The sequence below is a fragment of the Bufo bufo genome, chromosome 11 (genome assembly GCF_905171765.1).
Source record: "Bufo bufo chromosome 11, aBufBuf1.1, whole genome shotgun sequence".
Taxonomy (NCBI): Eukaryota; Metazoa; Chordata; class Amphibia; order Anura; family Bufonidae; genus Bufo; species Bufo bufo.
Genome location: NC_053399.1, coordinates 62,965,372 through 63,253,729, shown reverse-complemented (window position 1 = coordinate 63,253,729; position 288,358 = coordinate 62,965,372). Strand labels below are relative to the sequence as shown.

General features: G+C 44.6%; 2 protein-coding genes across 6 annotated transcripts; both read right to left on the bottom strand.

Annotated features, from left to right (window-relative positions):
* Positions 1–45,405: 45,405 nt before the first annotated feature.
* SCFD1 (sec1 family domain containing 1) lies at positions 45,406–194,496 on the bottom strand. Of its 2 annotated transcripts, none has more exons than XM_040411182.1 (25): positions 194,408–194,496; positions 190,740–190,810; positions 189,808–189,896; positions 189,633–189,723; positions 183,981–184,103; positions 181,419–181,506; positions 175,639–175,728; positions 162,672–162,727; positions 160,031–160,116; positions 154,767–154,866; positions 141,300–141,439; positions 135,520–135,610; positions 127,074–127,147; positions 120,481–120,562; positions 97,289–97,385; positions 73,837–73,907; positions 71,360–71,439; positions 71,192–71,254; positions 68,774–68,849; positions 68,146–68,199; positions 61,634–61,686; positions 61,394–61,427; positions 47,790–47,855; positions 46,633–46,701; positions 45,406–45,967 (listed from the first exon to the last, which is right to left on the bottom strand). In XM_040411182.1, the coding sequence occupies exons 1-25, from the start codon at positions 194,436–194,438 to the stop codon at positions 45,944–45,946; spliced, it is 1,899 nt and encodes a 632-aa protein (XP_040267116.1). In that variant the 5' UTR covers positions 194,439–194,496; the 3' UTR covers positions 45,406–45,943. The 2 variants fall into 2 exon arrangements, with proteins under 2 accessions (XP_040267116.1, XP_040267117.1); XM_040411183.1 differs by having other exon boundaries at positions 194,319–194,408.
* Positions 194,497–220,735: 26,239 nt separating this feature from the next.
* Positions 220,736–285,392, bottom strand: G2E3 (G2/M-phase specific E3 ubiquitin protein ligase). 4 transcript variants are annotated; one of them, XR_005774722.1, is made up of 16 exons: positions 285,311–285,392; positions 279,596–279,656; positions 273,424–273,521; positions 272,719–272,820; positions 260,753–260,877; positions 251,541–251,706; positions 250,737–250,843; positions 242,555–242,671; positions 236,383–236,507; positions 236,114–236,237; positions 234,940–235,229; positions 230,713–230,894; positions 227,448–227,620; positions 223,315–223,523; positions 221,690–222,331; positions 220,736–221,649 (listed from the first exon to the last, which is right to left on the bottom strand). XR_005774722.1 is itself a non-coding variant. In XM_040411179.1 (15 exons), the coding sequence occupies exons 2-15, from the start codon at positions 279,630–279,632 to the stop codon at positions 222,117–222,119; spliced, it is 2,070 nt and encodes a 689-aa protein (XP_040267113.1). In that variant the 5' UTR covers positions 279,633–279,656; positions 285,311–285,392; the 3' UTR covers positions 220,736–222,116. The 4 variants fall into 4 exon arrangements, 3 of the variants coding, with proteins under 3 accessions (XP_040267113.1, XP_040267114.1, XP_040267115.1); XM_040411179.1 differs by having other exon boundaries at positions 220,736–222,331; XM_040411180.1 differs by having other exon boundaries at positions 220,736–222,331; positions 285,226–285,340.
* Positions 285,393–288,358: the final 2,966 nt, after the last annotated feature.

Genomic DNA, 288,358 nt, shown 5'->3' with positions numbered 1-288,358 from the left:
TCGTCAGCACATTTGTCTGAAGAACTGCCACGCCAGGGAACTCCTTGGAGCTGGCTTTGGTGTGCTCGGTCCCTTGCTGCAGTGGGCAGTAGCAGGCGTACTGTCTAGAGGACGTCCGCTCCGCTTTTGCACCCTGCTCCCTCTTCTGCTGTGTTGGTGGCTCTGTGTGACCACCGCCTCTTCCTCCGAACTACATAGGTCACTCGCATGACCTTGATTCCATGTGGGGTCGAGGACCTCATCGTCCTCCACATCATTTTCCACCCAGTCTTCACCCCTGCCTTCCTTGTCGGTCTGCACACTTTCGAAACCCCCAGCAGTTGGCACCTGTGTTTCGTCATCATCCGAGACGTGCTGCGATGGTCCTCCCATGTACTCATCTTGAAAGATAAGTGGTTGGGCATCGGTGCACTCAATCTCTTCCACTTCTGGGGCAGGGCTAGGTGGATGGCCCTGGGAAACCCTGCTAACAGAGTTATCAAAAAGCAGAAGAGACTGCTGAGTGACTTGGGGCTCAGACTGCTTGGCTGATTTGCAAGGGGGTGAGGTGAAAGACTGATGGACATCGGTTGCAGGTGCCAACTGTGGTCTTTCAGCAGGAGACTGGGTGGGAGACAATGTGAAGGAACTGGATCCACTGTCAGCAACCCAATCTACTATCGCCTGCACTTGTTCAGGCCTCACCATTCGTAGAGCAGCATTAGGCCCGACCAAATACCGCTGCAGGTTTTGTCGCCTACTCGCACCTGAGGAAAGGGGTTTCACTTGTGTGTGTAGCTGGCACAGATCGACCACGTCCTCTCCCTGCAACAGGAGCTCCACCAGCAGCACCACGACCTGGGCCACGTCCCTTATTTTATGCTCTCCTCATATTTTTTGAATTTAGGATCTTGCCCTAAATGGGTGTTTAATTAACAGCAGAATAGAACGACAGTATGTAAAGGGTGTATCTCACACGGCCTGAACCAGACTGGCTGTATTTCAAATGGCTGTATTTCAAATGCCTGAATCAAAGCCCTGTATGTAGAGGGTGTATCTCACACGGTCTTAACCAGTGTAGGCCTAAATTTAATATTTCTTTGCCCAAAATGGCTGTATTTCAAATGGCTTTATTTTAAATGCCTGAATCAAACCCCTGTATGTAGAGGGTGTATTTCACACGGTCTGAACCAGTGTAGGCCCGAATTAAAGATTTCTTTGCCCAAAATGGCTGTATTTCAAATGGCTGTATTTCAAATGCCTGAATCAAACCCCTGTGTGTAGAGGGTGTATCTCACACGGCCTGAACCAGTGTAGGCCTGAATTCAATATTGGTGCACCAAATGGCGGTATTTCAAATGCCTGAATCAAACCCCTGTATGTAGAGGGTGTATCTCACAGGGCCTGAACCAGTGTAGGCCTAAATTAAATATTTCTTTGCCCAAAATGGCTGTATTTCAAATGGCTGTATTTCAAATGCCTGAATCAAACCCCTGTATGTAGAGGGTGTATCCCACACGGTCTGAACCAGTGTAGGCCTGAATTAACTATTTCTTTGCCCAACAAGGCTATATTTAAAATGGCTGTATTTAAAATGCCTGAATCAAACCCCTGTATGTAGAGGGTGTATCCCACCCGGTCTGAACCAGTGTAGGCCTGAATTAACTATTTCTTTGCCCAACAAGGCTATATTTAAAATGGCTGTATTTAAAATGCCTGAATCAAACCCCTGTATGTAGAGGGTGTATCTCACCCGGTCTGAACCAGTGTAGGCCTGAATTAACTATTTCTTTGCCCAACAAGGCTATATTTCAAATGGCTGTATTTAAAATGCCTGAATCAAACCCCTGTATGTAGAGGGTGTATCTCACCCGGTCTTAACCAGTGTAGGCCTGAATTAAATATTTCTTTGCCCAAAATGGCTGTATTTCAAATGCCTGAATCAAACCCCTGTATGTAGAGGGTGTATCTCACAGGGCCTGAACCAGTGTAGGCCTAAATTAAATATTTCTTTTCCCAAAATGGCTGTATTTCAAATGCCTGAATCAAACCCCTGTATGTAGAGGGTGTATCTCACAGGGCCTGAACCAGTGTAGGCCTAAATTAAATATTTCTTTTCCCAAAATGGCTGTATTTCAAATGCCTGAATCAAACCCCTGTATGTAGAGGGTGTATCTCACACAGCCTGAACCAGTGTAGGCCTGAATTAACCATTTCTATGCCCAACAAGGCTGTATTTCAAATGGCTGTTTTTCAAATGCCTGAATCAAACCCCTGTTGTAGAGGGTGTATCTCACAGGGCCTGAACCAGTGTAGGCCTAAATTAAATATTTATTTGCCCAAAATAGCTTTATTTCAAATGGCTGAATCAAACCCCTGTATGTAGAGGGTGTATCTCACACGGTCTGAACCAGTGTAGGCCTGAATTAACTATTTCTTTGCCAAACAAGGCTGTATTTCAAATGGCTCTATTTCAAATGCCTGAATCAAACCCCTGTTGTAGAGGGTGTATCTCACAGGGCCTGAACCAGTGTAGGCCTATATTAAATATTTCTTTGCCCAAAATGGCTGTATTTCAAATGCTTGAATCAAACCCCTGTATGTAGAGGGTGTATCTCACACGGTCTAAAACAGTGTAGGCCTGAATTAACTATTTCTTTGCCCAACGAGGTTGTATTTCAAATGCCTGAATCAAACTCCTATATGTAGAGAATGTATCTCACAGGGCCTGAACCAGTGTAGGCCTAAATTAAATATTTATTTGCCCAAAATGGCTGTATTTCGAATGGCTGTATTTTTCAAATGCCTGAATTAAACCCCTGTATGTAGAGGGTGTATCTCACAGGGCCTGAACCAGTGTAGGCCTGAATTCAATATTAGTGCACCAAATGGCAGTATTTTAAATCTCTGTATCTAACCCAAATGTATTAAGGGTGTATTTCACAATGACATCTGCATCAAAGGCTGCCAACAATTTTTTTTTGGCCCAAACGAGTGTTTGTTTAACAACTGAATTTGACAGCAGTATATAAGCCTGTAATTTCACACGTGCTGATGCTGCAAGGCCTGACCTTAAACTGCACACTGACTAATCCAGATGTTGTAGATTGCCAAAAAAGTGTTTTTTTTTGGTAACAGAATATGAAAGCTGTATATATTAAACTTGAATTTAACACTTGCAGATCAGGAAAATACATTTTTTTTTGTTTTTTAAGGTGTGTTTTTCAAACCCCAGAAAATGATGGGTGTATTTCTAGCTTAAATTGCACACTGACTAATCCAGATGTTGTAGATTGCCAAAACAATGTTTTTTTGGTAACAGAATATGAAAGATGTATATATTAAACTTGAATTTAACACTTGCAGATCAGGAAAATACTGTTTGTTTGTTTTTTAAAGTGTGTTTTTCAAACCCCAGAAAATGAAAGGTGTATTTCTAGCTGAAATTGCACACTGACTAATCAAGATGTTGTAGATTGCCAAAACAATGTTTTTTTTGGTAACAGAATATGAAAGCTGTATATATTAAACTTGAATTTAACACTTGCAGATTAGGAAAATACAGTTTTTTGACAAAAAAGTGTGTTTTTCAAACCCCAGAAAATGCTGGGTGTATTTCTAGCTTAAATTGCACACTGACTGATCCAGATGTTGTAGATTGCCCAAAAAGATTTTTTTTGGTAACAGAATATGAAAGCTGTATATATTCAACTTGAATTTAACACTTGCAGATCAGGAAAATCCTTTTTTTTTTTTTTTAAGTGTGTTTTTCAAACCCCAGAAAATGATGGGTGTATTTCTAGCTGAAATTGCACACTGACTAATCAAGATGTTGTAGATTACCAAAACAGTGTTTTTTTGGTAACAGAATATGAAAGCTGCATATATTAAACTTGAATTTAACTCTTGCAGATCAGGAAAATACAGTTTTTTGACAAAATCAAGATGTTGTAGTTTGCCCATAAAAAATGGTGATTTGCAATGTCCCAAAAGCTCAGATGCAGTGCTGGTGCACTGAGCTTGCATAAAATGGCCGCCGCCCACCTAACTAACAGAATTATAAAAGTTATTTTTTTTTTTGTCAATGGGCTCAGGGCAGGGTAAAACGATTGTGCCCTGCACCCACACAACTATTTCTCTGTAGATTCTCTCCCTGAAATCACAAGTCCAGCAGTATCCTCTCCCTACACTTGTAACAGCAGAGTGACGTGCAGCACTATGTGACTCAAGCTTATATAGAGCCTAGGTCACATGCTTCTCTGGCCAATCACAGCCATGCCATTAGTAGGCATGGCTGTGATGGCTTCTAAGGTCAGACAGTTAACGGCTTGTTGATTGGCTGCTCTGTAGCCTTTCAAAAAGCGCCAAGAAAGCGCCGAACCCCGAACCCGAACCCAAACTTTTACTGAATCGTTCAGGTTCGGGTCTGGGGTCCAAAAATCCTAAAGTTCGGTACGAACCCGAACTTTACAGTTCGGGTTCGCTCAACCCTAGTCCTGACTTCTCCAAAGCATTTGACACTGTACCACATAAAAGGTTAGTATATAAAATGAGAATGCTCGGAGTGGGAGAAAACATCTGTATGTGGGTAAGTAACTGGCTCAGTGATAGAAAACAAAGGGTGGTTATTAACAGTACATACTCAGATTGGGTCACTGTCACTAGTGGGGTACCTCAGGGGTCAGTATTGTCTCTCAATATATTTATTATTGAGCTTGTAGAGGGGCTGCACAGTACAGTATAAATTTTTGCTGATGATATTAAACAGTGTAAACACAGAGGACAGTATACTGCTACAGATGGATCTGGATAGATTGTAGGCTTGGGCAGGGAAACCTTACATTTTTCAGTGTTAAACCTCATCTGCCACTTCTCTGCCCAAGCCTCCAATCTATCCAGATCCCTCTGTAGTAGTATACTGTCCTCTTCAGTGTTAGTTACTTTACACAGTTTAGTGTCATCTGAAATTTTTTATATTTTACTGTGCAAGCCTTCTACAAGATCATTAATAAATATATTGAAGAGAATAGGGCCCAATACTAACCCCTGTGATACCCCACTAGTGACAGTGACCCAATCTGAGTGTGTACCATTAATAACCACCCTCTGTTTTCTATATCTGCCCCCAAGTAGAATGGTAGGATGATTTGTCCAGAAGATAGGAGGATGATGGAAAAGTAGTAAACTAATCCCTAAAAGGACAGTCCACTAGGGAGTATATCATACAGTAGAAATTAATACCAACCAGTGTGGCTCCAACCCTGACGCTCGTTTCACATCTCACTTCCTCAGAGGATGATTTCAGAATAGTGTTGATCGAGCACCAAAGTGCTCGGGTGCTCGGGGACTCGGGCCGAATGTAGTGTCCCACTATGTAAATGTGGGCACTACACAAGGATCAATTGGGCCACGTCGTACTCCACCTCCTGTGGAACAGGGCTATAGTGTTTTATATGCAAAATATCACTTTATTCATGTTATTTATGTGCATTTTTCCTGCTTTAAATGTGTATCAGGCCTATTAGGGTGTAGTTCAGCATCCTAGGCACTAGAGGGAGCTAGGGAACCCCTTATATAAATAGTCAGGTCCTGTTCAGGGAGAGGAGTTCAGAGTGTGTAGAGTCAGAGGCCAGAAGACACTTTAGCCAGAGTGGGGCTGAGGTGCAGGCTCTGACTGGCGACTAGACAGCCCAGGTTTCTAGTTGACACTAGGAGGCTAGTGAGTGTGGTTCAGCCTGCCTGAAGATATTGAGCCAGAGTTAGCTCAGAAGATTTGTCACCAGGGGAAGAGCCTCCTGAGAAGCCAAGTTCCCATAAGCAGAGCAGAGCCAGTATTCCAGCTAGACAAGTAGGCTGAAGGGCAGAAGGAGTTATACTTAAAGCAAGGATATATACGAGAGGAAGTTTTCTACCAAGGATAAAGCCAGCATTAGGGCATCCAGGCCTTGGGATAAAGACAGACAGGAGTTCTGAGGAACAGTGTACAGTATTTCTGAGGAGAAGGTACAGCCTGATCTGTGAGTGTGTTTAACCCTCTGAGTATCTTGCAAAAACATTGTTCCCTGCCATCATTGTAAAAGTCTGCTTGTGATGTGATCCCGCTATATGGAACTGAACCTATAAAAGACTGTATAAATTTAACTGTTTCCAGTAAAGGAAGTTTTGGTTCACCATAACATCGTGTTCCTTAATTATTCCTATCTTCTCTCGGTGTGCCACCGTTACAGGCACTGGCGTCACAAACCTTAAAGGGACCTTGCCCTAGGCACATTAAACATCTGCAACACCCAGGGCACCTCATCTACCATCAGGCCTGGTCCCTATATACAGAGAGTGCCCCAGAGGACTTCTGTGGCAGCCTCTCCATCACTGCTGTACGCCTGCCCAGGGTCTCTTCATAAACTGTGAGTAACCCATAGCAACCCTCATTTGCAGGTCTGCGTACTGCACGAACACATCAGGATACTCAAAGGGAGGGTGCCTGGTTCACAGGAAAAGGTCAGAAATTGATGGAAACACCACCGAAATGGTTCGGGAACAGCATGGGGAGGATGTCTGGATGCATCTTGTTGTCCGAGTAGTACGCCACTTTTACAGACTGACAATAATATGCAGAAAACCGAAGATAAAATCAATTTTAGATGAAAAACTGTTAGGAAACATTCTTTCCTAATTTTACTTGTATATAGAGTGCAAGTACTGCCAAAAATTACAAGCAAGAGGCACTCCGATACAACCTGTATATCACATAAAGGAGGGCCTCATTCACATTGTGGTACAATTGTTCATGTAGTGGGACTCCTATACTCATAAATACTATGCACTAAGTGAAAGGGCTGCCAAAAAAAACTAAGAACCGGCACTACAATACACCCTTTGTTACACATAAAAGAGGGCATCATACACAGCCCTTAAAAATTATGATTCATGGCCTGCTGGTGACCCTCAAAAACATTTGGAGCAAGGACCTGCTGATCTGGCCATCTAAAACATTATTGGTGAGGACCTGTTGCCACCTTGGTGACTCTAGATAACCTGGGGCTGATCACATGTTTCCGTGACAGCGACGATCTATTCGGATGTCTGGCCTATCAATTTTCTATGTTATGGTCAGCGCAAACCATGGTGACTACGGGTAACGGGGAATCAGGGTTCGATTCAGGAGGGAGCCTGAGAAACAGCTACGGCTACCACATCCAAGCAAGGCAGCATGCGCGCAAATTACTTATTAGATGTAATTAGGTGAGGGCCTGCAGGTGATCTGACCTTGTAGAAAATTATATACAAGGGCCTGCTGGTGAGTTGACCCTGTAAAAGATTGTAGGTGAAGGCCTGCTGGGGAGCTGACCCTGTAAAAAATTATATGCAAGGGCCTGCTGGTGAGCTGACCCTGTAAAAAATTATATGTGAGGGCCTGCTGGTGAGCTGACCCTGTAAAATATTTTAGGTGCAGGCCTGCTGGTGAGCTGACCCTCTAAAAGGTTGTAGGTGAGGGCCTGAAGCTGAGCTGACCCTCTAAAACATTATATGCGAGGACCTTCAGGTGAGCTGACCCTGTAAAAGATTGTAGGTGAAGGCCACTGGTGAGCTGACCCTATAAAACATTATATGCGAGGGCCTGCTGGTGAGCTGAACCTCTAAAAAATTATATGCGAGGGCCTGCTGGTGAGCTGACCCTGTAAAACATTATATGCAGGGCCGGCCTTAGGTGTCCAGGCGCCCTGTGCGAGCTAACCTTGTGGCCCCCCCCCCCCAAAAAAAACCCACTGCTTGTTGCTGGCATCATGGCATAGGCTGGCTGACTATCCAACCAAGTAGTTACCAGCCCACACACCCCAAAGGCCGGTGTAATGTCATACTTCCCTACTTCGTGAGATTTCCCTACCCTCGTCACTTCCGGTCGCACCGGACATGACGTGAGGAGGTGTGCAGCGCCGCGCAGGCGCACAACGTCAGGTTAGGGAAGTTTCACAGCAGAGTGCGCCAGGAGTCTCGCCGGCGGTTAGGGTAGGGAAAAACTATGGGCCAGTGCGCAGGTGCAGTGATCGGATGGATGTTCTCAGCTGAACACCGGCCGACACTGCGCATGCACCGGGAGCCTCACCAGCGGTTAGGGAAAAATTACGTACGGGCCAGTGCTTTTTCCCTACCCTAACCGCTGGTGAGGCTCCCAGCGCATGCGCAGTGTCGGCCGGTGTCTTGCTGAGAACATCCGATCACCGCACCTGTGCACTGGCCCATAATTTTTCCCTACCCTAACCGCCGGCGAGGCTCCCAGCGCATGCGCACTCTGCTGTGAAATTTCCCTAACCCATCGTTGTGCGCAGTGCGCCCCCCCCAATATAATAAACATTGGTGGCACAGTGCGCACCCCCCCAACACCCCAGTATAATAAACATTGGTGGCGCAGTGTGCCCCCCCAACACCCCAGTATAATAAACATTTGCGCAGTGCGCCCCCCCAATATAATAAACATTGGTGGCGCAGTGTGCCCCCCCAACACCCCAGTATAATAAACATTGGTGGCGCAGTGCGCCCCCCTCAATATAATAAACATTGGTGGCGCAGTGCGCCACCCCAACACCCCAGTATAATAAACATTGGCGCAGTGCGCCCCCCCTCAATATAATAAACATTGGTGGCGCAGTGCGCCCCCCCAACACCCCAGTATAATAAACATTGGTGGCGCAGTGCGCCCCCCCTCAATATAATAAACATTGGTGGCGCAGTGCGCCCCCCCTCAATATAATAAACATTGGTGGCACAGTGGGCAGTGCCAATGAGGGTTAAAAAATAATAAAATAATTAACTCACCTCCTCCAATTGATCGTCTTCTGTTCTTTCTTTATGACCTGTCAAAGGACCTGTGGTGACATCACTGTGCTCATCACATGATACATCACATGATCCATCACCATGGTAATGGGTCATGTGATGAGCTCAGTGACGTCACCATAGGTCCTGAAGAAAGACCGGCAGCTACGCGATCAACTGGAGGAGGTGAGTTAATTTTTTAAAATTATTTTTTAACCCTCATTGGCACTTCCCACTGAGCCACCAATGTTTCTTATACTAGGGGGGGGCGCACTGATCCACTAATTATGTTTCTTATACTGGGGTGTTTGGGGGGGGCGCACTGTGCCACCAACGTTTCTTATACAAATACAGGAGGCGGGTGCCGGAATCAAACCGCACCTGAAGGGTTAACTCAACTGCAGCTGATCGCAGTTCCCTGTCACAGAGGTCGGGTGCCGGCTATTTGATTCCGGCACCCGCCTCCTGTATTTGTATATCAGGTCAGTTTTCTTCATTGGTGGCGCAGTGGCCACAGCCCCTCCTCCTCCTCCTCCTGTCTCTCTTCTTATTGGCAGCGGCGGGGGCAGCAGGCAGGTCAGACAGGGGAGGGGCCGGGAGATGGAGGGGGCGCCCCGAGGGAGAACACAAGTACAGCCTCGCCTGCCGCAGATTACATTGCGAGCTGTCGGCCGCCCAGCGCCCCTGTTACTATGGCGCCCTGTGCGGCCGCACAGCCCGCACACCCCAAAGGCCGGCCCTGATTATATGCGAGGGCTTCCTGGTGAGCTGACCCTCTAATAAATTATATGCGAGGGCCTGCTGGTGAGCTGACCCTGTAAAACATTATATGCGAGGGCCTGCTGGTGAGCTGACCTTCTAAATAATTATATGCGAGGGCCTGCTGGTGAGCTGACCCTGTAAAACATTATATGCCATGCTCGGCACATGGCGGTACTCGGGCGAGTACCGCATGTGCTCGAGCGCCATGCTCGAGTCTCTTTCCCGCACATTTCGCGGCTGCTAAGCAGCCAATAAACGTGCAGATAAGTACTGCCATCACTGTAATGCCAGTAGCCATGTTGGCTGCTGGCATTACTGTGATTAGCTGGCCGAAAAGCGTCATCGGGTGCTATATAGCACCCGATGACACGTGCTTGGATCAGTCATAGTCAGAGAGAGCAGAGGGTAGGAAAGGAAAGGCAGTGTAGGGAGCGAAATTGTAACGGTCACGTCCACACACACAGGGGGAAGGATAGTGACCACTGAGCTCCACCCTCACCCCTGGCCCTGCTTACTTGCCTCACGAGTCCTGATGACAGGGGACAACTGGACGACAGTCCCTTACTTAGTATATGTGCAGGGAAGACAGACAAGACAAAATACGGAACGTGAACGGACCGGGTCAGAAAGAAGAGAGCTACGCAGTACAAAGGGTTAAGCAAAGAATGGTCAGGAGAAGCCGGGGTCAAATACCAGGAGAGTAGAGAAGTACCAGAGGAGTCCGCAAAGAGTAGTGAGGTGGGAGCCGAGGTCACAATACCAGGAGGGATGAGCAGTACAGGAGGAGCAGGAAAAGGATCGTCAGGCTGCCTGTATTTATAGTGGGGTCTGAGGGTCATGTGACGTGGCCAGCGTCACATGACCGACAGACAGACAAGTCGAGCACCGAGTGATCAACTCGAAGCTCAAGGCAGATCTAGGAGCAGGGAGCCTCCCAGCTAGCAAAGCCGCCCTGGGAACGAGGCCAAACACAGATCCTCGCTCCCGAAGCTAAGCAGCAGGTCTGCGGCTGATGAGAGACCGAGTGCGCCTTTTCTCAGTTATAATTCTCAGTTATTATTTGCAGAAAGCATTTCAAAGACCCAAAAGTCCTTTTAAGGACTAGTGTGTGTTTTAGAGCAGCAATATATTTTTACCTGCGCTAAATAGATCAGTCTCACGGACATCCGTGCTGAAGAAGGGATAGATAGTGCAGGGAGAGAAATTTGCTGTTTTTACTACCAAAAGATTTTAAAAGATCCCAAAGTCCTTTTAAGGACTACTGTGTGTGTTTGACAGCAGCAAGATATTTTTCTTTAATAACTATTAGTGACATAAACTGTTTCTTTAGCATAATTTTAAATAATCTGGGCCAAATATAGTGTCCATATTCTGTGTGCTTTTGTGACATATACTGTCCTGTATCCGAAAACTGAGTTTGTATTGCAAATTCCAATAATCTGGGCCTAATCTACGGTCCATAGTGTGTGGCTTTCTATGACATCTACAGTACTCCATCCAAAAATTGTTTCTTTAGGGCAAATTCCAATAATCTGAGCCAAATATAGCATCCATATTCTGTGGGTTTCTGCGACATATACTGTCCTGCATCCGAAAACTGAGTTTGTATTGCAAATTCCGAAAATCTGGGCCATCATCCGCAGACTGTGACTTTTTGCGTAAATTCAAAAAATCAGTGCCACATTTATTGTCTATAGTGTGCGTTTAATACACATCAGTGACATATACAATACTCCATCCGAAAACTGTTTCTTTAGCGTAAATTCCAATATTCTGGGCCTAATCTAGTGTCCATAGTGTGTTGCTTTCTGTGACATATACAGTATGCCAACGAAAACTGTTTCTTTAGCGTAAATTTAAATAATCTGGGCCTAATATAGTGTCCATATTCTGTGTGCTTCTGTGACATACAGTCAGGTCCATAAATATTGGGACATCGATACAATTCTAAAATTTCTGGCTCTATACACCACCACAATGGATTTGAAACAAGATGTGCTTTAACTGCAGACTGGCAGCTATAATTTGAGGATATTTACATCCAAATCAGGTGAACAGTGTAGGAATTACAACAGTTTACATATGTGCCTCCCACCAAAGTAATGGGACAATTGGCTTCTCAGCTGTTCCATGGCCAGGTGTGTGTTATTTCCTCATTATCCCAATTACAATGCGCAGATAAAAGGTCCTGAGTTAATTTCAAGTGTGCTATTTGCATTTGCAATCTGTTGCTGTCAACTCTCAAGATGAGATCCAAAGAGCTGTCACTATCAGTGAAGCAACTTATCATTAGGCTGAAAAAACGCAACAAACCCATCAGAGAGATATCATTAGGCGCGGCCAAAACAACTGTTTGGAACATTCTTAAAAAGAAGGAACGCACCGGTGAGCTCAGCAACACCAACAGACCCGGAAGACCGCGGAAAACAACTGTGGTGGATGACCGAAGAATTCTTTCCCTGGTGAAAAAAACACCCTTCACAACAGTTGGCCAGATCAAGAACACTCTCCAGGAGGTAGGTGTATGTGTGTCAAAGTCAACAATCAAGAGAAGACTTCACCAGAGTGAATACAGAGGGTTCACCACAAGATGTAAACCATTAATGAGCCTCAAAAACAGGAAGGCCAGATTAGAGTTTGCCAAATTACATCTAAAAAACCTTCACAGTTCTGGAACAACATCCTATAGACAGATGAGACCAAGATCAACTTGTACCAGAGTGATGGGAAGAGAAGAGTATGGAGAAGGAAAGGAACTGCTCATGATCCTAAGCATACCACCTCATCAGTGAAGCATGGTGGTGGTAGTGTCATGTTGTGGGCATATATGGCTGCCAATAGAACTAGTTCTCTTGTATCTATTGATGATGTGACTGCTGACAAAAGCAGCAGGATGAATTCTGAAGTGTTTCAGCCAATATTATCTGCTCATATTCAGCCAAATGCTTCAGAACTCATTGGACGGCGCTTCACAGTGCAGATGGACAATGACCCAAAGCATACTGCAAAAGCAACCAAAGAGTTTTTTAAGAGAAAGAAGTGGAATGTTATGCAATAGCAAGTCAATCACCTGACCTGAATCCGATTGAGCATGCATTTCACTTGCTGAAGACAAAACTGAAGGGAAAATGCCCCAAGAACAAGCAGTAACTGAAGACAGTTGCAGTAGAGGCCTGGCAGAGCATCACCAGGGATGAAACCCAGCGTCTGGTGATGTCTATGCGTTCCAGACTTCAGGCTGTAATTGACTGCAAAGGATTTGCAACCAAGTATTAAAAAGTAAAAATTTGATTTATGATTATTATTCTGTCCCATTACTTTTGGTCCCTTAACAAGTGGGAGGCACATATACAAACTGTTGTAATTCCTACACCGTTCACCTGATTTGGATGTAAATACCCTCAAAATGAAAGCTACCAGTCTGCAGTTAAAGCACATCTTGTTCATTTAATTCCAAATCCATTGTGGTGGTGTATAGAGCCAAAAATGTTAGAATTGTGCCGATGTCCCAATATTTATGGACCTGACTGTATACTGTCCTGCATCCGAAAACTGAGTTTGTATTGCAAATTCCATAAATCTGGGCCTAATATAGTGTCCATATTCTGTGGGTTTCTGTGACATATACTGTCCTGCATCCGAAAACTGAGTTTGTATTGCAAATTCCAATAATATGGGCCTAATCTACAGTCCATAGTGTGTGGCTTTCTATGACATATACAGTACTCCATCCAAAAATTGTTTCTTTAGGGCAAATTCAATTATCTGGGCCAAATATAGTATCCATATTCTGAGGGTTTCTGCGACATATACTGTCCTGCATACGAAAACTGAGTTTGTATTGCAAATTCTACAATCTGGGCCTAATCTACGGTCCATAGTGTGTGGCTTTCTGTGACATATACAGTACGCCATCCTAAAACAGTTTCTTTAGGGCAAATTTAACTAATCTGGGCCTAATCTAGTGTCGGTAGTGTGTTGTTTTCTGTGACATATACAGTACTCCATCCGAAAACTGTTTTTTTAGGGCAAATTTAACTAATCTGGTCCTAATATAGTGTCCATGTTCTGTGTGTTTCTGTGGCATATTGTATTGCAAATTCGAAAAATCTGGGCCTAATATAGTGTCTATAGTGTGTTGTTCTCTGTGACATATACAGTACTCCATCCGAAAACTGTTTCTTTAGGGCAAATTCTAATAATCTGGGCCTAATATAGTGTCCATATTCTGTGGGTTTCTGTGACATATACTGTCCTGCATCCGAAAACTGTGTCTTTAGCGGACTGTAAAACAATCTGCGCCACATCTAGTGACAAAACCATTAAGTGGGCGTGATGCTGATGGTGCACGCAGAGGCCGTGGCCCTGGGCATAGTGAAACTGTGCCTGCTGCCAGTGCACCAGAAAAAAAAAAAACATCCACCGTACCCAGCTTCATGTCCAAATTAGCTGGGGCGGCGCAAGACAACACTGTCCAAGTCGGACCAGTGCGATCAGATTGCTGAATATAATGCTTCCAGTCAGTTAAGCACCACCCTATCTTTCACCAAGTCCAGTCTCTGTAGCCAAGAGTCTGGTCAACTGAATCCTCACTCTGATCATCCTTCCTCCCATAATGGAGAGGCTTGCCAAACGAGTGATCCAGCGCCACTATTACATTTGGCCCTCGCGCCCAGCACGTCTGAAGAGGGACCTGAGATATTGTGCCCTGATTCCCAACCTCTTGAGCCTTCACAGTCTCAAGAAGATGACAGCAATAATTTGTTCACGAGGTGGATGATGATGAGACACAGTTGTCAATCGCTGAGGTTGTGGTTAGGTCAAGTCAGGAGGATGAGCAGAGTGAGGAAGTGGAAGAGGAGGTGGTTGACGATGAGGTCACTGACCCTACATGGGAAGGTGAAAAGCTGAGCGAGGACAGCAGTACAGAGGGGGAGGGATTCGCAGCACTGCAACAGGCTGGAAGAGGCAGTGGGGTTGCAAAAAGGAGAAGTTGGCCCACAACAAACAGGCCCGCAACCGTTACACCGAACACCCCCATGTGTAAATCTACCTTGCCAAGGGGTAGGTGTTCCGCAGTATGGCGCTTTTTTGAGGAAAGTGCAGACGACAAAAGAGTGGTACCTAGCACCTAACACCACCACCAACATGATCCGCCACATGGCATCCAAGCACCCTAACAAGTGGGACGAACGCCTAGGTCCACAATCTGGGTCTGCGGGTCACACCATTGCCTCCTCTTCCCCTGTGTTACACACAGCTGGCCAATCCCTTGTCAAAGGCGCAGGCCTGGATGCCCCGCGCCCTGCACCTGGACCTTCGCATGAACCATCAGCAACAACATTCACTTCCCTGTCCCAGCGCAGCGTCCAAATGTCCATGAACGCAAGCGCAAATACCCACCCACCAACCCACACGCCATAGCACTAAATGCACAACAAATTACTGGCGCTTGAAATGTTGCCATTTAGGCTTGTGGACACTGAGGCCTTCAGCAGTCTAATGTGGGCGGCCGCCGTCCCTCGGTATGCAGTCCACAGCCACCACTATTTTTTACGGTGTGCTGTGCCCGCCTTACACCAGCATGTGTCCCAGAACATCACCCGTGCCCTGACCAACGCAGTTACTGGGAAGGTCCACTTAACCACGGACACATGGACAAGTGCTGGTGGCCAGGGACGCTACATTTCCCTGACCGCACACTGGGTGAATGTTATGGAGGCCGAGAGTGAGTCGTACCCTGGGAGGGCACAGGTACTACCCACGCCCAGGATTGTGGGCCCTACGTCCATCAGGGTCTCCACCAGTAGTTATGTTACTAATTCCAACCTCCACTCTTCCTCCACTCCCACCTCCAGCAGCCGTCAGCCATCAGTCGCTAGCTGGAAGCAGTGTAGCACTGCTGTAAGTAAGTGTCAACAGGCCGTGCTGAAGCTGATCTGCTTAGGGGACAAACAGCACACCGCTGCAGAGCTGTGGCAGGGTATAAGGGACCAGACCAAGCTGTGGCTCTTGCCAATCAACCTACAACCAGGCATGGTTGTGTCTGACAATGGCCGTAACTTGGTGGCGGCTTTGGCGCTCGGCAACCTGACACACATCCCATGCCTAGTCCACGTCTTAAACTTAGTGGTTCATCGGTCTATCAAAACCTACCCCAATTTGCCAGAACTACTAGTGAAGGCGCGCCGCATGTATGCCCATTTCCGCAAGTCTTCCACAGCTTCAGCCGGTCTGTCAATGCTGCAGCAGCGCTTGTGGCTTCCAGCTCACCGACTGTTGTGCGATGTGAGCACGCGCTGGAACTCTACATTCCACATGTTGGCCAGGCTTTGTAAGCAGCAGAGGGCATACCAGATGCAACATGGTTGTCGCCTTTCGAGTCAACTGCCACTATTTACAAGCGAGGAGTGGACATTGATGTTAGACCTCTGTGAGGTTTTAAAAAACTTTGATGAATCCACACAGATGGTTAGTGGCGATACCGCTATTCTTAGCGTAACCATCCCACTGCTGTGTCTACTCAAACGATCGCTGCTCAGGGTCAGCTCACCTGCAGGTCCTCGCATATAATGTTTTACAGGGTCAGCTCATCTGCAGGCCCTCGCATATAATGTTTTAGAGTGTCAGCTCACCAGCAGGCCCTAGCCCCTAAAGTTTTAGAGGGTCAGCTCAGCAGCAGGCCCTCGCATATAATGTTTTAAAAGGTCAGCTCATCTTCAGGCCCTCACATATAATGTTTTACAGGGCCAGCTCAACTGCAGGCCCTCGCATATAATATTTTACAGGGTCAGCTCAACTGCAGGCCCTCGCATATAATGTTTTACAGGGTCAGCTCAACTGCAGGCCCTCGCATATAATGTTTTACAGGGTCAGGTCACCTGCAGGCCCTCACCTAAAATCTTTTACAGGGTCAGCTCACCTTCTGATGATGACAGCAAAGTCTAGCCTGTTGGTACTCTGGCACACATGGCTGACTTCATGTTAGGCTGCCTTTCCCGCGACCCGCGTTATGCATTTTAGATAACACGGATTACTGGTTGTTCACCCTTTTCATCTCTCATTCCTCTGGTGGAGAGGACAAGCAAAACGGTGCTATACCAGAAGGTCCTTGTTGAAAAATTGCTCCAAAGTTGATAGAGCAGACATCCAAATGGATTGTCGCTGTTACGGGTACGTGCGATCGCCTAGAAGTTATCTAGAGTCAACAAAGTGGCAGCAGGCCCTCACTTACAAGTCCAGTCTCAGTAGCCAAGAGTCTGGTTAACACAATCCTCACCATGCTGGGTGAACGTTGTGGAGGCTGGGAGAAAGTTGGCTGCTGGCACCAGACTTGCCCTCAAATAGATCCTCGTTAACGGAAAGTGTACTCATTCCAATAACAGGGCCGCTTAGGAGTGCTGTCATATTATTTATCGTCACTACCTCCCCGAGTCGGGAGTGGGTAATTGCTGTGCGCCTGCTGCCTTCCTTGCATGCTTCTGCTTCAATAACTTGACCCACCCTCTCTAGGTGGTTCTCAATTAGGGGGAAAAAAAGGGGCAAGGCAACAACAGCCAATCAGATTTCAGCCATTGACCTCCCTTGGATGTGGTATCCCTTTCTAAAGCTCCCTCTCCGGCATCGAACCCTGATTACCTTGTTACCCGTGATCACCATGGTAGGTGAAGAAAAGAACATCGAAAGTTTATAGGGCAGAAATACAAATGGATCGTCACCTTCACGGGCAATTGCAATCGCCCAAAGGTTATTTAGAGTCACCAATGCGGCAGCAGGCCCTCGCCCCTAAGGTTTTAGATGGTCAGATCAGCAGGCCATTGCTCCAAATGTTTTTGAGGGTCACCAGCAGGCCATCAATCATAATTTTTCAAGGGTGTGTATGATGCCCTCCTTTATGTGTAACAAAGGGTGTTTTGGAGTGCCGGTTTCTTGTAATTTTAGTGCATAGGCTTTATGAGTGCAGGAGTCCCACTTCCTGAACAATTGTGCCACAATGAGAATAACGCCCTCCTTTATGTGATATACAGGCTGTTTAGGAGTGCTTCTTGCTTGTAATTTTTTGCAGCAATTGCACTTTATATACAATTGAATATACTGGAAAGAATGTTTCCCAACAATTTTCCCTGTAAAATAGATTTTTTTGGGGGGGGGGGGGGAATTTGTGCGTATTTTTGTCAGTCTGTAAAAGTGGCGTACAACTCAGACAACATGGTTCCCAGCAGCGACCTGGGAGTCAAAGATGCATCCAGACATCGTCCCCATGCTGTTCCCGATCAATTTCTGTGGTGTTTCTGTCACTTTCTGACTTTTTCCAATAGACCAGGCACCCTCCCCTCTTCAGAGCAGGGGATGCCTGGTTGTCTCCCATTGACTTCCATTATACTCGGGTGCTCAGCTGAGCACACGAATATAGCAATGCGTTCGGGCCGAACACCCGAATACTTTGGTGCTCGGTCATCACTATTCATCAGCTTTCCTCTGGTGGAGTCGATAAGTCATGGTCAATCCAGGCAATTTTCATTTTTATAAGAGTCAACCTATCAGCATTTTCAGTTGACTGGCAGATATGCTTATCTGTTATAATGCCACCAGCAGCACTAAATACCTGCTCAGACAAAACGCTGGCGGCAGGGCAGGCCAGCACATCCAAGGCATAGAGCGCCAGTTCGTGCCACGTGTCCAGCTTGAACACCCAGTAGTTGTAATGCACTGAGGGATCATTGAGGACGCTGACACAGTCTGCTATGTACTCCTTCACCATCTTCCAAAATGTTTCCCCCCCATGTGACACTAGGCCGCGCATCAGGGTGAGGGTGCTGGCGGGGTGTCATGAAACTGTCCCAGGCTTCGGAGAGTGTTGCCCTGCTTCTGTTGGAACCTCTGTGTGTTCCACTTGTCTCCCATCCTCGGTTGGCCAAGGAACTACGGATTCTACTGCCAGCATTGTCAGATGGAAAGTTTTGGAGCAATTTTTCAACAATTTTTTACAGGGTCAGCTCCCCAGCACGCCTTCACCTACAATCTTTTACAGGGTCAACTCACTAGCAGGCCCTCACATATAATTTTTTACAAGGTCAGATCACCTGCAGGCCCTCACCGAATTATACCTAATAGGTAATTTGCGCGCATGCTGCTTTGCTTGGATGTGGTAGCCGTAGTGGTTTCTCAGGCTCCCTCCTGAATCGAACCCTGATTCCCCGTTACCCGTAGTCACCATGGTTTGCGCTGACAATAACATAGAGAGTTGATAGGCCAGACATCCGAATGGATCGTCGCTGTCACGGAAACATGTGATCAGCCCCAGGTTATCTAGAGTCACCAAGGTAGCAACAGGCCCTCACCAATAATGTTTTAGATGGTCAGATCAGCAGGGCCTTGCTCCAAATGTTTTTGAGGGTCACCAGCAGGCCATGAATCATAATTTTTCAAGGCTGTATATGAAGCCCTCTTTTTTGTGTAACAGAGGGTGTATTGTAGTGCCAGTTCCTTGTATTTTTTGGCAGCCCTTTCACTTAGTGCATAGTCTTTATGAGTATAGGAGTCCCACTACATAAACAATTGTACCACAATGTGAATGAGGCCCTCCTTTATGTGATATACAGGCTGTTTAGGAGTGCCTCTTGCTTGTAATTTTTTGCAGCACTTGCACTTTATATACAATTGAATATACTGGAAAGAATGTTTTCTAACAATTTTCCCTGTAAAATAGATTTTTTTTTTTGGGGTGGGGGGGTTTGTGCGTATTTTTGTCAGTCTGTAAAAGTGGAGTACAACTCAGACAACATGGTTCCCAGCAGCGACCTGGGAGTCAAAAATGCATCCAGACATCGCCCCCAAGATGGTCCCGATCTATTTTGGTGTTTCTGTCACTTTCTGACTTTTTCCAAAGGACCAGGCCCCCTCCCCTCTTCAGAGCAGGGGGTGCCTGGTTGTCTCCCATTGACTTCCATTATACTCGGGTGCTCAGCCGAGCACACGAATATAGCAATGCGTTCGGGCCGAACACCCGAATACTTTCGTGCTCGATCATCACTATTCATCAGCTTTCCTCTGGTGGAGTCGATAAGTCAAGGCCAATCCAGGCAATTTTCATTTTTATAAGACTCAACCTATCAGCATTTTCAGTTGACAGGCAGATACGCTTATCTGTTATAATGCCACCAGCAGCACTAAATACACGCTCAGACAAAACGCTGGCGGCAGGGCAGGCCAGCACCTCCAAGGCGTAGAGCACCAGTTCGTGCCACGTGTCCAGCTTGAACACCCAGTAGTTGTAATGCACTGAGGGATCATTGAGGACGCTGACACAGTCTTCTATGTACTCCTTCACCATCTTCCAAAATGTTTCCCCCCATGTGACACTAGGCCACGCATCAGGGTGAGGGTGCTGGCGGGGTGTCATGAAACTGTCCCAGGCTTCGGAGAGTGTTGCCCTGCCTCTGTTGGAATCTCTGTGTGTTCCACTTGTCTCCCCTACGGATTCTACTGTCAGCGTTGTCAGATGGAAAGTTTTGGAGCAATTTTTCAACAAGGATCTTCTGGTATTGCACCGTTTTGCTCATCATCTCCACCAGAGGAATGAGAGATGAGAAGTTATCTTTGTAGCAGGGGTCGAGAAGGGTGAACAACCAGTAATCTGTGTTGTCTAAAATGCGTATAACGCGCGGGTAACGGGAAAGGCAGCCTAACATGAGGTCAGCCATGTGTGCCAGAGTACCAACAGGCAAGACTTTGCTGTCGTCATCAGGAGGATCAATTTCAATCTCCTTATCCTCTTCCTCCTCTTCTGCCCACCCACGCTGAACAGATGGACTTAAACTTCCATGGGTACTACTCTCTCTAGTGTTGGCAATCGTCTCCTGCTCCTCCTCCGCCTCCTCATCCAATTCGCGCTGAGAAGACGAACTGAGGGTGGTCTGGCTATCACACTGTCTTCCCCCATTTCCACCTCTTCCACATGCAAAGCGTCGTCCTTAATTGTGAGCAGCGAGCGTTTGAGTAGACACAGAAGTAGGATGGTTACGCTGTTAATAGCGTTATCGCCGCTCACCATCTGTGTTGATTCCTCAAAGTTTCTTTAAACCTCACAGAGGTCAGACATCCATGCCCACTCCTCGCTTGTGAATAGCGGAAGCTGACTGGAAAAGCGACGACCATGTTGCAGCTGGTATTACACTACTGCCCTCTGCTGCTCACAAAGCCTGGCCAACATGCGCTTACTGTACGTCGCACAACAGCCAGTGAGCTGGCAATTTCAAGCGCTGCTGCAGTGTTGACAGACCGGCTGAAGCTGTTGATGACTTGAGGAAATGTGCACACACGCGGCGCACCTTCACCAGAAGCTCAGGCAAATTGGGGTAGGTTTTGAGAAACTGCTGAATCACAAGGTTGATCACATGGGCTAGGCATGGGATGTGTCTGAGTTTGCCGAGCTCCAAAGCCGCTACCTAGTTACGGCCATTATCAGACACAACCATGCCTGGTTGTAGGTTGAGTGGCGAGAGCCACAGCTCAGTCTGGTCTCTTATCCCCTGCCACAGCTCTGCGGCGGTGTGCTGTTTGTCCCCTAAGCATATCAGCTTCAGCAAGGCCTGTTGTCGCTTTCCCACTGCAGTGCTACACTGCTTCCAGCTACCGACTGATGACTGACTGGTGCTGCACACGGATAAATCGGAGGAGAAGTGGGGTTTGGAGCCACTAACGTAGGTGCTGGCGGAAACCCTGACCGACGTAGGGCTAGCAATCCTTGGCGTCAGTAGCACCTGTGCCATCCCAGGGTACGACTCGCTCCCGGCCTCCACAACATTCACTGTGTGCCGTCAAGGAAATGTAGCGTCCCTGGCCTAATGCACTTTTTTTTAACATTAGCACAACCCTACAAGGTGAGCCTTGCAATTTATTTTCTCACTTTCTGGTACTCGCAGAATTACCCTATGGTGCACACATCTGTTTAATTACAGTATAAACCAAGCCTGCTTACCGAATCCAGTAACTGTGTTGGTCAGGGCACGTATGATGTTACGGGACACATGTTGGTGTAAGGCGGGCACGGCACACCTTGAAAAATAGTGGCGGCTGGGAACTGCGTAACACGGGACTGCCGCCGACATCAGGCTGCGGAAGGCCTCAGTGTCCACAAGCCTAAATGGCAACATTTCCAGGGCCAGTAATTTGGAAAGCTGCGCATTTAGTGCTATGGCCTGTGGGTGGGTGGGTGGGTGGGTGGCTGGGTATTTTCGCTTGCGTTCAAAGGCCTGAGGTAAGGACATTTGGACGCTGCACTGGGACACGGAACTGGATGTGGTCGCTGATGGTGCTTCCGAATGTCCAGGTGCAGGGCTGGAGGCATCCGGGTCTGCGCCTTCGACAGGGGATTGGCCAGTACATAACATAGGGGAAGAAGAGGCGGTGGTGTGACACAGATTGTGGACCCAGGCGTTCATCCCACTTAATACGGTGCTTGGATGCCATGTGGCGGATCATGCTGGTGGTGGGGAGGTTGCTAGTATTCACACCCAGACTCATTTTCGTATGGCACAGGTTTCAAACTACTATTCTTTTGTCATCCGCACTTTCCTTAAAAAAAAGCTCCATACTGCGGAAAATCTAACCCTTGGTAAGGGAGATTTTCGCAAGGGGGTGCTTTGTGGAAGTTGCGGGCCTGTTTGGTGTGGCCCCCCTTCTCTCTTTTAGCACCCCACTGCCTCTTTCAGCCTGTTTCGGTACTGCAGTAATTGCGGTTGACTCATTGGCAACTGTGAAAAGAGGTCCTCAGAATATCCGAGTGTGGGATCACTTGTTTGGCCAGACTGTACATGGTGGGAGGATTGAGGATCAGGGTGAGGATTGTATTGACCAGACTCCTGGCTACTGAGACTGGACTTAGTGGAAGACAGGCTGGTGCTTAAGCGACTGGAAGCATTATCTACTGCAATCCAACCGACACCTGGTCGTATTAGTCTGACTTCAAGAGTGGTGTCCTGCGCCGCCCTGCAAACTGGGACATGAAACTAGGTATCGTGGATGATTGTTTTTCTGTTGCTCTGGCAGCAGCCACAGTTTCTCCTCTCCCAGGGCCACGGCCTCTGCGTGCACCATCAGCATCATGGCCACTTCCCATCCCTTACTGCTCGCCTTCTTCATTTTAAATGTGATATATGCTTGAAAGTATGTCACACGTACAGTAGCGTAGGATTTGGAAGTGTATGCGCAAAAACATTTACAAATGGATTTGTGATTAGGAAACGTTATACAGGACAGGTACCACAGGTAAGGTCACTGTTAGTCACTGATAGTTTAGGGACACACACACACTTTAAACAGGAGATGTGTTGCGGAAAATTTAACTGTCCGCAGCGGAAACAGTCTATGGAAAAAGTGCACTGGATGTCAATGATATTTTAGGGATGCGCACACTTTAAACAGGAGATGTGGCGCAGATAATTTAACTGTCCGCAGCGGACAGTCTACAGAGAAGTTGAAGAACAAGGGAACCTGTCTGAGGTAGAAGAGTCTGATGCAGAATTGGTCATGCCTTAAACTAATATAGACCAAACAAATGAACTAAGACGTTCACGTGCCAGAAAACCGATCCCAAAGATGCTGGGAAATTTGGAGCAAGAAGCAGCATTAAAAGAGAAAAAGTTCGCCCAAATGTATAATAAGTGGAAATTATACATTAGAGGCATTCGTGGAAAGCGCAAACAAAAAAAAATTATAAAAATTAACTTGAGTGATATGGTAGAGACAGTAGAAGAATCGGAATCAGAGCTTATGGTAGCATATGTCAACCTGCGGTCATAAACGACACCTTCCCAGGATATTGTAAGGAACATGGACACATGTACTGCGGTTACTAAACATTTAGTGAAGCTAATGAGAGAACTTTCATCTGCAGCTAATTATGATGAAGTTAAAGCAAGAAGTAGAATGAATGAGCTTTTAATGAGATACTACGGTAGGTCCTTAGGTGGAACCACAATCTCAAGTGTGACTTCCTTCGCTAGCAGAAGTGCCACCCACATATCAGAGTCCTCAAGTGATTCAGCCAAAAGAAACAAATTAGCTGAACAACTTGCTGTCAAGAGAGCAGAAATTGAGATGGAAGCTACCATCAAGGCACAGCGCTGTCAAATGGAAGCACAGCGCTGTCAAATGGAAGCTGAAATGGAGGCACAGTGCCATCAAATGGAAGCTGAAATGGAAGCACAGCGCCAACAGACGGAAATTCTGGAAAGGCAGAAAGAAGATAAGATCATAGAAGCCAGACTCGGGGGCGTGGCCTGACTGAGGATGTGAGCAGACGTGTAGCTCTGAGCTCCCCGACAGTTATCCTGAAATTACCCCTTCTACCCGCCTGCCGGTGATCTACAAACCCTGCCTTGGGCTCCAAAGTGTCCCCTGTAGGCTCCGGTCCATAGCGGCTGCAAAATGGTGCGACAGAAACCGAAGGAGAGGGACGGAAAGGACTGTGAGAGCGCTACCCCGCTGAAACAAGATGGCGCCGCGCATGTGGCGAGGCGGGCTGATGTAGCAGGGCGCCTGGAGAAATTTGCGCACATACCAGTTTCTGTGCCACCTACTCCTACTTCGGAGTCTCCCCCTCATGGCTGGCCGTCAGATCATGCTTTGGAGGAACCCTCCGATGCCGCAGCAGCTGCCTCCCAGGTCAGTGGTAGCACAACAAAAATGGCAGAGATGATGCCAGAACCCACTATGAGGGATGTATTTGTGGCAGTGGCGCAATGTAATGCTGCATTGACTGCATTAACCACAACAGTCGGTGGTTTGAAGGAGGACATAGGCCTCATTCGGCAAGACATGCGACAGGTTAAGGAGCGGATGGGGGAGATGGAAAGTCGCATTGTGGAAGATCAAATGCCACCGGTTCAGTGAGATATGCAAAGAGTGATCCACAATGTCACTATGCTCATTGCAAAAACTGACGATATGGAGAATCGGCTACGCCGAAACAACGTTCACATGATTGGGGTGCCAGAACGAGCTGAAGGTGCTGACCCTATTGCATTTGTTGAAAAATGGCAAGCTGTCACCATTGTTTGCCGTGTAGAGGGTACACCGGGTGCCATTCCGCCACCTGGGGCGCCACCGCGCCCATTGCTACTGAGAGTGCTTCATTTCCGGGATCGGGATACCATCCTGAAGAGTGCATTGATTTAAACATCAATGGGAGTCGTGTTTCTCTGTATCCGGACTTCTCGGCCGAAGTTAAAAAGAAGAGAACAAAGTTTTTTTATGTCAAGAGAAGATTGCGACAGCTGCAGTTACCTTATGCAATGATCTACCCTGCGCGGCTGCGGGTAATAGCCAAGGACAAGTCGCACATGTTCGAGGATCCGGCGGCAGCGTGTCAATGGGTAGACACTATGGAGAAAAACATCCGCAATACATCCTGAATCGCCGTATGTTTTTACCAGTTTGCGTGGTAGTTGTTACTCTGTATCACTTCTGTGTAATTTGCTATTTTTTGACATCTATTGCTATGAGGTACATGTGTAAAATAAGCTAACTGTTTGATGCTATGAGCAGTGTACACTACTTCTGTTATTAGGGCCATGCTAAAATTACCACCGGTTACAGGGTCATTCTGGGTAGCTTTAATATCTGCAAGGCAGCCGGGACTGCAAACCCGGAGCTACAACAAAGCGTCTACTTGTTTTCCTATAGTTCAGGAATTTATTTTTCCCTAGTTTCTCGCTAGTGTGTAAGATGGTTTTATTTGTTCTTCCATTGGTGGGAAGGGAGGGTCGGGTTTATTGGGATGTTGATCTTAAGGATATTGGAGACTTTAGGAGATATATTGATGTACAACTCGGAGGCAGTGGTAGACCCTGTAATTTATGGTTTAACTGTATTAATGGGTGTTGGGCAATATACTCTCTTTTGCCCAACGTGTCCCTGTCTTCAGATTTCGGTGATCAGCTTGAATTAAGTCTAACCGGTACCGGGAGAATGAATAAGATAAAACTGAATATGTGTGTAGTTCTCATCCATTCTGGTTTATTCCACAGTTGGCAAACAGTTATAATAGAGGGGGTTGAGCTTCCTTGACATCCAATCATATGTTAGCATTAGTATTCGACCTATGGTATAATCACACATAAGCTCTGCATTAACATAATAGATGACTCATAGTAACAGCATTTGACCAATCAGGTATATACACATAGGCCACCAGACAGTTGAGCCAGATGACCTTATATGGTTAGGACTGTTCAAACTTACAAACTAAGGAATGTATGGATATTCTTGAAACAGCACAGGAAGTTTCACACATTCCTTAAGGGGGAAGGGACATTTTGTAAGTGCACTAACCAAATGTAATACACGTTGCTGAATAAGACAAAATGGAGTTACTTAAATTGTCGCTTTCAATGTGAGAGGCTTGGGCCAGGCTGCTAAGGCCGTCTTTTACGCACTGCAGTCACATCAGCCGGCCATACTATGTAAAAGTATTTGTAAGGCGTGGGTATCACACCATTTCCACTCCACTACTCTGCACAGTCGAGAGGGGTGAGTGTACTGGTACACAGAAGCCTCTCTTTTCAGTCTAGGGAGGTGTCAGTGGATGGGGAGGGTCGTTTTGAATGCATAGACTGCACCATATTCCATTTCTGTCTGTTGTTAATTGCAATCTACATACCTCCTCCTTACTCCTGTGAGATACTTCAATCTGTCCTGACCTTTATTTCCAGGTTTCCTGGGGTGCCGGCCATTCTGGTGGGTGATTTTAATACACTCACCTAAAGAATTATTAGGAACACCTGTTCTATTTCTCATTAATGCAATTATCTAGTCAACCAATCACATGGCAGTTGCTTCAATGCATTTAGGGGTGTGGTCCTGGTCAAGACAATCTCCTAATCTCCAAACTGAATGTCAGAATGGGAAAGAAATGTGATTTAAGCAATTTTGAGCGTGGCATGGTTGTTGGTGCCAGACGGGCCGGTCTGAGTATTTCACAATCTGCTCAGTTACTGGGATTTTCACGCACAACCATTTCTAGGGTTTACAAAGAATGGTGTGAAAAGGGAAAAACATCCATTATGCGGCAGTCCTGTGGGCAAAAATGCCTTGTGGATGCTAGAGGTCAGAGGAGAATGGGCCGACTGAGTCAAGCTGATAGAAGAGCAACATTGACTAAAATAACCACTCGTTACAACCGAGGTATGCAGCAAAGCATTTGTGAAGCCACAACACGCACAACATTGAGGCAGGTGGGCTACAACAGCAGAAGACCCCACCGGGTACCACTCATCTCCACTACAAATAGGAAAAAGAGGCTACAATTTGCACGAGCTCACCAAAATTGGACTGTTGAAGACTGGAAAAATGTTGCCTGGACTGATGAGTCTCGATTTCTGTTGAGACATTTAAATGGTAGAGTCCGAATTTGGAGTAAACAGAATGAGAACATGTATCCATCCTCTGATGGCTACTTCCAGCAGGATAATGCACCATATCACAAAGCTCGAATCATTTCAAATTAGTTTCCTGAACATGACAATGAGTTCACTGTACTAAAATGGCCCCACAGTCACCAGATCTCAACCCAATAGAGCATCTTTGGGATGTGGTGGAACGGGAGCTTCGTGCCCTGGATGTGCATCCCTCAAATCTCCATCAACTGCAAGATGCTATCCAATCAATATGGGCCAACATTTCTAAAGAATGCTATCAGCACCTTGTTGAATCAATGCCACGTAGAATTAAGGCAGTTCTGAAGGCAAAAGGGGGTCCAACACCGTATCAGTATGGTGTTCCTAATAATTTTTTAGGTGAGTGTATGTACCTAGATAAGACTCTAGATAAATTTCAGCCGGATGGAGCGGGAATGGGCCCCTCCCCCACCTAGCTGGCTAGACTGCTCCAGGAAGTCGATCTATATGACTTCTGGAGAGTCAAGAACCCCGGGGTGAGACAGTATTCCTGTTACTCCTCTTCTCATCGCTCACTGTCCAGAATTGATCTGGTTTTGGGGTCTCCGATGCTGCTGGACAGGATCAGCAAGATTGCTTACCTGCCCCATAGCATCTCTGATCACTTCCCGGTCTTGGTGGCATTAAATTTAGGTGAAGATAGGCGTGTGCAAATACAGATGTGGAAGCTTAATCCCTTCTGGTTGCAGCTTGTGGACACAGGAGATGTTCTCTCCTCCACTTTGACAGAATTCTTTAACATTAATGATGGCTCAGCCAGCCCCACTACCGTCTGGGAAACCATGAAGGCCTACATAAGGGGCATTTACATCAAACTGATTAGTGCCCACAAAACTAATAGCAGGTCATTTCATACTGAGCTCTCTAGTAGAGTCCAAGCTACAGAGGCCGGATATATAGCTAATCCATCGGAGGCCAATGCTGCAAGTTGGTTAGAAGCGTAGGACTTATTAAAAGAACACCAAACTCATAGGGCGGGAGAGAAGCAGTTCTTTACGCAGCAGAAATATTATATGGAGGGAGAAAGGGTTGGTCACCTCTTAGCAACTGTCATTAGGGCACAGGAGGGCCCCTCATGTATCTCTGCTATCATGGACACACAGGGGACTATGGTGGGGAGTGATGAGAGGATGCTGGGTGTGTTTCATGCCCACTTTGCTGAGGTATTTAGGTCCAGGCTCCAGGTCATGGCAGGGGAGAGGGATAGCTATTTGCAGGCCATCCAAATGCCCTATCTGACAGATGCTCACAGAGAGATGTTAGACAGTGACCTTCAGCTAGAGGAACTGGAGCTGGCGGTGAGATCTATTCCCAAAGATAAGGCGCCAGGGGGAGATGGGTTGCCAGGAGAGTTTTATAAGAAACATCACAAGGTCCTTCTCCCGCACCTTCTATCTGTGTTCAAGGACTCTTATGAGTCTGGAGTGTTGCCGAGTTCCATGAGAGAGGCAATAGTTGTGGTTCTTCCAAAGCCCGGCAAAGACCCTACTAAAGTAGATTCGTACAGGCCCATTTCGCTTCTCACAGTAGACGTCAAAATATTGGCCATGGCTTTGGCCAATAGGTTGTTGTCGGTCATCTCCCATATTATCCATGACGACCAGTGCGGATTTATGCCGGGAAAGGCTACCTCCTTTAATTTGCGCCTGCTGTCCCTCAATCTACAGATACAGACATTGTCAGTGGGGGAGTGTTCGGAGGTGATTTCGCTTGACGCTGGCAAAGCTTTTGACAGCGTTGAGTGGGATTACCTGTGGGCGGTCATGTCAAAATTGGGGTTTGGTCCAGTGTATATTAAATGGGTACAATTACTATATAGCCAACCAAGTGCCTGTCTCAGGGTTAATGGAAGGCTCTCGCCGGTGATGGCATTGGAGAGGGGCACTAGGCAGGGTTGTCCTCTGTCGCCCCTCCTCTTCGCCATTGCAATCAAACTATTGGCTTGTATGATGCGGTCTATTCCCTTGATTAGGGGCATGGGGAGGGGGGAGGTGGAGGAAAGAATTTCGCTATACGCGGATGACATGCTTCTGTATGTTGGAGATCTGTCTTCATCGATAGACCCAATTATTTCCTTAATATCGGACTTTGGCAGACAGTCGGGTCTGTATATTAACTGGGATAAATCTGTCATTCTTCCGCTGTCCCCCCTGCCTCGGTCCCTATGTTTGGATCACATTAACCTTAAAGTGGTCTCATCCTTTAAGTACCTTGGTGTTGAAGTCTCCACCAGCCCCCAGGCATATATTGTGGATAACCTGATACCGTTATTGGCCAAATTTAAAATGAAAACAGCTACATGGAATAAGCTTCCCCTCTCAGTGATAGGTCGGGGGAATCTTATCAAAATGATATTTATGCCACAACTGCTATATATACTTCAAAATTCGCCAGTTTGGGTAGCCCAGCACCACTTTTACAAGATACAGCAGATTTTCCGTTCTCTGGTGTGGGAGGCCAAGTACAGTAGGATCCGTTACGAAACCCTGCAGAGAGGTAAAGACATGGGAGGACTGGCTCTGCCAAATCCCTATTTCTACTTTCTGGCAGCTCAATTACAGCATTTTAAAGGTTGGGGTGAGATAGGAAGGACCGGGAGAAGTGGGGAATTGGTTAAGTGGGTCGCTGGTTGTAACCCCCCAATAACGGTATTGGAAAAAGATGTAGCGGGGCTAGTGAAGTCTCTCCCAATTTTTTAATTAATGCGTACTGTGTGGAATAAATCAATGGAGGTTTTAAATGTGGTGGATTTGCTCGACCTGTCACCGATATGGAACAATCCCAAATTGAAGGAGCTATCTCAGCTGTCAGACTTCCAAAGATGGGAGCGTAAAGGGCTGTGGAATATGGGTCAATTATATTCCTAGGGAGTACTAAAACAATTTGAACAATTATGCACGGAATTTGGGTTGGAACCTAGGCAATTCTACAAATAAAAAATGTGGGGGGTTCAGTCAGCACAACCCTGTATGCAGGTGCACATCGCTATGGCGAAATACATATACAAACACAAAATACAAATGCAATAGCACTCTGCAACCAGCATTCTGCCCTGCCTCTATGCTGGATGAGGCATTGGTGTACATTTTGGCCAAAGCGTAATAAGCCACTCACCACGTCAAGGTCGCCTCTATGGAGTGGTCCCTAACACCAGTTCCTACCTGTTTATGGGCCATGACAGCCACACGAAGTCCAGGGAATGCAGGTGCAGCATGCACGCCAAGCACACTCTGCTTTTAACCCCGTCCGGTGCCATTACAGCTTTCATCGGATCCAGGGATGCAGGTACCAACATGCATGCTGAGCCCACTATATACTTCTCCTTGAGCCAAATGGCTACTGGTAGGGGCCATATAAGCAGACTCAGTTTTATACTGACTTTAAAACCAGCCTCCAGGACAGATTGACTAGTCAGGTGTGCATGACTGCATGGAGATCGCCACGCCTCCAATATATACTACAAAGAAAAAATGTGGGGAGTTCAGTCAGCACAAGCCTGTATGCAGGTGCACACCTGACCAGTCAATCTGTCCTGGAGGCTGGTTTTAAAGTCAGTATAAAACTGAGTCTGCTTATATGGCACCTACCAGTAGCCATTTGGCTCCAGGAGAAGTATATAGTGGGCTCAGCATGCATGTTGGTGCCTGCATCCCTGGATTCGATGAAAGCTGTAATGGCACCGGACAGGGTTAAAAGCAGAGTGTGCTTGGCGTGCATGCTGCACCTGCATTCCCTGGACTTTGTGTGGCTGTCATGGCCCATAAACAGGTAGGAACTGGTGTTAGGGACCACTCCATAGAGGCGACCTTGACGTGTTGAGTGGCTTATTACGCTTTGGCCAAAATGTACACCAATGCCTCATCCAGCATAGAGGCAGGGCAGAATGCTGGTTGCAGAGTGCTATTGCATTTGTATTTTGCAATTCTACAAATACCTTCAACTTAGACATGCCATAGGCTCACAAATAAAAATAGGGCCAATGGTTTTTGCCTCCCATCAGGTGCTGTCCAAACTAATGGAGGTGGGGTCCTCCAGACGAGCGATCTCTAGGGCCTATGGGGCGATGCAGGAGGAGAATCTGAAAAAATATCCATTACTAGTTAAGAGCAAATGGGAAAATGATGTTGGCCCTATCTCAGATGCTCAATGGGAGGAGGTGCTGGCATTGACTCCAGATCTGTCACTAAGTGAGGTGGCTAGATTATCCAAGATTTTTCTTTTACAAAGAGTATACAGGTCACCACTCTTTCTGAAGATGATAGGGTGTCACCCTGACTCATGTCCGAAATGCAGGACAGATGACGCCAGGTTGTTCCACATGATCTGGCAATGCAGAACTTTGCATAGGTATTGGTCTAAGATAATAACCCTGTTTAATAAAATATACTGTGCTACATATACATTAGACGCAAAAATGTGCATACTCGGATTGTTTGACTCTGAGTCCCTGCAACCTCCCATTAAGACAGATATTAACAGAATCTTCTACCAGGCTAGAAAAACCAGTGCTGCTAAATGGATTCAGCCGTCTCCTCCTAGCTTTGCTGAGTTTGTGGCTAGGATGAATGTGGTCATAAGGCTGGAGAGGGGGACGTACTTGAAGCGAAACTGTCTATCAAAATTTGATTCCATATGGGGACCGTGGATAGATAGATCTGGGGTGTGCAGCCAGTGGCTTTTTTTGCACCATGGTAGCTGGATTATTCCAGGTCGTCCTTAGTGCAATGGTGGCGCATGTGCGATTGCAACTGACAATGTAGGACTATTAGCCAAAGGAATGGGTACTGGGGGTGTGCCACTGTCTCCTTATCCCCGAATACAGGGGTTATATTTACCATCCTTACGTGTCAGTCAGCGTAATTGGTGGGGGGAGTCTGCCGTTGTCTCTCTTACCTTCTCTATTGAAACCATACTTATCATCTTTGCTCGTTGGCCCATGGAATTGGTATCGCGGGTCTGCTGATGTCTCCATTGTCTCCTTTGTTGAGTTCACTATTGTAATCTTTGTATTGCACATATTCTAATGTATCTGGATGATATGTTATATTTGCTGCTCATCTCATTCAATGTCTGTGTTATGGGGGATTTCGTTATTGTATTTAATGAAAACATTCGTTTTTGTTTTTATTTCAATAAAAATTATCTGATTTAAAAAAAAGAAGCCAGACTCAGAGTACATGAAGAGGATATGAATCAGAGTAGTCATAGGTTCAAATCTTTACTAAGTGAAGAGGCAGACTTTCACTTTCCAACATACTTCCAGGAGAATGAAAGGAAATCTCCAGCACTTAGTGAGGAAATAAGTAATTATCCTTCCATCCCTGCTCAGAAAGACAAAGAGAGGCCTAGTACAGTGTTAGAAAAGGTGTTTGGATTTACCCTCTATCTCTACCAGAAAAGAAAAAGAAAGGGACTCACCTAATTCAGAACTAAGTGAGAAAATAGGACCGGATGATTCTATCCCTAGATGCCACGGCAATGCTCAGGAGAGTGTTACAACCATTGTGCCAGCAAGACAACAGAGAACAGTCCTAGTCCCGTGACGGGGAGAGACACATTAGTGAACAGTCAAAGGACTGAGAGTTAGAGGACTTCATTCAAACTTCACATTTGATTTACCACCAGCTTATACAAAAGACGATATACCTCTAGATCGAGATCGCATAACTATCTGTGAAACAGCCAATGAATGGGAGCACCTATCTGTCATATCTCATGAAATGTCCCCGCTGAAGAAGTTTGGTGTTGGACTGTTGATAGGTTACGATTGTCCCGAAGCCTTGGTACCACAAAAGATTATCACACGAGGAAAGGGTGAACCCTACCCCGTTCAAACTGACCTAGGGTGTTGGAGGAAAACAGCAGATCGCAAACTCAAGACAGGTGACAGGATTGTGTCATCGAATATCTGTCCAAGAGTTACCAACTGTAAGTCCAGCAAAAGTAATCAAGATCCTTGAATCCGACTTTGCAGACATAAGTTCTAAAGAAAAGAGTGTATCCCAAGAAGACAAAGTTCGTACACACTCTAGAAGAAAGTGTTCAGCAGAATCAATAAGGTCATCTTGAAATACCCTTACCTTTTAGAGAGCGACCTCGTCTGCCAAATAACAGAAATCTTACCCTAGCAAGATTGAAATGTTTGAAGAAAAGGATGGGAAGAGATCCCAAACTCAAGAATGATCATTTGAAATTCATGGAAGGTATCCTTAAAGAAGGACATGCAGAGAAAGTGAATAATCAACCTAAAGAAGGAGAAGTGTGGTACATCCGACATCAAGGTGTCTACGACTCAAAGAAACCAGATAAGATTAGAGTAGTATTTGACTGCTCAGCAAAGTACGATGGTGTTGCATTGAATGATCATCTACTAAAGAACCAGATCTTACAAACACTCTGCCTGGAGTACTCTGTAGATTCAGAAAGTATCCTGTAGCGGTCATGTGTGACGTTGAAAAGATGTTTTACCAGTTTCATGTGAATAATGAAGATAGAGACTTCCTGAGGTTTCTGTGGTGGGAGGACGGAGATACAGATTCAGAGCCAGCAGAATACAGAATGAAAGTACGCTTGTTTGGAGCAGCATCGTCTAACGGTTGTGCCAATTATGGTATGAAGTACCTGGCCAATCAGAATGAAAAGGATTGCCCATCAGCAGCAAATTATCTGAAGAAAAACTTTAATGTAGATGATGGTCTAGAGTCCACAGAATCTGCAATTTAAACTAGTGAAAGAAAGTCGAGAGTTATGCACAAAAGGAAACCTGCGCCTTCATAAATTCATCTTAAACAACAGAGATACTGGAATCCACCAGTGACTCTGAACGTGCATCAACAATGAAGAATGTAGATCTCAATTATGATCATCTTCCAGTTCAAAACATACTTGGATTGGGATCTATTGAAGAGAAAGTTGCAACTAGACGTAGCATTCTATCCGCAGTGGCCTCTCTATATGATCCATTAGGATTCTTGGCCCCAGTGTTCCTGAAAGCAAAATAAATACTATAAGAATTATGCAGTACCTGAAAATTTGAGGCCAAGGTGGGAGAGTTGGATAAGAGACCTGCAAAACTTTAGAGAGGTTCGGATACGCAGATGTTTTTTCTACCTCATGATTTCGGAAAGTACAAGAAAATAGAACTTCATAATTTTTCAGATGCCAGTAGTTATGGTTATGGTCAGTGCTCCTACATCAGAGTAATAGGAGAAGAAAAGATATACTGTGCCCTGGTTATGGGGAAGGCCAGAGTTGCACCTACCAGTATTCAGACAATACCAAGACTTGAACTGACAGCAGTCGTAGTTTCAGCATCAGTAAGCAAGTTTCTGAAAGAAGAATTGGAATTGAAAATAGATGAAGAATATTTTTGGACAGACTCACAAGTTGTCCTAGGATACATAAACAACGAAGCTCGAAGATTCCATATCTGTCGCCAACAGAGTTGAAAAATTTATGAAAAAATTAATCCAGAACATTGGCATCACATTGACAAAAAGCATAACCCAGCAGATCATGCTTCAAGAGGCCTGAATGTAACAGAATTGAAAAATTCTAATTGGTTCACAGGCCCAGAGTTCCTTTGGGAAAAGGAAATCACGCCCAGTAAAGGTTACACAGAATTGTCTATGGGTGATCCAAAAGTAAAAGTTGTATAAACATTGAGCACTGCTGCCAAGTGTCAAGATGACATACTTGAAAGACTAGCCAGATGTTCAAAATGGAATACGGTCATAAATGTAGTAGCTAGAATTCAACATTTGGCAAAGGGAATCAGAAAGAAGGAATTGTTGAATGTAGAAGAAAGCTGAAGAAACAGTCATAAGACTCATTCAACAGAGATACTACAGTGAAGAATTGAAGAGACTTAGTCAAGAACCTAAAAGGCTTCCAAACAACCACCAATTGTACAAGCTTAATCTTGTTCTGCAGGATGGTATACTGAAGGTGGGAGGGAGACTGGAAAATGCATCGTTACCTAGCAGAGTGAAGCATTCAGCAATTCTACCCAAAAAATCTACCTTCACAAGATTGATTATTGATCACTACCACAATAAATCCTTGCATCAAGGGAGGAGCTTTACCCAAAGCGGTTTGAGAGAAGGTGGTTACTGGATAGTGAAAGGAAGCAAAGTTATAGCAAAGTATATAAGTAAATGTGTAGTCTGCAGAAAGGCACGTAGACCTACTGAAGAACAAAGAATGGCAGATTTACCAGCAGTTCGTGTAAACCCATCACCACCATTTCTTTACAGTGGAATTAATTGTTTTGGCCCATTCCTCACCAAACAAAACCCCAAGAGTACAAATGGACTAATATTTACATGTCTAAGCTCCAGAGCAATTCACCTGGAAATCTTAGAAGATATGTCAACTGACGCATTCATCAACACCTTGAGATGTTTCATAGCCATTAGAGGTACTGTCAGAGAGCTTAGATCTGACAAGGGATCTAATTTTGTCAGAGAGAAGAATGAATTGAAGAAAGCTCTAAAAGAAATCGATAAAGAAAAAGTAACTGATTATTTGTTAGAGAAACAGTGTGATTTTCACATGAATGCCCCACATACAAGCCATACAGGAAGAGTTTGGGAAAGACAAATCAGAACTGTAAGAAATGTGTCAAGTTCAGTGTTGAAAAGGAACGCCGGAAGAATAGATGATGCTTCACTTAGGACCCTATTATATGAAGTAATGTCTATTTACAGTCCACTTACAGTTCATAATATCAATGATCCAACAAGTTTGGACCCTTTAACTCCCAACCATCTACTTTGCCTTAAGTCTGATTACATACAGCCACTACCTGGCAAGTTTACCAAGGAGGATTTATATGCCAAAAGGAGATGGCGAAGAGTTCAATATCTATCAGAACAGTTTTGGAATAGATGGGGGAAAGAGTACTTAGCCAATCTTATGCTAAGAAGTAAATGGCAAACACCCAGAAGAAATGTCCAAGTTGGTGACATAGTGTTAGTGAAAGAAGATTTACCTAGAAGTCAATAGAAATTGGCCAAAGTTCTAGAAGTTGAAAAGGATCAAGACAAACTAGTAAGGCTACTTTCACACTAGCGTTCGGAGCGGGTCCGTCTGATGTTTCATCAGACGGATCCGCTCCTATAATGCAGACGTTTGCATCCGTTCAGAACGGATCCGTCTGCATTAGAACTTAGAAAAATTTCTAAGTGTGAAAGTAGCCTGAGCGGATCCGTTCAGACTTTACATTGAAAGTCAATGGGGGACGGATCCGCTTGAAGATTGAGCCATATAGTGTCATCTTCAAGCGGATCCGTCCCCATTGACTTCCATTATAAGTCTGGACGGATCCGCTCGCCTCCGCACGGCCAGGCGGACACCCGAACGCTGCAAGCAGCGTTCAGGTGTCCGCTCACTGAGCGGAGCGGAGGCTGAGCGCTGGCAGGCGGATGCATTCTCAGTGGATCCGCCTCCACTGAGAATGCATTAGGGCCGGACGGCTGCGTTCAGGGCCGCTCGTGAGCCCCTTCAAACAGAGCTCACGAGCGGACACCTGAACGCAGGTGTGAAAGTAGCCTAAGAGTGTTGTTACAAATAGGAGACTCAAAACTTGACAAAAAAGGAAAACGTCTCACTACTCCACTCAAGTTTTTTTTTGCCTTCCTCTGGATCAACTTGCAGGATAACAGGCCGAACTGGATGGACAAATGTCTTTTTTTGGCCATATGTACTATGTTACTAAGTTGGAACGTTACATACAGAAGTTAGTAGTTCTACTTGAGAGTGATAAAAGACATTTGGAAGTTGAGAACCCAATGGAAAAATCCTCAAATTCATGTTCAAGTTCTATCACTAATAACATAGAATTATAGGTAATTCTAGTGGGAGTGTAGCTGGCCAGCAAAGACCTGTCTTTGGTTGCTAATATAGCTTATACACTCACCTAAAGAATTATTAGGAACACCTGTTCTATTTCTCATTAATGCGATTATCTAGTTAACCAATCACATGGCAGTTGCTTCAATGCATTTAGGGGTGTGGTCCTGGTCAAGACAATCTCCTGAACTCCAAACTGAATGTCAGAATGGGAAAGAAAGGTGATTTAAGCAATTTTGAGCGTGGCATGGTTGTTGGTGCCAGACGGGCTGGTCTGAGTATTTCACAATCTGCTCAGTTACTTTTGGATTTTCACACAACCATTTCTAGGGTTTACAAAGAATGGTGTGAAAAGGGAAAAACATCCAGTATGCGGCAGTCCTGTGGGCAAAAATGCCTTGTGGATGCTAGAGGTCAGAGGAGAATGGGCCGACTGATTCAAGCTGATTGAAGAGCAACGTTGACTGAAATAACCACTCGTTACAACCGAGGTATGCCGCAAAGCATTTGTGAAGCCACAACACGCACAACCTTGAGGCGGATAGGCTACAACAGCAGAAGACCCCACCGGGTACCACTCATCTCCACTACAAATAGGAAAAAGAGGCTACAATCTGCACGAGCTCACCAAAATTGGACTGTTGAAGACTGGAAAAATGTTGCCTGGTCTGATGAGTCTCGATTTCTGTTGAGACATTCAAATGGTCCGAATTTGGCGTAAACAGAATGAGAACATGTATCCATCCTCTGATGGCTACTTCCAGCAGGATAATGCACCATGTCACAAAGCTCGAATCATTTCAAATTGGTTTCTTGAACATGACAATGAGTTCACTGTACTAAAATGGCCCCCACAGTCACCATATCTCAACCCAATAGAGCATCTTTGGGATGTGGTGGAACGGGAGCTTCGTGCCCTGGATGTGCATCCCTCAAATCTCCATCAACTGCAAGATGCTATCCTATCAATATGGGCCAACATTTCTAAAGAATGCTATCAGCACCTTGTTGAATCAATGCCAAGTAGAATTAAGGCAGTTCTGAAGGCAAAAGGGGGTCCAACACCGTATTAGTACAGTGACTTCATGTTTGGATGTCATATGACTTATATGTTGTGTTCACAGAAGCAGAAAAGATAATATGCCTTTAAGAATCATTATATGGATGTGAGGTAAGCTCAATGACACAGCAGAAACAACAGAAAGCATACAGTTAAACTGTTGCTGGGCAGGAGTCTAGACCAATCACAGCCAGCCTCACACACAGCAGGAGTTTTGACCAATTACAGCCAGCCTCACACACAGCTTGTGTGGGAAATTCCCCGAGCAGGAGCTGCTGGAATCATTATTCATCAGAGAGAGAAGCTGAACATTCACTCCACTAAGAGCTGTGTTTTATGGATGCAGAAAGGCCAAAATAGGCATCTGAAACAGTTATATAATGTTCCTATTGTTAATATAGTGATTAGAACTGTATACTGAACCAGTTATATGTAGGTTTACTTACAGTTCCACCAATTGCAAACCACAAATTCAATTGCAAACCACAAAGTTCACAATCCAAATTCAAATTCTATATTGCTATCCAAATTGCATACAACCATACCAGATCATACTGAACCAATCTGCAAATAGTTACTGCTAACTGCATATTGCAAATTGCAACCAAATTCAGCAAGTGAACTATTAGTTAGACCTCAGATATACCTCTCAGAGAGATCATAAAGTGCTTAAATAACTTAAAGTGAGAGTACAGATACTCGAGAGAAATATATCCACCATTTTATGTTGAATGACAAGATTGAACAGTTGAACCATCTTATGCATACTGCCATTTTGTGATATCTTTTCAACATGTGTTATGTACATGGACTATCTGCTGCGGAGGCGGCAGTGTTATATATGAAGAAAAGTTAAAGTTAATAAAGAAGTTAATTCAAGCATTAGGTGTGCTCTATAAAGCTACTGTTGCCATAGAACGGCGCTACAGGAGGTACAGAGTAACAGACAGTCTAGTTAGACTAAAAGTCAGAGATATCAAAATTCTTCTAATGCCACGGCGCAAAAGGCACTTCATAGTGCTGCGCCTGCCACATATAGTCACTGCCTGATTGTAGTAAAACATACAGTAACCATATGCACCATAGAGCAACTTTTATTCAGGATCCATATGAACAAAAAAAATATACCTTCTGATAACAAGTGGTCAATTTTCAATGGAAATGAATTCTAAGAATATCTAGTGGAATGCCTATTTTGACAAAATCAAGTAGACTTTCAAACGTAGCTCAGAATAGGAGAGGAGACAATGGGCCATCTTCAAACATTATCATTAGAGATGAGCGAATCGAATCCCACGAAGTGGAATTTGATCCGAATTACAGGAATTATTCGATTCGCCTAGAAGCAGAGTTTCCCCGTGCTTCGTGTCAGTGAATCGATTAATCCTGAAATTCAAACTTACCACCTCTATTTGCGAGCAAAAGGCCGCCAGCTTCCCTCTTGCTTGAAGATCAAGATTACATCATCACTCTGGCCGGTGTGATGACGTAATCTTGCACCGCACGGGATTTCGGCCGAGATCTTCAAGTAAGATGGCGGCGGCCGGCCCGTCGCGCACAAATGGACACGGTAAGTTGGATGTAATGTTTTTTTCAATGTTAATTTCAGACTGTTTGTACACTCAAATGCCGCGATCATGTATGAACGCGGCATCTGAGAGGTACAATGACAGGGGGCGGCGTCATCGCTGCTCCCCATCATTGCACCCGCTACTTACAAAAAAATGCGCTTTAAAAAATATATATATATTCGGCGAATCAGCCGAATCGAATTTTCAAGAAATTCGCTCATCTCTAATTTTCATCTTCGTTGTGCCTCTCAAATTATGGAGCACATGGATACATCTTAATGGATACATCTGTATGCCTAGACCTGTACCAGATTTATCACAGTGGCTCAGGCTGTATGATAAATGTGGTGCAGGAACTTTTATCTAATTCTATACAAACTACTGATTGGCTTACTTTGAAATAGAATTTTACCCCAGAATTGAGGTGCAAATGTGGCGCTAAATGTTACATGTTAGGCCAGGATGCTTGTCAGATACTGTAATTTCTTTAAACAGTGGCACCAAATTGTACCACATTTTGGCACAAATTACACTAGCAACTGTGGCACCAAAGAACCAGGGGACAGATTACAACAGACCTCTATTTTTTTTCCAAAAGTGTAAAAATTTATAGTAACAAAATCAGAGAGGATTTCAAACATTTGACCAAGACCAACCACCTTTAGGGCTTGTCCGGAAAACGGACAAGGATAGGACAGAACTCATCATTTTTTGCGGGGCCATGGAACGGAGCAATGGATGCGGACAGCACACAGAGAGCTGTCCGCATCTTTCGCGGACCCATTGAAATGAATGGTTCCATATACAAACCGTATGCGGAATGCAGAAAATGGCCCGTATATGGAACGCAAAATATGTTCGTGTGAACGAGCCCTTAGTCCTTATTAGCTGTTGTATCTTAAAGGGAACCTGTCATCAACTTTATGCTGACCGTACAGAGGGCAGTATAAAGTAGTGACAGAAATGCCGATATCAGCGGTGTGTCACACATCAGCTAAAAGTCAGTGGTTGCCGAGAACCAGCATCATAATCATTGCAGCCCAGGCCTTAAAAAGAGTCAAATCTACCTGAGAAGAGTCCTGGTTATTCATGGATTCCTGCTGATGACTGACAGTCTTCTACCTAGTTTTCTCCCTTTCTCTCTAGGAGAGAACTGCCAATCATCAGGAGATGGGGGAGAGAGCAGGAGATTATGAATAACCAGGACTCTTCTCAAGTAGATTTGACTCTTTTCAAGGCCTGGGTTGTAATAATTAAAAAGCTTGTTCTCGGCAACCACTTATTATTAGCTCATGAGTGACACACCGCTGAAATCAGCATTTCTGTCACTACTTTAAGCTGTCCTCAGTGAGGTCAGCGCAAAGTTGATGACAGGTTCCCCTTAACATGTAGGGATTGACACCCTTCAACCTGAATTTGCCACAACCTAGTTTATATCCTTAAGTATGTTAGTAGGACTGTGTACCTAGACAAGATGTCAGACTGCCATAGCTGTGCTGTAGTCTTTATATAAATGGTTCCACAGGAGCACAACAAAATGCATGCTTAAAATTTTACTGTGGCTTTCGACCTTTGCAGTGCAAACAATGGAATGTGACACCAATGCAGCTGCAAAAACCAGCCCATTTTTGGAATTTTTTGCCACCGTGGATATCTGCCAGAGCTGCAGTTTTCCACATTGTGAAGACGTCTAACACCTACAGCTCTGAAACAAGTCCGCAACATGTGGCCATTGTTCAGTGGGCATCTTTATCTAGGCCTATCAACAGAATAAAAGAGCTGTCATACTGTTATCCTAATTATACTGTTTTACTTACAGATGACATCTTTCCCCTAACAGAAGTCGTAAACTAAAGATGTATTTACACAGGCAGATGAGCAGCAGATTGCCGGGAAGGAAGCATTCCTGACAGTCGACTACGTGTTCAGTGGAGGTGACCACTGCATTTACATGCAGCGATCACCACCACGGTATGAGAACGACGGGTTGCTACTGCGATAGCCCGTCCTCATACAGCTGCTTTGTTTTTGGGCAGCAGATCACTGTTTAGACTGCACGATCTGCTGCCCAGAAACGATAATTTTGGTGCCTGCACTATTGAGTTTCATCCGATGAACAAGGATTTATTAATATGCAAATGAGCTGGTTGGGGCATCAAGGGGCCAAACTGAGCACATGACCCTCCATCAGCAGCCATTTTATGGACAAGACCTCTACTGTATGTGGAAAGTACAAAAGACAGTACAAACAAAAAATGGTGTGGTATCAAAAGGTAGGAAGTGCTCAACCCCAAATGCAGTTGTGCATCTATACCCAGGGGAGCAGATCCTGCACTTGTGGCCCGTTGCTATTGACGATCCACAGCAAAAATGCATACAGTGGAGGATGCCCGCAGAGGACCACAAGTACCACAAAAAGACATCCTACACAAGATAGAAAAATGTGTGGATGTAAATAGCTATATGAAATAAACATTAATAAGGAAGGTGCACTACTGTGGATGCAAACAAACAAGTCTGACTAAACCCTCAAACTGGTGTTAAAATTGAGAATTTAGCCAATATATCCTTATATGAAGGACATATCTGAGCCCGAGCACCGTGCAAATGTATCTCAAGTAGCTCAGGACCTAGCGCTAACCTACCTGTGCCGTATGGGCAATACCAGGAGCCAGTCGGCAAATTATAGGAGCGTAAGGTCCGACTCACAGCAAACTCTCAGTTACCTCCATACAGCCATGCTTGCAATGGGAGGAGGCTGTGAGTCCCACCCAAGACTGGGCTCAGATACCGTATGTCCTTCATATAAGGATATATTGGCTAAATTCTCAATTTTAACACCAGTTTGAGGGTTTAGTCAGACTTGTTTGTTTGCATCCACAGTAGTGCACCTTCCTTATTAATGTTTATTACAAAAGACTTGGCAAACAAGGGGGTATACCTTATAAACTATAGAAAATGGAGCAGAATATCAACAAAAGCTGTATTAGTAAGTGCAATAAAATCATCTTACAAACACATTGGTCAAAAGTAAATACAAAGTAGTTAACCACTTTAAATATATACACATGGTTATTTGGTGGAACAAAAACGCATGTGCATCAATCTCAACCTTTTTGGAGATATCTGTTATACCTAGAGAAAGGCAAAACACAAATCCCCTGGCGAACAGTTGCCACTTATGGTAGTTGGACAATTTGATGGTAGATAAACATCTAGATGTTTTTTTTTTTAAATGCTGTCCTTGTACTGCCCATTCAACTGCACAACAACTTTAATTGTACCCTTTCCCATACTGAAGTCTAATCATCCTGTGTGGTTCTCTTTAACATAATCTCTAATGCCCCTTTCATGCGGGCGAGATTTCCGCGCGGGTGCAATGCGTGAGGTGAACGCATTACACCCGCACTGAATCCGGACCCATTCATTTCTATGGGGCTGTGCAGATGAGCGGTGATTTTGACGCATCACTTGTGCGTTGCGTGAAAATCGCAGCATGCTCCTCTTTGTGCGTTTTCCACGCAACACACGGTTGCTAGGAGACGATCGGGATGGAGACCCGATCATTATTTTTTTCCCTTATAACATGGTTATAAGGGAAAATAATAGCATTCTTAATACAGTCGTGGCCAAAAGTTTTGAGAATTACATAAATATTGAAAATTGGAAAAGTTGCTGCTTAAGTTTTTATAATAGCAATTTGCATATACTCCAGAATGTTATGAAGAGTGATCAGATGAATTGCATAGTCCTTCTTTGCCATGAAAATTAACTTAATCCCCAAAAAACCTTTCCACTGCATTTCATTGCTGTCATTAAAGGACCTGCTGAGATCATTTCAGTAATCGTCTTATTAACTCAGGTGAGAATGTTGACGAGCACAAGGCTGGAAATCATTATGTCAGGCTGATTGGGTTAAAATGGCAGACTTGACATGTTAAAAGGAGGGTGATGCTTGAAATCATTGTTCTTCCATTATTAACCATGGTGACCTGCAAAGAAACGCGTGCAGCCATCATTGCGTTGCATAAAAATGGCTTCACAGGCAAGGATATTGTGGCTACTAAGATTGCACCTCAATCAACAATTTATTGGATCATCAAGAACTTCAAGGAAAGAGGTTCAATTCTTGTTAAGAAGGCTTCAGGGCATCCAAGAAAGTCCAGCAAGCGCCAGGATCGTCTCCTAAAGAGGATTCAGCTGCGGGATCGGAGTGCCACCAGTGCAGAGCTTGCTCAGGAATGGCAGCAGGCAGGTGTGAGCGCATCTGCACGCACAGTGAGGCGAAGACTTTTGGAAGATGGCCTGGTGTCAAGAAGGGCAGCAAAGAAGCCAAAAAAACCACGAGGGACAGATTGATCTTCTGCAGAAAGTATGGTAAATGGACTGCTGAGGACTGGCGCAAAGTCATATTCCCAGATGAAGCCTCTTTCCGATTGTTTGGGGCATCTGGAAAAAGGCTTCTCCGGAGAAGAAAAGGTGAGCGCTACCATCAGTCCTGTGTCATGCGAACAGTAAAGCATCCCGAGACCATTCATGTGTGGGGTTGCTTCTCATCCAACGGAGTGGGCTCACTCACAATTTTGCCCAAAAACACAGCCATGAATAAAGAATGGTACCAAAACACCCTCCAACAGCAACTTCTTCCAACAACAGTTTGGTGAAGAACAATGCATTTTCCAGCACGATGGAGCACCGTGCCATAAGGCAAGAGTGATAACTAAGTGGCTCGGGGACCAAAACTTTGACATTTTGGGTCCATGGCCTGGAAACTCCCCAGATCTTAATCCCATTGAGAACTTGTGGTTAATCCTCAAGAGGCGGGTGGACAAACAAAAACCCACTAATTCTGACAAACTCCAAGAAGTTATTATGAAAGAATGGGTTGCTATCAGTCAGGAATTGGCCCAGAAGTTGATTGAGAGCATGCCCAGTCGAAATGCAGAGGTCCTGAAAAAGAAGGGCCAACACTGCAAATACTGACGCTTTGCATAAATGTCATGTAATTGTCGATAAAAGCCTTTGAAACGTATGAAGTGCGTGTAATTGTATTTCACTACATCACAGAAACAACTGAAACAAAGATCTAAAAGCAGTTTAGCAGCAAACTTTGTGAAAACTAATATTTGTGTCTCTCAAAACTTTTGGCCACGACTGTACAGAATGCATAGTACAATAGGGTTGGAGGGGTTAAAAAAAATAAAAAATTATTTAACTTACCTTAATCCACTTGTTTGCGCAGCCCGGCTTCTCTTCTGTCTTCTTCTTTGCTGTGCACAGGAAAAGGACCCGTGGTGACATCACTACGCTCATCACATGGTCCGTCACATGATCCATCACCATGGTAAACGATCATGTGATGGACCATGTGATGAGCGCAGTGACGTCATCAAAGGTCCTATTCCTCAAAGAAGAAGACAGAAGAGAAGCCGGGCTGCGCGAGCAAGTGGATTAAGGCGAGTTAAATTATTTTTTTAACCCCTCCAGCCCTATTGTACTATTAAGAAGGCTATTATTTTCCCTTATAAAAATCACACATTTTCCCGCAAAGCACCCGCATCTTATCTGGGCCAAAAACATGACGCCCGTGTGAAAGAGGCCTAAGGGTTCTAAGATGAACAAATCCAATTTTTCTATCCACCTCCAATTGCAATTACCTGGGCTGAGGGTTGGGACAATTATTGGGAACAAATGTTTCTATGAACACTCGTTACCGATAACTGCCATAAGATATGGGCTTACAGAGAGGCAATATTACATTTGAATAGCATAATTTACTGAATTAATTGCTATACAGAATCGATCGGTCCAACTTGACAGGTCAGTTGAAGAATCATACAATTTGCATCTCTGTTGCATCTTCTATTTACAAAAGATTGTATCTTAAAAGAGACTATAAGAATACACATTTCAGAGATTTTGGTTTATTCTTACTAGGGGGTACGGTATAACAAAAAATAAAAAAAGGCAAAAAACAAAGATGTCATTCAGATTTTATAGGAGTTCTTAAGGTCTTCTTTCTTTCTATCCGCTTTGGGTAACGTGGTCCCAAAGTGGCCATTTCATTTGCCTTCCTCTCCTCAGGCTTCTCATCCTATTGTAGGTAAATATACGAATGCCTAACATACATTATGCTTTATAAAATTATGCAATATCTGCTTTATTTGTAAGTGATGTCTGTTGACGGAGATTGTGTTAATGCCTAGTTACAGAGGCTGGGTACCTCCTGCATATTTAAATAAATGGAGTTGGTAGAAAAGCCAGCAAGTCCTTTGTGCAGAATACAACAGATCTCTCTGGGACGTAGATTCCTTGTTCTTCCACACCTGCAGGACCTGGTGTCATGGGTTAATGGACCAATATAAAAGGTATGGGCCCGATCTTTTAGCCTCTGGAGATCAGCTCACAGACACCAGACAGGACAGTAATGTAGTCATTGGCCCCTTTTACTTCTGTCCAAGTTGAGACAACTGGAAATAATAAAAAAATTAAATTAATCAAAAGTAATCTATATGTGCAGCAAATACTGAGACACGTAATGAAAAAGCAGTACAGCTGGCCTGAAAAATAACACATGTAAGATTATATCCCAAAAAGCTGCATGAATAATTTTCTTATTCAATCTGGGTATTCAACAGCTCACTTTAATGTATGGCTGCAAACAAATGTAACAGTCTGACTCGTGTGGCAGCATACACAATCATGATAAGGATGCACGTAATGTGGGGCACACGTACCACATAGGGATGAATGCACCGTTCTCATGCTGTGTTTTTAAAATCCACCAGTGTAAGAACACAGCTTTAGGGGTACGTTGATGTAATATTTCAGGGATAAGGTACATGACATAGAAACATTGCACCAGGGAGTCGCAATGTAAAGACTGCTGCTATAATGTAATACACTACAAGTTACTAAAACCTTCAATGACCACAAGTCTTAAAACTTCAAGACCCCAAGGTATTAGCTACTGGTCCAGCTATATAAGCACATTAGCATAACCAAAAAGTGCAACTATTTCATTATGATATAAGCAATACAAAGTCCAGGCCAGAAGGATGTTAAGCTATAATTTATACTTGTGAAGGGTTTAAAAACTGTATAGAGACTGTAAAGAAGGCACTTGTAAAATTACCTGCTTAACAAATTGTGCAGCATTAAACAGTTCGGTGCAGCCATAGAGAATGTGCTTTCCTTGTTTAGTCTGGGAAGAGAACATAGCAGGATGGAAAGTTTAACATTCACACAGGAAAAATATAAAGAATGAACTACAGAACCCTTAAAGAGGACCCGTCACCACAAAATGCAATGCAATCTGAAAGCAGCTTGTAATAGAGCAAGTGAAGCGGAGGAGATTGTGGGAAAAGATTCAGTAAAACTTCAGTAATTTATACATTTATATTTCTTCTTTTTCCACTTCCTGTGAAGAGCTATCAGTACAGGAGGGAGGGGTTATCAGTGATTGATAGCGTTGTGTGTAGACGTGTGCATAAAAGATAGCTGTCAGTCACTGATAACACCTCCTGTACCAATAGCTGCTCACAGGAAGTGGAAAAAGCAAACCTAGAAATGTATAAATTACAGGTTTTATTAATTCTTCTCCCACAAAACTATATATCTGCTCAGCTTCACCTGCTCTATTACATGCTGCTTTCAGATTGCATTGCATTTTGTGGTGACAGGTCCTCTTTAAGAAGGAAACACAATTATCCTAAATATATCTGTTAAAGGGTTAAGCACATCCTGAATGTATGGCAAGTAGATCAAGATTATGGAAGTGTTCTGGTCCTGGGAAGTGTTCTGTAGAGCTGGCCATGTAAAGAAATACTATGCAACAGTCAGCAAAGGAAAGACAGGCCTTAGCAACTGGCAGGAAGGTCCAAAACCAGAGCCAGATGCCTGCCATGAAATCTATTTTTATGAGGAAGACCGTCTGCATGTCAATCAGCCAAATCATCTGCTTGAGAGCCAACCAGCGAATGGTTATGATGAAAGGAAAAATATAAAGACAGTGAAGAACGGATAAATAGCAGGAGAACAGTCCAGTGAATAGACAAAAAGGTAAAGAAGGTAATAGCTGTCAAACAAGAGGAAGGAAAGATAAAAACTGTATCAGAGGAAAAATGTAGGCAAAAGAAGACGCAAAGAGTCAAGTAAAGTAAAACAGGAGGAAGGAAAACAAGTAACAAAAAGCACATAAAAGGTATACAAAGTGAAGAGGTAAAAAGGAACAGGAGAAAAAAAAGCAAGAGAGGAAGAATGAGATGTCAACTAAAAGGCAAGAAAAATTACCTTCATGTAATCCACAAGATTCTGATACTCAATGTAGTTCCCTCCTCCTACAACGAATACAATGGCCTGCCGAAAAACAATATAGTCGTGTAAATTACTATAATAAATGCTGCAACTCAAATGGCCTCATGATTACATTATGATGCAGAAACAAAAAATGTGAGGTTCTTCTGGAAACACTTGCCACATGTTCTGTACATTATTGATGAGTGTCCCATGTACAATGTAACCATAACAATTATATATACACTAATAGATAAGAACACCTACAAGGAATTAAAGTGTAACTGATGGTTAATTTATTTACTTATTTATTTATTTGCTAATGTGTAGGGACAGTGACAGGGAACAGTTTTGTAATATACCTCATTTAGGGAAAATGTTTATTTATGCTATAAAACTTTGGCTGAAAGCACATCCGTCTTCTATTAGCATAGGAGAGATGGGCTGTGCGGGAGCTGCGGGCTTCTGCCTGCCCTGCCTGGTGGGGACAGGAGCCTTATGTGTTAACCATACATTTCCCCCCTTATTTAATATACGCTCACAGTACACACTAACTTTCTGCTCACTGACCAGCGTGGCCGGCGCGGTCAGTGAGCTTTCCCCTGCACTCTCAGCGTGCTGACTAATGAACCAACCGCCGGAAGCGATGCCTGACTGAGCAGTAAGTGTTCACTACAGGCAGTGCAGGGAGAAGCGGTTATACACAACTGTCCCTATATACTGGATAGCAGCTTCCCCCTGCACTGCCTGTAGTTTATTAGTCAGCACGCTGGGAGTGCAGGGGAAAGCTCACTGACAGCACTGGTTACCCACGCTGGTCAGTGAACATATACATAGTGTACAAGTTAAAATTTTATAAAAAGGGGAATGTATATTTACTTTAAACACATAGGGCTCCTATCCCCACCAGGATGTAAGGGAGCAGGGCAGGCAGAGGCCAGCAACTCCCGTACAGCCCATCTTTCCTATGCGGATAGATGACAGATGTCCCTTAGCAACGCTCAATTGAAAAAGCGCTGCTAAAGGACATTTCAGCCCAAGTTTTATAGCATAAATAAATGTTTTCCCTAAATAAAATACATTACAAAAAGGTTTACTGTCACTGTCCATACACATTAGCAAAAAATAAATAAATAAATAAAGGCACTTCCAGACCGGGCCATTTACCCCCTTCCTGACCAGGCCTAATTTTGCAAATCTGTGTTCACAGGCATTGTTTACTAACTAAACAAAGCGAGGCGCACCATAGGGTAAATATCGTATGCACGGGTGAAAAAGGATACTCCAAGTGGAGGCTCACCGCTTAGAGGCTTGTGCGAATGATAGGCACAACCCTATTGTAGACGCGATGGGAATCATTTCAATTCCCAGAGAAGGTCGGTGTGCAGCCACGGATGTAGGTCTCCTTGATGAGTATGCCTGAAGCCTCACGGACAATTAATATGCAGAAATAGACACAGCCATCCTTCGGCGCAAAACGAACCAACCAATCAGAAGTTGCAAGTTGCAGGAGTCTTCAAACGTTTCTTTATTCATTTTTCAAAAACACTTCACACTGTGTAAAAAATAATAAAGAAACGTTTGAAGACTCCTGCAACTTGCAACTTCTGATTGGTTGGTTCGTTTTGCGCCGAAGGATGGATTTTGCAAATCTGACATGTGTCACTTTATGTGGAAATAACTTTCGAACGCTTTTACTTATCCAAGCTCGTGACACATTGTACTTCATGTTAATGGTAAATTTGAGTCAATGGGCCAGATTTATCATTAGCTCAAGTCAGAATAATGGAGTGAAAAAGTTGCAAAAAAATGTGCAAACGCTAAAACTGCGCACAAATTTTGTGACTTTTTCTGCTATGCGCTATGCTCGCCAGTTTTCTGAAAGTGGGCGTGTTTTCTTATGTAAATGAATCTCTAGACAGATTTACTATTGGGACTATTTAAAAAGTTGCAAAAAAATGCGAAATTTCACTCCAGTGAGGACCATGCTTATCTTATGAGACTTTTTAATAGAACATGCGACTTTTTCGTAAGGACGTGCGACTTTTGTAAAGCTGCTTACTGACGGATAAACTGCTACCGTCAAACCACATTTATTACAGTCTTAAATGGCCGATCATAAATCTGACTTGGCTAAAACTGACTTTAGCCTTATGTGAAAGTGGAGTGAGCTGTCAGAGTCATGATAAATCTGGCCCAATACTGTATGTTTTACCTTTATTTATAAAAAAAAATCCAAAAGTTAACGAAAATGAATTTTTTCACACTGTTTTCTAAATTTGAATCTCTCTGCTTTTAAGACAGATAGTGATACCTCATAAAATATTTATTAATTAACATTCCCCATATGTCTCCTTTAGGGTACTTTCACACTAGCGTTTTTGTTTTCCGGCGCTGAGTTCCGTCCTAGGGGCTCAAAGCCGGAAAAGAACTGATCAGTTTTATCCCCATGCATTCTGAATGGAGAGTAATCCGTTCAGGATGCATCAGGATGTCTTCAGTTCAGTCTTTTTTACTGATCAGGCTTTTCAGAAAACTGTAGCATGTTGTATTTTTACCTCCGGACAAAAATCCGGAACACTTTGACTGAACGCCGGATCCGGCATTTTTCCTATTGACTTGCATTAATGCTGGATTCGGCGCCGTGTGTTCCGTCAAACCGGATCCGGCTTTTGCATGTTAAACCCTAAAAATGTGCAAAAATAGTCCATAAATGGCGGGTCCGTTTTTTCCAATGCATTTTTTCATTGTGATCAGAATCCTGATCAGGATTCAAATGTAATCCATTTTCACACGTTTTTCCGGATCCGGCGGGCAGTTTAGGCGACGGAATTGCCCGCTGAATTCAAACAACTCTAGTATGAAAGTACCATTATGTTGGCATCATTTTGGTAGTCATTTTTTATTTTTTTTTAGGATGTTAGAAGGTTTAGAATTTTTGAAGCAATTTTTTTTTTTTTTTTAAGAATATTTCCAAAGTCAACTTTTTTAAGGACCAGTTCAGTTCTGAAGTCACTTTGTGGGGCTTACATAGTGGAAACCCCCATAAATGATCCCATTGTAGAAACTACACCCCTCAAGTTACTCAAAACTGATTTTACAAACTGTTAACGCTTTAGGTGTTCCACAAGAATTAAAGGAAAATCTAGATCAAATTTCTAAATTTCACTTTTTTGTCAGATTTTCCATTTAATCTATTCTTTTTTTCTTTAACACATTGAGGGTTAACAGCCAAACAAAACTTAATATTTATTACCTTGATTCTGCGGTTTACATAAACACCCCACATGTGGTCGTTAACTGATTTAAGGGCACACGGCAGGGCGCAGAAGAAAAGGAGCGCCATATGGTTTTTAGAAGGCAGATTTTGTTGAACTGGTTTTTAGATGCCATGTCCCATTTGAAGCCCCCCTGATGCACCCTTACAGTAGAAAAACTCCCAAAAAGTGACTTCATTTTGAAAACTAGGGGAGAAGGTGCCAGTTTTATTGGTACTCTTTTGGGGTACATATGATTTTTAATTGCTCTATATTACGTTAGATCATGTGCTATTTTTATAGAGCAGGTTGTTACGGACGCAATCATATTAAATATGTCTACTTTGTTTGTTTATTTCAGTTTTACATAATAAAGCATTAAAAAAAATATGTTTTTGTGTCTCCATTTTCTGAACACCATTTTTTTAAATTTTTCTGCCGATAGTCTTGTGCAGAGGCTTCTTTTTTGCAGGAAGAGTTGACGTTTTTATTGGTACCATTTTTGGGTGCATATGATTTTTTTGATCATTCATTATTACACTTTATTGGGCAAGGTGACCCAAAAATGTTCTGTTTTAGCACAGTTATTATTTCTTTTTACAGCGTTCACCTGTAGAGCAGAGCGTTATGGACGTGGCAATACGTAATATGTATACTTTCTCTTATTTTTCTAAGTTTTACACAATAATAGCATTTTTTAAACCAAAAAAATGATGTTTTAGTGTCTCCATAGTCTGAGAGCCATATTTTTTTTTTTGACCGATTGTCTTAGGTAGGCTATCATTTTTTGCAGGATAAGGTGACGGTTTAATTGGCACTATTTTGGGGGGCATCTGCCTTTTTGATCGCTTGTTGTTGCAATTTTTGTGATGTAAGGTGACAAAAAAAATTGCTTTTTTTTGGGCACTGTTTTTATTTTTTATTTATTACGGTGTTCACCTGAGGGGTTAGGTGATGTGATATTTTTATAGAACTGGTTGTTATGGACGCGGCGATACCTAATATGTATATTTTTTTTATTTATTTCACTTTAACATAATAATCACATTTTTGAAACAAAAAAATGATGTTTTAATGTCTCCATGTTCTGAGAGCTATATTTTTTATTTTATTTTTTTGAGCGTTTTTCTTATGTAGGGGCTAATTTTTTTGCAGGATGAGGTGACGGTTTTATTGGTACCATTTTGTGGGACATACGCCTTTTTGATCACTTGGTGTTGCACTTTTTGCGATGTAAGGTGACAATAATGGCTTTTTTGACTGATTTAAAAAAATAAATAAATTATAAAACACTTTTTAAATTTTTTATTTTACACTTTGCATCCCCCATAAGGTCATACAAGACCACTGGGGGACATTTAACGTCACTTTTTTTCCCCCACTATTGAGAGGCTGTACAGCCTCAGTGCAGGGCTGATCGAGGTCTGTGGAAGATCCGACAGCTTCTGCACTCTCCCGGCCGTGGCGGTAACATGACCACCGGGCTGGGACAGGAAGCACATAGCGATCTAGAAGGCAGGGACACCAAGGAACGGTCCCGGTCTTCTCTCTGGGTTGCCCTGCTGTCACTGACAGCGGGCCCCCCCGCTCGGCAGCTGCACGATTAGCATGCAGCTGACATCTCTGAATGGACGTACCAGAATGTCCATTCAGAGATAAACGACCGCCCATAGGACGTTTATAGTCGATGGGCGGTCGTGAAGTGGTTAAGATAAAAAGCCTATTTTACAATATGGCAATGCTGGAGAATGTTACATGTAGGGATTAAAGTTTCAAGATCCTTACTTTACATACAGATGTTCCACAGACATTTCTGTCTGGCATCGCTGTTGTTTTTTTGCCTGACAGCAGTGTTTTTGTTTTCTCCCTTACAACACTGTTGACTGGGTGCTGTTGAAGTGTTCACTACACCTGCTATATAAAGGCATGCACCATTTGTGCAATTAATGGACTAAAAAGGGCCAAACAGAGGGAATTTGAGCAGCTCGATGGTAGACCCAACAAATTACTTAAAAAGTTGAACAAGAAGTTTCTGAACTGATTTGGTGCGGTCAACAGTGATCAAAGGAAGGCAGTCAGACATGTACAGGGTGTTGGACGGTCAAGACAGACTCACTCACCAAGACTGCTATATAAGAAGAGCTACTATATCTCAAAGGACAGCCATGGAATCACAAAAGGTTTCTGCAGTAGTCCCTGAAGTGACTGTCCAGGCCATAAAAAAGTCTACCTGAAACAGGATTGCATTCGCAAACTGCTCTTTTGTCATGGATGATCATCATCGCCAAGCGCACCAACACTGGTGCCGCGAGAGCCCATTGGAGACATGAATGCCAAATAATAGTGCTCAGTGGTTAAACCACATTCTGCCTTGCTACCAATGATGGCCGCATTAGATTTTGCAGGAAGCCTGTCATCATGCATAGTGCAGAGACACACAGAACCAATGCCAGGTGTCATATGTACAGGACATCATGGGAATAGTCCTACTGACTTTTTTGACTCAGTTAGGAGACATGGTATTCCAACAAGTTAATGATTGCTCATGCTACACAATATGCTATTCAGTGTATCCAGTAGCTCCAATGACCAGCTTGATCGTTAGATCTTCCCCTCATGAAGAATGTCTGGAAATAGATGGCGTGATGGATTTCCCATGCACAGTAGCCAATAACCACCTCAGCTGAACTATGGGTGCAAGTTGAAAGAGCTTGGAATGACATAATGACATACCACAGAAGGATATCCAGCATCTGTATGCCCATTACATAGAAACATACAACGCTGACAGCAGAAAAAGACTACATGGTCCATCTAGTCTGCCCTTATAATCTTTCTTTTTTACCTCAGGACAGAAATGCTCATCGATTCAGGCGTGTTTAAATTGATTTCCAAACTACATCTAATGGAAGTTTGGTCAAACCTCAACTACTCCTTTGGCGTAAAAATATTTTTCGGACATTGATTCTGATCTTCCCCTCAACAAATTTTTTATTGTGCCCCCTTGTTTTCAAGTTTTTTTTTTTTAATTATAAAAAACACTTCCCTCCTGAACCTTATTTATATCTTTAATATACTTAAAGGTTTCGATCACGTCCCCCTTTCTCTTTTTTCCCTCCATGCTGTACAGATTAAGTTCTTTAAGGTCTCTCCTATGTTTTATGCTTTATGTCTCCATCCACCATTTTTGTAGCCTGCCTTTGCACCCGTTCCATTTTATCTTTGTCTTTTTGTAGATGGGGTCTCCAGAACTGGACAAAGGATTCCAGATGTTATCTCACTAGTGCTCTACAAAGCAGAATCACAATCTCTCTTATCCCAGCGATTGTTAGGGACAGTGGGCCAACTACCTGGTTTGGCTTCGGGCTAAAACTAGGGGCGTTGTCCTTGCAGTTTAACTGTATTCACCCATTAACTCCTATAAAAACATATGAACTTTGCTGCAGATTAGGAACCAGATCGCTGCCTCCTGGAATAGTCCCTGTGCAGTTGGCAGTTGACCCACAGGGTCAGAGACACCGATACAAAGCACCGAGGGGTCGGGCAATAGTTGTAGTCAGGAGACAGGCTGAGGTCAGGGCACGCTGTATATAAATGTATCCAAGAAACAAGTCTGAGCTAAGAGCAGGTGAAAAAGGATCAATATGAGAAACAGGCAAAGATCAAGGCAGGTGACTAGAAGTAAGAGTTATAGAATATTCCACCTTCACTGGTAACTGGAAACTGGATGCCTGAGCTTTCTCGTTACCAGTGAAGGTGGAATATACCTCCCATACCTGGGAGGGTGCCTTAAATACTAAATATGAGCGTGTGCATGCCCTATAGAACAGGTCTGGAGACCTAACAGAAGATGCGCCTGCACAAACTATCAAAGACAAGGAGAGTGGGACAGGATCATGGCAGGAAGGACAGGGTGAGTAGCGGAGGGTCATGCCCACAGGGTAGAGCAGGGCAGCAGCACAACAATGTTTATACCTAGTTATACAGACAAGCATCCTATTTCCTTTCCCAGCTGCCTACCAATGCTGTGCACTTATTTTGAAACTGTATGATATCAGGACCACTAGATCGATCCTTCTCTTCTGAAGTCCTGGCTAACAAAGAACTGCCAATATGATACTCAGATAGAGGGTTCCTTCTCCCCAGGTGCATTATTTTTCATTTGGAAATACTGAACTACAGTTTCCATTATTTGGGCTAAATATTTTTCCATTTTACAAATCCGTCCAGGAGTATCTATGCCACACTGGCAGCCTGTATCGCAGCAGAGGGAGATGCCAACATTATCCCCTTAACGCAAAACGCTGTGCATGTATGGCGGGGGAAGCTGTGCCAGAAAGCATTCCGCCGTACATGCACAGCGTTCATTTAAATGCTCCCCGGCCGAGATTGTGTGCCTGAAGCACAACTTACCCCACTGTGTCGGGGACCGAACAACTCCCCCTTGACGGCCAGGGACCAATCAGCTCTTACTGAAGTGAGAGGATCGCAGATGAGAAATAGCTTTCTGTACATAATTCATTGTGATTGGTCCGTTCCTGACAGTGGACCAATCACAATGAGTTATGTACAGAACGCTATCTCTCAGCTTCGATCCTCTCATTTCAGTGAGGGAATTGATCGGAGCCGGAGCCAGAGCCAGTGAAACAGACCTGTCAAAAATAAAAAAATAATAAAAGTGCCCCATCATCACCCCTCATTTGTCCCTACTACCTTGTCACTGTGTTCTGTCTGCCAATAGTGACAGTACATCAGCACCCACAATTACACTTCAATAAACCCCCCTGTCCCTGTTATCCATACTGTCAGTAACCTGTCAGAAAGCCTTTTAGGAATTCATTAGGGTTAGTTAGGAAGTTATCAGGGTTAGAGCTCTAGTTTTAGGGTAAGTTAGACTACCGTTTATATAAAAAAAAATTAAAAATTGTGGTTTTGAACTAATGGTGGTCTGTGGATGACACTGTTATGGGGGGGGATCTGTGGATGACACTGTTATGGGGGGGGATCTGTGGATGACACTGTTATGGGGGGGGATCTGTGGATGACACTGTTATGGGGGGGGATCTGTGGATGACACTGTTATCTGGGGGGGGATCTGTGGATGACACTGTTATGGGGGGGATCTGTGGATGGCACTGTTATGGGGGGGATCTGTGGATGGCACTGTTATGGGGGGGTATCTGTGGATGGCACTGTTATGGGGGATCTCTGGTGGGCACTGTTATGGGGGATCTCTGGATGGCACTGTTATGGGGGATCTGTGGATGGCACTGTTATGGGGGATCTGTGGATGGCACTGTTATGGGGGATCTGTGGATGGCACTGTTATGGGGGATCTGTGGATGGCACTGTTATGGGGGATCTGTGGATGGCACTGTTATGGGGGATCTGTGGATGGCACTGTTATGGGGGATCTGTGGATGGCACTGTTATGGGGGATCTGTGGATGGCACTGTTATGGGGGATCTGTGGATGGCACTGTTATGGGGGATCTGTGGATGGCACTGTTATGGAGGATCTGTGGATGGCACTGTTATGGGGGATCTGTGGATGGCACTGTTATGGGGGATCTGTGGATGACACTGTTATGGGAGATCTGTGGATGGCACTATTATGGGGGATCTGTGGATGGCAGTGTTACGGGGATCTGTGTATGGCAATGTTATGGGGGGATCTGTGGCTGACACTGTTATGGGGGGATCTGTGGATGACACTGCTATGGGGGGGGATCTGTGGATGACACATATATAGCATCTTATGCTAGATCCCCCCTCCCCCATAACAGTGTCATCCACAGATCCCCCCCTATAACAGTATCCCTGTGTAAAATAGTGAATGACCCCCAATAGAGGGAGTGGGGGCCGGCATCTGGTGGTGTAATGGCAGTGGGGCCCGGTGCAGTCACTGTATTCTATTACACCAGGCCCAGCTCACTGTATTATTAATAGGTAACGTGTAGGCATGGGCGCTGTTTTAAACTATAGTAATCCTCTGCAGCATAGAGAAATCCATGTAGTATGGTACTCAACTGAAACTCCTGTAGACAGGCCAGTCGGGCGGCGGCAGCGTAACGTCATTCACTACGTCATGCGCCTGCTCTTCCCACTTTATGAATGAAGCAGGTGGAGCAGATGCGTAAAGTAGTGAATGACGTTACGCTGCCCCCTGCCTACAGGAGTGAGTACCGTACTACATGCATGCAGAACTATCAGATGAAACCAAAAACATCTGTGTAAAAATTTTATAGACCAAAGAATAAAGAGTGAGGGAAAGCAAGGCAGTTTTCAGTGATAACATGATGCTTGTTAACTACAAAGACAAGCGTGACGTCTTTTTACTTACTACCATACATGCTGACAGATCCACCCCTGTCCCAGATCGTGGATCCACAGAATCAGTCCCCAAACCTGTGTGCATCCAGGACTATAATAAGTTTATGGTAGGGGTGGATCTGTCAGACCAGGTACTGCAACCATACACTGCCCTCCGCAAAACTCGGACATGGTATAAAAAATTGGCATTGCACCTGACGCAAATAGCCCTTTATAATGCTTTTGTAATATACAGAAGTGAAGGAAACAGAGGAAAATTCCTGCTTTCAAGAAAAAGTAATAAAGACCTTTTTATTTGGGGAACAGGAAGGGGAAGGGAGCAGGGCCACAGGAAGTGAGAGCAGAATAATACGAGGACAGCATTTTTCTGGGGTAGTTCCCCCCACAGAGACACGGAGAAGGCCACAAAAAAGGTGTCGGGTATGCTCCAGAAATGGAATCAGGAAAGACACAATTCATCATTGTGAGATGTGCCCCTCAAAGCCGGGTCTTTGCATAAAAGATTGTTTTAGAATCTACCACACCTCTGTTGACTTTTAACTAAACCCCCTTTGATCATTTTATAAAACACCCCCTTGAAACTGTATGTTGGTAAAAATTCTAATTTCCCTTTTCTCCACATTTCAATTGGCATTCTAATAAAACCCATAACAAAGCTAAAAATTCTCATTCTTATCTGCCGACACATTCTATGTTTCTATATTACACCCCTAGATGAATACCTTGACCGGTGTTGTTTTATAAAAGGGGACTAGAACTTTGTATGTTCTGGTAGCTCAGAGCCTCTGCAATGTGATGACATATAATATACAACATATTTATTTGGTACTTTGATATAATTTGAGACCCTTGCTTCTTTTAGCTGCTGTATTTAGCGACTATGTCCTACCATATAAAGCTTTTTACACACACACACACACACACACATATATATATATATAATTTGTAGAATACTGAATACATAAGCTGTTGCTTATCAGTACACACTGAACTTTATAGTGTGCCCATACAGCAGTTTACGACCATATATAAAGTGATGCTATATTCAGGAGAAAATGGGTAACAAATTTTGGGTGTAATTTACTCTGTTACCCCTTGTGAAAATAAATAATGTGGGCCTAAAGAGACATTTTCTTGTAAAAAAAGTTTGTTTTCACAGCCAAATATTTTGAAATTCTATAAATCGCTTGTTGGGGCAAAGTGCTCGCTATATTCCTTGAAAAATTCCTTGGGGCGTGTAGTTTCCAAAATGGGGTCACTTCTTGGTGTTTTCCACTGTAGGGTTACTTCAGGGAGTCTTCAAATGTGACATGCCATCCGAAAATTAATTTCCTTCTGCGCCCTGCCGTCTGCCCATACAGCAGTTTACGACCACATATGGGGTGTTTCTGTAAACTACAGAATCAGGGCCATAAATATTGAGTTTTGTTTGGCTGTTAACCCTTGCTTTGTTACTGGAAAAAATTGATTAAAATGGAAAATCTGCCAAAAAAGTTAAATTTGGAAATTTAATCTCCATTTTCCCTAAATTCTTGTGGAACACTAAAGGATTAACAAAGTTTGTAAAATCAGTTTTGAATACCTTGAGGTGTGTAGTTTCTAAAATGGGGTCATTTTGGGTGGTTTCTATTATGTAAGCCTCACAGTGACTTCAGACCTGAACTGGTCCTTAAAAAGTAGGTTTTGGAAATTTTCTGAAAAATTTTAAAATTAGCTTCTAAACTTCTAAGCCTTCTAACGTCCCCAAAAAATTGTGGATGGCAGTGTTACGGGGATCCAAACATGAAGTAGACATATGGGAAATGTAAAGTAATGACTATTTTAGGAGGTTTCACCATCTGTTTTAAAAGCAGAGAAATAGAAATTTTGAAAGTTGCGAATTTCTCAAAATTTTTAGCAAGTTTTGTATTTTTTTATAAATAAAAATGAAATTTTTTGACTCAAATTTACCACTGTCATGACGTACAATATGTGACAACTAAACAATCTCAGAATGGCTTGGATAAGTAAAAGCGTTTTAAAGTTATCACCACATAAAGTGGCACATGTCCCTGGCTAAGAGCTGAGCGCTGCGATTGGCCAGCGCTACAGCATAGGAGAAAGACGCCGGCAGGCTCAAGTGGGTGGAGCCTAACTATGACTATACCGGAGGCTATAACCGGAGAACGGAGCGGCGCCCGGGGATAATAGTAAGTGCAGGGGGATCCCTGGGCGCCGGTCTACACGTCTGTATATTCAGTTTACATACTTGATTCTGATGAAAGGTCCTCTTTAAGGTGAAAAATGGCCCGGTCCTTAAGGGGTTAATAATGTGACCCTGCCTCAACATAAAGCCTGCTGCAGAACTCAAAATAAAAAGGTGCACTTCTTTGGTTATGTGATAATTGACCAAGCACCATAAGCAGTTTATACTTTGTCAAGCTCAGGTCTATCCCAGTAAAGAGGCTGTGTCAGCATAGTGCCTGGCAGGTCTCATGATGCTGACTAAAAGAATACCTTTCTTTTGTCAGTATTATGCTAAACATTTGCTGGTTTCATTCTAATCATATATTGTGCGTGTGATTAAACAAGCAATATGTATATTAGCTTTCTAAGTATAGAAATCCACTCATCTAAATGTGGTAAGGCTACAGTAAATGGCTCACAGGGAGTGTTAGGGCTCTTTCACACTTGCGTTATTGTCTTCCGGCATAGAGTTCCGTCGTCGGGGCTCTATGCCGGAAGAATCCTGATCAGGATTATCCTAATGCATTCTGAATGGAGAGAAATCCATTCAGGATGCATCAGGATGTCTTCAGTTCCGGAACGTTTTTTGGCCGGAGAAAATACCGCAGCATGCTGCGCTTTTTGCTCCGGCCAAAAATCCGGAACACTTGCCGCAAGGCCGGATCCGGAATTAATGCCCATTGAAAGGCATTGATCCGGATCCGGCCTTAAGCTAAACGTCGTTTCGGCGCATTGCCGGACCCGACATTTAGCTTTTTCAGAGTGGTTACCATGGCTGCCGGGACGCTAAAGTCCTGGCAGCCATGGTAAAGTGTAGCGGGGAGCAGGGGAGCAGCATACTTACCGTCCGTGCGGCTCCCCGGGCGCTCCAGAGTGACGTCAGGGCGCCCCAAGCGCATGGATCATGTGATCGCATGGATCACGTCATCCATGCGCATGGGGCGCTCTGACGTCATTCTGGAGCGCCCCGGGAGCCGCACGGACTGTAAGTATACCGCTCCCCCGATCCTACTATGGCAACCAAGACTTTAATAGCGTCCTGGGTGCCATAGTAACACTGAAAGCATTTGGAAGACGGTTCCGTCTTCAAATGCTTTCAGTACACTTGCGTTTTTCCGGATCCGGCGTGTAATTCCGGCAAGTGGAGTACACGCCGGATCCGGACAACGCAAGTGTGAAAGAGGCCTTACAAAAGCAGTGCTCCAAGGATTCACGCCTGCCCCCTGGTGCTCCAAATAAGTTTTCTGTGTGTTCTTTTTTCCTTTTTACGGTAGTGTATATTCAGGTATATCAAAACAGGCATTTCAGCCAGAGCAACCTCCACAGAGACCCTGACCAATCGATCCTGTCCAAGTGTTGTGCAGAGAACTGCATGGAGTGCCGAGGTGTAGTACCAGAATAATAGATGAAATTCAGTAGGCGTTGTGGTGTTCCATAAAGCACTACTAACACATCAGAAATAGAAATAAATAGTACCATATTTTTTATGTGTAATGAAATATTTCCTAATGACTGAGCTACTTCTGCCAGTTTGGTACTGGCTCACCGCTGCACAATGATGAACAGTTAGCCAGGTACATTTTGGCATCTCCTTCACACATGAATAGATCTTTATGAGGTGTGAGTGCAAGAAATAGCAATTTCCACTAAACTAAAACGTCTTATTTTCTTTTACAAAATGCAAAGATATCAAAGCTTTAAGCTATGGTGTATTCCAAGATTCAAATTCTATTTATCAAAGATCACTTTTTACATTTATACACACTTATGCTACGATTACACTTACCTCCTGAAAGGGATTTTTGTTCCTTGGTATAGAACTGTTTTAATGAAGAAGACAAATACATGTTACAGGCATGTTTTTACATGCTTCATTTAATTATAGAGGTTTCATATAAGACAAGGCAATCACAAAGAAAAAATAAGAAAGAAAAGGGAGATAAAAAGCATTAAAAAAATGGATGGATACTGTCAATAGTTTCCCACTACATGCAAGAGCAAAGTGATGGGGATCTACAATTGTCACCTGTCATTTCCGCGTAACATCTTGGGGTCAAAGTATCTGTAATCATCCGTCTCCTGTAAGAGAAAAATTATATTATGACATTTTAGAGCAGAACATAAGGCTACATTCAACGTTAAAAACGGATAAACTGTCAGTTTTGATGCCTTTTTGAGAAACAGACGTTGAAAACAGTCCCATTTAGTTTTATGGGGGCTGTGAAAAGGGACATGATAGAACATTTTAAATTTTTTTACTTCTGTTATTCACTGGCTGTCAAAAAAACTGCTGTGTGAATATGGAGATATTCACACAGCATATGCTGTTAAAAAAAAAAAAAAAAAAAAGTCCATCACATGTCTGTTTTTTAACAGTAGTGCGAATGTAGCCTAAGAAAAACCCTGAAAAACTTGACATAAAACAATTGTCAGTTTTCCATTTTGCCTCAGTCCATCTTAGATTAGCTTTGGCCCAGAGAAGACAGCGGCATTTCTAAATCGTGTTGACATATGGCTTCTTGGCATGAAACCTATGAAACCGCCTATTTCTGCAAGTGTTCCTGAGCCCATGCACTGATTTCCTATACAGAATCATGTCCATCTTTAATGCAGTTCTGAGTGAGCGCCCGTAGATCCCAAGTATCCAATGTTGACCATCGGCCTTGTCCCTTGCGCACATGGAGGGAAATTTATCAAACTGGTGTAAAGTAGAACTGGCTTAGATGCCCAGAACAACCAATCAGATTTCAACTTTCATTTTTCAAAGCTCCTTTGGAAAATGAAAGGTGGAATCTGATTGGTTGCTATGGGCAACCAAACCAGTTTTCCTTTACATCAGTTTTGATAAATCTCCCATATGGATTTCTCTAGATTCTCTGAATATTTTGATGGCATTATGTACTGTAGATGGTGGGATATTCAAAGACTTTACAATTTTACATTGAACATTTTTTAAATGCAGTTTTTCGCAGATTGGTGAACCTCTGCCTATCTTTGCTTCTGAGAAACTCTGCCTAACATGCTCTTTTTATACCCAGTTATGTGACTTTACATATTCATCCTCCATCTGTTTTCCTTCAGTTTGTTGCCACTGTCCCAACATTTTTGAGATGTGTTGCTGCCACCAAGTTCTAAATGAATAAATTTTTTCATGAAATGGTAAAATGGCTCACTTTTCAAAATTATGTTTTCTATGTTCTATTGTGAATACAATTTGAATGTATGAGATTTTCAAATCATTGCATTCTGTTTTTATTAATTTATTTAAATTTTACACAACGTCCCAATTTTTGGGGAATTGGGGTTGTACATCTTATTTGGTTTGATGATGTGTACAGTCATGGCCAAAAGTTTTGAGAATGACACAAATATTAGTTTTCACAAAGTTTGCTGCTAAACTGCTTTTAGATCTTTGTTTCAGTTGTTTCTGTGATGTAGTGAAATATAATTACACGCACTTCATACGTTTCAAAGGCTTTTATCGACAATTACATGACATTTATGCAAAGAGTCAGTATTTGCAGTGTTGGCCCTTCTTTTTCAGGACCTCTGCAATTCGACTGGGCATGCTCTCAATCAACTTCTGGGCCAATTCCTGACTGATAGCAACCCATTCTTTCATAATCACTTCTTGGAGTTTGTCAGAATTAGTGGGTTTTTGTTTGTCCACCCGCCTCTTGAGGATTGACCACAAGTTCTCAATGGGATTAAGATCTGGGGAGTTTCCAGGCCATGGACCCAAAATGTCAACGTTTTGGTCCCCGAGCCACTTAGTTATCACTTTTGCCTTATGGCACTGTGCTCCATCGTGCTGGAAAATGCATTGTTCTTCACCAAACTGTTGTTGGATTGTTGGAAGAAGTTGCTGTTGGAGGGTGTTTTGGTACCATTCTTTATTCATGGCTGTGTTTTTGGGCAAAATTGTGAGTGAGCCCACTCCCTTGGATGAGAAGCAACCCCACACATGAATGGTCTCAGGATGCTTTACTGTTGGCATGACACAGGACTGATGGTAGCGCTCACCTTTTCTTCTTCCTGACAAGCCTTTTTCCAGATGCCCCAAACAATCGGAAAGAGGCTTCATCTGAGAATATGACTTTGCCCCAGTCCTCAGCAGTCCATTCACCATACTTTCTGCAGAAGATCAATCTGTCCCTGATGTTTTTTTTGGAGAGAAGTGGCTTCTTTGCTGCCCTTCTTGACACCAGGCCATCTTCCAAAAGTCTTCGCCTCACTGTGCGTGCAGATGCACTCACACCTGCCTGCTGCCATTCCTGAGAAAGCTCTGCACTGGTGGCACTCCGATTTCGCAGCTGAATCCTCTGTAGGAGACGATCCTGGCGCTTGCTGGACTTTCTTGGACGCCCTGAAGCCTTCCTAACAAGAATTGAACCTCTTTCCTTGAAGTTCTTGATGATCCTATAAATTGTTGATTGAGGTGCAATCTTAGTAGCCACAATATCCTTGCCTGTGAAGCCATTTTTATGCAACGCAATGATGGCTGCACGCGTTTCTTTGCAGGTCACCATGGTTAATAATGGAAGAACAATGATTTCAAGCATCACCCTCTTTTTAACATGTCAAGTCTGCCATTTTAACCCAATCAGCCTGACATAATGATCTCCAGCCTTGTGCTGGTCAACATTCTCACCTGAGTTAACAAGACGATTACTGAAATGATCTCAGCAGGTCATTTAATGACCGCAATGAAATGCAGTGGAAAGGTTTTTTTGGGATTAAGTTAATTTTCATGGCAAGGAAGGACTATGCAATTCATCTGATCACTCTTCATAACATTCTGGAGTATATGCAAATTGTTATTATAAAAACTTAAGCAGCAACTTTTCCAATTTCCAATATTTATGTAATTCTCAAAACTTTTGGCCACGACTGTATATTTAATTAAGATCTGTGGAAGAGAAGTTTTTAAAGTACGTGATGTTTTAAATAGACCATATTGTAATATAGATAATTGGTCCAACTGTGAAGAAGGTGCAGGGTTTGAGTTGACCATGCTCTTCTCCACAGCACCTAGGCAATGATTAGGATCGTACAACGAATGAAACACTTAAGTGCAGAAGGTCTTATCTTGTTGTTGGATAATTTGAAACATAGTGATTTAATAAAGCACTGGACCCTGAGCTGCTTGGCTGAAGGTTTGGGAGTCTCCCTGATGAGCTGGTTCTTTTTCTTTGATGTTACACGAGATCCCTGATTTACCATTCTCCCAGCCACCTCCTGTCCCTCTGACCATCACTTGCATCGTAAGTAGGCTTGAGCAAATTGAGCTTCGGATCATAGATCTGAAGTCGATTCGTTCAAAAACTTTGTTGTTAATGCTGTTTCTGTACAGCAGTAAAATGTATTGGCTCAGTGTAGCGAAACTTCGTCTTGGATTCCTATTTAAAAATGTTTTTAAATATGCAGATAGAAATACCATAGTAATTAAAGTTTCGCAGAACTTCTGGCGAGACGAAATTTGGCTACATGCAACCAATACATTTTCTAATATACAGTCCTGATCAAAAGTTTAAGACCACTTGAAAAATGGCAAAAAATCATATTTAGCATTGCTGGATCTTAACAAGGTTCCAAGTAGAGCTTCAACATGCAACAAGAAGAAATGGGAGTGAGACAAAAAATTTTTTGAGCATTCAATTTAATGAAAACAACGAATAAACTGAAACGGGCAGTGTAGGAAGGCGTGACTCAGCACACTGCTTAAAACTTTTTTAAGGCAGCCCATCTGTTGCAGGTGCATTTTCATTAGAGAATGCCTGGAGGGCTCCCTCCAACTTTACCACCTGTAGGGCCTCCTTCACACGGGCGTCATGTTTTTGGCCTGGATGAGATGCGGGTGCATCGCGGGAAAATGTGCGATTTTTCCGAGCGAGTGCAAAACATTTTAATGCCTTTTGCACGCGCGTGAGAAAAATCGGCATGTTTGGTACCCAAACCCGAACTTCTTCACAGAAGTTCAGGTTTGGGTTAGGTGTTGTGTAGATTGTATTATTTTCCCTTATAACATGGTTATAAGGGAAAATAATAGCATTCTTAACACAGAATGCTTAGTACAATAGGGCTGGAGGGGTTAAATTTTTTTTAACTCGCCTTAATCCACTTGATCGCGCAGCTCGGCTTGTCTTCTTTCTTCTTCTTTGAGGAATAGGACCTTTGATGACGTCACTGCGCTCATCACATGGTCCATCACATGATCTTTTACCATGGTGATGGATCGTGTGATGGACCATGTGATGAGCGCAGTGACATCATCACAGGTCCTATTCCTACTACACAGCAAAGATGAAGACAGAAGAGAAGGCGGGCTGCGTGAACAAATGGATTAAGGTGAGTTAAAATATTATTATTTTTTTAACCCCTCCAGCCCTATTGTACTATGCATTCTGTATTCAGAATGCTATTATGTTCCCTTATAACCATGTTATAAGGGAAAATAATAATGATCGGGTCCCCATCCCGATCGTCTCCTAGCAACCGTGCGTGAAAATCGCACCGCATCCGCACTTGCTTGTGGATGCTTGCGATTTTCACGCAGCCCCATTCACTTCTATAGGGCCGGCGTTGCGTGGAAAACGCACAATGAGGAGCATGCTGCGATTTTCGCGCAACGCACAAGTGATGTGTGAAAATCACCGCTCATGTGCACAGCCTCATAGGAATGAATGGGTCCGGATTCAGTGCGGGTGCAATGCGTTCACCTCACGCATTGCACCCGCGCGGAAATCTCGCCCGTCTGAAAGAGGCCTAAGGCCCCTTTCACACAAGCGAGTATTCCATGCGGGTGCAAACGCATTGCGCCCTCACTGAATCCGGACCCATTCATTTCAATGGGTATGTGTATATAAGTGTTGTTTTTCACGTATCACTTGTGCATTGCGTGAAAATCGTAGCATGTTCTATATTCTGCGTTTATGACGCAACGCTGGCCCCAGAGAAGCAAGTGCAGATGCGATGCGCTTTTCACGGATGGTTCCTAAGAGCTGTTGTTTGTAAACCTTCAGTTTTTCATCACGAACGTGAAAAACGCATCAATGCGCATTGCACCCGTGCGATAAAAACTGAACGCAATCGCAGGCAAAACTGAATGAACTTGCTTGAGAAATCGCGCACTTTTAACTGAATGCATCCGGACCTAATCTGTATCGCTTGTCTGCAAGGGGCCTAAGAGTTTCTCCAACAATGAAGCAGCCTCCACAGATAGAGTCTGTAGAGGAGAATGATCCACGTATTTTGGAAGCCCTGCGTCTCACCTAGAATTTATTTATTTTATTTGACTCACTTATGTAGCACTAACATATTCTGCAGCACTTTACAGACATTATCATCGCTCTTTCCCCAGTTGGGCTCACAATCTAAGTTCCCGATCAGTATGTCTTTGGATTGCGGGAGGAAACCAGAGTACCAAGAGGAAAATCACACAAACACAGGGAGAACATGCAAACTCCAAGCAGATGTTGTCTTTGGTCGGATTCGAACCTAGATGTAACTTGAACTATGTTGGAAAGGCCCTGTTGAGCCCTAACTATGATGGCCAAGAGGTGTCCTGAGCAACAGTCGAGTTTTCTATGCCAGTCTGGATATTCCCCTGTCCCGCTGGTGGATGCCCAGTAAATGTACCTAGAATTAAATCTACACCATCTCATGGCTGGCATAGATTTCAGTCATCATTTACACCACAAAACTCTGAAAATGGCATAAAAAAAATGCACACCCCGAGTTTGCGCCAGTTTTCTGGTGTACAAGTTGATAAATCTCCTCCGCAATTTTTATCCAAGGAAGAAAGCGAAGGACCAAGAATTGATTCATATTTTACCCTGTACTAAATTACCGAACACATTTTCTTTCCACGAAAGAGCCAAAAGAGATCAAATCATTAACCATAAAATGGTCCACTTAATAAATAAAAAATGTGGAGAGGATATAATGTTCTCTCTAATTTTAGGCTGTAAAAGGTTAGCTCAGTGTCTAAACATTTTTGATTTCCCTACATTTGCAGTGGGGGGGATAGACCTGGCACAAAATCTGGTGCACTATAAGCTCCGCAACATAGAATAGTTATGTCTGGAAACAGGCCGGGCATCCACATGGAGATGGGACTTTGTATACAAACACATTTCCCTCAGAATCATCAGTTTACGAGCTCTTGGCAAATGAATCCATTTTTAGGAGGGCGTCCGGCTGGGGCCACACTTCTTTCCAGAACACATCACTATTTATTTTCTCATTTTATTTGCAGCTGGGAGCAAATAAACTAAAACCGCCAATAACAAAAAACACAAACATAAGGAGAAAAATAAAAACAACTGGTAGGAACAGAGCGATTCAGAAAATGATTAATGATGGATGAAAGACTAAAGCGTTTCAACCTTTTTGTGCTAAAACAAATGTCGCTTATTACATCGGAAATTGCACCCCACATAGAAAATATATATCACTTGTTAAGCAGCACATTATTATCTCATACAAGGTGAGAGCAGCAGGAGTGTGTTACCCCAGGGGATAGAAACCCCTTCTTACCGGATTGGACTTCATTTCCAACAGGCTATCAAGGACCCGAGTGACTGGCAAGCTCTAAAAAGAGGACAATTGGCAAAATGGAAACATCAGTATATAGAATTGGGACGCACAATTTTATTGTAAGATTTATCACAAAATGTTTGATATCACTGCGGAGTAGCCACATAGACGTCTGGCTTCAATCAGTGACATCGTCCAGCTACCATTCGGAGTAGACACATTTACTATGGGCTCAGCGGGAGATGTCACAGAAAGTTCTGTGCCCAGTGTCTGGATCAAATGTCCAAACATATTCACAAAGCTGCTTGTTTTGCACAGCCAAAACAAACAGGATGGGGGAACTGGGCAGGATAGGAATGCGGCTTGATTAACCCATAAGAGGAACATGGAAATCTGGAGCTCTACAGCGTAGAACAGGGGAAGGATATCTCTACTTCCAGCTGATTAGCATTGACCTACATGTAGACTTCTGCAGCTGTGTGGGTTTGGTTCCTCACAGTATAATGACGCTTGCACTGACTCTCTGTAGTCACTCGATTACGCGCACATCAGCTATCAGGAGCAGGTGGGAAGCCTGCCTGTTGATCTTGCACTTGTCTAAATAAATCTTTCTCCTTAGGTTGTTTACCTGCTGCTTTAGAACAAAGTTTTTCACCCCCTCCATGACAAACTGTGACCCCGTATTCATGACTCTGGAGAGCAGTCTGGAAGTAGAAGAAAAGAAGAAGATGAAAAAAAAAAAATAGATAGTATCAGCTGGTACCAAAGATTTACCTGAATATGCTGCAAAAAAAGGGGGTCATTGTACCTAAATACACAATCTGTAGCTTTGAACATTTCGGTGGAGTATAGGTCTATGTGGTGTCTCACGTGGTGTGGCAGGCAAGCTAGGAGGAAAGATGTAATGGCAAAACTGGCAGCATCATCTGTACCTTCCCAAGAAGGGCACAATACTTCTAGGAGGGCTGGGATCGAATGTCATAAAGTCAAATGCAGGTGAAACAAAACGGAAGCAATTATTTTCAACCACCTGGAATCACATCTCCATTATGTGTATTGTTAAAGATGAGCTGTCACAAGTTTAAACATCGAAAACTGTGTGTACCATAAATAATTACCACCGGTCACCTGAAATTTCCAGTCTTTTTTATGTTGCTGTGACCCCCCTCATTCCTGAGATATGGGCCCTTTTAGTTAAGGTGCCCTTTATGAAATAGACTGAGGCTTGCCAAGGGGGTGGAAGTGGAGCCAATCATCAGAGTCAGAGGGGCCTGGTTCAACGTGATCTCATGAGATACGGTTTAGAAGATCCATCTCGCAAGATCATGCTGGACCAGGTGGCTCTGACCCAGTTTATGGTGATTGGACAGCATCAAACTGATGAAGAAGATTACACCCAGGGAGAATAGACGTGCTTGTCAAACCACAGTTAACATATAACTAACAGAGGCCATAAACACTGAAATACTCAGGGGATCGGCTGTAACTAAGTGAGGTCATTTTCAATGTTTAAAGAGGAACTAAACTGACTTTGACTAAAATTTTAGATGTACCTAATGCCCTAATAAAACATTTTCAAATATACTTTATTAATGGATTTCCTATTTTTATTAGACCTTTCCCTACCTAAAGCACATCTTTCCCGGTGAGCTTAAAACTGACATTAATGCGCTCCTGCCCGTGCCCCCCGGAGGATTACTAACTCCTGGCATAGCACATGGATACCCTGTACCCACGCACTATGCCAGGATTAGCTGAGCAGAGCGGGCTCCTACTTCTGCCTGCTCTGCTAAGCTAAGAGCTGACATGCAGTTCTCTTAGCTTAGCGAAGCAAGCAGAAGCAGGAGCCCGCTCCGCTCAGCTAAACTCATGACAAGTCTTCTTTAACCCCTTAAGGACGCTTACCGTACATGTACGTCACAGCGGACGTGACTTAAGGACCAGGGACATACATGTACGGCAGGCTGATCAGGCGGTGGCAGGAGCTGCAGACACCGATGCCGGCGTATTAACCCCTTGTATGCCACGTTAGCTGACCGCGGCATGCAGTGGCGGGGACCCGATGGCAGAGAAGGCAGCTCAGTGACACATGTCAGATATACAAAAAATGGCCTGGTCCTTAACCCCTTAAGGACTCGGCCCTATTTCACCTTCTGTACTTGGCCATTTTTTGCAAATCTGACCAGTGTCACTTTAAGTACTGATAACTTTAAAACGTTTTGATTTATGCAGGCCATTCTGAGATTTCAGTGATCCTGATGAAGGCCAAATTGCAACGGTTAGAAAACTGGATCAGAACATCTAAAAACATCATGTTTTATGGATGACACCATTAAGCAGTGGTTAGAATCTACCAAAAGTAGTCCAAATAAGTTAAAGGGGTTCTTCAGCCTGACCCGGGAACATATCTGATTGGGACCTTAATGGAACAACGCACAGCCTGTCTGAGTGCAGTGGAGACAGCAGCATCAGTGGTTCGACTGGGGGTAAGTACTGACGAAAATATCATTCCTCCACAAAACACACAGTGCAGCTTACTGAGCATGGGGCTGTGTAGCCACAAAGCGGTCAGAGTGCCCATGCTGACCCTACTCCACAGCCAAAGCGAGTACAATAAGCATCAGAAATGTTTGGTCGCCTAGTCTGATGAATTTCTCTTTACATTGGTGCATGGCTGGTGAAATTGTTTTTAGACTGGGTAGGAGGACAGGGTAATTTTTTTTGCAGCAGGTGGATGATAGGGTAAATATGCTTTTAGTTGGGCCAGAAATGCAACCATGATGGACTTTGGGGAGAAGACAAATCAGATGTAATGTGATGCCCTGGGTGATGTTCTGCTAGGACTGTGTAGGACTATTTTCGGATAGTATTAGGCAGGTGGTTTAAAAGCTATGGATGATCTTTGAGCAAGACCTATGAATATAGCAGAAAGGAGCGTGCACAAACATGTGAATCTTGATATAATACATTTTATTGTTTTTTGCCATTGACAAAAACAAGACAGGAAAAATGTTTTATGGGATAATATCTGTAACTAAATCCTTACCCTTTGGATTTGGTAGCCCCAATCCCATAGCTTGTTGGTGCTGCTGCCATCTTGGTGAAAGCCCTAGATAAATAACCAGAGACATATCAGCATTAACCTTTGGTTTGCCAACATCTGATGGACATGTAAGACGTAAAATAAATACATAAAATACACCAATTGTCTTACTTCCATTGTTTGATGTAGTTTAGAGGTGTCAAGCTACAACCAGCATCCTCTAGAGCATTCTTATACTGATCCAAGTCAGTCTGGGAAAAGAAAAATGAAGATGAATTATAAAGTATTATAAAAAATGCATTATTAGTCTTCTATGGTCATTAACAGTATACCGTAGTTAACTCAAAGGTGATGGGGGGGGGGGGGGGAGAAGTACTTTCTTTACAGGGCACAACTTTATTCTTGCACTCATCAGTCCTGAATAAGCATAATTTTGTAGTCAGAAATAAGAATTAATTGAGAAATTTTATGTTAACCTCCATAAATCAAGCAGCATAGCACAGAACTCTGGTTTCCTGGACCCTACAAACATGAAACTACACAACCAGCAGGTTTAATGTATGTTAGAATGAATGTGAGCAATTCATCAGAAAAATGCATGGTGCTATAATGGTCAATAATCAATATACTTATTTTTTTTTTAAACTCGCCCACAAAATTAAAGTGGTTATTTGGGAATTTGATATTGATGACCTCAGGACAGGTCATCAGTATCAGACTGGTAGGGATCTGACCACCACTTTCCTTCATTCAATACTACAACCTTCCATTTACATGTTTTCCTAACAAAAGTGACCATGTGTGAGGGACAGAACGGCCTTCTCTTCTTGGAACAGACCATGAGATTTCCTCTAAGTAGGACTAGCAAACAGAAACGAGTCATTCACGAGTGCACAATGGATGCTTGTTAGGCTCAAACAGAAGAATGCACCAAAAATACATCACGCAGACATTCCACTAAATCCAGGATATGCTGGATGAAAACAAAGGGGAATCTATCACTTAGCTGAGCACAATTTGAGTTTAGTTCACCTTCTCTTGTATTACATTTCGACTTCTGAACGTATTAGCCTTTTCGGTTTTGTTACTCTACTAATCTTTGAGCTCTATTCATATTGGCATTTACAGGATCCATTAAAGGTATGACAGATCGGTTTTGGAATTGATACATCATCCCAAAATTGAGCCAACATTATTAAGAATAAACAATGTGAGAAAAAAGAGCCGTTACGACAGAGTTAAAGGGGTTTTCCAAAATTTTTCAACTAGGTCATCAGTATGCGATCGGTGGGGGTCCGCTGCGGCCTTCTTGCAGCTTTGCTTAGGCCATGTGATATCACATTCATCGGTCACATGGCCTAGGTGCAGCTCAGCCCCATTGAAACGAATGGGGCTGAGCTGCGATACCAAGCATGGCTGCTGTACAATGGACAGCACTGTGCTTGGTGAGCACAGAGTAGACCGCAACGCTAGTGTCGGTGCCTTCTCAAACAGGTGATCACCAGGGGTCCCAGGTGTCGCTTCTCCATCAATCAGATTTTGATGGCCTATCCAGAGGAAAAATCTCAGAAAGCTGCTTTAAACAGAAATTTAGTTATGCATCCCCCACATGCTGGAAAAGCTAAGAGCTGATGATACCCCTTCGCGGTTTCAGAAAAGGTTTAGGTCCTTTTTAAATTTGTATACAATTTAGGCTACTTTCACACCTGCGTTCGGGTGTCCGCTCGTGAGCTCCGTTTGAAGGGGCTCACGAGCGGCCCCGAACGCATCCGTCCAGCCCTAATGCATTCTCAGTGGAGGCGGATCCACTGAGAATACATCCGCCTGCCAGCGCTCAGCCTCTGCTCTGCTCAGCAGGCGGACACCTGAACTCTGCTTGCAGCGTTCGGGTGTCCGCCTGGCCGTGCGGAGGCAAGCGGATCCGTCCAGACTTACAATGTAAGTCAATGGGGACGGATCCGTTTGAAGATGACACAATATGGCTCAATCTTCAAACGGATCCGTCCCCCATTGACTTTCAATGTAAAGTCTGGACGGATCCGTTCAGGCTACTTTCACACTTAGAATACTTTCTAAGTTATAATGCAGACGGATCCGTTCTGAACGGATCCAAACGTCTGCATTATAGGAGCGGATCCGTCTGAGCAGACATCAGACGGACCCGCTCTGAACGGCAGTGTGAAAGTAGCCTAAATTAACAAAAAGAAACAAAAAATACTAATGCTGACCTCACACTTTAGACAGTAGCTGTCTTCCAATACACATTTCGTCCGACAGCTTTTTCTTCAAAACCCCACCATGCGCAGTCTCACTCGGCTGAGCGGAAGTGTATTATGAATGAGGAGAAAGCCGCTACCAGAGACCTCTGACAGTGGCTCATCTCCCTGAGAACAAGGGGATTGGGCTCCTCTTACATCTTCTGCCGTGAGATAGGCAGGAGGTCTCCCATACACATTAGAGAATTAGTGGGTTGTGCAATGTGAATATCATAGCATTACAAAGCAGAAACAATGGAAGGCATTTGAAGGGTGTGTAATATTTCTTTCTACAACCAAATTTCCTTACCTAGGATGCCTCAACAACTTACTGCATTTCATTCAAAAAACCAATGGAATTTTTTACTCATAAAATATAAGAGTTACTGGTACCTCTGACGGGGGATGCGCAGACGTGATGTAATAGATCAGAAACAACCGCATCTTGTCTTCTGGCGTCCCAGCTACAAACAGCAGGAGACACACAAACATGTAAGACATGCAATAAAAGAAACCATTCGTTGCATGACCACAAGTAAATGGAATAATAAATTATCTCTAATCCGGGCAGAACGTTTCAAAAGGTGGAAAAGTCAACATTACGTAAATGAGTCGCTTCAGGCCGGTGGCTGGAGAACTATTACACACGTAGCATTAAGAAGAGTAACTAGACAAAGATGTTCCTACTCAGGAAACCAGTAGTGGCAAACAATTCTGCTAAACCTGAATGGGGCTCTGTGTTTGTAAAGGTGCTCAGTGAGGCGATAAACATAAAAACATTCTGATGTAAACCTTACCGTTTCTTCTACTCCAATGTGTTTATTCTGACGGACATGCCTATGTCCAGTTACAGGCACTCCTTTATATAAAACAATTCTATCTTAGATACATCTCCAGCCTTAGCCATCATGGTACTAGCCCATCTAAATCAGTGTGCTTTCTCTGTGCAGAAAGGAAAGGGAGCTTGGAAGCATGTGTATACTTGTATGTAGGTAGGTGACCAGAAGATTTGCTATATGTGGACTGGATATATCTATGGCTGCAACTTTCTGCCCTTTCAATATAAATGACATCAGGTTTCAGGGGCTTAGGCCTCTTCCACACTTGCGTTGTCCGGATCCGTCGTGTACTCCATTTGCCGGAAGTGCCCGCCGGATCCGTAACACCGCAAGTGAACTGAAAGCATTTGAAGACGGATCCGTCTTCAAAATGCGTTTAGTGTTACTATGGCAGCCAGGATGCTATTAAAGTCCTGGCTGCCATAGTAGTAGTGGGGAGCGGGGGAGCAGTATACTTACCGTCCGTGCGGCTACCGGGGCGCTCCAGAATGACGTCAGGGCGCCCCATGCGCATGGATGACGTGATCCATGCGACACGTCATCCATGCATGTGGGGCGCCCTGACGTCACTCTGAAGCGCCCCGGGAGCCGCACGGACGGTAAGTATACTGCTCCCCACTACACTTTACTATGGCAAACAGGACTTTAGCGTCTTGGCAACCATGGTAACCATTCAGAAAAAGCTAAACGTCGGATCCGGTAATGCGCCGAAACGACGTTTAGCTTAAGGCCGGATCCGGATTAATGCCTTTCAATGGGCATTAATTCCGGATCCGGCCTTGCGGCAAGTGTTCAGGATTTCTGACCGGAGCAAAAAGCGCAGCATGCTGCGGTATTTTCTCCGGCCAAAAAACGTTCCGGTCCTGAACTGAAGACATCCTGATGCATCCTAAACGGATTTCTCTCCATTCAGAATGCATGGGGATAATCCTGATCTGATAATTCTTCCGGCATAGAGCCCCGACGACGGAACTCTATGCCGGAAGAAAAGAACGCAAGTGTGAAAGAGCCCTTAGATACATCTGTTTTTAGAAAGTAAGATCTGCTAGGGGATTGGTGCTCAATGTGGTCTGTGCATTATCACTTCTCTGAGGCACTACTTTTTTGTCTGATAGGTACGGGACCTCTAGGACCTGCACCTACAACGAGAACGGAGTGGGGAAATTAATGGAGGGCGCACTCCGCATGCGCAGCCGCCCTCCATTCATTTTAATGGTGAAAAATAGCTGAGCGCTGGCTAGGCTAGGCTATTTCCATCTGTCCCATAGAAATGAAATGGAGCAGTGGGTGCGCTCCCATTCACTTGTATGGGAGCAGTGCTTGGTGGTGGACTAATGTATTTTTAGCCACAAAAAAAAAAAGGATACTCCAGATGTTGCATGGAAGTCTATGTGAAATAGCAAACACAAGACGAAAGTGATTTTTTTTTTTTGGCGGCTAAATAAAAAGAGATCAAAAGGTCATATGTGCCTCAAAATAGTACTGTACCAATGATAATGGAATCTTTCACTCTAAACAATAAAATATGCATAAAGGCAGCAAATATACAAATGTTGTCAGAACTGACTAGGGCTAATATAAGTATAAAAAAACTTCTCATATAAACACAAACATACAAAAAAGCCAGAGTGCTCAAAAATGTCCACAGCATACAAAAATTGTACATAGATATACATGTATAAGAGTCTCATTCAATCCAATGAGATGTCCTTATTTCGGAACAGTCCCACCTTTCAGATCTAAAAGACAGTTCAATACCCATCCTGGAGTAAGTATGCACACCAATGTGCAAAAAGACATGATCCCCCTCACGCAGCCTGATCAGTTCTGTCTCTTCATACAAGGTAGGGACGTATCGTTAGCTGCACAGATAGATCACATGCAGCATAGTGTGAAACTTCATATAAATATAAAAGCTTTTAATATACCGTACTCAAATTTAGAAAATCAAAAGCGCTAATCTCATAAAATCAATGTTGCACGTCCAACGGTGACCCAACCCAGGGTTTCACCCTTCTGACTTCTTCAGGGGTGTGCTGACCCATTTAGTTTAAATAGTCAGTCCTTCAATCAAATTACAAACTAGAAAGGAATTCTTGAGAAGAATATATTGATAGATCAGTTACAAGGGCGAGGAGAATATCATGATGCAGCAGTGTCAGATAAAGAAGTGGGGGGATCTCATGAAGGGTTGGTGGAACTCTGTACTGAATGTCCATACCTACTCTGGAGCGAGCAGTGACCTGTGAGACTGTTCCAAAATAAGGACAACGGATTGGATAGAATGTGACTTCTGTAGAGTTTAGAGTGGTGGGACTTCATTTTATCTGTTTATATGGTGAATGTTAATTAATAACTATTTTGTGAGGTATCACTACCTGTCTGCAGAAGATTGTAGAATGCTAATTTTTCCAAATTTTCTCTACATTTTAGATGGGGTTTTTTTTAAGTAAAAAAATATATAGACACAAATGTACCACTAAGGCTCCATTCACACGTCCGTGGTGTGTTGCGGACCGGCAACACACCCGTCCAGCACCCCTATAGAAATGCCTATTCTTGTCCGCAAGCTGCGGACAAGAATAGGACATGTTCTATCTTTTGCGGAGCTGCGGACGCGAAGATCGGGGCCGCGTTCCGCAAATGTGGACAGCACACTGTGTGCTGTCCGCATCCATTTCGTCCCCATAGAAAATGAATGGGTCCGCACCTGTTCCGCAAAATTGCGGAACGGATGCGGACCCATTTGCGGATGTGTGAATGGAGCCTTACACAAAGTACGATGTGTCATGAAAAAAAAAAAAGTCTCAGAATCGAGGACTTGCAAAATTAGGCTGTGCCCAGAAGGGGTTAATGCTTTGCTGAGTACATGATGGTCATTTCCATTAGCACAATCATCAGTATGGAGTTTCCTCCTACTGGGAGGTTCTCTTCAGGCCCCTTGAGGCCAGATACACATGAGCGAGCTGAATGGAATCAGTGAGAGGCGCTGTTCTGGCCTCCGCTCCACTGACAGGATCATACAGCGTTATACAGCTCTCAGTGTAATACAATAGATTTTAGAACTCTCATGGTTACACAGCATTATAAATCAATATAATGCTGCCCGATCCTGTCAGAACGGGACCGCTCACTGACATACCGCGAGTGTGTCTGGGTTACACTGGTAGACTGATCAGATGACTCGTCAGTGAAGGAGACCGCTGTATTCACAAGCCGTGATCTCCTCCACAGTATGGGGTGGAACGATTTTGGTGACAGCCCAAATTATCATATTATCCGATAAACAAACGTTTCTCTCGTTCATTGGGTAATAGGGGGCCCCCTTATACCAGCAGTAACGTTAGCAATTATCTGGCTGATTGTCAGCCAGTGTACAGGGGCCTTTAAGAACCATGGAAGGCATAAGCAATATAAATGCAATTAATGCGTCTTTACAACAAAAGGTAATTTCTTCTTGAAAAATCCACCAACCCAACATCACTACGGTCCCATGCAGACATGTCCATTACAAGGGAACGTTTATGCATCGACTGCGTTCCTCACATTAACATCTGGACTCCTAGTCATAAATTATGGGTACTCATCACTGTAAAGTATTTTGGGAAGTTTCAATTTACTAGCTGTGCTAACAAGTATATAATACTCTGCTCCCACAGGACTCAAATGTTTAGTTGTTTTGTCCTGACAAGTGGTGGGCAACTGCCCCGAAGAATCCTCAAGTCTTCTAAAGGCATCTGAGAACATGGATCTAGTTACAAGGGAGCCCTGATCCCTGGATCCAGTTCATAAAGCAAGTGATAATCTCTCTCACCTAATAAAGCATAAGTCATTTCTTTGACTCATGGCCAGGGAGCTCAGCTCAGAAATGATTATGGAAATGTAGGAACAGAAAAAGCTCACCAAAACTCAAGGCCAGCAGGACCTGGAATTCAAGTCTTTAGCCATAAACTAATCATTGAAATGAATTCTAACTGGTAAACAAGTCTTGAACTGTACCTCCATTCACAGTACTACGCAGAAGGATACAATTATATGAGGCATTACACGACACAACAGACATAAAACGAATACTCGGACATCTTTACGGATAAACCATTGACCCTGTTCTCTGGTGAAATCTCGCACCGTTCTGCACAGGCGCAGTGAGGAAGCTGGCAGCCTGCACCGAATGCTGAACGGCGGGAGATTTCACCAGAGCAGAGGGCTGGCAGACAGATGAGAGCGCTGCCTGGCCCTGTCAATCAGGACTTGGAGGGAGGCGACAAAGGTGGGAGAACGGAGCCTCTAGGAGCAGGAACAACGCGCCCCCCCCCCCCCCCGCTCCTAGAGGCTAATTAGCATATTCTAAAAGTTAGATTTCTGGCCTAACGGGGGCATAGATAAAAGTAGGAATAGGCTAGTTAGGTTTAGCTGACATAAGCACATCGCTGATGTCAGCTAGCTTAGGCTACTTTCACACTAGCGTTCGGGTGTCCACTCGTGCGCTCCGTTTGAAGGGGCTCACGAGCGGCCCCGAACGCATCCGTCTGGCCCTGATGCATTCTCAGTGGAGGCGGATCCACTGAGAATGCATCCGCCTGCCAGCGCTCAGCCTCCGCTCCGCTCAGTGAGCGGACACCTGAACGCTGCTTGCAGCGTTCGGGTGTCCGCCTGGCCGTGCGGAGGCGAGCGGATCCGTCCAGACTTACAATGTAAGTCAATGGGGACGGATCCGCTTGAAGATGACACCATATGGCTCAATCTTCAAAAGGATCCGTCCCCATTGACTTACAATGTAAAGTCTGAACGGATCCGCTCAGGCTACTTTCATACTTAGAAAATTTTCTAAGTTTTAATGCAGACGGATCCGTTCTGAACGGATGCGAACGTCTGCATTATAGGAGCGGATCCGTCTGATGAAACATCAGACGGATCCGCTCCTAACGCTAGTGTGAAAGTAGCCTAAGACGGCCGTATAATTCCTATCTTGAACTTCCACGGTGACCAGTTGAAACCCATATGATAAGACAATAAGGCCTCTTTCACACGACAGTTTTTTTTTTTTTCCCGTTTACGGGCCGTTTTTTGCGTTCCGTATTCGGAACCATTCATTTCAATGGTTCCGGGAAAAAAAACAGAACACATACGGAAATACATCCGTATGTCTTCCGTATCTGTTCCGATTTTGCGGAAACATCTATTGAAAATATTATGTCCAGCCTAATTTTTTCTATGTAATTACTGTATACTGTATATGCCATACGGAAAAACGGAACAGAAACGGAAACAAAAAAAACGGAACAGATCCGTGAAAAATGGACCTGAAAAAGCCATAGGGTCGTGTGAAAGAGGCCTAAGGCTCTGTTGTAACCCTTTGATGTATATGGCAGGAAAAGCACCCAATGTATACCTCCAAAAGAAGGCTGCAACATATCCCACTGTATAGGCATACAAAGTGACATGTCATCCGCAGGATCCCACTGTATAACAGGTACATAAGGTAAACATTCGTTAGCTGTATATCTTTAAATGCAATAGCAGAGTTTCGCCTGATAGAACGCACAAGAGCACCATTTTGGGCTCCGTCAGGTGAGTGGAGCCCTGGTTACATGCTTAGTGTGTATGCTGGGAGTTATTCCCCATGTACATGCTAAGTACATGATGCAAACATCAGGACGAATAGACAAATAATGCTCGAGATTCAATTGACTGAACATACCGTACTTATATAGTCAACAAGTTATAATATAGGCTAGTTATCACTGAGGAAAGAATAGGACCCTTGTAGGTTGTAGTTCTTTTATTTCAGAAAGAATTAGGAATTTGATATATTTGGCTATAATGATGAAATTTTAAAGTGTGTTATGCAGAGTCATTAGAAAACAATGGTGCAGAATGATAGCCTCGATATTCATAACTGAGAGAACACACAAATGTTTGATGTGAGCCCCACTGGGGACATGGCAGATGTCTAGGCGGTAGTCCAGGGACATTATCTACATGATAAATGCCATTTGTGAGGGAGACAACCCCTTTAACATCCTTTTTGAATCAGCCTGTGTTTTTACATTTCTTCTGCTGTTTCTACTAGTGTTTGAGTAGTTAAAGTGCAGTTATTTCTGAGCAGTTGGCACTTCACCTTCTAATGTGTTGTCAATTATTTGGAAGTCTTTTAATTAAGTTGCTGATCTCATCTAGACAAACACCACCAGTGACAACGAATGCATAACATTTCTCTTCTTCTTCCCTAATTCAGCGCATATTAGAAAATTCCATGGTTTGCTTTATCCATTTGATTTTGTCACTGCTTTCACAATAGATACACCATGCGAATAAAAGTTTTGGGAAACATATCATAGGAGTGATAAGAAAGTAAGGTGTTGAAACCTTGTGGGTGGAATTACAGAGGCAAGAAAAGAATGGAAAAAATAATTCTTGGTGTGATCTCCAGACCCCCCAATATCGCTGAAGAGATAGAAGATCACCTGTATGCGCAAATGGAGTGGCCGCACAGGCTGGCACAGTGTGATAATGGGAGATATTAACTATCCAAACATAGATTGGGAACATGCTTCTATCTCTGCTGCAAAACCGAGAAAATTCCTAAGCTTTTAGCAGGATAATTTTATGGGCCAGTTTGTAGAAGATCCTATTAGAGGCGATGCTTTACTGGATCTCGTTATTTATAACAATGCAGAGCTTGTGAGAAATTTCACAAAACCTTGGTAACACTGACCACAATATAATTATATTCCAACTAGACAGTAAAAAAAAAAAAAGTGATCGGTAGGGCAAAGACACTTAATTTTAAAAAGGCGAATTTACCACATAAAAGGTTAGTATATAAAATGAGAATGCTTGGACTGGGAGAAAACATCTGTATGTGGGTAAGTAACTGGCTCAATGATAGAAAACAGAGGGTGGTTATTAACGGTACACACTCAGATTGGGTCACTGTCACTAGTGGGGTACCTCAGGGGTCAGTATTGGGCCCTATTCTCTTCAATATATTTATTAATGATCTTGTAGAAGGCTTGCATAGTAAAGTATCAATTTTCGCAGATGACACTAAACTGTGTAAAGTAATTAACACTGAAGAGGACAGTATACTACTACAGAGGGATCTGGATAGAATGGAGGCTTGGGCAGAGAAGTGGCAGATGAGGTTTAACACTGACAAATGTAAAGTTATGCACATGGGAAGGAATAATACAAGTCACCCGTACATACTAAATGGTAAAACACTCGGTAACACTGACAGAAAAGGATCTAGGAATTTTAGTGAACAGCAAACTAAGCTGCAAAAAACAGTGTCAGGCAGCTGCTGCCAAGGCCAATAAGATAATGGGTTGCATGAAAAGAGGCATAGATGCCAGTGATAAGAACATAGTCCGAACACTTTACAAATCACTAGTCAGACCACACACGGAGTACTGTGTACAGTTCTGGGCTCCTGTGAACAAGGCAGACATAGCAGAGCTGGAGAGGGTCCAGAGGAGGGCAACTAAAGTAATACCTAGAATGGGTGGACTACAGTACCCTGAAAGATTATCAAAATTAGGGTTATTTAGTTTAGAAAAAAGTCGACTGAGGAGAGATCTAATAACTATGTATAAATATATCAGGGGTTCCATCATCTATTTATCCCCAGGAGTGTGACTGTGACGAGGGGACATCCTCTGTGTCTGGAGGAAAGAAGGTTTGTACACAAACATAGAAGAGGATTCTTTACGGTAAGAGCAGTGAGACTATGGAACTCTCTGCCTGAGGAGGTGGTGATGGTGAGTACAATAAAAGAGTTCAAGAGGGACCTGGATGTATTTCTGGAGTGTAATAATATTACAGGCTATAGCTACTAGAGAGGGGTCGTTGATCCAGGGAGTTATTCTGATTGCCTGATAGAAGTCGAGAAGGAATGTTTTCCCCTTAAAGTGAGGAAAATTGGCTTCTACCTCACAGGTTTTTTTTTTTTGCCTTCCTCTGGGTCAACTTGCAGGATAACAGGCCGAACTGGATGGACAAATGTCTTTTTTCCGCCTTATAAACTAGGTTACTAAATAGTGTAAAAATGGCAATAAATGACAAAAACGGGGCCTTTAAAAAAATACAAGTCGGAGGGGTCAGCTGTAGCCTTTAAAAGATATAAAAAATAAATAAATAAAGTATGTAAGGGGGTAATAAAATCAGCTAAAATAAACAATGAAATGCAGGTGGCCAAAGAAAGTAAGAAAGTAAGACCAACCCCGAAACATTCTTCAAATATATAAATGAAAAAAAAAAAAAAAACAAGGTCAGAACATGTAGGGCCCCTAAATGATGGTAACAGGGTATTGGTATTTGGGGATCAAGAGAAGACAGAATTCCTAAATGTTTTTTTTTAGCTCTCTATATACAAAAGAAGATAGGGCATCTCATGAGGGTGGTGCCACTGGTGTAAATATCTCAAATAAAATAACTGGCTGAGTGTAGATATGGTCCTTAATATGCAAAAAAAAAAAAGTCAAATTGAACAAGTCCCAAGGTCCAGCTGGATTACACCCTAGAGTTCTAAACAAGCTCAGTTCAGTAATTTTTTGCCTCTGTTGATAAAATTTATGGATTCATTAATGACTTGTCATTTTAACAAGGGACTGGCACCGGATTGCCGAACTGCCTTCTGGATCCGGCAATCCGGACTAAAACTGATGGCATTTGTCAGACGGATCCGGATCCGTCTGACAAATGCATTGCAATACCGGATGCGTTTCTCTCCGGTGTCATCTGGAAAAACGGATCCGGTTTTAATATTTTTTGCATTTTTAACCCCTTTTGGACACAGCCATATTTCACCTTAAGGACCAGGCCATTTTTTTGCAAATCTGGCCAGTGTCACTTTAAGTGGTGATAACACTTTGACTTATCCAGGCCATTCTGAGATTGTTTTTTTTGTCACATATTGTACTTCATGACACTGGTAAAATGAAGTAAAAAAAAAAAAATCTTTTTTATTTATAAAAAAATCTCCAAAAATGTACCAATTTTTTTTTTTTTAAATTGCAAATTTCCAAGTTTCAATTTCTCTACTTCTATAATACATAGTAATACCTACAAGAATAGTTATTACTTTACATTCCCCATATGTCTACTTCATGTTTGGATCAATTTGGGAATGATATTTTATTTTTGGGGGATGTTACAAGGCTTAGAAGTTTAGAAGCAAATCTGGAAATGTTTCTGAAATTTTCAAAAAAACACTTTTTAGGGACCAGTTCAGGTCTGAAGTCACTTTGTGAGGCTTACATAATAGAAACCACCCAAAAATGACCCCATTCTAGAAACTACACCCCTCAAGGTATTCAAAACTGATTTTACAAACTTTGTTAACACTTTAGGTGTTGCACAAGAGTTATTGGCAAATGGAGATGAAATTTGAGAATTTAAATTTTTGGGAAAATTTTCCATTTTAATCCATTTTTTTCCAGTAACAAAGCAAGGGTTAACAGCCAAACAAAATGCTATATTTATTGCCCCGATTCTGTAGTTTGCAGAAACACCCCATATGTGGCCATAAACTACTGTACGGGCACACAGTAGGGCGTAGAGGGAAAGATGCGTCGTATGGTTTTTGGAAGGCAGATTTTGCTGGACTGGTTTTTTTTGACACCATGTCCCATTTGAAGCCCCCCTGATGCACCCCTAGAGTAGAAACTCCATAAAAGTGACCCCATCTAAGAAACTACACCCCTCAAGGTATTCAAAACTGATTTTACAAACTTTGTTAACCCTTTAGGTGTTCCACAAGATTTAATGAAAAATAGAGATACAATTTCAAAATTTCACTTTTTTGGCAGATTTTCCATTTTAATATTTATTTTCCAGTTACAAAGCAAGGGTTAACAGCCAAACAAAACTCAATATTTATGGCTCTGATTCTGTAGTTTACAGAAACACCCCATATGTGGTCGTAAACCGCTGTACGGGCACACGGCAGGGCGCAGAAGGAAAGGAATGCCATACGGTTTTGGAAGGCAGATTTTGCTGGACCGGTTTTTTTGACACCATGTCCCATTTGAAGCCCCCCTGATGCACCCCTAGAGTAGAAACTCCAAAAAAAGTGACCCCATTTTAGAAACTACGGGATAGGGTGGCAGTATTGTTGGTACTAGCTTAGGGTACATATGATTTTTGGTTGCTCTATATTACACTTTTTGTGAGGCAAGGTAACAAGAAATAGCTGTTTTGGCACCGTTTTTATTTTTTGTTATTTTCAACATTCATCTGACAGGTTAGATCATGTAATATTTTTATAGAGCAGGTTGTCACGGACATGGCGATACCTAATATGTATACTATTTTTTTATTTATGTAAGTTTTACACAATGATTTCATTTTTGCAACAAAAAAAATCATGTTTTTGCGGGATGAGATGACGGTTTGATTGGCACTATTTTGGGGTGCGTATGACTTTCTGATTGCTTTTTTTTAAAAAATTTTTTACGGTATTCACCTGAGGGGCTAGGTCATGTGATATTTTTATAGAGCAGGTCATTACGAACGTGGCGATATCTAATATGTATACTTTTTATTTATTTATGTAAGTTTTACACAATTATTTCATTTTTGAAACAAAAACAAAAAAATCATGTTTTAGTGTCTCCATATTGTGAGAGCCATAGTTTTTTTTCAGTTTTTGGGCGATTATCTTAGGTAGGGTCTCATTTTTTGCGGGATGAGGTGACGATTTGATTGGTACTATTTTGGCGTACATACGACTTTATTGATCACTTTTATTACCTTTTTTGGGAAGTAAGGTGGGCAAAATTTCAATTTCATCATAGTTTTTTATTTTTTATTTTTATGGCGTTCACCGTTCGGTTAAAGTAACATGACCGTTTTATAGATCAGGTCGTTACGGACGCGGTGATATCAAACGTGTAGGGAATTATTATTTTTTTCATTTTTAGAGTAAATCGTTTTTATTGGCATTTTTTAATAAAGCATAACAATAAAGTCATACATCTGATAGTTCTCAATCAAAGTAGCATTTGGACACGCTTATACAATAGAATTGTTCCTAAAGCGTAATATATATATGGTTAATGTAATATGAACACAGTATATTAAGGTCTACAACAAAAGACCATAACAATCAACGGGAACGGGGGGAAGGGAGAAAGGGGGAGGGGAAGGAAGGGTCTTTAAGTAACATTTGGTGGTGTCTACCAGCATTGAGTGGTACATAGTCATCTAAAATTTAGGGTGAGTAGTTAGGGTTGTGGAGCCAAGGACCCCAGGTAAGTTGCTTGGATTTAGGAGAAATAGTCGTGCAAGATATTGAATGTTCGTATCTACACGACGAGTTAACCTCTTGTATGACCTCAGCCAAGGTCGGTGAGGTTGGTTGCTTCCAGTGACGAGTAATAATCAGCTTAGCGCTAAGTAAAACATGCCCTGTGATATTCCTAAATACCGGGGGGATAGTGTGTATACCCAGAAACAAGAGAGCTAACTCCGGGATAGGTTTAATCTTTTGGGTTGCCAGCCCCGATATCAAGTCAAAAACACTGTGCCATTAGGGGGTGAGTATCGGACAATCCCACAGAATATTAGTGATAGGGTCTTGAGCCCTGCTTCATAATGGGTGACGCATTTAAAATTAGACGCCAGAAACCCAATAGCCAGGTTCCAATCTTCATCTAAGAAGGTCTTCCCCAGCTCACTTTCCCAATTTTTTATGGGTAAGGTCTTAGTGAACGTAGTTTTGTCTCCTAATATGTCTTATATATATATCGTGTGGTGTGTCTTCTGAAGAGGGATGGGAATTGAAATAGTCTTAGAATGCAAGAGTTTATTGAAGGTGGAGATTGTTTAATATTTGCAATGAAATGTCGTATTCGCAAGTAGTTATAGAATTCTGTGTGCGGCAATGCGAATAAGCTGTGAAGTGAGTCAAAGGGAAGTAGGCAGTCATCTGGCATTATTTGGGATAAGGAGATGATCCCCTTTCTCCTCCAAATTGTCAGATTGATGTCAGTGATGCTGAGTTCCAGTACGCTTATGTCTGCTTGGGATAACAGGGTGGATTTGGAGTTTGCCTGCGCTCTGTGAATTGTGGACCATAGGTTGCCAACATGCCGTACTGTCAATAATTCATTTTTCATTTTTAATCAGTGATAAATGTTTTTTGATTTTAACCTTTTTTTTCACATTTTTTTTTACCCAGACCCACTTGGTTCTTGAAGATATATAGTGTACTGTACTGTATTTTCACTTTACAAAGTCTGATTAGACTTCTGCCTTTAGCAGAAGTCAAATCAGCACCATGGACAGCCTCTGATCAGTACCATTGACAGCCGGACACCTGTGAAGGCATCCAGTTGCCATGGTAACCATCACTCGCTGCCACAGCAGAGTAGTGGGTGATGTGGAGGGAGGGGGGCCCCCTCCCTCTCCCATCGGGGGCTGAAAAGGCACAGCAGCCCCCGATGGGAGAGGGAGGGAGCTCCCTCCCTCTTAACCTTTTCCATACAGCGGTCCCTACGGACCGGGGCATGGAAGGGGTTAAACGCATGGCATCTGTGCCAGCACAGATGTCAGGCGTTTCGAGCAGAGTGTCAGCAATGTGCTGACACTCTGCAAACCGCTCGGCTATCCTGAGAGAGGGGGCGGGCGGATGATCACATGCCTGCCCGCCCCCCCAAGCGCCGCCCACCCTCCCTGCCGCACTAGTTAGTCTTGAGAAGAGATGTCTAAGGGGGAACATGATTAACCTGTACAAATATATAAATGGGCCATACAGAAAATACGGCGAAAAGCTGTTCCATGTAAAATGCGCTCAAAAGACAAGGGGCACTGCCTCCGATTGGAGAGGAAAAAGTTCAGTCTCCGGAAGCCTCAAAGCTTCTTTACTGTAAGAACTGTGAAGCTGTGGAATAGACTTCCTCTGGACGTGGTCACAGTAGGAACAATAGACAGTTTTAAAAAGGGTTTAGACGAATTCTTAAAAGTAAAAAACACTAATGCTTAAGAAAACGTGTAGAAATCTGAGTCTCAATTCCCTTTGGGATTCACATCCCCACCTATCCCTTGGTTGAGCTTGATGGACGTATGTCTTTTTTCAACCGTATTAACTATGTAACTTTGTGAGTAGAAGCCTGGACAGAGGGAAGGTTGTGGATATTATGTTTTTGAATTTTGCAAAGACATTCAACACTGTCCCGCATAGACGCCTAATGGGTAAATTGAGTCTATTGGTTTAGAAAATATAATTTGTACTGGGATTGAACATTGGCTCTATTCGATGCATGGCAGTTTGGCAGTAGGACCAGCTGAAGGCATTGTTATGTACTCAGGACCTGTCAGATATAAATGTATTCTAATGCGACTCTAAAATTGGGGTCACTGCTCAGACAATAACCCGTCAGAGGGTACAGGTAGCAAGTGTGGCAATTAGGATTGGAAAGCCACAGAAAACCACCTTAATAAAACATAACCTTTAATATAATAATAAAACACACCCAAATATGAAAAAAAAAAAAACATATGCTACTCTGGCTGCTATTTGAAGTAGGTGGGTAGTGGTAGTCGATGATGGATGGATGGGATACTATCCCTATTTATGGCCCTACATTTGAGACCCTACCTACAAACGGAATAGCCGCCACGATAGGGGCGATCCCGTATCTCAAACCTCCTGTACACCCTGGGATGGCCCTGATATTGGGATAGAAATGCACCAATTATGTTGGTGCAAAAAATTATGACTAGTAGCCAAAATATATATCAAATGGTACCAAAAATAATAAACAGGAATTATGCCTCAATTAATCATACACAATAGAAGAAAAGAAGTAGTGGATAAGATCTACAGAAATGGAAAGAGATATAAAAGGTCGGCTAAAGAGGCCAGTCTATGGGATATATTAGATGGTATCCATGTCCCATCCCTGTAGATCTTATCCACTACTTCTTTTCTTCTATTGTGTATGATCAATTGAGGCATAATTTCTGTATTATTTTTGGTACCACTTGATATATATTTTGGCTACTAGTCTTTTTTTTTTGCACCAACATAATTGGTGCATTTCTATCCCAATATCAGGGCCATCCCAGGGTGTACAGGAGGTTCGAGATACGGGATAGCGGCTATCCGGGCGGCTGTTCTGTATGTAGGTAGGGTCTCAAATGTAGGGCCATAAATAGGGATAGTATCCCATACATCCATCATCGACTACCACTACCCACCTACTTCAAATATTAGCCGAAGTAGCATATGTTTTGTTTTTTTCATTTTGCATTTTTTTCATATTTGGGTGTTTTATTATTATTCTAAAGGTTATGTTTTATTAAAGTGGTTTTCTGTGACTTTCTAAAATTGGGGATCAAATATTCTGTGACTGTGTAATTACTTCCCAGGAACAGCAGCAATGATGTATTAATTATCTAAACAGATACACATACATAATAAAGTCATTAAACCCAGCTTCCTTTCCTTCTTAGGATAAATAACCGATTATCTGCTTTTATCGCTATACAGAATATAGTAATTAGCCCTCAAGTCAAAATGTGTTTCACCAACCAAATGTCAACAATTATGTGAAATGTCCATTGACCTCAGGGTGATAACCAGTTCCTTCCTACACCAGGCTTTGGAGGTACAGACAGGTCCAGTTTCTGGGTAGAAGGTACTCAGCAGGTTCTCAGGCTTATGTTATTTCAGACCACTAAACAAATATGCCTTAGGAATAAACAGACACAGGAATCAAACCTAACCATGAACAGTCTGCTCACATGAAGGCTGGAGCTTCCCTCCTGCAATTTATTAGAAAGATTTTCTGTCAATGAGATCAGCAAGATATAATTTTAATAAAAAGTAAATGCTGAAAAAGCCCTTTTTAACTGGCCATTAACAGTAAATTCTCATTCTCAATTCTAATATAAAGGGTATTCTGTAATAATCCCTTAGAAAAAATACAAACTCTCTGTTATAACTGTAGTATTACATACCGTATTTTTCGCCCCATAAGACGCACTTTCCCCCCTCCCAAAAGTGTGTGGGGGGGGGGGGGGGGGGGGGGAAATGCCCCTGCGTCGTATGGGGAAAATGCTTCCATTTTACATCGCAGACTGCGATGTATGAGCCGGGAGAGAGGAGGGGCTGGAGTCCGGAACTAGGGGCGGGGCCCGGTGCAGTCACTGTACTCTTACACCGGGCCCCGCCGCTCAGCGCAGTATTTATAAGCATTAATCCTTATCCTGTTAATAAGTATAACTAGAGCTGCGCTCTCCCCGTTCCCCTCTATCAGTACAGAACTTACGAACAAGCTTCCATAACAGGCAGAGCGAACGGCAGCAGTAACGTCACTCACTGACGTTGCGCGCCTGCTCCTCCCATTTTATGAATGAAGCAGGCGCGCGACATCAGTGAGTGACGTTACTGCTGCCGTCTGCTCTGCCTGCTATGGAAGCTTGTTCGTAAGTGCTGTACTGATACAGGGTATACAGGGGAACAGGGCAGAGCGCAGCTTTAGTTAAACTTATTAACAGGATAAGGATTAATGTTTATAAATACTGCGGTGAGCAGAGGGCCGGTGTATTGGGGACACTGTTATGAGGGGGATCTGTGGATGACATATAGCAGTGTCATCCACAGATCCCCCCCCATAAAAGTGCCATCCACAGATCCCCCACCCCATAACAATGCCATCCACAGATCCCCCACCCCATAACAATGCCATCCACAGATCCCCCACCCCATAACAATGCCATCCACTATATCCCATCCCGAAACAATGCCATCCACAGATCCCCCACCCCATAACAATGCCATCCACAGATCCCCCACCCCATAACAGTGCCATCCACAGATCCCCCATAATAGTGCCATCCACAGATCCCCCATAATAGTGTCATGCACAGACCACCATTAATTCAAAACCCATCAAAAGCACACCTTTTGGTGCAAATTTTTTTTTTTCTTATTTTCATCCTCAAAAACCTAGGGCGAAAAAATACGGTAATCTGAAGTAATAAAAGTATATAATAAAAAGTGCTCAACTGAATGCACAAAATGAGGGGCTCAGTGTCCCGAGCAATGGACATCATGAATGCAAAAACAACAGCCTGAGTATACAAGTACTCAAGAGAGAGATAAAGAATGAAGTACATGACATTTTACATGCCAACACATACATGTAAGTTACGGGTGTACCCATTCTAAAATTCTAATGTGACTCTGGCTACTTTCACAGCAGCGTTTTTGCTGGATCAGTCATGGATCAGCAAAAAAGCTTCTGTCATAATAATACAACCGTCTGCATCCGTTCTGAACTCATCTGGTTGTTTTATCTCTAAAATAGCCAAGACGGATCAGTCTCTAAAACCATTGTAAGTCAATGGGGGACGGATCCGTTTTCTTTTGTGTCCGAGAAAACGGATCCATCCCCATTGACTTACATTGTGTGTCATGACGGATCCATCTTGCTCTGCATCACATGGCGGACAGAAAAATGCTGCTTGCAGCGTTATTCTGTCCGCGATGAGCACGCAGCCAAACGGAACGAAATGCATTCTGATGTACTTTGTTAACAATGAATGGGGACAAACGGAAGCGTTTTCCCCCCGCTATTGAGATCCTATGACAGATCTCAATAGCGGAAAGGGAAAGCGCAGATGTGAAAGTAGCCTTACCCGGCCTCATTAGCCAAAGAACATCCAACTTTTCATCGAGGCATCAGAATAATGCTAAGAAAAGTGAATGTTGTCCTTAGGGTGCTTGCAGATTATGTTAGTTTTTGCCACTTTGATTTTGTGTGAAAAAACGCTGTGTAATACAGTACCAGCAGAGTGTGTACACTTTACTTTTTCTTAGGCGTGGAAATTGACCTGCTGGGTGGATTTTGAAATCTGCAATATGCCAATTGTTGTTGTGTTTTTTTTTTGTGTGGATTTGGTGCAGATTTGTTGCATACAAACCTGCACACAGTGGCGTAGGGATCGCCATAGCAATGGCTATGGGGCCCTATGCCACTGGGGGCCCGGACCGCCGGCTGATTTTTTATTATTTCTTTTAATTCTTGTGGCAGCAGCAGGAGTGGAGATGAGCACCTCCATTGTGGAAGCGCTCATCTCCATATTCATCTGTGTATCGCCGTCCTCAGGACAGCGATACAGATGAATGGAGCAGGGGAGAGGCGTCTCCCTTGCCCGTTCCGCTGATAGGCTACAGGCACTGGGCCTGTAGCCTATCAGAGGCCGATGCAGGCGGAACGATGACGTCACCGCGCCGCCTGAGCCGTACAGAGCGGGACACAGGCCGGAAGAGGCCTGCATCGCATCGCTGACAGCAGCATGGAGGTAAGTATATGAGTTTATTGTTTTTATTATTTAATTTTATACTATACTGTGGCAAGAAGGGGGGTGGGGGCCCCTATATACTGGCACAATATGGGGGGGCACTATGGAGAAGAGGGGAAGCACTATTGGGGCCATATATACTGGCACAATATGGGGGGGCCCTATATACTGGCACAATATGGGGGGCCCTATATACTGGCACAATATGGGGGGGGGCACTATGGAGAAGAGGGGAAGCACTATTGGGGCCATATATACTGGCACAATATGGGGGGGCCCTATATACTGGCACAATATGGGGGGGCCCTATATACTGGCACAATATGGGGGGGGGCACTATGGAGAAGAGGGGAAGCACTATGGGGCCCTATATACTGGCACAATATGGGGGGCCTATATACTGGCACAATATGGGTGGGGCACTATTGAGAAGAGGGGAAGCACTATGGGGCCCTATATACTGGCACAATATGGGGGGGCACTATGGAGAAGAGGGGAAGCACTATGGGGCCCTATATACTGTCACAATATGGGGGGCCTATATACTGTCACAATATGGGGGGCACTATGGGGCCCTATATACTGGCACGATACGGGGGCACTATGGAGAATAGGGGAAGCACTATGGGGCCCTATATACTGGCACAATACGGGGGCACTATGGAGAAGAGGGGAAGCACTATGGGGGCCCTATATACTGGCACAACATGGGGGGCACTATGGAGAAAAGGGGAAGCACTATGGTGGCATCTACTGGGGGCCCTATATACTGGCACGCATTGTAGGGGGGCACTATGGAGAAGTGGGGGACAAGAGAACTATGAGGGCATTATATAGGGGCATTTAATACTGGCACCCATTTTGGTGCCACTATGGGGAAGGGAGGAAAGAAGCATTATGGAGGCATCTATGTGGGGCAGTCTATAGGGGCATTTTATAGTGCCACATTATGGAGGGCACTATGGAGACGGGGAAGGAGATCTATGGGGGCATCTTCTGGGGGGGACTATATAGGAGTATTTTATACTGGCACAAATTATAAGGTCACTATGGGCACCTAAGCTCAACTGGTGGAACTAAGTGTTTTTTGTAGTGGCACACAGTACGGGTCATTGGAACATATGAGGGCCCTCTGGGGACATTGGCTCTACTGGGGGCACTAAGAGGAGGTATTTCTTTTTTTACTGCCACACAACGGGCATTTTTTGTACTGGTGCACATTATAAGGGGGGGGGGGGGGGGGGGGTTCTACTGTCACACATTATAAAGAGAATTATTACTATCGGGGCATTATGGTGGGCTTTATTACAACTGGGAGAGTATGGGAGCATTATTACTTGTGGGACACAATTACTGTTGGGGGCACTGTAGGAGCACTATTACTACTAAATGCACTCTGGCAAAGAAATAATTACTATTGTTGGGACTTTGGGAGCACCATTACTGTGGGGGCACCCTGGCACAGCATCAGCTTAGCACAGTTCTTTTTGCAGTATAGTTTTGGGGGGAACAGCTTCTCAGTATTGGGGGTGCATGATGGGATGTTAATTGGAGGATGATGGAAAAGTAGGAAACTAAGATGTCTGTCAAACTCTGCAGAGACGTGAGATGGCTGAAAGAAATCATCATGGCGGTCTGGTCTGAATGAAGAAGATGAAGAAAGAGAACATCTGCATCAAAAGGAGACGTCACTGGATATAAGAGGTATGGGGCGCTGTATGAGGCTACTTTCACATCTGCGTTAGTGATCCTGGCGGCTGTTCCAGCTGAGAATTCACTGGATCCGGCACTGCTGGATGCAGACAGAATGCCCGCCAGCCCCATTAACTATAATGGGGTATGGCAGAGATCCGGCCACAATCTGGCAAAAATGCAGAGAATCAGCGGGACATAAACCGCTGCATGCTGTGCTTTGTGTCCAGTCAATTCCTTGCATTTTCTGCCGGATTAGGTGGCCGGATCGTACTGCCACAGGTGTGAAAATAGCCTTACCCTGTATGTTTTGTATTGCTGTATGTAATGTTAGAATAGAATAGGTTAGGTTGAGAATTTGGCATGGGGGTGGGGGGCCCAGGCACATTTTTTGCACAGGGGCCCTCTGCTGTCTGTGTCCGCACCTGGCACTATAGATGACTACAGTATACAGTATAATCCCTGCACCATGCGGTACAATATACAGAATAATCCATACACCATGCCATACAATATACAGTATAACACCTACACTGTGGGGTTATTGTGTATATTGTACGGCATGGTGTATGGATTATACTGTGTACAGCATGGTGTATGAACTATACCGTATATTGTATGGCATGGGGTATGGATTTTATAATGCATTCTGTACTGCATGGTGTAGGGGTAAGGGTCCATTCACACGTCCGCAATTCTGTTCCGCATTTTGCAGAACGGAATTGCGGACTCATTCATTTCTATGGGGACACACTGTCATGCCCGCATCCGTAATTGCGGATCCGCACTTCCGGGTCCACAATTGTGTTCCCGAAAAAATAGAACATGTCCTATTCTTGTCTGCACATGCGGACAAGAAAAGGCATTTTCTATATAGTGTCGGCGATGTGCGGTCCGCAAAATGCGGAATGCACATTGCCGGTGTCCGTGTTTTGCGGATCCGCAAAACACACATGGGAGATCAGGGAGGGGGAGGGGGGTCATAATTTTTTTTTGCAATGAGGCCCAGTCATTTCTAGCTACGCCCCTGCCTGCACCGTATGCAGGCACTCTTATAATAGATGAAAGTATGGGTAGTATAATACAAGGTGGCGGATTACATTATAACATAAATGTCTTCTACACCGGCAGTGCATTCTACCGACAGCACCATGGCCTCCTACTAAGTAGGCCTGTCTGAAAAGACCTAAATGAGTAGAAATGTTACAAGGGCCAGAACAGTGAGACTTGACATAGGGTTCACAGCTTGGAAGAGCTCATGATGTTTGTGAGTTTTCAGGAGCACTGGTTGATCGGTGCCAAGGATTTCCTGGAATTAAAAGGCAGCTTATACAAGACAGGAAACAGTCTAAGTTAATGCGACCACATTAAACATATGATGAGCTGCATTTTCTGACCTTAACAAATCAATGATCTTTAACTTATTTTAATAATTGGGTCCAGGGAGTCAACTGTAGCCATACGTTTTTGAGGTTGAGGACAATAAAGACTCTTTCACAAGCGTGTCCCTAGCTGGATTCATGTTCCGTGTGAGAGATACTGACAGCTTTATGTCATTATGATTCCATTACAGGTCAGGCAGAGACACAGAACATTATCAATCATGATAATGCGGTGCGCTTCTGTAGTCCAGACCAGAGTGTGATTCCCACAAAAGACACGCTTGTGCAAAAGAGCCATAAGAGTTTTTTTTTCCTTTTTAAGAATGGAAAAACAGGGTCTTCAAATACGTTTTCAAGATATTTTAACTGATGACCTGTGGATAGGTCATCAGTATCTGATCGGTTGCGTTCTGTCACCTGGGACCCCCCCTAATCAGCTGTTTGAGAAGACACCTTGCCATATGTCATAGTGTCATGTATTGCATAGTGGCCGTGCTTGAAGTGAATGGGCTGAGCTGCACCTAGGCCATGGGACCAATAAACATGACGTCATATGTTCAAGGCGAAGTTGCGAGAAGTCTGGAGTCTTACTGGGAGAGCTGATGCCTTCACAAAACGGCTGATTTGCGAGGGTCCCAGGTGTTGGACCCCTACCAATCAGATACTGGGGATCGGAGGATAGGTCATCAGTTAAAATGTTTTGGAAAATCCATTTAAAACAGGATGGCTATCCTGTTGCCACTGATTTCTATTGTCCAAGGGTCCATTTGGTCTTACTCTTCATCGGGACAGAAAAACGAGTCTGGATCATGTCCGTGTCCTGTTGCTGCCTGTTTCAACTATATGTATATACAATGAATCTGTACTCAGGACCTAAGGAAGCTGGGTGACCTGTAATGGTGACCATGTTGAATATCAATAGTGCCAAGTATCAAAAGTTGCGCCTGGAATGTACATGACCCTAAACGGAGTGGACACAGGCATGAACTGTGTGCTCCTGCCTGTACTGAGCTGACTGCTGCATCTACTCCTGTTGATTTTGGATATAATATGGATTCTCTATACACAACACTGATAATCGCTACACACAGACTGGCAGGAAACGGCTAAATCAATTAGAAAAATACATAAAAAATGAATTTTAGGGCATTTGGAAAAGTTTAAAAGCAACTTCTATGAAAGTTTAGTTTCACTTTAAAGGGGCTGTCTGACAAAAAATGTTCTACATTTTTCAAACCAGTAACCTGGATCTGAATACTTTTGTAATTGTGTGTAATAAAAAATTTAATTATTATAGCTATTCCTTGATAGTAATAATCTCTGTGCTTCATATGTCCTAGGGGGATGTAGCACTGGGAGAGTCACTTCTAGAGAAGGATTTGGGTGTCCTTGTGGATGGTAGATTACATTACAGTATACAATGTCAATCAGCTGCTTCTAAGGCCACCAGGATATTGTCATGCATTAAACGTGGCAGGGATGTAATACTACCACTTTACAAAGGGCTGGTGCGGCCTCAGTTCTGGGCACCAGTCCACAAAAAGGAAGCTCAGCAGCTGGAAAAAGTACAGAGGAGAGCGACTAAACTGAAATGGGGCAGTTATTTAGTCTTGAGAGGAGACGTCTAAGGGGGGACATGATTAACCTATACAAATATATAAATGGGCCATACAAAAAATACGGTGAAAAACAGTTCCATGTAAAATGCGCTTAAAAGACAAGGGGGCACTGCCTCCGACTGGAGAAGAAAAAGTTCAGTCTCCAGAAGCGTCAAAGCTTCTTTACTGTAAGAACAGTAAATCTGTGGAATAGACTTCCTCTGGACGTGGTCACAGCAGGAACAGTGGACAGTTTTAAAAATGGTTTAGACGAATTCTTAAAAGTAAATGACTTTAATGCTTATGAAAACGTGGAGAAATCTGAGTCTCACTTCCTTCTGGGATTCGCATCCCCACCTATTCCTTGGTTGAACCTGATGGACTTATGTATTTTTTCAACCATATTAACTATGTAACTAGCGCCACCTGCTGTTTTCTCTTTTTCTAATTTCTTTGTCCTGCTCACTGAGATGGAAGCACATGCTCAGTGCTATCCTTTAACTGTCACGCGCTGCAGTAGAAAGAGCACACCCTTTCCCTAAGATGTCAGCTTGATATAAATCTAGCAGAGCAATGAATGGGGAGATCTCTGGATCCATGTGAGGTACAGGGCTGGTTCTAGCTTTGTTAAAAAGCGACTGTCATGTATTATATGATATTGGAATTTCATTTTTTACAATAATCATGGGATAAGCCCTTTAAGTATGTGAAAAGGTGGTTATTCTAGAATTCACATACGGTATGTGAAGTTAGTTTAATGGGACAGTGCCATGTACAGAGATGTGTGGTACTTTCTCTGCCAGCGGCTTCCTTAAGGCATGCTGTGAGGCCGGACACGGGAAATTAATGAGGTGTTGATTGTGCTGGCTTCATAAGCCAAGACCTGAAAAGTAGAGCGAGGATTAGGAACAAAATCAGAACTAGCAGCATTTTACACCCACTGACATTCCTTGTCAGGTTGACCTATTCATTACTGATGAGCACCATAATAAAGAAAAAACAAAAACAAAAACCTTACCATCAGGGTCAGATATGATGTCTAGAAGAGACTTATCCAAAGTAGATTTGCTCATTAACTTCTCTTCATATTCAAAATACACATCCAACTTGCGAGCCTAAAACAAGGGAGAACAGAGGTAAGTAAATTATTAGGTGAAGTAGTAAGAGAGGAATCCAGAATTAAGGTAAGATATCGATAGACAAAACACACTAATGTAAAGTTTAACTCCGTAACATCCTACGTAAAGTGGTCGTTGAGTAGTGTAAGACTGTGTCCACACGTGTGTTGCAGTATTCTGGCATAGGAGCAGACTACTGTAATTACTGCATCTGGCATAGATGGATACTGCCGGATCTCCAGTCCGTTGGGTTTATGGCATGAACGTTGGCTTTCTGATGGAAAAATAACGCTGCATGCCATTCCTCTGCTGGAACAGATTACCAAAATACCGCAATGCTGATGTGAACCTAGCCTAAGACAACAGATGACAACTTCCTTAAAGAGGTTCTCCGGAAATGATTTAAAATGGCTGCCGGCAAACTGCCCTACAATGTGAGTAAGGCTGGTTGCCATCACATGTAGAGCTGCCCAGGCGGCTGAGGTGTGGGGACTGAGCACACACTGCACTTCTCTACAATAGATGGTAATGATGTGATAATGCCTATGATATACCATCATGTCTGAGCAGCCTGACAGAAGAAAAACTCACCAAAGAAGTACTTTTTGCACGAGGCATAGCTCAGCAGGGACAGTGTCAGAATCCTATTCGCACTAATAAATCTCTATTAGGGTGAATAGGATAAGGGATCAAAAGATTCCAGGTTCTACCCCCAAGGGGGATAATAGTTATTAAATATAAAGTAAAAGAAAAAAGTTTAAATCCCCCCTCCCTTTCTTAATTTTACATATTAAAATATATAAACAATAAAAAATTACATATTACATTACTTGTCCGCCCAAAAAATTGGGTAACAGTGATCAAAAATTCACACATACTACTAAAATGGTACCAATAAAAATTACAGTTCGTTACGCAAAAAACAAGCCCTCATACAACTCTGTAGACTGAAATATAAAAAAAAGTCTGAATATAGCGATGCAAAAGTAATAAAATAAAAACTATACAAGTTTGGTATCGCCGCAATCATATTGAGCCGCAGAATAAGGACGTCATGTCATTTTTAGGCGAAGAGAGAGATAGAGCGAGAGTGTGTGAGGGTTACAGGGATCCAATGGAGCGGGTGTCCAGGGGATCCGAAGTAACTAGAGGCGCCAGGGGATGGAAGGGAAAAAAAAGTAGGGGGCTGTGGAGCGGCTGCTACGGAGGGTCAACCCTGCAGACTAGTCTGCAGGTAAATGGAGATGAATAAAAAGGGTGTGGGAATTGGGTGTGTGGACACTCCCAATCTCCCTCAGAGGTGACCCTGGGAAAGCGCCAATCAACTGGGTGCTCAAAAGAGAAAAGAAAATTGTAGTAAGAACTTTAAAATAATCACTGGTCGTGGGGAATATATATATATATATATATATATATATATATATATATATACACACACACACACACACACACACACACACACACACTTCTGTGTGGGGGGAAGTGTTACTCGGATAAGCATAATTCACGGTAAACCAATACCTCCCCAGCCAGGATCGCCTCAAGATGGTGAAAGATGAAGGCAGCCACAGTCAGGAAGTTTCTGTTCAAATTTATTTTATTCTTGTGTATAAAATCTGGTTCAATGCGTTTCGGGACGATGTCCCTTCATCAGGAGCAGTATTACTTGTGGTGTGGAAGGGGGGGCTATTTATGGCCTGGGTGTTGGGCTAAAACATGAAAATTGCACCAAAAATAGAGGGGAGTGGTCAGAAAGGGCGCCAAAAAGGGTGGGCGTGTTGGGCTGCTAGGATTACGTCACCTGTGTTGACGTCAGGAATCCGGGTCGGCGATCGCGGTGCGGAGCTTCTCTGTGCACTGCTAGTGAGTCCGGAGCGCATTTGAGGCCTATGGCGCATGTCTGGAAGTGATAACTAGGAGCAATGCGTTCCAGGTTGGAACACACGTACCGGAAGTGGCACCACGGCTGTCTAGATCTGCTAGGAGAGCACTCTGACTGGCGATTGGGGGTGGGGTGGTGGTGGACCTGTCAAAACTGGGTGGGACTATCAACTAGTGGGGTTTTTTGAAACCTGGTGGAGACCCATATGGGATAGTAGTATTTTTTGGAAGCTGTGGATGGATGATATTGATAATGTCTTGGTCATGAGTGTGGTAACCTGTGAGGGTGAAGGGTGGTACAGTGGAGATACATGCGTGTGAGGATGGATGACGGAAGATGGGAGAATGGGTGGGCAAAAATTATGGAAATGGGCAAGTGTATATGTATGTGTTCATATATATATGAAATATATAGCGATCATAATCACATGAGGAATTCTGATGTGTTGGAGTAAATATGATATGATATGGCGGAGGGTGGTGTAGGGACAAATCGATGTATGTTATATTATAAATGGATGTGTGTGAGGAGATAATTTAATGATTGATAGTATTATACATATAAAATATATATATATATATTTTAATATATAGAAAAAAATATATATAGAAAAAATATATACAAAATGAAAAAAAAAAATTTGAAAAAATTTAAGTAACTAAAATGTATCAAATAGATAAGGAAATTATAAAATGTGTAGGGATTCAAATTGGTGTGTTGGAATCCAAACTGGTGTGTTGGAATAGTGATGATGTGACAAAGGATGGTGATGGAAAAGATGGGTGTATATTGTATTAAGGTGTGTGTGCAGAGTTAGTTTAATGTGTTTAAAAATGGATATATATATATAAAAAAAAGTGTGTGTGTGTGTGAAGAGTTAATTTAATGTTCAGGTTTGAATTTTAATGTTTGATACCGTTATTGATGTATGTTGTGAATGGATTTGTGTGGGGTATTACTGGGTGATAGTGTGATTAAACAATGTGTTGTGGAGTGATATCATATCATATTTACTCCAACACATCAGAATTCCTCATGTGATTCGGATCGCTATATATTTCATATATATATATTTTATATCCAACACATACATATACACTTGCCCATTTCCATAATTTTTGCCCACCCATTCTCCCATCTTCCGTCATTCATCCTCACACGCATGTATCTCCACTGTAACACCCTTCACCCTCACAGGTTGCATTACCACACTCATGACCAAGACATTATCAATATCATCCATCCACAGCTTCCAAAAAATACTACCATCCCATATGGGTCTCCACCAGCCTTCAAAAAACCCCACTAGTTGATAGTCCCACCCAGTTTTGACAGGTCCACCACCACCCCACCTGGCAGATCCTGACAGCCGCGGTGCCACTTCCAATATGTGCGTTCCAACCTAGAACGCATTGCTCCTAGTTACCACTTCCGGACATGCGCAGTAGGCCCCAAATGCGCTCCAGATTCACTAGCAGTGCACAGAGAAGTGAAAACCATTTCAGGGGACTACCTCTTGAAGCTCATCAAGAGAATGCCAAGAGTGTGCAAAGCAGTAATCAAAGCAAAAGGTGGCTACTTTGAAGAACCTAGAATATGACATATTTTCAGTTGTTTCACACTTGTTTGTTATGTATATAATTCCACATGTGTTAATTCATAGTTTTGATGCCTTCAGTGTGAATCTACAATTTTCATAGTCATGAAAATAAAGAAAACTCTTTGAATGAGAAGGTGTGTCCAAACTTTTGGTCTGTACTGTATATATATACACACACACACACACACACACACACACACACACATATCTATTCCCCACAACCAGTGGTGATTTTTAAGTTTTTACTACAATTTTCTTTTCTCTTTTTATATTTATTGATTTTAATCCTTACCATTGTTTTTTATTGTCCTTTATGATCTTCTACTGTCTCCCATACCTTTTGTACCTTATTCCAACCCCCTTTCTGTTAATCCCAGCGGCCACCCCACCCAGTTGATTGGCGCTTTCCCAGGGTCACCTCTGAGGGACATCGGAAGTGTCCACACACCCAATTCCCACATCCTTTTTATTCATGTCATTTTTAGAGGACTGTGAATGCTGTGATGTCAAAACCCCAAAAACCTTCATGCAATTGTGTGTTGTTGTTGTTTTTTTTAATTTTTTTTACCCCCTAATAGAATTTTTCTTCCTGTAATCCAATACAAGACATGGTACTGGAACATGGGGAGAAAAAAAAAATGCAAAAATGAAAATAGGCCCAGTCTTTAAGGGGTCAATAAGGTGAACTACAGCTGTGTGTCTATGAAAACAGCCAGATGGGGAGGATGCTAGTAACAGACTTCCTTTAAGAAATGTAGAACCCCTTCACTGCACTTTTTTGCATGCAACTGCTAACATAGCTGGGGATAGAACACAAAAAAACATACGAACAGAAATAGTCCTGGCTGCAAAGAAATAGAAACAAAGATGTATTAAACCCAGGAGAGCATAAAGCATAATAGTTAACACATGACGTTTGTTCTTTCAGATCCTATAAATATTTTAATTGCATGCACTAAAATGCAGACGTTTCACAAGAAATACATTTATGTAGAGGCCAATTTTACTTGTTATATATATATATTATATATATATATATATATATATATATATATATATATCTTTTATTGCAAATCAATTAACCACTTCACATCCACCCATATGATATAAACGTCCTATGGGCGGATGTTTATCTCTGAATGGATGTTATGGAACGTCCATTCAGAGATGGCAGCTGCACGCTAATAGTGCAGCTGCTGAACGGGGGGCCCGCTGTCTGTGACAGCAGGCCACCCCAGAGAGAAGGCAGGGACAGTTCCCAGGTGTCCTGCCTTCTAAATAGCTGTGTATACAGATCAGGAAGCGCTATGTGCTTCCTGTCCTGGCCCGGTGGTCATGTGACCACCAGGGGGCGGGAGAGTGCAGGAGCTGTCAGGTTTTCTACAGACCTCGATGGATTCTGCTGTACAGCCTCTCTGGGGGGTGTATTTCCCCTGTAACTGGGGCTGCTATGTCAGCCCCAGTTACAGGAGAAATCAATGGTGAAAATAAAATAAAAAAATAAAGGTAAATGTGCCCCAGAGATCTTGTATGAGCGGGGGGACGCAAAGTGTTTAAAAAATATATATATCTTTTTTTTAAATGTTTCAGATGTAAAAAAATTAAATAAAAAAAATCCTCAATTCCTTCAGGTGAACGCTGTAAAAATAAAATAAATAAAAACTGTGCTAAAACAACCAATTTTTAGGTCACCTTGCCCCATAAAGTGAAATAATGAATAATCAAAAAATCATATGCACCCAAAAATGGTACCAATAAAAATGTCAACTCTTCCTGCAAAAAACGATCTCCTGCACCAGACGATCGGCAGAAAAAATAAATAAATATGGCGTTCGTTATAAAAAAAAAAAAAAAAAAAAAGCTTTATTATGTAAAATTTAAACAAAGAAAGTAGACAGATTTGATATAATTGCGTCCGTAACTACTTGGGCTAAAAAAATAGCACATGATCTATTCTACCCTGTAAGATGAATGTTGTAAAAAATAAAAACGGTGCCAAAACAGCTATTTTTTGGTTACCTTGCCTCACAAAAAATGTAATATAGAGCAATTAAAAATTATATGTACCCCAAAATAGTACCAATAAAACTGGCACCTTATCCCCTAGTTTCCAAAATGGGGTCACTTTTTGGGAGTTTCTACTGTAAGGGTGGCTTCAAATGGGACATGGCATCGAAAAACCAGTTCAGGTAAATCTGCCTTCTAAATACCATACGGCGCTCCTTTTCTTCTGCGCCCTGCCGTGTGCCCTTACATCAGTTTACGACCACATCTGGGGTGTTTCTATAAACCGCAAAATCAGGGTAATAAATATTGAGTTTTGTTTGGCTGTTAACCCTCGATGTGTTAAAGAAAAAAATGGATTAAAATGGAAAATCTGCCAAAAAAGTAAGATTTTGAAATGTCATCTCCATTTTCCTTTAATTCTTGTGGAACACCTAAAAGGTAACAACGTTTGTAAAATAAGTTTTGAGTAACTTGAGGGGTGTAGTTTCTACAATGGGGGGAATCCACTATGTAGGCCCCACAAAGTGACTTTAGACCTGAACTGGTCCATAAAAAGTGGGTTTTGGAAATTTTCTTTAAAATTTTACGAATTGCTTCTACAATTCTAAGCCTTCTAACGTCCTAAAAAAATAAAATGACATTTCCAAAATGATGCCAACATAAAGTAGACATATGGGGAATGTTAATAAATATTTTATGAGGTATCAGTTTCTGTTTTAAAAGCAGAGAAATTGAAATTTTTAAAATTGCTAATTTTTCTAAATGTTTGGTAAATTTTTGATTATTTTATAAATAAAGGTGAAATGCATCGACTCAACATTAGAGATAAAATAGTTCAGGCTGATGTGGGTAGTAATAAAATAGAAATGAGACAAAGTACCTTGTCTTCCCCTAGACAATGTACATTTCCCTGTCTCAACTGTGTAAATTGCTCTAGTGTCATTAAGGGTTCGTGTTTCTCCCACCCACATTCAGGTGAAAAGATTCCGATAAGGGGCACATTTACATGTGATAGTAGATTTGTGGTTTACATTCTCAAGTGTTCATGTGGATTATTATATGTGGGGGAAACCTCAATGAGAATGAAGGACAGACTGAGTAAACACAAGTCTACTAGTTTTGCTGATGATGTCAGTTCCTCTGTATTTCATTTGTCTATTTAAAGATTGCATGTGAGATGTTTGTACAGTCATGGCCAAAAGTTTTGAGAATGACACAAATATTAGTTTTCACAAAGTTTGCTGCTAAACTGCTTTTAGATCTTTGTTTCAGTTGTTTCTGTGATGTAGTGAAATATAATTACACACACTTCATACGTTTCAAAGTCTTTAATCGACAATTACATGACATTTATGCAAAGAGTCAGTATTTGCAGTGTTGGCCCTTCTTTTTCAGGACCTCTGCAATTCGACTGGGCATGCTCTCAATCAACTTCTGGGCCAATTCCTGACTGATAGCAACCCATTCTTTCATAATCACTTCTTGGAGTTTGTCAGAATTAGTGGGTTTTTGTTTGTCCACCCGCCTCTTGAGGATTGACCACAAGTTCTCAATGGGATTAAGATCTGGGGAGTTTCCAGGCCATGGACCCAAAATGTCAACGTTTTGGTCCCCGAGCCACTTAGTTATCACTTTTGCCTTATGGCACGGTGCTCCATCGTGCTGGAAAATGCATTGTTCTTCACCAAACTGTTGTTGGATTGTTGGAAGAAGTTGCTGTTGGAGGGTGTTTTGGTACCATTCTTTATTCATGGCTGTGTTTTTGGGCAAAATTGTGAGTGAGCCCACTTTCTTGGATGAGAAGCAACCCCACACATGAATGGTCTCAGGATGCTTTACTGTTGGCATGACACAGGACTGATGGTAGCGCTCACCTTTTCTTCTCCGGACAAGCCTTTTTCCAGATGCCCCAAACAATCGGAAAGAGGCTTCATCGGAGAATATGACTTTGCCCCAGTCCTCAGCAGTCCATTCACCATACTTTCTGCAGAAGATCAATCTGTCCCTGATGTTTTATTTGGAGAGAAGTGGCTTCTTTGCTGCCCTTCTTGACACCAGGCCATCTTCCAAAAGTCTTCGCCTCACTGTGCGTGCAGATGCGCTCACACCTACCTGCTGCCATTCCTGAGCAAGCTCTGCACTGGTGGCACTCCGATCCCGCAGCTGAATCCTCTTTAGGAGACGATCCTGGCGCTTGCTGGACTTTCTTGGACGCCCTGAAGCCTTCTTAACAAGAATTGAACCTCTTTCCTTGAAGTTCTTGATGATCCTATAAATTGTTGATAGAGGTGCAATCTTAGTAGCCACAGTATCCTTGCCTGTGAAGCCATTTTTATGCAACGCAATGATGGCTGCACGCGTTTCTTTGCAGGTCACCATGGTTAACAATGGAAGAACAATGATTTCAAGCATCACCCTCCTTTTAACATGTCAAGTCTGCCATTTTAACCCAATCAGCCTGACATAATGATCTCCAGCCTTGTGCTCGTCAACATTCTCACCTGAGTTAATAAGACGATTACTGAAATGATCTCAGCAGGTCCTTTAATGACAGCAATGAAATGCAGTGGAAAGGTTTTGTGGGATTAAGTTAATTTTCATGGCAAAGAAGGACTATGCAATTCATCTGATCACTCTTCATAACATTCTGGAGTATATGCAAATTGCTATTATAAAAACTTAAGCAGCAACTTTTCCAATTTCCAATATTTATGTAATTTTCTAAACTTTTGGCCACGACTGTACATAGTCTGAAGAAAGCACATTGGTGCTGAAACGCGTCACTATGAAATAATAATATGTGACCAATAAATCGAATTCCTGATTGAAATCCTGCAAGGTGCCGGTCTTTTTGCTACATCACTACCCAGGTTTAAATCACAGATACCATATTGCAGAATGGGCAAAGCTTTCTCATTGAAAGCAGCAGAAACAAATTATAAATGTCTACTGGACCATAAGGATACTTTCACATTAGCGTTATTCTTTTCCGGCATTGAGTTCCGTCACAGGAGTTCAATACCGGGAAAAAAAAAACTGATCAGTTTTATCCTAATGCATTCTGAATGGAGAGCAATCTGTTCAGGATGCATCAGTTCAGTTCCTCTTACGTTTTTTTGGACGGAGAAAATACTGGATACGTCTGACAAATGCCATCAGTTTGTGTCCGGATTGCCGGATTCAGCAGGCAGTTCAGGCGACGGAATTGCCTGCCGGAATTCTCTGCCGCAAGTGTTAAAGTACAATAAGGTTTTAGGATTAAAATTGTGGTGTGCTCTTAAACATCCACAATTGGCAGCTGTGGCTTGGGTCTTCACAATATACTGCTTCCTTGCCATTAAAGGGGTATTCCAAAACTGATACCTTCTTGCCGTGTGCAACAACTGTAAATGATATTTATTAAAAACTTCCTTACTGGGCCAGCAATGTGGTGCTGCTTCCTCCGTGCTCCCTGACCACGTGCCGTTCATTGTGCACATGATACTGGCTGCCTGGTTCCAACCCACAGTGAACATGTCAGTCATCTCTGATGACATATTCATTGCCTGTCCCTGCGCTCCTTTACTACAGAGCATGCACTAGAATGATTCTCAGCTCAAGTGCTGTTGGAGCAGGGAACATCAAATCCCCCCCTCCCCCCCAAAACAAGCCAGCGCTGCCTGCACAGTTAGGCAGCCCCCAGTGCAGACTGCTGATATCATGCAGGTCAGCTGTTTGTGGAGGATATAGAGAATGGGGTTTCTCCAACAGGACGTGACCATAATGTCACGTCCAAATGTGTGTGACTTCACACATTACTTCTGCAAGTCCCCAAACTACATGGGCACTATGGGGGTTATTTGTGAACTGATACATACCACTTTTTGGCATATATCGGTCACCGGTTATTTGCGCAACAATCTGCAACTTTTTCCCCTTTTCCGCCACTTACTCCTGGTATTAAAAAAAGGGGACACGGCGTGGAGAAGGGGGGGCCTGTAGGTCGGTGTAATTTATCATTTTCCATGCCTGTTTTAAGCGTAGAAAATTGTCTAAATCTACGCCAGCAAGGGAGCTGGCGTATATTTAGACAATATTATAGGCATGATCTCATCAATAGATGGTAATGATGTGAAGTGCAGTGTGTGTTCAGCCCCACACCTCAGCCGCCTGGGCAGCTCTACATGTGATGGCAATCAGCCTTACTCACATACTAGGACAGTAAAGTCCACCTAAGTTATGTAAATGCTGGTGCCTCTACATAACTTAGGCGGATGAACTGCCAGAGAAGGAGGGACGAAGACTGGCATCTAAATCGCCGATCTTCATAGATGTTCCCCTATGTGACCACTGCATGAAAATGTGGACAAAATATGGTACTCAAGGTGCTGCTGTGAACAGTCGCACTATATGGCCATTCTGTGAATCTATGTAGACACTTCATGACTATCAGCAACGTTTGCCCAATATGTTGTTAATGCATGGTACTACAGGCAAAGTGTGGCATGGTTTTGATACTACATGGCTATGTTGGTGCCATATAGAAAAATAACATTCATATAGACTATGTTATATATTTATTAAATCACTGTAGATTGATTGTTTTCACTGTTGTTCAGAGGAGTATGTGACGTCATTTTGGAAAACCAGTCATCTGTTAACATGGCCAAGAAGACTATACTATGTGGCATTCCTAATGGGCATGCACAAAGCCTCATTTTTGTAATAAGAAACACAATGAAATTCAGGACAATGTAGTATAATAAAAGAACATTCTGGTAAATAAATTTGGTATATCAATGTAAAATTATATACATAAATAATAATAGTCCTTTATCAAACTGCTGCAAAGTAGAACTGACTTAGTTGCCCATCAGATTCCACCTTTCATTAGTGACAGCTCCTTTAGAAAATAAAAGGTGGGATCTGATTGGTTGCTGTGGGCAACTAAGCCAGTTCTACTTTACACCAGTTTGATAAATGATAAATTACCCAAGCGATTAAAAAGGACACTTCTATCAGAAAGGTTTTTTTTTTAACTCAATATTCAACAAATTTTTGTCTGTTTTTAATTATGGCAGTACTATACCATTACATAGTAACACAGTACATAAGGCCGAAAAAAGACATTTGTCCATCCAGTTCGGCCTGTTATCCTGCATTGAAAATGAAATGTAGCAGACAGCAAAGAGGGATAAAACTCCTAAATACCGAGGGATGCCATTGTCCAAACAAAGGAGGAAGGTAAGAGCCAGGGCAAAAGTAGAATACATAGACGTCAAAAAATATAAAAACAATCCATCTGTTTTCTGTAAAAAAAGATAGACTATTCTATCTAAAATGTGATGGCAGAGGCCCTTTAATGACATATGCTCTTTACATTGCATTAAAAGGTGATTGTGCCGAGAAGTAAAACTGCAGTATTATGATAGGATGGAAAGTTGGACAGGCTGCCCTGCTCCATCTCCATGATGAACCTGAGGTCCACCAAGGAGAGCTGGCACCTGGAATGTCACATACAGTTCCTTCTCGTCCCTTCACCCATACTAAAGTTACAAATAAGCAAAAATCTGCTTGGGAAGATTGATTCGCTTTAGATGCAACGTCTGATAAATCAATTTCCTGGCATCTCACCCGATACTACAAAGCAGAATGGTCTCCGGACAAGGCTGGGTGTCTCTGTTTTTGGTGGGAAAGATGCTGGTGAATACTAACAGCTGCCTCCGCCAAGGATAAAGACAGGGGCTGTTTGTTGAAATCTTTCAACCTGCCGGGGTGTTATGAGACACAGACACGGAGTCAAAGCACTGACTTAATCACCCTGTGTGCCAGCGAGCTGCCAGAACACACCAGAGGAGCTGATTGATGGTCAGTTTCCTTAGGACGATGCTAAATGCAGATGGAACATAAGCAGCAGGGACACAGATCACATATCACAAGCAGCATATGAAGACTTCAGAGCTCTGGCCAAAAGAGTCTACAAGCACATTGCTGTGTGGAAGTGTCTGCATGAAGAAACTGACTAAACAAGCAGGCGTCTTCATTCACACAGTTATCCGTACAATTAATTACATTTTATGCATCTATGTCACTGATGAGAAGCTCTAACAGAGCAGTATTCACAGATAAAAGGCTAAATATTGCCTCTTGGGCTCTAACACTAGGAATACTTTCTCTTCTGACACATACTTAAACATTTTCTGATCTCACGTCCAACAACTTCTGCATGCACAGCCATAGGACACTGACAAACTGCTCTCATTCTATGTAACATCTAACACAATGAAAAGAGAACAGTTCGAGATCTAATGCATTTTTCAATAATATAAAGTATATGTTATCTGTCATAAAGAAAGACATTTCTCAGCTCATAAGTTACGAACAGTTAAATCCACGTAAAACCTTGAAAGCATTGAGAATTTTCAGTGCAGTTTGCTGACAAGGTCCTGTACATTAAACATCTGGAAATGCTAAAGAGAAAAGCATAAACCAAATAGAACGGTTATAAATTAAAGATTAGCTCCTAAAGACTTCCTTTAAAGCCAGCTCCCTCATGTAGAGCAGTGCTTATAGGACAAGCTTCTCTTTCACAACTGAATTCTAATCACCAAAGTCTGTCATGTCTATTCCTGAATTTGTCACAATAGGTGTGTTATAAACACAATGCTTTAAAGTTCGGAACATTTCCAAAAACTACATTTTCAAAAAACTACATTTTCAAAAGTAGATGAAGAAACTCACTAATAATAAATAAAAAATTACAAATAATTAAAAAAAAAACGATTTTGTACTAAATTCAGGTTCTCAGAATATATCCATCAATATGCACAATGGTCATTTTCATTCTGGCTTCATGGAAAAATCCAAGCACAGGTATACATGGATAATCAAGTACAATTTCTCCTACATCGTCTGCTAGTGATGTCCAACTGATGGCCCTGTTTCATGTCAACAGAGGAACCATGAGATTATTCATGTGTGGGGCTGCTTCTCATCCAAGGGAGTGGGCTCACTCACAATTTAGCTTAAGAACACTGCCGTGAATAAAGATTGGTATCAAAACATCCTCCAAGATCAACTTTTTACAAAGATCCAGTAGCAATTTAGTAATCAACAATGCTTTTCCAGCATGATGGAGCACCATGTCACAAAACAAAAAGTGATAACTAAGTGGCTTGGTTAACAAAACATTGAAATTTTGGGTCCATGGCTAGGAAACTCCCCAGATCTCAATCCTATTGATATTATGTGGACAACCAAACACACAGAAATTGCGACAAACTCCAAGCGCTGATTAGGTAAGAATTGGCATCAGTTAGGATTTAGTCCAGAAGGTGAAATCCAGCATGCCAGGGTGAATTGCATAAGTCTTGAAGAAGAAGTGTCAACATTGTAACCATTGAGACTTTGCATAAACTTGATGTATTTGTCAATAAAAGATAAAAATGTATGAAATACCTATTGCACTTCAGTACAATAAAGAACATCTGAGTTAGCAAATGTTGTGAAAACAAAAATTTTTCAGTCTCAAGATTTTGGCCGGACTTTACGCTGTACAGAGACTGTGGAAATCTCAGACATAACAATCTGTTTATTTAATGTATATTAAACAACATTTTTAAAAAAAAAAATCAAGTTTTTCCCCCCATCAGTCTGCACTCAATAAAAAGAGTTAAAACTGAATGTTAGCAATCATTGGTAATTTATTGAAAAGGGAAAAGTAAAATATTGCATCAACATAAGTATTCAAAACCTTTACTCAGTACTTAGTTGAAGCACCTTTCGCAGCAATTTCAGCCTCCAACGTTCTTGGATATGATGCCACAAGGTTTGCAATCTGGATTTGTCAAGTTGAAAACAGTCGGTGGACAGCCATTTTCAGGTCTCTCCAGAGGCATTCAATTAGATTCAAGTTAGGACTTTGGCTGGGCCACTCAAGGACATTCATAGAGTAGTCCCTAAGCCAATCCTTTGTTGGTCTTGGCTGTATGCTTAGGGTCATTGCCTTGTCGGAAGGTGAACCTTCAGACCAGTGTGAGGTCCACAGCACTCTGAATCAGGTTTTCATTAAGACTAGTTCTGTACTTTGCTCCATTCAGCCTCAACCCTGTTCAATCATGGTTCCATCAGGCCAGACAATCTTGTTTCAAACTGCTGGAAGGCTTTCATGTGTGTTTTAGAGAGGAGAGGCTTCTTACTGGCCACTCTGCCATACAGCCCAGATTGGTGAAATGCTGCAAGAATGGTTAACCTTCTGGAGGTTTCTCCCATCTGCACACATGATCTTTGACCAAAGTGACCATTGGGTTCTTAGGCACATCCCTTAACAAGGCCCTTTTTCTTCAATTACTTTGTTTGTTGTTTTTTGTTTTGTTTTTTTTTGGGGGGGGGGGGGGCAGGTCTAGTTCCATTTCAGAATAATGGAGGCCAAAATGTTCTTGGGAACTTGCATTGCGGCAGACATTTTTTGCACCCTTCAATTGATCTGTGCTTTCATAGAATCCAGTCTCTGAGCTCTAACGCTGGGTTCACACCATCGAAGGAGCGCTCTGTATGCGCGATTTTATCGGGCGTACAGACGCGGCTCTGGCCACAAGCAAACGCCCATTGTCACGCGTTCCCAGAAGTCTATGTACGGGAACGCGCGACCATACGCTCCAAAGAAGCTCCTGCACTTCTTGGGGCGTAGGGCGTTTTACAGCACGTTCGTACGCGCTGTAAAACGCTCAGGTGAGAACCATGCCGATAGGGGATCATTGGTTCTTGCCTGTTGAGCGTTTTACAGCGCGTAGGAACGCGCTGTAAAACGCTCAGGTGTGGACCCAGCGTAAAGGCAGTTCTTTTCTCCTCATTTACCACAGGTGGACAACAATCAAGGTGTATTAACATCTCAAAGATGATCAAATTAAATGAAAGGACTCGAGAGATAAATTTCTGTCATATCAAAACTTCTGAATACTTATGTTTATGCAAAATTTTTGTTTTACCTTTTTAATAAATTACCAACATTTCTAAAATGTTTTGCAGCAGAAAGCCCGACATCGGCCTCTCATTTTTATACTTCATTATCACTAATCAATCTGCTATTATCATACTAAACCCTTGGAAAAAAAAAATCCTACATCTACTGAAGAAGCAAAAAATCTGCCACATTTCCTTCAACTCTTGTAATGGCTCACAAGCTCTATTTTCCTGTAGGACATCTCGGCATGAATGAAATATGTAAAAACATTGACCGCAATCCACATTATATCTGAATAGGATTGTCAAACACAGACGTGACAGAGAACAATTCTTTGCACACAGTCCTTTAATCTAGAATGTATTTTCCCCTCAAAAGGTTTTATTTAAGGGGTTTTCCAGGACTTCTCAACATTGCGTCGGGTCTTTAAAGATAGCGCCCACTCAAGTCCTGCCTGTGGTAGGGCTCAATAGGAGCACACTGAATCTCACACAGACTGCAATGTTAAATCAATGCAGTCTATAGGCGAAGCAATTAGACAACTGTATGTTAAGGTTCTCTAGGTGGACTTAAAATAAGTGTAAAAAAGTTTTTAAAACATATGAAAAAAAAATTGAAAAAAATACACAAATTCAAATAACCTCCCCCCCTTTCCTTATTTAAAAAATAAACAACAAAAATAAAGATCATAGGAATCACCAAGCCCCAAAGTGCTCGACCTATTAAAATACAAAAGAATTTATCCTATAAGGTCAACACAACAGAAAAAAAAATAATCAAAACTATTTATAAAAAAAAAGTCATGCACACTCCAAAATAGTAACAACGAAGACTACAGATCACCCGCAAAAAAAAAGAAAATAATAATTTCCAAAGCTTTTTGTCAGTATTAAAACAAGAAAAACTATAAAAATGTGGATTTGTTGCAATGGTACTGACCCACAGAATGAAGATGACATGTCAGTTTTACATTGTAAGAACATAACCCATAAAACCATGGCAAAATTGTGTGGTTTTATTTTTAATTTCTCCCCATTTGGAATTTTTTCCAGCTTCCCACTACATTGTATGTAATCATAAATGGTGTACAACTTTATACCTCATAGCCCTATGTGAAGAGAAAAACAAAAAAGTAATGGCTCCAAGAAGACAAAAACAAAAAAGCAAAATGGAAAATAGCTCCTTTAGGAAGGGGTAAAGGCAATAAACACTTTTGGGGCAATTTTTTCATTTTGGGCTAATACATTTTTTTTTCAACTGGTCATTAATAAAAATTTTCAACAGTTTTTGTTCTACAGGGTTAATTGCAAGGTATTTGCAGAGTATCTTACTTTCAGTTTGACACTAAGGCCTCATGTACATGACTGTGTGCCAGATCTGCCCGTATTGCGGCCGGCAAACGAATGGAGGCAAGGATCGGAAGCCCACAAAAGCACTATGGAGTGCTTCTGTGGGTTTTCTGTCTAAACGTAGAATAAAGCGGCCGTCACTGCCGGGAGTGGTCAATAGTCATTCCTGGACTACTCCTGCACTTACTGGCTTGTGATCACTGGCGGTGCTCAGCCGGCCCATAGTTTCAATCGCAAGACAACTATCATGAAGATAGAAGAAGAAAACAACGGCACTGACCAAGATTCTTTTGCAGCTTTTATTGTTCCAATTCTAAAACATGGTCGATGCGGGTACAGCAAAGGAAAAGGCAACAACCGTTTTGCGCTTCCTTCGCTTCCTCAGGTTGACTAAGATACCCAACAATCAGATATTGATGACTTACCTAGAGGATAGATCATCAATATTTATGTCCTGGGTGACCCCTTTAATTTTTAAAACTGAAAACTTCTGTTTTGCTAAATTACAAAATATAAAATAAAAATTTTATTAATGACTTAAATGTATCTAATATCTGCCATTCTTTTCAAATTTCATAATTTTTTACATTTCAACGGGAATGGAATATTCAGCCTGAGGATTTTGGGTGCAGGTTTCAGTGGGCGAAGACTGGACCAAATCTGTTCTGATAGTGCCTCCACTGTTTTTAATAGGAGGCAACACTTTACGTGGCAGAGGGTTTTTGCTGAGCGGTTTTGAAAAAAAAAAAAAAAAAAGGTCCAGAACCTACAGGTCCACCCTCGAAATCTGCAGCAGGAGCCTGCTTGATGTTTAGCTCCATTCATAGTAACATAGGGACACATTTATTAAAACCAGCGTTTTAGACACTGGTCTTAATAACCCCTATACCTGGCGGTGGATCCGCCAAAGTTATGAAGAGGCATCGGTCTCTACAGTACATAACTTTGGCGCATCCAGCGCCAGTCTAATCGTAAGCTTCCTTGCAGCACTCTGCATAACAACATGGCAAAAGGGGTATGGGGGGGGGTGGTAGATAAGGGAAGGTGGTGGAAGAGTGGCAATGGGGAATGGGCATATTATCCTTTTATACATTGACTTAATGATTATGTCACTGTATGCAAGTTTCTGATAGTCATGAGTGGATATTGGATTGAGTGAAAAAGGACTGGAAGTTCTGTCAAAGGGGCAAATCCTGCAAATCTATACTGTCACATGGCTTAGGGTTATGTACGTGTTAGGGGGGTGTTGGGAAGTGTCTGGGACAGTTGGACAATCCTTGGAAGACACCAAATCCCCCAAAAATTCCTGTGAATTCTGTTTTCTCAGAAAGTCAGTTCTTCTCTACTCCAGTGTGTTTGAATAGACTTCCAGGAGGCAGCAATTAGACGAGGCACTGCCATGATCATTAATAATAGAAGAGGGCTCAAGCATAACAGTACTTGACCAGAAAAATATAGCAAAAATGGCAAGTAAAGAGAAACGTAACATTTCTCTGTTATCAAATCCCAAACTGCAGACTAAAAGGGTTTGACTATGTTGCATGTCCACCACATGTGAAAGTATGTGCCCCTGTACATTTCTAACGTATCTAAATAGGAGTTATTAATTTTGTTGATGTTTTGTGGCATCATATGCCATCTACTTAGGGTTTTGAAACTATTTTCTCATATCCCGCAGTATCTGGAGACTGTTTTAGGAGCGTTGATAATAGAGTGGAGCGAGCGAGTGAAAAAGTGTGTTGTGTAGTAGAGTGGTTTCAATCCATGACGCAGGGCAACTAAATTAGGGATCTTTAAGAATGAATCTCAAGTTCCAGGTCAGACTTCGATAGCAAATTGAGACAGGAGATGTGTGTTATCTAAGTGGCCTCCGAAGGGGTATAAAATCATTATCTAGAAAGAGAGTATAGGGTCGTGTCAATGTATGGTCTGGGAGTATATATATATATATTTATGCATGCTTTAGATGTAAGGAATACTGCTTGGGCATGATCAGCCAGTCTGCCACACAGTTGACATGTATTGCTTTATAATATAAAAGGATATTTGCTAGGTCAATTGCTCCATTACCTTCCAAGAATAGTACAGTTTTATAAGCAATTCTAGATCTAGAATTGCAAATAATCTTTTTATTCAAGTAAAAAACAATAATTGGGAGATGAATGGATAAGACTTGGAAAATGTACTGTATTTTTCACTTTATAAGACATACTTTTTCCCCTCAAAAAAGGCTCATTAGTACACAGGAGGTTAGGGGAGCAGTGACTGTAGCGCTGGTATTTCGCATTGCTCCCTGGTCTTGTCTGGGCACTGCGCTGTGTCCCGACAGTATACAGGATCAGGACAGCGCGTGAAAGAGTTGACCTGATGCTTTCCAACATCATGACACAGTGTATGAAGAGCGAGCTGGATTTCCTGAGAGGCGGAGCAGGAGAGGCAAGTTATTTTATTCATTCCTTTTTTTTTTGTCTGATCTGATGTCTGATGGAGATTGGGGGACTGGTCTGAGGTCTAATGAAAAATGTTTTTCCTTATTTTCCTCCTCTACAACCTAGGTGGTGTGTCTTAAGCTCGGGTGAGTCTTATACAGTCAGGTCCAGAAATTTTGGGACATCAACACAATTCAAAAACGTTTGGCTCTATACACCACCACAATGGATTTGAAAGGAAATGAACAAGATGTGCTTTAACTGCAGACTGTCAGCTGTAATTTGAGGGTATTTACATCCAAATCAGGTGAACGTTGTAGGAATTACAACAGTTTGCATATGTGTCTCCCACTTGTTAAGGAACCAAAAGTAATGGAACAATTGTCTTCTCAGCTGTTCCATGGCCAGGTGTGTGTTATTCCCTCATTATCCCAATTACAATGAGCAGATAAAAGGTCCAGAGTTCATTTCCAGTCTGCTATTTGCATTTGGAATCTGTTGCTGTCAACTCTCAAGATGAGATCCAAAGAGCTGTCACTATCAGTGAAGCAAGCCATCATTAGGCTGAAAAAACAAAACAACCCCAGAGAGAAAAACATTAGGCGTGGCCAAAACAACTGTTTGGAACATTCTTAAAGAGAAGGAACGCACCGGTGAGCTCAGCAACACCAAAAGACACGGAAGACCACGGAAAACAACTGTGGTGGATGACCGAAGAATTCTTTCCCTGGTGAAGAAAACACCCTTCACAACAGTTGGCCAGATGAAGAACACTCTCCAGGAGGTAGGTGTATGTGTGTCAAAGTCAGTAATCAAGAGAAGACTTCACCAGAGTGAATACAGAGGGTTCACTACAAGATGTAAACCATTGGTGAACCTCAAAAACAGGAAGGCCAGATTAGACTTTGCGAAACGACATCTAAAAAAGCCTTCACAGTTCTGGAACAACATCCTATGGACAGATGAGACCAAGATCAACTTGTACCAGAGTGATGGGAAGAGAAGAGTATGGAGAAGGAAAGGAACTGCTCATGATCCTAAGCATACCACCTCATCAGTGAAGCATGGTGGTGGTAGTGTCATGGTGTGAGCATGTATGGCTGCCAATGGAACTGGTTCTCTTGTATTTATTGATGATGTGACTGCTGACAAAAGCAGCAGGATGAATTCTGAAGTGTTTCGGGCAATATTATCTGCTCATATTCAGCCAAATGCTTCAGAACTCATTGGACGGCGCTTCACAGTGCAGATGTACAATGACCCAAAGTATACTGCAAAAGAAACCAAAGAGATTTTTAAGAGAAAGAAGTGGAATGTTATGCAATGGCCAAGTCAATCACCGGACCTGAATTCGATTGAGCATGCATTTCACTTGCTGAAGACAAAACTGAAGGGAAAATGCCCCAAGAACAAGCAGGAACTGAAGACAGTTGCAGTAGAGGTCTGGCAGAGCATCACCAGGGATGATACCCAGCATCTGGTGATGTCTATGCGTTCCAGACTTCAGGCTGAAATTGACTGCAAAGGATTTGCAATTAAAAAGTGAAAGTTTGATTTATGATTATTATTCTGTCCCATTACTTTTGGTCCCTTAAGTGGGAGGCACATATGCAAACTGTTGTAATTCCTGCACCGTTCACCTGATTTGGATGTAAATACCCTCAAATTAAAAGCTGACAGTCTGCAGTTAAAGCACATCGTATTCATTTAATTTCAAATCCATTGTGGTGGTGTATAGAGCCAAAAATGTTAGAATTGTGTCGATGTCCCAATATTTATGGACCTGACTGTAGAACGAGAAATAGTGTATTATTTTAGGCACTATTAGGCATTTGAGTACGTTTTTACATCCCAACCAAGATGATAAAGGGACTGACCAAATACTTATCACATGAGATATCTGGTCTAGCAAAGGTTTATAATTAATTAGGTAATGGGAATCTAAATTAGAGGAAATCATGATACTTAGATAGCAGAGAGTGGATTTAGACCAATCAAAAGGAGATGAGTCGCTACTTTAGTCTGTAATGATTTGGTTAACCTTTTGATTACGGCTAGATGACTTTGTACATCGTTGGCCCTTAACAGTAACCAAACGTATAAAAGTGTTGGGTTACACTGCAACCTGCTGGCGCCCCATGGCATTGTAGTCCGCTGTGAGGCAGCTGCAGTCACAGTATGTATGCCCAAGTCCAGCAGAAGAGTTCCCTTTGCATGGCATCGTTTTAGGACCCTGCTACAATGATCAATGCAAATTGTAAATGCTGGCTTTAACGTTAACTGCAGGCCTGCAGGCTGTGAATTCACCCTTTCCTGCCCGACTGTGGCAGGAGAGGATTAATTCACTTTTATTCATTTAAAAAAAGGGGGGGGAAATACAAATGAATAAAATGTAAAAAGGAAATAAAAAAGGATTAGTATAGCTACTAGTTAAAAAGTATAGTTACTAGTTTTAGCAATAGTTCAGCAGACTACGTACACGCATACCCCCCCCCCCCCTTTTTCTTTCATAATTTTTTTTTTATATATATTTATTAGTTTTAGCAATAGTGGAGTGGACTTTGTATTTGTAAAATATATGAATACAAAAAAATGTAAAATGTAGAAATGTTTTGTCCCAAAATCTTTTTTTTTTTTTTTTTTTTAATATTACGGTATATCTTTCATCTAAGGGCACAAAATAAAGGTCTAAGATGTCCTGTGAAAAATTATATCAAACACATGTAGGGTAGTTCAGAAATTAAAGGGGTATTCCGGTTGTTAGAAGCATGTCTGCTCCATTCATTGCTATGGGAGTTCCGAAGATAGATCCATAGAGGATTTCCCATAGAAATGAATGGAACGGCTACACACATGCCTGACCGCCACTCTGTTCATTTCAGGAGGGCTGCAGGGGGTACAGGGTCCCACTTGTCGTGATCAGTGGGGGTCCCAGCGGTAGGATCCCCACCAATCTAATAGTTATCCCCTATCCAGTCGATAGGGGATAACTTCTAACGACTGGAATGCTCCTTTAATTAGTTATTTGCATTTAGACTTTGCTAAAACTCAAAAACCAGCCTGGTAAGGAAGGTAAGGATGTAAACACTCTGGTAATGAAGCGGTTAAGGTGATATTTAAAACTGGACATCTTTATTTTACAGCCTAATATTAAAACAAATTCTTGAAATAGGTCTTGTAAATGTAAGAGGGCCTCTTCTGGGTTTGTGATCAGGAAAGGTAAATGGTCTGTGAAATGTAGTGACTTAGGCCTCTTTCACACTTGCGTTGTCCGGATCCGGCGTGTACTCCATTTGCCGGAAGTGCCCGCCGGATCCGTAACAACGCAAGTGAACGGATCAGTCTTTAATAGCGTCCTGGGTGCCATAGTAACACTGAACGCATTTTGAAGTCCTGGCTGCCATAGTAGTAGTGGGGAGCGGGGGAGCAGTATACTTAGTCCGTGCGGCTCCCGGGGTGCTCCAGAATGACGTCAGAGCGCCACATGCGCATGGATGACGTGATCCATGCGACATTTCATCCATGAGCGTGGGGCGCCCTGACGTCACTCTGAAACGCCCCGGGAGCCGCACGGACGATAAGTATACTGCTCCCCCGCTCCCCACTACACTTTACCATGGCAAACAGGACTTTAGCGTCCTGGCAGCCATGGTAACCATTCAGAAAAAGCTAAACGTCAGATCCGGTAATGCGCCGAAACGACGTTTAGCTTAAGGCCGGATCCGGATTAATGCCTTTCAATGGGCATTAATTCCGGATCCGGCCTTGCGGCAAGTGTTCAGGATTTTTGACCGGAGCAAAAAGCGCAGCATGCTGCAGTATTTTCTCCGGCCAAAAAACGTTCCGTTCCGGAACTGAAGACATCCTGATGCATCCTGAATGGATTTCTCTCCATTCAGAATGCATTAGGATAATCCTGATCAGGATTCTTCCGGCATAGAGCCCCGACGACGGAACTCTATGCCGGAAGAAAAGAACGCAAGTGTGAAAGAGCCCTTAATGTTCTCTACCTTTGCAGAGCATCCCCCTTATGTAATAAGGTTTCTATTGTTAAAACAAAAAGGAGGGGGAAGGGGCAGCCCTGACGAGCACAATTACTGATATGAAATAAAAGGGATAGCTTTTTATTGATTAATATTTGCGCTGAAGGTGATAGATACCTAGCAAAAATAGTGTTATTATTATTAAAACCATTCATTTCACTATTCTGTACATACATAACATAAAACTATTATGCACGAAGAAGACTAATTGCAAACTGGTACAGAAAGAGAGACTATGTTGTAGGCTTGAAGCTTTCATCACGTTTTTCAAACGTGATGTGAACCCAGCCATCGACTGTCAGCTTCTCCTAAGCAAATGGTGGGTTCAGCTGACAATAGTCTAATGTGTATGGGGGCCTTAACACAAGCTTTAAAGGGAACCTGTCACCTCTACTATGCTACCCTCACTGAGCGTTTCTAAATGTTCATTGTGTTACCTTACACATAAAAATTACACTTTTAATTTCATTTGCAGACGAATTCAATAAGTATTATGCATTTTTGTACTTCCCACCTTTTATGCAAATTAACATAAAAGAGTCATATCTTACTCATATTTTCAAGCTCTGACTCATCTCAGGTTAATTTGCATATGTATCAAATCGTTTTTTCCACAATAAAAGCACACAGAGCTATGGGGACTGGATATTGCGGATGTGCTAGCGGCCATCTAGCAACCCATGTCCTCAGCTCTATACATAAAATCCCGGTGACAGGTTCCCTTTAAGCTAAACAGCACAGTGCTTGTGGCCATCAGTATAGAGCTGCTCATAATTAAGTCAATCTAAGGGGTCAGAAGATTTAAAAAGTATTTCTTTTTCTTTGACACTTCACAACTCACCTTGATATGCTCCAAAACTGCAGTGGCCACATTAGTATGTAGATCTATGAGCCTCTTCTTCTCTAGAAGCTCTGGAAGAGAGCTGAAAAGAAAGAAGATTAATCATTTGCCTTCACAGATGCTGCATATTTTCTTTTAAATCATGTACAGGTTTTCTCTCCCTCCTGACTAACAAGACCCTCTGTGGTATCTTACTTATCATATTATTTTTTTTACTCTCCAATTCATAGGGGAACAAAGACAAGACAACAGGTATAGCTGCTGATGCCACTAAAAGAGGCGGACACCAAGCAAGCATAAAAGTATACGCTCCTCCCACTAGCTATAAATCTGTGCGTGAAAAGCAGTAGGCAGAATAAAACTAGTCACACAAGAATCCAGAATAGAACAACCTCCAATCGGAACGCCAAAATCTGAACAAACCTCAGTGAAAAATGACAGAGGGGTAGGAGCTGTATCCCCCAGTAAGCGGAAGAGAAAAGGATTTCAAGTTAGGTAACAAAAATCAACTTTTCTCATCTACATAACTGGGAATACAAGGAAGAACATGGAATGTTCTAATGCAGTCCTAAAAGTGGGGTGAAAAAAATAAAATCAGACCTACGAGCGTGGTCAGAGGACTGCTGTCTGCAAATCCTTGTACCCTACAGCCGCATTAGTGGATGCAAAGATATGCATCTGACAGAAGGTGTGGAGAAAAGCCCAGGTAGCGGCCTTATGCACCTGGAGAACGGACCCTTGATACCACACCAGCCAAAAAGCCCCCCACAAAGTGAGCCATGACCCCAAAAGGTGAATGAAAAAGATACAGCCCAACTTCAAAGACGTTACAGAAAGATAAATGTGGGCATCACCCACAACACATCCAGCTTATGAGCGATATCTCAAGGGTGAAATGGAGAAGAACATAAGAAAGAAAAATGGTTGGGACAGGCCAAAGGACAACCTTGTTGTCAAGTAGCCTTGAGAATGGGGATTTACACAATAATTCAAAAAACCTACAGATGGATGTAATGGCAACCAGGAAAGCCACCTAGTAAGAGAGAAGAGCTGATATCTCATAATAGCTTAAACGAAGAAAGATGAAGAGGTTAGGGTCCCTACGAGGATGGGGCAATGGTATGGAGGCACAGAAAGGGCTATGCCCTGCAGAAATGGATGAATCACTGAATCAGAGGGCAGATTCTCAGTCTGGGCCTGCCTATAATGTGCTATGTTTAATCTTTTTTTAAATCCATATTGGACGACCGGTAAGAAGCCTTAATCAGGATGTCATCCATAGAGGGGATCACTACACCCTCAGGGCTGTTGCTAGATCGAAGTGCAGGTACTGCTGAAGGCTGGCACAGATGGAGATTTGCAAGTAGATGCCAGCCAAACTTCCTGGAACAGATGCAGCCACTCTCCATCTCGAGTGACGTTATGCGGAGATTCATGCTGAGATGGCATAGGAGAAGAAGGCTTGGAGGAAAGGAAACTGGGGTGCCAGGACGACGGTTTCCTTTTCAAATCCTGGGTTGATTTGATCTCCACCGATTTATGACAGGATAAGTGCCGGAAAACACAAAAATAAGGTCTGTACTTTCTAGTACGGGCAGAGCATGCAGACCAATTCTGCAGCAGATGTATAGACAGCAGAGGAACAGTCCATTAGTTTGGCTACATCCAAAAAGGCTTTGCAAATGTAGGAGCAAGCATGGGTTATTTGAAGAGCAATATCTGCTAGATCCTCAGAAAACTTGCCAGTGAGAATGCCATAGTGGAGTCACGAGGCCACTTTGTGGTGGCCTTGCTGACCCAAGTGGAAGCAAACACAGGAGTAATGTTGACCTGACTGCTGCAGATGAAGACTTTGACAAAGACTCTCTGACTTCTTGTTAAGTTGTCCTGAGATGGAAATTGTGTCCATCATGGGGAAAGTTGTATTGGACAACCACGCAGAGAACCTTTGGTGAGGTCCTCTAAGTCATCCGAAGGCCGGATGGGAAAGTGGCCCAGCATCTCCTCTGTGTCCTTGTTTGTAACTGAGACATCCTGCGCTATTTAGTCAGGAAAAGTGCCCAATCAGGGTCAACTGACAATTGCGCCATGGGGTGGGGTTGCTGATGGCAGGGGAGGGCAAACAAGTAGAGCCGAGGAGCTCGAAATGACTGCAACTGGAATTTGGTGCGACAAGAGAAGCAAGCAAATTGCCTATTGGAGGTCATGGACTGTCTAAAGAGTTCTGGCTTAGATTCCAACATGGTGACTAAGGGTTAAAGTACAGTTCCTGAAAGAAGGATAGAGGGTGCCAGCTAGGACAGATCTTACCCAGTCTGCAAAAAATAGAAACCTCAGAAAAGCTGCAGGAAAAAGTTGTGGATCCCTTCCAAGGAGTGAGATCCTGAAGATGAAAAAAGAGCAGAGGACAAAGATGGTGTCCTACGCTGATTTGAAAAGCCAGCCAGAACGACAGTGGATGGGACCAGGATCAGTGTAAATAAATTGCGGCAAGGAAGAGGAGGATTCTGCAGAGGACAAGATATACACTCAACCCCATCTCCCAGCATATCTGCTGTCGGAGCCTTAAATAGTTCTGACAGACAGCCCCGGAAGTGCGGCCTGGACTCTGCCAGCACCAGGGCCTGGAGTAGACTGATGTCCCAAAATTATACCGTATTTTTTTGCCCCATAAGACACATCCCCCCTGTCCCCCTGTCCCAAATGTCCCTGCGTCTTATGGGTTAATACTAATGAGCGCTTCGATTATGGAAGCGCTCATTAGTACCGGAGGACCGGGAAGCAGTGAAGGCTCTGTACTCACCGTTTCCAGGTTCTCGGTTGTTGGCTGTGCTGTGGCTGCGCACAGTGTGAAGGCGCTCTGTGACCTCATGCTGTGCACGTCAGGTCCCAGCACAGCCGACGACAGGAGGAAGAAGATCGCTGGTGGTGAGGAGCGGCGGTGAGGAGCAGGAGAGGTAAGTGTTTTTTATTTATTTTATGTGATATATGAGGCATGGGGGCTGAAGAGAGGCATGGGGCTCCTATCTGAGGTCTGATTGGGGGTCATTCACATTGGGGTCTGATGTGAGGTCTTATTAACATTGGGAGTCTGAATGGGGCTGTCAGCTGAGGTCTGATTAGCATTGGGGGTGTGATTGGTGGTCTGACCTGAGGTCTAATGAAAAATATTTTTTTCTTATTGTCCTCCTCTAAAAACTAGGTGCGCCTAATAGGGCGAAAAATACGGTAATTTGGTGCAGTGCAGATGGACCCGCCGGCAAGAAATGGTATGCTTAACCAGGCTTGAACAGAGCCACATCGCAGGTGAACTGCTGTCAAGACACCAAGACGTGAGTCACAGTGAATTGGCAGCCAGGCTCAAGTGGATGTGGCTATCACCCTGAACAAGTGGTTAACTCTATATCAATTATTGGTTTTGTGCCTATAAAAGAGAATATTTTAACTTATGTATATATCTAGCGCTTAAAGTGTCTTGAAACTAAAACAAAAAACTTTATTAGCAAATCCTTTTAAAACAATAGATAGTGGCATACTTACAATGATAATTATGGGGGAATAAATCATCAAGTTAAAAAAACGTATCCACGGTATAATTACTACAACCTGGTGATATAACACTGGGTCCCCCAGCACTTGGTAGGGTAGGGGTGTATAGTCCCAATATTAAGTCTGTAGTCTCTCCCTTATACAATAGCCTATCGCCCCCCTGAGCTTAGCCTACAGCCCACTGGGGTAGGACTCTGATCTAGGGAGACAGCAGTTGCTGACTATATGAAAATACCCCCGTCTGCTACCTGAGAAAACTGGCTACATGTGCAGATTCCCTATTTAGCGTCCCTACTCGACGCGTTTCTTAAGCTGGACATGCCAGCCTTTCATCAGGAGTCTGTAACGTGGGAACAGGACAAACAAACATACATACATACATACATACATAGATGCTGCACGCTAATGATAGTGAGCGTGCAGCGATGCATAGCCTCACGGCGGTACATAGCAAGGATAAAACCAGGCCACCCACACAAGACATAAGGGTTTCTGCCTAAACCCTTTTCAATGGCCATGTTTCCACTGCCTCATTTGCTAAAAGTTGTTTCTTTAGAGCAGACATGCTCAACCTGCGGCCCTCCAGCTGTTGTAAAACTACAACTCCCACAATGCCCTGCTGTATGCTGCTAGCTGTTCGGGCATGCTGGGAGTTGTAGTTTTGCAACAGCTGGAGGGCCGCAGGTTGAGCATGCCTGCTTTAGAGGGTAGAGTCATGACCAACTTTTCACCTCCAGTAGAAGAGGAGATAATCCCAATTAAGACTGAGCCCCCTCTTGCCTTGGGCCCCATAGCAGTCGCATGGTCTGCCGCTATGATAGTTACGCCCCTGATTAAAACTACATATAAGTTACATCAAAACTTGATATAAATGGGTTCTCTGGTAAGAATTACATTTCTCGCTCGTATCATTGGGGGACACAGGACCGTGGGTATAGCTGCTTGCTGCCACTAGGAGGTGACATTAGCCTCCTCTGCGGCTATGCCCCCTCCAGCCTGGAGAGAGCATATCAGTTTTTAGCTCAATGTCAGAGTCAGCCAAGATCCTACGGTGGGCGGAGACCCATGTACCAGCTCTTTCGGCGGTCTACATTTCGGGAGTGGAAAACTGGACGGCAGATTTCCTCAGTCGGACAACGGTGGACCCGGGGGAGTGGTCTCTGCATCCGGAGGTGTTCGAATCGATATGTCTCCAGTGGGGCCGACCAGAGGTGGACCTGATGGCATCCAGACTCCACAACAAGCTCCACGTCTTCTTCTCTCGAACAAGAGATCCCAGGTGACACCATGGGACGGGTGTTCCAAGGTGTACGTGTTTTCACCTCTCCCTCTCCTGCCCCGAGTCTTACGCGAAATCAATATGGAGGGCAGGAGAGGGAGTTTCTCAGACAGGGTCATCCGCACCATGATTAAAGCCAGGAAACAGGTGTCGTCCAGGATTTATTACAGAACTTGGAAGTCCTTTTTGCGTTTCTGTGAAGAACGTAGCCTCCCCCCGCTATGCTTCTCTCTTCCCGTCATTCTTTCATTTTTGCAGTCTGGTCTGGATTTGGGCCTTGCCCTTAGTTCCTTGAAGGGACAGGTGTCAGCGCTGTAAATTTTATTCCAGCATCCTCTGGCACTTCAGGCTCCGGTTAAGACCTTCCTGCAAGGGGTGGCCCATACCATTCCTCCTTATCGTCCTCCCTTGCCTTCTTGGGACTTGAACCTGGTTCTGGGTTATCTCTAATCGGCTCAATTTGAGCCTTTAGACACAGTTCCACTCCGTATTCTCTCCTGGAAGGTCGCATTCTTGGTGGCGATCACTTCCATCAAGCGCGTTTCAGAATTGGCAGCGCTTTCCTGTAAGGAACGCTTCCTTATTCTGCACCAAGATAAGGCAGTACTCCAACCTATACCTTCTTTTCAGCCGAAGGTAGCCTCGGCCTTCCATGTTAACGAAGACATCGTTCTTCTGTCATTCTGCCCCTCTCCTTCGCATTCTAGAGAGGGGGCTCTCCATCAACTGGACGTGGTTAGAGCTCTCAGGATTTACTTGTCTGTCTCGAGAACTTTCCGCCGTACGGACTCGCTGTTCATTATTCCGGAAGGTCCTCGCAAGGGTTTGGTGGCTTCCAAGGTGATGATTACCAGGTGGATCCAGTTGGCAATTACCGAGGCATACCGCTCCTGGGGCAAGGTGCCGCCCCTTGGTATTACGGCTCACTCGACCAGAGCGGTGGGTGCGTCTTGGGCTTGCTTCCATCAAGCTTCAGCTTCACAGCTGTGCAAGGCAGTGACGTGATCATCCTTGCCAACGTTCACCAAGTTTTACCAGGTGCATACTTTTGCATCAGCGGACGCTGCGCTGGGCCGCAAGGTCTTGCAGGCAGTAGTGTCTTGAGCTTCCGCAAGGCAGTTTCCATGTGGATGTGTTCTTCCCGCCCCGTGGACTGCTTTGGAACGTCCCACGGTTCTGTGTCCCCCAATGATACGAGCGAGAAAACAAGATTTTTGTGAACTCACCTGTAAAATCTCTTTCTCGCTTAGTTAATTGAGGGGACACAGCTCCCACCCATTGTGTTTCATTATAAACGCAGGTGCTGGCGGTTTGTTTGCCAGTGGGGTCCTCAGTTTGGTTCGGTCCTTCTGGCATTACTTGTGTTCTGATTGCTTTATATATGTTTTTTTTTTCTTGTACTCCTACTGCTTGAGCACAAACTGATATGCTCTCTCCAGGCAGAGGCGGAGCTAACACTTTTCAGCCTAGTGTCGCATCCTAGTGGCAGAAAGCAGCTATACCCACGGTTCCAGCCTGTCCCACTAAGCTAAGGATTCATGCTTACTATGGCAGCACCGCTGAAGCCAGTCATTGGATGCAGAGGAGCTTACGACCTGAAAGTAAACATTGCATGGAGACACCGGAGGCAGCATGGAGGTCCAGTGTGCCAGGGAGCAGGTAAGTATGAATCATTTGCTTAGTGGGCAGGCTGCTTGCACATTATTACCAGAGAACCCCTTTAAGCAAGAAGTCATTTTCAAGCACTTTACACACTAAAACTTACCTGACAGCAGATGTAAGTTTTGCCGTGTTGTCTGACAACATACTGATAGCACCTTCATCTTCACCTTCCAAGCCCTGAGTCAGAAACAAAGATTCATGGAACATTAACTGCAACACCACAGATCAGAAACTTAGGGGAATAAATATCAAGTGCCAATGGTTACTAAATGTATAAAATTGGCATGTGTACCTAAAATATATACCTATGAAAACACAACGTACCCTACAAAAAATTAATTAAAAATTTACTATTAGGAAATAAAAGATAGGGTAACCATATATAGCAGCAACTAGCATGCTTCAATCCTTTCTTCAATAAGGCTAATTCACACAAATTTATATATTTTTTTTATTGCCACTAAAAAAACACCATGAAGACCACATGCATTTTTGCTTGTGGCTTTTCGGACATGGGTAAATTGCGGCTTGTGGTATTTTTTCCATATAGAAAAGAGGATGGAAGACACCATTCCTTCAACATGCTGTGTTGATACAAAAAAACTAACAAACAACCAAATTGAAAATAACACAGTTAGCAAGGAAAAAAAAACATATGCATATCCTGTATTGAATTTAGACAAAATCAGACAAGCAGAAATAATAGGTAACCATCTGGAGAAATATTCCAGCATAAAATACTTCTAAAAGTGCTCAACCACTAAACTATGATCTGTCCTCTTTTCTAAGCCAATTCTTTACAGTCTCAGTTGTTCCTTTGGTGGATTTCCCTCTTTTATCCAACCCTGGCCTCCTTAAAGGGAACCCGTTACCGGGATTTGGGGTATAGAGCTGAGGACATAGGTTGCTAGATCGCCGCTAGCACATTCGCAATACCCAGTCCCCATAGCTCTGTGTGCTTTTATTGTGTACAGCACAGGACTCATCTCAGGATAATTTACATATGTATCAAATTGGTTTTTTTTACACAATAAAAGCACACAGAGCTATGGGCACTGGGTATTGCGGATGTGCTAGCGGCCATCTAGCAACCCACGTCCTCAGCTCTATACACAAAATCCCGGTGACAGGTTCCCTTTAAAGGGGTTGTACAACTAATAACAATTATCCCCTATCCACAGGACAGGTGTTAAGCGTTTCATCAACTTCCCCATAAGAACGGAGCGGTGGGGCGCATGTGTTTCCCCTACTCCTTTCATGTCTATGCAGCAGTCCCGTAGAAGTAAATGAATTGGTGGACATGCCAGGAGCATCATCTGCTCCATTCTCATGGGGCAGAGCAGCAGCACATACAAACCCCCATGATTGCTGGGGTCACCCAGCAGTTGGACTTCCCCCAGCGATTTAACAACATCCCTGTCCTGTGGATATGGGATAAGTGTTATTAGTGGCACAACCTCTTTAAACGATTCCTTTCATTCTGCTTTCCTAACCATTAAGGCCTCATGAGCATGACCGTTTTTTTTGCGGTCCGCAAAAACGGGTTCCGTAATTCCGTGATCCGTGTCCGTTATTTCTTCCGTGGGTCTTCCTTGATTTTTGGAGGATCCACGGACATGAAGGAAAAAGTCGTTTTGGTGTCCGCCTGGCCGTGCGGAGCCAAACGGATCCGTCCTGACATACAATGCAAGTCAATGGGGACGGATCCGTTTGACGTTGACACAATATGGTGCAATTGCAAACTGATCCGTCCCCTATTGACTTTCAATGTAAAGTCAGGAGTACCTATTATACCATCGGATCAGAGTTTTCTCCAATCCGATGGTATATTTTAACTTGAAGCGTCCCTATCACCATGGGAACGCCTCTATGTGAAAATATACCATCGGATTTGAGGTATATCGTGAAAACTCAAATCCGACAGTATATTCTAACACAGAAGCGTTCCCATAGTGATGGGGACGCTTCAAGTTAGAATATACTAAGAACTGTGTACATGACTGCCCCCTGCTGCCTGGCAGCAGTGATCTGCACAAGTGCCGCACCCCTCAGGCTGTGATCTGCACAATTAACCCCTCAGGTGCCGCACCCCTCAGGTGCCGCACCCCTCAGGTGCCGTATAGGTGTCTACATTAAGCAATCCTGGGTTTACCTTGTATAACAGTCTCCAGTAAAGTTGGAAAAGCATTCCTTGTATGCACTTAAACCCTCCATTGCAAACATTATGAAGTACTGCTATACAGGGGTAGAAAGCATTGCTACCCCAACAGACCCCAAGGCAATGGGTCAAAGGAGAATTAAAAAAAAGTATGCAGTACAATCAAGAATTGATCTAAAAAAAAGGGTATGAGCTGGACGCAGCCTCCAGGAATCCACATTGCAAAGACAGTATCCAAACAGGTGTGAGAAGTACAGTATTGTGTTAAGTTCTGCTCTGAATACAATGGATGCTCCCCCCCTCCGCCCAACACCAGGCCAGACCTACAAAAGAGAAGTATATGCTCCTGCTCCCCGCTGCTGGATCCTACCTGTAAACATCCACTTTGACACCGCTGCAAACAATCACTAGCAACAGAGAGGACCTGTTCCCCTTGCGTCAGGTCATTGGTTCACGTGACATAGGGGGTCAAGATCACTGCTGCAGTTAGTGACTGGCTGCAGTAGTGTCAAAGTGAATGTTGACAACAGGAGACCCAAGCAATGCTGCCATGAACAGGGAGCGAAGAAGCCAGGACCCAACCCTTTTGCAGGTCTGGCCTGGAGGGGATTTTGTCCAAAAAAACTCCTAAAAAGGTGGCCAAGCCCTTTAACCCCTTAATGGCCACTTGTTGCCTTATGACAGTGGGAGTTCAGGTCCCCAGTCTGCAGCGACATCTTCTGACGCTGCTGCAGATGAGGGGGTTAAATGGCTGCTGGGGGGCTCCAGGAACTTGTTACTATTGTTTTTTGTTTTGTTTTTTTTACAAACAATGTGCTGGTAATAACAAATTAACCCCTTCTACCCCGGGCCAGTTTTCGCTCTTCTGCCCAGGCCATTTTTAGAAAATCTGACATGTGTCACTTTATGTGGTAATAACTTTGGAACGCTTTTACTTATCCAAGCCATTGTGAGACTGTTTTCTCGTGACACATTGTACTTCATGACAGTCATAAATTTGAGTCAATATACAGTCCTGATCAAAAGTTTAAGACCACTTGAAAAATGGCAAAAAATCATATTTAGCATGGCTGGATCTTAACAAGGTTCCAAGTAGAGCTTCAACATGCAACAAGAAGAAATGGGAGTGAGACAAAACATTTTTTGAGCATTCAATTTAATGAAAACAACGAATAAACTGAAACGGGCTGTTTTTCAGCTGATCAAAAGTTTAGGACCACACCTCCAAAAAAAACTAAACCCCCCCAAAAACAGAAATCCAACTTCCAAACATGAACTCAGTAATGAGTAGCTCCGCCGTTATTGTTGATCACTTCCAAAATTCGTTCCGGCATGCTTGATGCAAGCGTTTCCATGAGGAGAGTGGGAACATTTCTCCAAGTGGTGAAGACGGCCGCACGAAGGCCATCTACTGTCTGGAACAGTTGTCCATTTTTGTAAACTTCCCTTGCTATCCATCCCCAAAGGTTCTCAATTGGATTTAGATCAGGGGAACACGCAGGATGGGCCAAAAGAGTGATGTTATTCTCCTGAAAGAAGTCCCTTGTCCTGTGGGCATTGTGTACTGTAGCGTTGTCCTGTTGAAAAACCCAGTCGTTACCACACAGACGAGGACCCTCAGTCATGAGAAATGCTCTCTGCAACATCTGGACATAGCCAGCGGCCGTTTGACGCCCCTGCACTTCCTGAAGCTCCATTGTTTCACTGAAGGAAAAAGCACCCCAGACCATTATGGCGCCCCCTCCACTGTGGCGCGTAGAAAACATCTCAGGTGGGATCTGCTTGTCATGCCAGTAACGTTGGAAACGATCAGGACCATCAAGGTTAAATTTTTTCTCATCAGAGAATAAAACTTTCTTCCACCTTTGAATGTCCCATGTTTGGTGCTCTCTTGCAAAGTCCAAACGAGCAGTTCTGTGGCGTTCAAGGAGACGAGGTCTTTGAAGACGTTTTTTGTTTTTGAAGCCCTTCAGTCTCAGATGCCGTCTGATGGTTATGGGGTTGCAGTCAGCACCAGTAAGGGCCTTAATTTGGGTCGAGGATCGTCCAGTGTCTTGACGGAAAGCCAATTGGATCCTCTGGCTTAGTGCTGATGACATTTTTTTGGGTCTTCCACTTGACTTTTTTAATCCATAACCCTCAGGATCATTTAAGAAATTCCAAATGACTGTCTTACTGCGTCCCACCTCAGCAGCGATGGCGCGCTGGGAGAGACCCTGCTTATGCAGTTCAACAAACCGACCACGTTTAAAAAGGGAGAGTTTTTTTGCCTTTGCCATCACAACGTGTGACTACCTGACAGAAAATCACAATGAATCCACATCTTTGCACAGATTTGGCCTTTTAAAGGCATGTGGTCCTAAAATTTAGATCAGCTGAAAAACAGCCTGTTTCAGTTTAATCGTTATTTTCAATGAATTGAATGTTCCAAAAATGTTTTGTCTCACTCTCATTTCTTCTTGTTACATGTTGAAGCTCTACTTGGAACCTTGTTAAGATCCAACAATGTAAAATATGATTTTTTGCCATTTTTCAAGTGGTCTTAAACTTTTGATCAGGACTGTATTTCACCTTTATTTATAAAAAAAATTCCAAATTTACCAAAATAAAAAAAAATGCGCAATTTTCAAAAATTTTATTTCTCTGCTTTTAAAACAGAAAGTGATACCTCATAAAATATTTATTACTTAACATTCCCGATATGTCCACTTTATGTTTGGATCATTTTGTAAATGTCATTTTATTTTTTGGGGACGTTAGAAGGCTTAGAATTTTAGAAGCAATTCTAAAAGTTTTAAGAAACTTTCCAAAACCCACTTTTTAAGGACCAGTTCAGGTCTGAAGTCACTTTGTGGGACTTACATAATAGAACCCCCCATAAATGACCCCATTGTAGAAATTAAACCCCTCAAGTTACTCAAAACTGATTTTACTAACTTTTTTTTAACCCTTTTGGTGTTCCACAAGAATTAAAGGAAAATGGAGATGACATTTCTAAATTTCACTTTTTTGGCAGATTTTCCATTTTAATCCTTTTCTTTATCACATCGAGGGTTAACAGCCAAACAAAACTCAATATTTATGGCCCTGATTCTGAGGTTTACAGAAACACCCCACATGTGGTCGTAAACTGATGTACGGGCGCACGGCAGGGCGCAGAAGGAAAGGAACGCCGTATGGTTTTTGGAAGGTAGATTTTGCTGAACTGGTTTTTAGACACCATGTCCCATTTGAAGCCCCCCCGATGCACCCCTACAGTAGAAAATCCCAAAAGTAACCCCATTTTGGAAACTAGGGGATAAGATGACAGTTTTATTGGTACTATTTTGGGGTACATATGATTTTTAATCTCTCTATATTAGGTTTTATGTGAGGCAAGGTAACAAAAGAAATGACTGTTTTGGCACTGTTTTTATTTTTTATAACGTTCATCTGACAGGGTAGATCATGCGCTATTTTTATAGAGCAGGTTGTTACGGACGCAATTATATCAAATATGTCAACTTTCTTTGTTTGAGTTTTACATAATAAAGCATTTTTGAAAAAAAATATGTTTTTGTGTCTCCATTTTCTGAACGCCATTTTATTTTTTGCCAATCGTCTTGTGTAGGGGCTAATTTTTTGCAGGAAGCGTTGACATTTTTATTGGTACCATTTTTGGGTACATATGATTTTTTGATCATTTATTATTACACTTTATAAGGCAAGGTTACCCCAAAAATTTGTTGTTTTGGCATAGTTTTTATTTATTTATTTTTACAGCGTTCACCTGAGGTGATATTTTTATAGAGCTGGTTGTTAAGGACGTGGCGATAACTAATATGTATACTTTTTTTTTTTTTCCGCTTTAACACAGTAAGGCCTCTTTCAGATGGGCGTTGCGGGAAAAGGTGCGGGTGCGTTGCGGGAACATGCGCAATTTTTCCGCGCAAGTGCAAAACATTGTAATGCGTTTTGCACTCGCGTGAGAAAAATCGCGCGGGTTTGGTACCCAAACCCGAACTTCTTCACAGAAGTTCGGGCTTGCGATCGGTGTTCTGTAGATTGTATTATTTTCCCTTATAACATAGTTATAAGGGAAAGTAATAGCATTCTGAATACAGAATGCATAGTAAAATAGCGCTGGAGGGGTTAAAAAAATAATAATAATAATTTAACTCACCTTAATCCACTTGATTGCGCAGCCTGGCATCTCCTTCTGTCTTCATCTTAGCTGTGTGCAGGAACAGGACCTGTGGTGACGTCACTCCGGTCATCACATGATCCATCACATGATCTTTTACCATGGTGATGGATCATGTGATTGGACCATGTGATGACCGGAGTGACGTCACCACAGGTCCTGTTCCTGCACACAGCTAAGATGAAGACAGAAGAGATGCCGGGCTGCGCGATCAAGTGGATTAAGGGGAGTAAAAAAATTTTTTTAACCCTTCCAGCGCTATTTTACTATGCATTCTGTATTCAGAATGCTATTATTTTCCCTTATAACCATGTTATAAGGGAAAATAATAATGATCGGGTCTCCATCCCGATTGTCTCCTAGCAACCGTGCGTGAAAATCGCACTGCATCCGCACTTGCTTGCGGATGCTTGCGATTTTCACGCAACCCCATTCACTTCTATGGGGCCTGCGTTGCGTGAAAAATGCAGAATATAGAGCATGCTGCGATTTTCACGCAACGCACAAGTGATGCGTGAAAATCACCGCTCATGTGAACAGCCCCATAGAAATGAGTGGGTCGGGATTCAGTGCGGGTGCAATGCGTTCAACTCACGCATCGCATCCGCGCGGAATACTCGCCCGTGTGAAAGGGGCTTAATTGTATTTTTGAAACAAAAAAAATGATTAGTGTCTCCGTGTTCTGAGAGCTATAGTTTTTTTTTTTTTTGGGCGATTGTCTTACGTAGGGGCCCTTTTTTTTGCGGGATGAGGTGATGGTTTTATTGGTACCATTTTGGGGGGCATATGCCTTTTTGATCGCTTGGTGTAAGGTGACAAAAATGGCAAATTTTTTTTTTAAACAGTTTTAATTTTATTATTTTTACGGTGTTTATCGGACAAGGTGGATCATATGATATTTATATAGCCGGTCGTTATGGACGCGGCGATACCTAATATGCGTGTGTTTTCTTTTTTAATATATAAAATCAGTGGAAAGGGGCGTTTTTTTCTTTCTTTACTTGAAACGTTTTTTTTTTTTCTTAAAAACTTTTTTTTGATTATTTTGTTTCTTAAAACTTTTTGGGAATATTTTTTTTTTAACTTTATTTCTGTCCCACTCTGGGACTTTACTTTTGGGGGGTCTGTACCCCTCTGCAATGCATTACAATACATCTGTATTGTAATGCATTGCCTCTTAGTGTCATACACCGACAGGTTTCCTAGGAGACCCAGCCTGAGGCTGGATCTCCTCGGCTCCCGTAGAAGGCAGGTCCCGATGCGTGCAAGGCATTGGGCAGCCTCTGCACGGCATCGGGCTGCCTTCTCACCCATCGGGTCCCCGCCACATCAGAGCGGGGACTCGATGAGCTCCCTCAACCTCCGCAAATCCCCTCTATGCCGCGGTCAGCGTTGATCGCGGCATAGAAGGGGTTAATCCACCGGCATTAGCTTGTACAGCGATGCCGGCGGATACAGCAGGGGCCCAGCTACCAGGGACTGCCGGGCCCCTGCAGTAATCAGGAACGCACCGCTCTGGTATTGGCTCCGTTGAGCCGAAGTTATTGCTTCGCGAAGTCTCGCAAGACTTCGGGTAATAACTTCATAAATTAATTTGTACTATAAAAACCATTTCCCAAACTTGGGTTCAGTTCTAAGTGGTACTTCCAAGTGGTACCTTGGAACTGAACCAAAGTTCGGGAAATGTTTTTTTACAGTACAAATTAATTTATGAAGTTATTACGTGAAGTCTTGCGAGACTTCGCAAAGCAATAACTTCGGCTCATCTGAGCCAATACATTCTAATACTGTACGGAGCTCCTGCTCCGTACAGTATTGGAACAAAGTATTATGCAAATAGACTTCGGATGTTTTATCTTCGGATTGAATTTAATTATCAGGTTACTTAGTCATTTTTTTCTATATTTTCACAGCAAAAAAAAAAATATTCTAAAAATAACATCGTAATTTATATGTATTCTCGAACAAAGCCCAAAAATTTTAACGTCTCCTGCATAAAAAAAATCCTCAGACAGCCCTGTGAGTAAAAAAATAAAGTTATGGATGCTGTAATGCAGAGGGGTTAATGTTAGGATGTGTTCACATATGCATCATGCCTACAATGGCAACCATAAAATAATAAAGGATTCTTAAGGTCTGAATGTAAAGTGTTTTAGATGCAGCAAACATTTTATAGAAAAACACACATAGTGGTGAAACAATACTTACCATTATGGTTTTCAGTCTTTTCACTTCATCCTCTTGATTACGGTAAGATTCCAGCTCTTGCTGCACTGATTCAGCAACTTCAGGAAAGGGGCTGAGGAAAAAATCACAGAGTGCTCTAGTCTAAAGCAGCAAACACTTATCATGCAATTATTTCCCAGTCTGGTGGATTTTCCTAACATAAATTGGTAAGAAACCACATAAGTTCCCAGCACAAAGACTTGTTCTCTGGAATTTTGCTTGAGATTCCTGACTGGGGCAATTTAAAGGCATGATTCGGGTACGGCCAACATGGAGTGGCCGAGGAGCATCAGCAGATTGACATTAACAATATCCCCCTATAGGACAGTCTCCGGTACGACCACAAAGAGTGGCTGCTATGAGGTCGAAAACGGCAAATTGTCACAGTTTTAAAACTGATTGATAGGGTATGTGCGCACGACAAAGATTGAAAATCTACCTACAAAATTCAGTGCGAAATTCACACTTTTTATATATATTTTTTTTTTGCAGCTTTTTTCATGTGGCTTTTGACGAGTCATTTTTAAACACAAAACTGCATTTTCAGCTTGTGGTTTTTTGTGCTTAGTGTACCTAAACTTGACATCAATTTAAACTAATTATAGATGTCATAACAATATTTTTGTAATATACTTTATTTAGCTTCCTGTTTTACTTCTGAAATATGCACCTGAAGATCAGGCACCTATAGCACTTTGGAATCTGTACACTCGTTCTCTGCTGACATGTCAGCGGTGTACTGGTGTATGGATTGCACTGCAGGGAGCCCTGAACAGGCAGAAGCACATACTGCTCCTCCACCCTGTGCCAACTCCGCTCTGCTAAATCTGGCATAGCACATCCAATATGCTATGCTACGTTTTGGTGGAGCGGGCACAAGCAGTAGCAGGGATGTGCTATGCATGGTTCCTGTCTGTGCCCGCTAACTCCACATCGCTGCTCCTGCTTGTGCCTGCTCCCCTAAAGCCTGGCATGGCACCTCGGATGTGATATGCCAGGTTTAGCACAACAGAGCTGACACGACACAGGCAGGAGCAGTGATAAGGGCGCTGTGGTCCTGTGCCTACTTCATAAGTAAATCAATATATACATTATTTTTCTGACATTTAAAATAGGTTTTATTAAAATTGTTGGAAATTTTAGGTACACTTTAATGGATATGTGTTATGCAGGTAACACTACAGTATACCTACAAAACTGTAAGCCCATTATGCAACCAGTACTAATGAAACTGAAAGCTACATGATATCCATCAAGTAGAACCAAGGGATGGGAGAGGATGGGGATAAAGGGAAGGGTTATGCCTAAAAAAAAAAAATAGTTTCTTTCTAATGGTCCAGAAGAAGGTAGGAAACCCACAATGAATGAATCTCTCCTAAAAAGACAAAAATATAATTCTATCCTACCTTAGATGCCTCTTTAATGATCTTTCCTTAAAACTAAAGCTTCCCACACAGGTTCAATAGCCGACAGCCGAAGAGCTCTCACTCCAGACTCCCTCATACACATACAGCCAAGTGTATAGGTGTCTTCAATGGGCAGAAGGGATAAAACCACTAACGGACACACTTCTACAAACAGCTTATGTCCTAGGAGAACTCCAGGATCGGGTGAAAACATTCACTTCGATCCTTCTCTTCCCCAACATAATCTGTCAGGAGTTCCTGTACACTAGTAATTTTCAGAGGGTTTGGGCTGACGATACACGAATATCTATGGGGGCCTTGAGACGAGCCATGACCCTAATGGGCTTTTACTTTGTATTCTTTTGAACATCAGAGCATCTGGTGCCCAGAACAGAACTGCCGATTTCAAATGAGGCTGCATCAACACTATGTAAAGTGGCAATGTTATGTCCCTATACTGAAAGTTCAGGCCTCTTTTAAAGGGGTTGTCCCACAAAAAATATTCAATGTTTTTCAAACCATCACCTGGATCTGAATACTTTTGATATTGCATGCAATTAAAAATGGTTCCTAGCTACTGAATTATTCAATGAAATCTGTTATAGCGCCACCTGCTATTTGCTCTTTTTCTAATTTATCTGTCCTGCTCACTCAGATAGAAGCACATGCTTCCATCCTTCAACTGTCACCAGCTGCAGCAGAAAGGGCACACCCCTAAGAAAAGACACAACCCTAAGCTGACAGTAGGGCTGCGGTAAACGATTATTTTAGCAATAGAGTATACTAGCGATTATTTTTACGATGAATCGAGTACTCTAATAAGAAAAAAATAATTAAATAGACTGTTATCCGTTATAAAAATTCATTAGACCCCCTGCCATCAGTCCCCAACACTCTTCGTTTTCCCCCGTTCGATCAGCTCAAGTGCATCAGTTCCCCCCAATGCCATCAGCTCCACTATCCCCCAGTGCCATCAGCTCTGTTCCCCCAGTGCATTCAAGCTCTCCCCCACTCCAGTGCAATCTCAGCTTGCCGCCCAGTGCCTGTACTTACCTTTCCGTAGGGGCACAGCTCCTCCGTCTTCTTCTTCGCGCGCTGCACTGCCGTCCTGACGTCACGCATCGTCGCGTCATAGTGCACGCATACTATGCGACGATGTGTCAGGGCTGAAAGTGCAGCGCGGTACGGGTGACCACGGAGAGGTAAGTAATAGCAAGCGCTTCACTCCCGCTCCGTGGTCACATAACACAAACAAGTCCTCGAAAAACTTTGCATCAAGGATTTTTTTGAGGGTGTCATGTAGTAGATTATGTCTGATTTTCATTTTTACATTATTCATGGGATAACCGCTTTAATAGACCACAGTATCCTGCTGACACATACAGTCACGAGAAAAATAAAGTAAACCCTCTTTGAATTCCATGGTTTTCAAGTATCAGTACATAATTAGAAAAAATATCACGCTTTTCCTGTTATCCAGTCATCATTAATTGGCAAAAAAATTGAACCATCTCATTTCCCCCTCAAAAATGCTATGAATAGTGATCATTCAAAAAACAAGCTCCAACACAATCGCTTTGATAGAAAAATAAAAAAAAGCGATGTAAAACAATTATATTAAAAGAATGACATTTTATGATGCAAATGTAGTAAAATATGAAAAAATGTGGTATTGCCATATTCGTATCAACCCGCAGAACAAAGATATGATTTCATATATACCGCATGGTGAACCCCATAAAAAAATTAAAATCAATGATACAATTGCAATTTCTGACAAACCTCACCTCCCCAAAAAATAAGTAACAGACAATCAAAAAGTCATTTATACCCCAAAATGATACCAATAAATTAAAAACTACAGCCTATCCCACAAAAAAAAACAAGCCCACACAGAGCAGCTTTGATGGAGATTTAAAAATGTTATGGGTGTTAGTATATGGTGATGCAAAATAACAGATTTTTAAGAAAACTTGATTTTATAATAGAAAAGTAGTAAAACATAAAAAAAAACTATACATTTGGTATCAAAATAATAGTATCAACCTGCAGAATATAGTTATTTCATTTATACCTCAGAATGAATCCCATAAAAGATAAAAATAAAAAAAAGACAGAATTACAATTTTTGCCATTAAATAAAAAGAGATATAAAGGCCAAATGTACCCCGCCGCTCAGTCAACAAAAAAAATGTTACGGCTCTTAAAAACCTCAGTAAATTCTGTCACAAAATCCAGATGCTGCTCCTTACCTTCTGAACCCTGCTGTGTTCCCAAACAGTAGTTTATGACCACATTTCTATTTTACTATTTCTGGACAAATTGAGTAACATGTTCTGTGGTGCTATTTTTCCTTTTAAAAATTGGGGTTAAAGCTACTACTACCTACTGTTTGAAAAAAATGTTAATAAATTCTATAAAAAACACCAGCTGGGTCAAAACCATCAATACACTCAGAGTTGAATTCCTTAATAAAAAAAAAAAGGGGGTTTCCACTGTACTGGTACCTGTTGTAAGTTCAACATGTCAGATAGGTGTAGGACGTCTGGGATCCGCTTCTATCTCCCAAACAGGGTCCCCAGTTACCCTCTGTTCACCGCTATAGGAGCTGTTCCTTTGCTATTTCAGGTAGTCCCATAGTGGTGACTGGAGAGTTGGTCAACCCCTTTAAGTGCTGTGTGTGAGAAGTTAAGTTCACCCTTACTGCTTCCATTAGAATTAGGGTAAATAGTAGCAGCCAGGACTACTAATCAAATGCCTTTGATTAACTGATCAGAAAGTTTGGCCAACTATATAAAAGCAGAAGTTTTGGCAGTTTGCTGGTCTGAAGCATTCAGGAGTGTGTTAATGTCAAGGACAGGTCATCAATATCACATTGGCACCAGTCTTGGCAGTGTGTATGGAAAGTGAGGGAAGGCAGTTTTGGCCTCAGAGAACTGGCAGAGAAGGAGCCATCTTGAGAAGATCCTTATATTGTAGGGGTTAAAACAGCCATAACTAAGGAAAAAACTCAAAGAAAACAGTGGTATGTGAAGAAATTAAAGATTGCTTTATGCATAAGGCATCACCAGCAGTAACATATGCTAAAATATAATTTTATTTTTAATGAAAACATGATAGTTACACTTTAAAGAAGCACTGTGGTTGCCCATCAATCTGGGAAGGTTTATAAGACCATTTGCAAACAGTTTGAAGAGAAGAGGCCAAAGTGGAAATGTTTGGCCATAATGCACTGGACCCCGCACATCAGCACAAAACCTCCTACCACCTGTCAAGCACAGTGGTAGACGGATGATGATTTGTGCTCGTTTTGCAGCCATTGAATTTAACATGCACTCCTTTGTATACCAGAGTATTGTAGGTCACCTATCCAGCAGACAAATCTTAGCCAAAACTGGATCATGCAACAAATTTACAACAGAATTGCTGGGAAAAAAATAAAAAAATAAATCAAGGTGTTGCAAGGGCCCAGTCAAAGCCCAGACCTTAACCCAACTGAAATGCTGTGGATAGACCGAAAGGAAATGTGTCACAGAAATAGTTTTTTAGCAATTAAAGCCAGAAAGCAACAGATATTTTTTGTTAATCTGTTTTTATTCTCTGGTTGCAGATTTTTTATTCTATTTCCTCAACATGGCCAAGGGGGCTGCCATCTTGCCTGAGCTGTTCTTAGTAGCATTGAGACATGCCTCACAGCAGCCACCATGGGCCATAGACACAATGGGCAGGAGGGGACCTCAATTCCATACAGGAATGGGTGTAAGTGAATAATCAAGCCATATGGTTCACCCTCCTGACCATGAGAATATCCGTTTGCATATTACATTACAGGCCCGGTTGATGGCACCTCCAGAAAAAAAACGACACGTGTTTCGCGTCCGCTTCCTCAGAAGAAAGCTGAAGAAGCTGATGTGAAACACCTGTCGGGGTTTTCTGTAATGTAAGTAAACTGATATTCTCATGGTCAGGAGGGTGAACCATATGGCTTGATTATTCACATACACCCATTCCTGTATATATCCGTGCCTTTTTAGGTTATTTATATTTGACCCTTGTTTGTATGGCATACTCCTTGTGTTTGTCACTGCCAATTTACTCTTGTGTTTGTTATGTTTTTGTCTTTTATCAACTTTAATAAAGATATATTTTGGTATTTTCATGTGCAGATTTTTGCATACAGAGTGCTTATATCTTGATACGTAAAACCACAATCACTGTAAACTTGTCCAACTTTAAATGGCAGATTGTTGGGCTAGGTGAAGAATAGATAAGTTTACATTGATTATAGTTTTCGTTATCAGGACATATATGTTTTTCCACCTATATTTATCTCTGTCGAAAGTATCTAGACTTTACCTGCCTTTGTGTTTTTGCCAGAATCTATCAGCCACTGTTAAATCATAGGACTTCTTGTTTTTCTTCTTAGGTCGGGCCCCAGAAGGGCTGCTTTCCACCGCTGCAGACTCCTCCAGATTTACTCTGTTTAAATGAAAGTCCTAGAACAGAAGAGGTGAATATTAGGTACATTCAGCAAGTGCTGTTGGCCATTTGAAGAACAAAGCAAGACTCCAGAAGGGGCCAACGCAACAAGTGAAAAGGACATGCATGTGCCCCTTTAAGAATGTACGCTATTCAGTAGAAGTATGAACAAAGCAGCAACGTGAGCATGTCAAACTGTACAATGTTTAGGAATTATAATATGTATAATGCAGTCATTGAAAGAACTGGAGTATTATCAATGGTGGAAATGGGGAAGCGTAAGAAATGGAAGTCACTATATAACTAGTTCATCCTCATGTAAGGTAAATATGCTGTTTTATCCAGTAATACAATCCAATAGGTTACACATTCACATAGGCATATGCAGGAAAGCGACTGTCCCAGCAATGAGGGCTGTGCAGCGTCCTCTCTGAATTCCATGGACTCCATTTCTCCCCGTGCTCCTTGTGGATCATGCAGAAATCAGCCCAAGCTGTTTTTATGTAGCGCTCATCTTAATACTACTTAACATGCAGAGAATAAACACCTGAGGAGGAGGATATGCTCTCCGTCAGCTTCAATCACATCTCTAATGTGTTAACTGGCTCAGGATGCTCAGCTCCGATCACCCGACCAAAGAAAAACACAGCTCTGCTACAGTGCACCGCACACCGAGACAGCTACCCTCTTCTGTAAATGAGAGGCTTTCTAACTCAGTAAGTAACCTCCTATTCTGCACGAGGGGCCGTACAGACGCCATGTGTACGGAGATATACATGAGGAGTCAGATGGAACATGACACAAACAATTTTTTATTTTCAAATTTTGTATGTAATCTAACCTATAGAGCTACAAGTGGAGGGCTCACGCACCTTTGTGTTAGCCCTATTACAACTCCATATAAAAGGGAACTGTCATACACGTGACAGAGATGTGGAGATAGAAAAAATGATAATGACTGGCAGAATAATACTCAAAAGGGTTTTCTAGATTTTCTTTTAACTCATGACCAATCCTCTGCATAGGTGACCAGCATCTGATGGGTGGGGGTCCAGCTGTTTGAGATGGCACCGGCGCTCGCACTAACACCATGGCCTTCTTGTAGCTTTGCCTAGGCCATGTGACATCACATTCTGTGGTCACATGGCCAAGCACTGCCAATGTACGGCGCTGTGCTTGGATGGTGGACCTCTGCCAGATACTGATGACCTATCCAGAAAAAAATCAGTTATAAAAATCCAGGAAACCCAATTTAAGGCCACATTCAGACGGTCGTAGTGTTTTGCGGATCGGCAAAACACGGATACCACATATGGCCACAACCATAATAAATAGAAAATGCCTATTCTTGTCTGCGATTGCGGACAAGGATAAGACATGCTCTATTCTTTCCACGCAGCCGCGGAACGGGACCACGGATGCAGACAGCACACGGTTGTCCGCATCTTTTGCAGCCCCATTGAAATGAAAGGGTCGGCCCACTTACTGCAAAATTGCGGAACGGGTGCCGACTCGTTTATACAGCCGTTTGAATGGGCCCTAAGGCAGAGATCATCCATGTGGGCTCAAAGCAGCTTTGAGGGTGAGAGGGATACATTTCAGTATGGGTGATCAATGCAGTGAGTGGCACCAGTGTAGTGGTTAGACAGGCGAGTTCTACCACACAGACTCTACTCCAGTGCACTAGAGATTCTGTACTATGGTGACATACGCATTATGAAATGTATGAAAGTGCACGGGAAAATGGAGGACAGCAACAACAACCAATAAGACAAAATTTTTCATTTTTAGAAGCCCTATTCTACATTTTTCAAACCAGCACCTGGATCTGAATACTTTTATAATTGCATATAATTAAAAATGTAGTAATACCCGTGAGCTATTCAATAAACTATCTGTAGAGCGCCACCTGCTGTTTGTTCTTTTCCATCTCACGGAGCTGGTTGAACATACTCCATTTACATCTTAAACTGCCACCAGCCATACGTTCTGTTAGAAGCTGTGGCAGGTTCAGGGAGAGAGATGCAGCAGAAAGGACACACCCTGAAGAAAATCTAGCAGAGCAATGAGTGTGGAGATCTCTGAAACCCAAGTAAGGTGCAGGGCTGGTTCTAGCTTTGTCACTTTGCTAGAAAGAGACCGTCATGTACTATATGATGTGCAATTTTCATTTTTTACATCAATCATGGCATAACCCTTTTTACGGGGTTGGGGGGGTATCACTTGCATTGGTTTTGGAGTGAGTTTTAAGTCTGTCTTTGCTTTGTGAGGTTAGGCCAAATGTATCAAATGGCGCACATTAATAATATCATTGGCACAAGTGCAAAGTGGTGTACGCCTGTCTGTAAAAGTACACCAGGGAGTTACCTGATGTGGAGATGTGAAAGTGGCACATCATAAATGAGACATAGAAGTGTTCTACTCTGTAATCCTGACCTTTTTACTCTCTACACTTCTGAAAGTGGTGAGGCTCACTAAATATTGCAAACACGTGCACCAAATGCTGCACAACACCATCACTTGCAACATTTTTACACCACAAAACTGATAAATATCTCTGCAAATCTGCAACCTGAATGCTTATTACGGGCAACTCTTTTCCTTTGCACCTGTTTTGTTAAATTCTAACTTTCTCATCCGTATCATTGGGGGACACAAGCTTGACCATGGGTTAGCTGTTGTCTCTAGGAGGCGACACTAAGCACAAAAGTATGAGGGGGGGGTCAGATAAGCATGGTGTCTCGCTGGAGGGTCATTCGTCCAAACTGTCCTCCACGGTGGACAATCTGATTACGGCGGTGATCGAGACGTTGCAGGTTGAGGATCCCGCACCGTCGCCTGCCAGTTCGGGTTTTTTCTTTAGAAGGTCCCATCGCTTGCACAAGTGTTTCCATAACCATCAGGAGTTTTATTCTCTCTCAAAGGAGTGGAATTTGAATGATAGGCGTTTTAACTTGCCAAAACGCTTAAACGTCCTTTATCCTTTTCCGGAGGATTTCACTAAGAAATGGTCGTCCGCACCTATTGTGGACACGCCAGTTTCCCGCTTGGCTAAACACACTACCTTGCCAATGGCGGATGAGCATAGTTCTGGACAGCCTGGAGCACTTCGGATGGATCCTTAACAGGCAAAAATCTTGATCTGTCGCAATGATTGACTTATCCGGGCATGGTGCACGACACATTTTAAGCCAAGGCGTTCTTGCCTCCGGAGAAGCTATCTACTCTCAGTCTTCAGATTCTCCCCTTGTTGCACCCAGCTCCCGTTCCCACTCGGCTCTGGGTCACATGGTCTCAGCCTTCGAAGCGGTTCCCTATGCTCTATTTCATACCAGAGTGCTTCAGCGAGCCATTCTGACCAGCTGGGACTGCTCCCCAGCCTCCTTGGATCGGCCCATGCGTCTCCCTGCCAAGGTTCGCCGGGCCCTCAGATGGTGGTCTCTCCGATGTTGACGTTGGGCCGCTCGTTCCTTCCTCTCCGTTGGAAAGTGTTAACGACGGACACAAGCCTCAGGGGTTGGGGGGGAGGAGTGTTGGAAAACCTCTCTGTTCAAGGAGTATGGTCACGCGAGGAACGCTCCCTTCCAATCAATGTTCTGGAATTTAGAGTGATTCGGCTCTCTGCGGCATTGGGCCTACCATCTGAGGGGTTGTCCGGTTCAGGTTCAGTCCGACAACTCCACGACGATGGCGTACCTTAACCACCTCAGCCCCCCTAGCGTAAACACCCTTAATGACCAGACCACTTTTACACTTCTGACCTACACTACTTTCACCGTTTATTGCTCGGTCATGCAACTTACCACCCAAATGAATTTCACCTCCTTTTCTTCTCACTAATAGAGCTTTCATTTGGTGGTATTTCATTGCTGCTGACATTTTTACTTTTTTTGTTATTAATCGAAATTTAACTAAATTTTTGCAAAAAAATGACATTTTTCACTTTCAGTTGTAATTTTTTTTTTTAAAAACGACATCTATATATACATTTTTCTCTAAATTTATTGTTCTACATGTCTTTGATTAAAAAAAAATGTTTGGGTAAAAAAAATAGAAAATGATTTGGGTAAAAGTTATAGCGTTTACAAACTATGGTACAAAAATGTGAATTTCCGCTTTTTGAAGCAGCTCTGACTTTCTGAGCACCTGTCATGTTTCCTGAGGTTCTACAATGCCCAGACAGTAGAAAAAACCCACAAATAACCCAATTTCGGAAAGTAGACACCCTAAGGTATTCTCTGATGGGCATAGTGAGTTCATAGAACTTTTTATTTTTTGTCACAAGTTAGCGGAAAATGATTATATATTTATTTTTTCTTACAAAGTCTCATATTCCACTAACTTGTGCCAAAAAATAAAAACTTCCATGAACTCACTATGCCCATCAGCGAATACCTTGGGGTGTCTTCTTTCCAAAATGGGGTCACTTGTGGGGTAGTTATACTGCCCTGGCATTTTAGGGGTCCTAATGTGTGGGAAATAGTTTGAAATCAAAATGTGTAAAAAATGCCCTGTGAAATCCGAAAGGTGCTCTTTGGAAGGTGGGCCCCTTTGCCCACCTAGGCTGCAAAAAAGTGTCACACATCTGGTATCGCCGTACTCAGAAGAAGTAGGGCAATGTGTTTTGGGGTGTCTTTTTACATATACCCATGCTGGGTGAGAGAAATATCTCGGCAAAAGACAACTTTTCCCATTTTTTTTATACAAAGTTGGCATTTGACCAAGATATTTATCTCACCCAGCATGGGTATATGTAAAATGACACCCCAAAACACATTCCCCAACTTCTCCTGAGTACGGAGATACCAGATGTGTGACACTTTTTTGCAGCCTATGTGGGCAAAGGGGCCCACATTCCAAAGAGCACCTTTTGGATTTCACAGGGCATTTTATACACATTTTGATTTCAAACTATTTCCCACACATTAGGACCCCTAAAATACCAGGGCAGTATAACTACCCCACAAGTGACCCCATTTTGGAAAGAAGACACCCCAAGGTATTTCGTGATGGGCATAGTGAGTTCATGGAAGTTTTTATATTTTGTCACAAGTTAGTGGAATATGAGACTTTGTAAGAAAAAAAATAAAAATAAAAATCATCATCTTCCGCTAACTTGTGACAAAAAATAGAAAATTCTATGAACTCGCCATGCCCCTCACGGAATACCTTGGGTGTCTTCTTTACAAAATGGGGTCACTTGTGGGGTAGTTATACTGCCCTAGCATTTTAGGGGCACTAATGCGTGAGAAGTAGTTTGAAATCAAAATGTGTAAAAAATGCCCTGTGAAATCCGAAAGGTGCTCTTTGGAATGTGGGCCCATTTGCCCACCTAGGCTGCAAAAAAGTGTCACATCTGGTATCGCCGTACTCAGAAGAAGTAGGGCAATGTGGCAATGTGTTTTGGGGTGTCTTTTTACATATACCCATGCTGGGTGAGACAAAATATCTCGGCAAAAGACAACTTTTCCCATTTTTTTTTATACAAAGTTGGCATTTGACCAAGATATTTATCTCACCCAGCATAGGTATATGTAAAATGACACCCCAAAACACATTGCCCAACTTCTCCTGAGTACGGAGATACCACATGTGTGACACTTTTTTACAGCCTAGATGCGCAAAGGGGCCCACATTCCTTTTATGAGGGCATTTTTAGACATTTGGTTCCCAGACTTCTTCTCACGCTTTAGGGCCCCTAAAATGCCAGGGCAGTATAAATATCCCACATGTGACCCCATTTTGGAAAGAAGACACCCCAAGGTATTCAATAAGGGGCATGGCGAGTTCATAGAATTTTTTTTTTTTTGGCACAAGTTAGCGGAAATTGTTTTTTTTTTTTTTTTTCTCACAAAGTCTCCCTTTCCGCTAACTTGGGACAAAAATTTCAATCTTTCATGGACTCAATATGCCCCTCACGGAATATCTTGGGGTGTCTTCTTTCCAAAATGGGGTCACATGTGGGGTATTTATACTGCCCTGGCATTTTAGGGGCCCTAAAGCGTGAGAAGAAGTCTGGAATCTGAATGTCTAAAAAATTTTACGCATTTGGATTCCGTGAGGGGTATGGGGAGTTCATGTGAGATTTTATTTTTTGACACAAGTTAGTGGAATATGAGACTTTGTAAGAAAAAAATAAAATAATAATAATAATTTCCGCTAACTTGGGCCAAAAAAAATGTCTGAATGGAGCCTTACAGGGGGGTGATCAATGACAGGGGGGTGATCAATGACAGGGGGTGATCAATGACAGGGGGGGTGATCAGGGGAGTCTATATTGGGTGATCACCCCCCTGTCATTGATCACCTCCCTATAAGGCTCCATTCAGATGTCCGTATGCGTTTTGCGGATCCGATCCATGTATCCGTGGATCCGTAAAAAACATACGGACGTCGGAATGGAGCCTTACAGGGGGGTGATCAATGACAGGGGGGTGATCAGGGAGTCTATATGGGGTGATCACCCCCCTGTAAGGCTCCATTCAGACGTCCGTATGTGTTTTGCGGATCAGATCCATGTATCCATGGATCCGTAAAAAACATACGGACGTCGGAATGGAGCCTTACAGGGGGGTGATCAATGACAGGGGGGTGATCATTGAGTCTATATGGGGTGATCAGGGGTTAATAAGGGGTTAATAAGTGACATGGGGGGGGGGGTGTAGTGTAGTGGTGTTTGGTGCTACTTATTACTGAGCTGCCTGTGTCCTCTGGTGGTCGATCCAAACAAAAGGGGCCACCAGAGGACCAGGTAGCAGGTATATTAGACGCTGTTATCAAAACAGCGTCTAATATACCTGTTAGGGGTTAAAAAAAAAAAATCGCATCTCCAGCCTGCCAGCGAACGAATCCCGCTGGCAGGCTGGAGATCCACTCGCTTACCTTCCAATCCTGTGAACGCGCGCGCGTTCACAGGAAATCTCGCGTCTCACGAGATGACGCGTATATGCGTGACTCTGCGCGGGGCTGCCGCCTCCGGAACGCGATCCTGCGTTAGGCGGTCCGGAGGCGGTTAAAGACCAGAGGTCGCAAAGGGTTAATATTAGCATCAGTTATAATCAGTTTGACTCAGTTTAACAGTTGTTAATGTACTTATTAACTGGAATGCTTCTTTAAAAAAAAGTACTAGATTATTTATTTTTTTACATTTTCTTCTGTGACCAAAGCAGCTTCCTTTAAAATAATTTTTACATATTGTGTTTATTTAATATTGGGATTATAGGTTGTCAAAAAGGAGATTTTTGTATAACTTACCAGTAAAATCTCTTTCTCGCCCATATTCATTGGGGGACACAGGAACCGTGGTATAGCTATGTCCTCTAGGAGGCGTTGACACTAGATAAAGCTGTTAGCTCCTCCCCTGGCAGCTATACCCCCTCCAGCCTGGAGAGAGAGCTTCAGTTTGTGAGAAGCAGTAGGAGAAGCAAGTAAACCCACGTTTTTTCGTTGAACAACAACCATGCCAAGAACCGAACTAGATTCTAACCAGCAACAGCCACAACTGTGGACGAACAACAATACTGGGTGGGTGCTGTGTCACCCAATGAAGAGCGAGAAAAAGATTTTACTGGTAAGTTATACAAAAATCTCCTTTTCTCGCCCATATTCACTGGGGGACACAGGAACCGTGGGACGTTCAAGAGCAGTCCACAGGGAGGGAAAAACCACAGACCCATGGAAGCAAGCGTCCCTGCTGGTAGCTAAGAAACTGCCGTCTGCAAGACCTGCGGGCTAAGCAGCGGCCGCAGATGCATAAGAATGCACCTGGAAAATTTTTTGAATGTGTGTAAGGAGGACCGGAAGCCGCGTTACACAACTGCGCAGCCGAGGCGCGATGCCTCAGAGCCCAAGAAGCGTCCACCGCTCAGGGGAGCGAGCCGTGACACTTAAGGGCGGAACGGTAAGGCATTTGCAGACCGAATCCATAGTGCAATTTGCCCCTCGGAGGCCGCCAATCCTTTCCGTGGAACCTCCGGATGACAAAAAACGGGGGTTCTGTACGCCGGAAGGGACTGGAGGCTGCCAATAATGACATAGCTCCCTGCCTTAGGGGGTGAAGGAGAGGGACAGTGAAGGAAGGACAATTCCTACATTGAAGTGGAAGACAGAGACCACCTTCGGGAGAAAAAAAGGAATGGCCCAGAGAACCGCCTTATCCTTGTGAAGACCCAGTAAGGGTTCTCTGCACGAGAGCACCCCCAACTCGAAACACCCGTCTGATGGATGAGAGCCACAAGAAAAAACTACCTTCTAGGACAGGAGCCGGAGAGAGATGTCTCCCCAAGGGCTCAAAGGGATAAGACTGGAACTCTGAGAGAACTATATTCAGATCCCAAGGCGGTAAAGGACAGTACGGAGGAACCGTATGTGCCACTCCCTGAAAGAAGGTTTCCATGGGCACCAGGGGAGGCCACGCCGTCATCCAAGACCCTAAATGCCGATGTAAGACCGGACCCTAAAGGAAGGTCGTCTCTGAGTGGCAGTGACAAGAAACCTCTCCTAGAAGGAGAACAAGATCGGCGTACCACGCGCGACGGGGCCAATCCGGAGCGACTAGGATTTGACGGAATGCCCTCCATCTGATCCTCCGTAGAACCCTGGGTAGGAGAGAAGAAACACGTAAGGAGGGAGAAACTCCCGCCAAGGAGATGTCAAAGCATCCATGTCGTATATTTCCGGAACTCCTGCTCGGGAGAGAAGGTGGGGAGCTTTCGTGTAGTATACCGTTAGCACACCCAGACCAATGAAAGGAGTCCCTATAGAAGGAGGGAGGTGGAGGGGGCCACAGCCCACCAGTTGGGACCGGAGCGTGCCTGGAATGGAAAGCCACTAAAAGAATACCCCGTGCAGATGCAGATGAGGGAAGGTAGTAACATAGGAACTACCAAGGCATGCGGGGTGTCTATGAATCATGATCCAGAGGAGGAAAGGAACAGGGGAAGAATAGGCTAGGTCAAAGCCCATTTCCCGTAGAGACTGGCGCTATACAGAAGTAGCCAAGGATTTCAGTTGTAGAAGAGTCCATCACCTGACGAAAAAACTAAACAGACAGACCCCAAGTATGTAATGGTATGCAATACCGCTCCCACAGTAATAGCCAGTGCTCGCCCATCAGCGCAAAAAAAAAAAACTGAGAGGGAGGCCTGAGACTATCCGTAGAAGCCACGTACCATACTGCCCCAGTTTAAGTAGAGCAACCTTAAGAACTCTACCTGGAAAGGCGCTGAACGGGAGCAACTGCCAAGCTGGCGCCAAGGTAGGGCCCCTACCTGAGGGGATGTCCCACTGCAGCGACCACAAACTCAAGCATTAGCGAAAGGCTGCACCTGTGGAGGAAAACACGCTGTAGCTGCTACCAGAGTGCCAGCATAACCACTTTTCCAGAGAAGGAGGAGTGGTGGATAGAGAATACGGTCAGTGAAGCACTCGACTCGTTGGAACGTACTCACCATATATGTGCAATGGTGTACGCACTACCACTGATGCAGACAATATCATGACCGACTGGAACAATGAAGACCCATGGAGATGGGAGTCTCTAGGACACAAGTGATGCTAGTAAACCCCCTGAAAGACAGGAGTTATAATCATGGCCAAAACCAATACCAAAAAGAACACAATGAGCATAGCCACCGTATCCACTGGCGGCACTCATATAGCACTAGAGTAAGAATACCGGGCACCGTTTAGTACCGACTGTTGAATTGCCGTATCTTAGGATATTCAGTTATTCCCCCGCTAGTCGATCACTTGCGAAAGGGGGTAAGGCAGGCAGGAAGCACAGTGATGTGTAACACTGCGGCTATGGGAGAATAGCGTGACAGTCGGACCGTATCCAAAGGTGGTGCAATTACCCTACCTATGGAAGGTGGAATGCATACGCAGTACTTAAGCCAGTGGTAGGGAAAATACCCCACCTATAAAGGAGTGTTAATGCCCACAGCGAGAACTAGTGCATATGGCGAGTCCTGTACCCTGTGGGAGTGCAATTAGCACCTAAGTAAGGGGGTAATGCATACAGCACACCTTGTAACCAGTGATAATGTCATCCTGCCACCTGTGGAAGGGGCTAATGAATACGGCAGGTACTGAACCCAGTGGAGATGCAATTCCACCACCTACAGAAGGGGGAATGTATACGTCCGGCACTGAAATCAGTGTTATTGTACTTAGTCCACCTATGACAGGGGACAATGTATAAGGTCAGTACTGTATCCCAAGTAGTGCAATTACTTTGCCCAAGGAAGAGGGTAATGCCTGCGACAAGTGCTGCTGGGGGTGAAGGGAGGGGGGTGCGGAGATGTTCGAGGAGAAGATAACCTGCTGTGGTCCGCTAGCACGCAGGTCTGCCCATCAGAATCTCGCCCCTGGCAGATGCGGACTGCGCAGGAGGGGGCTTAGCAACCAAACCACCCAGGGGGTGGAATGGGAACAGAGGTCCTGTATAAAATTGCGCCGGCAGAGAATTATGAACCAAACGACCCCAGAGGGTGGATTGGGAAGTTCCAGTTGCCTCCCACTGAATTGCGCAGTGGGGAATCAACAACCAAACGACCCAGGAGGACGGATTGGGAATCCAGAGGTTCTCCACTGTATTGCGCGGGTGGGGAATTATCAACCAAACGGCCCCGGAGGACGGATTGGGAATCCTGCAGAGATCCTTCGCTGAATTTCGCAGGTGGAGAATTAGCAACCAAACGACCCGGAAGGTGGATTTGGAATTCCAGAGGTTCTCCGCTATATTGAGCAGGTGGAGAATTATCAACCAAAACGGCCCCGGAGGACGGATTGGGATCCTGCAGTGGTCCGTCACTGGATTGCGCAGGTGGAGAATCATCAACCAAACGGCCCCGGACGGCGGATTGGGATCCTGCAGTGGTCCGTCACTGGATTGCGCAGGTGGAGAATCATCAACCAAAACGGCCCCGGAGGACGGATTGGGAACCTGCAGAGAATTATCAACCAAATGGCCATGGAGGACGAATTGGGATCTTGCAGTGGTCCTTCACTGGATTGCGCAGGTGGAGAAGTATCAACCAAACAACCTGGAGGGTGGATTTCAACTGTCCTCCACGGGATTTGCGAAGGTGGAGAATTATCAACCAAACGGCCCTGGAGGGCGGATTGGGAATATGAGAGGTCCTCCCTATCCGAGATAGGACATGGCCCAGTGTGGTACCACACAGACAGGTTGGTCCCGCGGTAGTGAGGGCTGAGGAGGGGGACCCGTATGGCGCACATTTATTTATTTATTTTTTAAATCCGATGCCGGCCTCAAGTGCACAAGAGGCAGGAAAGGGTTAATCCTCTGCATTACCAGCATGCACCAGGGGTGGATCCCCAGATATGCCGGCCTAAAGAGGTGGCTGGACATGAAAGGGTTAAGGCCATTTTTTAGGACTGGGGCGGGCTCAGCATGCTTCTGGGGAGGGGGGAGCAGGGCAGGAAGAATTTGCGCCAGAGTGAACACCCCCCCCCCCCCCAGGGACGAAGTTTGTGGCCTAGCAGGCCGCAAAGCGGCAAACCGAGCCCCTGTGCCCGATTAGGGCATTGCTAGCCCCTGCGGGCTGGACAAACAACATCGCGGCCGGAACACCAAACGCATGGTCAGTTAACCCCCTCCGGAGCGGCGCGCCCGGCGTCCGCTCTCGAAAGGGGTGGTAATGTGTTAGGTGCCGCTCAGGAAGATTCCTGTGGAGGTGGAAGCGGCGTCTCCATCCCGCGGGCTGGCGGACACAGCGGGGCGGGCAAATAACATCGTGGCCGGCACCGAAGCGGTGCCGGCCGAATCGCATGGCGGTTAACCCCCTCCAGAGTGGCGCGCCCGGCGTCCACTTCGAAAGTGGTGCATAATGGCGGAAGATGACGGCCCCAGGAAGAGATCGGGAGCCTTCTGAGCTCCCTTCTCAGCATGTTCCTTGGAGAGCCGAAGCGCGATGTCGGTATTAACCCCTTATGTGCAGTTGTCCCGCCTGGAGGACAACAATGAGCACTGTGCTAGGGGTTGTACCAGAGGGGGAGTGAGGTGCTGGGCTTTCTAAAAACGCTGTGCCTGTAGAATCTATTGCCACCAAGAGGGAGGGAGTGAGGGAGGGAGGGAGACCAGACGACGCAGGAGGGTTAATCCATGTCAGAATGGACATACTTACCTAGTCCCGTGTACTCGCCTCATCTTCTGACTTGCCGCCATCTTCACCCCTCCTCTGGTCCAGCATGGTCACCCCTTCAGCTACTGGCACCGTAGTGGCAGGATGCTGGAAAAGGGGGGCTTGGATGGGTGACCCCCTTGGCTGCCGGGATGCAGGGGAGCCTTGTCTTCTGTGGGGGAGGCAGCAGTGCGGGTGACCGGCGCTGGCGCAACTCGACCCCAGGAGAACAGGGAGGCGAGGCGTCCACTGTTGTCCCATCTGAAAAAAGAAGGAAAAAAATAAATAAAATAAAATAAAAAATCTTAAGGAGATTCCCTGCAGAGCAGGGAGGTCTTGCCTCCTATTGACACTAGAAAAAAACTGAAGCTCTCTCTCCAGGCTGGAGGGGATATAGCTGCCAGGGGAGGAGCTAACAGCTTTTACTAGTGTCAACGCCTCCTAGAGGACATAGCTATACCACGGTTCCTGTGTCCCCCAATGAATATGGGCGAGAAATATATTTTTTTTATACCTATCATATAGTGTAACACAAACAGATTTTGTATTTTTATTTGCTGTAAAGAGGACCTTTCACCGGCCCTGACATTGTAAATAGCTGGCAGGGTAGGGCATACTGAAGGCATGCGAGATCGCTTACTATTTTCACTATGCGCTGCTTTGTCCCCCCCCCCAGTACGGGGAGGAGGAGACGGCCGTATTGCTCAAGGGGCATCTCCTCCTCCCTGGAGTCACAGCCAGGGAGAAAAAAAACAACAACCCACCTTCTCCCTGGCTGTGAGAAGGTTATATGATTTGCCATTGAGAGCTGGGTGTAGCAAATAACAGAAGATAGATGCGGTAAATCTTCTGTCCATCTTTCCTGGGTTCTTGGAAGTCTCTGATAACCAGACGCTTGACTGGCATCCACTTGGGCGCCTGGAATAAACCTGTTCTGTAAATATACTGAAGTTGAGGAATATGTCAAATCTGTAAAAGAGGCAGCTTTATTGGTTCCCTCCCTTTCTACTCTAGGCCATGGAAGGTTATTCCTTTGGTGTAAAAAACTGCTTTATTTAAATAGGCTTACTATGACAAGATCTGAAGAAGACAGTGGTTAGATGCTTGTAGAAAGCCGTATCATGTGTGGTATCTGTCTGCCCATCTACTTATCTATATTCTTGCATTTCCTAAGGAAATTTAAGACATAAAAGCTCACCAGAACATCATGCACCAGGGCCTGATATGTCCACGTGTGGTGAAGAGGAGTGGCAAGGTCTATGTTTCTATCCACAAGAACTAACAAAGGTCTCTGGAAGCTGAGGGAGAAAAAAAAAAAAAAGGAAATTACTGTTAACCACTGTAGGATGATGAAGGCTGCTAATCTAACCTCACAAGATGCTAAATAACCTTTAATATACAAAGTAAATCGGGAAGAGCACTAACTGCAACTTCACAATGTGTACAAAGGGTACATCTCTGGTGTACAATTCTTGCCTGTACACACAGTACTGTGAAAAAGTTTTAGGCAGGGTTGGAAAAAATGCTGGAAAGTAAGAATGTTTTCAACAATAGAAGTGTTAATGGTTTGTTTTTATCAATTAACACTCTGCAAAGTGAATGAACAAAGGAAAGATCTAAGGCTACTTTCACACCTGCGTTAGGTGCGGATCCGTCAGGTATCTGCACAGACGGATCCGCACCTATAAATGCAAAAGATGGATCCGTTCAGTACGGATCCGTCTGCATACACTTAGTTAAAAAAAATTCTAAGTCTAAGTGTATGCAGACGGATCCGTCCTGACTTTACATTGAAAGTCCATGGGGGACGGATCCGTTTACAATTGCACCAATATTGTGTCAATGTAAACGGATCCGTCCCCATTGACTTCCATTGTAACCCAGGACGGATCCGTTTGTCTCCGCACCGCCAGGCGGACAACAAAACGCTGCAAGCAGCGTTTTGGTGTCCGCCTCCAGAGCGGAGTGGAGGCGGAACGGAGGCCAAACTGATGCATTCTGAATGGATCCGCATCCATTCAGAATGCATTGGGGCTAAACTGATCCGTTTGGGGCCGCTTGTGAGATCCTTGAAACGGATCTCACAGGCGGACCCCTAAACGGCAGTGTGAAAGTAGCCTTAATCAAATCAATATTTGGTGTGACCGCCCTTTGCCTTCAAAACAGCATCAATTCTTTATTGTACACTTGCGCACAATTTGTGAAGGAACTCTGCAGGGAGGTTGTTACAAACATCTTGAAGAACTAACCAAAGACGTCAGCTTGTCCAAATCCTGTCTCTTCATGAAATGTCAGAAAGGCTTAAAGGTGTTGAGATTAGGGCGCTGTGGGGCCATAGCATCACTTCCAGGACTACTTGTTGTTCTTTACACTGAAGACAGTTTTCAATGACATTGGCGTTTGTTTGTTTTTTCCTGCCTCAGAATACATTTGGAGACAATCAGATGCCTCACTGATGGTACTGCATGATGGATAAGTATTGCCCGTATTACTCAGCAGAGGACAGCATTCATTCTGATGTTAAGATTGGAAGATGTCCAGTAGTGGAAGAATCCAATGGGATCCAGGTACATTCATCTACTGTCCAGAGAAGTCTGGCTAGAAGTGGTCTTCATGGAAGAACTGCAGCCAAAAAGCCATATCTTCAAAGTGGAAACAAGGCCAAGCGACTCAACTATGCATGAAAACATAGGAACTCGGTGCAGAAAATCTGAAGCAGGTGCTCTGGACCAATGAGTCAAAATTTGAAATACTTGGCCATGACAGAAGGGCTGAAGAGCTGTACAATACCGAGTGTCTGCAGGCAACAGTGAAGCATGGTGGAGGTTTCTTGCAGGTTTGGGGCTGCATTTCAGCTGGACTTGGGGATTTGGTCAGGATTAAGTGTCCGCAATGCTGAGAAATACAGGCAGATACTTTTTCATCATGCAATACTTTAAGGGATGCGTCTAATTGACTGTAAATTTATTCTGCAGCAGGAAAATGATCCTAAACATACAGCCAATATCATTAGTAACGTCATGTATAGTTCCAATCACCACCGCCCAGCAGGCGGTGATCGTAACCCGGTGCCTGCTCAAATCATAGAGCAGGCACCTTGGCTAGAGGCGCCGGGGGGTCCTGTGACCCCCCCATGTCGGCGATCGCAGAAAACCGCAGGTCAATTCAGACCTGCGGTTTTCTGTGTTTCCGGGTTATTCGGGTCTCTGAGGACCCGATAACCCGGAACAGGATGGTGATCGGTGGTGTGATTTGACCCCACCAATCACCATCCTGCGATCCCGAGTGGTGATGGTGACATCACCTCTCAGGATCGCCTCTGATTGGTAGGAGGGCGGGCCGGCGGGAGATTCAAATGATAGCAGCGCTCCTCTCCTCCTCCTTTTGTGTCCGGAGCCCGAGGAGAGAGGAGCGCTGCCTGCACGTGTCGGATCAGAGCCAGCATCACCCCATCTGTGCCCCAGCACCCATCCTTGCCCCAGGACCCAATCTGTGCCCCAGCACCCCCCCCCCATCTTATCTGCAGGTAATTAGGGAAAGTCTAGGGAAAGGTTGGGCTAGGCAGGGAAAATAAAGGGAAAGTTAGTGGTAAAAAAAAAGTTTTCTTGCATCACCCTAAGTAGGGTGTCTAGGGTCCACAGCACAGCTGTGTGACCCTAGACCCCCCAGGGGTGCTGCTGCTTGCCCCCCTGCCCCCCCAAATTTTTTGGGGCGCAGGCACTCTTAGCCTCCGGTCACCTTACATAACAAAAAGTTTAAAAAGTCATATAGCCCCCAAAATAGTGCAAATAAAACCGTCCTCTCATCCCGCCAAAAATGAGCCCCCATATAAGATAATCAGCAAAAAAATAAAAAAATATATATATATGACTCTTTAGACTTTAGAGATACAAAAAAAAAAAAATTGGGTATCAAAAAAGATAATAAAGTCTAAAACCGCGTCCGTAAAAATCTCCTCTATAAATATACCCCATGACCTAACCGCCCAGATTAACACGGTCCAAAAAAAAAAAATTTTAAACGGTGCCAAAACAGCTATTTTTGGCACTTTTCCATTTTAATCCGTTTTTTTCCGGTAACAAAGCAAAGTTTAACAACCAAACAAAACTTAAATATTTATTACCCTGATACTGCAGTTTACAGAAACACCACATTTGCGGGCGTAAACTGCTGTATCAGTAAAAGGCTGGTTTCTGGAAGGCCGATTTTTATGGCCTTTTTTATTGACACCATGTCCCTTTTGAAGCCCACCTAGAGTAAAAACTCCCTAAAAGTGACCCCATCTAAGAAACACCCCTTAAGGTATTCAAAACTGATTTTACAAACTTTATTAACCCTTGAGGTGTTCCCCAACAGTTAATGGCAAATGGAGATGAAATTTCAGAATTTTAATTTTTGGTAACCTTACCTCACAAAAATGTAATATAGAGCAACCAAAAATGGTCCCAACAAAACCGCCACCTTATCCCGTAGTTTCCAAAATAGGGTCACTTTTAGGGAGTTTCTACTCCACGGGTGCATCAGGGGGGTTGAAACAGGACACGGTGTAAATAAACCGGTCCATAAAAATCAGCCCTCCAAAAACCACACGGCGCTCCTTTCCCTCTGCGCCCCGCCGTGTGGGCGTACAGTAGTGTACAACCACATATGGGGTGTTTCTGTAAACGGCAGAGTCAGGGAAATAAAGATACAGTCTTGTTTGGCTATTAACACTTGCTTTGTCAGTGCAAAAAATGGGTTAAAATGGAAAATTTGGAAAAAAAAATTAAATTCTCAAATTTCATCTCCATTTGCTAATAACTCTTGTGCAACACCTAAAGGGTTAACAAAGTTTGTAAAATCAGTTTTGAATACCTTGAGGGGTGTAGTTTATAGAATGGGGTCATTTTTGGGTGGTTTCTATTATGTAAGCCTCGCAAAGTGACTTCAGACCTAAACTAATCCCTAAAAATTGGGTTTGAAAAATTTCAAGATTTGCTTCTAAACTTCTAAGCCTTGTAACATCCCCAAAAAATAAAATATCATTCCCAAAATGATCCAAACATGAAGTAGACATATGGGGAATGTAAAGAAATAACTATTTTTGGAGGTATTACTATGTATTATAAAAGTAGAGAAATTGAAACTTGCAAATGTGCAATTTTCTACAAATATTTGCTAAATTTGGTATTTTTTTTATAAATAAAAATATATATTTTTTACTTCATTTTACCAGTGTCATGAAGTACACTATGTGACAAAAAAAAATAACTATCTCAGAATGGCTTGGATAAGTCAAAGCGTTTTAAAGTTATCACCACTTAAAGTGACACTGGTCAGATTTCCAAAAAATGGCCTGGTCCTTAAGGTGAAATAAGACTGTGTCTCAAAGAGGTTAAATAAAGTGCATAGCCATGTAAACAACGCGTTTCGGGGACTAATAGTTCCCCTTCATCAGGACATTTCATGTCCGTTTCCACCAGTGGATTTGCGCTATTGCAGCATCTTTTCCTCTCGACAAGCACTCTATGGAGGACCGGACCCCCTTTCCAGGAGAGATATCACCTGCGGCTGCAGCCCTGTGGAATTGGATTTTACTCCATTCATATCTACAATAGAGTTGTGCCCATCTGTAGCACAACTCAATAAGGTGAGCCTTGCTCTTTCTTTTCAATTATTTTATTTATTCAAACATACTATCCTATTGTGCGCCCCTTTCTCTCTCCCACCACCCCACTTGTGGTTCGAGTGGAGGTTAGAGACGTCCCCTTCTACAACTACCTGGGATCACACAAAGAGACTGAAAGATTTGAGCAAGCAGACATCCACAGAAAATCTGTGGTTAGTTCTCCAAGATGGATGAACAACCTTCCTGCCAAGCTGCTTCAAAATCTGCGTGCAAGTGTACCTAGAAGAATTCATAATGTTTTGAAGGCAAACGGTGGTCACACCCAATATTGATTTGATTTTGATTTCTCTTTTGGTCAGTCACTTTGCAGTTAAATGATAAAAATAATGTATTAATACATCTATTTTTTAAAACATTCTTACGTTGCAGCATTTTTCCCAATGTACAAGATTGTGGTACGTATATAGAGAGGAGGTCACCCCTCCTGATTACACTGTTCAGAAATGTGGTTATAATATGATAACTGATAAGCTTCTGAAGCCGGACTATTCTCATACATACCCAACTTCTGCTTCAGCAACAATTCACGTCTTCTATTTCATCCCTTCTGAGATTACACTAGAAATGGTTTCATTACCTTGGTATAATTGTAGCCAAATAGGAACAGCATACAGCGTAGGACAATCTAACCAAACCTGCCGAGGCACAGACCGCATTTCCAGCATGGAAAGGTTACATAATAGGCCTGCTGGCCATCCTAATGAAAGCTAACCTTTATAGCCTTGATAATGTAGGTTTATGATGCTCTGTGGTCACCCAAGTTATACATACAACTCATTTCAGGTATCTATTACCTAAACTGTCCTGTCCCAAGGTTATCTCCAGTAAAAAGACTGTTTCTGGCATCTCGAAGATTTTCACGTAACTTCTTATCCAGTTTCTAAGAGGAAATATGACAGTGTTAAACGGATAAAGATGCTATGTTATAATTTGGAATAATGCGTAAACTTGAGCAAGAGCTCATTTTATCAACTGCAGTATTTCTGAGCAATAAAAGCTATTTTTTCCATTCACCATCCATGACCCGCTTCCCCTCCTCAGGACCCCCCTACCCTCTATGATACATAATGGAGAGCTGCTCTGGCACAGCCATGGCATCACCTGAACGGCCATTTTTTCGCTTCCCCTCCTCAGGGCCCCCCTACCCTCTATGATACATAATGGAGAGCTGCTCTGGCACAGCCATGGCATCACCTGAACGGCCATTTTTTCGCTTCCCCTCCTCAGGGCCCCCCTACCCTCTATGATACATAATGGAGAGCTGCTCTGGCACAGCCATGGCATCACCTGAACGGCCATTTTTTCGCTTCCCCTCCTCAGGGCCCCCCTACCCTCTATGATACATAATGGAGAGCTGCTCTGGCACAGCCATGGCATCACCTGAACGGCCATTTTTTCGCTTCCCCTCCTCAGGACCCCCTACCCTCTATGATACATAATGGAGAGCTGCTCTGGCACAGCCATGGCATCACCTGAACGGCCATTTTTTAACACTACTCTTTAGAGGAAGCAACAGTGTTACTGCCTCACTGACAAGCAGCGACCACTGGCAATCAGCTGTCTGCTGGAGGGGCGTCAGGAACCTTACACTAAAACAGGTTGTCTTTGATGAAACACTGGGGGAGATTTCTAAAAACTGGTGCAAAGCAGAGTTAGTAGATTCGCATTCGTCCCGCTTTGGAATCTTTACATTCGGCCTCAGCGGACCCCATACATTATAATACATGTAAGGCATAGTCAATAGTAAAGCGAGACTATGATTTGTTCATGATTGCGGCATACCGAACGAATCCGTGTTTGGATTAGTTCTGAAATACTGTGAGTAGTGGTGCATGCATAAATGTAACAGCACATGCGCGAGACTCACATCTTCATGTGGCCTGACCGGAGCCCACACATTACAATACTTGTACAGCGATCAGGAACTCACTGCATTGTAAACTAATCTCAAAGATTCCGATTTGTCCAAAGTAGGACAAATCCGAATTTACTAACACTATTGCAAAGGAAAATTGGTTCAGTTACCCACAGCAACTAATGAGATTCCACCTTTCATTTTTCAGAGCTACTTTGCAAAATGAAAGGATCAATCTAACTGGTTGCTATGGGCACTTTTTCTTTGTACCAGTTTTCATAAATCTCACTCATCGTCTTTAAAGTAACTATCATTTTACTCTCTTTAAAGAGTACCTAAAACTTTTTTTTATTTTTTTATTTTTTAATATGTTGTCCATAATAAAACTATTTGTAATATGCTTTATTAAAGGGATTGTCTCACTTCAGCAAGTGGCAGTTATCATGTAGAGGAAGTAAATACAAACCATTTACTAATGTATTGTTATTATCCATATTGCCTCCTTTGCTGGCTGGATTCATTTTTCCATCACATTACACACTGCTCGTTTCCATGGTTACGACCACCCTGCAATCCAGCAGCAGTGGTAGCGCTTGCACACTATAGGAAAAAGCACCAGCCTATGTGAGCTCCCATGGTCCTGGTCACCAGAGAGGCCGGCACTTTCCTATAATGTGCAAGCATGACCACCGCTGCTGGATTGCAGGGTGGTCGTAACCATGGAAACAGGTAGTGTTTATTTTGATGGAAAAATAGATCCAGCCAGCAAAGGAGGCAATAAGGATAATAACAATAATTAGTAAGTGCTTTGTATTAACTTTATCTACATGATAAATGCTATTTGCTGAAGTGAGACAACCCCTTTAATCCATTTTCTATTTTTATGACACTTTTACTTCCCTGTAACCATGAACTATGCCAGGATTAGCGGAGTGGGCTCCTGCTTCTGCCTGCTCCACTAAGTTAAGAGCTGACATGCAGTTCTTTTAGCTGAGCGGAGCAAGCAGAAGCAGGAGCCCTCTCCACTAATCTTGGCATAGTAAATGGGGACAGGGTACCCATGTGCTATGCCAGGAGTTAGTAATTATACGGGGAGCAGGAGCAGTAATGAGCGCTACTGCCCGTACTCGCAGCGCTGTTGCGGCCCCCTTGATAAAATGTGTACTCCGTACTCCGCTAAGTGCACAGGGAATGGTGCGCTTTAGGGAGGTAAAAGTGTCATAAAAATACAAAACTGATTAATAAAGTATAAGACTAATAGTTTTATTAGGGCCAACATATTAAAAATTGTAACAAAGGTTTAGTTACTCTTTAATGTAGGTACGGGGTTGTTAAACATTTGTGTAGTATACTTTGTAAGCAGATATTTAGTAAAGAGAAAAATCTTTCCCATAACAGCGTGTAAAGAGTCTCTTTAGCAATGCTCATTTAGAGTGCTGCTAAGGAGAGTCCATCTTCAGCGCCCCACTGAGTGCTAAAGACGAGTATGTGGATCATACAGCTCGCTCCCCATCCCCTGCCCCCCTATATGTGCCCTCTCTGCCAGAGCTAACCACAGTAATTGCCAATGTAAGTCTCACCACTGCAACCATCTCTGCAGCATTGCCCCTCGGACATCTGATGATGGGTACTGCCCCTACAGAAGAAAAGAAAGTTTAATAAACGTTACATTCATGCCAATTTAGTAAAGGTTACATTCATGCCAGTGCCAAATTCACACCTGCTTAGAACTAACAGATCAAGTGACAATGAAATAGCTGCCCATCCACACAAGAAGTTTTTTCAAACCATCGCTTGAGTATTCCACAGAAATGACTGCTTTTGACAGCGGGTGGCAGACAGAAAATGTGACGTGGGGTTGGAGTTTTTCGCCAATGGTCAGTGCCAATGTGTGCTTTTTTTTTAACTTGGCTCCATGATTGTCCAGTTGGTCTGCCATGTTGTTGGTGGAACAATTTGTGCAAACAATCCCACAGACAAGGGATCAACTACATTTATGACCATCTTAAGTGGGATTAAGGCCAGGCTGACAGTGTGTGTTCATATTGACATTTATATGTTGTGCAAAAAAAATCAGCAGCAATAGGAAGATATTAATTCCTATTCAGACAATAGCCCACATTTACTAATACTGTCTAAATGTTAAAGGGGTTGTCCGGGTTCAGAGCTGAACCCAGACATACCCATATTTACACCCAGGCAGCCCCCCTGATGTTGGCATCAGATCGTTTCATGCTCCGATGCTCTCCATTGCTCTGTGAATGATTGCGCAGGGCAAACAATCTTTTATTTACAATAACAAACTGCCGGGTGGAGGCTTCCGCCCAGCAGTGTGTTCGGAAACGTCACCGGCTCTGATTGGAGGGCTTTATCGCTGCCCTAGCCGTTTTACAGGCTTGGACAGCGCTAAAGCCCGCCCATCAGTGACGTCACCGGGCTCACTGCTGGGCAGAAGGCTCCGCCTGGCAGCCCCATAGAGAGCCTGGTTTGTCACCGGAACTCCAGAAAATGCCTTTTCTCTGCGTGATTTAGGTCTATTTTTGCTGCTGATTTTTTGCCCAACATATAAATGTCAATATGAACACACACTGTCAGCCTGGCCTTAATCCCACTTAAGATGGTCATACATGTAGTTGATCCCTTGTCTGTGGGATTGTTTGTACAAATTGTTCCACCAAAAACATGGCAGACCAACTGGACAATCATGGAGCCAGGTTAAAAAAAAGCACACATAACTACACCGTTCCCCTGATTTGGATGTAAATACCCTAAAATTAAAGCTGTCAGTCTGCAGCTAAAGCACATCTTGTTCGTTTCATCAAATCCATTGTGCTGGTGTATGGAGCCAAACATGTTAGAATTGTGTCCATGCCCAATATTTATGGACCTGACTGTATACCACTTTGTGGCATATTAAAGGCGCAGATTTTGTTGCAAAAGGGTTTTGTGGCAAAATCTGCAACCTTTCCCTGCTCACGCCACTTTTCCCAAAAGGGGGGCGTGCGCAGAGAAGAGGGCAGGTTGGCCGGCCCGTCTAATTTATCATTTTCTATGTGAATTATAGAAAAGTGCAGTAAGACCAAGACTTCTACACAATTTCATAAGCATTAATATTATTTAGTTCTAAGGATCTAATCCTTTTTTTAAACTGTCCACTGTTCCCATTGTGAGCACGTTCTGAGGTAGACTATTCCACAGATTTACAGTAAAGAGGCCGTGATGCCTTTATTCTCCAGTCGGAGGCAGTGCCCCCTTGTCTTGTGAGCGGATTTTACCTGGAACTTCACCATGTTTTTGTATGGTCAATTTACAGTATTTTTCGCTTTATAAGATGCAGCCCAGGTTTTAGAGGAATAAGAATAAAAAAGTAAAAATAAGAAAAAAATATTTTCATCAGACCTCATATGAGATCATCGTCAGATCACACCCCCATATCAGGACCTCACATCACACCCCCATATCAGGCCCTCCCAGGGACTGCTCTGTAATGTCCCATGGTCAAAGCCTGTGTCCCCCTAATGAGACGGATGATAAAACTAGATTTCTGTATTTTTTTTTAAATCAAGATAGTTTTTATTGAAAAAGTAAAACACAGTGTACGACATATACACATACTGTATAAGTCAGCATCCAATGGCATGTATAATAAAATAAATTTGTGCCCCTTTTTTAAATATAAATACAAATGTTGTTGTGTCATCTTATTATTTCCAAGGAGTACACATTAATCACAATGTATCTAGGGCGTACATACATCATAATAAAACCCAATCATTAAACCAAACTCCCCCCCTCAAGCATTTCAAACCTGCGAGACGACCAAGCCCTACAAAAGCAGCATTTCTTCGGTGTTGTAGCACTGTCCACTGCGAAACACTAGTGCACAGCCATGCTGCCCAGCGTTCCCACTATACCAGGCCAACCTACCGCAGTCGCAGTCCCCCAGTCCCAGAAATTTGGTCTCTTATGCAGTCCGCAGCGAGGGCCCCTGACACTAGACCTGGAGCACTTAACCATCCCTGCTAAATAGATAGAAACTTATTGGGACACTTCCTTTTCAAGTATATTCCCCTTTCATACCTTAAGATGGTGTTCATACTATTAAGGTATTCCCGAGAGATGGGCGGGTCCTTATTGGTCCAGTGTTTAGCTATTACTATTCGGGCCTGGAACAGCATTCTCTGTATACATATAAATAAGTTAGTATCCCCCTCATCAACTTCTAGCGGTCCCAGAAGACAAAACTTAGGGTCTCCACGAACATCCACTTGGGTAACATCTCTGATAATCCTGGCAATATCCGTCCAGTATGTATCTAACTTAGAGCAATCCCAGAACATATGTACCAGAGAGGCATTCTCAGCCCTGCAGCGAGGGCAACAGGAGTCAGGGCGAAGACCAATTTTATAGAGGAAGGCAGGGGTCCTATAGACCCTAAGTGATAGATACAGCTGAGACAAGCGCTGCGCTTCATTAAGAGTCAGGCTGGGTATTAAGGCTAAGGTATCATTCCATTGCTCTTGGGAGATAGCACCCAGATCTCTTTCCCATTTATCTTTAACCGGAAGGGATCCACCAGGAGTAACCCCCCGCCCCCCATGCAATTGGCGATATAGTAATGAAATCACCCCTTTTGTGCTCCCAGGGCTCAATAATTGTTGCATTAAGAATGGGGTAGATGAAACTAATCCACTTCCCGAAAATTGTGCCTGATACGCATGTCTCAACTGTAAATATTGGTAAAATGCAGTGTTTGGGAGGTTAAATTCTTCCTTCAAACAAGCAAAGGTCTTCAAGATGCCTCCGTCCTGTATGTGCTGTAGGCAGCGAACATCCCTCTTTTCCCATGGGGAGAAACCCTCCAATCGGAACATTTCGGGCAGGTGTGGATTTCGCCACAAGGGGGTATACCCATGAAATCCTGTGAGACCAAGTACAGCCTTAAATTTTGACCAGACTTTGTGAATTAGAGATAGCGTGGGAGTATCTCCAACTCCCTGTATCTTTCCAATTTCCACCATATGAAAGGGGACATCATGGCCCGATAAGAAAGATATTATCCTTGCCGACGGTCCGGCGCTCATAACCTGTCCCCAGCCTTTCAAGTGCTGCAACTGCGCAGCAATAAAATAATGCCATGGGCTCGGAATAGCAAGTCCTCCCTCATCCTTGCTTTTCTGGAGAGTTTCTAATCTCATCCTAGGCATCTTTTTTTTCCAAATAAGGGAGCGAAAGAGACCCTGAATTTTGTAAAACACTCTCTGGGTAATCCAAACAGGAGATTTTTGTATTTACCATAAAAATCTGTTTGTCTTCCGTTCATTGGGGGACACAGCTCCCACCCAGTTTTTTGTATATGGGCCTTTTCGGGCCTGTGTGGTTTTCTGTTTGCACATAATGTGATTTTTATTTAATTTTTTTATTTTTTATTTTGTCTGGCTTCTCCTACTGCTTTTGCACTAAACTGATTAGCTTGGTCCCTGCAATAAAAAAGTAAAAATAAGAAAAAAATATTTTCATCAGACCTCATGAGATCATCGTCAGATCACACCCCCATATCAGGACCTCACATCAGACCCCCACATCAGACCCCCATATCAGGACCTCACATCAGACTTCCATGACAGATCCTCATCAGACATCAGATCAGAGATCTGTTTCTCTTCCATTCATTGGAGGACACAGGCCTTGACCATGGGTATAGCTGTTGCCACAAGGAGGTGGACACTAAGTACACAAAGTGTAAGCTCCTCCCTCTTAAGCTATATCCCCTCATGCAGGGACCAAGCTAATCAGTTTAGTGCAAAAGCAGTAGGAGAAGCCAGACAAAAATAAAATAAAAAAATAAAAAATAAAGATCACATTATGTGCAAACCGAAAACCACACAGGCCCGAAAAGGCCCATATACAAAAAACTGGGTGGGAGCTGTGTCCCCCAATGAACGGGAAGAGAAACAGATTTTATGGTAAATACAAATATCTAGTTTTATCATCCGTCTCATTAGGGGGACACAGGCTTTGACCATGGGACATTACAGAGCAGTCCCTGGGAGTGGGCTTAAAGGGACACTGACAGGCCCAATAAACATATTTAGCTATATATATGACTGCACAGGTCTTCTAAAGTGTATTAAAATCATATAAGTATACCCCCTGTCCACCTTATAAATACAGTAAACTGATATTTTATAACCTGGTAGAATCGTCTTCTTTCTGCCCAAGGGGCGGCATTTCAGTTTCACTTGCGCCCAGCCAGCCGCCCCAACCGCCGTTTTGAAGCGCCGCCCAGCTCATCAATATTCACTTCGCTGGGCGGCTTCTGCTGTCCCCGACTTTACAAGATCCGGCTCATGCCCAATACAAAGCTATGGGCATCGGACTCCATTTCATCTTCAGCGCATGCGCCCGGCACCCTCACTGGCCGGGATCACATAGTTCTGAAGCGCTGCTCTGAAGAGTGCCCGGCGCAGGCGCAGAACGCAGAGACTGAAGCGGCCTCTAAGAAGCAGAGTGGACGCAGGTGCGATGTGATCCCGGCCAGTGAGGGTGCCGGGCGCATGCGCTGAAGATGAAATGGAGTCCGATGCCCATAGCTTTGTATTGGGCATGCGCCGGATCTTGTAAAGTTGGGGACAGCAGAAGCCGCCCAGCGAAGTGAATATTGATGAGCTGGGCGGCGCTTCAAAACGGCGGTTGGGGGCGGCTGGCTGGGCGCAAGTGAAACTGAAACGCCGCCCCTTGGGCAGAAAGAGGACGATTCTACCAGGTTATAAAACATCAGTTTACTTTATTTATAAGGTGGACAGGGGGTATACTTATATGATTTTAATACACTTTAGAAGACCTGTGCAGTCATATATATAGCTAAATATGCTTATTGGGCCTGTCAGTGTCCCTTTAACTTCATCTTCCCTGCCAATCGGAGAACCGCCGTCTGCAAAACTCTACGCCCCAAAGAAGCGTCAGAAGATGCAAAGGAGTGCACTCTGTAAAACTTGGAAAAAGTATGCAAAGACGACCAGGTCGCCGTCTTGCACACCTGAAGGGCCGAAGCCCCGTGATGCACCGCCCAAGAGACCCCCACTGCCCGAGCCGAATGAGCAGTCACCCAGAAGGGCGGGGACCAGTCATTAACCCGGTACGCTTCCACAATAGCCAAACGAACCCATCTGGAAATGGAAGTCTTTGACGCTGCCAGCCCTCGTCTCGGCCCCTCTGGAATCACGAACAGGGAATCCGTCCGCCTGAAAGATGCCGTCTGGGACAGATAGATACGCACTGCACGCACCAGATCCAGAGTATGGAGCAACTGTTCTCGAGGATGAGACGGGTCCGGACAAAATGAAGGAAGAATAATCTTTTTATTTTGCCACCAATGAATACAGTTAATATGCCTGAATAAAAACGTAGCCTGCATGTGCCGGCCATATCCGATACCTGGCCTCTATTACTGCACGCCGTGATCCGCTGCGATTAACCGCTCAGGTCCGGAGGGTTTAATTGCGGCGGATCACGGCGCGTAGTAATAGAGGCCAGGGAAATGGCTGGCACATGCAGGCTACGTTTGTATTCAGACATATTAACTATATTCATTGGTGGCGCAGTGGCCACAGTCCCTCCCCTCCTCCTAGTCTGTTCTCATTGGTGGTCAGCGGCAGACGTGCACAGTGGGGAGGGAGGGACTCTCTCCTTCTCCACTGTGCCGGCTCAGGAGGACATGGTGCGTGCCGAGAGCGACGCATGGGGAGGGAGGGACATGGTGCGTGCCGAGAGCGACGCATGGGGAGGGCGACTAGGAACGCGTGCCACACCCTGCGCGGCCAATCTGGGGACACGAGAATGATGGGAAGTCTCTCGGATCTGATCTTCCAGTGAAGACACGGAATGAGAGGAAGAGGTGGGAACACGTAAGGAAACGTGAACCGACTCGACGGCATCACCAGCGTGTCGCATGCCAGGGCCATGGGGTCCCTGGACCGCGCAACTAAGTCCTCGACCTTGTTGTTGAAGTGTGAGGCCATGAGATACACATCCGGCTGACCCAACCTCTCGCAGATGGCTCGAAAGACCTGCGGGTAAAGAGCCCACTCGCCGGGATCGAGACACTCCCTGATGATGAAGTCCGTGATCAAGCTGCCGACACCACCTTCGGCAAGAAGGACTGCACAGGGTGAAGGACCACCTTATCCTGAGTTCCGACACTCTATGGATAGAAGTAATTGCAACAAAACAAAAAAACACGACAGGAAGCGCAGCAAGACCTGCTGCAAAGGCTCAAACGGAGAAGATTGGAGACTGTTGAGCACCAGATTAAGATCCCAAGGATCTGACGGAAAGGGGGCGCAGTAGGGGTGGGCGATATAGACGATATGCAATATAAACTATATAAATTTGGTCAACGATAGAGATTTCGTTTATATCGCAGTAGAAGATGGCATGCGTCGCTCTCGGCACGCACCATGTCCTCCTGAGCCGGCACAGTGGAGAAGGAGAGAGTCCCTCCCTCCCCACTGTGCACGTCTGCCGCTGACCACCAATGAGAACAGACTAGGAGGAGGGGAGGGACTGTGGCCACTGCGCCACCAATGAATATAGTTAATATGTCTGAATACAAACGTAGCCTGCATGTGCCAGCCATTTCCCTGGCCTCTATTACTACGCGCCGTGATCCGCCGCAATTAAACCCTCCGGACCTGAGCGGTTAATCGCAGCGGATCACGGCGTCCAGTAATAGAGGCCAGGTATCGGATATGGCCGGCACATGCAGGCTACGTTTTTATTCAGGCATATTAACTGTATTCATTGGTGGCGCAGTGGCCACAGCCCCTCCCTTCTACTTCCCCTCTTCTAAGTATTATATTAATTGCGGCCCCCCCCCCCTCCACACGATTAAATCATTGGTGGCAGTGGCCCCAGGGTGGCAGCTTCTGATCAGAGCCCCAGCAGTGTAAAAGCCAGGACGCTACTCAAGCCCTGGCTGCCATAGTCAGCTCCCTGCTGCTGTGTGCACTATGCACAGGACAACAGGGAGAGTGTGAGGTCCTATTCACCCTAATAGAGCTCTATTAGGGTGAATAGGACAAGGGTTCTAGCCCCTAAGGAGGCTAATAGTTATAAAAAAAAAAAAAAAAAAAAAAAGAAGTAAAAAATAAATAAATAAAAAAAGTTAAAAAACAAAAGTTTACCCCCCCCCCGAAATATAGAATATATTGCGATATATATCGCATATCGCACAAGCTTAAAATTATATCGCAATATAGATTTTAGGCCATATCGCCCACCGCACAGCATGCGCCACCCCCTGCAGAAAAGTCAGAACCGCCGAAAGTGAAGCTAAATTTCGTTAAAAAAGAATGGAGAGAGCTGACACTTGCCCTTTGAGGGAGCTAAGAGCCAAAAGTCGTGGCAAAGAAAAACAAACGGGAGGCAGCTGTCGCCACTCGTACCAACTAGAGTAGGAATTCCAGGTCCGGTGGTAGATTCTGGAAGACGCCAGCTTCCTGGCCCGAATCATGGTCTGGACCACCACATCTGAAAACCCATGAGCTTTCAGTACGGCGGCTTCAATAAATGTAGAAGGTCCTCCCGGAGCGGAAGACGACAAGCTTCAGCGGCGAGTAGGGCTACTAGGAACGCGTGCCACACCCTGCGCGGCCAATCTGGGGACACGAGAATGATGGGAAGTCTCTCGGATCTGATCTTCCAGTGAAGACACGGAATGAGAGGAAGAGGTGGGAACACGTAAGGAAACGTGAACCGACTCGACGGCATCACCAGCGTGTCGCATGCCAGGGCCATGGGGTCCCTGGACCGCGCAACTAAGTCCTCGACCTTGTTGTTGAAGTGTGAGGCCATGAGATACACATCCGGCTGACCCAACCTCTCGCAGATGGCTCGAAAGACCTGCGGGTGAAGAGCCCACTCGCCGGGATCGAGACACTCCCTGATGATGAAGTCCGTGATCCAGCTGTCGACGCCGGGTATGTGAACTGCCAACAGTGCCGGAACAGGTTTCTCCGCCCAGCTGAGAATCCGCACTGTTTCCGCCATGAATGCCGGGCTCCGGGTGCCGCCCTGGTGATTGATGTACGCCACCGCCGCGGAGCCGTCGGACTGCACCCGCACCGGACAACCCCTGAGATGGTCGGTCCAACGTCGCAGAGAGACCATCCACCATCTGAAGGCCCGGCGCACTGGGGCAAGGAGACACATTGGCCGATCCAAGGAGGCTGGGGAGCGATCCCAGCTGGACAGAATGGCTCACTGAAGCGTTCTGGTATTGAATTGAGCATAGGGAAGAATCTACAGACGAAAAGCGGATAGTTTTTCTGGAGGCAAGAACATGTTGGCCTGACAAGTGTTCAGTACCATGTCCAGATAAGTCAACCGCTGTGATGGATAAAGACAAGACTTCTGCCTGTTCAAGTTCCATCCGAAGCGCTCCAGGGTGTCCAGAAGAATGTTTAAGCTGTCCGCCGAGGAGAGGTACTCCCCCTGTTCCATGGACGCAATGACCGACCTCAGTGACTATATTCGGAATCTGCGGACGTGAAGGAAACGGTAGCACGCCTTGAGGTCCAGAACGGGACAGAGCGTCCCCTCATTTTTGGAAAACACAAAGAGATTGGAGTAAAACCCCTGAAAACGGTCTTGCGCAGGAACCGGAACAATCACACCTTGCTGCAGCAGCGTGTGAATTGCCAAAAAGGCCGGAGTAGACTACCGGAAGAAAAAAAAAAACGGGACGGAGGGGAGGACTTGAAGTCCAGGTTGTAGCCCTCTGCAATGACCTCCCTCACCCACGCATCTGAGACATGAGACAGCCAAACATGCCGAACACATGAAGCCGGCCGCCCACCCGAACAGAGGGCGCTGGGAGCTGCCCGTCATGCAGCGGAGCTCTTAGGGTTAAAGGACTTGGAGCCCTGTTGACAGGAATGCCAGGAAGGCCGCGGCTTAAAGGACGGCTTGCGCTTCTGGCCTGCGGCCAACTTATCGGACGCTCCCTTGGGGCAGGAAAAACTCAGAAAGGGACGAAATAAAGGCTTCCGCTTTTTGCCTTATTAGACCGCCCCCTGTTCTGAGGTAAATGGGTGCTCTTACCACCTGTAGCGTCCGAAATGATCTCATCCAGGCGCTTACCAAAAAGTCTGCCGCCGGTAAAGGGGAGGGCCGTCAGGGTCCGCTTTTGAAGCATTATCTGCCGCCCAGCAGGAGAGCCATAGGGTACTGCGAATAGCCACCAATAGGGCTCACGAGCGAGCCATAAACCTGGCCGCGTCCAAAGATGCTTCACAAATATATGCACTGGCATGCAAGAGCTGGAGGGCCACATCTGCAAGTTCCCCGAGGGGACTTCTGAGTCGAGACCCTGATGTAAATTATTTGCCCACTCTCCCATAGCCTTGCTCACCCATGTAGAGGCAAACAACGGCTGAGGCGCTGTACCCACTGCTTCAAAGGCAGATTTTGCAAACGCTTCCAGCTTCTTATCTTTGATATCAGAAAAAGAAGCCCCATCCGCCATAGGCAAGGTAGTATGTTTAGCCAAGCGGGAAACTGGCGGGTCCACTACAGGTGGAGCCGACCATTTCTTAGTCAAATCCTCCGGAAAAGGATGTTCAAGCGTTTTGGCAACATGAAATGTTTATCAGGGAAATTCCACTCCTTGGAGAGAGAGGACTCAAACTCCTGGTGGCTGGGGAAACACTTGTGCGAATGACAGGACTTCCTAAAGGAAAAAGCCGCGCTGGCAGATGACAGAGCTGGATCCTCAACCTGCATCGTCTCAATAACTGCAGTAATTAAATTGTCCACCATGGAGGATAGTTTGGGCGACTGACCCTCCGGTGAGACAAAATCCTCATCTGACCCTCTTCTCCTCAAAACATGCCTCTTCAACTGAGGACATGTCCGAGTGAGACTCTAGCAGGAGGAGGAGAGGCCAAGGACACGGGAGACACACGCCGACAAACGCCCCAATATATCCACAATAGCTTTGTTGTTATTGGAGACATCCTGTACCACCCTAGAGAGGGAACATGCCCATTCCGGTTCTTCCGTGGGTTGGGCAGCGTGAAGCAATGAGTCCGGAGCCGAGCCACTTGATGGCGGCGCAGCACACGCACATACTGGCCAGGGACAATAAGCCATGGGGGGGACCCTGCATGAATAGGCCGCACAGAAGACTGGGCCTCAATTAACAACGACCCCAGCTGCCCCAAAACCGATGCGCCAACCTGGAAGCAGCGCTCAGGGAAGTAAACTCTGCCCCTCCTCTCATGGTGCGCTCCAGAGGACGCCATCAGCTTGGGAAGCCGCAGCAGACGCGCGGCGTGTACAAAGAAGGCAGCCACACCCTTGCTGCAGCAGCGTCCCAGGTAAATTAACCCTTTAAAGGAGATTGCTGCCTGGGTCCACACGTGGGGAGGAGGGGATACTGGCCGAGGTACTGGAGGGGGTCCCGGAGGGGGGCACTGGAGGTGGTACTGAAGGGGTTACCGGAGAGAGGGTGGAGGGGAGCACTGCTCCTACTCACCTGTCCGAAATCTTCTGCCCCCCAGGTTCCAGTCGGATCACCACCTTCGGTGTGTGGCCCCTTGGTGAGGGACGCTACACCAGAAACAGAGGGGACTTTCGCTGGGGCGGCCGTGGTGATGCGATTGCTGGCGGGAGACAGAGGTTTTTACGGGAACCTTCGGTCCTCCTTTTCTTCCGGAGAGCGGGAACGAGCAGGGGTTTTGGGCGACCCCCTGGTCTCCCGTCTCCTGGTTGGAAGTGCAGGCTGTTTAAAAGACTGCCTGAAGCTTCTCCGCTAGAAGGAAAAAAATAAAAAATAATTTTTTTTTAAAAAGACACAAAAATTAGTAACTAGCAGACCTGCAACGCAGGAAGGTCTGCCTCCTACAGACACTAAGCTAAAACTGATTAGCTTGGTCCCTGCAGGAAGGGATATATCTGAAGAGGGAGGAGCTTATACTTTGTGTGCTTAGTGTCCGCCTCCTAGCGGCAACAGCTATACCCATGGTCAAGGCCTGTGTCCTCCAATGAGACGGATGAGAAATAACTTCACTTACCTCTCCTGCTCCGCTGCTCCTCTCCAGGTCTGGCAGTCGCCCCTCCAGTCGTGCTACGACCTACTGCAATGTTACCTGACTGCATGCAGCGTCAGGTCATAGTGTGCGCACTACGTCCTGACGCTGTACGTGGTCAGGACAGTGCAGCACGGCCCCAAGGAAGACAACCAGAGTACCAGCAGTGCTTGCAACGCTTCACTCCCCGCACTTATGGCATACTAAAGAACGCTTTTAAAGTGCATCTTATAAAGCGAAAAATATTGCATATGGCGTATTAAGTTCATGAGCCTCATTAGACGTCTTTTTTCAAAACTTCTTGTGTGTTGTCAGATTTTTTATGAAAGTGCAATATGCATTGTAGAAAAGACTATTTCTAAACTACTCAAATTCTGGTATAGCTCACTGTGTGGAAGGCTACTCTGCTGATTATTAGTTCTACAGAATGGATATCTATCAATGGAAGTCTGACAGGTAATCACTAGATTATTATTAACCGATTCTGCAAATGTACACAATTTAATCTTTCACATTGCGAAAGAGTTAAAGGCTATGTACACCTTCGTGGGCAATATTTTTATGATTGCATTTTACTCACTTTGGGCTTAAAATATATATTTTTAATTGGCCTTTATTAAAAATATTGAGCAGTTCTGTCACAAAGGGTTAACTGTTTTTCTAGCTGTGTGAATCCTACTTTCACTTTGGGCTGGGCGGGTCATCTAATAACCCTTATCTCTAAAATTACCTGAGGACATAAACACTTATTTAAGCCACATTCCTATCAGTAATATAAGGATTGAGCTTTAATTGTTTATAAGGTCAGATATTAGAGATAAGGAGCCCATCAGCTCCTTGCCTGAAGGAGCAGAGAGAAAATTCAGATCCTGCTAATAGAGCATCTCAGCTCTGGACAGGGAAAAGGACTCCATATTATTAAACCTTTTGTGACCGGGCCCAAAAAGTATTTTTTATTTGTTTGACTACAAAAATAATTTTTGCAATCTTTTTTTCCTTGACACTTAGGACTTTTTATTAGAATGGTTTTTTAGAGTTTTTTTTTTAGGTTTTATTTGGAGGAAAATAAACCGCTCCTGTCTTCTCCTCAGGGTCCCTGCTGCGTCTGTCAGACAGGACCTAAACTGCTCCTGCTAGATTGCAGGAGCTTTAATCCCAGAGCTGATCAGCGCTGGGATTAAAGCACTGCCAGCACGTGTATATACGTGCTAGCTGCACAGGACATGTGCAAATAGCACGTATATAGCCATATGGCAGTCGGGAATGGGTTAATAAAGACCAATTGAAAAAAAAAAATTTAGCTCATAATGAATACAATGCACTAATAAAAAAGGTCTCCAAAAGGTGTACATGGCCTTTAATGTATCACAACTTTGTTTCTTGAAATGGCTATAACCCTTCATTACCTAAGCCAGGCATACATGGAACAAAAACTCGATCACCTGCCAAAAATTACCTAATGTGACGAAGAAACAGAACAGACTGTCCACAATAGTATCCATGATTGTATCCATCTCTGTGTCTGTGATGTCTGGTCTGTTTAACGCTGTATATATAAAAAAAATTAAAAATTAAAAATGAACTGACATTTCACATAAGACATACTGTACAAGCGGTAAAGACTATAATTTATTAAATAACATTATACGAGTGCAGAAGAGCTGTATAAAAGGTATCATAACACATGCTGTCATCAAATCAAGATTTCCGGCATCACTGTAGCTTGTATGTGTGCTCACAAGATTACAAAACAGGAGGATAAGGAGTTAATTTGGTCTACTACACCTGAACACAAAAGGAGATTTTTGTATAACTTACCAGTAAAATCTCTTTCTTGCCCATATTCATTGGGGGACACAGGAATTGTGGGTATAGCTATGTCCTCTAGGAGGCGTTGACACTAGTAAAAGCTGTTAGCTCCTCCCCTGGCAGCGATACCCCCTCCAGCCTGGAGAGAGAGCTTCAGTTTGTGTACAAGCAGTAGGAAAAGCAAGCAACCAAAAAGGAAAAAACATGGAACACCAACCATGCAAAAAGATCCAACAGGGTTCAAATCAGCAACTGCCACAACTGTGGCCGAACCAACAAACTGGGTGGGTGCGGTGTCCCCCAATGAAGAGCGAGAAAGAGATTTTACTTGCAAGTTATACAAAAATCTCCTTTTCTCGCCCATATTCATTGTGGGACACAGGAACCGTGGGACGTCCAAAAGCAGTCCACAGGGAAGAAAAAACCACAGACCCATGGAAGCAAGCGTCCCTGCAGGCATCTAAGAAACTGCCGTCTGCAAGACCATGCGGTCCAAGGAAGCACCACCAACTCGGACACCCGTCTAATGGATGTGATAGCCACAAGAAAAAACACCTTCCAGGACAGGAGTCTGAGAGAAATCTCCCGCAAGGGCTCAAAGGGGGAAGCCTGGAGCGCTGAAAGGACTAAATTCAGATCCCAAGGCGGTAAAGGAGGACGGTACGGAGGAACCGTATGTGTCACTCCCTGAAGAAAGGTCCTTACAGGCCCCAAGGGGGACCAGAGGGCGCTGGAAAAGGATAGAAAGCACCAACACCTGACCCTTCAAAGAACTAAGGGCCAGACCAAGGTCCAACCCTGATTGTAGAAAGGAAAGGACGTGGGGAGAGAAAAACGAAGTGGTGGAATATTTTGGCTTTTACAGAAACCCAGGAAGGACCTCCAGGTTCTATAATAGATCCTAGGCTTCCTGGCCTGAATCATAGTGCAGATGACATCCGCCGAAAACCCTCTGCGCGTTAGAATGGCGGTTTCAATGGCCATGCCGTCAAACTAAGAGACTTTAAATGCTGGTGGAAGACTGGTCCCTGCGAAAGGAGGTTGTCTCTAAGAGGTAGTGACCAAGGAAAGTCTCATAGAAGGAGAACGAGGTCAGCGTACCACGCGCGACAGGGCCAATCCGGGGCAACGAGGATCGTCGGAATGCCCTCCATCCTGATTTTCCGTAGAACCCTGGGTAGGAGGGGGAAGGGTGGAAACACGTAAAGGAGGGAGAACCCTTGCCAAGGGGAGAACAGGGCGGCCACGCCGCAAGCTTCCGGATCCTTTGCGCGGGAGAGGAAGGTGGGAAGTTTCCGATTGAGCCTTGAGGCCATCAGGTCCACGTCAGGGCGACCCCAACGTAGGCAGATCGCCTCGAATACCTCCAGGTGGAGGAACCACTCGCCCGGATCTATCGTGGTCCTGCTGAGGAAGTCCGCAGTCCAGTTCTCCACACCCGGGATGTAGATCGCTGAAATTGCCGGTACATGGGCCTCTGCCCACTGTAAGATCTTGGCAGATTCCTGCATCACCGCGAGGCTGCGCGTCCCCCCCTGGTGGTTGATGTACGCCACCGCCGTGGCGTTGTCCGACTGGACTCTGACAGGGCGACCCTTCAGGAGGTGGGCCCAGTGCCGGAGCGGTAGAAGAATCGCCCTGAGCTCCAGTACATTGATCAGGAGCTTGAACTCCGACTGAGACCATGTACCTTGGACTGTCCTGGGGGAAAACACTCCTCCCCAACCTAGGAGACTGGGGTCGTTGGTGACCACCGTCCAGAATATCGGAAGGAAGGACCTTCCCAGAACTGGAACCGACAGCCACCAACAAAGGGACGACCTCACCTGAGGAGAGAGGCGGATGGGATAGTCCAGGCTCTCGGAAGATTTGTCCGAGGAGGACAGGATCGCTCTCTGGAACGTGCGAGAGTGGAACTGGGCAAAGGGAATCGCCTCGAAACAGGCAACCATCTTTCCTAACGTTCTCATGCAGAGTCAAATGGACGGAAGTTTACAGTGGATAAGAACCCTCTCGGAGCAGTGTAAGGCCAGTCGCTTGTCTGGAGGAAGGCAAATCTGTGCCGCCTCCGTGTCCAGAAGCATACCCAGAAAGACCAAATTGTCTGGAGGGGGTCAGAGATGACGTCTGCAGATTGACCAAACACTCGAAACGTGCAAGGGCTTGCAGCGTGATCCGTACACTGTTCGATGCCTGAGCAAAAGAGGGGGCCTTGATGAGGATTTCGTCCAGATAAGGCATAAGGAAGATGCCTCTGGAACGGAGCAGGGCGAGAAGAGGGGCCAGGATCCTTGTGAAGACCCGAGGTGCAGTTGCCAGTCCGAACGGGGTGGCGACAAACTGGTAATGATAGTCTCCTATTGCAAACCTCAGGAAGCGCTGGTGACTCCGCGCGATGGGGACGTGGAGGTATGCGTCCTGGATATCTATGGCTGAAAGGAATTCCCCCTGCAATGACGGAACAAAGAGATTTCATCCGAAACCGCTGGAGATGGAGGAACTTGTTCAGTAGTTTGAGGTCCAGGATTGGGCACACCTAACCCTCCTTTTTGGGGACCACAAAAAGGTTAGAATAGAACCCCTTGAATCTTTCTGCTGGGGAAACAGGAGAGATGACTCCCCGGTCCAGGAGGGACTGAATGGACTGGGAGAAGGCGGCCGCCCGCTCAGGGTCCCGTGTAAGACGGGATTGAAAAAACCTGTCTGGTGAAGGAGACAGGAACTCTATCAGGTATCCCGAGGATACAATCTCGAGTGCCCAAGCATCGGAGACGTGGGCCCGCCAGACGTCCTTGGCGAGGAAAAACCCATGAAGTTTGTTTTGGGCGGAAGAAGTATAACCCCTGTTGGTCAGTGGGGGAAAGATCATCCTGCACACATAAGGTGTCGCGGATGGCAGCAATAAGGCTATCCATGGTGGAGGCCAACTTAGAAGGCGTATCCATATCCAAATCCGAATTCTCAACCTCTCCGTCGGACAGCACGTCCCCAGGAAAAGAAAGCCTTGAGCAAGACCGTACCCGGGGCGGAGAGGGAGATGTGTCAGAGGAAGAAACGTGGTCTACTCTGGGACGCTTTTGTGAATGCCGTGCACCGACTGAACCAAGTGACCTGGGGGGGGTCGTCCGAGCAAGACGCTCTGGAGGGTGCATCCGAGGGAGGTGCAGCCTGCGTAGGTGGCGGATTCTCAACTAAGCGACCCACTATAGATAGAGTGGATTGGGAGATTTTAGCAAGGTTTTCCACCGCCTGAGAGAGAGTTCTGGCCCAGTCGGGTAACTCAGCTTCCGGAGGGGGATGCAGCAGTACGGGCTGAAGGAGGGCTCCTGCCTGGGCGTCTGACAAGCAGAGCAGACAGAATCCGGTTGCCCGCAAGGGAATTTAGCCTGACATATACAGCAGGCATAGTGGACAGCAATTGGCAGCCAAGGTAGAGCACCAGATGGATCAGACATGATGGTAGGGCAATCTGAGGCTGGAGAGAGTACAGGGACCTGCGGAGAGGAGCACAGTTCCTACCAGAGCCAGGAGCCGACGCCATCCAGAGGAGGATGTCCCAAGAAGAACTTCCTGAATAGCTGTGGCGGGAAGAGTAAGCCCCGCCCCCTCAGGTCCTGCATCTCCCGCTCAGTGCTAGCGGTGCGTGCGCGCGCTGCTAATTAACCCCCGCAGTGCCAGTATACTATCCCCTCCAGAATGCAGCCAAGGCAGCGCCTGGAACAGGCTGCCGCCCGATGTGAAGCGGATAGAAGCGCAGCTGCTGCCACTTCCTGTCCGATGTGAGAGGAACCGCCGCTTCCAATAGGCCCCGCCCACTTCCACCCGATGTGCTCTCCCGCAGCGCAGAACGCTGAACACTGATAATCACCCCTCCGATCGGTCAGGTCAGGGGACCAGAGCGAATCTTTCACTGCCGCCCAATGTGAGGGGGGAGTGAACTTGCAGCCATGTAACTAAGCTGTGGGCCGGCGGGGTACGACGGCATGGAGCAGGCATCACTTACAGTCCAACCGCCGTCTTCACCCTTCCTTTGTTCCAGCAGGGTCACCCCTTCAGCTACTGGAACCGTAGTGGCAGGAAGCTAGAAAAGGGACTTAGACGGGTGACCCTTCTGCTGGCGGGATGCAGGGGAGCGAGGCTGCCCTGGTCCCCTTGTCTTCTTGGGGAGGTCTTGCCTCCTATTGACACTAGAAAAAAACTGAAGCTCTCTCTCCAGGCTGGAGGGGGTATAGCTGCCAGGGGAGGAGCTAACAGCTTTTACCAGTGTCAACGCCTCCTAGAGGACATAGCTATACCCACGGTTCCTGTGTCCTCCAATGAATATGGGCGAGAAATCACTTTACAGAAGTGTTGCTGGCAAGATTCATCAATATGCATGTAAGAATTGTAGTACTGAAATATCTGTAGAAGACTTCTTCACCCAACTCATAAACTTGTGTCAAGAAGTCAAAACTGAATTTACTGACCAAGGAGGTATACTGTTTTGCGGGATATAGAAATAAATCTACATTTAACCACGTTGTACAGAGCCGTTTTTGGGAACCAATCACCCCCCCCCCCTACAAAGGAGGTGGAAACCAGCGGTGAGGGGCAGGTAAGTAAGCTACCATTTGTAGGTCTGAACAGGAAGGGGTGGGGGGGGGGGGGTTTACAAAACCCCCCAATAAGTGGCCAACCCTTTTAAAGGCTATATACATCTATGGAGGCAATTTCTGAAATGACAGTTTTTCATGTATTATGAGCTAATAATTTTCCTAATAGGTTTTCATTAAAAATGTCGCTCCATTTGCAGTCTTGCAGACGGGTCTATCCCCTGTTGAGAGAACTCTATCAGAGAAGCTGTTTGAACGCTTAGGGCAATTTCACACTGCATCTTTTGCTGCCAGAATATTGGAGCATGCCTCTTCTTGGCGCAGTGTCCAGCCACTCGCTACTAGAAGACGTTGCCCTTGTCCATTTGCAGTTTAGAGCCATTCATTGGGGCTAAGCTGCAAGTTGGTCTGCGGCATTTAAACTGTCACAAACACGCGGAAGATTTTGCCTTTGCAATATCTGTCATCTGAACGGGTCCTTGCTCTGTAACGGATTGTAATTCCGATGAGTGTTTATAACCACATTGCAGAGGTAGGTGCTACGGAGTGAGCAGCCAGACAGCTTCTCTGGACAGGGACAGGTCAGCCTGCAGTTTGGGTATCAATGGTTTTTTCATTTAAAACCTATAAGAAAAATTATTTTAGGCCAGAATATGTGCAAAGCAATAATATAAAAATGCACTCTAGCCTTTAAGGACATATTACAAAAAGTGAAGAGCTGCTGTAAAGAGTGGCTATTCCTCTGAAAAAACATAACAGTTTACTTTAATAGCACTGCCTACTTCCCCGGCTGGACAGCTCTTTCTATGGGGACCTGGGCGCATGTGTAGCTTACCTCTATAAGAAACAAGCTCCTTATTCTGGTTGCACAGCACAATCATGTCATCCTCTAATGTAATAAAATTCAAGTACTGATCAAAAACCTGAAAGAAAGGAAAATTGTTTCTACAACCGATTCACAAAACTTCTAGGACAGATGTATTAAGGAAAGTTAGCTTAGTTGCCCATAACAACTAATCGGTTTCCACCTTTTATTTTCCAAATGAACTATGAAAAATGAAAGGTGGGACCTGATTGGTTGCTATGGGCAACTAAGCCAGTTCTACTTTACACCAGTTTTGATAAATCCCCCCATAGGAGTTTAAAAGCTCACTAAAATGATCTGTTAAAGGCCGCTTTCACACGAGCGTATTGAGACCCGTCAGTATTCAGGATTTCCATGCGTATTTCTTCCTTCCTTCATTATTTATGAAGTGCACAGACTGTAATAAGTGTATTTGGAAACAAATCCGCACAAAACTCAGACATGCTGCGGATTTTAAATACTGACGGAAATGATACGCTCATGTGAATAGCTCTAATCATTAACATTAGCAGCAGGTTCCAGGACATAACATCCTGACCATATACGCTTGTGTGAAAGCGGCCAAAGTCTTTTAGGTCAGCATTCTAATTTGGACTGATGTAAGTCAGTAAGTAAGATCAAAACGCAGAACGACATGGATAAGAAAAATATGTGCATTTAACGCTTTGGATACCGGAGGTTTTTTCGTTTTGCCATTTTCATTTTTCTTCCCTATCTTCCTGGACCCATAACTTTTTTATTTTTCCGTTCACAGATCCATATAAGGGCTTGTTTTTTACTTGTACTTTCTAATGCCACCATTTAATATGGCATACAATGTAGTAGGAAGCTGGAAATTCCAAATGGGGTGAAATTGAAAAAAAACAAAAACGCAATTCCTCCACCATTTTATCGGTGCCCTTCATTCTGTGGGTCAGTAAGATTACAATGATACCACAAATGTATAGGATTTATATGTCTTAATACAGTAAATATAAATGAAAACTTAGAAAAAAATTTTTTTTTAAAATAGGGAAAAATTAACGGAATCCATAACGCAATTCTGCTTTTACCACCAAACAAAGCGTGAACAAATTTCATAACATGAAATTCGCTCATCTCTAGTTATCACCATATTCTGACCGCCATAACTATTTATAGTTACATGTGTATGTCTACTGAGCTGCGTGGGGGATAATTGTTTTTGCAGGATGATCCGTAGTTTTTATTGATACTTTGGAGCGTGTGTGTGACTTTTTCATCACCATTTATTACATTTTTTTTGGATAAGCGAAGCGATTAAAAAAATGGGGAATTGGCTATTTTGATACTATTTTTTCCCGTTACGCCATTCGCTGTATTGGAAAAATATTTGTCCGAATTAAACAGGGATCATGTGCTTCTGAATTTTTCACTGTTTAAATGTCGTGATCACACCATCTAAAGGCTGTAATGACCACAATCAGCATGATTGCCGGTCGTGGTCATTAGCTGAGGGTCTCTACTCTTTGAAAAAGAAGAGACCCGCCGGACACTGTGCCCGTGAGCGGGCGAGCACTTTGTTTACACATCGCTCCTGCGCCGTACATGTACAGCACTGGTAGGGAAAGGGTTAAGTGACTGTGGGGGTCATTTATCAAACAGAAATAAACCTAAATTAAGCGTATTTCTGGCACTACTGCAATCTGCGACTTCTCCATTCTCACACCAGGTCTAAAAAAGTAGACATGGTGTGGGCTGGGAAGCGGACAGTCCGGCAGACCTGTCTCATTCATAATTTTCTACGACTGTTTTAGGTGCCAGCGCCTCTTCCTAACTATTGTGGATCCAATGCCAGGTATAGGGGTTGTTAAGACCGGTGTCTAAAACGCTGGTCTTAATAAATGTGCCCCTATATTTGTAGTAAGAGACAAGGAAAAAAATACTATACATATGGAACACCGCTACAATATCTGCAAAAAAATGACATGACATATCTCATGTTTAACTAAGAGAAACTTCTAGGCATAAAGACAGCTGGGCTGGGCATGTACATACAGTAGAAAATGCTAAATTGTGTGCCACATACACAAAGGTGTTAAAAACCTGTGTTGAAAAGTACATTATAAATGTATGTAAAGTACAAAAGTTTTTTTTAATAATTTTCTGGACATTAACATATAGAGCGACAGGTGTGAAAAAATTTAATGGGCGCATTTTATTCATTTAGTTTTCACATATATAAATCCACATACTGTTGCTCTGACCAACCTTTCTAAGTGAGATCCACAAGGTAACATCATGGGAGTCAGCAGCCCTACTTCACCGACTCATGAGCTTCTCATAGGGACAAACTTCCAAATAACACCAGAACAAGGCATTTATAACAAGAACTCGCTGTTGTTCAGCATGTCAGACTTCCTACAAGATGTGCACACACATTTCTACATTTCAACAGTAAGACAGAATTAGTAAATGTGCCCCAGTGTATATAGTGGATTCCTCTCCTGCTAAGGGCTGCACAAAGAGGTAACATGGAAACAATGACCATTCTTCATTAGATATCAACCTTACCTTTGAGACATGAGCTACTGTGTTGGCAGTAAGTGCTGCACTCGCAATGTCTTCTAGTTTACTTCGGGATATTGCAGAAATAAAATTTAAATAGTAAGACTCATATAACTGTGTCCTTAGATCCTGTGGAAAAAGAGGAAAAGAATAAGATTTTGACAATGGATTGATTGAAATCACAAAATATTAGATGAAAATGTTGTGGATAACAAAAATACGGGGTTTAGTAGAGAATACAGAAACTGGTGAAAGCTGGCATCTATTTCTTCTACTAATGCGCAAGAAGGGATTGTCCATATACTATATTATATACACTAGGGATCGACCGATTATCGGTTTTACCGATTTTATCGGCCGATATTGAGGATTTTGAACGTTATCGGTATCGGCATCAATTTTGCCGATATACCGATAACGTATTGGGAACACAGAACGCGCTGCTCTCAGCGCTCTCCGTGTTCCCTCAGCAGCACAGGGGAGAAGGAAGCAGTGTCTCCTCCCCCTGTGATGCTGCTGCCACTGCAGCCAGTGAGGGGAAGAAGTACAAGAGGAGGGGAGGGGCTGTGGCCGCTGCGCCACCAATGAAGATAAGTCTTTCAATCATTTATATACAGGAGGCGGGAGCTGGCTGCAGAATCACATAGCCGGCTCCCGACCTCTATGACAAGTAGCTGCGATCTGCGGTAGTTAACCCCTTAGGTGCCGCGGATCACAGCTACCGCTCATAGAGGTCGGGAGCCGGCTATGTGATTCTGCTGTGTAAGCCTGGGGCTCCGATCGGTTACCATGGCAGCCAGGACGCTATTGAAGCCCTGGCTGCCATGGTAAGCTCCATGCTGCTGTGTGCACAAAGCACAGAGCAGCAGGGACGGTGTGATGTCCTATTCACCCTGATAGAGATCTATCAGGGTGAATAGGACAAGGGTTCAGGGGGCTAAAAGTTAGTAAAAAAAAAAAAAAAAAAAAAAAACACACAAAAATATTAAGTATAAATGAAAAAGATTTACAAAAAATAAAATACACGTTAACAATAAACATTAATTTTCTGCAGATTTGTGTAGGAAATTTTTTTTTTCTCAAAAATGAAAATTCCCAGAATATCGGTATAAATTATCGGCTATCGGCCTGAAAGTTCACAAATTATCGGTATCGGCCCTAAAAAATCAATATCGGTCGATCCCTAATATACACCTTCTGTTCTGCAGCTCTGCCTTTAGATGGAGTTGGCCCGATGTGGATTTTAATATTAAGAAGTCCCCTCACTTGGAACTCCCTCTAAAAGGACAGAATAGAGGGTTACTCTACAAAAGTGGCTCCCACCCTGGTGGACTCCGGCTATCCATGTGTTACATAGTCATCCATTCATATAATTACATGTGTTCCACAGCTCGGTTTCTAAATTATATAAAACATATATACACTAGCTGCCTGATATCAAGCCCTGTGCAGTTTTTCAAATTACACCTCTTAAGATAAATTCCTTTTTCACATCGTGACTCCCCAGAAAAACCATCTTCTCACAAAGAAGACCTTGGGTATGGCTGTTCCCACTAGGAGGCGACACTAAGAGGAAAAAGTGATAGCCCCTCCTGCAGACACTGAGCTACTGCAACATGTACACAAACAGGAGGAGCAGTCAGGAGAAGCCAACAGAAAGTAGCCATAAACAGGTTGGACCCATCAATAAAGAACCAGTAAAATTACTGGGTAGGAGCCGTGTCCCCCAATAAACTTATCAAGAAATGCATTTTACAGGCGAGTCACAAAAAAATCTAATTTTTTTCACTCATGTTATTAGGGAACACAGAATGAAAAAACTAAACTCCAAATGGTAATGCTGGCTGCAGAATCCAGCAACTGGAATGCATCTAAAGATGTCAAAGGCAACCTCCTATAAAATCAGAAGGCGGCCACACACTGGTCTGGCACTACAGGCGCCCCAGCGAGGGTAAAGGTGGCCATACACATTAGTCTAAAGTTGATCAAAACAGGCAATTTCAACTAAAACAAACGGGTGAAATTTAACAACGAACAAGCATTTTAGCTGACCGATGAGAGACCATTATCATTTGACAACAAGTCGGCCATGTTTAATGTTGTCACCAGATAGTCGGACAAAAGATCTTTTGTTCAAAGAAAGATAGTTTGTGAACAAAAGATCTTTTTTTGAAAGAACGTTCCCAGAAAGATATCTTGACCATCACTGTGTCATTGAACAAGTAAATATAGTTAGAACAACTGTATAACTTACCAGTAAAATCTCTTTCTCGCTCTTCATTGGGGGACACAGGAAACGTGGCTATGTCCTCTAGGAGGCGTTGACACTGGTAAAAGCTGTTAGCTCCTCCCCTGGCAGCGATACCCCCTCCAGCCTGGAGCGAGAGCTTCAGTTTGTGTGCAAGCAGTAGGAGAAGCAAGCTAACCAAGAAAAAAACGTGGAACACCAACCATGCCAAAAGACCCAACTGGGTTCAAACCAGCAACAGCTACAACTGTGGTTGAACCAACAATACTGGGTGGGTGCTGTGTCCCCCAATGAAGAAGAGCGAGAAAGAGATTTTACTGGCAAGTTATACAAAAATCTCCTTTTCTCGCCCATATTCATTGGGGGACACAAGAACCGTGGGACGTCCAAAAGCAGTCCACAGGGAGGAAAAAACCACAGACCCATGGAAGCAAGCGTCCCTGCAGGCATCTAAGAAACTGCCGCCTGCAAGACCATGCGGTCCAAGGCAGCGACCGCCGATGCATAAGTATGCACCTGGTAAAGTTTTGTGAATGTGTGTAAGGAGGACCAAGTAGCCGCCTTACACAACTGTGGAGCCGAAGCACGATTTTTCCGAGCCCAAGATGCACCCATCGCTCTGGTGGATTGAGCCGTGACACCTAAGGGCGGAACCCTGCCCCAGGCGCGGTAAGTCTCCGCAATTGCAGCCCGAATCCAACGAGCAATTGTGACCCTGGAGGCCGCCAATCCCTTGCGAGGACCCTCCGGAATGACAAAAAAGGGAGTCCGTACAGCGGAAGGCACCGGAGGCTGCTAAATAGATCTTGAGAGCTCTGACAACATCCAAGTGATGCAACTCCCTTTCCTTAGGGTGTGAAGGAGAGGGACACAGAGAGCGAAGGACAATTTCCTTGTTAATATGGAAGTCAGAGACCACCTTCGGAAGAAAAGAAGGGACAGGCCAGAGAACCACCTTGTCCCTATGAAGAACCAGAAAGGGTTCTCTGCAAGAGAGCGCCGCCAACTCGGACACCCGTCTGATGGAAGTGATGGCTACAAGGAAAACCACCTTCCAGGACAGGAGTCTGAGAGAAATCTCCCGCAAGGGCTCAAAGGGGGAAGCCTGGAGCGCCGAGAGGACTAAATTCAGATCCCAAGGTGGTAAAGGAGGACGGTACAGAGGAATCGTATGTGCCACTCCCTGAAGGAAGGTCCTTACAGGCCCGAGGGGGGCCAGAGGGCGCTGGAAAGGGATCGAAAGCGCCGACACCTGACCCTTCAAAGAGCTAAGGGCCCGACCAAGGTCCAATCCTGATTGTAGAAAGGACAGGACCGTGGGGAGAGGAAAACAAAGTGGCGGAATAAAAAAAAAAATAATCTTCAGGAGATTGACACTAGAAAAAAACTGAAGCTCTCGCTCCAGACTGGAGGGGGTATCGCTGCCAGGGGAGGAGCTAACAGCTTTTACTAGTGTCAACACCTCCTAGAGGACATAGCTATACCCACAGTTCCTGTGTCCCCCAATGAATATGGGCGAGAAATGAACATTCACCACATATTCTATCTACCATAAACCAACTTCTGTCTAATGTGTATGGCCACCTTAAAACATGGATTAGCCCCCTGCCTTGATCTGGTCATACACATGAGATAGAAGTTGGTGGATCGTTGAACAACCCTTTCACAGACATGGCCATAGACACTTTAGTCCAGTTACAGCTGTCCAAACTGCCCATACACGTTCAATGAAATTGGGCAATGGATGAAGGATATTTTCAAAGAAAATAAAGATTTTTTTGTTCTTTCTTTGAATGAAAAAAACCTTTCAAGTGACTATCAGACAAAAATATTAAAACGCGGCCAATTTTTTTTCAAACGATAATGGTCTGTCATCTGTTGGTTAAATTTTAACCGACCAATGTTCGTTTTGGTGGAAATCGTCCATTTTGATTAACTTTGGACTAATGTGTATAATAGCCACCTTCTGTTCTCCCATTCCTGAGAAAAGTATGTTTTAATTGGGGCACCAGTTAATAACATCCCTACAGCTTTAGTCCCCCCCCCTTCCCCTGGATTGACAGGGCTGGACATCTCGGGACTAAGGCTGTAGGGGTGTTACTAACCAGTGCTCCGAGGGCTGTGGTTAGCCCCTCAGCAAGTTCATTTACATATCCATTTCTTAGGCATGAGACATAACTAAGATATAACAGAAATACATAATCAGGGTATTGTTTTTGTCAACATGATCAACCCTACCAGGCTATACGTCTGGGTAGATAATGCTGACAGACGCTCTTTAACAATTATGGCATAGGTGCAGGGTGGATAAAAAAACAATGATTTAAATAAAAATTCAAAAAATAAAATCAGATTTTTTTTATTTAAATCTGATTTTTTTTTTAATATAAAATGCTTTTTGAGGAAAATGTGAAAAAGAAAACGAATTCCAGCTCTTCACAATAAAAGGCTTCTTTATTCCACTTCTTTAAAAACAGACATCAAGAGCAGAGTAGTATGCTGTGACGTGTTTCGGGCTGTTATATCTTAGCCCTTCATGGGTCTTGATGAAGGGCTAAGATATAACAGCCCGAAACGCGTCACAGCATACTACTCTGCTCTTGATGTCTGTTTTTAAAGAAGTGGAATAAAGAAGCCTTTTATTGTGAAGAGCTGGAATTCGTTTTCTTTTTCACATTTTGCTCCAGACTGAGTCCAGGTCTGTACATCCGTGTCTACTTGGTGTGAGGTGAGAGCTGCAGCAATCTCTATATTTGTCTACCTTTTTGAGGAAAATATATTACCATCCAAAGGTTATTCCATCATGAAATAAAGATTAGTTTTTTAATTATGTAGAATAAGGCTGTATATGTTGAATTTTTTTGGTAAATAAATTCCATTAATCCATTCACAATGTCCTGCTCTTCCAGAGGTTTTTGTGAGATTATTGGGCAGTTTTTCTGCCTACAAGATATTATCACAGATGCTTGGTTTACTTTTGCAGTTCTCAAAACTGAATTTGACTCAGCAGAGATCACATGCCTCTTCTTCACAGCAAAAATGTTATAACGTGAACAGAGATGAGAAAAAGACCTTAATCTTAACTTCTACAAAACCTATGAATGCAGAATCAACCTAATCAAACTACTATGAAAAGTTGTTATTCTAAAAATCTTCATCTACTTGCATATTATAAGTTATACCAGCAAGAATGAGTCTTTATGTAGAAAACTATGATTTAAATCAAGTCCACCCTGGATATGTGGTCAAGTATTTTTGTAAAAGACCAGTTTTCATATAAGAAAACACACCAGATGCCCCTTCCTATTACCACAGCCTCTTGTGAGATATGTAGGCACAAGGAATTAAATAACATAGAAACATGAAGGAGACAAGGCTGGAATACTGGCGGTATGTTTGCTCTTCTTTACCTGACAAATTCTGTCCACATTTTCCTCTGTAGGCATCACAAAATAAATAGCAGGAACATCTGGGATGGCATCACGGTCAGAGTGCAGGAGACTGGAAAGACAAGGAACTTGTAAGGACCTCTCCCCTTGTCAGTGATATCACCCTAATTCATATCAGCAGTCTTCCTAAACTCACAGGTGTAACGTAACTCCCATGTCTCGCAGCTCCTTCACAGACAGCAAAGGTGAGATGATGTCTTGGCCAAACCGATCGTAAATCAGAACCTGAGTGGAAATAGGAGAAGCAATGAAACTATACGGTCACACTGGAAATCATTCATGTCAGGAGAAGGTTAAAATGCACTTCCTTTAACAAGCAAAGTAGCAAAAAATATCGCAATGCACTATAAAGCCAGGAAATGTAGGACTGATGTCCAGAACCTTTTTACAGAAAGAGTGCATCTTCAGACAGTTATTTCTAATCATTGTAAGCAATAGATCTTCATTCCTAAAACAATCAGTGGTGCTAGGTTGTCTTGTGTTAGTCCTGTATGACCGTAAAGTGGATCTAGACAGGGCTGTTCTGTGATAGAAAGGGTTTCCCTAAATGCAACTTTCATGAAACAAACACCACCTTCCATGAAATTAAAAAATTCTATGTAGCTCCAAGGCCAACAATGAGACAAGAGTGATCCAGACTGTCAGGATCTGGTCAGGGGAAACTCATGGCTGCGCACAGAAATTTTTTTCTGCAATTGTGTTCAGCGTTTGCATTTTTCCGTCTGGATTGTATCCGGATTGCAAGCGTTTTTTTCATATGTTTGAAGAAAGACCGAAGAATAAGATCTATATCTCCTAGCAACCATAAGTGAAAAATGCATTGGATCCGGATGCTTTTGGTTTTTCACACAAGCCCCACTCACTTCTATGGAGCCAGAACTGGGTGAAGACCACACAATGTAGAACGTGCTGCGATTTGTCCTGAACGCAAAGAGTACGCAGAGCCCCATTAAAATGAATGGGTGAGGATTCAGTCCGGATGCCATGTGTTCACTACATACATCGCATCGGGAAGGAAAATTCGCTCACGTGAAAGAGGCCTAACAGTGCAGATACAAAAATGTTCACCTTCCATACTGGCTCTCCCGTTGTGCTCTTCACAAGAGGAACATTAAAATTCAGCATACGCCTTAAAGCAACTGCAAAGAAAGATGGAAATTCATAAGCACTTACACATCAAGTAAGAAACATATTTTATTGCTTTTTTTTTAATGGCCAATATATATATGGGCATCGGCCATTACGTTACTCCACACGGCACATTATCTGGATAAGATGGAATCTGCATCTACATTCTCTGTTCCTTTCCATTATCAATACCTCCTACCACTTGTAAGGCTAAGGTCTCGAGTGCCGCCCGTTCCATCCGGCTGGCGCAGACGGATGCACACCCATTCAAGTTGAATGGGTCCATGATCTGTCTGCACCACAAAAAAAAATAGAATATAGAACAACTATTTTTTTGCGGTGCAGAGTGCTAGACAGAAAACCCATGGACGCACTGCGTAGAGCTACCGTACCTCCATTCTGCACTGCACCTTCCGGATTGCGACCCATTCAAGTGAATGTGTCCCCATCAGTGATACAGTACACAAATGGCCGATGCCCATATATAGCGAACCCGCTATTTGCAGGCCGCAATACGGGCACCAGCCAACAACGGTCGTGTGCATGAGCCCTAATAGTTATATACTAGAGAACAGTCAACAACTCAAGTCCCTACACTAAAGTGCTTCTGAATGTGAAGCTTCATTTCAACCCTTTCACTAGCAGGAACAATTTTGACAAATACAAATAACAACTGTATAATAAAAATGATAAATCATATTATACCCATGTACACAACTGGCACCTGCCACATATCGTGGCACCTTCATGCAAAGGTCATCAGTATGTGTTTGAAGGGGTGTAACTCTTGCCAATCAGTGCGTTCCTGTGACCACGTGACTGAGATGTGGCCTAGGAAGAGGCCGTGGTGCCTCTACAATCAGCTGATCAGCACGGGTTCTCCATCACTGATCAGAGGACAGGTCATCAGTATAAAACACTTGGACAATCCCTTTAACATATTGTAAAAAAAAAGTGCATAAAAGCTCTGGTTTGAGTCTAAACCCAGCAGAATCTTTGATGTACAGCGTCTCTTAAAATAGAAGTGATTTTATCTGGGTTGCACCAGGACTCTGGATCACGTGTCGTACACTGGGCAAGTTATCCTAGCCTGGTATTAGGACCCGAAGCTGAGCGCTGTGGCGAGAGATCCAGACTCGGACATGTCCTGTGGGTTCTAACCCCAGGCTAGAAGCACGTGTCCAACGTAAGACATGTAATCCTGGATTGTGGTGCCACTCGGATTCATAAGCACATACTATATCCTCACATATGTCCCGGTGACTGCTCACCTTCACACTCATACCAGGAAAAAAGTACCCAACCCCTAAACTCCTAAATCAGGCAACCAGAGGCCATATTTCTCTCATTAAAGGGGTTGTCCAGGCCCGTCTGGAGGTGTTATGTGCAGACTCCCCAAACAGTGGCCACAGGGTGCCCGCACAGGCTTGGAGACTCTGGAAGGAACCAGGACGACCAGAGCACATGAGTGTTTAGTGCGGTCTTGTTTTCTTACTCACACACCCTGCCCAGGGGTCCCCACTTTTTTCAGGGCTCAGACAACTCATTTAAAGAGGTGAAATGTCCATAGCTTTTCTGAATGCCCTGCATCTGCACAGCAGAGGACTTACCTGCTGCAATTTTGGGTGGTTATGAACTCTACAGCTTGTTTACATTGGTATCCATGGAGACTAGCGAGGGGGCCAGGGGCCTAACGGAAGCCCTGAAGTGCATTAATGGACAACCCAACAGCTAATCTTACCGACTCCACCATGATGAAGTATGCTCGGCTCAGCAGAATGTGCAGGGTTTTCAGGAAGAACGCGAACAAGATGCTGCCAGAAACCTCTGCAAGTGGCTTATCTGCCATTGGGGCAAAGGTTCATTCAAGCAAATCCAATTTCAGCAGACCCAACTGTATTTACCTAATGTGCGCTTCCATCTTTAGGATAGGGTCACACCACTACAACTAGACACCACTACAACAGCCACGAGAGGGGCCTCTATCCTGACAGGTGAGAGCCACTAGAGGGGGCCTCCATCCTGACAGGTGAGAGCCACTAGAGGGGCCTCTATCCTGACAGGTGACAGCCACGAGAGGGGCCTCTATCCTGACAGGTGACAGTCACTAGAGGGGGCCTCCAACCTGACAGGTGACAGTCACTAGAGGGGGCCTCCATCCTGACAGGTGACAGTGACTAGAGGGGGCTTCCATCCTGACAGGTGAGAGCCACGAGAGGGGCCTCCATCCTGACAGGTGACAGCCACTAGAGGGGCCTCCATCCTGACAGGTGACAGCCACGAGAGGGGGCCTCCAACCTGACAGGTGACAGTCACTAGAGGGGGCTTCCATCCTGACAGGTGACAGTGACTAGAGGGGGCCTCCATCCTGACAGGTGACAGTGACTAGAGGGGGCTTCCATCCTGACAGGTGACAGCCACTAGAGGGGGGCCTCTATCCTGACAGGTGACAGCCACTAGAGGGGGCTTCCATCCTGACAGGTGACAGTCACTAGAGGGGGGCCTCCATCCTGACAGGTGACAGCCACTAGAGGGGGCTTCCATCCTGACAGGTGACAGCCACTAGAGGGGGGCCTCCATCCTGACAGGTGACAGTCACTAGAGCGGGGCTTCCATCCTGACAGGTGACAGTCACTAGAGGGGGGCCTCCATCCTGACAGGTGACAGTCACTAGAGGGGGGCCTCCATCCTGACAGGTGACAGTCACTAGAGGGGGGCCTCCATCCTGACAGGTGACAGTCACTAGAGGGGGGCCTCCATCCTGACAGGTGACAGTCACTAGAGGGGGGCCTCCATCCTGACAGGTGACAGTCACTAGAGGGGGGCCTCCATCCTGACAGGTGACAGTCACTAGAGGGGGGCCTCCATCCTGACAGGTGACAGTCACTAGAGGTGGGGCCTCCATCCTGACAGGTGACAGTCACTAGAGGGGGGCCTCCATCCTGACAGGTGACAGTCACTAGAGGGGGGCCTCCATCCTGACAGGTGACAGTCACTAGAGGGGGGCCTCCATCCTGACAGGTGACAGTCACTAGAGGGGGGCCTCCATCCTGACAGGTGACAGTCACTAGAGGGGGGCCTCCATCCTGACAGGTGACAGTCACTAGAGGGGGGCCTCTATCCTGACAGGTGACAGTCACTAGAGGGGGGCCTCCATCCTGACAGGTGACAGTCACTAGAGGGGGGCCTCCATCCTGACAGGTGACAGTCACTAGAGGGGGGCCTCCATCCTGACAGGTGACAGTCACTAGAGGGGGGCCTCTATCCTGACAGGTGACAGTCACTAGAGGGGGGCCTCTATCCTGACAGGTGACAGTCACTGAGGCAATTTTATAAGATTTGCTCCTCTGGTTCCAACACAATAGAATAATACTAGATACATTAGGAAGACCCAAAAAGCAATATTTTCTGGGGATTTTTTCCACGCCTGTAAAGCTTCTACTAGCGGTGTCCTAATCCCTGTCAGTCGGTGCACAGCTGCCAGAGGTGCCTGCTCTCTCCATGCTGCCTCACACTCACAAGCCATTCATGTATCCCGCCTCTGTGAATCCCCGCTGCCCGTCCAGCAGCACATTCCACACATCTCACTTATTTCGCCCGGTTCTCACCCGTCTGCTTCTCCCGGATAGAGGCCGCCATCTTACTTTCTGTCCCTCCGCCTCTCGACGTGACGCCGGCGCTGGTGACGTGGCACCCGAAGCTTTGGTCGTAAGCCGGACGCGTTTCCATGGTGATAGGGGTTTGGCAGCGACTTCTCGCTTTGTGATTGGCTCAGACAGAGACACCTGGAAGTTCTAGTGTGAAACCGGAAGCGTGTGCGCATGCGCAGACCGGAACTGTCTGTCATCTATCCAGATGGAGTCCAGTTGGTGACGGGTGAAGAGTATTACTTACAGTCTGTATAATATTGTAACCAGGGAATGTCAGTGCAGGGGATTTGTCGCCTATAGTAGTAGTTTACACTAAAGCAAACTAGGATACAGCCTGGCAGAGTACAGTAGGCATGGAGGCTGCCATTTGGAGGAATAGCGCTTCCTTGTTCCCCAAAAAAATCGGATGTTAGCTGTAAGTCGATAGGGAAATGTAAACTGAACTACAAACGACATTTTCAAAAAAAGAAAAACACCCAAATTCCCATAAAACTTTAATATTTATAAAATATTTTGCAGCGATACGGCGTTGGGAGGAGGGCGCCACTATATCGCTCGGGAATCCATTTCTCTTTTGGTTTTTCTATTTTCTGTATTATTGTGCGGTATTATATGATATTTATTGGAGTCTTTCACGTGATATTGTTTATCACACAGCTTTACTGGGCACATGGATTATAACGGCCGGATGGCGCTCCCTTCTAGGTCCTCTTTTGGATATCTGGTTGCTGCCAACTAATGAATTTTTGACTATTGTCTTTTTATTTTTGAGTTAGCTAATATTTGTATACGCTTTATTAATAACTCAAAAATAAAAAGACAATAGTCAAAAATTCATTAGTTGGCAGCAACCAGATATCCAAAAGAGGACCTAGAAGGTTACGTTACTGTTTGTGCTGGTATCTCAGTAGTATTTTAGAGTCTATTTATTAGCCCAAAATCTGTAAAATGCAATCATAAAAAATTCTACTTTAAATTCAGAAATGCAAATATAAAACACGAACTGGGGATAAAATGTATAAGAACCACCTTGAAGATGATACCACACTCAAACCACGCCAAGCGGAATTCCTTTTAGAAAGTCTACAGGTCATTTTGGAAAATATAATTTAGATATAATAACACCACCTATCACCAATTCCGGCGGACCGCAATGGGGATGAAAGTCGCACCGGCCTATGCAAATCTGTTTATGGCTGAATTGGAAAAAAAAAACACATCCTAAATTATTCACCCGCAATAAAACAAATCACCTACTAAAGAAGATATATCGATGATATCTTCATCATCTGGGATGGAGATGAAAAACGTATTTTAAATCAGTTGATACAGTTACATACATTATTCTAGCTTTCACCATAAGAAGTGGTTACAAAACATCCCTTACAGCCAGTACAAACGCATCAGACACTACGAAGACTTCAAATAACAAGCAAAAATCCTAGAAAAAAGATTCACTGACAAAGGGTACCCGAAGGAGCTCATCAAAAACGCCTACACTAGAAGTACCTTATCCACACAGGAAAACTGTCTACAAGCCACAAAGAAAGAAACAATACAAATGGAAACCAGCGTAAATTTTATCACTCAATTTAATACATCAAATAAAACTATACGGGCAACACTGGCGAAACAATGGCACATCCTACTTCAGGATCCCTATTTGGCAAAATATCTGCCCTCCAAACCCAAGATGATTTACAGAAGGGCTCCAACCATTAGAAATGTCTTGGCCCCAAGCAAATCAAAACAGCATACCAAGATCCACCCAAATGACACATGCAGACAGTCCCAAAAAACAGGGAGCTATAGGTGTGGAACCAAACGGTGCCTATGCTGCAAAGTAATTACACATAATCAGACTATTTTTTCTTAAAATAAAAACAGGACCACTTTTGATATTAAACACGACGTGCCAATCCAACTATGTAATCTATCTCATCGAATGCGGTTGTGGCTTTCACTATGTTGGGCACACAACACAAGCACTATATTGTCGTGTGACCCAACATAGGTACAACATTCAGAGACATTACCAAAAACACAGCGTCTCCAGACACTGCGCGTCCATGCCCGAAAAAGAGAGACATCCATTAAAAATGACCCCTATTGAATTTATACCCGAAAACCCTTTTAATAGATTCAGTAGCCTCCAAAAACAAGAGGTGTACTGGATCTATCAATTGGATACACTTACGGCACACGGGTAGGGTTGTTTCGATAGCAAAATGTTGATTCGGTTTCGATACCATAAAAAAGTATTGCGATACTCGATACCATTCGATACCACGTGAAACAAATAAAATAGCAAAAAAAGCCGCTTGCATTCCGCATTTTATGGAACGTCCGGCCCATAATCGAACAGTCCTATCCTATTTTTTCGGGGGACAAGGTGACAAAAAAAAATGGCGAATCGCGCAGTCTTTATTTTCTTTTTTTTCTTTTACGGTGTTCACCGCATAGGAGATATTTTTGTATATTTTAATAGTTTGGACTTTTTGGACATGTCGATATGTAATATTTTATTTATTTATTGTTTATATATTTTATATGTAAAATTGGGAAAGGGAGTGATTTGTACCTAATATTTTGGTGTGTGATTTTTTTTTTTTTTACAATTTATTTAATAACTATTTCCCCCTTGTCCTATTCACCCTGATAGAGCTCTATTAGGGTGAATAGGACCTCACACTCTCCCTGCTGCCCTGTGCACACAGCAGCAGGGAGATTACCATGACAGCCAGGGCTTCAGTAGCGTCCTGGCTGCCATGGTAACCGATCGGAGCCCCAGGATTACACTGCTGGGGCTCCGATCAGAAGCTGCCACTGCCGCCAATGAGAGTAGGTGGAGGGACCCTGTGGCCACTGCCACCAATATTTTTAAAGAGGACCTTTCACCGATTCTTACCCTATGAACTAAGTATACAGACATGTGGAGCGGCGCCCGGGGATCTCACTGCACTTACTATTATCCCCGGGCGCCGCTCCGTTCTCCTGCTATGTCCTCCGGTATCTCCGTTCCCTAAGTTATGGTAGGCGGAGTCTGCCCTAGCGCTGGCCAATCGCATTGCAGAGCTCACAGCCTGGGAGAAAATAACCTCCCAGGCTGTGAGCTCTGCGCTGCGATTGGCCAGCGCTAGGGCAGACTCTGCCTACCATAACTTAGGGACTGGTATCTCCGCCTACTATAACTTAGTGAGCGGAGATACCGGAGGGCATAGCAGGAGAACGGAGCGGCGCCCGGGGATAATAGTAAGTGCAGTGAGATCCCCGGGCGCCGCTCTACATATCTGTATAGTTAGTTCATAGGGTAAGAATCGGTGAAAGGTCCTCTTTAATACTGTGTGTGTGTGGGGGGGGGGGGGGCGCACTGCGCCACCAATGTTTTTAATACTGGGGACGGGGGGGAGGGTGCACTGCACCACCAATGATAATTAACATTTAATATACAAATGCAGAATCACATCACTCTGACAGGGCGCTGCGATCAGCGGCAGTTAACCCCTCAGGTGTGGCAGGGTGCCGGCAATGTGTTTCTGCCGCCGCCTGCATTTGTAATGTATTAAACGTTAGTTATCAGCCCCTCCCCTCCTCCGCCCCTCTGCGCTCTCATTGGAGGCAGCAGCACAGGGGGAGGGAGAGCCTGCTTCCTTCTTCCCTGTGCTGCTGAGGGAACATGGCGCACGCTGAGAGCAGCACAGCCTAGTATCGATAAAAGACAAATCCCGGTATAGTATCGATACCGGGCTAAAAGTATCGAAAGTTCGATACCTGAATCAACCCTACACACGGGTTGAATTAAATTAGCGAAACTATCTTTTAAGACAAATGTTGCAATTGATAATCCTCCCAAAATGTTTTCTCCTTTATTCATTTATTTATTTAGTTATCTATTTATTTATTAATTCATTTATTTAAGTATCTATTATCTATCTACTAATTATTTCAATTATGGTTGGTGAGAGCCCAAGATGAATTAATAACGTTATAATCACTTATACTGTAATATGAACTATTTTATATCACCTGATGTGTCTACCAGCTAAAAATCACTGTATTTTAATTATGTCTGATGTTAGCGTGAGATAAACTAAGAATGCTATAATTATTTATACTGAAATATGAACTGTCTATAATATCAGATCTTTCTACTAGTGAAAAACCAGCTTAACCAATCCTAAGAAATCTTTTGAACCAAAATTGATATATAGACACACACAGTCGTTCATCATCCATTATGCCTTCTTTTAAATTAATTCTTTGCTCTTTTATACACTTTATTCTTTTTGATAATTCTTTTTAATAACAGGGAATTTGTGACATTGTATTAACAAATACAATATACTATTGATTCTATGTAGAACAAATAGCTATATATATTCATATATTCATCCATCTGACATTTAACTCCCCCTCCCCAAGCATCCACATCCCTATCTATGCATACCCGCTTCTCTGACAAAATGAGGTTATTTTTTAACACTTTAAAATATCTTAATATATGATTAATATAGATAATTATGCAAAAACACACTTCGGTTTGTTCCCCTCCCCTCTCACTTATGAATCTGCGCGCCAAAAGTGTTTTTTAAATCCCTGTATGTGTATGTCACCTGTACTACTGTCCTGATGAAGGGGACGCTCCGCCCGCGTTGACTGTAAATAAACGTCTATCTGCTTTCAGCAATACTCACCTGGTACTGCATCCCTGCTGACAGAGCTAATATAGAGGTTCCAATTTTTCTTCTATTTCTTCAATGACCACTTCACCCCGACAGTCACATTCCTGGCATGGGTAGGAACCGGGGCAGCAGCGCGGGAACTCCGTGAGCTGGTCGGACAATACCAGTAGAGCGAGATATAGCTGTTGTGACTCTTCACAACAGCAGATGGTAAGCACAACTATTTTAGATATATTCTAATATAAAACAGCACCACACATGAGGCGCTGCCTCCTGTCTTTTTTTCCTCTTTTGCAATAATAAAAAAATGCCCTAGAAGGTGTACATATCCTTTATTAAAAAACATATAAATTTGAATCTCTATGCAAGTCTATGATAGACAGACATTGTTTCTGTTTAGGCTGTGCTTCTCCACTCCACCCCTCCCACTAAAAGATTCCAGTTCAGTTAGAAACTGTATATAAGGAGAGCAGTCAGAGCCCCTAGTTGTCTGCAGATAGTGACCAGTATTTAATAGGGGAGACTCTGCCAATCTTCAGATAGGGACCAGTGTTTAGTAGGTGAGACTCTGCCAGTCTGCAGATAGGACCAGTATGTAGTAGGTGAGAGTCTGCAGATAGGGACCAGTGTTTAGTATGGGAGACTTTGCCAGTCTGCAGTTAGGGACCAGTGTTTAGTAGGTGACATTCTGCCAGTCTGCAGATAGGGACCAGTGTTTAGTATGGGAGACTCTGCCAGTCTGTAGATAGGGACCAGTGTTTAGTAGGTGACATTCTGCCTGTCTGCAGATAGCGACCAGTGTTTAGTAGGGGAGACTCTGCCAGTCTGCAGATAGGGACCAGTGTTTAGTAGGGAGACTCTGCCAGTTTGCAGATAGGGACCAGTGTTTAGTAGGGAGACTCTGCCAGTCTGCAGATAGGGACCAGTGTTTAGTAGGGAGACTCTGCCAGTCTGCAGATAGGGACCAGTGTTTAGTAGGGAGACTCGGCCAGTTTGCAGATAGGGACCAGTGTTTAGTAGGGAGACTCTGCCAGTCTGCAGATAGGGACCAGTGTTTAGTAGGGGAGACTCTGCCAATCTGCAGATAGGGACCAGTGTTTAGTAGGGAGACTCTGCCAGTCTGCAGATAGGGACCAGTGTTTAGTAGGGAGACTCTGCCAGTCTGCAGATAGGGACCAGTGTTTAGTAGAGGAGACTCTGCCAGTCTGCAGATAGGGACCAGTGTTTAGTAGCGAGACTCTGCCAGTCTGCAGATAGGGACCAGTGTTTAGTAGGGAGACTCTGCCAGTCTGCAGATAGGGACCAGTGTTTAGTAGGGAGACTCGGCCAGTTTGCAGATAGGGATCAGTGTTTAGTAGGGAGACTCGGCCAGTTTGCAGATAGGGACCAGTGTTTAGTAGGGGAGACTCTGCCAGTCTGCAGATTGGGATCAGTGTTTAGTAGGGAGACTCTGCCAGTCTGCAGATAGATAGGGATCAGTGTTTAGTAGGGAGACTCTGCCAGTCTGCAGATAGGGACCAGTGTTTAGTAGGGAGACTCGGCTAGCCTGCAGATAGGGATCAGTGTTTAGTAGGGAGACTCTGCCAGTCTGCAGATTGGGATCAGTGTTTAGTAGGGAGACTCTGCCAGTCTGCAGATAGATAGGGATCAGTGTTTAGTAGGGAGACTCTGCCAGTCTGCAGATAGGGACCAGTGTTTAGTAGGGAGACTCGGCTAGCCTGCAGATAGGGATCAGTGTTTAGTAGAGAGACTCTGCCAGTCTGCAGATAGGGACCAGTGTTTAGTAGGGAGACTCGGCCAGTCTGCAGATAGATAGGGACCAGTGTTTAGTAGGGAGACTCTGCCAGTCTGCAGATAGATAGGGATCAGTGTTTAGTAGGGAGACTCTGCCAGTCTGCAGATAGATAGGGATCAGTGTTTAGTAGGGAGACTCTGCCAGTCTGCAGATAGGGACCAGTGTTTAGTAGGGAGACTCGGCTAGCCTGCAGATAGGGACCAGTGTTTAGTAGGGAGACTCTGCCAGTCTGCAGATTGGGATCAGTGTTTAGTAGGGAGACTCTGCCAGTCTGCAGATAGATAGGGATCAGTGTTTAGTAGGGAGACTCTGCCAGTCTGCAGATAGGGACCAGTGTTTAGTAGGGAGACTCGGCTAGCCTGCAGATAGGGATCAGTGTTTAGTAGGGAGACTCTGCCAGTCTGCAGATAGGGACCAGTGTTTAGTAGGGAGACTCGGCCAGTCTGCAGATAGATAGGGACCAGTGTTTAGTAGGGAGACTCGGCCAGTTTGCAGATAGGGACCAGTGTTTAGTAGGGAGACTCTGCCAGTCTGCAGATAGGGACCAGTGTTTAGTAGGGAGACTCTGCCAGTCTGCAGATAGATAGGGATCAGTGTTTAGTAGGGAGACTCTGCCAGTCTGCAGATTGGGATCAGTGTTTAGTAGGGAGACTCTGCCAGTCTGCAGATAGATAGGGATCAGTGTTTAGTAGGGAGACTCTGCCAGTCTGCAGATAGGGACCAGTGTTTAGTAGGGGAGACTCGGCCAGATTGCATGACGGACCAGAAGAAGACACTGAGCAGGGAGCCCCCTGAACAACTGAGCCACAGACCTTGGGCCAGCTGCCTTTGGCCAGGGTACTAGTCTTCTGAGAGAGAGAGAGGGACAGCTAACTCAGGCCTTTCCTCAGCATCAAACCCTTCTTCTGCAAAGGAGGAGACTGGAGAAGCCAGCCCAATGCCTCGCCTGTATTGTTTTGCACCTGAACTCCTCCAGTAAAGAAGCACACTGGTTTGCTGCAGACCCTGACTCTCTGGACTTATTTCCCAATGGGGTGTGCTACATTTTACCATTCCTTCCGGAGAGCAGCAACATGTGGTGACGTCTCAACTACATCAGGGGGACACAATGTAGTGTTGAGGCCACTCCAAACCCGGCCACTGCAAATTAAAAATATACAAACAAGGAATGGATCGAATTATGTATTGAGCCAGCAAACGGCACCAAGTACTGAGAACAGTTTACCTTAATAGCTCAATAAGCCTTTACTATTGCTAGTACAGTCTCCATGGGGACTATTTCACATATGCGTCCACTCCTCCAGGAGCAGTAAAAAACTGTCATGCAACTGCTGACCTTGATACCTATATATTTCCTATTGGCAGCATTGTCTAAAACAAGAACGTTACCTGTTTGCCTTAATATGAAAACTACGATAACTCATCGTATTCCATATAAATATGAACAAATGGCTTTGTCCTTCTTCGCTCACTACAGTATTTCCTCAAACATACTAATAACTACATTTCCATAAAATCAGTTAATTCCATTAAGGCTGGGTTCACACCTGAGAGTTTTACAGCGCGTTCCTACGCACTGTAAAACGCTCAACAGGCAAGAACCAATGATCCCCTATGGGCATGGTTCTCACCCGAGCGTTTTACAGCGCGTACGAACGCGCTGTAAAACGCCCTACGCCCCAAGAAATACAGGAGCTTCTTTGGGGGGTATGGTCGCGCGTTCCCGCACATAGACTTCCGGGAACGCGCAATAATGGGCGTTTGCTTGTTTCCCTCCCGCGTATGTAAACGCCCGATAAAATCGCGCATACAGAGTGCATACAGAGTACGCTCAGATCTGAACCCAGCTTAAAGGGGTTATCCGAGTTATATCTATATATGTTATGGTGGCTTATAAGGTTATTAAAAATACATTTGCTGCCCATAATTATTCATACAAATTTTGACTTTAAGTTACTTTTATTCAACCAGCAAGTAATTTTTTGACGGGAAATAACATAGGTGTCTCCCAAAAGATAATAAGGCGATGTACAAGAGGCATTATTGTGGGGAAAAAAAACATTTTTCAGCTTTTGTTTACATTTGAGCAAAAAGTGTCCAGTCCAAAATTATTCATACCCTTCTCAATAATCAATAGAAAAGCCTTTATTGGCTATTACAGCAATCAAACTCTTCCTATAATTGCAGACCAGCTTTTTGCATGTCTCCACAGGTATTTTTGTCCATTCATCTTTAGCAATGAGCTCCAAATCTTTCAGGTTGGAGGGTCTTATTGCCATCACCCTGATCTTTAGCTCCCTCCACAGATTCAAGTCTGGACTCTGGCTGGGCCACTCCAAAACGTTAATGTTGTTGTCTGCTAACCATTTATTCACCACTTTTGCTGTGTGTTTGTCATGCTGAAATGTCCACTGGTGCCCAAGGCCAAGTTTCTCTGCAGACGGCCTGATGTCGTTGAGAATCCTCAAGTATTGCTCTTTTTTCATGGTGCCGTTTACTGTGATTAGGTTCCCTGGTCCATTGGCTGAAAAACACCCCCAAAGCATTAGGTTCCCACCACCATGTTTGACAGTGGGGATGGTGTTCTTTGGGTTGAAGGCTTCTCCTTTTTTACGCCAAATGAAGGAAACATCATTGTGACCAAACAATTACATTTTTGTTTCATCTGACCATAACACAGAAGACCAGAAGTCGTCTTCTTTGTCCAGATAAGATTTTGCAAAGGCCAAGCGAGCTTTTGTGTGCCTTAACCGGAGAGGTGGCGTCCTCCTTGGTCTGCATCCGTGGAACCCAGCAGTGTGCAGTGTCCGTTGGATTGTCTGCCTTGAGACATTGCCACCAGCAGAGCCCAGATTCACCAGGATGGCCTTGGTGGTGATCCTTGGATTCTTTTTCACCTCTCTAACTATCCTCCTGGCCAGCACAGGTGTCACTTTTGGCTTCCGACCACGTCCTCTGAGATTTTCCACAGTGTAAATAAAAGCTGAAATTTCCCCCCCCCCCCCCCCCCCCCCCCCACAATAATGCCTCTTGTACATCGTCTTATTATCTTTTGGGAGACACCTATGTAGTTTCCTGTCCAAAAATTACTTGCTGGTTGAATAAAAGTAACTTTAAGTCAAAATTTGCCTGGGGTATGAATAATTATGGGCAGCACTGTACATTATTTATTCTGCAGGCTTTCTGAACAGCCGATGCGGGTCACGTGACCCCTGACGTCATCCACCAGGCTCCGGTGGTGACGTTTCGTGTACAGGCTTCTCCCGGCCTTAGGGAGTGTGTGGCCGCCCCCCTCTCTCTCCTCTGACTGCCCGCTCCCTCCCTGTGATCGTATCTAAGCTATATCACAGCAATATGTATCTAAGCTACACTGCTCAAAAAAATAAAGGGAACACAAAAATAACACATCCTAGATCTGAATTAATTAAATATTCTTCTGAAATACTTTGTTCTTTACATAGTTGAATGTGCTGACAACAAAATCACACAAAAATAAAAAAAATGGAAATCAAATTTTTCTACCCATGGAGGTCTGGATTTGGAGTCACACTCAAAATTAAAGAGAAAAAACACACTACAGGCTGATCCAACTTTGATGTAATGTCCTTAAAACAAGTCAAAATGAGGCTCAGTAGTGTGTGGCCTCCACGTGCCTGTATGACCTCCCTACAACGCCTGTGCATGCTCCTGATGAGGTGGCGGACGGTCTCCTGAGGGATCTCCTCCCAGACCTGGACTAAAGCATCTGCCAACTCCTGGACAGTCTGTGGTGCAACGTGACGTTGGTGGATAAAGCGAGACATGATGTCCCAGATGTGATCAATTGGATTCAGGTCTGGGGAACGGGCGGGCCAGTCCATAGCATCAATGCCTTCGTCTTGCAGGAACTGCTGACACACTCCAGCCACATGAGGTCTAGCATTGTCTTGCATTAGGAGGAACCCAGGGCCAACCGCACCAGCATATGGTCTCACAAGGGGTCTAAGGATCTCATCTCGGTACCTAATGGCAGTCAGGCTACCTCTGGCGAGCACATGGAGGGCTGTGCGGCCCTCCAAAGAAATGCCACCCCACACCATTACTGACCCAATGCCAAACCGGTCATGCTGGAGGATGTTGCAGGAAGCAGAACGTTCTCCACGGCGTCTCAAGACTCTGTCACGTCTGTCACATGTGCTCAGTGTGAACCTGCTTCCAGTGGCGAATTTGCCAATCTTGGTGTTCTCTGGCAAATGCCAAACGTCCTGCACGGTGTTGGGCTGTAAGCACAACCCCCACCTGTGGACGTCGGGCCCTCATATCACCCTCATGGAGTCTGTTTCTGACCGTTTGAGCAGACACATGCACATTTGTGGCCTGCTGGAGGTCATTTTGCAGGGCTCCGGCAGTGCTCCTCCTTGCACAAATGCGGAGGTAGCGGTCCTGCTGCTGGGTTGTTGCCCTCCTACGGCCTCCTCCACGTCTCCTGATGTACTGGCCTGTCTCCTGGTAGCGCCTCCATGCTCTGGACACTACGCTGTCAGACACAGCAAACCTTCTTGCCACAGCTCGCATTGATGTGCCATCCTGGATAAGCTGCACTACCTGAGCCACTTGTGTGGGTTGTAGACTCCGTCTCATGCTACCACTAGAGTGAAAGCACCGCCAGCATTCAAAAGTGACCAAAACATCAGCCAGGAAGCATAGGAACTGAGAAGTGGTCTGTGGTCACCACCTGCAGAACCACTCCTTTATTGGGGGTGTCTTGCTAATTGCCTATAATTTCCACCTGTAGTCTATCCCATTTGCACAACAGCATGTGAAATTGATTGTCACTCAGTGTTGCTTCCTAAGTGGACAGTTTGATTTTACAGAAGTGTGATTGACTTGGAGTTACATTGTGTTGTTTAAGTGTTCCCTTTATTTTTTTGAGCAGTGTATATGACAGCTATATGTATCCAAGTTATATGACAGCTAAATGTATCTAAGCTATATGACAGCTATATGTATCTAAGCTATATGACAGCTAGATGTATCTAAGCTATATGACAGCTATATCTATCTAAGCTATATGACAATATGTTTAAAAAAAATTGTATAAAAAAAAATTGATGAGCAGGACACAAATCCAAAAGCGGTGCAATTCCTTGAAGCAGACCAAGGATCTGTTTTTACTGTATTGTAATCATGTACACTCGAAATTTATTGTTTTTATTAATGTTTTTGTAAAAATTGATGTATAATTATGTAATCACTTTTGTTAATTATGTATGCTATATAAGCACCTGACTTTGCACTATGTATTATGGCTTGACAAAGGCTCCATGGAGTGAGCTGAAATGTTGCTGTCTTCACATGGGTGAATAAAATACCCTTTTTTCACAGATATTTGAGTGCTGCCTTGGCCCTTTTTTTACATCAGCTATATGACAGCTATATCTATGTAAGCCATATGACACCTACAGTAGGTGTCATATAGCTTAGATACATATACTGTAGCTGTCATGGAGCTTAGATACATATAGCTTACATACATATAGCTGTCATATAGCTTAGATACACATAGCTGTCATGTAGCTTAGATACATATAGCTGTCATATAGCTTAGATAGATATATATCTGTGTATCTGCAATGTGACAGGAAAATTTTCAGCCGGTGTGAGCTAGGAGATGATCATGTGACTGTTTTTTATGCAAAGTGCAGGGGGCGGGGAAGGTCAGATTATTCACGCCCACAAATTGTTACACGCCCCCACACCTTTGCTGCAGCATGTAAACAAAGCAAGAATAACAGAGCCATGCAAAGGTGTAAGTATAGGTTTTCTCTTTAGAAATGAAGCTCAACTAATGTATATGTATGTCCTGATGAATTTTATAATTATATTATTTTTTTTTCCATAACTCAGATAACTCCTTTAAGGTGTATAAGTGCTTAAAGTGGTTGTCTCACTTCAGCAAATGGCATTTATCTGTAGAGAAAGTTAATGTATTGTTATTATTCATATTGCTTCCTTTGCTGGCTGGATTCATTTTCCCATCACATTATACACTGCTCGTTTCCAGGGGTTATGACCACCCTGTAATCCAGCAGCGGTGGACGTGCTTGCACACTATAGGAAAAAGCACTAACCTCTCTGGTGGACAGGACTGTAGGATTGCACGTAGGCTAGCTCTTTTTCCTATAGTGTTGGACAGACAAAAAACTGTGAATGCAACAGAATTTATGCTGGAACATGGTCTGATCCCATTATAATCAATGGGGTCCTTGGTGAATGGCAGTGTGTGGCAGCTCATTACTCTAACGGATTTCAGACATTTATGTGAACCTACCCTTATACTCTAGAGAGAGGATGAAAATGTCCATGATTTAATTAGCACTTGTTTAACAATTAAGTCTTGGCTCCAATAAATCTTTACACAGGATCTTCCACTGTCCAATTTCCACCCTCAATGGGGGTCAGGGGTCACTTATTAAGAAGCCTGTGCCAGCTGATCGGGTTAAAAAAAAGTCTGAAAAAACGCAACGTGTGACTAAAATACAAATAAAAGGTATGCAAACTCCAAATCCTCTACATACAACTGCACAAAAGTGAAAGGCACCACAATACATATAGATACATCTCAATAAATTAGAATGTCATGTCAAGTAAATTTATTTCAGTATTTTAATTCAAAAAATGGTAGGCAGGCTGCAGCAGTGGCATGAAGCAGGCAGCTGTACGGAACATGTTAGTAGGCAGGCAGCAGTGGCATGAGGCCGGCAGCTGTACGGAACATGTTAGTAGGCAGGCAGCAGCAGTGGCATGATTCAGGCAGTAGCAGTCATACAAAACATGATGGTAGGCATGCTGCAGCAGCCATACAGAACATGATGCAGGCCACAGCAGTGGCATGATGGAGGCGGCAGCAGTCTTCTGGAACATGATGGCAGGCAGGCGGACAACAACAGTGGCAAGATGGGGCACCGTCAGCAAGGTCAGATCTATTCATTGGTCTGAGCCGAAAGAGTGTGAAAATCTTCCCAAATACAGGCTTGGTTCATTTTGACAAAAATTATATTTTGGACACTGGCAGAGAAATCGAGGCTGGGCAAAAAAGAAGAAAGAGCGTGCTGTGCCAGTTCGGGCTACTGTTCCAGTCTGCGTGCCCATAAATCCGCCAGAAACTGGCCAGAATGTAAGTAGGGCTGACCTTGGGCGTTGAGGCAGGAACTCTCGGCTTGCTGAATGGCCTCAGCCTGGCTGAGCATGTGAAAAATCTGCTGGCCAAAAGCTGTGGCAAGCTGTGTATAGTGTTTCCTGGTAAAAATCTAATTTGGCCTCCCTTTCTGCAGGAGAAAAACATTCCCCCACTTTACTTTGATAGGGAGGGTCCAAAAGCGAAGTTATCCAGTAATCATCAGACTGCTTGATGTCAATGATACGCCTGTCACTGCGTAAGCAAGCAAGCATACAGGTCACCATTCTGGCCGGCGTGCCCGTGTAGCCAGTTGCAGAACACCAGCTGACAACTTTCATTTTCGCTCTCTTTCAGTCCACTGCTGCTTAAAGACACAGCATCCAGTCATTGGTTGCAGCAGTATACATGACCCTTGTTTGTGCCAGAAATTGAGGACCGTAAAAACAGCAAACATAGTGGTGGACTAAAGGAGCTGGAACTGACCAGCACAGAACAGGTAAGTATACTTCCCTCCACAAGTTTGGCAAAGCGTTGAGGAGCCAAAAAAAAGTGTCATCTACATAGTTACATAGTTGTTAAGGTTGGAAAAAGACAAAAGTCCATCAAGTCCAATCCGTAATCCTGCAATATCGATCCACGGATTAATGTCCATCTTCCTTTTTTTTTAAAAAGGGGTTGGGCCAAAGGGAAATGGTGTGTATAACAAGATTTCTATACATTGTCATAAGCTTCAATGTAATTTTGAATTAAAAAGTCATCTAGACCTTTATTGAAGCCATCTCCTGTATTTGCTGTGGCCAGCTCCTATGGCAGGCTATTCCAGAGATTCACAGCCCTTACTGTAAAGAATGCTTGTTCCCTCTTATGACTGAGTGGCCCCTTGTTTTTTGAGAGGGGTTTAACACAGAATAGCTTTCCTTGATATTTTTTGTATGGTCCGTTTATATATTTGTACAGATTAAAGAGGACCTTTCACTAGTGTACAAACTAAAAACTAACTATATCAGTGGGCAGAGCGGCGCCCAGGGGTCCCCCTGCACTTATTAGTATGTCTGGGCGCCGCTCCGTTCGCCTGGTATAGGCTCCGGTGTCTGCGCTCCCTTTGTTGTACTGGACTGATTTTTAGTATGAGGCGTGTCCCTTGCTGCAGCGCACAGCTCATAGCCAGGCTATGAGCTGTGCGCTGCGATTGGCCAGCGCTGCAGCAAGACACGCCTCATACAAGAAATCAGTCAGAGGGAGCGCAGACACCGGAGCCTATACTGGGCGAACGGAGCGGCACCCAGACATACTAGTAAGTGCAGGGGAACCCCTGGGCGCCGCCCTGCCCACTGATATAGTTAGTTTTTAGTTTGTACACTAGTGAAAGGTCCTCTTTAATCACGTCCCCCCCCCCCCCCCCCCCTAGGCTACTTTTACACTAGCATTTCTATTTTCCGGTATTGAGATTAGTCTTGGTGATGTTACAGATAATACAACCGGATCCGTTCATAACGGATGCAGATGGTTGTATTATCAGTAACAGAAGCGTTACTGCCGGACCCAGCGAAAACATTAGTGTAGCCTTAGACGTCTTTTTTCAATGCTAAACAATTTCAGTTCATTTAATCTTTGCTCACAACTAAGCTGTTCTAGGCCCTTTATGAGTTTAGTTGCTCTCCTCTGTACTGTTTCTAACTCTCGGGCATCCTTTTAATGGACTGGTGCCCAGAACTGAACTGCATATTCCAGGTGAGGCACCAACACTTTGTATAGTGGCAATATTACATCCCTGTCCCGCGAGTCCATTCCTCTTTTAACACAAGACAAAATTATTTTGGCCTTAGAGGCAGCTGACTGGCTGCATGCTGTTATTTAGTCTATGATCTACTAATACACCCAGATCCTTCTCAATAAGTGATTCTCCCAGTTTTACTGCCGACCTCATATCTCGTAGATTCTGGTGGCTGGGGTGGCGTGTGTTAAGGACTATGTGTCAGCCTGTACCACCTGTGCAAGTGCTAAGGTGACACATACTCGGCCTTCTGGATCTTTACTTCTGTTGCCTACCGGTCTACACCAATGACTCATGTATCTATTGATGGATACATGCACTAATCAGACGGAGTGCACTAATCAGAGTCTGGAGACTTACTTGAGATGTTTTATCTCTGAGAACCAGAAGTGGTCTTCCATTTGGTCTTTGGAAGAGTTTGCCAAAAACAATCATAGTCAGGAGTTCACTGGCGAGTCGCCATTTTTTGGGGCATATGGGTTTCACCCGCAGTTTGGCACATATTCTGGTTCTGATACTTCTGGTATCCCTGAGGAAGAACGTTATTAGTCATCATTGTCATCGATATGGCGAAAAATTCTAAATCATTTTAAGAATATAGGCAACAAGTATGTGGCTGACAGGAAACGTATGAATGGTCTGGACCTAAGAGTGGGGGATACTGTGTGGCTGTCCACAAGAGATATTAAGTTACAGGTATCTTCTTGGAAGTTGGGTCCAAGATTTATTGGTCCATATAAGATCACTGCCATCATTAATCCTGTAGCTTTTCGTCTGGAACTTCCTCAGGCCCTATAATTCATGTGTTTCACAATTTTTTGTTGAAGAGATATGTTGAACCTTTGAAGCGGTTTGGAATTTCAGATGGCCAAAATAATCGACTCTCGAGTTCTCCGTGGATCTCTTCAGTATCTTGTCCACTGGAAGGGTTATGGACCATAAGAGAGGATGTGGGTACCAACATCCAACGTGAAGGTCATTCGCTTGGTGAAAGCCTTTCACAAGTCTCACCGGGATAACGTCGGTCCTGGATGCCCGGAGGTCACACGTAGAAGGCCCTGGGTGTCGGGAGGTCACGGACACTCCCGTGACAGGTGCCAGGAGATCAGAGAGATTGGCAACTCGTGGGTTAATCTGAATGGTTCCTTCAGGGTCATTTTGTGTCTGTGTTGTTTTGGTAATGACTAGGGTTGTCCCGATACCGATACTAGTATCGGTATCGATTCCGAGTTTTCTCGGCGGTACTCAGCCGCCGATACCCCGCCCCGATACATAAATAGAATACTATGGGCGTAACTATGGGCGGGGCCCGGTGCAGTCACTGTACTCTTACACCGGGCCCCGCCGCTCACCGAAGTATTTATAAACGTGAATCCTTATCCTGTTGTTAAGTTGAACTAACGCTGCGCTCTCCCATGTTCCCATGTCCCCCCTGTATCCCCACAGCACTTACTTAAGCTTCCATAGCAGGCAGAGCAGACGGCAGCAGTAACGTCACTCACTGACGTAGAGCGCCTGCTCCACCCACTTTATGAGTGAAGCAGGCGGAGCAGGCGCGCGACGTCAGTGAGTGACGTTACTGGTGCCGTCCGCTCTGCCTGCTATGGAAGCTTAAGTAAGTGCTGTGGGGATACAGGGGAACATGGGAGAGCGCAGCGTTAGTTCAACTTAACAACAGGATAAGGATTCACGTTTATAAATACTTCGGTGAGCGGCGGGGCCCGGTGTATTGGGGGACACTGTTATGAGGGGGATCTGTGGATGACATATAGCAGTGTCATCCACAGATCCTCCCCATAACAGTTCCATCCACAGATCCCCCACCAAATAACAATGCCATCCTCAGATCCCCCCACCCCATAACAATGCCATCCACAGATATCCCACCCCATAGCAGTACCATCCACAGATCCCCATAACAGTGCCATCCACAGATCCCCCATAACAGTGCCATCCACAGATCCCCCATAACAGTGCCATCCACAGATCCCCCATAACAGTGCCATCCACAGATCCCCATAACAGTGCCATCCACAGATCCCCCATAACAGCACCATCCACAGATCCCCCATAACAGTGCCATCCACAGATCCCCCATAACAGTGCCATCCACAGATCCCCATAACAGTGCCATCCACAGATCCCCCATAACAGTGCCATCCACAGATCCCCCACATGACAGTGCGTCATCCACAGATCCCCCAAAACGGTCACATGACATTTAAAAAAAGTATCGGTATTCGGTATCGGTGACTACTTGAAAAAAAGTATCGGTACTTGTACTCGGTCCTAAAAAAGTGGTATCGGGACAACCCTAGTAATGACCACACCTCTGGCAGGTGTCGTTGGTCTGGTCAATTAACTTCCCCTATTTATTACTGCTTACCCCTTTTGGGGGTGCGGTTTATAGCTTTAGTTTCTGGACTCTGGGCTAGCTGGTTGTTGGATCTCAGTTGAGCTCCTGGCGCTGCCTTTGCTCCACATAAAGTTAAGTGTCGTCTTCCCTATATGTATTTTGTTTGTTGTATTTCCCTGGCTTTTGTATGAGGGAGACTCCTTTCCATCCTTCTGGTGGAGGAATAGGTTGTCTCAAGTCCTGTCACAACACCAGGGCCCTACAGGGTGTGTTAGGGCTCTAGGTTCCTGTGTATGAACTTTCCAACCATCAAAGTCAGTTCATACTGATAGTTAGTCAGGACTTGGATTAGGGTCGTTCTAGGAGGTGACCTTCTTCTTTACCTTAGTTTCCAGGCCTAGTTCCTATCCCCTTTGCTCCTGTGCTCGGTGTGAAGTTTCCCACCCACACTGCATCCATGACAGGCTGGGAGACTAGGGGCCCACCTCGCTCAGTGGCCCAACGGGGGATTCACCTGTACCCCTGTGGGCCAGTCCGAGTCTGATTGGATTGTATGGAAAAAAATAGTTTTGATCCTCATAGTAATGGCACTAAAGTGCCCAGTGGGGCAGGCTTGGGTTTTGAAATGCCCTTTCCCTTGCTGAGTTCCGCCCCCAAGATTAAAATGTTCCGTTCTATCACCAACAACGTTACACTTATGCAGCACCTCACTCCACCTTCCTCCCTCTCTGCCCTGACGTCACTAAGAGACTTCCTAAGCGCCTAACATTTTAATCTTAGGGGATGAACACAGCAAGGGAAAGGGCGGCAGGCTTAGGCACTTTGAAAACCCAAACCCGCCCAGTTGCCACTTTGGAGCAGTTACCAGGAGGATTAAAACTACTTTTTCCAGACAATCCAAATATTGTCAAAAGAGTAAAATATCTAGAATGCATTTTTTTACTTTTGCTTTACGCTCAGTAGATGGTATAACCTATAGTGGAGTGCATGTTCTCACATACCAGTTTAACCCCTTAACAACATCCACTATACATGTATTGCGGATGTAGGATCTTTAACGATTGCGCCTGCTCCGGAATTTCATACAGCAGACATCCGTAGCAATGCCTATCAAATCTGTCCACAGCATATGAGAAGCTAGAAACCTGGAAGCACACAGTTACACACAAAAAAAATTAAATTAGCACCAGCAGTCAACCTTACTGCATTATCCAAGTCAAATGATGACTTTCTGATTGCATTTTGACTCTATAAAATTGTGATCTGTAAAATGCACCCTGTTTTTACATCCCAGTACAAGACTCATGGGAGGGGGGGGGAAGGGGTCTATGTAGCATCAGGTCTCTGTCTCTGCTTTCCCTCCCAGATTCAAGCAGGGTCGCAGCCTCATTTTTTTATTCACTTCAATGCAGTGAATACTAAGGCTGGTTTCGCACAAGCGAGTTCCACTCTCCGAACTTGCAGCGTGAGTATAAGACAGCTCCCGTCCGGACCTCCCAGCAATGACGGGGTCAAATAGCATTATATTGATTTATGATGCTATGTAACCCTTACAGTTCTGGAATGTATTGGATAACACTGACATAATGCTGTCAGATACTCATGCTGCAAGTCCAGAGTGTGAAATTCGCTTGTGTGAAACCAGCTTAATGAAGCCGTTTGGCATATTGGTTGGGTGAGGGGCCCTCTTTGACATTTACGGGGCACATTTACTATAGTATCTGCACCTCTTTTCACGAGTAAAAACCCTGTTTTCAACTGTCAAGGCAACCACAATCCCTTCCCTGCACTTCGCCTGTGACTGACAGCCGGCTGTTGGGCAAAGCCAGCCGATTGTCGGGCATAATCGTTGTCAGTCACAGGCGAAGGGGCAGGGAAGAGGGGACGCAGTTACCTTGACTTGAAACAAGGAGGCTGCTGCCCCCTTGACTTCAAGCCTGACTGGAAAATAGTGAGAATGGAGGATAAAAGAATGTTTTACATACATTCAGATAAAGCAGAAGTAAGAAAATCATTATTAAAAACTCACTGCCCGCTACTTGAAGGTACTGCTAGCGGTGTGGGATGGCTTTTGCCGCTGACAGGTTCCCTTTAAGTCTAATTTATCAACTGCTTTTGCGCCTGTTTTGGAGTCATTTGCACCTATTATGAGTTTTAAAGAGGACCTTTCATTACGATAAAAAATCTAAACCAAGTATGGACATGGAGAGCGGGGCCCGGGAATCTCCCTGCACTTATTATCCCTGGGCGCCGCTCCGTTCTCCCGGTATAGGCTCCGGTATCTTCAGATTTTTGGCTCAACTGGGAGGAGTCTGCTCTTGTTCTCCTGGGCGTCTCCTTCTCCCAGGCTGTAGCGCTGGCCAATCGCAGCGCTCAGCTCATAGCCTGAGAGGTTTTTTTCTCCCAGGCTATGAGCTGAGCGCTGCGATTGGCCAGCGCTACAGCCTGGTAAGAAGGAGACGCCAATGAGAACAAGAGCAAGCTCCTCCCAGTTGAGCCGAAAATCTGAAGATACCGGAGCCTATACCGGGAGAACGGAGCGGCGCCCAGGCATAATAGTAAGAGCAGGGAGATCCCTGGGCACCGCTCTCCATGTCAGCATACTTGGTTTAGATTTTTTATTGTAATGAAAGGTCCTCTTTAAGACTAATTCATAAGTTTTCAAACTTTTCTGCATATTTTCCGACCTATTTATATAGGTACGCCTTATTTTGCAACTATTTTAGGCTACTTTCACACTTGCGTTTGGGGTTCCGCTTGTGAGTTCCGTTTGAAGGCTCTCACAAGTGGCCCCGAACGCATCCGTACAGCCCCAATGCATTCTGAGTGGATGCGGATCCGCTCAGAATGCCTCAGTTTGTCCTCCGCTTGGCCTCCGTTCCGCTCAGCAGGCGGACACCCGAACGCAGCTTGCAGCGTTCGGGTGTCCGCCTGGCCGTGCGGAGGCAAACGGATCCGTCCAGACTTACAATGTAAGTCAATGGGGACGGATCCGTTTGAAGTTGACACAATATGGTGCAATTTCAAACGGATCCGTCCCCCATTGACTTTCAATGCAGTCTGGATGGATCCGTCTGAAGCTACTTTCACACTTAGAGGTAAAAACAGGGCAGGCCTGCTTTTCTGTCTGTTTGTGGCACCACATTTTGCCTACTTTCATGGAAATGTGTACATAATTTCAGCTCACTTGCGCCACAATTTAATGCACATACTTATTAGACCAGTCTTAGAGATTACAAGAAAACAACCACTAGAAGTCAGATTTAAACCAAAAAGAAAAACATGATTTATGAAATAATAAATGAGGCACAAATTAAAGACGAACGTTGCACATACACTTTTTTTTTTCTCAGCATAGTAAATGTGAGAAAAATTACGTAACAGGTCTTCATCAGGATTTGAACGCCAGACCTTCTGTATGTCAGGCAAAAGAGTTACCATTACACTACAGATGTGCTCTGTTGGAATGGCTGAATTTTCTGTGTTTAAAAAGCTATTTTCTTCACAGACATAACACAAAATAAATTGTACATTACTAAAATGAAAGGAAATAAACTAACATCTACCAATAACCATAATAATACTATATTCACTATATTGTACAGCTTATTATGAGCACAGCTATACCAAATACTGTTTTATGATATTTCATACTAAGGATTTTACAAATACTTTTACAGCTGCCTTACCCACTCCTCCTTGATGGAAATGGGATTTTTTTATGCCTTAGTTTTTTTTTTTATAGTAAATATCACAAAACAGTATTTGGTATCTCTGCAATAACAATAACCAATGTAAATAAAAATATGTGCAAGGGCCACACCTTTGCCTGTATGGACCCCTGACATTTCTGATGGCAGCCCTGGCTCCCAGCCTGCTTGAATAACTCCGCCCTAAGACACAGCATCACTTCTACAGACAGGAGAATGAGCAGAACACAGCCCCGAGAGGCAAGGTCACTGATGATAGTGTCTACAGGGCAGATCCTTGCCACTCCTAAAATGTAGAAGTCATAGGGAGCCAACACAGTGGAAAATGTCATGTGACCGCAATGAAGTGCAGGAAACCAGGGCATTACAAATAAATAATGACTATAAGTGATAGTATGTGTTTCCCGTCAACTGATGCTGAAAATTGCAAAACTAGAATACCCCATTTAAGTGAAGGTTACCTTCTCAGTAGGGAATACAGGCGAAACTCGAAAAATTTGAATATCTTGCAAAAGTTCATTTATTTCAGTAATGCAACTTAAAAATTTGGATTTTGTGAAAAGGTTCAATATTCTAGGCTCAAAGTGTCAGACGCTAGTCAGCTAATTAATCCATATCCCCTGAGCAAAGGGTACCTCAAAATTGTGACTTTGGGGTTTTCATAAGCTGTAAGCCATAATCATCCAAATTATAACAAATAAAGGTTTGAAATCTCTCGCTTTGCATGTAATGAGTCTATCTCATATGTTAGTTTCACCTTTTAAGTTGCATTACTGAAGTAAATAAACTTTGCACGATATTCTAATTTTGAGTTTCACCTGTATATGTTCATACATGGCAGATTTATTGCAGCAATTTCTGCAACCCTCTCATTTATCCAAATGGGGTTTGCTGAAATCTGCATGCTGCAGAAAGTGCTCCAGTCACATGTACGGGACTGATTCTCAATTGCTAAAATTCAAACTATTTGCTGTGCGAGCTTACCATAAAGGTATCCTTCCTTACTCCATCTAAACTTTGTAAAGAAAATGAACAATTTTCTTACAATTCCACAAGAAAGTGCTTCTCACAGTAACCAATTAAATTACTATTTAATTTAAAGAACAGCCCATCGGAATGAATGTTAAAGCATCCTGAAAACTAAAACATAAGGTTATTATAATGACGAACACATTGCCGTCTATCGCATGACTACTTCGCTACAGTAATATTTGTACTGTATAATATCTAACCATCCCAAAGAGAAAATGACACATTAAAAAATAGTTCCAAGGAAAACACAAAATACAAAGAAACATATAAATATAATACACAGCCAATCCTTTAGAATTGGTAGCTTAGAGGTTAGACTTAAACCAGTAAAAATGTTGGAGTGCAAATTTATAAAATATTTTTTTCTGTGTAATTCACACAATACTTCATGGAGGTTTCTGTGAGTCACTTCTCAGTGGAGTTCCTCTATTGAGAAATGCTGCGGTGCCAAGGAGTCCAGAACTGAGTTGTGGACGGCAGGTGATAACTTCTCTCTCAATATCTGCATGGCTAAAAGTTTATATCATTGATGGAAATTTACATTATGCAAAAATCACATTTTAACTTTTGATTATATTACAAACTGAAAAAATATGTTTGTCCCAGGTATTTACTGCTATAACTAAACCATTAAAGAAGCACTCCAGATTAATTTATTTTTTTGTTACATATAATGACAACTCATTACCAATATCCTAGTAGAGTAATTTGTTTCTGCCCTGTTCAGCCATGTGATGTGAAGTCTGACCACCAGCCTGAGCTTGCATCACCTACCAAATACCTTGTGGCAACTCTCAGACCCCTCCCCAACTGCATCCTCCTTGTTCCTCTGTATATATCCCTGTATGCATAGAATTCTGCTTGAGATATATTTTAATCCCCCCCATGCCAGTTTTCTGTAGTAAAAAAAACTGAAGTTTGGTCTTTAAAAATGTCTGCCGTTTTAAAAAAACACAAAAGCACAAGAAAAACTATAAATGTAGTATTGTTGTAGTCATACTGACCTAAAGAACACAGGTAACTGGTGGTCTTACTACGTAGCGAATGCCGTAAACACAAAACTCATAAAAATGCGGAGAAATTGTGTTTTTTCCACAATTCCACCCCATTTGGATTTTTCCATCTTCCCACTAAACTACATTAAATGATGCCATTAGAAATCACAACTTGGCCTGCAAAAAACAAGCCCTCAAACATGAACGGAAAAAATAAAAAAGTTATGGAACCGAAGCGGTATGGAGTAAAAAATGGAAATGCAAAAACGAAAAATTTTCTGTTGATGAAAGGGTTAAATGCCACTGTGACAAAATATTTGTCTTTGTAAAGTACCAGGAGTAAAGATATAAAGTACGCGAGTATATACAGTATCTCACAAAAGTGAGTACACCCCTCACATTTGTAAATATTTTATTCGATCTTTTCATGGGACAACACTGAAGATCTGACACTTTGATACAATGTAAAGTAGTCAGTGTACAGCTTGTATAACGGTGCAAATTTGTTGTGCCCTCAAAATAACATTAATGTCTAAATCATTGGCAACAAAAGTGAGTACATTGGCCAAACTGTGTCCAATTAGCCATTTCCCTCCCATGTGTCATATGACTCGTTAGTGTTACAAGGTCTCAGGTGTGAATGGGGAGCAGGTGTATTAAATTTGGTGTTATCTCTCTCATACCGGTCACTGGAAGTTCAACATGGCTCCTCATGGCAAAGAACTCTCTGAGGATCTGAAAAAAGAATTGTTGCTCTACATAAAGATGGCCTAGGGCCCTAGGCTATAAGAAGATTGGCAACACCTTGAAACTGAGTTGCAGCACGGTGGCCAAGACCATACAGCGGTTTAACAAGACAGGTTCCACTCAGAACAGGCCTCGCCAAGGTCGACCAAAGAAGTTGAGTGCACATGCTCAGTGTCAAATCCACAGGTTGTCTTTTCAGAATAGACATACGAGTGCTGCCAGCATTGGTGCAGAGGTTAAAGGGGTGGTGGGGGGAAGGGCAGCCTGTCAGTGCTCAGACCATACCCGGCACACTGCATCAAATTGGTCTGCATGGCTGTTGTCTCAGAAGAAAACCTCTTTTAAAGATGGTGCACAAGAAAGCCCACAGTTTGCTAAAGACAAGTGGACTAAGGACATGAATTACTGGAACCATGTCCTATGGTCTGAGACCAAGATACACTTATTTGGTTCATTGGTGTAAAGTGTGTGTGGTGGCAACCATGTGAGGAGTACAAAGACAAGTGTGTCTTGCCTACAGTCAAGCATGGTGGTGGGAAAGTCATGGTTTCGGGCAGAGCGAGTGCTGCCGGCTGTGGGGAGCTACAGTTCACTGAGGGAACCACAAATGCCAACATTTACTGTGACATACTAAAGCAGTGCATGATCCCCTCCCTTCAGAAACTGATAAAGACCCCAAACACACCTCCAAGACGACCACTGCCTTGCTAAAGAAACTGAGAGTTAAGGTGCTGGACTGGTGAAGCGTGTCTCCAGACCTAAAACCTATTGAGCCTCTGCGGGGCAACGGAACGTGATGTTGTCATGGAGGACATGTGAACCTGTGAAGCTCTAGTGAACTCCATGCCCAAGAGAATTAAGGCAGTGCTGGAAAATAATGATGGCCACACAAAATATTGACACATTCGGCACAATTTGGCCATTTTCATTTAGGGGTGTACTCACTTTTGTTGCCAGCAGTTTAGACATTAATAGCTGTGTGGTGAGTTATTTTGAGGGCACACCAAATTTACTCCGTTATACAAGCTGTACACTGACTACTTTACACTGTATCAAAGTGTCATATCTTCAGTGTTGTCACATGAAAAGATATAATAAAATATTTATTAAAATGTGAGGGGTGCACTCACTTTTGTGAGACACTGTACATTGATTAGCAGCAGAGTTATATAAACCTCCTGACTATGGCTGCTTTCAAATCTGTGCTTTCCCTTTCCGCTTTGAGATCCCTCATAGGGTCTCAATAGTGGAAGAAAACACTTCCGTTTTGTCCTCATTGTCAATGGGGACAGAACTGAACGGAGTGCACCAGAATGCATTCCGTTTCACTGCGTTCAAAAGAGTTTCAAGCAGTGTTTTTGAGTGCGTTCTAGGATGCGGAGCAAGACAGATCCGTCATGATTCACAATGTAAGTCAATGACAGATCCGTTTTCTCAGACACAAAAGAAAACGTATTCGTCCCCTATTGACTTACAATGGTTGTAGAGTCGGATCCGTCATGGCTATTTTAGAGATAATACAAGTGGATCCAGTCATAACTGATGCAGACAGTTGTATTATCATGACGAAGCATTTGATGGATCCAGCAAAAATGCAGATGTGAAAGTAGCCTATATCATGTTTCTACAGAAGCTCCTGTGTAGTTCTACGTGATTCTGCTTCACACTTGCCTCCTTGCATGTACAGGTCAAACTGAAAAAAATTAGAATATCGTGCAAAGTTCATTTATTTCAGTAATGCAACTTAAAAGGTGAAACTAATATATGAGATAGACTCATTACATGCAAAGCGAGATATTTCAAACCTTTATTTGTTATAATTTGGATGATGATTGCTTACAGCTTATGAAAACCCCAAAGTCACAATTTTGAGGTACCCTTTGCTCAGGGGATATGGATTAATTAGCTGACTAGAGTGCGACACTTTGAGCCTAGAATATTGAACCTTTTCACAATATTCTTAATTTTATGTTGCATTACTGAAATAAATAAACTTTTGCACAATATTCTAATTTTTCGAGTTTCACCTGTAAGTGGTCACCGGGAAGACAAGCTGAAACTCCACCACACAAATACATGAAGAGTCTTCAAGGTCTATGTCACAGATCTGTTACTTGCTGCCCTTAGATAGGACTAAGTAGTGCAGAGTGCGGAGACTCTGCAAAGCCAGGCATGATGGGAAATGTAGGATTCAGGAGGAAAACCATAGCCAAGGTCAAAAACAAACAAACAGGTATACACAAGGCATACAGAAGAGACACTTTTAAGAACAGCCTTTCCTGGAGTGCTTCTTCAAGGCTCTGATGAAACTAGCATCTGTTTATAATTTCAAAAGGATTCTGGCAAACCCTTAAATTGGGTCAGTCAGGATTTAAGTATTTTTGATGGGGAGAATAGTGCTGCATGCCATAGTGTCTGATCATTTGTGCTGCACCAGTGCAATTACAATATTGGCAATAAACATTCTCATCACATAATATTAAAGGAACAAAAACAAAATAAAAAGGTTTGCCGTTTTGTTAAAATTTTGTTGCAATGGAAAAATACATTACACATCTTTTTAAGAGGATCTGGCAAACATCTGATTACTCAATCCCTTGGAATGGGCGAGAAATAGATTCTATGTCTGGGCCACTAAAGGGTTTATCCAATAATTTTATATTGATGGCCTATTCTCAGGATAGGTTATCAATATCAGATTGGTGGGGGTCCGACTCCTGCCACTCCCGCTGAGCTCCTGTGAGAGATGCGGCCTCCTCACAGCTTACCAAGCACAGGGCTGTATATTGTACTTGGCATTGCAGCTATTCATTGCATTGAATAGGACTGAACGGCACCTTGCCTATGTGTCTGATGTACAGTGACCTCACTACCGTGGCCGAGGCCTCCTCGAACAGCTGATAGTTGAGGGTGTCGGGAGTCGAACCCCTGCCAATCAAATATTGATGACCTATCCTAAGGATAGGCCATCAATATCAAAATTCCTGGACAACCCCTTTAATCTCATCACTTAAAACACAGCCATGATTTCATTTTCCAGAATTAGTACATAAAAGGATAAAAATGTTTGCCCAACATTTAAAATAAGTCAAAAAATGAACCTTCCCGAAGAGATAACAGAAGATGTACAAAAGTACCAAAGTTACACCAAATGTCCGAAGCCTGGTTTTAAATAAAGGTTATTTTACACAGGACATGCAGTTTCCCTGAGGAGCTCCTGAACCCGTACAACTTTTATGATCTGGTGAAAATATAAAAGAAAATTGCACGTTTTCATAGCATTGTAGCAAGAAGGCAAGTACTTCAGAGGTCATCTGCCACAGTGTCAATCCCACCTATATAACAAGTGGCTTAAGAGCTAACAGCAGCAAGATGGAAGACAGCTTCTTCCACACATAGGTCACTTCCATCCTTTATTTAGTGTAGTATGGCCTTGTCCATGCCGTTTCTGAATTCCTCATAGCTGCAGTTCCCAGGAAGCTCCATGCTGTTTGTGTTTCTGCTTGCAGTAGGAAATATATGGCCATAATGGAACAAGATGGTTGGCCGAGGCTCAAAGCCAGCTGGTGGGATCAAGTCTACCCCTGTTGCAAAATTCAAAATATTTTCCAATGAAACAGCAGTAGCACCATCTGCACAAGAAATGGAGAAGATTAATAACACAATAAATAGAGCACAAAAGAAGTTTTTTAAATTGGGGTTTTCAAAATTTTGTGGCCAGACCTTTCACAATACTGCTGAAACATTTACACAAATGTACTTTCTTAGACTATGCCTTAGCAGTGCAATGCAACTGTGTGTACACCAAAGCTATCCATAGACTTCTATGGACAGGACAGGTGTATACCCTTCTTATAACAGTATCCAAGGCTACTTTCACACTTGCGGCAGTTCCGTCAGAATCCTGATCAGTCTTAAAAATGCCTAATCAGTCAGAAAAATGCATTGAAATGCCGGATCCGTCTGTCCGATGTCATCCGGTAAAACAGATCCGGCATTTATTTTTTTCACCTTTTTTCGATCTGCGAAGGATCCGGCATTCCGGTATTTTGAATGCCAGATCCAGCACTAATACATTCCTATGGAAAAAAAATGGCATTCAGGCAAGCCTTCAGTTTTTTTGGCCGGAGATAAAACAGTAGAATACTGCGGTTTTATCTTTTGCCTGATCAGTCAAAAATGACTGAATGGAAGACATCCTAAATGGATTGCTCACCATTCAGAATGCATGGGGATATAACTGATCAGTTCTTTTCCAGCATTGAGCCCTTTTGACAGAACTTCGTGCTGGAAAAGAAAAACGCAAGTGTAAAAGTACCCTAACAAAAAAAAGGCTCATTTTAGGTACGGTTTTCTTACAGATGGAGTCACTGGCAGATGTATGCAACTGTATAGAACAGTTGCATATATGAGGGCAACACGAAACAAGAGTTTCCCAGCTTACACACCAAACGTGGTGTGAACAGACTACTTTTCTTCTGCCATTATCAGTCCAGGATCTGGTATTATACCATCTGTTATGTGCCAAGATACACAGGTATAAACACGGAGTGAAGAACAAAACTGGTGTCCATACAGTAGAAGATATGGATCCTAATAATCTAACAAAACTAACCTTCTGTATCTTCCAAATACTGTTCCCAAAGGTTGATGGCATTACATTGCTGGATTTGTCTGAAGCTTCTATGATATGTGATTGTGAAGAGGTCAGACAGCATTTTTGCTGTTAGCTTCTCAGGCGTCATGCATAGAACACTCCAGAAGGCAGTCGGGTATGTCTGGATGTTCTCAAGAACACCAAGTGTCTTCAAGCCTTCTTTGAACCTAAAACCATAAACATGACCACTGATTTCTAAATTTTATATTCCATTTCCTACTTGCTGTTAAGAACAAGTATCAAAAGCAAATATTTCATATGTCAAAATCAATTAAACTCCAGCTAAGGCTACTTTCACACCTGCGTTAGGTGCGGATCCGTCTGGTATCTGCACAGACGGATCCGCACCTATAATGCAAAAGCTTGTCTCTGTTCAGAACGGATCCGTTTGCATTACCATGAACAAAAAAATAATAATAATAATGCAAACGGATCCGTTTTGACTTACACAAAAAGTCAATGGGAGGCGGATCAGTTTTCAATTGCACCATATTGTGTCAGTGAAAACGGATTCGTCCCCATTGACTTACATTGTAAGTCAGGGCGGATCCATTTGGCTCCACATCGCCAGACGGACATCAAAATGCTGCAAGCAGAGTTTTGGTGTCTGCCTCCAGAGCGGAATGGAGGCTGAATGGAGCCAAACTGATGCATTCTGAACAGATCCTTTTCCATTCAGAATGCATTGGGGCTGAACTGATCCATTTTGGGCCTCTTGTGAGAGCCTTGAAACGGATCTCAGAAGCGGACCCAGAAACGCCAGTGTGAAAGTAGCCTGTGCTGTAGAATGTCTGTAGGGAATACTTTATAGAAAATCCATGACAGTTCACTGTACTTATAAACTGCATAGTTTACTATGACCGGTAGGATGTTTTAATACACAGGAGTGATACATTCAAGACATAACCTTAGGAGTTGTGGGTGAATCACTGGTGCCAGCAGACACAAAACAACTGATGAACTACTGGATAATGGAGATGAGCAGTGGATTATATGGGCAAATATATGTGCAAGAAGTTGCTCCTAGTCATCAATGACTACATCTTGAAATGTATTATCCTCATTATAATATCTAATGAAGCATGATTGTACATCAGGCCCTTTGTCGAGTTCAGTTATATCCTTTGATGTCTGGTGGATTAACAACATCATCCCTGATTTCGGACTCACATGCACCGTAAGGCCTCTTTCACACTTGCGTTGTCCGGATCCGTCGTGTACTCCATTTGCCGGAAGTGCCCGCCGAATCCGTAACACCGCAAGTGAACGGATCCGTCTTCAAAATGCGTTCAGTGTTACTATGGCACCCAGGACGCTATTAAAGTCCTGGTTGCCATAGTAGTAGTGGGGAGCGGGGGAGCAGTATACTTACCGTCCGTGCGGCTCCAGGGGCGCTCCAGAATGACGTCACTCTGAAGCGCCCCGGGAGCCGCACGGACGGTAAGTATACTGCTCCCCCGCTCCCCACTACACTTTACCATGGCTGTCAGGACTTTAGTGTCCTGGCAGCCATGGTAACCATTCAGGAAAAGCTAAACGTCGGATCCGGTAATGCGCCAAAACGACGTTCAGCTTAAGGCCGGATCCGGATCAATGCCTTTCAATGGGCATTAATTCCGGATGCGGCCTTAAGGCAAGTGTTCAGGATTTTTGACCGGAGCAAAAAGCGCAGCATGCTGCGGTATTTTCTCCGGCCAAAAAACGTTCCGTTCCGGAACTGAAGACATCCTGAACGGATTTCTCTCCATTCAGAATGCATGGGGATAATCCTGATCAGGATTCTTCCGGCATAGAGACGGAACTCTATGCTGGAACAGAACAACGCAAGTGTGAAAGAGCCCTTACACAGAAAAATTGTAAAGACCAAAAGTGCCCGCCTCTTTAACAGTGACCTCCACAGTGCCCGTCCATTTAACAGTGACCTCCACAGTGCCCGTCCATTTAACAGTGACCTCCACAGTGCCCGTCCATTTAACAGTGACCTCCACAGTGCCCGCCCATTTAACAGTGACCTCCACAGTGCCCGCCCATTTAACAGTGACCTCCACAGTGCCCGCCCATTTAACAGTGCCCGCCCATTTAACAGTGACCTCCACAGTGCCCGCCCATTTAACAGTGACCTCCACAGTGCCCGCCCATTTAACAGTGACCTCCACAGTGCCCGCCCATTTAACAGTGACCTCCACAGTGCCCGCCCATTTAACAGTGCCCGCCCATTTAACAGTGACCTCCACAGTGCCCGCCCATTTAACAGTGACCTCCACAGTGCCCGCCCATTTAACAGTGATCTCCACAGTGCTCGCCCATTTAACAGTGATCTCCACAGCGCCCTGCCCATTTAATGCTAGGGCTATATGACGACATGTGTTGCACGACATTTTGTCTCAACAATTTTTATAATGATAGGCTATGGTGTCGCACTGTGACATGTGACATGCTGCGACTGCGACACGACAGTCACAAAAAATCCATCCAAGATGGATGCATGTAGCAGTGTAGTTGTGCCCTATGTGTCGTGCGACTTATTGGTCGTCCTGTAGCCCTAGCCTAAAGCTGACCTACAGCAGTGAAGAAAAATGGCTGGGTTGTTATGGAAACCTGGAGTAAAACTGTGTGTGTGGCAGTTTGGATATGAAGAGAAAGGCTTGTATTGGCTAATGCAGGTAATTTTTGGGAATATCTCAGGAACGGTACGTCCTAGAGAGCTGAGACACCTGATGTACCAAATTTGGTGAAGATCGGTTCAGTAGTTTGGTCGCGCATAAAGAACAGACAGACGTCCAGACAGACAAAATATATATGATATATACACACATTGTCACATGTCTATATGACAGGAGTACATTACTGCCAATAATATTATACCAAATGTATTCCCTAACACGCTCTTCACTAGACATTCCTGGGAGCCTTTATTACCGTATTTTTCGCCCCATAAGACGCACTTTTTCCCCCCAAAAGAGGGGGAAAGGTGCCCCTGCGTCTTATGGGGCGAATGCTGGCAATTTACATTGCAGACTGCGATGTATAAGTGAGGAGGGAGGAGGGGCTGTAGTAGATGGGGAGAGCGGCGGGCAGTGCAGGCACTGTACTCTGGCCCCGCAGCTCAGTATGTACTGTATTATACGTAGTGTTAATCATCATATCTAAACTGAGTAATGATGCGCTCCCCATGTGTACCGTACTTACCAGTACATGTCACGCTCCTGTAGTAAGCACTAGCAGGCAGGCCGGGCGGACGCAACTCACGGAGGTCACGTGCCTGCTCCGCCTACTTTATGAATGAACGGCCGCCCGGCCTGCCTGCTAGTGCTTACTACAGGAGCGTGACATGTACTGGTAAGTACGGTACACATGGGGAGCGCATCATTACTCAGTTTAGATATGATGAATAACACTACGTATAATACAGTACATACTGAGCGGCGGTGCCAGAGTACAGTGCCAGCAATGCCCGCTTCTCTCCCCGCCTTATCCAGCCCCTCCCTAGGAATCTGTGGATGGGACTGGTATGGGGGGGGGATCTGTGGATGACACATACAGCAGTGTCATCCACAGATCCCCCCCATCATAATGCCATCCACAGATCCCCCCCACCATCATAATGCCATTCACAGACACCCCCCCCCACCATCATAATGCCATCCACAGATCCCCCCACCCCATAACCGTGCATCATCCACAGATCCCCCATAATAGTGTCATGCACAGACCGCCATTAGTTCAAACCCACCAAAAGCACACCTTTTGGTTAAAAATATATTTTTTCTTATTTTCCTCCTCAAAAACCTAGGTGCGTCTTGTAGGGCGAAAAATACGGTAAGTTTCGAGCTGTCCCTGCTTCCCAGTCAGTCCTGGTGATCATATTACTGGGGCCGAGAAGGAGAGGACCAAAAAAAGAAGCCCTTCCCTTGGCACTAATTGCAGTGCTTCGTGGAGTATAAAGGCAGAATTAAATTTTTCGGTAATGACATATATGGCACCCTGTGGGAACTACATCTTGCAGTTGATGTACACATGCACAAAAATTGTTAAAATGTAAAAGTTGCATACTGGGCGTTCTTGTTTGGGAAGCTTTACATAAATTTTACCTTTCGAGCGGTCCCTGCACTCGCCGAATGACATGGTGAGCCAAAATATTCTTGACCAGGATGCTTTTGTCGCTAACAGTTTGTACAAGTCGCAAAGTACCGGTATTCTGCAGGTAGTCAAAATAGTGAGCAGTGACCGCCTTCAGCTCATTAATCCTCTGACAAGCCTGGATCTGTACAATACAGAAGAGGGCAGATTATTCCGACTGTGCTGCTACATTTATCCTCCAGAACGATGAAATGCATGTAAGGGATAGACTCAGATGTCCCGGTCAGTGTAAACCACAGACTAACCAGAGGAATGCATAAACTAGGAATCATACAAGATGCTGTGTTCATGTCCTCAAGTGATGCAGATCACCCCCCCCCCCCCCCCCCAATATTTCATACTGTGGTGGGCTGCCGTTCTTCCTCTGTGGCTCCTTGACTCTGCCTATGGGCGACTTTACTCCGTAATACTTTGGGACTGCAGATCTGATACTGTTTTTTGGGCTAAAGGCTGAAGTGGATTCAGAAGGAGAAGTCATTTCCTTATAAGTCTTAATCACTTTCAACCCTCCTGGCTTTGGCTCAAAACTACCATAAAATCTGCATTTTTGAAAATATACTTTGTGTGAAATCACCCTATCCACCCAACTATTAGAACTTTGTGACACCTCCTAAACTAATAGATTTCCCATATCCTTTAAATTCCATGCACTTAGGAGGAAGGTTCCAAATTGACATGGCAGCCTGACAGCATTATTGTTAATAGAAGTCAGGGCTTGAATTTAAAGCCATTTCAAAAGGATCTAAAAGTGTCTATGAGCCCAATAGTAATAACTGTTCTAAGGGCTCTTTCACACCTGAGTTCTTGTCTTCCGGCATAGAGTTCCGTCGTCGGGGCTCTATGCCGGAAGAATCCTGATCAGGATTATCCTAATGCATTCTGAATGGAGAGAAATCCGTTCAGGATGCATCAGGATGTCTTCAGTTCCGGAACGGAACGTTTGTTGGCCGGAGAAAATACCGCAGCCTGCTGCGCTTTTTGCTCCGGCCAAAAATCCGGAACACTTGCCGCAAGGCCGGATCCGGAATTAATGCCCATTGGAAGGCATTGATCCGGATCCGGCCTTAAGCTAAACGTCGTTTCGGCGCATTGCCGGAGCCGACATTTAGCTTTTTCTGAATGGTTACCATGGCTGCCGGGACGCTAAAGTCCTGGCAGCCATGGTAAAGTGTAGCGGGGAGCGGGGGAGCAGTATACTTACCGTCCGTGCGGCTCCCAGGGCGCTCCAGAGTGACGTCAGGGCGCCCCAAGCGCATGGATGACGTGATCCATGCGATCACGTCATCCATGCGCATGGGGCGCTCTGACGTCATTCTGGAGCGCCCGGGGAGCCGCACGGACTGTAAGTATACTGCTCCCCCGCTCCCCGCTCCTACTATGGCAACCAGGACTTTAATAGCGTCCTGGGTGCCATAGTAACACTGAAAGCATTTGGAAGACGGTTCCGTCTTCAAATGCTTTCAGTACACTTGCGTTTTTCCGGATCCGGCGGGCACCTCCGGCAACGGAAGTGCATGCCGGATCCCAACAACGCAAGTGTGAAAGAGGCCTAATGCAGTTACCTTACCAATTACCATCTATTTCTCCGCTGTTAGTTTCCTTAGTCATTTGGACAATCACTGCCTGCTACAGTGATATTTCATCCGCAGCAAAATCAACAAACGGCAAGGGAGCAAAATGACCAAAGAAAACGGAGGAGAAATGTTACGCTAAAGTGATTCAGTGCCATTATAAATACAGGTCAGGCGCCTGTGAGCAGTTAAAGGGTTTCTACCACCACATTTTGACCTAATTAGCTGTCTGACACTAGCGATTTGCTAGTGTCTGCTCTACCTAACCATGCTACTGTAATTCCTTTCTCTGCAGCGGTTACCCTAAAAAACATAGTTTTATTGGTATGCAAATGAGCCTCTAGGTGCTATGGGGGCGTCTTTTCAGAACCTAGAGGCTGTCCACTCACCATTTATGCCGCCCAGTGCGCTCCAGCCCGCCCCTCTCCTCTAGATTGACAGCCTACTCGCGCCTGCGCCGTGTGCTTCTGTATTCGGCGCAGGCACAGTGACTGTCTCTTCGCTGCGCCTGTGCCAATTACGGCGCAGGGAGCAGTCCACCAGTCACTGCGCCGAATACAGAAGCACATGGCGCTGTCAACATCGCTTCAATGGGACGGCTCCTTATACAAGTGTATAGGAACGAGCTATCACATAGAAGTGAATGGGATAGCTTCTTATAATTACACCTGCTCACTGCTTTGATGTAGATGGCGAGCAGGTAAACAACGAACAGACGGCTCTGATTGCACATTGCGAGCCTTCTCTTCATACAGCTAATAGGCGGGGGCTTTCGGACACCCACCAATCTGATATTGATGACCTATCCTGAGGATAGGTCTTCAGTATTAAAATCCTGGAAAACCCCTTTAAGTTTGCTATTTTAAGGCGTGGATGTGAATACTCATTTTGATTTCTTGATGCACCTTATACATTTAAAACACATTTCTAAAAATAGATGTTGAGCTGCATTAACGATTCATTAGTTTACAGTTATTTCACCAATAATACAGCTACTAGGATGAAGCAGGACTCATTTAAAGGAAACCTGTCAGCAGATTCATGAAGTAGCAACAATTTCCTTATTACAGTGAACTATGTGTTAGTCAAACATTGAGGCATTTCAGAGAAAACTTAGTTTAAAAAAACAAAAACAGAGCAGTGCACGTGACGCTTCCTCTGGGCAGCTCCCCTCCTGGCCCCTGCACTGCCGCTACTGTGGCGTCTCCCCATGCCCGATGAAAACATCCGGTGTCAGAGGAAGCAGCCAAGGACGAGCCTCCCTAGCTAGGGAGCTCCCCCCGCCTGCCATTGGCGGCTCCCCCACCCCCACAACACTGGATGTTTTCACCCGCGCACAGGGAGAAGCTGCAGCGGCGGCATGGGGACCAGGAGCAGCACGGGGTACGTTTATTCCCTGTGAGTGAGGGAAAGCTGAAGGAGACCCATTGCAGTGTTTCTGACTCAAGCGCGTTTTTTTGTAATAAAAGAGCCTATCAGCACTTCATGAGGCCTGTGGTTAGGGCAGCAGGAATTTGCTGACAGTTTCTCTAGAATTACAAAACTTCAATATAAGGACACATTTCTAACCCTGAATATAATCTTTAGCACCGGGTAATTACTCCTACCCAAAACAAACCATGCACTGTGACTTTCTATCTTTTACCTTCAATACTGCCTGCAAGACATTGGGGTCCGCTACATCTTCTACCATTGGCTGTACAAGATGAGAATCGTATATAAGGCAATAGAAGAGAGTTGGTGAAAAAAAGCTTGGTGCTGGCCCCCCGTGAACCAATGAAATAGCCACCATTCTACCAGCTTCATAGTACAGGTCATCCTCTAGTGCTGTGAAATGACAAAAAAAAAAATCATATTGAAGAGATAAATGTGACCGAAATCATGTAATATCCATACTAAAACTAAATTACTGTATATAAATCCATTACACACAACACTGAAAAAATGTGTAGTGGTGGTAGCAGAGAGAATGCACTACAGAGGGTGAAGTGCTGGGCATACCGCATCTGTATGGCACAAATACCGGTGTAGACAGATGGCCACATGGTATATACTGTACATGTACAGGGGCACTTGTTATATTTCTGACTATTCTTGCTCGCCTAATATGCTCGGTCCAAACCCTCTACACTTAAGAGGACCTTTCATCGGTTCAAACATTGTGAACTAAGTATCATGACATATACAGCGGCGCCCGGGGATCTCACTGCACTTACTATTATCCCTGGGCGCAGCTCCATTCTCCCGTTATGTCCTCCGGTATGTTCGGGGTCTTGGTTATAGTAGGCGGAGACTTGGGGTACTTGGTTATAGTTGACGGAGTCTGCCCTTGTCCTGTGGGCGTCTCCTTTTCCTAGGCTGTAGCGCTGGCCAATCGCAGCGCAGAGCTCACAGCCTGGGAGGAAAAAAACTCCCAGGCTGTGAGCTCTGCGCTGCGATTGGCCAGCGCTACAGCCTAGGAGAAGGAGACGCCCAGCGGAACAAGGGCAGACTCCGTCAACTATAACCAAGTCCCCGAACATACCGGAGGACATAACGGGAGAATGGAGCTGCGCCCAGGGATAATAGTAAGTGCAGTGAGATCCCCGGGCGCCGCTGTATATGTCATGATACTTAGTTCACAATATTTGGACCGATGAAAGGTCCTCTAAGTTAATTTGTCTTCCTAGAAAAATCTGAGGTAGGTTTACTCTCCTTTCACTGCTGTTTATAGGAATATAATTTCTTAAAGGGGATCTGTCAGCTCCAAACCCCCCCCAACCTAGTGTAATCGGTGTATAGCGTAAGTGATGGCGAGTTAGGTTAGGACATTTTTATCTTCATACTCATTTGCGTTTCCACTCGATGTTCCAACAAACCAACAGTAAGCTGCATTGAGAGGACTCCTCTCCATTATATACGCGAGCATGGAGTCTGTTCAATGCATTTTACTGTTGTGAGAGCACAGCAGGAGAATGCGAGTGAGTATGAGGATAAAAAGTACACAAGCGGACCTGGCATTACTTACACACCGCTTACTCTAGTTTGGGGGTTGTTTCAAAGCTGACAGATTCCCTTTAAAGGGGTTGTCCGGGATCAAACATTTTTTTTTAAAACTGCTTACCCACTGTTAGTAGCCAAATCTATCTTCCTAGGATGTTTTTAGGTAACTTTTGCACTGCTGCATGGCTCCTACAGTCCCCAGCAGACTGTTTACATAGCTGTTTATGTATGCCATCACTTCCTGCTGCAAAGCATTGTGGCTCCCAGTGCAGGTCAGCAGCTCCTGGTTTCTACAGTGTAAGATCCCCTCCCTGCATCCGCCCCCCTCATACATATTCAGCCTCCTCCACATCAGCCACGCCTCCATAGATCCGCCCCCCTCTTACATATTCCTCCCCCATAAACTCCTCCCCCCTCTGTCTCTTGCACATGTCATGTGCTCAGTGTTTGCAGACAGTGAACTAACACACAGGGAGCAGCTCCATCTTTCCACAATGGTATCTCATTTTTAGTTTTATGTGTACATTCATCATTACAATAACCAATTATTAGTAATATATCTTAGCATTGCTAATGTTTTACAATTTCCCTAGTTTTGCTCTGCTACACAGTAAGGCTATTTTCACACATCATGGATGGATCCGCACTGATAATACAAATTGCTGCATCCGCTCAGAATGGATCAGTTTGTATTATCTTTACCTTAGCCAATATGAACACCATTAAAAGTCATTGGGAGATGGATCCATTTTCTATTGTGCCAGATTGTGTCATAAAAAACAGATCTGTCCCCATTGACTTGAGCACTTGGCAGCTGTAGACATCTCTGTTGGTCCCATGTTCATATGTGCCCGCATTGCTGAGAAAAGTGATGTGAGGAAGGCCTAACATTGTGTGTCAGGACGGATCCGTCTGGCTCAGTTTGGTTATGCGGACACAGCCAGCAGCGTTTTGTTGTCTGCCTCTAATGTGAAATGGAGGCAGAACGGAGCCAAACTGATGCATTCTGAGCAGATCAATTCAGAATGCATTAGGGCAAAACTGATCTGTTTTGGAGACCTCTTGTGAGATCTAAATCTCCTGTCTGAAAGAAGTCTTAGGCTACTTTCACACTGCCGTTCAGAGCGGGTCCGTCTGGTGTCTGCTCAGACGGATCCGCTCCTATAATGCAGACGTTTGCATCCGTTCAGAACGGATCCGTCTGCATTATAACTTAGAAAAATTTCTAAGTGTGAAAGTAGCCTGAGCGGATCCGTTCAGACTTTACATTGAAAGTCAATGGGGGACGGATCCGCTTGAAGATTGAGCCATATTGTGTCATCTTCAAACGGATCCGTCCCCATTGACTTCCATTGTAAGTCTGGACGGATCCGCTCGCCTCCGCACGGCCAGGCGGACACCCGAACGCAGTGCGCCCCCCCTCAATAGAATAAACATTGGTGGCTCAGTGCGCCCCCCCCTCAATAGAATAAACATTGGTGGCGCAGTGCGCCCCCCCTCAATAGAATAAACATTGGTGGCGCAGTGGGCAGTGCCAATGAGGGTTAAAAAAATAAAAAAATAATTCACTCACCTCCTCCAATTGATCGTCTCCTGGTCTTTCTCTAGAACCTGTCAAAGGACCTGTGGTGACATCACTGTGCTCATCACATGATCCATCACCGTGGTAATGGACCATGTGATGAGGTCAATGACGTCACCACAGGTCCTGAAGAAAAAAAACAGGAGATCGGCAGCTACGCGATCAACTGGAGGAGGCGAGTTAATTTTTTTTTAACCCTCATTGGCACTTCCCACTGTGCCACCAACGTTTATTATACTGGGGGGGGGGCGCACTGTGCCACCAACGTTTATTACACTGGGAGGGGGGGCGCACTGTGCCATTAACGTTTATTATACTGGGGGGGGGACGCACTGTGCCACCAATGTTTCTTATACAAATACAGGAGGCGGGTGCCGGAATCAAATAGCCGGCACCCGACCTCTATGACAGGGAGCTGCGATCAGCTACAATTAACCCCTCAGGTACCGCACCTGAAGGGTTAACTCAACTGCAGCTGATCGCAGCTCCCTGTCACAGAGGTCGGGTGCCGGCTATTTGATTCCGGCACCCGCCTCCTGTATTTGTATTACAGGTCATTTTTCTTCATTGGTGGCGCAGTGGTCACTTCTTATTGGCAGCGGCGAGGGCAGCAGCACAGGGGGAGAGAGAGACTTAGGTCCATAGCAACCAGGACGCCTTTGTTAGGGCGTCCTGTTGCCATGGCAACGATCGCGCCGTTGCAATAGCAGCAGCAGGGGCGCGATGGTAGAGAGAGGGAGCTCCCTCCTTCTCAACCACATAGATCTGGATGCCGCGGGTGTTAGCTGTTACAGTTACAGCTAACGCTCTCTGCTGATGGCAGCGGCTCCGTTCCTGAGCCGCTGCCATCAATATCGGCACCGGACTGGAGGGGCGGAGCTTAGCCAGGAGAGTTACTGCCCCTCCTAGACTTTTGAATAATTAATGAGGCTGTCAGTGACGTCACCGGGCTCCCGGAGCAGCGGAAGAGGAAGCTTTCCTCCTCTGCAAGGGACCCGGTACGTCACTGACTGAAAGAAATCTGTTACTTCCTGCCATAAAGGTTTTTGGTAAAAAGGGTACTTTAGAAACATGCTGAAAAGGTAGGACATGGGTGTATGTAAAGTGTGTGCATGTGCAATTTTATTAAACAATGGTCCCTAATCCCGGACAACCCCTTTAAATGTCTACACCAAGTATATCTCACTTATATGAATACTTATGTCATGGAAAACTAAATAAAACATGATGCACAATGTATATGTAATACTATATCTGTATGGTAACTATGCAGACAGTTCCACATCAGGTTGAGAGTATTTTACTTACCATTCACGTTTAATGAAAGATTTTTACGCTCAGACCCTTCAAACAGGTTAGAGTTCTGGATGGCATCAAGTAACAGTTTAAAATAATTGGGCAGAGACATGTCTGCTACTCTGCCTTTACTGTTCGTGAACTTTATCTGTAGAGTGTGGTACGGAGAAAAGCGCATCTTGCGGAAATAAATAAGAGAACTGTTCAGGACAGACTTGCTTTGTACTTTTACAGTGAAAATTGACTTATTTATCGGAGACTTCAGTTCTTTTAAGATATCAGAAATATGTCTTTGAACCTGCCTGGTGAGAAAAAAACAAGGTGGTTTATCATATATGACAGAATACATTACAACATAAAAGGAACCACAGCTGTCACTATGGGATTATTATAGAATTACATGTGGCAGAATTTCAGGCGTATGTTTTGGAATGAACTACACCTTAAGATGAGCCTTTCATTTTCAACAGTTTACTATAAGGTTAGAAGCTGGAATTCAGTGTAAAGGCTTTGAATACCTTTTGGGGTAATTTTTTGTGATTGCATTATACTCATTTTGGGCTAAAAATCACCTTTTGAATGAGTGTTCATTAAAAATGTTAGCGGTTTTTGTCCTACAGGGTCATGTTGCTCTTCTGATGGGTATGTATAGGCTTCATCTCTGAACTCCTGCCAGCTCATAAACACTCATAGCTAAATTCTTATCAAACTGATAAGAAAAACTGAAACCAAGATACTCTGCTGCTAAAACCTGTAATTTATATATTTGCTTTTTGTAACAGCTATTAGTACAGGAGGGAGGTGTTATCAGTGACTGACCGCTAGCCTTGTATGCACACCTGCCTCCTGTACCGATAGCTCTTCACAGGGCTGCAATGAGGAAATTACAGGTTTTCCGGAAACCTTTCCCACAAAAATATGTATCAATCTGCTCAGCTCCCCCTGCTTTATAGCATGGTGCTTTCACATTGGATTTTGTGGTGACAGATCCTTTTTTAACCCTGTTGGACAAAAACCTGCTAAAAGTTTTTTTTTTAAGAAAGACCAATTGGAAAAAATAAAATTGTCAAAAATGAGTAAAATGCAAATCCGAAAGAAAATTGCCCCCGAAGTTAAAATAGCCTTTAAGACAAAGTGCACACACACATTTATAGCACATATTGATGATACCGTGTTAAACACTTACTTTAAAATAACTTGTCTTGATGTTCTTGACCTCCTACTACATTTTGGAGATGGCTGCTCAGTATCAAACCCTGAATCATCAAGGGTTTGCGACCAATTTAGAGATGCAGGGCGTGATCTTTTTACTTTAATGAAAGACAGCAAAACAAGCAATACTTCAGAAATCAATCTTAATAAATGACATCATAAACAAGCGTTAAAAAGTCATTATAACTTCCATGCAGCAGGATGCCCAATTCTACATGATTTTACACAGTGACATCTAGTTACCTGGAGAGCAGCTGATGCTTTGACATTCTGCACACTCCCATGTCTGGTTCACCTGCTCAACTGAGGAGCAAGCAATGTGTGTACCACTGGATCCACAACTCTGGCAGCGTACAATTTCCCACTTACTATTAGGGTAGAGGGAAAAAAATATATAAATAAATGTACATGCAAAACTAAACAACAAAAAGATGCTAAAATCTTAAGACTTTCTAAAAGCCATACATTTCATTCTACAGATTGGTACTGATCCCAAATGTCATTTAAAACTGGATCTTTACTTTTTTTTTTAAATAATTCTACAGTGTGCACATAAAAATAGATTTTTGTCACTAAACAAAAAAAAAAAATTCTGTTCAAAGAGGATACAGTATACCAAGGGTGTAACTGCTGCCACTAAAAAACAGGGCTAAGGCTAGGACATGTGTTGCGCAACATTCATGTCACACCAAAGTCGTGCAACATTTTTTATAATGATTGGCAAAGGTGTCGTACTGAGACATGCTGCGACACAACAGTCGCACAGAAATCCAGCGAGACATCATTGACCATCATTATAAAAAAAAATCTGCAACTGGTGCGAAATGAATGTCGCCATGTAGCCCTAGCCTAGTGTCAACATATTTTGCAGCACTTTATAAAATCATCATCACTCGCTATCCCCAGTGGGGCTCGCAACTTAAATTCTCTAACAGTTTGTCTTTGGAGAGTGGAAGGAAACCAAAGTACCGGTAGGAAGCCCATCCAGACATGGGGGAGCATACAAACTCTTTGCAGATGTTGGTCAGATTCAAACCTAGGACCCCAGTGCTGTAGGGCACCAATGCTAACCACTGAGCCTCCGTGCTGTTGTGAACCTGCACAACAACTGATCAGAAGGGTGGAAGCTGTGTCCAAAATTGACTTTTCTCTTCATGTCTTTGGGGGACACAGGGTAGACGTTCCAAAGCAGTGCCCAGGGTGGGGAAAAAAATTAAAAAAATAAATAAAAATAAAAATTGAAAGACAAATGTGCGGATAGCGGACTGGCACCTGCAGAACCTTGCTCCAAACTACTGTGACAGCGGATGCAAAGGTGTACACCCACTAATTTTGTAAAGCTGTGCACGGAGGGCCTGGTACCAACCTTACAGTACACACCTGAAAAGCAGATGCATGGTGATGAACCACCCAAGAGGTCCACACAGATCAAACAGAGTGAGCGGTAACCTGGAAGAGGGGCACTCTGCCTTTAGAGCAGTATGGTTAAACTAATCTAACGCAAGATTGTGGATTTAGACATTGTAAGACCCCTCAGGAATAAAGAAAAAAAAAAAAAAGAGTCTGATTTCTGAAATGAGGACACGAGAGAAATAAATAAATGCGAATAGGGGGGGTTCAGATAGGGCAGATCTTACCCTGTCTGTGGATGAAGCTCCCCTGTAAAAGAGCTGGAGCCGCATTGATGACCCCTAGTAGAAGCAGAGCTGGAGGTCAGATAACATTTAGTTGCAGAAACTGTAGGAACAGAGCTGCAGCTGAGAAGAATGCCGTCCTGCTGAGAATAAGGAGGGCCTAGAGCGGAGGCAGGATCAGCAGCGGTGGGGAAACTTACACCACAGTGGAGTGGGAGGAAGAGGAACCGCTGGTAGGTTCCCATCTTTGCAAAAAAGATCAGAGCAGTGCAGATGTGCCCGGACAGACATGTCTCTGTGGGAAGGGTATAGTTGGAGGAAGGAGCGAACCCTGTATGCTTAGTGTCCACATCCTAATGGCAACAGCTATGTCCTAGGTCTCACTTGTGTCCTCCAGTGACACGGATGAGAAACGAGCAATTACACTTAGCTGTAAATCGGGTTTCCTGGAAGTCTCCACGACAGCACGCCTGAGACTGCCGTCTGTTCCACCCTCCAATGAGACAGGAAAAATACACCCACAGTGAGGTTAAAAGGCCCTCCTCTCTCTTCACCTTCAATGCTTTACCAAAAACCTCCAAGGAAGAAGTTATACAAGATTATAAATATACTCAAACTCAGAAAAAGTGACATGGGAAATGATGGTGCTGTTGTGGAGACCCAATTGGTGTAAATGCACATTTCCCTAGTCATCTCCAAGACAGCACACCTGAGATATACCAAGGAGGGACCCAAAGTAGACAGGCTGAAGTATCAAATCTGCTAAATTATCATACAGAGTACATTCTTCTTCTCCATAGTCACTTCCAGGTTCCAGGCAGCCAGATGAAAACTTCTTTCACCATAAGGCTCAAATGACCAAGAGAACACATTGAAAATGGGTCACAAGATTAGCATGCAAAATGAGTGAGGTCACTGCCTGTCGGTGGTAAAGATTTGTATGGTTTCCATATTACCTGTATAAATTCCTAAGCACCTATGTATGCCCCAATGCTCCAGATGGTGACCAAAATGGCCGCCAACGCAACTTAGGAATTTGCAAACTGCAACAATACTTTTCAGTCTTGTCGCCATTTGAGACTAGACGTCCATAGGACAGCGATGCAGTTGTATACTGCATGCTCCGCCGATCACCCTCACAGGCCCGAGGCCTATACGGTAGTAAATCCCAGCGCAGGCAGGAGTGATGACATCATGTGTAATCGTCTGGCTGCCTGCTTTCTACCATCCCAGCTCGTAGACCAGAAGAGGTTACTGCCTGCATTGCGAGTGCCGGTGAATGGGACACAGGTGAATATTAGTTTTTTGGCTTTTTTTCAGTGCCCACTCCCCAGTAGAGACATTACCGGCAGCGAGGAGAGCATTGTGTATAACTCAGGAAGGGGATGAGCACTATGAGGGACATTACTGACGGATATTACTCAGGAGAGAGCAGGTGAACACTGAGGTTCATTATTACTATGGGGCAGTGTGGGGGATACTACTAAAGGGTGGGCAATGTGGGGGGACATAACTGGAAGCATTACTAGAGGCACTCTAGGGGGATTTTTTAATACTGGGAGCAATATAAGGGGCATTACTGGTGGCACGGGGACTTAATACTGAGGCACTATAGGGGGCATTACCAGGGCATTTTTTTTTTAATACGCGGGCACTATATCGGGCATTAGTGGAGGCAGGGGGGCATTTTAATACTAGAGCACCATAGCAGGATTTTTTGAACAGGGTTATTACTGGGGTCACTATAGGGGACATTATTAATACTGGGGCACGATAATGATATTTTTAGTAAGGGTAAAATAGGGGATATTAATTCTGGAGCCACTTTAGGGGCATTTATATTACAGGGAAATTAGGGGGCATTATTTTTGCGACACTATACAGGCATTATTATTAGAAGCACAATGTAGGGTTTTATTATTATTACTGAGGACATTTTAGTGGACATTATTATTACTAGGGGGGGGGGGCACCCTAGGAGGCATTATAATTGCTGGAGGCAATAAAAGGTATATTATTTCTACTGGGGTCACTATTCTTTAAGCAGTATAGCATTTGTGTCTGCAGGATGACATTGTTGGGACAACAGCATGGGGAGTTTGTGTTAAAAAGGTGTGTGTGTGTGTGATGGACAAATTGAGAAATCTAAGGCCTCGTGCACACGACCGTACGTATTTTGTGGTCCGCAAAAAATACAGATGACGTTGTGTGCATTCTGTATTTTGCAGGCCGGAACAGCCGGCCTCTAATAGAACAGTACTATCCTTGTCCGTAATGCGGACAACAATAGGACATGTTCTATTTTTTGTGAACAGAAATATGGAAACTGAATGCACAGAGTACCTTCCGTTTTTTTTGGGCGGACCCATTGAAATAAATGGTTCTATATAGGGACTGAAAAAAAAAAAAAAAAAAAACATGGAACGGACACGGAAAGAAAATACGTTCGTGTGCATGAGCCCTAACTCTGTGAAACAAACTGCAGAGAAGACAGGACAAAGAATTTGTCATGGTGTTCTGGGTCAAATGGAGGAGGTGAGGAAAGAGAATGTCTACATCACAGGAGAGGTCACTGGATGTAAGAGGTATGTAGTGCTGTAATCTCTTGTATGTTTCGTAGTACTGGGAGGCAGTATGCTGTAAGTAGAGCTGCGTCTCACCTCCAAGTCTTTTTTTTATTATAATTATATGTATTTTAAATTTTGTGACTAAAAATGTAATTTGGATCCTAATTTTTTCAGTTTAGGACCCAATGTCTCCTAGGTAATTTTTTCGTCTGGAGCACTGTGCCCTTGTGCAAGGGATGTGTCAGACAAAGTGCTTCCAAGGATAATCAGCAGCCCTATTTGTGTGTAGAAAGGATGTGCTATGAGGTTTTGTTTCAGCAGAAATCAGTGCAGATGTAATAACTTCTGGATTTACAGGCTTCTAAAATATTCTGTAGTTCTCTTCTTACTATTGCGCGCGTGAATGCAGACAGAACACAACTTGCTTTGCTTTATGGTAAGAATTCATGTAAATCGATGCCTGCTGTAAGCCTTTCCCACAGCATATGCATTACTATATAGGAAGATTTTCCAAGCTTGTGTCTAAGTGGCTCATCAGGCCTACAGGTCCTTCTCAAAAAATTTGCATATTGTGATAAAGTTCATTATTTTCTGTAATGTACTGATAAACATTAGACTTTCATATATTTTAGATTCATTACACACAACTGAAGTAGTTCAAGCCTTTTCTTGTTTTAATATTGATGATTTTGGCATACAGCTCATGAAAACCCAAAATTCCTATCTAAAAAAATTAGCATATTTCATCCGACCAATAAAGAAAAGTGTTTTTAATACAAAAAAAGTCAACCTTCAAATAATTAAGTTCAGTTATGCACTCAATACTTGGTCGGGAATCCTTTTGCAGAAATCAGCCTGTGGCACTGCTGAGGTGTTATGGAGACCCAGGATGCTTCGATAGCGGCCTTAAGCTCATCCAGAGTGTTGGGTCTTGCGTCTCTCAACTTTCTCTTCCCAATATCCCACAGATTCTCTATGGGGTTCAGGTCAGGAGAGTTGGCAGGCCAATTGAGCACAGTAATACCATGGTCAGTAAACCATTTCCCAGTGGTTTTGGCACTGTGAGCAGGTGCCAGGTCGTGCTGAAAAATGAAATCTTCATCTCCATAAAGCTTTTCAGCAGATGGAAGCATGAAGTGCTCCAAAATCTCCTGATAGCTAGCTGCATTGACCCTGCCCTTGATAAAACACAGTGGACCAACACCAGCAGCTGACATGGCACCCCAGACCATCACTGACTGTGGGTACTTGACACTGGACTTCAGGCATTTTGGCATTTCCCTCTCCCCAGTCTTTCTCCAGACTCTGGCACCTTGATTTCCGAATGACATGCAAAATTTGCTTTCATCCGAAAAAAGTACTTTGGACCACTGAACAACAGTCCAGTGCTGCTTCTCTGGAGCCCAGGTCAGGCGCTTCTGCCGCTGTTTCTGGTTCAAAAGTGGCTTGACCTGGGGAATGCGGCACCTGTAGCCCATTTCCTGCACACGCCTGTACACGGTGGCTCTGGATGTTTCTACTCCAAACTTAGTCCACTGCTTCCGCAGGTCCCCCAAGGTCTGGAATCGGTCCTTCTCCACAATCTTCCTCAGGGTCCGGTCACCTCTTCTCGTTGTGCAGCGTTTTCTGCCACACTTTTTCCTTCCCACAGACTTCCCACTGAGGTGCCTTGATACAGCACTCTGGGAACAGACTATTCATTCAGAAATTTCTTTCTGTGTCTTACCCTCTTGCTTGAGGGTGTCAATGATGGCCTTCTGGACAGCAGTCAGGTCGGCAGTCTTACCCATGATTGCGGTTTTGAGTAATGAACCAGGCTGGGAGTTTTTAAAAGCCTCAGGAATCTTTTGCAGGTGTTTAGAGTTAATTAGATGATTCAGATGATTAGGTTAATAGCTCGTTTAAAGAACCTTTTCATGATATGCTAATTTTTTGAGATAGGAATTTTGGGTTTTCATGAGCTGTATGCCAAAATCATCAATATTAAAACAAGAAAAGGCTTGAACTACTTCAGTTGTGTGTAATGAATCTAAAATATATGAAAGTCTAATGTTTATCAGTACATTACAGAAAATAATGAACTTTATCACAATATGCTAATTTTTTTAGAAGGACCTGTATACTGAACCTTTGTTATACACGGTTCACAGTGGGTTTCACACACTCCTCCTTGACTTGTTCACATACATTTTATACAATAATCAATGTACCCACCTATCTGGAATATTATAATCACGACCATTCCGGCAAAGGCACTTTTCAACATCACAACGTTGATGCCGCACCAAAAGCTCCTGGAAAGCATTTTCTTCTAGTTCCCAAGATGCATCCCTACATATAGGGGGGAAAAATAAATAAAAATCAACTGTTATATGAGGGTACTTTACAACAGGCCCCAGAGTTGTGGCTGTTGGCACTTGAGCAGGGTAGATGGCAACTGTGCATGCATGGCTCCCTTCTGGGTACATCCAGAAGTATAGAGGTGAATGCACGGTCGGCCCTGTCAATCAAGGCAGAGGGGATCGGCCCTGATCTGCTCAAATCTGATGTGTAAATGTATTTGATTTGTACAAATTGATGTGCTCTTCTGTACTACAGATACAAATTATTTTATAGGGCGGATAGCAGGGAATATTCCCATTTGCCTACAAGGAATTTCAAAAATTGAAGCTCACAGACAATAGGCAAGGGTTAAAAAGGACCTTTCACCTTTCCTGACATGCCTGTTTTAATAGCTTCATGCATTCCCCATGTAACAACAATTCTGGAGCCTCTATTCTTCTGGCTCTATGTTGTGCCATTCCTGTGTTATTTCTACTAGAAGTTATGAATGAATTGCTATTAGCGTTCAGTAAGGGTACAGAGGGGAGGTAACCAGTTGGGGGGGTGTACCTGCACAGACTCAGTCTATCCAATCAGTGCTGCCAGACTGTGCAGGTACACACCCCCAACTGGTTACCTCCCCTCTGTACCCTTAGTGAACGCTAATAGCAATTCATTCATAACTTCTAGTAGAAATAATAGAGGAATGTCACAACATAGAACCATAAGAATAGAGGCTCCAGAATTGCTATTACATGGGGAATGTATGAAGCTATTAAAAAACAGGCACATCAGGAGTGGTGACAGGTCCTCTTTAACCCCTTAACGACCCAGGACGAGAATGCTCGTCCTGAATCGCCGGCACTTAGCGCTAGAGGACGAGCATTCTCGTCCTGCGATCCTTCTTTTCCCTCATGTGCGGTCCCGCGATCAGCGGCAGAGATCCGGCTGTTACTGACAGCCGGATCCCTGCTGCATCCACCAGCATCGGTGATGATGCCGATGCTGGTGGATTGACCCCTCATATGCCGCAGTCAGCGCTGACCACGGCATATGGGAGGTTTGCGCTCCCTCACCTCATCCATCGGTCCCCGCGCTGCTGTGGCGGGGACTTGATGGTTGCCATGGCAACCCCAAGCCATGCCAAGGCTTGGGGCATGGCATGTACGGAGGTCTAAGAGGCCCAGAGGCTGGGTCTCCTAGGCAACTGTTAGCGTCCTACAGTGTAAGACACTAACAGTTCAATACAGCACAATACAGATGCATTGAAACAGGGATCAGACCCTGTAATGTTGAAGTCCCAGAGTGGGACAAATAATAAAGTGAAAAAAAAAAAAAAAGTTAATAAAATTAAAGTTTTGCAAAAAAAAAATTAAGTTTCAAGTAAAAAAAAAAAAAAAGCTGCCCTTTTCCAAAAATAAAGTAAAAAAAAAATTGTAAAAAATAGGGAAAAGACAGACATATTAGGTATCGTCGCATCCGTATCGACCAGCTCTATAAACATATCACGACCTAACCCCTCATATGAACACCGCCCGTAAAAAAATAAAATAAAAACTGTGCTAAATAAACAATTTTTTTGTCACCTTACATCACAAAAAGTACAATAGCAAGCGATCAAAAAGTCATACGCCCACCAAAATAGTACCAATCTAACAGTCACTTCATCCTGCAAAAAATGAGCCCCTACCTGAGACAATCGCCCAAAAAATAAAAAAACTATGGCTCAGAATATGGAGACACTAAAACATCATGTTTTTATTTATATTTTTGAAAAAAGCTGTTATTGTGTAAAACCTACATAAATAAAAAAAAAAAGTATATATATATATTAGGTATCGCCGCGTCCGTATCGACCGGCTCTATAAAAATATCACATGACCTAACCCCTTAGGTCAGTGGTCGGCAAAGTGCGGCTCGCGAGCCACAAGCGGCTCTTTAGATCCTTGAAGCTCTTTGGTGCGGGCTGGCGGGTGGCCGGCCGCGCAGCCATATCGCGCCGCTCAAGCTGCTTGCAAAATGTCTGTCATGCGCCTCCTGCCCCATCTGTCTGCTCCTTCCACTTTATGAATGAAGTAGGCAGGCGGGGCAGGAGGCGCATGATGGAGGGTGAGATGTCACGCTGTGCACAGCAGCAGAAGGGCGGGCAGCGGCGGTCTTTCGGCAGAACAAAGGCCATGTGAGGAGTGGTGAAGAGGCCGCCGCTCAGGAGGAGCGAAATGTCCTGCAGCATAAAGGTAGGAGCTGCCCCCGGGGTGTGCACAGCGCCGGGCACTGCACCGGCCCCGCCGCAAGTGTCCCTGCCTCCTCCCTTCCCCCCCACTAATACATTACTTACTGGAGGGCACTTATGGGGGGGGATATCTGTGGATGACGCACTTATGGGGGGGGGGGGGGATATCTGTGGATGACGCACTTATGGGGGGGGGATATCTGTGGATGACGCACTTATGGGGGGATATCTGTGGATGACGCACTTATGGGGGGGGATATCTGTGGATGACGCACTTATGGAGGGGATATCTGTGGATGACGCACTTATGGGAGAATATCTGTGGAGGGCACATATATAGCATCTTATGCTATATATGTGTCATCCACAGATATCCCCCCATAAGTGCGTCATCCACAGATATCCCCCCATAAGTGCGTCATCCACAGATATCCCCCCATAAGTGCGTCATCCACAGATATCCCCCCATAAGTGCGTCATCCACAGATATCCCCCCATAAGTGCGTCATCCACAGATATCCCCCCCCATAAGTGCGTCATCCACATCTGCAGACAAGTTTAATAAAAGTAAAAAATGATAAAGATAAAATGAAATAATAATCAAGATCCAAATAAAAGAAAGTACATATAAAAGTATGTAAAAACACACTCTGGGCTCATGCCCACGAATGTAAGGGCGCCATGCCTGTGCTGCGGGCTGCAAATAGCGGTCCGCAATACACGGACACAGACCATGGGGCAGCTGCATGAGGATCGCGGACCCATTCACTTGAATGGGGTTCGCGATCCGCATCCGACTGCCCGCACCGCAAAAAAGTAGCGCATGCTGAAGTGAATGGGTCCATGATGCGGGCTGCACACGGCGCATGCACTACTTTTTTGCGGTGCGGAGGCACAGCCAGAAGCACCACGGAAGCACACTGTAGCACTCATATCCCGGATCCTGGACCCATTGAAGTGAATGGGTCCTTGATGCGGGCTGCACACGGCCAGTGCCCGTGTATTGCGGACCCGCCGTATGCGGCCTGCAATATGGCAACGGCGGGCACACGGTCGTGTGCATGAGCCCTAATAGTCCTCACTGCTACTGTTGACGCAATATTTTAGGTTTTAAAAATGTGGCTCTCGAAAGAAATTTCAATCGTGGTTTTGGCGATATTTGGCTCATTGCCTTAGGTGAACACAGTTTAAAAAAAAAAAAAAAAAAAAAAAAAAAAGTGTTAAATAAACCATTTTTTGTCACCTTACATCACAAAAAGTGTAATAGCAAGCGATCAAAAAGTCATATGCACCCCAAAATAGTGCCAATCAAACAGTCATCTCATCCCACAAAAAATGAGACCCTACCTAAGATAATCGCCCAAAAACTGAAAAAACGATGGCTCTCAGACTATGGAGACACTAAAATCATTGTGTAAAACTTACATAAATAAAAAAAATTGTATACATATTAGGTATCACCGCATCCGTGACAACCTGCTCTATAAAAATACCATATGATCTAACCCGTCAGATGAATGTTGTAAACAAAAAAAAAAAAACGTGTAATATAGAGCAACCAAAAATCATATGTACCCTAAACTAGTACCAACAAAACTTCCACCCTATCCCGTAGTTTTTAAAATGGGTCACTTTTATGGAGTTTCTACTCCAGGGGTGCATCAGGGGGGCTTCAAATGGGACATGGTGTCAAAAAACCAGTCCAGCAAAATCTGCCTTCCAAAAACCGTATGGCATTCCTTTCCTTCTGCGCCCTGCCGTGTGCCTGTACAGCGGTTTACGACCACATATGGGGTGTTTCTGTAAACTACAGAATTAGGGCCATAAATATTGAGTTTTGTTTGGCTGTTAACCCTTGCTTTGTAACTGGAAAAACAAATATTAAAATAGAAAATCTGCCAAAAAAGTGAAATTTTGAAATTGCATCTCTATTTTCCATTAATTCTTGTGGAACACCTAAAGGGTTAAAGTTTGTAAAATCAGTTTTGAATACCTTGAAGGGTGTAGTTTCTAGAATGGGGTAATTTTTGGTTGGTTTCTATTATGTAAGCTTTACAAAGTGACTTCAGACCTAAACTGGTCCTTAAAAAGTTGGTTTTTGAAAATTTCAGAGAAATTTCAAGATTTACTTCTAAACTTCTAAGCCTTGTAACGTCCCCCAAAAATAAAATGTCATTCCCAAAATTATCCAAACATGAAGTAGACATATGGAAAATGTAAAGTAATAACTATTTTTGTAGGTATTAATATGTATTATAGAAGTAGAGAAATTGAAACTTGGAAATTTGCAAATTGTTCAAATTTTTTGGCAAATTTGGTATTTTTTTTATAAATAAAAAGGATTTTTTTTTTTACTCCATTTTACCAGTGTCATGAAGTACAATATGTGAAGAAAAAACAATCTCAGAATGGCCTGGATAAGTCAAAGCGTTTTAAAGTTATCACCACATAAAGTGACACTGGTCAGATTTGCAAAAAATGGCCTGGTCATGAAGTGAAAATGAGCCCGGTCCTTAAGGGGTTAGGCAAGCTTCTATATTCGCTTAGAGGGCACTCTGCCTGGGTAGAAGATAGGTAGGCCTGAGGCTAGTAGGATCCACAGCATCAGATGTAAACTGCTCAAAAAAATAAAGGGAACACAAAAATAACACATCCTAGATCTGAGTTAAATATTCTTCTGAAATACTTTGTTCTTTACATAGTTGAATGTGCTGACAACAAAATCACACAAAAATTTTAAACGGAAATCAAATTTTTTAACCCATGGAGGTCTGTATTTGGAGCCCCCCTCAAAATTAAAGTGGAAAAACACACTACAGGCCGATCCAACTTTGATGTAATGTCCTTAAAACAAGTCAAAATGAGGCTCAGTAGTGTGTGTGGCCTCCACTTGCCTGTATGACCTCCCTACAACACCTGTGCATGCTCCTGATGAGGTGGCAGACGGTCTCCTGAGAGATCTCCTCCCAGACCTGGACTAAAGCATCTGCCAACTCCTGGACAGTGTGTGGTGCAACGTGACGTTGGTGGATAGAGCGAGACATGATGTCCCAGATGTGCTCAATTGGATTCAGGTCTGGGGAACGGGCGGGCCAGTCCATAGCATCAATGCCTTCGTCTTGCAGGAACTGCTGACACACTTCAGCCACATGAGGTCTAGCATTGTATTGCATTAGGAGGAATTCAGGGCCAACCACACCAGCATATGGTCTCACAAGGGGTCTGAGGATCTAATCTCGGTACCTAATGGCAGTCAGGCTACCTCTGGCGAGCACATGGAGGGCTGTGCGGCCCTCCAAAGAAATGCCACAACACACCATTACTGACCCAATGCCAAACCGGTCATGCTGGAGGATGTTGCAGGCAGCAGAACGTTCTCCACGGCGTCTCCAGACTGTCACGTCTGTCACATGTGCTCAGTGTGAACCTGCTTTCATCTGTGAAGAGCACAGGGCGCCAGTGGCGAATTTGCCAATCTTGGTGTTCTCTGGCAAATGCCAAACGTCCTGCACGGTGTTGGGCTGTAAGCACAACCCCCACCTGTGGACGTCGGGCCCTCATATCACCCTCATGGAGTCTGTTTCTGACCGTTTGAGCAGACACATGCACATTTGTGGCCTGCTGGAGGTCATTTTGCAGGGCTCTGGCAGTGCTCCTCCTGTTCCTCCTTGCACAAAGGCGGAGGTAGCGGTCCTGCTGCTGGGTTGTTGCCCTCCTACGGCCTCCTCCACGTCTCCTGATGTACTGGCCTGTCTCCTGGTAGCGCCTCCATGCTCTGGACACTACGCTGACAGACACAGCAAACCTTCTTGCCACAGCTCGCATTGATGTGCCATCCTGGATAAGCTGCACTACCTGAGCCACTTGTGTGGGTTGTAGACTCCGTCTCATGCTACCACTAGAGTGAAAGCACCGCCAGCATTCAAAAGTGACCAAAACATCAGCCAGGAAGCATAGGAACTGAGAAGTGGTCTGTGATCACCACCTGCAGAACCACTTCTTTATTGGGGGTGTCTTGCTAATTGCCTATAATTTCCACCTGTTGTCTATCCCATTTGCACAACAGCATGTGAAATTGATTGTCACTCAGTGTTGCTTCCTAAGTGGACAGTTTGATTTCACAGAAGTGTGATTGACTTGGAGTTACATTGTGTTGTTGAAGTGTTCCCTTTATTTTTTTGAGCAGTGTATATTATGAACTGTGACTTATGTTTTGGGTAGGCTGGGTGGTAGACCCAGGTCCTGGTAGTGTTGGAAATAACTGTTGTTGGTGATTTCGGGCTCTGCATAAATAAAGAGAACCATTAGATGAACCTTTACAAGTGGAAATAATCATTCTCTATTTAGATGGCCTCCATCATACACAGGATAGTCATCCTACAAAAGGAGATACAATAGCAATATACAGCAAGAATGCAAGTTCTTGGCCAAACAGGAGCATAAAGCTCTACTGTGTCATAAAATAGGCTGTATTTCAAAAACTAACTTTAGAAGAGCAGATTCTAAATGGACAATGTGACTAAAGGCACATTCACAAGTGTTTTGTGGTCTGCAAACCCCAACATGCTTACCGGGCATTTGCACACTGCATCACAGTACAGACTCATTGACTTCAACGGGTCCATGCTCTGCCTCTTGTGGCTAAGTACAGGACATGTCCTATCTTTTGCAGAGTGGCTGCACAAATGAGGAAGCACACGGAAGTCAACGGGTCTGCACCGTGATGCGGAGTGCACACAACTGCTAAGTGTTGTTTGTGGATCGCAAAGCACTTATTGTCGTGTGAATATGGCCTAAAAACTTTACAGTTCCTCAGCACTACCTGTCCTCATTCATGGATGTTCAAGGAAAATCCCAGCAGTCGTGTCTTCAATCAATAGGATATTTATTTCATCAAATTAGAAATGTCCACAATCCTGGACGCGTTGCGGCTAGCATGCCTTCATCAGCAGATACAGGTATACAAAATGACCTAGTTTATATAAAGGGATATACTCCTCCCCTCATGACAACATCTCCCACTCCCACTACCTACCCCACCGGTGAGGGGCCTTATATACCTGGCAATGTATGAGATAGATAGATAGATAGATAGATAGATAGATAGATAGATAGATAGATAGATAGATAGATAGATAGATAGATATATAAAAATGTGTATATGATTTTGAATCATTTTTTTTGTATACATGCGATTGTGAAGTATAATCTGAGACACAGACCCATTTTTTGTGATTTACTAATGGGCGTATTTTCTTTGTTAATTATACACCCCTCCCATCACCTGTGTAGGTAATGGGAGTGGGAGATGTTGTCATGAGGGGAGGAGTATATCCCTTTATATAAACTAGGTCATTTTGTATACCTGTATCTGCTGATGAAGGCATGCTAGCCGCAACGCGTCCAGGATTGTGGACATTTCTAATTTGATGAAATAAATATCCTATTGATTGAAGACACGACTGCTGGGATTTTCCTTGAATATACGTGGATTTCATTCCTATCCCGTGCAACGTGTAAACAGAGTGAGTGCCGACTATTTTTCTTGTGACTCAATCATGGATGGACAGCCTTCCCTGCATACAAGTCAATGCTGGGTACAAAAAATGGACTCTTCTGGTTCAATAAAATAATATAGAAATGTAAAAAATTGTTTTCCGACATTTAAACAATGAAGACCTATCACCAGGTATCACAGCTCATCCCCATTCACTTCTGCGCCTAAGTCATGTGACCGATGAACGCGACATCAAATGGCCTAGGGAAAGCTGCGAAAAGGCTGTAGAGGACAGGTCATCAGTATTTAAGTCTCGCAAAACCCCTTTAAAGAAAATGGCAGACCTTTCTGGAATATGGATTCCCAAGCGTAGCATTTCTTTCTGGAACACGTCTCTATTATTGCATACTGTACATCGGAAGAAAAACAGTCCAGCGCTCAGAGCTTGATACTGCAAGAGAAAAAAAAGAGGAAAAGGGGATAGAACATGAAAAACGATTGCTACACACTATTTTTGGTGTGTTTTTTTAAATTGTACATTTATATTGTAACAGGTGTTTTTCAACTCCAAAGGAGATGCCTAAGGGAAAAATGCCTGAAATAAAATATCTAAAGCATGATGCACTTTGTAAAAAAAAAAATTTGCACCAAACCTTCAAGGCAACCAGAAAAGGCTGTGTGCAACCATCCTTAAAGGGGTTTTCTGGGATTTTAATATTGATGACCTATACTCAGCATAGGTCAATATCAGATGGGTGAAGAGAAAGAGAAAGCCATGCTCCATACGAGCGCTGCCTTCCCTTCATTGCTTGCTTGCCAATGACATTGCGGCGGTGAGCAATTGTATTAACAAGCCGTCCCATTCACTTCTATGGGAGGTCTCATTCCTATTAAAGTGTATACTACAGAGCTGTCTCATAGAAGTGAATAGGATGGCTTGTAATTGCACCTGCTCACCACTGCAATGTCGATGGCGAGCAGGGAAGGGAAAGCTGCTCTAGCACGGATCACGGCCTTCTCTTCAACCAGCTGATCGGCCTGAGGATAGATCATTCATATTCTAGAAAACCCCTTTAAACTAATGAGAAATTAAAAAAAGAAAATACTTTGAGGTAGGAGATCCACTTAGACAAGAAAACTGAAAATACCTGTAAGCAGTCTCTGTGGTACCAGGAGGTTTTGCAACAAGGTCCTCGTATTACGTGGTAAGAAGGAACATGGTCAATATTCTCCAGGCATATTGTGCAAAGAGAAGACTCGTTACTCTGTGAACAGAGAGGTTTCTGCACAGGTCGATGCTCCCAGCAGTAAGAACTACAACAGATCAAGAAATTGCCAAGGATCAGCAGATTGCAGCATCAGTATCTCCCAAAACAAGGATGTCTCACTTGCACAACTACTAATCATAGTAATGACTATTTCTATGAGAAAGGAGCTTTCGACAGACAGGAGAGGCCAAGATTTCCAGATAGTTTTCATTGTGAAAAGTTATGTATTTCAACAAGTTGCATATATTCTTGATTCCAACTGTACTCAACAAATAGTATATTGCAGATAACCATGTAAAAATTGGATTTTTGTACTTACCGTGAAATCCCTTTCTCGTTCAATTCACTTAGGGACACAGCACCATGGGTATATGCCCAGCTACCACTAGGAGGAGACACTAGATATAAAAAGGTTGGCTCCGCCCAGGTGGGCTATACCCTCTCCACAGCACTAGGCTAATCTGTTTGTACTAATAGCAGTAGGAGAGAGAAACCAAAGTAAAGAACCAACATGTCCTGGACCAGAGAAGGAAACGAGAACAGCAGCCAGGTGACAGGAAAATAAGTGGTGGGATCTGTGTCCCCCAATTAAATTGAACGAGAAAAGGATTTTACGGTAAGTACAAAAATCCAATTTTCTCGTTAATGTCATTGGGGGACACAGCACCATGGGACGTCCCAAAGCAGTCCCCGAGGGCGGGAAGGAAATGTCATGCAAAAAGTTGGATCCACAGATGCTGGAAAACCCTGTGACCCAACCGGACCAGGAGAGGCCATGGCACGAAAGGGTTCCAAAGTAAAAAAATATAGGAGACCGTCAGGATTCCAAGGACAAGTGCCTGGGAAAAGAGCCCAAGAAGGAACAAGGGGAAACACCCGGTTCCTCCGAAGGTGGGATAGGGAGCAAGGCAGATGTCCTGAGCAAGAACCAAGAGTTGAACAACTGTGCACTAAAGAGCCCGAGGAAGGATCTGGAAGAACCAGGGTTCCTCCTGAAGAAACAGGAGAGTAGCACAGCAACATCTGCTGGTAACGACCTAGCGCTCTGCATATGGAAGGATGCTCCAGGGGGCGAATCCATAAGAGGACAGACCCAAGAAAATTAGACTATGAGGGTACCTGGCAGGAGGAAAAATGCCTGGAAAAAGGACGGAGCAGTCCTTAACCAAGGAGAAAAACTTTCTGGAAACAAGCTAAAAAGACCCTGTGGACCGCCCCTTGGCAAAAAGAAGGCGCTTCTATAAGGCCTGGAAGCAAAGGATCCTGACCAGAAAGAGGACCCAGCAAGGAAAAAACTCACTTGTCTCAGACCAAAAACATGGCCTGTCTGTGGCCAACCTACTGTAAAGGCCAGGGTAGAGAGGAACTATGGGAAGGGAGCGAGGCTCCTTCCGCAGCAAGGCATGTGGGCAAAGAGAAACACCCTATGAAAAGGTGGAAACCCCATCCTGCTAGAGAAAGCAGCCAACACCTGGGGGAGGAGGGGGTCTTGGGTAATGGCCAGGAGAAGGGAACGTAAAGACCTGCTTCCCATAAAAAAAGAGACTAGGATCGAGTCTCCGAAAAACTAATAAAATATCGCTGTGAAATGTAACACCAGAGATATTCCTGGCCACATGAAGTCTCAGGGAAAAGGGAAACAGTAGCAGGCTCTGGTAATACAAGCGGAGACACACGTCTGAGAAATATTGGAGTAGAAGGGAGAGGACTCCAAACAGCCTAAGGAGGAACAGTTCTCAAAACGAGGGAAGTTCCATCCCGAAAGTGACCAATACGATCCAAATTGCAAACCGTAGCATTAAAGGGGTTCTGCACTTTGTTTAAACTGATTATCTATCCTCTGGATAGATCATCAGCTTCTGGTTGGCGGAGGTCCTACACCCGGGACCTCTAACGATCAGCTGTTTGAGAAGGCAGCAGCGCGGCGGCCTTCTCACTTGACCTGGGTAGAGAGGAAGAGCCTATGGGGACCCAGGAGGGAAAAGAACCATACCGGGCCCAAAGGAGCAGCTGTCATACAGAGCATGTGCGGTCAGATGCCACGAGTAGATTCCCCAGAGGTAACCAGCCAGCTAGATGGTCTAAGAATCATTGAGGCAGGGACTCCAAGCAAGATTACCCAGACAGAGGCTCAAGTAGGGTCCACAGAGGGACCACATGAGGACAATAATAGCCAGATTATCAAGGGAAAAATGAAATGTATCCACCATAGGGAAAAAAAACATCGGCCATGTTTAACCAAACATCCCAAGTGTAGTGGCTAGCATACTGTATAACACTGCTCCGGTTTGTGAAAGTACAGCAGCCTGGATTTAGTAAAAGAAAGGCCAGACATCCATATGTCAGAAGAGGATGCAGAATTCGCCAGGGGAAGCCGGTAGAGACTACACTGACATGTAGAAACCAGCTACCAGCAGAGCACATGAAACCCCCAAGGAAGTACTACAGGACCATATCCGATACCAGGGCGAGCAGCGGAAAGTCCCACCCACCAAGTAGGTGTATAGTGCTTGCTAGTCCTGTCACAGCCATATCAGCGAGGACGTCCAGCGTTGACCCGAAAACTGAAGTCGTGGCTGGTGCTCACAATGCTTCGTATCCCTGCAGGATAGAGCATTCAGTGGAGATTCAGGAACTCTGCCAGGACTGGACCACGTAACTCTGAAAACAAAGCAGATCGGCAGTAACAACAACGCGAGTACTCCATCATGAAAAGGGGTAATGCGGCGGTGCGGAATACAGTAGTACTTTATAGGCTTGGAAATCTAGCATGACAGCCAACAACCTGCGCACGCGAGGGGAGTCTGGTGCGCGACAAGTAATAAAGTAAAAATCATGCCTAGTACAGGGGCAATGAGAAGACTTGGAGGTACTACACCGGGTGTCAGATCTTAAGAGGCCAGCCATATACTGGATCAAAGAATTGCAACTCTACTCCGCCCCAAAAAGAGGCAAGAACATATGGTTACCAGGTACATACTACAACCACCATGTCCTGTCGGAAACAGTGCCTTGAGATAGAACAAGTACACCACCAAGGACGATGGTAATGGGTGCCAGATGCATACTAGAACCAGAAAAGGGTGATGAATACAGCGTCTGGCGATGGTACCATCACTCCGCATGAAGAGGGGCCCCATGATTGCCTAGCACACATTAGAGCCAGGAAAATACACCCAGTAATGCAGGAGCAGTATGGACCACAGATTGTACCAATAGGGCACAGCACTTGGAGATACTACAAATACTCCGCCTGAATGGGAGTAATCTGGCTGCATTGTGCGCGCGATAATGAGAGTGGAGACATGGCTACAGCATCTGGAAATGGCATAGGTACTGCGCTTGATAAAGGAGTAGAATGACTGCGTGCTGCACACTAGAACCAGACAGGTGTAATGGCGAGTAAAACGGCTGTGTAATGCAGACCAAACACCAGACAGGTGTAAAGGCTATAGCATCTGGAGATGGTACAGGTACTCTACCCAATAAGGGAGTAATACATTGTGTAGTGCAGACTAAAAACCAGAGAGATGGAATGGCTACAACATCTGAAGATGGTACAGGTACTCTACTGAAGAAGGAAGCAAGGTGATTGCATGGTCCACACTAGAGCCGGACAGGTGCCATGGCTACAGCAACTGAACATGGCATGTATACTTTGCCTGTGGTGCACACTAGAACCGAACAGGTGTAATGGTATTTCACCTAATAAAGGAGTAATATGGTGAACCAGGGCTCCCACTGTAATATGTTGCGTGGTGCACGCTAGCCCCAGGATGGTGTATTGGCTACAGCGTCTGGAGAAGTAATACAGTGGCCTGGAACACTCTCCGACTATAAGAGTGTGTTGAATATAGCCCCTGGAATAGAGAAGTTACTCCAGCTGAAAAGGAGATACCTTGGACCAAGGAAATTCTGCTGGATACAGCATTTGGCAGTGGCACCAGTACTGTGAAGGGGAAGGCGTACGTACCTGGGACACCACATAGGTGTGCTGGCGTGCTAAACATGGTGATGGGTAAAGCACCATGTACTGGAGAGGCGTCAAGCTGACTTACCTGTGTAGATAATATCCTGTGCAGCCAGGGGATTGCCATCTGAAAATCCACTAGAGAGGATACCAACCCTGGAGAGGAGAGATTCCTCAGTGGACATTTGTCTTTGACCACCCAGAGAGATTCTGTATGGTGGAAGACCGCCTGATGCTCTGTTCCGAGTCAGAATTAGTACAGAGGTGTCCCCAGAGGAGGCTGAAGATGCGGCAGGGAAGAATACGTCAACAGCCTCAGACCTGTTCTGGGGGTGACCCGAGGATGCGGAGGATGAGCGGGACATAGTTGTGACAACCCAAGGTCGTTTGCGGGACCTGGTGTCTGAATGTGAGCGTGGAGGAGTCCCTGGGAGGGGCAGAGACGGCCGCAATTTGGGCAGGCAAGCGGTCCAGTGACTCCACCATGGATTGGGAGAGTCGGACAAGGTTCCCTATGGCTTGGGACAGGGAAGAGGCCCATTCAGGAGGGACCAACACAGAAGGGGTGGTCAGGGAGACATGAAGGGCTTGGGAGCAAGGTACTGCGCACAAACAGGGAAGGCTGACCGCATGGCAACTTTATATAGCAACGGGTGCATGTAAAATACATGGCAACCAGGAGAGTCCCCTCGGGAGGAGGCTATGGGGGCGGATAGGGAGCCTGAAAAAATAAAAAAACACCCAGGTGCGGTGTCCCCGAAGAGGTGCTGCAGCAGCTGCAGAAGTGTGCAAGTATGTTTGTTGGCAAGATGGAGGCTCTTTCTTCTTGAAAAAGAGGAAACCTCCCCCCACAGGGTTAAATCCCCCGCTTGGCTGGGATAGGAGGGGAAGAGACCCCCCTCCCATAAGCCGAGAGGAGTGGCGAGGGGCCAAGAAAAAGCCCGGGAAGCGAGAGGGGGGCCTCGATTAATGAGGTGGCCGGAAAAGGTGTACCATTGGCGGACTAGAACTGCGGGAGACCTGGGGACCTCCGGAATGAAAAAAATAAATAAAACGGGTGAGGGGGGACTCCTGAAGGAGGAGCGACACTCAGGGAGGGTAAAAACGGGGCAAAAGGAGCACCAAGGGTCAGAGGACAGGCCGGGGAAGATGCGGCCTAGTCTCGGCAGAAGCCGGGGACTAAAGTAGCGGAAAAGGCCGGGAGAGTCATGGGTGGCCAGGGAGGTGAAGGATACCCAAGGGAGGGAAGAAAAGGGGGAAAGGAGGGACCTAAACAGGCCCCCCAAGTAAAATGAATCCCATCCCTTGGCCAGAAAGGGGGGTTTAACTCGTGGGACCTCTTGGGGCAGGGATGCAGGGGAGAATACTTACCATCCGACGTCTTCAGGCGCTGCAGGGTCACCCCTTCGGCAAGCTCAACACTTACGTGGGATTGCCGGCATGCCACTGCGGATGCAGTAATGGGGGACTGGGTGACCGACGTAGGTACTTCAAGTACGCGCCCACATGGGGTGCAACTAAAGTGGTAATCCACGATGGAGCCCCATCCTGCAGCAGGCCGAGACCTGCAGAAGAAAGGAAAAAATAAAATAAAAATGAAAAGCAGCAAGACCTGCAAAAAACAGAGCAGGTCATGTCTGCCTCCTACAGACATCAGACTAAAACTGATTAGCCGAGTGGCTGTGGCGGGGGTATAGGCCACCTGGGCGGAGCCAACCTTTTTGATATCTAGTGTGGCCTCCTAGTGGTAGCTGGGCATATACCAATGGTGCTGTGTCCCCCAATGACATTAACGAGAAAGGCAATATTCCAATCAGGTAATTCTTATTTAATGGATTTAAAAGGGTTTTCTGAGATTATCTGATCAGTGGGGGTCCGAAACCTAGGACAAGTTTTTTGAGAAGGCACCGGTGCTCCTGTGAGCGCTGAGGCATTCTTGCAACTTACCAAGTACAGCTCTGTACATTGCATAGGGGCTGTGCTTGGTATCACTGCTCAGCCCCATTCACTTGTATGAGGGTGAGCTTCGCCTAGGCCAGGGGTAGGCAACCTCCGGCTCCCAGCTGTTGTGAAACTACAATTCCCAGCATGCTCCATTCATTTCTATGAGAGTTCTTAGAAGAGCAGAGCAAGTATGCATACTGGGAGTTGTAGTTTCACAACAGCTGGGAGCCGGAGGTTGCCTACCTCTGGCCTAGGCCATGTGACTGATGAACGTGTTGTCATTGGCCTAGAAAGGCTGTGGCACTACTGCGAGCACAGCTACCTTGTCAGACAGTTGATCGGTGGGGGGTCCCGTGTGTCAGACCCCTACCGATCAGATAATAATGATCCAAAGGATAGGTCATCAGTATTCAAATCTCAGAAAACCCCTTTAAATCTAAGGGTTTTATTACCATATTTTGAGTCAGGAAGGAATTTCTCTCCTAAGATGAGGAAAATGCCTTCTGCATCGGGAGTTTGTTTTTAGCCTTCCTCTGGGTCAACACAGAGAATGGTTAGAAGTCCAAAAAACAAAACCTATTATAGTTACTTGTCAAAGGGCTTCTGTTACCCCACTAAACTGATATTTTTATTTTTGTGTACTTATAATCCCTATCATGCGATATTGCTATACCTTATGTTATTAATAATTTTCGTTCAGTAGATTTTGCAAAAAACTTACTTTTATGATATGCTAATTACCTTACTACCAGCAAGTAGGGCGTCTACTTGCTGGTAGCAGCCGCAGAAAACCACCCCCTCGTCCTGTTGATAGACAGGGCCAGCCGCGATCTCCTCCTCCGGCCAGCCCTGTCAGCATTTCAAAAATCGCACGCCTGTGTTGATTCGGCGCAGGCGCTCTGAGATAAGGAGGCTCGGCTCCTCAGCACTCCCTCAGTGCGCCTGCGCCGATGACGTCACCGGAGCAGGCGCACTGAGGGAGTGCTGAGGAGTAAGTTTTTTGCAAAATCTACTGAACTAAAATTATTAATAACATAAGGTATAGCAATATCGCATGATAGGGATTATAAGTACACAAAAAAAATATATATCAGTTTAGTGGGGTGACAGAAGCCCTTTAAATCCCCAATGCTTTAGTGGTCCCTGAAATCTACATTTACATCCCTGCAGCAATGATATGCCATACACTCATTTGACCACTGAAACCAGTCACTGGCCTCAGTGGTCTCGTGCCCCACAAGTTATCATGTAGGGCACAAGAAGTTTATGAATATATTGCTAACTGGATGTTATCAGCTGGGATTGTGTCCCTGCACAGTCTCCAATAATAATATTATCTGGTGCCTACTTTGATTCGATGGTGATATAATGTTCATAAATATAATTATTATTGGTAGAACGTTTTTTGTATTAAATATTTATTCTTCTAATGCCCCCTTGATCATTGGTGGTATCAGTGGAAATAAAGCGCTGGCCAATCAGGCAAATACTTACCTCATAGGAGGATCCAGCGACATCACAGCTCTCTCCTCCCTCTTCTCTGCGACGCCGGCTGTCTGTGACATATTCAGCGCAGGCGCACTGAGGAAGCCGGCAGCCGAGCATCCTTCACTCACAGGACTGGGCAGGCGTGAGAATTCGTCGAATACTGAACAGGACTGGGCAGGCGTGAGAATTCGCCGGCAGGAGGAGACCAATGCTAGCCTGGCCCTGTCAATCAAGTTCACATGGGCGTTGAAAGAGGTGGGCAAACGGAGCCCCTAGGAGCAGGTGCACATCGCTAATGTCAGCCAGTTTAATATGGTTAATTCTGATGACAGAAACCCTTTAAGGGCAACTCCTCTGTCCACCCCCTGACAAGGGCTAGATATCACATCTGGCAAAACTAAACATGTAATTCTTCCTTTGTGATTTATGTCCTGTAATGTCCTTGTGGACTCCTTTATGTAGGGGCGACCACACAGGAAGTTAATAAAAGAATTACACAACACAAGTCTAAAATTCAGAATTCTTCTACCGAATTACTAGTTCCAAAACACTTTATTAAAGGGATTGTCCTGGTTCAGTCCTTCACCCAATCAGCCCCTCTGAGATGAATTGTGCAGGGCAAGGGCTTTTTCAGCAGATCCAGTGACGTACCGGGTCTCACCATAGGAATGCTAGGTGGAGGCTTACGCCTAGCAGTGAGCCTGGTGACGTCACTGGCACTAATGGGCAGGCTTTAGCGCTGCCCTAGCCTGTGAAAAGGCTTAGATGAATTTTTAGAGCTAAACAAAATTAACACTACCCACTAAATGGGTAAAATTCTGGATTTTTACTCCCCCTTCCCCTAATTCAGATCCTTATGCCTCCCTTGGCTGAACTTGAATTGAACTCTTTTCACCCATATCAACTATAACTAAATCAGACAGTGCAGAGACATGCCCCTTTGCCAAGGGGAATGGTAACAGCCAGTTGTTCAAGGCCACATACACCTTTGGTGCCAATTTTTTTTTGTTGTTTTGCATTGTACTCATTTTGAACTAAAAATCATGATTTTAATTGATCTTTATTAAAAATGATGAGCTGTTTTCCCTGCACAGTTTTGAGTTTATCTACTAGCAGGATCTGTATTTTCTCTCATCAGGCAGGAATCTGACGGGCTCCTTATCTCCGACCTTATAAACACTCATTACAGCTCAGTTCTTATTTAAGCCCCATTCTCATCAGTAGAATAAGTGTTTATGACCTTTCAGTAATTAACTAAGGGTTATTAGATGACTGGCACAAAGTGAAAGTACTAGTCACACAGCTAGAAAAACAGTTATTCTTTGTGACAGAACGGCTCAATATTTTTATTAAAGACCAATTTAAAAAAATAAAATAAAATTTTTAGCCCAAAAGGAGTAAAATGCAAACATAAAAAATTGTCCATATACAGTACATGTATGACATTCACTACATAGGAAACTGACTGCTTCAAATCACCATATTCAGGATCAATGGGGGATCTACCCTCAGTCACAATGAAAAAGACAAAATGCCCATACTGCTTTAAATATTCTCAGGACCATAACCTTACTAATGTTCTCATTTGTTTTATTTCTGGTTATAATCCAAATTCATTTTCCAAAGGAAAAAACTGAACAACAAAGAATTATGTTAGTTACTGGTTTATGATAAAACAAGCGAAAATTACCTGAAGATGTCCATAAATTGGAAGATACACTGCTTTTCTGACCCACAAGGAAAGTGATAACCACGTTTACATCGAGGAAACACACAGCCAATGGATGCTCCATTGCCTTTACAAACACAGCACTTCTGGAAATGGGAGCAAAATGTGTATTATTTGGTGTGTAGTAAGAAAATGATCTTAATCAATAAACATAAAGGAACATGTTTCTTCCATTTTGGCACCCAAACCATTCACACTGGCATTCTGTAAAGATAGTCGTTCCTCGTTTGAAATACCTCAGCAGTCCTACAATGAATTCTAAGTGATCTGTGATCACTGGGCGTTTCAACCTGAGGCAGAGTAAGGAAAAGGCCACATGGAGCAGCCATGCAGCAGCTCAGAAGCAGCCGCTGCAGCAATATTTAAGGAACTGAAAAATGTATTGCTTTCAAATTGTACATTAACCCCTTCAGTACCGAGCAACTTTTCACCTTAAAGCGCAGGCTGATTTTTCCAAATCTGACATGTCAATTTATGTGGCAATAACTTCGGAACGCTTTTACTTATCCAAGCCATTCTGAGACTGTTTTCTCATGACACATTGTACTTCATGACAGTGCTAAATTTGAGTTTATATATTTCACATTTATTTATTCCCCATATGTCTGCTTTATGTTGGCATCATTTTGTAAATTTCATTTTATTTTTTTAAGGACGTTAGAAAGCGTAGGCCTCTTTCACACGAGCGTGACGGATTGACTTCGGATGCGTTCAGTGAAACTCCCAACATTTTGCAAACAAGTTCAGTCAGTTTTGTCTGCGATTGCGTTCAGTTTTTTTCAGCGCGGGTGCTAAAAAACGGAAGGTTTACAAACATCATCTCTTAGCAACCATCAGTGAAAAATGCATTGCATCCTCAAGCAAGTGTGGATGCAATGCATGTTTGTAAACCAACTTCTATGGGGCAAGGGCTGCGTCAAAAAACGCAGAATATAGAACGTGCTGAGTTTCACGCAACGCAGAACTGATGCGTGAAAAAAACGCTCATGTACACAGACCCGTTGAAATGAATGGGTCAGGATTCAGTGCGGGTGCTATGCGTTCACGTCACGCATTGCACCCATGCGGAAAACCTATGTGTGTGAAAGGTGCCTTAGAAATTTAGAAGCCATTCTTCAAATTTTCTGAAGGAAAGGAGCGCCATATGGATTTTGGAGGCCAATTTTGCTAGAATGGTTTTTAGGCACCATTTTGTATCTGAAGAGACCCTGACGTACGCCTACAGTGGAAACCGTCAAAAAGTGACCCTATTTTGGAAACTAAAAGAATATATTAAGGGGGTACTGACCACTTTGACCCCCTAAGCGTTTTACAGAATTTGGAAACACTTGGCTGTGAAAATGAAAAGTTTCATTTCTTCCAAGAAAATGTTGCTTTAGCCCCAAATTTTTCATTTTCACAAGGTGTAACAGGAGAAAAAGCACCCCATAATTTATTAACCATTTTCTCCTGAATACGACAACACCCCATATGTGGTGGTAAACTGCTGTGGGGGCTCATAGTAGGATTCAGAAGGGAAGGAGCGCCATATAGCTTTTTCAGCACAGATTTTGATGAATTGGTTTACGGGTGCCATTGGTTTTTATTTTTTTAAGTGATTGTCTTATGTGGGGGCTCATTTTTTGCAGGGTGAGGTGATGTTTCCATTGGTACCATTTTGTGAGGCAAGGAGAAAAAAAAATGGCTGTTTTGGCAATTTTTTTTTTTTTTTTTTTTTACACAGCATTTACCTGAAGGGGCATATAATGTGATATTTGTATAGAGCAGGTGGTTATGGACGCGGCGATACTCAATATGTCTATCATTTTTGTTTTTGCTAAGTTTTACACAGTGAAAGCCTTTTTGAAAATCTTGTTTGTGTTGCCAAGACTTTTTGATCACTTGATATTACACTATTCAAGGTAACCAGAAAATGGCTATTTTGGCACCGTTTTTATTTATTTTTTACGGCGTTCACCTTACAGGGTGGATCATGTGGTATTTTTATAGAGCCGGTCCATACAGACACGGCGATACCTAATATGTCTACTTTTTCCCTTTTTTTAGAATTTTTTTTAACTTCATTGTGAGAAAAGGAAGTTATAGTTTTTTTTTACTTGAAACTTAAATTTTTTTGTAAAACTTTATTATTTCTTTTTCAACTTTATTTCTCTTTCGCCTATGACAGCACCCCTGGAGAGACCGCCTCCTCCTCCAGACAGGAAACAGGAACCAAATCCACCTTTTAAAAGAGGGATCCTCCCCTCTACCTCCAGTTCTGTTTCCTGTCTTAAAAGACAGGAGATAATCAGATTCGCTGTATACAGTTGTTCTAGAGCTGCCGGGGCCGCGGGCAATTGAGGAGGTGAGGAGGGTTACCCCGGGCGGCACAAGTCTCCATGGGGAGCCGCTGCTAAAGTCTGGGCTCCAGTTTCTGTCCCTCACCTTTCTGCGCCTGGGGGGGGGGGGGGGGGGGGGGGGGGGGGTTTGAGCTCGGACTCCTGCGAACCTCTGTGACCGTGTTTGCATGTTTGGCCGCAGGCCCGCGTGTGTCTGTATCTACTTCCGGGTTCAATCGGTGGGAGGAAGCAGACGCTGCAGACCAAAAGCGGAGGGAGCAGGCAGCGCGCACCGAGGAGAAAAAGCCCAGCCAGCTCACTGCCATGCCGACTGAAGAGCTGGCAGTTTACCATTCAGGCTGGTTGTGCTGTGTGAAAGAATGGAGTAGGTTCAGCGCACGTTTTTCGTTCCTTCCTCGGTTAAACGGAAATATCCATTTGACGAAGAAGTCTCCGCCCCCTGGGATACCGTCCCAAAGCTAGATGCTCCTGTGGCTAAGATGTCCAGGAAGAATGCCCTCCCCTTTGAAGATATGGGTTCCTTTAAAGGGACACTGACAGGCCCAATAAGCATATGGCATATAGCTATATATATGCAGGCATAGGGCTTCTAATGTGTGTTAAAAACATAAGTATAACCCCTGTCCAACTTAAAAAAAATACAGGTTATCAAACATGATTTTGCTGATGTAATCGCTCTTCTTTCTGCCCAAGGGGCGGCATTTCAGCTCCACATGGGCGCAATCACGCTCCCCAACCGCCGTTTTCAAGCACCGCCCAGCTCATCAATATTCACTTCGCTGGGCGGCTTCTGCTGTCCCCGACGTTCCGAGATCTTTCTATTGGGCATGCGCGGGATCTCGGAACGTCGGCGACAGCAGAAGCCGCCCAGCGAAGTGAATATTGATGAGCTGGGCGGTGCTTGAAAATGGCGGTTGGGGCGCGTGTGTGCGCCCATGTGGAGCTGAAACACCGGCCCTTGGGCAGAAAGAAGAGCGATTACATCAGGTTATCAAACATGATTTTGCTGTATTTATAAGGTGGACAGGGGTTATACTTATATGTTTTTAACACACATTAGAAGACCTATGCCTGCATATATATAGCTAAATATGCTTATTGGGCCTGTCAATGTCCCTTTAAGGACCCAATGGACAGAAGGGCAGAGGTTAATTTAAAGAAAAACTGGGAGGCCTCTGCAGCAGCTTTTAAACCTGCCATTGTTGCTAGATTTCTTGGGTGATGCCTCTGCAGACTCTAAGATTCTCCGCTAGGGCTTCGACCCTATCCAACTCTGCCCGTAGGGCTATTTGGTTAAAGGGCTGGAATGGGGACGCTTCCTCTAAGGCAAAGCTTTGCGCTGTCCTGTGTCAGGGTGAGTTTTTGTTAGGCCCCGTCCTTGACAACCTTCTAGAAAAGGCCTCCAACAAAAAAAAAAAGGCTTTCCCTCTGCTAGTCAAGCCCCCAGGAGGTCTTTCCATCCTAGATTTAATAAAGAAGGATTTAAAGGAAAGGAGAGAGCAAAGCAGTTTTCTGATGTCACTAGAAAAAATAAGTGTTTCTTTTTTCCGGGCCAGATGCCTCAAAGAAACAGTCCCAATGACGCCAGGCCCCCTATCGGAGGTAGTCTGTCTCTGTTTGCCCATCGGCGGCAGGAGATCTCCGACAGCACTTGGATAAACTCGGTAATAAGGAAAGGCCTAAGGTAAAACTTTCAAAGATTTCCAGAGGGGAGATTTGTGGTCACAGATTACCAGTAAGATCCCACAAAGCAGTCAGCTATCATTGCAGAAGTGTTTTCGCTAATAGAAAAGAGAGTGTTGATAAAGAATCCAAAGCAGCAGGTGACAGAAGGATTTTACTCTACCCTGTTTCTCGTCAAGAAAACAAATGGCTAGTTTCAGACCATAATAAACATAAAATGCTCAAACCAGTATCTGGTGCACGAAAGGTTTCGTATGGGGTCCATCAGGTCAGCAGTAAGCAATCTTTCCCCAAACTGCTTTATGGCCACAGTGGACCTGAGGGATGCATATTACCGTGTCCCAATCCATCCCAGCCATCAGATCTTTCTGAGAGTAGCAGTCCAATTAGGGAAGGAAGTTTTACATCTTCAGTTTCAGGCCTTACCCTTTGGGCTTTCGCAGGCTCCGAGGGTGTTCACGAAGATTGTTTTAGAAATGATGGCCCACATGAGGGAGAAAGATATAGTCAATATACCTTACCTGGACGACTTTCTTCTTGTGTCTCAGTCAGATCAGGCTCATTAGAGACAGATTGCCTGTTTGAGGGAAGTTCTAGAAAAGCTAGGATGGGAGATAACTCTAGAAAACTCCAGTTTACGTCCAAGCTAGAGGTGCAGAGCTTCCTAGGGATGATTTTAGACTCCAGATCCCAGAAGTATCTGTTGCCCCTTTAGAAGGCCTTACTAAACAAGTCCAGGGTCCAACGGATTCACTCGCGCCCGTCTGTCACCCTAAGCAAAGCGAAGTCTCTGTGTTGGGTCTCATGACGGCTGCGATTCCCGGGGTAGAATGGGCCCAATATCTTTCAAGAGTTCTCCAGCTTCAGATTCTACACAAATCAGACATATGTATTCTCTCTATGGATTCGGAGATCTCTCTATCACCTCGGACTCTGAGCTCCTTGAGGTGGTGAATGGATTTAGAGAATATACAGAGAGGAGTTCCGTGGATCAGAGAAGCGGTTCTTCCTTTGACTACGGGTGAGAGTCCATCCGGTTGGGGAGCCCATGTGGAGTCCCTTCTGTTGCAGGGAAGCTGGGACAGCAGAGCTTTATCCCAGTCTCACGATTTCAGGGAGTTCAATGTGATCAGGTTAGCCCTGGTACAGAGTCTTCCCGTTATCAGGGGCAGAAATGTAAAGATCTACTCGGACAACACGACAGCTGTAGCCTATATCAATCGGCAGGGAGGTACAAGGGCTCAGGGCCTCATGTCTCTCACCCATCAGATATTCAGTCTGGCAGAAGCTTCTCTATCATCTCTTTCTGCGGTGCATCTAAAGGGCTCGGACAATGTGAAAGCTGACTTCCTCAGTAGTCATCATCTAAGCCAGGGAGACTGGTCCCTAGATCAAAAGGTTTTCAACCAGGTCACAGCATTATGGGGGATTCCGGAGATAGATCTCTTTGCCACCAGATCAAACAGAAAGGTAGAGGTTTTCTATTCCCTATCTCCGGGGGAGTATCTGAGAGCAGTGGACGCATTGGCTCAATCTTGGAGGCAGGGCCTTCTCCCCCTAAAAACGTTACTGAGAGTTCTCAAAGATCAGAGAGGAGGAAGCCACTATAATAGTTATAGCCGCCTTCTGGCCGAGAAGAGTTTGGTTCTCCTGGCTCCGCAGGATGTTAATAGCAACCCCATGGGTGCTTCCGGAGTATCAGGAGCTTCTGTCTCAGGGTCCAATCTTTCACCCAGAAGTAAGTAATCTACATCTGACTGCTTGGCTCTTGATAGGGAGATTTTAAAAAGAAAAGGTCTTTCTAAAGAGGTAGTTAACACTCTTTTTGCCAGTGGAAAGAGGGTTACTTCTGGAGATCTGAGCGTTTGGAAGGCCTTCTTCAGATTCGCCAATAGACCTGTGGATGTGTTAGAGTTTCTTGACATTCCGCTCATGCTAGAATTCTTACAGGAAGGTTGGAAGAAAAAACTCAGGCCTAGAACTTTAAACGGTCCAGATATCTGCTTTAAGTGCCTTATTTGAGTTTAGACTAGCAGAACATCCCTGGATCAAGAGGTTTATTACAGCTGTGTCCAAGTTATCCCCGGTCTCTAAAGTTAATACCCCTCCTTGGGATTTAAACTTGGTCCTCTCTGCGCTCTCTTCTGACCCCTTTGAGCCGATTGATAATATCTCCCCAAAAGCCTGCTTTCCTGCTTGCTATAACCTCGGCTAGAAGGGTTAGTTAGATCACTGTGCTCTCTGCTGATCCCCCCTATTTGGTTATCTTAGAGGATCGGGTTGTGATTTCTCCTTTTTTTACCAAAAGTCTCTTCTCATTTTTACCGTTCTCAGGAGATAGTGTTACCTTCCTACTGTGCCTCCCCTGAGAATGAGAGTTCCATTGCCTAGACCAGGGGTACTTAAGAACTTTTTGTAAAACTCCACATACCAGAGTCTGCTGTAGGATGAAGGTCTGAGCTGCAAAACAAAAAAAATATATAAAGAAGGACAACACCATTGACGTGTAGCGCTGCCTATTTTTTTTTACAATAATCCACACCTCCAAGCCCACCTAATCTCCTTTCTGCCAACCAAACAGTAAGAATGTAATTTCAGTGCCCCCTAACAATAATGATGCCCCTTAGACAGTATGATATCAGTGCTCCACAGAGTATGATACCCCTAAGTGCACCCTCACAGCAGGGTGATCCCTTGGTGCCCCTGATACATTGTGATGCCTCCTTAGTTCCTTCCCACAGAGTATGAATACCCTAAGTGCCCCCTTCACAGTAATAATGTCCCTCCAGAGTAGAAATGCCCACTGTGCCCCCTCCAGAGTAGAAATGCCCACTGTGCCCCCTCCAGAGTAGAAATGCCCACTGTGCCCCCTCCAGAGTAGAAATGCCCACTGTGCCCCCTCTAGAGTAGAAATGCCCACTGTGCCCCCTCCATTGTGCCCCCCGTGTTAAAACAAAAAAAAAAATCCAAACAGTACCTACTCACTTTGTCCCGTTCCTGAAGCTCACAGTCCTCTCTCCCCTGCAGACACAGATCGCTCTGCAGCACGGTGTGGGCAGAGCTTATGCAGATTTACAGACTTCAGACTCTGCCCACAAAGGCCAGAAGCACGATCTGTGCCTGCAGGCTGAATGGTGGAGCAGGTAGAAGTCTTCCTGCTTCACCATTCAGAGCGCGGCCGCCTGAAGGAGGGGAGGAGCGCAGGGAGTGACAGGACCGCAGCTCCCTGCGCTCCAGCAATGAGGGCTTCCATTTGTATTAATGGAAGTGCTCATTGCTTCTGGACGCTAGCACCCCAGTGCATGCAAGGGTCCGGACAGCTGGATTCGGACAGCGGTCCACCCGTTGAGTACCCCTGGCCTAGATGTTAGGTGGTGCATTTTACAATATCTGAAGGTTACTCAGCCTTGGAGGGCCTCCTCATCTGCTGCTTTTATTTCAGGGAGCTAAGAAGGGTTCTGCTGCCTCTTCTCAGACTATTGCTAAGTGGATCAGGCAGGCCATTTCCTAAGTTGTAAAAAAGAAATATATCTAATCACCAGTCCCGAAAAATGTTGTGCTGCAGGGGTAGTAGTGATGAATGTTGAGGACTATGAAGCAGAGGTATTTAGGCAATTGAGAGACACCAAAACCTATGCTATGTTGAAAAAAGACCCTCTCCCAGAATATAGAAATAAATTACAAGCTTTGGTTAAATATGGAGGAGACAAAGGCATACTTAATAAAAAGGAAATAGAATATTTGAACATAAAGGAACCTACGACCCCTATTATCTATATATTACCGAAAATCCATAAAAGTGCTACAAATCCCCCCGGTAGACCTATAGTGTCAGGGATTAATTCCCTGACTAGCAGGATTACGGAATATATAGATACGTTTTTACAAAAATATGTACCACTAGCACCGTCATTTTTGAAGGATAGTGGTAGTGTGGTGAAAATGATAAAAGAACTACAAGGGGTTGGGGAAAATACGTGGATGGCCACCATCGACGTATCCTCCCTGTACACCATTATACCAAAAAAATTAGGACTACAAGCAATACAAGAAACTCTGTATAATGACCCTGACATGACCAATATACAAGCGGACTTTATAGTACGCTGTGTGGAATTCTGCCTAGAGCACAACTATTTTTGGTTCAAGGGTGAATATTATTTACAGAAGGTTGGAACGGCGATGGGGGCAAAATTCGCCCCCAGTTTTGCAAATATTTTTATGTCCATGTGGGAAAAACAATATATTGACCCCGAGGTGAACCGACCTAAAAAAAGTGGGACATTAAAAACTTGGAAAAGGTATATAGACGACTGCCTGGTGATATGGGAAGGAGAAAAAAAAAAAATCAGCTGGAGGCCTTTATCATAGGATTAGAAAATAAGGAATGGAACTCAAGTTTCACTAGTACTGTCAGTGCGGTTTCGGTTGACTTTTTGGACCTGACCATATATGTGGAAGAGAGACAGCTCAAAACTAAGACCTTTTTTAAACCCACAGATGTCAATGGGTATATAGATCTAACCAGCTGCCATTATGCCCCCTGGCTTCAAAATATACCCAAGGGACAGGCCCAGAGAATCCACCGCAACTGCACTGATACAGCTATTTTCAAAAAGCAAAGTGAAATAATAAAAGAACGCTTCCTAGAAAAAGGATATGAAAATGAAAATCTGGAGAGATGTATAAAAGATACAATAAAGCAACGAGAGGAGACCCCAAATAACCCAAAAATACCAAAAAAGACAACCGACTTTCGTTTTTCGTTCATAACCCAGTTCACACAATGTTCTGGGGAACTAAAAAACGCAATAAAAAAAAACTGGTCCATCTTGAAAAATGACCCAGTACTCGGACCTGCAATTCCTGAACAACCACTAGTCATCTACAAAAAAGCACCCAATTTACAAAACAAACTAGTACATAGTGCCAACCGACCAGAAGATAAAACAAAAAACTGTTTCAATTGGTGTGGTTTTTGCATTGCCTGTAAAAATAGAAAAAGAACAGAAAGATCACAAAATAGTACTGTAATAAATAGTACTGCAAAAGGCAAACAATTGGAAGTAGTGGGAGAGATGACATGCCACAGCAAAGGGGTCGTATATGTACTGGAGTGCCCCTGTGGCCTCCAGTATGTAGGACGGACCATTAGACCCCTCAAAGTCCGAGTGCAGGAGCATATAACAAATATCAAAAAGGGACTTGAAAGTCATGGTGTTTCGGCTCATTATAAAAAATGTCACCAAAAAAACCCAGAGGGATTAAAGTTCATGGGGGTTGAATTAGTACAAAACCACTGGAGGGGAGGAAGTTTTCTAGAGAAAATTAATAAAAAAGAAAGTAGGTGGATATACAAACTACGCACGCTACAACCAGGGGGTCTGAATGTAGATTTTGACCTGCAAGCAGTCCTAAATTAGACTAATAAATTGGTAGAACATTTATCCCCATGTGAATTGGGACCTAAATATCTGCGTTTTTTCCCTTGAGAACTAGGAGATACAAGTATAGGGTTAAAGTGAAGGAAAAAAAGAGAAGGTGTCTGGAGTAGCACATCAGGTGCTTGATTAACTCTAGCCTACCAAATAAAAAGAAGGGGGAGGGAGAGATGAAGTGTGCCCCTGACGAAGCTTAAGGAACGAAACCTAGGTCGGGCAAAGACTAAGACGCTGGGATTTTTAATGCGAATTTTAAAGTGCATGTTTAAACTTTTAGGAAAAGAAATTGGGAATATTAGCAGACTCATCTGGTGTGTACTGGAACCAAGTCCGTGGTTGAACCCTGTTTGGCCGTGTATGAACGTGGATCTTCGCCGCAAAAAACCTAACCAGCCGTGGAGGATATCGCATACACGCTTTTTGTTGGTGGAGTGCCGTGTAAGTACAACCTGTGCACTGCAGGGCAAAACAACCGTACGGATTTACACTATTTTAGTTTTTTCAGTTGCAGGATATCCACAAATAGGACATTTGCAGCCCTCAGTTTTTTTTCTAAAAGGAGAAGGAGAAAAAGGGAAAAAAAACTGTTTGTATACCGTCTGTTTATGACACGCGCGGTCCGAACCCTATATATACACATTTCCTTAGCTTACTCTTCTAAGGGAGTAGTTCCGCCCTCAGGGTTTGGGGCTCACGCTACAAGATCAGTCTCCACATCATGGGCAGAGAGCTTCAGCTTCAATTGAGCAGATTTGTAGGGCAGCTACCTGGAGTTCTCATACTTTTTTAGGCACTATAGACTACAGCTACCTTCTAATGAAGGTCTTTCCTTTGGCCGTAAGGTGCTGCAGGCTGTGGTCCCACACTAGATAGGATTCTTGCCTATTCTCCAGGAGTGCTGTCATAGGTGAAAGAGAAATATTGGATTACACTTACCGGTAATCGTTTTTCTTTGAGCCTATGACAGCACCATGTTAATTTCCCCTCCCCCCCCAAAAAAAAAGATTTTTTTTTTTTACATATACATAGATTAGAGTATGATATTATTTGAGATGTTCTGTTTCTTAATTCTTGAGAAAGGACTGGAGGTAGAGGGGAGGATCCCTGTTCTGGTTCCTGTCCAGAGGAGGAGGCGGTCTCTCCAGGGGTGCTGTCATAGGCTCAAAGAAAAACGATTACTGGTAAGTGTAATCCAATATTTTTGTCCCACTTTGGGACTTCAACTTTTGGGGGTCTGATCCCCTTTACAATGCATTACAATACTTATTGTAATACTGTAATACACTTCAGCCTGCTTCCTGTGAGATCAAGGGGGCTGGATCTCGCAGGCTCACACAGATGGCAGCCACAATGCCTAAGGATGGCATCGGGCTGCTGTCCAAGCCATCGGGTCCTGCGCCCGCCAGATCAGAGCGCCGTAGCTGTACAGCACTGGTATTTGTGACCCTGGTATCCTACGGGTTAATAACAATACACAGTGAAAAAGCAATCAGTGTTTAAAGAGGACCTTTCACCAGAATAAAACATCTAAACTAACTATACAGACATGTAGAGCGACGCCCAGGGATCTCCCTGCACTTACTATTATACCTGGGCGCCGCTCCGTTCGCCCGGTATAGCCTCCGGTATCTTCATAGTTAGGCTCCACCCAGAGGAACCTGACGGCATCTCTTTCTCCTATGCTGTAGCGCTGGCCAATCGCAGCGCTCAGCTCATAGCCTGAGAGAGAAAAAAAAACTCTCAGGCTATGAGCTGAGCGCTGCGATTGGCCAGCGCTACAGCATAGGAGAAGGAGACCGTTCCCCTGGGTGGAGCCTAACTATGAAGATACCGGAGGCTATAACCAGAGAACGGAGCGGCGCCCGGGGATAACAGTAAGTGCAGGGAGATCCCTGGGCGCCGCTCTACATGTCTGTATAGTTAGTTTAGATGTTTTATTCTGGTGAAAGGTCCTCTTTAAAGGGGTTGTCCATCCTTTTTTAAGTGATGGACTATCCTAAGCTCATTGTTGGCTGATTGGCGCAGATCAGCTGTTCTGTATACCTGTCACCCTACACTGCACCATCAACATTCTAATGGACAGCACATATCACTTCAGCACTGCTCCATTCACTACAATGTTCATATGCCTCCACCTAGCATTCCTATGGTGAGACCCGTTATGTCACCGGATCTGCTGAAAAAGCACAGGGCAAGGGAGAGTACCGGGGGCAGCAAACAGCAGGCCGTGATGGGAACAAGCCTCCTGTCGCAGCCTCCCTTCCCCCCCAAATAGATGCAGTGGGTATCAGAAGCGGTGCGGGTGCCGGGGAGCCAGGGAAGTACAACCTCTGTAAGGGGCCCAGGCTTATGGGGAGGCATTTTAGCGGTTTTAATTACTTTTTAAAATATATACAAAAATATATATATATATATATATATATATATATATATATATATATATATATATATGAAATGCACTTACCAATTTCCTGGCTCTGTTGAATTCTTTCTTAATGTCACTGACCAGGAATCCATATATGCCCTCATCTTCGTTGCCTCTTTGCCAGATGCCACTGGAGAGCAGCTAGGATAAAAATTGCTCACAGTAAGTTCTCATCATTTGATCAGAGCAATACTAGTTATTTGCAGGACATGTTAAGCATACGCCCTATTGCTTTCATGCCTCATGAAACATTCCAACCACAGACATTAACGAAAGGGGTCCTATGACACCAGTTTATCTGTAAAATGAAGGCCCTGTTAGTGATTATCTGCCTGTATAATGGGGCCGATTACTCGATCAACAAGTGAAATGTTATGTAAATGTAAGTTTCCTGCACTGACGAGCAGGTAATTGCCAAGGAACGCTTCCTTACCGACAATCAATTGAGTGTAAAGGGACCTTTAGGCTAAAAACAAGGGCGTAACCTGACGGACACGCATGAGCAAGTATGGACTACAATGGATTCAGTAATGGCTAGCTCTCCGCCTTTGTGGACACCACAGCTAAACAGTAAGGCATCCCTTAATTAGAACAAGGGCCATACAGATAACGTGTGGTTCTCGGTGAGTGGCATGTACTCCCAGAGTCAAGCTGCAATATGTGTAGATAGAAATAACTGAAATATACAGAAGAAATAGTCACCCCTTATTTTATTCCTTACAGCAACCAAGTTCTCCTACTTACCAGACAATAATAATGCAAAGTCATGTTGTGTTCTTTGTAGGTTTTCTTCTCCCCATATTTCTCAGTGCAGTCCTCATTGCGTCCACATAGCATGCAAGCTGTGAAAAATCAGACAAGTTTGGTTTTACAGTGTAAACACGAAAATACTACAATAGATTACAATAGAATACCATTTCAAGCCAAAGATGAAAGATAAGAGACTTGACTGAAAGTTCTACAACTGGGTGGTTATCACTAAGAAACATTTCTATCATATAGTGCTGCAAGTTTCCTTCCCGTCCCCTGGCACTTTGTGGAGAAGAATGCGATGTACAGGTGAAAAGCCGTAGGACCCAGCTCTTAGCATTCTCCTCAGTGTGCTATCTGTAACATGCCTGCCAGATGCCACATCAACGACACCACAGAAAAAGGAGATTTTTGTGAAACTCACCTGTAAAATCTTTTTCTCGTCTTTTCCATTGGGGGACACAGACCATGGGTATAGCTTAGAGATATTAGTAGGAGGGACACTATGCAAATGAAAGAGCTCCTCCTCCTCAGGCTATACCCCCCCGACTCCACCAGGAGGAACTCAGGCGTTGCACAAGCAGTAGGAGAAGGAGCAAGAAAAAATTATGGAAACCATTGGACCAAGCCATAAGGTCCAACCATAAACAGAAACTGAACTGAAAACCCCTACTGCAACAGGCAGAATGGGTGGGAGCTGTGTCCCCCAATGGAAAAGACGAGAAAAAGATTTTACAGGTGAGTTTCACAAAAATCTCCTTTTCTCGTACTTTTTTCCATTGGGGGACACAGACCATGGGACGTCCTAAAGCAGTCCATGGGGTGGGAAAAAATCTCAGCACCGCCAGGAGGAACGTCCAACGGTCAAACAGGAACCACAGCCTGCAAAACCCTGCGGCCAAAGACCGCATCAGCCGAAGCCAGTGATGCAACTGATAAACTTCGTAAAAGTATGTAAGGACGACCAGGTGGCCGCCTTACACAGCTGAGACGCAGAGGCACGATTGCGTCTTGCCCAGGAAGCCCCCCACCGCCCTAGTGGAGTGAGTGGTAATCCTAGCCGGGGGAACTCTACCACAAGCGCGATAACCCGCGGAAATAGCCGAGCAGATCCAGAGCGTCATGAACGGCGGACGGAAGCAGTAGCCGCGAGATACACCTTCAGGGCCCGTACGACATCCAGGGAATGCAGTTCCTTGGGTTAGCCGGAGAAGGGCAAAAGGAAGGCAGGACAAGATCCTCATTAAGGTGGAAGGGAGAGACCACCTTGGGCAAAAAGGAGGGGACCGGACGGAGCACAACCTTATCCTGGTGAAAAACCAGAAAAGGCTCCTGACAGGAAAAAGCGGCCAGCTCCGACACCAGTCTGATTTAAAAGCTTGTGATGGGATTTGAACTCACAGCTTCTGCATAATAGCCCAGAACTTTAATCACTACGCTATGTAGCTGTATTAGAAGTTATGGCCACAAGGAAGACCACTTTCCAGGTGAGAACAGTCAGAGAGACCTCCCTCAAAGGCTCGAAGGGGGCCGACTGCAGAGCGCGCAGGACCAAATTGAGATCCCAAGGAGACAAAGAGGGAACATACGGGGAAACCGAATGTGCCACCCCCTGAAGAAAGGTCTTCACAGGACCCATAAGAGCAAGGGACCTCTGCAAAAAAAGACGGCCAGCGCCAAAACCTGACCTTACAGGGAACTAAGCGACGGTCCCTGCTCAAGCCCAGACTGAAGAAAAGACAGTACCATCGGGATGGAAAAGCGAAGGGGAGGGAACCCCGAACTCTCACAAAAGGACAGGAAGGCCTTCCATGTACGATAGTAAATCCGGGAGGAAGAAGACTTCCTCGCTCTGATCGTGGTCCTAATCACTGAATCCGAGAACCCCCTCTTCTTCAGGATGGCGGTTTCAACAGCCACGCCGTTAAACGAAGAGACCGTAAATTCTGGTGGAAGAGCGGGCCCTGAGACAGTAGGTCCTGTCTGTCGGGTAGAGGCCATGGGGCGTCCGCCAGCATCCGAGCCACGTCCGAAAACCACGCGCGGCGAGGCCACCCTGGGGCGATGAGAACGGTCGGGATCACTTCCGCCTCGATCTTGCGTAGAACCTTTGGTAGGAGAGGAAAAAATAGGGGAGGCAGAAGTCCTGCCACGGAGACACCAGCACGTCCATCCGTACGCCTTCGGATCTCGGGCGCGAGCCAGGAACACTGGGAGCTTGTTGTTGAACCTGGACGCCACTAAGTCCACATCCGGACGGCCCCATCTGTGGCAGATTTCTTCGAACACTTCTGGATGCAGAGACCACTCGCCTGGATCCACCTTGTTGCGGCTTAGAAAGTCCGCTGTCCCGTTGTCCACTCCTGGAATGTAAACTGCTGACAACACTGGAACGTGCGTCTCCGCCCACGTCAGAATTCTCGTCACCTCCTGCATCACCATCCGGCTGCGGGTCCCACCCTGATGGTTGATGTAGGCCATGGCCGTGGCATTGTCCGATTGAATCCTCACTGGGAGGCCCGCAAGGAGAGGGGTCCAATGGGAGAGAGAGAGAGAGAGAGCAGAAAATCACCCTCAGTTCCAGAATGTTGATTGGAAATCGAGACTCTGCCGCCGACCAAATCCCTTGAACCGTGCGAGACTGGAGAACGCCGCCCCAACCCAGGAGGCCGGCATCGGTGGTGACGACCGTCCAGGAGAAAAGGATCTCCCCGACCTCAGGTTCAATGGGGATAGCCACCCGAACCCGAAAACCCAGAGCTGCCCGAACCCGCTGAGACAAGCGGATGCGATCGTCTAGACCCCGAGAGGTTTTTGTTCCAGAGGGAAAGGATCTCCTGTTGTAACAAGCGAGTGTGAAACTGGGCATATGGAACGGTTTCGAAAGAGGCCACCATAAGACCCAGGACCCGCATGCATTCCCGTATGGAGAGGAACTGGGATCGCAGTAGATTTGACACTGCCCCCTGGATCTGGGAGGACTTGGAGGGTGGCAGGAACACTCTGGCGGACAAGGTGTCCAAAAACCATTCCCAGGAAGGGGAGCTTCTGGGATGGGAGCAGAGAGGACTTTGGAAAATTGATTATGCAGCCGAACTGTTCCAGAGTCTGAACAGTGATCCGGACGCTGTCCTCGGCCTGCGGAAGCGAGGGGGCTTTTATCAGGATATCGTCCAGATAGGGCAGCAAAGGAATGCCCCTGGTACGAAGAAGCGCCATGATCGGTGCCAGGATCTTGGTAAAGACCCGAGAGGCGGTTGCCAACCCGAAAGGAAGGGCGACAAACTGATAGTGACGAGCCCCAATGGCGAAGCGCAGGAATCGTTGGTGAGATTCTGCGATCGGAACATGCAGATAAGCGTCATGGATGTCCACGGACGCGAGGAACTCCCCTGGAAGAAAAGAAACCATAACGGAGCGGAGGGGAAAAAGCGTTCCGGTGGTCTGGACGCAAACTCTATCTTGTAACCAGACGTTACAATCTCTAGAGCCCATGCGTCCTGAACATGAGTCCAAATCTGCTGATACGAAAGCAGACGGCCCCCCACCATGAGGGGTGGGGGCGCCACTTCATGCAGAAGATTGCTTGGGAGCGGAAGGGCGGGTCGACTGTGTCCTCGGGCGCCAGGTAGGCTGGGGTTTGAAAGATGGCTGCTTGCGGGAGTCCTGTGACCCTCCTGCAGAGGAAGCAGGCGACGACTTGTTCGCAGAGAAGCGGCGAAAGGACTGGTACCGAGAACCGGAAGTCCTCGCCCGAAAGGGTGCTTAGCCTTAGCCTGGGGAAGGTGAGTGCTTTTGCCCCTAGTAGCGGCAGAGATGAACTCATCCCGTTGAGCCCCAAAAAGTCTGGAACCCTCAAAGGGGAGGTACGCAAGGGAACGCTTGGAGGAAGCGTCAGCATCCCATACCTTCAACCAGACCTCCCTGCGTTGAATGACCGAGAGGGCCGAAACGCGGGCAAAAAAGGGACCAATGTCCATGGAAGCCTCACAGAGGAATTTGGAGGCCTGAGACATCTGGAGAATCAAATCCAGCGTGTCCGCCGACGCACCTTGGTCCGCCAGGTCCTGGTGATGGCGCTGAAGCCACATTGAGAGAGCTCTGGCCACCCATGCCGAGGCAAAGGCAGGTCGCAGGGACGTGCCCGCCAGTGAGAATATGGATTTTGCCAGAGAATCTAGGCGCTTGTCCACAGCGTCCTGCAGAGAGGAGCCGTCCAGGACAGGGAGGGCCGTGTTTTTGGCCAACCTGGCTACCGGGGGGTCCACCCTAGGGGGAGAAGACCACTTCTCCACGCTGTCCGCCGGGAAAGGATAGAGAGTATCCATGCGTTTTGTGGCGGAAAACTTCTGATTAGGACGGGTCCATGCCCTGGCTATGACAGCGGAAAATTCCTCATGGACCGGAAAGACAGCAGCCTGCGTTTTTTTGGGAGGAAAAAGGGCGAACTCCCTCCTAGTGGAAGGAGGAGAATCCCCTTGGAGATTAAAGGTGTCACGGACAGCCGCTACTAGATCAGCCACCATGGTGGAGAGCTTTGGCGGAAGGTCCCGCTCCGTGACCTCGTCCGAGCCGGACAATTCCCTTTCAGACCTGCGCTCCCTAAGGGGGGGGGGGGGGGGGGGGGGGGGGGGAGAGGAGTCTGAGCAAGCTTCTAGCCGAGGGGAAGAAGCGGAGTCATCCGAGGAGGGATGCTGTCGCTCACGCTGCCTCTTAGTAGTCAGGCGTCCTCTGCAGGAACCACTGTGAGGGGATTGAGTGGTTGGCGCTGCAGGATTGGAAACGACATACGTTCTATGAAAGACATGGCTGCCTTGGCGAACAGGGCCAAATCAGCGGCCGCGCTGGACATGGCAGATGCACAAGCGGGGGCCGCAGGCTCCGCAGTGACCGGAGGGGGGGTGGGGGTGGACTGGGCAAGAGAAGGGGGAGAAAGGTGATTCTGTCCAGAGGCAGGGCAGGAGGCACAGGCACCAGTGACCGAAAGTGGGAGCAGACACTCCAACAGGACCCCATTGGGGTCTGAGAAGAGGTCTTACCGGACTTAGTCTTAGGCATGATGGTCTCTTCACAAAAGTGACTGGAATCAGTACAGAGAGAAAAAATCCTACCGCTCAGGCATCCAGAGAGGAGCGGGGGAGCAGCCGTTCAGTGTGAGAAGCTTCTCAGCAGCAGCAGGAAGGAGCTCCGCCCCCGGCCGCGATTAGGCTCCGCCCCCGATCGCATCATAGGAGCGGGAAAAGAGCTCACTGTGTAAAGAAGGGAAAGAAAATGGCCCCCGGCGCCGCTCAGCGTGGAAAAAACTAAAGTAAGGCGTCCCCAGCAAGGGGGATGGCAAGCCCAGAGAAGCGGAGATTGGAGGGGGCAGTGCTCAAAGACATGATATGCCGGCAGAGAAGGAGCAGGGACATCCAGAGACGCCTGCCCAGTTAAGTGCCTCCATGACCCTTGCGCCCCAGACAGAACAACAATGCCACCTAGATCCCCATTCACCCAGGAGGCCCATAGGTCTCAGAGCAGAGAGGTAGGGAGGGAGGGGGGAGACACAGAGGACATGGTTGCCTTGCAGCTTCATACTTATCTGCTCCTGCAGATCTTCTCCCTCGACTCCAGGACCAGCAGGGATGCACCTCTTCAGACATCTGACTCCTTGCTCAGGAGTGCAGTGCTCTGGAGGAGGGTGGCAGCAGGTGACCCAGGAGCTGGTGGGATGCCGGAGTTGACAGGTCGAGCCCGGATCCACTTGCCTTCTTGGGGGGATAATGGAGGCAGCCTGGCAACGTCCCACAGACGGCGGCGGGCACTACATGGGGGACCAGGAAGGCGCAATGCCGACTTGCGTCCCCAGCTGGAAGAAAAATAACAAAAGGGAGACGAATGAAAGTGTCAACCTCCTTCACCAGACACTAAACAAAGACTGAGCTTCTCCTGGTGGAGTCGGGGGGTATAGCCTGAGGAGGAGGAGGAGCTCTTTTGTATTTGCATAGTGTCCCTCCTACTAATATCTCTAAGCTATACCCATGGTCTGTGTCCCCCAATGGAAAAAAGTACGAGAAATAAAATTAGTGATCCAGGATGTAAATAAAAAAAAAAAAAAAATAAATAATAATAAAAAAAAAATATATGTATTTGAAAATGTCACATCTAATAAAGCACTCCTACTCACGCAAGCTCATTGCGGCCGCAGGGCTGGAGTCACTCATGCTGACACCTTCACGTTTAGATCCCTGCAAATAAATACAATGTACATTAGTGCGTGCACAGTCACATCAGGCGCTGTGGACCGCTGCTCCACGGGCATCACAAAGTGAGGAGCTGCGCTATTTTTTGGACACATTCTGCAACCCCAATGTACACCTAGCGTTAGCTCGGACAGCACATCTCGGGCCGGGCTCAGTTATAGCAGAAGTTACTGAACTCATTTATACAGTGATTAACGCTTCCCTTACTGCAATTCTGACATTGTCTTAGGTTTTGTTGTTATGGACATGACATCCTTATGCTGCTGTTTTTACTATTTAAAAAAAAATATATTTTTTTTTAAAAGATTTCTTTGCCCTCACCTAGAACTTTTTTACGTTCCTGTGCGAGGGTGATTTTTGTTGTTTGTAGTATGAGTAGTTTTTATTGGTACCATTTTGGGGCACTTTTATTATTTATTTTTGTGTATGGGTGGAGCAGTGACCAAAAAAAAAAGTTTTTTTCCCCATTAGAGCATTCACCACACGTGATATTTTTACATTTTAATAGTTCTGACATCTGATGTGGCAATACCCAACATGTTTATTTTTTTATTGCTTATTTTATATATCAAATTTGGAAAAATTTGGAAAAAGTTATAGTAGGCGTTGTTGGCAGCTCCCTGGCAGCGAGCGCATTTAATCGCAGCGCCCCGCTCTTAGCCAGGGATAAGGAGCTCAAGTTCTCGCGAGAACTTGAGATTCTAGACATCCGGACCGAGCGCCATCTTGGAGTTCCCAGCACGATGCTCTGCGCTGGGGACTCCAAGATGGCGCTCGGTCCGGATGTCTAGAAGCTCAAGTTCTCGTGAATCTCGTGAGAACTTGAGCTCCTTATCCCTGTCTAAGAGCGGGGCGCTGCGATTGGATGCGCTCGCTGCCAGGGAGAGCATAACCGCGCCCACCAGAACTTAGAGAACAACGCCTACTATAACTTAGTCGCCTCATTTGCATATGAGGCGACGAAACTAACGGAGAGTGTAGCGGCCGAACAGGGGGTCCATTTGAAAAAAAATAAAAAGTCTCCGGACATCAGTGAGAGGAGCCCCAGAAGGTCCTATAAGAATTTAACACACTATTTTCCGATGAAAGGTCCTCTTTAAACTTTTTTAACAATTTACTTTTTTTGTTCAATGTAATTGAATACTATTGTAGTTGATGGTATTTTTACAGGCTTTTGGTTAAGGCTAGTTTCACATCTGCGGCAGCTATTCTGACAGAACAGCCTGCTGGAATTCTGTGGATCCGGCACTGCCAGATGCGATCGGAATGCCCTCCGGCCCCATTAAAATGCCTAGAAGTGGCCGGACAGAAACCACTGCACGAACTAGCAGCCAAATCGCAATGCCGCAGATGTGAAAGTAGCCTAAGCCCCTGCACAGGCTGCAATAGCAACTGAATGGATTCCCATAATTTCGCCGCAGTGAGTCCGATTGGAGAACAGAGGAAGCTACTGACTGCAGCATCTGAGGGTTAAGTTATATTTGATCCCGCTCATTGAGGATTTTGAAATCTGCAGCATGTCAATTGTTTGTGCAGATTTCTTCCTTTGCAATGGAAAGGGTGAAATCTGGGGCATCAAAATCTGCAAGTAGCACATGCGAAATCTGCACATAAAATCTGCATAAATGCATCCGTATGCCCACCCTGCAAAAAGATAAAATATCAAGTCAATGGGTCTGCAAAAAAAATGCGGACACATCCTTATTTTGCGGATCTGCGGTTTGCAGACTGAAAAACAGCTGCGTTTCCCCCTTTGCCAATTTCGTGGAGCATATTACTGTGGGCAATAATAGGGGGTACTATGGTGCATTATGGTGGCCTTCTCTAATACTGTGTCACATTCTGGGAGAGAATTGCTACTACTGGTGGGACTTTAGAGCATATGGAAGAACATCAGCTTGACAGACATTTTTGGGGGACACCATGTTGCACTGATTGCCCCCTTCTTGACACTTAAGGGTACTTGGGGCAAAAAGGTTGAGAAACATTGGTCTAGAAGGATAGAAGGTTTCTAGACGAACATAGAGACCATGGAATTCTCTGCCAGAGAAGGTTGTGAGGATAAACTCATTATAGGGAAATCTGTCAGCAGTTTTATGGTGTCCTAACTAAGGGCAACATAAACTAATGACAGATCCCCTTAGCAAAATGCTGGGTACCCCATAGAGCCCCATGAAATGGATGGAATGGCAGGTCAGAAAATAACACTGCCGCTTCCATTCTACAGAGATGCCGGAGATAACCAAGTATTCGGCAATCTCCGGCGTTCCCATGGAAATGAATGAAGCAGCAGGGTGATTTTCCAACCAGACGTCCAAAGCAGACTGCCAACTTCATCCAAATTCCGATTTGACAAGAAAATTAATTAAACAATGTACCTCTACTGCTCGGCACAGTGGCCACTCGGGAGATCGGGAGTCAGCACAGTGTAGACCAGGGAGCAATGAGTAATACCAGCGCTGCGCTCACCACTCCCCGGTCCTACTCATTAGAATTGGCTTTCTAAGATGCACTGCTATTCCCCCCCCACTTTTGGCTGGGAAAAAAAAGCGTGACTTGTAAAACAAAAAATACAGTATTTCTGGAGTGTAATATTACAGGCTATAGATGGGTCGGTGATCCAGGGAGTTATCTGATTGCCTGATTGGCATTGGGAGGGAATTGTTTTCCCCTTACTTTCACACTAGCATTTTTCTTTTCCGGCATTGAGTTTCGTCCTAGGGGCTCAATACCGGAAAAGAACTGATCAGTTTTGTGCTAATGCATTCTGAATGGAGAGAAATCTGTTCAGGATGTCTTCAGTTCAGTCACTGAACGGCGTTCTGGACGGAGGAAATACCGCAGCATGCTGCAGTATTCTCTCTGTCCAAAATTCCGGATCAGTTGCCGGAATGCCGGGTCCGGCATTAATTTACATTGAAATTAGGGCTGCACGATATGGGAATTTTGTGCGATTGCGATTAGGGCCCTAAAAATTGCGATAACGATATGCGATGCAATATTTTAAGGGAATTGTGCTAGAGGTCTATTTGCTTGGATTTTCCCATATGAGCCGCTGACGTGGCTGGGTATGACATAGTTATGGGGGATCTGTGGAGGACGCCGTTATGGGGGGGGATCTGTGGAGGACGCCGTTATGGGGGGGGATCTGTGGAGGACGCCGTTATGGGGGGGGATCTGTGGAGGACGCCGTTATGGGGGGGGATCTGTGGAGGACGCCGTTATGGGGGGGGATCTGTGGAGGACGCCGTTATGGGGGGGGATCTGTGGAGGACGCCGTTATGGGGGGGGATCTGTGGAGGACGCCGTTATGGGGGGGGATCTGTGGAGGACGCCGTTATGGGGGGAGATCTGTGGAGGACGCCGTTATGGGGGGGGGATCTGTGGAGGACGCCGTTATGGGGGGGGATCTGTGGAGGACGCCGTTATGGGGGGGGGGGGGATCTGTGGAGGACGCCGTTATGGGGGGGGATCTGTGGAGGACGCCGTTATGGGGGGGGGGATCTGTGGAGGACGCCGTTATGGGGGGGGATCTGTGGAGGACGCCGTTATGGGGGGGGGATCTGTGGAGGACGCCGTTATGGGGGGGGGATCTGTGGAGGACGCCGTTATGGGGGGGGATCTGTGGAGGACGCCGTTATGGGGGGGGGATCTGTGGAGGACGCCGTTATGGGGGGGGGATCTGTGGAGGACGCCGTTATGGGGGGGGGATCTGTGGAGGACGCCGTTATGGGGGGGGGTCTGTGGAGGACGCCGTTATGGGGGATGTGTGCTATGACACATAGGGCCATGAGGGGGGCCAGCATAAGACATATAGCATCTTATGCTGGTCCCCCTCATGGCCCTATGTGTCCCCCTCATGTGTCCTAAACTGCGCACATAACTGGCTTTGTGTGTAAAGTATTTTACTAGTGTGTGAAACAATCCCTCTCCTATTGATAACAGTCCAGCCTCTGTACTCACTGTCACGATGAATACACTACAGCGAGCTGGCCGGCCGGCGCGTGACTGACGTCACTTAGTAACGCTCCTCCCACTTCAGGAAGCAGGAGCGTTAATAAGTGACGTCAGTCACGCGCCGGCCGACCCGCTCGCTCCCGCTCGTCGCTGCAGTGCATTCATAGTGACAGTGAGTACAGAGGCTGGACCTGTTATCAATAGGAGAGGGATTGTTTCACACACTAGTAAAATACTTTACACACAAAGCCAGTTATGTGCGCGGGGCCCCTTCATATATAATCGCGGCATTTTCGGGTCGGCCAAATCGCCATATCGCATTTGCCGATTATCGCGATTCGATTATTTTTTCGATTTATCGTGCAGCCCTAATTGAAGTGTATTAGTGCCGTCCTAAAAATGTAAAAAAAAATATATATATAAACGGATCCGTCTCTCCGGATGACACCCGGAGAGACGGATCTGTTCTTGCAATGCATTTGTAAGACAGATCCGCATCCGGATCAGTCTACAAATGCTGTCCGTTTGCATGCAGACGGAACGCTCTGCCGCAAGTGTGAAAGTACCCTAAGTGGGGAAATTGGCTTCTACCTCACAGGGGTGTTTTGCCTTCTTCTGGATTAACTTGCAGGATAACAGGCTTTTTTTTAAACCTTACAGTTAGTTATAACTCTCACAAGGACACTGATCCTTATGACTCAAGTACACTCGGCACAGTAGCGGTCTATGAAATCCTTGCTCAGGGACTGCAGCAGCTACGGGAGCCCTAGACAATCAGCCATCACCTACAAGGCACCGGTCAGCAACCTCGACAGCTACGTGAGCCCTAGACAATCAGCCAGCACCTACAAGTCACCGGTCAGCAACCTCGACAGCTACGTGAGCCCTAGACAATCAGCCAGCACCTACAAGTCACCGGTCAGCAACCTCGACAGCTACGGGAGCCCTAGACAATCAGCCAGCACCTACAAGGCACCGGTCAGCAACCTCAACAGCTACGGGAGCCCTAGACAATCAGCCAGCACCTACAAGTCACCGGTCAGCAACCTCGACAGCTACGGGAGCCCTAGACAATCAGCCAGCACCTACAAGTCACCGGTCAGCAACCTCGAGCACTCCAGCTGTTATGAGCTCTGAGAACAGCAGAACAAATGTCCATGCTGGGAGTTGTAGTTACACACCTGATCCCTGCACTGAATAAAATCTATGGTCAAGAGTCTATCTGTACAACAGCTAATGAAGGGGATCCGGAGAGTGGACCCCTCGTATGTCCATCAGTCCTGAGTGGACAGCCCCTTTAAGTATTTGATCTGCTGGCACAGCTGTTTTCGTGGCCATTCAGGAAAAGTTTTCCTACTTTGCCAAAACCCAAAAGTATGCAAAGAAAATATGGACCAAAAACACAGTATAAAGAAGGTTCAGTATGTGGCATCTCCGCTACTGGGCCACTACAACTCCCAGCATGACTAGAGTTGTAGTTGCTCGGCAGCTGGTGAGCCACGGGCGGTTGACTACCACTGAACCTCTCCCTCAGGGAAGGCATTACAAACAGGAAAATCACCAATACATAATAAAGCAGAGTCCATGGAGGGCTTACGTCACATCTGTACGTATATAAACGGCCTGGCTGACACTACAGAGCGCGGTGACCTGCTGAATGCACGGCCAGCCGTCGTACGTACCGGGCGCCGCTCTCCAGGACCACAAGCCCGATCCCCTCCGCTTTCTCTTTCTTCTATCTTCAAATTCAAAACTGCCTCAAAAAATTCAAACCCTAACATCCGGCTCCCTCCCGGAAACCCCTCTCTCCCGGGGGCAGGTGTAGGGGGCGGAGCCTGCGTTTCACGCCTCGCTCTCGCTGGACCGGCTCATTGTATGGTGGGGGTGACGTGTAAAGGACAGGCAGTGGGAAGCAGGGTTGTGGTGAGAAAAGGTTATTCTAGTATGTCTGTATGCTTTCTACTTAGTGACCGAGTGCTGAATTCAATCCTGTCCATAATGACCGGCCGAAATTTAGAGGAAGTTGTTCAGCCATTTGGGAAATGCTTAGGGGCGTTATTTGTTTATTTAAGCGCCGCACTACTGCGCATGCGTCCGTTCCAAGTACGGCTTTATTTGTGGGCAATTAGCGCAGCCTGTAGACACTAGACAGAACTGAGGCCACACGGACAGTAGATGGCGCTGTAACACGAGAATGCGGCCTCCTGGACTGTGCAGATCCGTGTGGAGACCAGCCCTGCCTCAGACTGTCGCCTGCCTCTGGCCGCTGTACTTCTCCACCAGCCTGCTGCGCTCCATTCATCACAGTCTAGGCGACTTTGTAACAGGGGCGGGCTGGGCCGGGGGGCAGGGAGGCAATTGCCCCCCAGGCCGCCCGAAATAAACGGCCACTGGGCCGACCGTCTTAAAAAAAAAAAAATATTTTTTTTTTTTTTTTTTTTATTCTTCAGGGCCGCACCGCCGATCATCACCACAGGCGGCGCGGCCCTGGATGTCATTGCGGCCGTGCTGTGTGCTGTGGGGCAGGGGAGGGAGAGGCGTGTCCCTCCCCTGTTCTTCTGATAGGCCGCAGGCACTAATGCCTGCAGCCTATCAGAGGCCGGCTCAGGCAGAGCAATGACGTCATTATCATTGCGACGCCTGAGCCAGCACACAGCAGGGACACAGGCCAGAAGAGGCTGCATCGCTGCTGATGGAGGTAAGTATTAGTGTTGTTGTTTTTTTCTTCTTTGCAGGGGGATGGCACTATTGGGGGGGATCTGGCACTATAAGGGGGGCTGGCACTATGGGGGGGATCTGGCACTATGGGGGGGGGATCTGGCACTTTGGGGGAGCTAGCACTATGGGGGGGCACTATAGGGGGAGCTGGCACTATAGGGGGGGCTGGAACTATGGGGGAGCTGGCACTATGGGGGGGCTGGCACTATAGGGGGAGCTGGCACTATGGGGTGCTGACACTATGGGGGGCTGTCACTATAAGGGGGCTGGCACTATGGGGGAGGAGCTGGCACTATGGGGGGGCTGGCACTATAGGGGGGCTGGCACTATGGGGGGGGATCTGGCACTATGGGGGGGATTTGGCACTATGGGGGGATTTGGCACTAAGGTGGGGAATCTGGCACTTTGGGGGAGCTAGCACTATGGGGGGGGCACTATAGGGCTGGAACTATGGGGCAGCTGGCACTATGGGGCGGCTGGCACTATGGGGGGCTGGAACTATGGGGGGGGCTGACACTATGGGGGGGGCTGACACTATGGGGGACTGGCACTATAAGGGGGCTGGCACTATGGGGGGGGCTGGCACTATGGGGTAGGAGCTGGCACTATGGGGGGGCTTGCACTATAGGGGAGCTGGCACTATGGGGGGGGGGCTGGCACCACGGGGGGGGCTGGCACTATGGGGGAGCTGGCACTATAAGGGGGCTGGCACTATGGGTGAAGTGGCACTATGGGGGGGCTGACACTATAAAGGGGCTGGCACTATAAGGGGGCTGGCACTATGGGGGGGGCTGGCACTATGGTGTAGGAGCTGGCACTACTGGGGGGGCTGGCACTACGGGGGGGGCTGGCACTATGGGGGAGCTGGCACTATAAGGGGGCTGGCACTATGGGTGAAGTGGCACTATGGGGGGGCTGACACTATAAAGGGGCTGGCACTATAAGGGGGCTGGCACTATAAGGGGGCTGGCACTATGGGGGGGGGTGGCATTATGGGGTAGGAGCTGGCACTATGGGGGGGCTGGCACTATGGGGGAGCTGGCACTATAAGGGGGCTGGCACTATGGGGGGGCTGCCACTATGGGGGGCCTGGCACTATGGGGGGCTTGTACTATGGGGGGGGAGCTGGCACTATGGGGGCATTTCTTGCTGGCACATTATGGGGGGGCACCATGAGGGAGAGGAGCACTATGGGGGTATCTGGGGGCTCTAAAGGGGCTTTTTTTTAATTATTGGCACATTCTGGGGGGCACTATAGGGGAGAGCAGCACTATGGGGCATCTGGGGTTACTATAGGGGCATTATTTGGGGGCACTATGGGGAAGTGGGGGCTCTAAAGGGGCCTTTTGTATTGGAACATTATGGGGGGCACTATGGCATTTGGTAGCACTAAGGGGGCATTTTTTACTGGCACATTATGGCAGGCACTATAGGGGAGAGCGGCACTATGGGGCATTATTTGGGGGCACTATGGGGGAGTGGAGCACTATTGGGGCATATGGTGGCACTAAGAAGGGAAATTTTTTTACTGGCACATTGTGGGGGAGAGGAGCACTATAGGGGCATCTGCTGGGGGTACTAAGGGGCATTTTTTTACTGGCATATTATGGGGGACACTATGGGGAAGGGGGAGAGGAGCAGTATGAGTGCATTTACTGGGGCACTATATAGGGGTATTTTATACTGGCATACATTATGGGGACATTAGCTCAACTGCGGGCACTAAGCGGGGGTATTTCATGTACTGTCATATTATAGGGAAAATTAGTACTACTAGGGGGTATTATGGGGAGCTTTACTACTACTGGGGGGCTATGAGGAACATGATTACTAGGGCACTATTGGGGCATTATTACTACTAAGTGTGCTCTGGCAGATAATTATTTCTATTGGTGGGATTTTGGGGGGCACTGTTACTTTGGGGGCACCCTAGCACAGTATCAGCTTAGCACAATTATTTTTGGGGGACATTATCTTTATACTATTAGTGTCTGGGCGCAGTTATTTTTTAG

Coding starts and splice junctions, on each gene's coding strand:
- SCFD1 (XM_040411182.1), bottom strand. CDS start 194,438: ATGGCGGCCTCTATCCGGGAGAAGCAGACGG. Junction 154,867..160,030: donor CTTGGGACAGGACAGTTTAG/GTAATAGATACC, acceptor TTTCTCCCTCAG/CTTCCAGAGACCTTTGTTAG. Junction 47,856..61,393: donor ACAAAAATCCCTTTCAGGAG/GTAAGTGTAATC, acceptor GTTTTTCGGCAG/GCCATTGTATTCGTTGTAGG.
- G2E3 (XM_040411179.1), bottom strand. CDS start 279,632: ATGAGTGACTCCAGCCCTGCGGCCGCAATGAGCTTGC. Junction 273,522..279,595: donor TGCGGCCGCAATGAGCTTGC/GTGAGTAGGAGT, acceptor GATTTTTCACAG/CTTGCATGCTATGTGGACGC. Junction 272,821..273,423: donor CTTTGCATTATTATTGTCTG/GTAAGTAGGAGA, acceptor TTTTTATCCTAG/CTGCTCTCCAGTGGCATCTG.